The sequence below is a fragment of the Neophocaena asiaeorientalis genome, unplaced genomic scaffold, assembly GCF_003031525.2.
Source record: "Neophocaena asiaeorientalis asiaeorientalis breed wild unplaced genomic scaffold, Neophocaena_asiaeorientalis_V1.1 scaffold248, whole genome shotgun sequence".
In the NCBI taxonomy this organism is placed as follows: Eukaryota; Metazoa; Chordata; class Mammalia; order Artiodactyla; family Phocoenidae; genus Neophocaena; species Neophocaena asiaeorientalis.
This window is the reverse complement of record NW_020185320.1, coordinates 1943956-2232313: the sequence shown is the minus strand read 5'-3', so window position 1 is coordinate 2232313 and position 288358 is coordinate 1943956. Positions and strand designations below refer to the sequence as shown.

At 39.2% G+C, this 288358-nt stretch overlaps 1 protein-coding gene and 1 long non-coding RNA gene across 3 annotated transcripts; one reads left to right on the top strand and one right to left on the bottom strand.

The window, feature by feature from the left end:
- Positions 1–124367: 124367 nt before the first annotated feature.
- On the bottom strand, positions 124368–151478 carry TBX18 (T-box transcription factor 18). The gene is made up of 8 exons (XM_024733723.1): positions 151172–151478; positions 149754–149958; positions 147476–147577; positions 144284–144455; positions 136712–136879; positions 133403–133467; positions 127746–127840; positions 124368–125654 (listed from the first exon to the last, which is right to left on the bottom strand). The coding sequence occupies exons 1-8, from the start codon at positions 151476–151478 to the stop codon at positions 124930–124932; spliced, it is 1839 nt and encodes a 612-aa protein (XP_024589491.1). The 3' UTR covers positions 124368–124929.
- Positions 151479–170029: 18551 nt separating this feature from the next.
- Positions 170030–278946, top strand: LOC112392170 (uncharacterized). Of its 2 annotated transcripts, none has more exons than XR_003001637.1 (5): positions 170030–170161; positions 257553–257618; positions 264015–264112; positions 268069–268216; positions 278872–278946. It is a non-coding gene; the product is annotated as an uncharacterized LOC112392170 (long non-coding RNA). The 2 variants fall into 2 exon arrangements; XR_003001638.1 differs by lacking the exon at positions 170030–170161 and adding an exon at positions 250948–251081.
- Positions 278947–288358: the final 9412 nt, after the last annotated feature.

Genomic DNA, 288358 nt, shown 5'->3' with positions numbered 1-288358 from the left:
TTTCAGTTCACTACAAATAGCCTCCCTCTCTCAGGTCCCTCCCTCTCTTTAATAAACACACTTTGCCCTTTCCCTTAGAGCAGCGTAAGTGGCTTTGAAGCGCAAACCGAGGTGATAGGACTCGAAAAGTCAAAGAAAGTGAAGCTTCTCCTGTTGTTTCTTCTGTGTAGCCTGGACTCCTGCTCTTTGAGGACCCCTCTTTGCTGCACTTTAGATAAGAGTGTTGAGCCCCTAAATTCATTAGCAAGGCACAGAGCAGCTTCCCCGTCCTTTCACAGGCTCAGGTTTCATTCTGTGCCAGGAGTCATACATCACGCTCGATGGTGTATCTCCAGAGCCAACTGAGGAAAGTGCAGAAAAACTGCTGTTAACAAGGGACTAATCACATTCGACCTAAATTAATTATCGGTCACTCAGGACTGGTGAGCAAGGGCCACACAGATGGCCTCTGACTCACTTCCCACCTTTGAGGAAAGAAATATTCCAGTTTGGTGCACATGACCGCATAAGATAACAAGAGGCAGGTTATTTCTGGTCTACTGGTCTTGAATTTACCATATTTGCTAATATGACATGGGGCTTATTTGCATTAACACTGTAGGTACATTGTATTTTGGGGAGAAAACATGAATGATAGTCACTTGGGATGGAGGTCATTTCACAGCAGTCAGCATTGGGACCAGTGAAGTCAAGCCAGGGACCTTTAAAATGCAATTCAGTCAAATGAACAGGTCATGGATCAGTGAGCAGGTGATGGAAGGTGTTCGTGAGGAATTCAGATTAGCACAAAATTCAAACAAACCACAAGAAACAGGGAAGAGAGAAAGCAGGACAACCTGGAGAGCAGGAAGCCATGGTCTCAGCGGGGCGGAGAGGAAGACCCTGATAATTCCTGGACTTTATGCTCTGTGCAGGCGAAGCTAATGATTGTTCATTTGCTATGTATCCTCAGAGCCAGCATGGTTGGCACACATCACATGACAATGAGGTTTTTTGAATTAAAAAACCTCAAACCATTTGAATTTGTTCTGTTATTCATTCGTGAAATGTCATGCTCTTGCTAGACATCCACGAAGAATTCATTCAACTCGGTATTAGGTGCTTTAGAGCACCTACTATGTGCCAGACACAGTGATAGACACTAGAAAATATATAAACCATGGCTTCTGTTCTCAAGAAATTTAGAGTAGTGTCTGAGGCAGAATTGTAAATAGGCAATCACTAGCCACTCTGGGAACTGTAATAATAGAAGTATGGAGATGGTAAACAGGTAGAACAAAGGAATCACTGATTGACTCTGTCAGGGAAGGGCTTCCCAGAACAGTTTTAAAGTATAGATAGGAATATGTCAGATGAACAAATTGCAGAAAGCACAGTAGGAAAAAGAAACAGCATGTACAAAGGCAGAGAGGACTGAGCAACATAGCAAACTCAGGGAAGATGTAGTTAGTTCATTAATGCTGGAGAAAACTAGAGAGCTATGAGGACACTGTAAGGCCAACGTAAGGTCCTTGAGTTTGGGCAAGGGTAGTGGAGACCCCAAGCAGGGCTGAAAACAGAGAAGTGTCTGATTTGCATTTTAATAGGACAATTCACCTAACAGAAAAGAAAAGAATGAGGGTGAAGGAGAAGATTGGAGACAGGAAGGTCAGGAAATTAACCCAAAAATCCATGTAAGAGATGGGAAAACACAGAACTAAGACAGTGGCTGGGAAGGTCTACATTCAAGAGATATCTGAGAGATGGGATACGTAAGAGTTGATGTTTAATTGGATATGGCCAAGGAAGGAGAATATAAAGATTTAAAATATCTTTGAGTTGTAAATATTTTTGAGACTGGATAGACATTGAATCACTAAAGGGGTTAAAGGAAATTGGGTGAAGTAGTTGGGAGTGGGTGGGAAGATAAGGAGTGATTTAGGTCATGTTGAATTTGCCTGCTCATGGGACATTTTGATGGGAATTTTTAGTAGGCAATCAGATTTTTCAGGTAAGCTGTATGTTAGAAACACAATTGGGGAACTTATCATGCTATAGTTAAAGGCAAGAGCATGAATGAAATGGTCTAGGAAGAGATGTAGATTGAGAAAAGAAAAGTATTAAAGATAAATCTTGGTGAATACTTATATTTAAGTGATGAGTGAAGAAAGAAGAGTTAGTGAAGAAGACTAAGATGAAATAAAGAGGTGGGGAGAAAGGCAGTGTGGAGGAGTAGATGCCCAGGAAGAAAGAATTTCAAGGAGGAAGGTGTGGTGAAATAAATATTGATGAAGGTAGGGAAATCAAATAAGAACTGAACATGGTACATCATATAAAATTATTAGAAAGATATTAATGGAATGGTCGGGTTAGAAGAGAAATGCCAGTCAAATACCATTTAGAAAATAAGAATACTTTAACCTGCATGGTACATTATTCTTTGAAGAGTTTGACTGAGGAAGAAAACAGAAATAAGGCTGTAGCAAGAGAAAGATAAAGCTTCATAGAAAACCTTTTGTTTGTTTTTGGGTGGAAGAGAAGTGAACCTGTTTGGAGTGAGAAACCAAGGCTGTAGGGTGGAACAGAAGAGGGGGAATATTATAGAGATGAAGGCGAAAGAGGGGATCATTGCTTTTGAATTGCTTTGAAAGGGAAGGTTGTTTCTTTTTCTGAACCTAAGAGTGATGAGGGTGAAAGTGGACAGCATTTGAGTGCACTTCTGTTTGATGACATCACAGTTACTAGAAATTAAAGTTAAACCAAAAAAATCCATATTAGTGTTTGAATAATTATCATGATGATCAAAGTGACCCAGAACCATTTTCATCAAGGATGTCTTTTTCAAAGTCTCCTTGAATACGACGTGGTGAAAAACCAAAGGTTTTCATCCTCTTTTCTTTGCCATAAACTCACAATATGATTATTATCTTGTATATTCTAAAAATAATTCACTGGTAAATAAAAGCCAAACTAGTGGGACTTCCTATATTTCAGACTTTTTGAAATTAATTAATTCCAGCCATGCTAGAATTTAATTTTCCCAGCTCAGTAATTAGCATGGCTTCTTGCATAATTGTTTGCAGTTATTAGCAATTGATCATAATTATGATAATTTGTCAAATTAGCTGACCAGTCATTCACCTGAGTGGCATTATGTAGACCTAAAGTCAGAAGTCATGATCTCTTGTGCAGTAGGAAAGCCCACTTCCTCAATAACCACTCAAAATCTGTACAGACCACCTTTTCTAACACCAGTGGATACCATAATCATATAGCTAAATTTCAAAGCAAGAAATCTAAGTCATCACTGACCTAGTGATCACTATTGAGATTTTGATTAGGACTGCTTTGAATCTAAACATCAACTTTAGGAAAATTAATATCTTTACAATATTGAGTATTCTAATCCATAAACATGGTGTATTTCTCCATATATCAAGGTCTTTAAAAACATTTCTCTTAACAATATTTACAGTTTAGTGGTCTTACACATTTTTTATTAGATTTATTTCTATGAATTTGCTGTTTTGATATCATTATAAAGTATTCTTTAACCTGTTTATTATGTAATTGTTATTGATATATAGAAATTCTAAATTTATTAATTAATGTTAGTGGATTATCTGAGATTATTTTGCCTTTTCTGCATAAGAAATCATGTTGTCTGCAAATAATGACAGCTTTAATTCTTCCTTTCTAATACTAATAACTACGATTTATTTCTTTGCCTAACTGTGTTGTCTAGGACTTCTAGTACAATGTTGAAAAGAAGCAGTGATAGTGAGCATCTTGTTTCAAGATAACCATTTTCACCTATAAGTTTACCTGCCATAGGTTTTTATTTATATATTTATTTTTTACTTGTTATGAAAGTATAATGTACATACACAAAAGTGCACATTATAAGTGTACAGTGTAATGATTTTTCAAAAACGAGACAATCCATACCCACTATCCATATTAAAAAACAACATTACCAATGCTCATAAGCCCCCTTCATGCTCTTTGACAAGGTTCAAGTACCCTTATGTCATTATTCTTACAAATCAGCCCGCACTCAAAAGGGAAAGAAATTAGAACCCACTGCTTGAAAAGAGGAGTATAAAAAATTTGTAGACATATTTTAAAACCACCAAGGTGTATGTCTCCATTTATTTAGGTCTGTAATTTCTCTCAGCAATATTCTTTAGCTTTCAATGTATAGACTTTCACATAGTTTGTTAAATTTATGCCTCAGTATTTCAGGGTTTTTTGAGGCTGCTGTAAATGCTTTTTGTTTTACCCCACCCCCTATTTTTCATTGTTTGTTATAAAAATAAAATGATTTTTGTAAGTTGAGCTGATATCTGTGACCTTGTTAAATTCATTTAATGATTGTAGTAGCTTCTCTGTAGATTCCTTAGGATTCTCTAAGTACACAATCATGTTGCCTGCAAATAAATGTTCCATATCATTTATAGTAGAGCCAGGAAACAGAAACCATACCAATTATTTTAACAGAGAGTATATATATTTATAATACATATTGAAGATCTCAAAAAGCAAAAAAGAGAACACAGAGATAACAATAGCAGGAAACAGCTACCACACTCAAGGCTTGGGGGAATGAACAGAAGAGGTTAGAATTAATAAAACATAAAAATTTAGAGGAAGGAGCCAGGACACTGAAATTCACCCCTCTGAGAAAGGAGTGCTGGTCAGTTGGTGCTAGTCTCTCTGAGTTCAAAGGAGGGTTCTCATGAGCTTTAACCCCAACCTCTGAGGAGGGGTTCTGAGCTGGCTGCTTCTGGTGTCTCTGAGGTGGCACAGTGAGGCTAGTTCTCTCAAGAATTGGGAAAACTGCAAACTGGGCTTAACTACCATGACTGGAATGAACTGCCACAGTTGTTATCAAGAAGTGAGCCTCGGTAAAAATAAAAAAAATAAATAAATAAAAAGGGCTTCCCTGGTGGCGCAGTGGTTGAGAGTCCGCCTGCCAATGCAGGGGACACGGGTTCGTGCCCCCGTCCGGGAAGATCCCACGTGCCGCAGAGCGGCTGGGCCCGTGAGCCATGGCCGCTGAGCCTGTGCATCAGGAGCCTGCGCTCTGCAACGGGAGAGGCCACAACAGTGAGAGGCCCACGTACCGCCGAAAAAATAAAAATAAATAAATAAATAAATAAATAAATAAAAAAGAAGTGAGCCTCGGGAGCCCCTGACAGGAATGAGAAGCAAACAGGAAGCTCACATAAAGCAAACAGGAATAAACAAATGTCTTCTCCTCCAGTATGATCCTCTAGATTTATATCTCTAGATTTATCCCTAGATTCATAGCACCCTCTATTGACTCTGTTAGAAGCATTTAGCAGGTTGTCAGTTGGCAAAAGAGAAATGTGGAGAGTCCTTCATGTTACAAGCTGAATATTGAAGAATGGGTTTAAAGTTGAGCAATATTACTTTAATATATGGCACATGGACAGGGAAACCAGAAGAAAATCGGGAGACCTCAAACTCAATAGCGATTGCTTCCCTATGAACGTTTGTCAAATTGGAAACCATCTCTAAGGAAGAGCAGAGCTTTCAACAGTCTTATAAGCTAATGATTAGAGTTTAGTGCCTCAGGCTTTGAGTTGATAATTTGGAATGGCCAGAAACAAAATACATGTAGATGGACTAATACCACATCTGGCAAACCAGCCTTGATTTATACAATCCCTAATTTATAATGGGGATCAGCCACCAGTAGACAGACTAGCCAGATGGAAGGGTGACTCTATTATCTGAAATATCTACAACTTTGCATATATATTGCTGGCATTCAAATAAAATTAAGGGACTTGCCAAAGAAACAGGACCTCATAACCAGAAAACAAGAGAAACAAACAAACAACAATAACCAAACCAAACCAAAGATGACCCACATACTGGAGTTATATAACAAGGACTTCAAATAACTATGATTAATATGTTCAAGAAAACATGGATAAAATGGATGGAAAGATAAAAGTAACCAAGAAATGGAAATATGGTATTGAAAATAATCAAATGGACATTCTAGAACTGAAAAATACAATATCTAAATTAAGAAATCATTAGATGAGTTTAGCAGCAGACTAGACACAGCAGAGGAAAGGATTAGTGAAATGGAAGAAAACTTAATAAAAAAAATCCAAATTGAAGTACTCAGAGAAAAAAATAATTAAAAACACAGAAAAGGAGAGTAGAGATGTGTGGGATAGATGAAAAGGGCCAACATATATATAACTGGAGTTCAAAAATGAAAGCTAGAGAGGCCAGTGGAGAAGCACTATTAGCATAGATAACAGACAATACATTTAAAGAAATTATGTAATACCTCAACTCACAGATTCAAGAAACTCAGTGATGGGCTTCCCTGGTGGCACAGTGGTTAAGAATCCTCCTGCCAATGCAGGGGACACGGGTTCGAGCCCTGGTCCGGGAAGATCCCACATGCCGCAGAGCAACTAAGCCTGTGCACCACAGCTACTTAGCCTGTGCTCTAGAGTCCACAAGCCACAACTACTGAGTCCATGCACCACAACTAATGAAGCTTGCACACCTAGAGCCCGTGCTCCACAACAAGAGAAGCCACCGCAATGAGAAGCCTGTGCACTGCAATGAAGAGCAGCCCCCACTCACTGCCAACTAGAGAAAGCCTGCGCGGAGCAACGAAGACCCAACACAGCCAAAAAAAATAATAAATAAAAAAAAAAAAAAAAGAAACTCAGTGAACCCCAAACAGGATAAATCAAGGAGTGTAAATAAAATAATATTATATACATCATAATAAGACTGCTGAAAACTAAAGAAAAAGAGAAGATTCTTAAAAGCAACAGAAAAAAAATCCACGTTACCTTCAAATAAGCAACAGTAAACTGAGAACTGACTTTTTAAAAAAATGGGAAGATAAAAGGCTGTGAAATGACACCCTTAAAATACTGAAAGAAAGTAACCCTCCAATTGAGAATTCTATATTCATAACAAATAGCCTTCAATAATGAAAATAAAATTAAAATATTTTCAGGCAAAAACAGAATGTGTCACTAGAAAACATGCACTAAAACAAATAAGAAAGAGGGATTTTTAGACAGAAGAAAAATTATTTGAGAGAAATCATTGAGTGTTCTCCGAATATAATGGAATCGGGCTGTAAATAACAAAGAGATAACTAGGAAATTCTCCAATCTCTTGAATATTAAATAATGTATATCTAAATAACACACAATCCAAGAAGAAATTACATTGCAAATGTTAAATGGTTTAAATCAAATATGATTAATATATGCCATTTCAAAATTGGGGAAGGGGTGTCAAATGAGTACTTTAAGGAAAATACATAACCTTAAGCGCATATATTAGGAAAGTTAAAAAGACTGAAATCAATGATTTATGCTTTGTCTCATGAAGTTAGAAAAAGAAAAATGAAATATCAAGGGAAGGAAATAATAGATAAGAATAGAAATCAATGAATTACGAAACAAAGTTCAGAAGAGGGAATCAATGAAGACAGCAGGTGGTTCTTTGAAGAGATTAATAAAATTTATAAAGCCTTGGCAAGACTGATGAAGAAAAAAAAGAGAGAAATCATAAAATACCAACAACAGGAATAAATAAGGTAACATCAATACAGAATTTGCAAACATTAAAAAGATAACAGTGAATGTCTTTATACCAATATATTTTGAACTCTTGAAAAAATGGAATTTTTCTTGAAAAACATACTTTATTAAAAACTGTAAGGATAAAAAGACAAATCTGCAAAATTATAGGAAGGGAATAGGAAACCCGAATAGCTCTAAGTAGTGGGCTAAATGGTGGCCCCCCTCCCCCGAAGATATGTCCACCAGGTTTCTGTGAATACAACTTTATGGAAAAAAGATCTTTATAGATGTAATTAAGTTTAGGATCTTGAGATGAGGTCATCCTGGATTATCTGAGAGCTCGAAATCCTATGACAAAGGCAAGGAAGGATTGGCCACTAGGAATTTTTGGAGGAACTGTGACCATGATGACACAATGATTTTGGACTTTCTGGCCTCCAAAACTGTGAGAGAATAATTTCTGTTTTTTGGGGTTTTTTGCAGTACGTGGGCCTCTCACTGTTGTGGCCTCTCACGTTGTGGAGCACAGGCTCCAGACGTGCAGGCTCAGCGGCCATGGCTCACGGGCCCAGCGGCTCCACGGCATGTGGGATCTTCCCGGACCGGGGCACGAACCCGTGTTCCCCGCATCGGCAGGCGGACTCTCAACCACTGTGCCACCAGGGAAGCCCAAGTTTCTATATTTTTTAAGCCATCAAATTTGTGGTAATTTATTATGCAACCACAGGGAACGAATACACTCTATATCTTTTTAATTAATTGAATCTGTTAACAAAAATCTCACAAAGAAAACTTCAAGATCAAATTGTTTGCTAATGAATTCTTCTCATTATTTCAGGAAGAAATAACACTAGTCTTATCCAAATTCTTGCAGACACTAGAAAGAGAAGGTAAATATTTCCAACTCATTTTATAAATCCAGCAAAACCTTGGTACCCAAACTTCAGAAGGCCAATAAATTATAGGAAAAGTAGAGACCAGTCTCTCTCATGAACATAGATACAAAAATCATAAATGAAAATTAGCAAACCAACCTAGGGTTTGTTCTAGGAATATAAGGTGATTTTAAAATTTATGTACTTAATTTATACAGAGAGTTTAAAACTAGGTAAAACTAATCCATAAATTTGAAAATCAGGATAGTTTTCATGTTTGGATTGACTAACAGTGATATGTGACTAACCAGTGATTTCTGATATTTTGATAATGTCCTGTTTTTTGACCTGGGTGTTGATAACAAGGGTGTGTTCATTTTGTAAAAACTTATCAAGATGGTCCTTTATGATTTGTGTACTTTTTGTGTCTATGTTATAAAACTTTTACGTTAAAAACCTTTTATCAGTAGCTGTCAGAGTCGAGTTATTAAAGCTAAGAATTTGAGAAACCATGTATGATTTTAATAGAATATTGTGGGTGACATAAAATGCAGAACTGTGGCGTGAACTGGCTGCACAGATAGGAAAACTAGATAGTGTCTATGATTGCTGTGAAAGAATCCTTATTTCTTACAGCTGCATGGCTGAGATTTCTAATAACTAATGCGTTATACACTTAGATGATGAAAACAACACTGATGAATTTACAACCTTGCTATGACTCTTATGTTAAAGTTGGGGCATTGATTCGGCTATAGTGGAACTCTGAGGACTGGTCTGGGGACATCTGGGTAGATATTGGTGAAGCTGTATAATTTGGATCACCAAATTCTGCAACATTCCTTTTCACTACGAGAGCCTTTCCTCTCCTGTCTGAGGTCATTAGCTTTCTCTTGTCTAAAGAATATCAGTGACACCCACTGGAGTAATTTTCTTGCGGGGAAAAACTGGTCATCCTCAAGACCTCATAACACCTATCACTGCTTTCAGACCTGGTCTCAAACAGATTGCTTGGTTGATTGATTAAAACCTAGAATCAATGGTGGCCTATGTTAAATAAATAAAGAGTGAGATGCTACAACTGCCCTGACAAACTATAGAGGAAGAAAATCGTAGGCATATGGAGGCAAGAATGCTGGAGATTTACTAAGTGCAACCTGGTCACCCACCCCTTAACTCTGTTCTGTAATGGGTCCAGCAGACATTCCTTTCACCAAGACTTTGAAAAATATACTATTGAAGGGCCAACTGGCATCATCGATATTCTCTGTAGTGACCCTTCTCTTCAGGCCATAGATGACAGTGGCAGATGCTAACATTGAAAGAGTCTCCCTGGATTCTCTGGGGACAGTTGGATCCTTTCTTCAACGACGTCAGCAGCAATTAACCACCAGAAATAAGGTATGCATGGTTACTCTAATGCATGGTAGGGCTGGAATAGCAATCAGAACCATTTGATTTGCAGAGAGCTTTGGTGGTGGTTAATTGGTCATGTTGTCTCTATGATTGAGATAGGTTGACAGTTTACGGAAGTCTTACTTAATATTAATGCATGGTAAAGACTCTAAGTCTGATGAATAGAAATCTATTCTGTGTCACTATATTAGAAAACCATGATCTAATTCAACTCTCATACCTGAGCAAGTTCACACACTTAGAACCTCTTGAAAGAAGGAGATAAAGAGTCTGCTTGAAGATGGACCCAGCTACATTCCCAGAAGTTGATGTGAATCGCTCTCCTCTTCTTTCCCAAAGTGAGCTGGACCTATTTACCAGGGTGACTTGTTATTGAAATAATGGACATTTTCAGACTTTCAGTAAATACTGGATAATAGCTTTGAACTGCTGCTAATTCTTAGGGGGTCCCAAATCACACGGTGATCCAGTATTCATAAATGTGAAGTAACAAATGGATTTTTGATCTGGGTCTGGCCAGAGGATCCTGAACCCACTCCAAGGTTATTTCCTTAGTGCCTGAATGCATAACTGGAGTAGACGTAACCAGCTGCCAGCAGAATGCCAATATTCATTCCTCAACCTGCAGAGAAATAGTTATTCTGGGAGGAAGGGCTAAGTAGAAACCCCTAAAACTGCTTCTCCTTATCAAAATAATAAAAAGTAATGAATCAAATCAATACCACCTTTCTAGAGAAATTTGAGAAATTAGTGCGTCAGCAAAGATTCAAAGATACAGAGTTCACAGAAGTTCAGAGTAGATCTGGCTCTATCCTTCCCTTACTTGGAGTGATTCTGGTACCTTTTAGTCAACACAAGCTGAACTCCTGGTCATTATTTCTTGTTTCCAGCCTTGGAACCCAGCAGATGTATGGTATATCTGCTCCATACTTGGGCATTGTTCCATTTCTGGTCCACAGTGATGCTGGTCTTATTTTTGAGCTTACCGATGTATATTTAATTTTCTTTTTCAGAGCTCATCCATCATTGTTGTATGTTTGGAGCACAAGGAGGTGCACTGATGCTTGAATTTACTGTACTTCTTAACCTGACATCACCAATCATGAGGTTTGTAACAAAATCACTAACCTGGGCAAAAATCTGCTAACTTGTAGATTGTAGTGAATAATAACCAGTGCATAATTTTTATAATAGCTCTTTCAAAGGACACTGATATCTTATTCTACAGCACTTTTGTGTTTACCAGGATATAACTGTAAATGCAGCGTGATTTTCATTTTTTAAATGATACCGAGAGGAATACATTTTGAGGCATAAACCGTAAATAGCTTTTACATGAGTAAAATAGCCCAAGTGAATGGATTCTTAATAATTGCAGGAAGTTTTCATTGCAAATGGATTCTGGCAATGTGAGAATTCTTATGACAAAAGTAGAAACAATTTTTCCTGTTGGGGATGTTTAAGTTTTGTTCTGTAGCTTATTTTGAATATTCCTAGACATAATTTGGTGACTTCAATCGTTTAAGACTGAATTCCCAAAGTTAATGCACCCAAATTATTCCAAATTTGGATCAGAACTCAAGTATTTTTATTCTATGGTACCAGGCAACATTCTACAATAACTGGTAATTTGGGGTGGCAACTGGGGCTTTTTAGTTCTGAGCACTTAGGTCTGAGGTTTTCCGAAATGAAACCTCTCAAGAATAGGGACTACTTTTCTTGCTTTCTCACTTTGTCTCTCACTGGATTTGATACCCAGTAATCACACAGAAAATGCTTATTCAGTGAATGAATAAATCAAGACATAACCATAGATAAAAAGTGTTTGGATGTAAGTCAGACAAAAAAGTAGAACAGGGTTTGATTTATTCAGGCCATTTCATAAGTTTGGTTCAGAAATAATCAAAATGCATGACCCACAATACATGTTTAATAATCTGACACATGGTAAGTATTTAATACATGCTTATTATTAAAAATATGCAATAGTCAAGCAAATATTTTTGGGCTTAAAATAACCAATCAATGAGTACATCATTCACAATATAGATACTATTATTGAAAGAAATAATAATGAATAATTTTGTGCATGTAATGGAATTGTTTCCCTTTTCTCATTTTCTAAAGTTTCTCTTTCCAAAGGAATATTTTTTTTTGGATTGAAATGGTAAGATCTATCTTAAATGATCTATTAGAAAAATAGTTCCAAAGCATATATTGACATTTGGGAAAATTTTTTTACTTTCTCTATTCTGTGATGAAATCTGGACTTACTAGACACAAAGCTAAGAAATAATATAGCAATTATATCTTTAATTTAGGGTATACAGACAACTGATGAAGACATTTCAGGGGACCCAGAATGCAAATTAGTCAATGCAGAACACCTGCATTAACTAGTAACTGCCAAGTCTCCCCTGCTCTTGTGGCTGTGTTAATAGGACCAACACATATAAAGGCTAAGCATTCTTAAGGTAAGGGGGTAAAATTCACTCGTAGCGCTTTGTTCATTTACATACATTGTGGAAATATCTCCTTCCACTCAAGTCACAATCAGTATTTTCTATGAAAATGATACATTTATATCATGGATTTGTTTTAGAGGAGCAAATTAACTTGTGAAGTATGGCAGAGACAAATGCTACATGTCCATCAGACAATTTCTTTTTCCTTCTGGATACAGAGGGTGGCTGGTTTCCCAACCACGTGACTGACTTTAGCCAATGGAGAGGGAGTGGAGGTGGTGTGTACCTCTCACACAGTCTCTAGGGTCTTTTCTCCAACCCCGACCCTTCCAGTCCCTGAGAATCACTCATTATGGTATCAGTGAGATAGGAACTTTTTTGTTTGTTTGTTTAAGCCACAGAGATTTGAAGGGATAATATTTTTCAATAGTGACTATCTGGTTTATACTTTATGCATCACAGCAATGTAGCCTGTTCTACCTTTGGAGAAGGAAGAGGGAGATTGTCCTTTGTGTGGAGTGGATTTAAAAATAATGCATTTTTCTTTAAGGCAAGTCTAAACACAACATTTTAAGTCAGTTTAAACTGTATTAACTATCAAATATGAAGTTTTCTTAATGATGTGTTTCGTGAACCTTAAAAAATTTGTGAAGCTTTCTTTAGCTTTAAAATTATTATCTGAGTTATTAAAGTTACAAGTTCCAGGCCTAGTTTTCCTTAAGCTTTCAAGTCTAACTTGCAATCTTATTATTTTAAAGTCCAGTACAGCAGTCACTTTTAAGAGACTTTGAATAATTTACAAACTTTTAATAAAATTCCATTAAATATATTAAATGGCATATGTACATTTAATATGTTTGATTTCTTTTGGGGGGGGTAGCTCAAATATCTGACTTAACAAACCTTTCCCAGGTTCTTGACATAATTCATGTATCTAATGATTTAAACTTATAAATATGATGAGAATTAACTTCCCTTAAATGTTATAAGGCTATATATATATAGTAAGATTTCAACTTGAAAAGCACAATTTAAAGCAGTTAGTTACTCAATTATTCATTCTAAATTGAGAATTTTAAAAACAGACCCGTTTAATAGGTAAAATTCTCTTACATATTGCAATGATATGAATTATTAAACATGCACATATTCTTAAGCAGAAAAATATTAATGCTGTGTATTTGATTCTTTTAAACATTTTATACTTAATTACAAACCATCCTGAACTTAAAAGATTCCAGCCTACTAAGAAAACAATGATGTCTCACCAAGCAAAATTTGAGGAGTACCTTCTTATCCACTTGGGGTTGTATGAACCAGAAATGAATGTTACTAGATACTTTTTTTTTTCCATTAAAAATTTTTTAAATTTTATATTGGACTGTAGTTGATTTACAATGTTGTGTTCGTTTCAGGTATACAGCAAAGTGATTCAGTTATATGTATACATATATCTATTCTTTTTCAGATTCTTTTCCCTTATAGGTTATTACAGAATATTGAGTAGAGTTCTCTGTGCTATACAGTAGGTCCTGGTTGATTATCTATTTTATATATAGTAGAGTCACTTTCAAAACAATTTTACTTTATCTCAGAGTATAGTTGATTGACAATGTTGTATTAGTTTCAGGTGTACAGCAAAGTGTTTCAGTTATATGTATACATATACTAGATTCTTGATGGTGACACTGATGGGTTTACTGCAGGGATTGCTTCATAACTTACTCCTTGAGTAGTTCTTATGGCCTCCTTTGTAGTCTTCATCCCTAGGGAACTCAGACAAGGCTGTTTATTTGATTCTTAAATTGAAATGGACTTTTAAGCTTTTATTGTTTCATTTTCTTCCTGTCTATAGGACTATACAAACGAGGTCCAATTGAATTGTGGAAATCTCTCAAGGCTTAGATGAATCACAACTTCCAAGGCCTTTTTATGACAGTGACATCAAACCAGTGTTGCCCCATAGGTGGGCCCTCTTATGGGATTAGTAAATATGATTAAGTCTATTCACTGTATACTCAGACTGAGCGGTCTGGCTCACTGAGGTTCATACACTTGGAATCATATGAAGCATTGCATCTCCAACAGATAAAGACCTGTCCCTAAGGCCCACATCACTGGGCCTCCCCACGCACTAGTCTTCAAGTGGAACCCGAAGACTTGCTCAAAGTTGCTTTGTTTTCATCTAGTCACAGAAAATAAAAATGAAATTAATAGAGAAAAATGTTCTGTATACATCACTAGTTAAGGGCACGGCTAATACTTTCTCCATGAACTCCTGAGTCTGGGTCATTGTTCTTACTCAGCAAAGCTCTGGACAAACTTAAGATGTGCAGAGAATCAAGAACCACAGGACAGAGAAAGGCAGGTATATAATCTCTCTGCCTCTGAAAGAGGACACTGTGCCACGTCTGCCAGGTCAGCCAGCTCCCAGCACAGAGGCTGAAGGAGGAGCCCTCTCCTACCACCTTTGCAACATCTCTACGAAGCTCTGCTGCTGGTGAACTTATTTCTCTGAAATGAGACCCTCAGAGCTGTCCAATAAAACTAGTGACTCCAATTACAAACATTTGTGATGTCTAAGTTTATTACTGCTGAACAGATATTGTCATCATGAACGCACAAAAGTTCAATTTCAAAAGCAGAAATGTCTAAGATGTTAGTTTAGGGTTAAAAGAAAGAGAAAAAGGAACGAAGCTGTTTTGCTTTCCCAGATGACGGACACCACCAGAGATTACTTCAGGGAAAAAAAATTAGTCCTGAACTATAATGACTTCAGTTCTCAAACCCAAAGTTGAGAGAGATCCCACAGTTATTAAAGTTAATAAATCAGAGAGAAAGAGAGAGATCCTACATGCAAATCTGGACAACTTTTGCATTTTTCCACACAGAACTTAAAGGGTTTCTCTCCACTTTCCCTCTCCCTTCCTTTACCTCATTCACCATGGGTACCTTAAAAACAGCAGAGAGACTCATGGGACGCACAGTTTTATGAGATGTAATTATGGTACCTTATTTTTAAGAGTTTAAAAGTGCATCTTTATGGCCTATGCAGCCATGGTAACTTTTATATGTTTGATTGACATAAAACATGCGTTGGCATAAAACATCTCCTCAAACTGTAGAAATGTGGAGATTTTGCTCGCTCTGCTCTCCCCTCCTCCAAGTGGCATCCCCTCCACTCTTCCTGTCCCTCCTCATTTGTTTAGTAATATTGATCAGCTGTAGTTAGCAGAAGGCAGTTGGTGACCCCAGAACAGCTCTTCTGGTTGTTGTAAAAGCTAAAATGAACTGAAATAAAGAGTATGTGATTCATGAGCTACACATGCATGTGGAACTCAGAAGACCCAGCATTTACAGATCATTTTAAAGGTACTCTTTCATATGTGAGATTTACATCGTCCCAGTTTGACTTTTGATTTGTTTTTTTGTTTGTTTGATTTTTGCGGTACGCGGGCCTCTCACTGCTGTGGTCTCTCCAGTTGCGGAGCACCGGCTCCAGACGCACAGGCCCAGCGGCCATGGCTCACGGGCCCAGCCGCTCCGCAGCATGTGGGATCTTCCCAGACCGGGGCACGAACCCACGTCCCCTGCATCGGCAGGCGGACTCTCAACCACTGCGCCACCAGGGAAGCCCTGTTTTTTGAGTTAAGTGAAAAGGGTTGCCTTTCCCTCTCAGATAGAAGACGTGTTTTTGTATAGCCGATATAAATACTTCTAAAGTTTTATAGGGTGACTAATACCCTACAGGGATAAACCAGGCTGTCAACTTTCCTGAGATTTTTGGCTAGAACTCCAAATGTTGGCTAAAGTCATCAAGGCAAGATCCTCATCTTAGAAAAAAAGGCTTTCTATCCAGAGACCATAAATAAGTGTATATGGAGGAACATATGTTCACCTATTCTTCCAAAATAATGGAAAGCCTAGATTCTAAGAGGAATTCAAAGTAAGTTTATATCTAGCTATATTTTAATTTTCACTAGAGTACAACTTCATTAATGTTGTCAAACAACCAAATAAGTATTGACTGTTTTTCCTTGAATATTGCTTAGGATTCCTTAAAACAAGATTGGCTACTTCATGAAGCAGTCTCCCATTTGTTAGAGTGGAGAGTTCTGAGTTGGAAAAGAGAAAGTTCTCTGACATCATATTTTAAACTAGTAATTCATGTTTCAATGACCTCTCTGTTGGTAATAAGGGCTTTTTCTGATGATTTCCCAAAAAAGCTTACCTCAAACACTCCTTCACATTTTACTGAAATATCTTGTGTAAGTGTTTACTGAAAGCAGCCCCAGTAGTCTTTCATTCTTTAGGTTTTTCTGACCAGATGTCTATTTTCAGTCACTGTGTGTAGCCGCTAATAACTCTTCCCTCGGGTGACTGAGGAAACATGGTGGCCTGGTTAATTTATTTTACCTCCCCATTTTCCCACAAGTAGACCAGGAATTGTTGCCAATTAGTCAACAAGGATTTGCTAAGTGCCCATAAAGTAAAAGTGGTATACTACATTGGACATTTTGGTCAATACATCCTGAGAAAACATGTAGAGGTTTAACACAGAAAACCCCAGCTCCCTAGTGTCTAAGTTCCCAAGACCTTCAGGTCTCCAGAACAATTCTAGGCCCAGAAATAACCAGAAAAATGAACAAATAACTCTTGCAGCACAGTCCTGAATTTCCAGTAACCAATAAGTGACAGCAGAGAGGAACCAAACTCCAGACACACTGTGATTGGCCCATTAATTACTCTTAAGGGAAGGAGCATTATGATTGGCTTGTGAAGGTTATAAAAGATCATTCTGCACCTCCCAGCACCAGCTTTTTGCTAGTAACAAGTAGGAAGCAGAAGAAGTGAAATATAGAAAATACAGAGAGAAGAAAGAAGAGAAGGAGGCATCTTGTTAAATCCCCACGAGGCGAGATGAAATTTTGAGATTATTAATAACTGGATTCTTTCTCCTTGTATTTGTCCCTGTCTCCTTTCACTCATTCATGATGTTAGCAAGCTCTGTGTGTCCTCTCTACAGGGAAGAGCAGGACGAGCAAGATTGTCTAGATTTGTTTTTAAAAAGCTAATTCCATTTCTGTTAATATTCTTTCAGCAGTGGTTTCCAAAAGATTCAAGAGTGAAAATCTTCCCCCAGACAAACAGCAACTGAACACTACACACACATATATGTGCTCCAGTCTGGGCAGGAGGTGGGGGCGGGGGTTGTGGTTCCAAGGAAGGGGCACCAAGGGCTCTTCTTCTGGGCAAAAGCCCACTGGGAGGAGAAATAGCTCTAGGGTGCATCTAGGATGATCACGGACACTGTGTCCCTGGCCTTGTCAAAGATGACCAAATCCTAAGAAAAGCGGGTGCTAATGTGCTCCAGGTGCTACTGCTGGCTTGGACATACAGGACATCAGCGATGCTCATGAAACTCTGGAGACCAGTGGTCCAAACTGCCTTCCCCGTTTTCCAGGCAACATGTAAGTCTTCCCAGTTGTGATGTGAGTGGTTCCAGGGACAAATGCTTTGAAATGTACTACAGGCCAGGCAAGGAGGCTTAGAGTCAGAAATAAATGTACGTTATGGCAAACGAAGTTAGATTTCTTGCATACGTGAGTTTAGAGAATGAGACTCACACCTTCTGCACTCACAGCAACCACATGATAAGTAATATTACTTCTATTTTAAAGATTGGGAAACTTAAGTGAGAAGTTAAGTAACTTCCATTAGGTTATGCCATTAGTAAGTGATGCAACTGGGATTTGAAGACAGGGGAGGGGATGCAGAGGCCAGCAGCCTGCTGATTAGAAAATAAATGGAACAAGAAGCATTTCTTCAGGAAGGGGAAGAAAGTGGAGATAAAGAAATCCAGTGTCCCAAAGGACCAAAGAACCAAGATTAGGAGGAAAAGTCCCAAGAAGTGATGAGAAGCCCCTAAGGGCATGTATTAGCCCTGCTAAAGAGAAGAACCACATAGTAGTAGTTCTGTTATGATGCAATGAAAACATCACACTGAGAAATGCAGTTAGAATCTGGCTCTGTTGGCAAACCAAGGCCAAAGGATAGAACGCTGGGTGCAGACTCTCAGGGAGCTGTGTGCAGTCCAATAGAGTCCGCAGGTACATTGAGATTTATATATATATATATATATATATGTGTGTGTGTGTGTGTGTGTGTGTGTGTATACACATATATATGTATATATATACTTTAAACATTTTATTTTATATTGGAGTATAGTTGATAACAATGTGTTAGTTTCAGGTGTACAGCAAAGTGATTCAGTTATACATATACATGTATCTATTCTTTTTCAAATTCTTTTCCCATTTAGGTTGTTACATAATATTGAGCAGAGTTCCCTGTGCTGCACAGTAGGTCCCATTGTAGCACTGCTTACAATAGCTAAGACATGGAAGCAACCTATACGTCCAGAGATTCTATTTTTAATGTGCTTCAACTCAAAGCAATAGAGGAAAAAATTGATTTTCTAGAGGGTAAAATCTAAAAGGAGGTTGCCTCACCTTTCACTCGCTAATTTTATAACAAAACATTTAATACTTTGACTAGAGGTCATGCATCTACCTGACTTCATTCAACCTTAATAAGAAAAATGATAATGTACCACCACTCCTCCTCATGATAATTAAAAATAAGAAAGGAAGGAAGAAAGGAAAGAAGGAAGGAAGGAAGGAAGGAAGGAAGGAAGGAGGGAGAAGATAAAGCACTGTCCAACATCAAGTCCTTTTATCAAGTTCCACAATTTCTTCAGAGGTTCATGACGTTTTAACTCTTTGCGCCGATATTCTATCCCTGATAATCATAATAGTGATCAGAAAATATTAAACTATATTTAGTGAACTCTGTTATGGTAGCGGGAATTCCCATGCATACTGCACCTGTATAAATTGGTAAAAATAAACTTCTATAAGGTAAATTGACAACATGTAAGAAGAGTTTTTAGGGCTTCCCTGGTGGCCCAGTGGTAGAGAATCCGCCTGCCGATGCAGGGGACGCGGATTCGTGCCCCGGCCCGGGAAGATCCCACATGCCGCGCGCGGAGCGGCTGGGCCCGTGAGCCATGGCTGCTGAGCCTGTGCGTCCGGAGCCTGTGCTCCGCAATGGGAGAGGCCACAACAGTGAGAGGCCCGCGTACCGCAAAAAAATAAATAAATAAATAAAAGAAGAATTTTAAAAAATTTCTCTCATTCTCTGACTCTGAATTTTATTTCTTGAACTTTATCTTAGATCTGTAAAAAAGCTACATTCATGAAGATATTAACCCCTGTACGATTTATAAATTGAAAATTGGCATTTAAATACTATACAGTCAACCACAGGGGAATTAAGTAATTTATTGTAATATATTGTTGTTAAGTAAAATTACAGATACGAAGCCCATTTAAAACATGGAAAACTGTTCTTACAAAGTTTAGAGAATATCAGTATAAAACTTTTACTTATATGTTGATTACAACTATCTTAAAAATACATATGCACATGAGAAAAGACTGGAAGAATATAAACTAATACTACAAAATGTTAACTGTGATTATTTTGAATGAGAATATTACACATGACTGGATTATTTTTTCTTTATTAATTTCTATTTTCAATACTTAAGTATCGTTTTAAAGTATCCTATTTCCCATATTTCCATTTTGACAGGGAATAAAGCTTAAGTCAAACTGTAATTTTAATGAAAACTAAATTTAATATTAAATTTAGTTTTTTAATTTAATATTAAAATATTAGGTATATATTCAGGTAACTATTTATTATATTTTACCATGATTTTTAATTTTTTAAATGTTACATTTTCAGAATTTAAAGGAATATTTAAAGGAAAATAAGACTATCTAGAATAACTCTCACTCTAAAAAATCAAAGTTTTACTGAAAGGCAAAACCAAGCACATTTCTCTACTAACTATTATTGCTATGAACTTTAATTTCTGTATACACATGAACACATGTTGCGTGTGTGTGCAAATCTGGGATAAACACATCAACATATACTTTTATTTTTTTAAAAATATTTCCAGTATTTGCCTCACCAAAAAATATCTAAAGGAATATGGAAACCAGATTCAAACATACAAATATTACCTGAAATCTGGATAGATCCACAAAATAAAAACCTAACAAGAATTTTTCAGCCAGATTTCTTTCAAATAATGAAATTATTGAGTACATACGATACCTGAGTTTCAAACACATTGAAATCCATCATTTGTAAAAGGAGATGTAGGGTTGGTCCTGCAGTCTCATTCCCATTAAGATTTAAATGACTGATGATGCTTAATTCATTCACTTCCTGGAGAATTTTTACATTTCAGCAGTGAAGGAACTCTTACATGATTGAAATGAATCATTGATAGTACAGTCTCAGCAGTCAGCAAGTTCAGTGGCAGGAGAATTTGGGGCTGAATGAAAATTCTCTGGAGTCCCGAAGCTACGTGCTGAAGATAACCATTGATTTAAACTCTGCATAATGCTGCTGGTGGCTATTTGCAAGTACACAGCTATACTTCACAGATTCAGATACTTCAACACGAATGTGTCCAACGTTTGGGTTTGGAGCTTTGGGGAAACTTTTCTGATCCAATATTACCAAGACTGTAAACTCATCTGCATAACTTCTGGAAAGGACTGTTTGTTTTGTAGGTTAGTAACTAATTGACATGGCCTCATACTTTTCTTTCTGCATGTCCACCTTTCATCTCAATTTAGTAGTATTACTAATAAAGAGCTCAACTCTTCACTTAGAGGATCGCAGGGGAGAGGAACCTGATAGACACTACAGAACTGAGAACAGAGAATTTTGATGAGAGAATTGAGAAAAACACCCTAGAGTGGCTAATTAGGGAAAGAAAACTTATGATCTTAAATTCTTCAGCTATTTGTTGGTTTTTCCAGTCTTACACCTCAGACTGGTTAGACATAACCCTAACCAGTTAGGCTAGGGTTATGTCTTCAATAGAGTTTCCAATAAATGAGAAAGTTCATAAAAGCTGACAGGCAAGAAGTTTAAAATTATTGGCTAAAATAAGGTCTGGGCTTCATAATAATAAGCCTCTTCAGGATGTTATCAAGTCTGTATTCCATTACCATTGATAATTAGGAGGTCACTACATAAATAGTTTATGAGTTTGTCAAATGATTTTATAGTTTGTGTGTGTGTGTGTGTGTGTGTGTGTGTGTGTGTACCAAATTTCATGCCCTCCGAGATAAGGGCTGTGTTTGTCTCACTTACTGTACTCAGTGCTATGCGAACTTCTGAAAAGAAAGTCCACATTTGGGATGGTGATCATGATGATGAAGATGGTGATTTCTATGGTAATATTCCTCGAGTCCATAAGAATAATCACAGTAGTGGAGATGCACCATTTAAACGACTGCAACATGTCTCTTTCTGAAGTTGTCTAGGTAACTAGCTGTCTAGGGTATATACCTGGGAATAAAATGACTGGGTTGTATGGTGTACGTATCATAATCATTACTGGCATCAACAAATTATTCTCCATAGTTATTGTGCCGATGTATACATCACCCAGAGAAGTTCTGTTTTTTTAATCTCTTCATCATTTGTTCTCAGACTTTAAAAATTTTACCAATCTGATAAGTATGAAGTGGTGTCTTATTTTATTTTGCATTTTTCCAATTCCTTCTGAAGTTGGCCATCTATTCTTATATTATTGGCTTTTTGCATTTCTTCTTTAGTGAATTGTCCTTAAATATATTTTTGCCCAATTCCATTTGTTGTTCGGCTACTTTTAAAAAATTGATTTTAGGAGAAATCCTTATAAAGTCTTGACATTAATGTTTTGCTTTTATGTTGTGCAAATGTCTTTCCCCAAACTATTGCTTATTTTGGCATTTATTGTGTTTTTTGTGATATACAATTTTTATCTTAAGGTGGTCTTTTTATTTTTAGAAACATCTCTATTTTATGTATATATATAATTTTTTTGAATCCTCGTTGGTTTACAATGTTGTATTAATTACTAATGTACAGCAAAGTGACTCAGTTTACATGTATATATATTCTTTTTCATATTATTTTCCATTACAGTTTATCATAGGATATTGAATATAGTTCCTGTGCTATACAGTAGGACCTTGTTGTTTATCCATTCTGTATATAAAAGCTTACATCTACTAAGCCCAACCTCTCACTCCGTCTTTCCCCATCTCCCTCCTCTTAAGGTGGTCATTTTAATCAATCTCTTCCTGCTTCTACTTTCTGTGCCTTAAGTGATTTACTCCTGTTCAATGTCATAAAGATGTTCTTATTTTTTTCTCTAAAGATGTTCAAGTTTTTCTTTCCAAATTAAGGTATTTTATCTACCTATATTAATTTTGTGTATGCTGTGGATTGAAGATCTAATTTACATTTTCCTATATCAATGGCTTGTTGTCCCAGGACAACTTATTAAAGAGTCCATCATTTCCCTACTCCTTTATAAAGCCAGATCTGTCACAAAATGCATTTCCATAAATGCATGGGTCTATTTCTTAGTTCTCTCTCTGTCCCATTGGCTTGTCTTCCTGTGCACCAATACCACACTGTTTCAATTATTATCTTGTTGTGTAATTCTTGACTCCTTTTTCTTTTTTTCTCAATTTTTATTGGTTATTCTGTGCCCTTTATTCTTCCACATAAATTTTAAAGTAAGCTTTTCAAGTTTCACAAAAATCCCTTTTGGAATTTTGATAGGAATTATATTAATTTATAGATAAAATGTAGAAAGGTTGGTGTATTTGTAATATAGATTCTTCCTGGTATACTGCTCTATTTACTTAAGTCTTTTATGTTTTACAATAATGTTTTACTATTTTCTCAATAAAGAATTTGCACATTCTTTGTTAGATACGTTATGAGATACTTTACAGTTTCTGTTGCTTAGAATATTTAATTACTATGATGTCATCAATAGTGGTGAGCAGTGATGTCCTACGGGATGTCAAGATGATCAAGGTCCCTGTGAGTTATACTGTGACTTATAGCAGTTAACAAAGCTCTGGGGCAAGCCAGTGGATGTATACTACTCTCCATATCTTTTCTACAGAGCCCCCTGATTGAAAGCACTCTGGTTGCCCTTGGCGCTCACTGTGCTACGAAGTTGCTAGGTCATTTTTCTTTCCTATTCTCTCATTTCAAGGTTTGTTATGTTGTAATCTGTGGCTGAAAATATCAACATTGAAAATATTTGCTACTCTGTTTCTGTTATCTGTCCTTTTTGCCTGTTTGTGCCCATTATGTTCATATAATTGCTTAGGTACTTTTGACCATAAGCTACTCATTTTCTTTGGAGAATTTTTTGTGGCAACCTTTGAAACCTAGGATTAAAGTTCAGTCTCTAGGCAAGATTTAGTTTTGCTTCCACATGGCTCCAGTCGCCACTACTTGAAAGTATGGAACCATTTTAAATTTACAGCTTGAAGTTTTTTGGGTCACCCAAGTGATGTGAATATGGGCTGAACATCCATATGAGGAGAAATTATTAATACAACCCATTGATAAATATTATTTCCACACCTTGCTTTGTACAGGAATAAGGCAACTTTTCCTGAGTGTGGCAAGGTGGAGAGATTTATTTCTTGTTCACCATTTCACCCTGAAGGTAGACTTTTAAAGTCCAAACTTAAAAGCAGAGGATCTCCTATTAGCCTCCAACCTTGAGAAGGCCTGGGCTATGTCTCCTGAACTCCATCCCAAGAGTTAATGAAAATAAAAATATAAGTCACTCAGGTTTGAGAGAGAACCTCAAAGCAAAAGCTGCTTCAATATCTCTGGGGCTAGATTTTGGTCTTACAAGTCTTTTTTTCCCCCTACCTTTCCTACCCTCCCCCATCACACAGGGTAATATCTTCCCTAGTCACACCAGTTACACAGGTTAATACTTTCCCTACCCACTTCCATCTCACCCGGGCCCATAAATCTTGATTGTATTTTCATCTTTTTTGATGTTTTTAAGAAAACAAAATTTAAATACTTAATATAGAATTTTTAGGTTTTCTCCCAATGGGAGGGACAAGCTGAGTGTCTAATAAGGTACGGTACAAAACACAAAAGTGTACACTTACATTTTTAACTTGCTTACTTCACTCAACAAAATCTAACATTACACAATGTCTTGATCATATTCACAAACATTCTGAGAGAATTCTTCTATTCCCCTTCCTAATTTTCTTCTTATTATTGCCTTTAGTTCTGCCTATTTACCCCATGTTAGTTTTCTATTGCCGCTGTAACAAATTACCACAAACTTTGTAGTTTCAAACAATAAAAATGCATAATCTTGCAGTACTATAAATCAGAAACTCAACACAGGTCTCACCAGGCAAAAATAAAGTTGTTAGCAGGGCTATATTCTCTTTTGAAGGCTCTAGGAGAGAACCTGTTTTCTAAACTTTTCCAGCTTCTAGAGGCAACCCTTATTCCTTGGCTTGTCTCCATTTATCTTCAAAGCTAGCCAATGGCAGGTCACATCCTTCTCACATTGCACTCTCTCTGACATTGTTGCATCTCTTTCATGGCATCCAGTAAAGGTGGATTTTAGTGACTCATATGATTAGATCAGATGGCACCTAAGAAGGGATTATCCTGAATAATCCTGGATAATCTCCCCATCTCAAGGACCTTAACCTCAATCATACCTGCAAAGTCCCTTTTGCCATGGATATGTCATGCGAACCTGTGATAAGGTAACATATCCATTTTTAGGAAGGGAGAGGAGGGTGGCATTTTTCTGCCCACTGAATCCCCAGTAAAAATTTATTATTATTATTATCAATTCTTACTTATATTTACCGCTATACTTTCTAGGTTCTTTGCTCATTGTTGCTTATCCCTTTCTACATTTTTTGGCTTAAAATTATTTTCTTAAGAAAGAATATATTTTATTGATTCTCTTAGCAAATATCTGTAAATAGTCTTTTTAATCTGTCTACACCTATTTTTGTCATATAAATTACGGTTTACCAGGGTATGGAATTCTAGGTTCTCTAATTTTTCCTCCACCTTATTAAGATAGTATTCCACTGGGATCTAGTATCTGTTGTTGCTCATGAGAGGTCAGTTTTCAGTCTGGTTGTATTCCTTTGTATGTAACTAATTTTTATCTCTGGTAGCTTTCAAGATTTTTCTCTTTGTCTTTGATATTTCTCAAATTCATTCCCATAAGTTGAGTGTTGAATTCATTTGTATTTATCTTAGTCAAGACTCAGTATATTCCATCAAGTTGAAGACATGTCTTTCCTCAATTCTGCAAATGTCCATTTTTGTTTTACTTCAAATATTGTCTCGCCCTGTTTTTATAATTTTCTTCTTTCAGAAAACTTAATAGATGTATTAACTATTCTATCTCAAGTTTTTTATCTTCTCTTTTATATTTTCTATCTTTTTTACTCTGCCTATAGTCTGAGTAATTTTCTCTTGTATATTTTTCAATTCACTAATTCTCTATAACTATAGTTGTACTTAATCTCTAATACCTTTAATACCCTAATTCCTAATGCCTCTAATTCCAGTGAGTTTTTGCCTTAGTGTTTCTATGTCTTCTTTTACCTCTATACCAAAGCTTTATTTACCTCTTAACCTTCATTAATCCTCTATATGGAAAGAATTCAATCTTAACTACCTCTCTCTGCTTCTTCTTCAAACCATACTTACTCAAGCCATGGAGCTCACTGAACATTTATGGCCAATGCTGTCTAATCTCTCGTTTGCCTGTGCATGCCTCCCTCCTACTAGTTGAGATGTACACTTACTGAGAGCCCATTGTGTTCATCCTTAAAACTGATTATGCCTATAAGATTTTACCATGTATGTAGGTAAATTAATTATCCACATATTAATGAAACAGGGATGTGAAAAGAAACTTGTTTATTCTCTGAAAACTAAGTTTAAACCTGTGAAAGATTTGATAAAAACAAATTGCAAAAATAATCTTGTTGAATTAGATATGTGCAAATAACAAAAATGTGGGCAACATAAAAATCTAGGATGCTTCAGCCCTCAAATACTTTATAATTTTTTATATATTAATTTATATTTGTCATTTTATTTTATATTTTTTATCTATTTATATTATTTATATTTTTATTTATTTTTTTATATTTCACTCAGCTCTAAATAAATGGGTACTGGGCATCTAGATGAAGCATTATTGATAAAGCATCCCCAAGGAAAACCACAAGGCATGAAAAGACTGGCAAATCAGTGTATAGTAAAGTGAAATAAAACTTTTAATATAGAGATATTTATGATTCCTGATTTTATCTAGTTTTTAAAATTAGCCAAACAATCCTTGGTTCTAATTATGTCGGCTAAAAAGAATGCTCTTTACTGTTTGTAAAAGATATTTTTATATATTACTTATTGGGGATGCTGCATGGTGACATAAAGAAATGCTTTCAGCAGTTTAGGCCCAATGAAAAAGGATTTTTAAGGATCTTAATAAACTAATCTCCTCTCAATAGGTAGAAAGAGGATAGATAGAAAAATGGAGAGATAATTTGTAAAGTGCAGAGATAAGTGTTACAGAAAAAGGACAATGAATTTCAGAAGCAATGGGTGATGGTCAACATGAATACATATTGAATAAAGAAAAACCACTGCACTTATTATTTTTATTAAAATATTTGAGCTCTATAGAAACAAAAGAATTTACAACATATGTACATTATACTCCTTTCTTAACTACTTGCAAGACATAACATTTGTATACAATACAGAGACCTGCATCAAGCATACAGCATATAACATAACTCTTTCACAATATTTTCTTCTAGACAATGCAGTTTGAAAACTATTTCTCACATATTTAGAAAAGGATTTACATAGATATCTCCATATAATTGTTACAACAAGAAGTTCATAATTAGGTACTTTTATGTGTTGATGAAAGTGCTCTAGATTGTTTAGAATGAAACATGTAGGAATTGTGCCAGTGCCAGTTGTAGGCCTGTATGCCATTGCGTCTATTTGTGGTGCTTCTCTTGCTCTGCTCCATGTTTCAGGGTCAGGAGGTGATAGGAAATGGAGCAGACAGGTAGAATACTGGTCCTTGCAGGTCATGTTCTTAACTTCCATATAAGCTGGCTTCCAAAGGGGTTCGGCCAATGGGAAACACAGCTAGAGGCTGGAGGGCAAGAGGAAGAGTGAACTTAGGGTATTTCTCATTTTCTTTCCCTCCTCTGGTGATGACTCTGTAGTGGCTGTAACTCCAGCTCCCAACTCCTGCCATGGGCACCACTAGCACCCCTTCCTTCCTTTATGTCTTCAGCTGATGAGTGGTAATGGCTTCCTGCTATTGCTAAACTTTGATTACCTCAACATCCCCTCTTTAAATTCTCAGACTCTCCATCATCTATGTAATCAATCCCTACACTAAATCCCCCTCTCTTGTAAATATTCCAAAATCTTTGTCTTCCTGGTGAGTCTGTGATTGATACAAGGATTAAGTTACAGTGTCCAAATTCTAGAATTTAACATTTTTGAGGCCTTTCTGAATATTTATCTAAAATTCTACTGCATTTATGGGCTGTAAGATGATATTTAGTTTAACATGTAATACTTTAGCCCTTAAAATATGCTATTCGAGGTTATTTATTCATTAATTCATAGAGTTCTACAACCATCATTTGGATTATAATTGAGATTCAAAGAAATTATAGTTGACCCTTGGACAACGCCACGGTTAGGGGCACTGATCTCTGTGCAGTTGAAAATCCACATAGAGCTGGCCCTGGGTATCCTCAGGGGATTGACTCCAGGACCCTCAGTGGATACCAAAATCCATGGATGCTCAAGTCTCAAAGACAACCCACTGTACCTCGGTTCCGCTGCATCTGCAGATTCAACCAACTGCAAAAATGTGTTACTGTTATTTATTAAAATAAGTCCCTGTATTACATGGACCCTTGTAGTTCAAACCTGTGTTGTTCAAAGGTCAACTGTAATTAGGTTGCATGGCTAGTCAAATAACTCTACAAGTTTTGAAGCTAAGTAAAATGACACATATTTAACTACAGAGCTGACCACCAATGTTGCAACATTGTATGCATAGTAGATGCAAAAACTTAATTGTTGATTTGTTTTGGAATTAGTTGATATAAGCCAATTGAATAAATTGCTATGTGCATTTTTACCCCTTCGTATATGCCGTATGTCACATTATAAATGACACCATGTCAAGCTCTATCAGATGTATATGATACAGAGAGGGTGAGAATGTATAACTGAGTTCCGCAATAATCCAGTGTCATTTTTAATTTTAATTTTGCTCTTTAAATTTTTTTTTTTTACCAGAGTTGCTAAGATAGTGAAATTGATGGTTTTAAATTCTTTCTTCTTTCATGCCCCCTACAAAATCTGTGCTGGAGATACTAATGACAAAGTAAAATCCTAAAGCCCTATCTCCAGAGGAGTGAAAAACAGCAGGAAAGGAATAAACTGTAGGCTTTTGAATTATGAGGTGCTGACTGTAAACACTCACCCAGACCCACCACGCTGCTCTGGGTTCATCCCTTGACAGAAGCTTCAAGGCCAGTTGCTGACAGTTGGAGAATTTAATTTCTGTACTTAAAATTTAAATACTGTCTTTTTTAATTTTCTGGGACAAAAATTAAAATGTCTCTATATTCTTATACCCAAGAGAAACAATAATGACACAAGAAAAATGAATATCCAATGATATCTAAGCCATTGACAACATTTCATTCTTTAAAATGGAAATATTTGATAAAAGAAGCAACTCTGATGATGTGCTGATCACAAGGAAAAGTATGGTTATTCTTGGATGTCTCCCCAAATAATAGTATAAAGAGGACACCTAACCTTTGGCTTGCTGAAACAGAGACTATTCCCTACGCAAAAGCACATTTTAGAGCAGTGAGATAAAACAGAGAAAGCAATTAGCTCTTTGTTCTCCTGCCATCTGGAAATAGCTAGCTGGGCAGCCACATGAAGTAGACTCTTGGGTACATAAAGAAAAGGACTAATAGGAGAGCAATGTTATTTGGCAGCCTGGTCTCTAAACCAAAAAGTGATGTCAATATTGGTCACATAATTACATAATGACCCAGTACATGGGTGATCTGAATTAATCAGAGCACGAATAGAGCATTTGCATGTCTGTAGACCTGGATTGTCTGATGCAGTTCCCTTACCATGTACCGGGTGGCCATGTGTCCATTTCACTCTGAAAAGTGGTGAGGTAACCGTGGGTGGTATCTTCCTTCCCACAAGTGAGACTTAACCATGTCCAGATGAATAATCTCAGCAGGTCTTAAAATTCCTGTACCTGGCAGTACTCAGTCAACTTAATTGAGCATCATTCAGGTTTTTTGTTTTGTTTTGAGAATAATAACATCATGGAGAAGAGATGTGATGTAAGGCCTATATTAAGTCCCAATATATGTGCTGCCGTGACATCTGGTGCAATCAGGAGGGACTCCTCTGGCCTAACGGCAAAATCCCCTCCGTGCTCTGTTCTACGGGTGAGGTCTCCTAGCCAAACAGCCCTCCTTATCAAGGGGACCAGGCACAGTGCCTGCTTATTCCTAAGTAGTGGGCTTTAGCTCCCTGCCGGTCTAAGGAATTATTCAAACAAGTCAATCATATCCTCCTGTGGAAACCAGAGGGCACTTCATCTTCTTGATACATCTACAGCCCCGGTTTATCACTCTGTTCCTGAGCACAACCTTCATGTGACCCCCCATGGCATGCAGTGTCCCACCCTCTGGGTTGTGAGTATATGTGACTAACAAACTGCTGTTGATCTCATCCGTCCAGTGTTGGGTATTGTTGGTCAACCTTATAACCCTAGGGCGGGAATCCCTCCCTCACCAACAGGATAAAGAGGAGGTGATTAAAGCAGAGTCAAAGTTAACAGTTCTTCTGAGCTGATGAAAACATTCCAGTGTTGCCCCGTCTCAGAAAGTTTCATAACTTTCTGAGAATCAGTCTTCATAGTGTATGATAATTACTAATACTACTACTGATGCTACTATTACTGCTACTGGCTTTTATTTATTTATATGTCAGACACACGCATTATTCTATTTAATCCTTACCCTCATTTTACAGCTAAGGAAACTGAGATAGAGAGAGGTTAAAATAATTTGCACATGGTCATAGGGTTAGTAACTGGCAGTTTCAGGTGTAAATCTAACTGGTTGTTTACTTTGCTTGTCTTCTACCTTCAGAGCTTCTGTGCTTAACCACAGGATTATACCACCATCATCATTTGCTATAATCATTATAATTCTGGAGAGCCTCAAAATCATGGTTAGAACTCACAAAGAGTTGCTTAAAAACCACTGATAAATGGCAAACCACTTTAATTCAATTGAATTAATGAATACTTGAATTGTGACAAAATGCTGGATACAATATATGGTTGTTAAATTTAATTATTGATTTCTTATTAAGTGCACTTATGTCTAGAGTTGGTAGGACATCCTACCAAGTCAAATAAAACTCCCAAGCAGAATCAGTAAATACATGTAAAGTGAAAGACTGTATGAAAGAATGAAACTAGTATTCTTGCTTAATAATGTACAAACTACTATCTAAATGGCCAAAAGTGCTCTAAAATTTATATAGAAAATATCGGCAAGTGAGAATATAAAAATGCAAAAAATTAAAGATAAAAGGAAAACAATTAGTGTTATAGTCTCTAACATATTTTAAGATGATTCTAACTGTAAAACATTTTCTCCAGACACTCTTTTGAATGCCCCATCCCACGGTTTTATTTGGAATTTGAACTTTGTAACAAAGAGAATTTCTTTTCAGAGTCAGAAATTTCAAAAACAAAATAAGAGTTATTGCTTAGATGACCTGGTTTATTTCACACAGAACCAGGCAAATAGAGAATGAAAACTTCTGTTTCTTCACTTTTATAGATGGAAGATGCACCATGGGAAAGTTTGCCAGCTATATTTTTTGTCCTATACACACTTCATGGCCATGGCCACTTTTCCAACATTTCCTGAACTGGACCTACTTGCCTCTCTTTGATATAGTCTACAGCAACTTATTTATTTCTTCAGGAGAAAAATATCGAGACAATTTGCTGTACATTCATGAATAACTAAAATAATGTGGTTGTGTGTTTACCCACTTGCTGTTGGTTGGCTGGTTCCATAGCCTTCTTGACCATGGGGCTTCTACTAACACTGTTGCCGTTCAGAGTAGAGAGTTTCCTCACTTCGTGTGTGGACAGGTCATGCACATGAGCCAATACTTGTGTTAAGAAGTAATTTTCAAGGTATATAACAACCAGTACAACACAGGCACCCACTGAACAGAAAGGACAATGGAGCGGAGGCCGGAGCCATTAACTATTTGCTAGATTATGGGGAGATCCAATGGGTCCGAAGGGAAAAGACAGAGTTACACATGGGAGGCAACAGATATTTTTGAACTGGGTCAGAATTATTTCAATATTTTAACAAGAAATGTAGCTATACTTGTGTATTCTTAGTGCATATCATTCCTAAATATGTGTGTCTATTTATTATATAAATGTATATATATATATATATATATATATATAATGTAGGTTATAATGCATGTATTCACAGAACAGTTGAAGGGGCTTTTTAAGTATCTGGAATTTTCTTTACAACATTTATAAACCAAAAGTCTCCTATGACTCCAGGATTTTATCTTAATTAGTTGTACACCAGAACTCTTTAGTGAGACACACTGACAGATGAGTGCTGATGAGGAAATTTATCCAAGATGTCATTATTTATTGTATAAGTTAATAGAAAGAAATCTTAAAATGTTTTGATGTGGCTCCTTTTGGGGGAGACCTTTTCTGGGATAAAGAAAGTGAATTAGTAAAAACTACTGATGCTCTTTTCATCTTCATCATAATTAATTCTACCTGTGCATCATTTTGGGTCCAGTTTCCTATACATATTTGTAATGTGGGTTTCATTTCCATAAAATGGGAACATAATAAATATAGGGTTTACTAACGATTGTTTTATGTGGCTGCCAATCTGCCAAGTCGCATTCTTAATTATTGCCAGGAAACTAGGCATTTTCCAAACATATGTTTTAGATTTAAGACTAATATGTCATGTCAGCCCTCTCTATTGGACTGATGGGAGCCCAGTGGGACTTCAGAGTGTCTGCTTTAGTGGGTGACTTTTGGGGGTTAGCTAAAAGCCCTAATAGGAGGAGATAGAGCAAAGCATCAAAAGTTTCTGAGAGCAAATTCTACAAAGAAATACATCAAAGAGTTATGCTTTCATTATAAACTGATACTTTTACTAGACAAGGATAGAGATCGATCTTCCTTTGGAAGCCATGGAGTAAAGGAAACCAGACCCTAAGCTACATTAATGAACCTAATTGCAAGGCTCTTGTCTTCTTTGAACAACATTACCAGGAGTTTTGCCTCAAAAAAAAAAAAAGTATATGTGGCTTTTTCATTAGCCTGTGCAAACCTGGTATGTACCATCAAAGAATTTATTCCATGACTTGGAAAAAAAGGAAACTGAAAATCAAAAAGATCTGGTCCAAATGAGCTAAATTTCTGAATGTTCCCCTCAAAAATGTTTTTCAAGTCCATGGAAATACCTTTTGGCAGTTTGAGTTTGCTCATCCAACACATACTTTGCTTATGACCCATAGTTCCCTGGTCTTGGCCAAAGAGCTCAGATACCTGTTAAATACACATGTAAGCATGAAAAAAATTATTATTGACATAAAAATATATCTTGTTGTTCCCAAATTGGTTTTTTAGAAAAAAAATATTTAGCATGTAATACCTCAATTCTGCCTTTGGATGTTCAAGTGCTATATCTATAGGGCTTAGAAGAGGTGATACTTTTTCCCTAAGAAAAGTTGGGTAGTTTTCTATTAGATTTAATTATTTATTACCCTTTTGAGTTTTTTTTAAATGAGTATTGTCATTAATTTATAGAATTCTGAATGCAGATATGTTTTATTTGAATATTTGGTTAAAGTGGGAATTATTCAAGCTCCGTGCTAGCAATGTCTTCATGTGGCGAGGTGACTTCTATAATGACAAGGTCAAACACAAAAATGAATACAGGACATTTGCTGGGCATCAGTTCCTATTCAAAACATTATGCTCTCTTCTTGAGAAATGGAGAATGATACACGCAGAGTTTACTTTTCCCCACCAAATGCATCAAATGCAGCCAACACTTTAGAAATGGTATGTGCATATATCAATACATAAAGATGACTTAATATTTAAAATGGAAGGAAACATCAACATCTATAGCTGATCAAGCATACTCTGAAGAGAAGAGAAAAATTGTATAATTGTAGAATAGCCTTAAGGCTCAAGACCAAGTAAAAGCCTTGGAATTCAGTATTGTCATTATTTACTGTGTATATGTTATAGTATATTGAATACTATATACTCAGCTCCGTGTATTGAGCTGAAAACTAGGATTCATCAGTCTGATGAATTACACTTACATCTGATGCTTGACTTTAATAAACCACCCGAGATCATTTAATAAACAGTATGTGAGATAATTGATGATGATTCATATAAGACATTGTGCTTCACTCCTTTGGAAATAAGTATTGAGTTGAGAAATTTCAGGGGAAAATTAACATTTTATTTCAAATTTCTTTCTTAACAATTGGGACATTAGAAGAGGAAAACGAATGACTAGGAAAATATTTATTGATAAAACTAGGGAATTTCAAAAACTATCAGGTAACTAACCAATATGATTTTGTTCTCTTCCTTCTCCTCTTCCTCTTTCTTCACCTTCACTTTAGAATTTGGGACCTTTAATAGAAAACATTTAGAAAATAAATCTGTTCAAATTACAATATTTACAAATAAAACCTAGCCTATCTGCCAACCTGCCTGAGGAATTTGGCAAAGCTCTGGGGTAGGTGTGTAGTTTTCTCCTGTGTCACTGCAAACACCAGCAGAGAAGGAAAAGTAACTTCTCCCCTAACTCATTGTTTCAGGTCTTGAAAGTATTTCCCAAGCATGCTTTTGTTAATAGGGTCAATTTATCGATTGGTTGATTTGCTTGTTTGCTTAACAGTAAGACTTTCCTTTAGCAAGTGTGACTAACTCTCAAATAATGTACTGTTTAGAATTGTCACAATCCCAAATGGATAGAACACAGGCTTTGTGGGTTTGAATCTGTTAAGACCCTAGACAGGCTTTCTAATCTTTCTCATCCTTTGTGTTTTAATACGTAAAAAACACACTGTGTATGGCAGTAGCTCCCCCAGAACTGCCACAAGGAGCAAACACGACAGTGTATGCAGAGTGGATGCACAGTGCCCGGCACTTGGGCAGCCTACAATGAATGGCAGTGGTGATTCTGATAGCTGTGAATCCTTGCTTTGCCAATTAATCCTCCTGCACAAGGCACTGCTCCATGGGGTTGGTGCCTGACAACCTTGTTAGAGGAGTATTCTCCGTCCAAAAGAAAATTGCCGGGGATGACACAGATCTTCTCCCACCAGATATATCTCCCTCAGGGTTTGTGAAACTTAAACCCAGCATGGACTGTGGATATGAGCTAAATTATTTTGTGATGAAATGTCCAGAATCAAAAATTCCTTTGACCCCAGAGCAACCCTGAGATAGCAAACATTTTAGAGGGAATTTGGCTGAATTTCAGAGTTCTGGGCATTGATTTTTGACTTCTTCTTATCCAAGGACCACAAGCAGTTGAGGCCAGGATTGACCATCTGGATTGCATCATCTAACATTTGTTTGTATTTGTGCATTTTGTAGTATGCGCTCTTTACATCATCATGGTTGGGTAGGAATTCCCCTGAAATTTAAAAATTTAAATTATAGCAGCCACACTAAATTGTCTCCTAGCATTTATATTAAATTCAATTTTTTAGCTATTCAAAACTTATTCAATGGGCTTCCCTGGTGGCGCAGTGGTTGAGAGTCCGCCTGCCGATGCAGGGGACATGGGTTCGTGCCCCGGTCCGGGAGGATCCCACATGCCGCGGAGCGACTGGGACTGTGAGCCATGGCCGCTGAGCCTGTGCGTCCAGAGCCTGTGCTCTGCAACGGGAGAGGCCACAACAGTGAGAGGCCCGCGTACAGAAAAAAAAAAAAACTTACTCATTTTGTTATTCATTCAGTCATTAAGCTCTACCCATATAATTCTATTATTTTATCTGGAATAGCTATTTATCTCTGACCATCAAACTCTTACCAATCCTCAGGGCTCTTTCCTCCCAGATGTTTACAATAACCTCTCTACCAGAGGCAATATATCCCCTACCATAGCACCTTCATAGAATTCAGATGTCATGTGCTACCCACTACCTTGGATGACAGTTTTATATATGGTATGTTTTATATCTGCCCAAGAAGACCATAAGTTGCTTGAAGACAGGCACCTATTATCTTTATATTTTCCGTAGTACAATACCTTGTACAGAATTGGTTCTCAATAAATGTTCATGTGCTTCTGTGGTTCCCAAAAGGTTAGACAGTTATTGACAGCAAAGTGATTTGTTTGTTTGTTTAAAAAAGAACACACTATTATTTCTGCCGTGTCCTGAAAGTAAAGATGAAAAAAATTCCTCTGACTAATGCAGAAATTACAGATAGGTCCTTTCAGAGGAGGCATAGCAGAGGTAAAAACATATTGTTCAGTTCTTCCTCCTCTTTTGCCATGAATGGTGTTTGGACGCATCTGTGATGTGTCCTGAACATGTCACCACACATCAGAGAATCCCTGGAGAGAAATGTGCCATGAAATAAAGGCAGAAAGGATATTTCTTCTTTTCCTCTACTTTTGATAACAATCCCTAACTTTTAACATAGTCACTCTTTTGAATTCATTTTTCAGGTCTTTCCCCACAGCCAAAAGGTTGTATAGATTTGGGATCCATGGGCGAATGGCTCCACAGATTTTTTAAATAACAAAAATAAAAGATGCTGATTAAGAGGAGATTTTGAGGATTAAAAACACACAAACAAACCAAATACAGGTGAACCTGTGTCCACCCTCACCGGTCCATGAATCATGGCACAACTCATCCCTAAGACAGGCTTGGTCACAGGAGAGGGAAGACCCTCCAAAGGACGTACTGACGCAACTTTCCTGAAAATGAAGGAAAATATATCTTTAAAAGGAATACATCTCCAGAGAATATAAAAACTAATTTGATACTTACTGGTAGTTTTAAGATTAAAAAACAAATTAAACACTTAGAGCAAATGAAAGGCAGGAGCATGAAGCCTCAAGAAAGAGGGGATAACTCTTAAGGAAGGACATTCCTTACAGTACTGATGGAATCTATTCAAATGGAAAGGAACTGAAGTAAATAATCATCTTTTTCCTTTTTGCAACTTATGTTACTCATTAAGATCAAATGGTGCCAACTTACACTGAGAAATATTGTTCGTTTGGCATATAAATGAATGAATCAATGAATGTATTACCTCATTTAATTCACACAACAATCCTGTTGTTAGGAATTATTGTCCCAGTTATATGAGTAAGAAAACAGACTCACAAAGGTTAGATAAGGAGCCCAAGGACACACAGTGAATAAGGAGTAGAGCCAGATTTCCAACCCACATCTTTTGATTCCAAGCTGAGCTTTTTGTTTAACAGGAAAATCATTGCTTCCCTTTTAAAAGATAAATCACTGTTGTTGGCAACATTGTGCGTTGGGTGGACAGATGATTCAAAGGCTTGTCCAGAGGAGCTCTGGATCCACCTTAAGACCTTTAGAATCAATCATCAGAATGGAAACAGTTTAATGACAGTCTGGGCAATGACCCCATTACGTCCAACAAACTGGGGAGAAAGCCTTCAGCTTGATTCACGGATTTAACTGTTGTTTCAGGCGAGGCCTGAAAGGAAAAGAGGTTTTGTCAATTATGTTTTAACAGAGTGACTAAGTTGTGAGCATTTGCAACGAAATGTTTTTGTTTTTTTTTTTTTCTTCAGAGGTTAGTTTTACTAGCTTTGGAGACAATGACTCAGGCATCCTTTCCTGCTTTGCTCTCTAATTAGCAAGTCTGAGAGACATCATCATCAGAAAGGGAGGGGAAATAGCCTTGATTTTGTGCAAATCCTCACTCACACCGTTCCCCTAGATGGACTTCTAGAAATGTTATCAAGCCGTTAAAGAAAGTTGATGAAAGGAGAAAGTACATGGCCCGTTACAACCAGCTTCCCGAGAAGCACGGGCCCGGCCCTCTGACACTATCTTTCAAAGGCTCCCCAATGTTTTCAGACACACATTTAATCAAACACCTATTTATTCCGTGACCCCCTGGAGTACCAGTCAAGTGCTGGTAGGTTGTAAGATATACAGTTTTATCACCGCTTTCCTAACACGTGAAGAGGACCACAACCAGAGCTCATGGTGAGGCAGAGACGGTCAGGAGAGGAAAAGGTGAAAGCAATTTTTCCAAATTGGCCCGAACAAGAGTTGGGCTATGCAATTTCTCTTTTAGTCTGAAAACATTATATTGTTTAAAAACCTCACCATCTGTTTTATAGGCTTTTGGAAGAAACTGCCTCGACGCTGCATCCCAGGTAAAGGAGAGCATCCCTGCTCCCGGGACTCCGGACGGGCGGGGACACCGCGGAGATGCGGACGAGTGCCGCCGGGGAGCCGTGGCAGTCTGCAGAGGCGCTGTGATAGTCAGGCCCAGGAGAGATGGATTGTAGGGGCATTGAGGCTTCATCATCACCCAGGCGTTTTCAACAGAGTAAAATTCCTGATTACTGAGGAATGTGACGAGGTTTGTTTTACACAGTTATCAAAAACTTCCAACATTTTAAGAGACTGAGCGCTGAATGTTATCCACTGGCAGAGTGTGGGATGATTGTACTGATGTGTAACCCCTCTTTAGAGCAATAAATGAGATGCTGTATGGAAATACTAAAACAGGATGAGCAACGGGGCCGCCCATCAGCCAGATGGCTCCCAGACTTGTTTTTGTTTTCTTTTTTGGCTTTAAGGGTTTTGAGAAAAAAAAAATTAGTTGCAAATATGTTGAAAATCAGAGTTCACATGAAAATGCAGATATCTGGCTCCTCTTTTTAAACTGAGAGATCTAGCAACCTGGGGGAGGCCCACATTTCATCATGATGTCAGCAAACACCTGACGCTGAGAATCCATGGACATGGGAGGGACATGGGAGGGAGCATTGGCCAACATCACAGTTCCCACAATTTCCCTACGTTAGCTTACTTAAGCCATTTAGGTACATGCCCTGTATTTTGTTTTGAAACCCCAGTAAATAAATGGAAGCCAATAACCTGACCCTCAAACCTGGAAGATATAACTTTCACTTAAGAAGCAGCAAGGCAGCAATTAAATAGCAATGTAACAGGGAATAAAACATTAGAGTACGGTTTAAATCATTCTAGGCCTGCACCTTTAGAGTTTAGAATTACCTGCAAAATAAATTGGTTGGAATAAACATGTGTTACAAAAAGAGAAAAGAAATATGAGCATTCACCCCAGACCTTGCAAAAGGGCAACTATAGAAAGGGGACTTTAGTTTTCCTTTCTCACTCTTTAAAAATTATCTCATCGTGAATCTTTTCACAAATAATAGTCATGATTAGCTTCAATGATCATACCCTGTCAATTTTGTCAAACCACCTTTTCCAAAAATAAATGCTCTGGTCAGAGCCTTTAGTACTTTATTTATTTAATTTTTATGGAGTATAGTTGATTTACAGTATTGTGTTGGTTTCAGGTGTACAGCAAAGTGAATCAGTTATACATATACATATATACACTCTTTTTAAGATTTTTTCCCCATGTGGGCCATTAGAGAGTATTGAGTAGAGGTCACTCTGCTATACAGTAGTCCTTATTAGTTATCTATTTCATATGTAGTAGTGTGTATATGCTAATCCCAGTCTCCCAGTTTATCTCTCCTCCCCTTTCCCCCCTGATAACCATAGGTTTGTTTTCTATGTCTGTGACACTATTTCTGTTTTATAAATAAGTTCACTTGTACCATTGTTTTAGGTTCTACATATAAATGATATCATATGATATTTGTCTTTCTCTGTCTGCCTTACTTCACTCAGTATGACAGTTTCTAGGTCCATCCATGTTGCTGCCAATGGCATTATTTCATTCTTTTTTATGGCTGAGTAATATCCCATTGTATATATGTACCACATCTTCTTTATCCATTCCTCTGTCGATGGACATTTAGGTTGCTTCCATGTCCTGGCTATTGTAAATAGTGCTGCAAGGTAGAGTGGGATTGCAGGATCATATGTGAGCTCTATGTTTAGTTTTTTAAGGAACCTCCATACTGTTCTCTGCAATGGTTGTACCAATTTACATTCCCACCAACAGTGTAGGAGGGTTCCCTTTTCTCCACACCCTCTCTTTCACTTATTGTTTGTATATTTTGTGATGATGGTCATTCTGACCAGTGTGAGGTGATACCTCACTGCAGTTTTTTTTGCATTTCAAAGTAGCTAATTCCAGTGGACATTTCAGACCTTAGCCTATCTGGGCATTCATCAACTTCTATGGAGATCTAGATGTCCACTCTACAGCTCCACTTGGGCACCTCACCAGCATATTTATATGGAACCCTTGATTATCCCTCCAAACCTCCATCTGCACCAACATTCCCCATCTCAGTAAATGGCAACACCACCCCTCAGACTCATAAAGAAAGCTGGTCAACCTGATACCTCCCTTTCTTTTTACCTCTACATCCAGTCAACCCCCAAAATCTTGGTCTTGGTCTTCAGAAACAGCCTCTTCACTTCTTTCCCTAGTTCATCTCTTGCCATGCCCTCTCATCGGTCTTGACAGCCAGGTGACCCCTATAAACCAATAGCCTGATAATGACCAGCTCCACTTAGAACTCATCATAGTTGCCATTGCCTCTAGAGCTGTTTAGAATTCTTAACATGGCCCTCGAGGCCTCACCTTGAGCCACTTTCCCCACAACTCACTTCACGTCAGCCATGATGGCTTTGTGGTTCCTTCTTACTGCAGCTCCTTCACACATGCTATTACCTTTCCTGAGATGCTTGTCTCTCCTCCTCTCCCTCCCTGATCTGCACCCTTCACCTCACTAACTCCTCATTCTCTTTCAGGGCTCAGTTTAATGTCACTTCTTTAGTGAAGCCTTTCCCAGCCTCTATGAATATAAACCTCACAACACCTGGACTTTTCCATCATAGCACATATCTGCATTACAATTATCCAGTTGCTTATAAAATTTTGATATATCTGTCTTCTTCTTTAATTGTAAGACCTATAAGCATGGAGAATGTCTGTCTTATGCACAAACACATTACAATATTCCCATCTGCCTGGCACATAGTGGGTGTTCATATGTTGAGTGAATGAATGAATAAGTATTACCTATCTGTCGGATATAAACCTTAAATGAAGAAGACCACCATGATTCAAGGTGTACTGTTTCTAGGGATCCAAGACAGCAATAGAAACATGCAGGACAAATCATAATTCCAGACACTAAACCATAGTGATGAACAACGATGGCTAGGGAGTTTGGGACTGACATGTACACACTGCTATATTTGAAATGGATAACCAACAAGGACCTACTGTATAGCACAGGAAACTCGGCTCCATATTATGTAACAACCTAAATGGGAAAAGAATTTGAAAAAGAATAGATATATGTATATGTATAACTGAATCACTTCGCTGTACACCTGAAACTAACACATTGTTAATCAACTATACATCAAAAAAAATAAAAAGTTAAACAAAACACTCCATTTGCATGAATAACTAGTGAGATGATCATAATCACATACAGTGTCCTAATTAAAAAGGACATATTCACTGCCTACAAAATCACTGTAGGGAAATCATGTCTGTACATGAAAACTTTGATGTCTATATATTTTCTTAGCCTGTTTATTTTTGGCTCAGTAACATCAGATTTTAGTTTTATTTTGACTATTGTATTTCATGTGTGTCTGTCACATGCTGGTGTTTCATATGTTGCTTGTTGTGGGGAAGAGCTAAATGATTCCAAACTAAGTTGGTTCAATATTAAAATCTCTCTCTATATTAAGTCAAATGTATTGGTTAATCTAACAAAATATTGGTTGTTTAACACTTTCAAATAATTTTCAGTTATAATTGCCTGGGGAGACTGGCTTTGTCCACAGAAACAGGTCATCTTTCTTCAATTATTCCTAAGAACTTTTATTTCATCCATGGATCTTCTGTAGTTCTTCTGATTGTTCAAAGATGTACACAGCCTTAGTTAGCCCAGCAATATTTATTGAATGTGTACTCTGTGTCAGGTACTGTTCTAAGTGCTTTATACGTGTTTATCATTTAATCTAACAAATCTATGAAGTGGGCACTACTGCCAATATATTCCACATTTTACCATATGAGAAAACAGAGGCACAGAATGATAGGTAAGTCATCCACGGTCATCAACTAGTAAGTCATGAAGCTAGGATCTGTACCCAGCATTCTCTTTACAGGGCCTGCCTTACTCTCAACCTCTGTGTATGGCAATAGGTATTTAAACGAATACCTTATTTTTAACTTTAAATTTTGTTTCTATTCACTGTAACATTGCCATACATCTCCTTTAATTTTCATGGGTATGTTTGGAAATTATGTCGTAGAACAAGCTATCGTTTTCATGTTAATGCGATGACTTTCTATGTCATGTAATTATCATTTAGAATTTTAGCTTTATGTTGCACATATGCTATAAATACGTCACCAGTTAGGTTGTTATCTGATCATTTATTCCAGTTACTTAACAACTTTAAAATGGAGAATGTGATCATCTTTTTTGCTCTGCCTCCTTTTCTAACTCCATGATACGAAGGTTTATACAGGATGTTTTATACGATCTATGACACCTCATTCTCCAGATGAGTCAAAGGTTCTTACCCAATAATTTGGAGATTTCCTGAGAAACCAAATGGCACTGAATTCTAGGCCTGTAACTCATGTCAGATTCTGTGGTTACCTTGTAACTTATCAAATTCTTGTCACCCTAATCAACAGAACCTACAGAGAGAAAACTTTCTCCCTGGGTTGTTTTTCTGGTATCTTGAAGACTGAAATAAAGGACAGTGTAAAAGTGTGCTTGAAGCAACATTTGCTTCATATATATTAAATGAATTCTCAAGGATGCACTGGCCTGTGTGAAGTCAAACCCACTGTGAAAGCAGAAAATGACAATTGACCCTTTCTTAGAGCAAAATCTCCTGCTTCCATCCCACCACTGAACTAGAGTCAAGACCCTGAGACCTGACAGTTTCCTCAGTAGATAGATTCCTACCCCAAATGAGCCATGTACTCATGCAACCAAAGAACCAGCAGAGATCTCTGGGACCCTGGAGTTCCGCAGTTCCCAAGTGCTCCTGCAGCCAAGATTCCTTTTATCTCCTCCCCCACATCTCAGCTGTGGACCATGGCTTTGGAAAAAATTGTTCAATTGAACTGAATATGTTAAATATAATTAACTATATCTGCCAATGTTCTTCATCTAAGATCCATATAAATATGGATACATATATAGTATGAGCTTCTGATCCAAGATCTTCACCCCACAATAACTTGAAATAATTACTAACCCAAGGCAAGGAAACTTGAGATTATGCAATCTTAGAAATAAAATTCAGAAATGCTCTTAGAACCTGACTGTTGTCCTCAAAGACGTTTAGGTCTGGAAAATGATGATATATCCAATCTGGCATTATACTGAAGACCATAGAGACATAGAGACCTACCCAAGACCAGACTACAGGGGAGACCAGAAACTACGCATACAACGTATCCCAAGTCTAGCCAGCTCAGCAAGGTACAGGTCAAGTCATTTGGGAGAATATTTGCTCAAAGCTGAAATGGACTATTCTTCTGAAAACCTGCTACCAAGACCAATTTCATATCAGAAAATGAGAAACAGCATCTAAAAGAAATTTGCAGGAGTTAGGTTTGCTGAGTATAATATGACACTCTGTGAAGAGGAGTGAAAATGCAGAGAAGAGTCTGGACATGGCTATGAACTTTCATGAAAAGTGGGGTAGATTAGGATTCAGCTGACAAAGACTAATGCAGGAGGTGAGAAATATTTAGAGTGAGTATTCATGTCTTTACAGAGGAGGAGGAAACCCAAGGAAAACAAATTACATCAGTTAAGTCTAACAGGTTAGAGATAAGAGAAGCAAAAGTGCCAAGGGAGATAAGGTAAACCCAAAGGGTTAAAGAGTATTAGGAGGGCAAATCTATCAGGAGGAAAGGATGATGAGAGAGAAATTGGAGCTTTTAATAAATGAGCAAGCGTCCAGAATTAATCACAACTCTGAAATATGCTGAGCTGCTGAACTCATTTTTTAAGTCAGCCCTCTTGGTGGAAAAAAACCCAAAAGGTAAGAAAAAGAAGAAGTACGGTGAATTTGAAAGGAATGAAGGTCTTAGGAAAAATGCCACTGACATAAAACAGAAAAGGGTTATCCATGTGTATGAGCCCGCATGAAATCAGCCCATCCCCTTTCTCTATAATGGTGGTGGTAACTACAAGACGATATAAAACAATGAAGAAACAAGTGCTAGGTTTACTCAAGCAACTGGTTATTACTAGTTCCCAAGTTAAACTATTTGATTGAATTAAGCCTTTTCTAGGGGTTATAGATACTAATTTTAGACCTAGAACAAACCTCTAAAGATATTTTGGTCCAGTCCTTTAAATTTTGGACAAGTAAACTCTCACTCCCATTTTAGAAATGAAGTGACAGTGGTCACAGAGATAGTTAGTAGGTGCTGGAATTGAGACTAAGATCAAAGAGCTCTACTCTCAGGCAGAACTTTCTGGATTTCAAGCTGATTGCTATTAAAAACTATCACATAGGGCTTCCCTGGTGGCGCAGTGGTTGAGAGTCCGTCTGCCGATGCAGGGGACGCAGGTGCGTGCCCCGGGCCGGGAAGATCCCACATGCTGCGGAGCGGCTGGGCCCGGGAGCCATGGCCGCTGAGCCTGCGCGTCCAGAGCCTGTGCTCCGCAGTGGGAGAGGCCACAACAGTGAGAGGCCCACGTACCGCAAAAAAAAAAAAACTATCACATAACAAAGGGAATCAGCTATACATATACATATATCCCCATATCTCCTCCCTCTTGCATCTCCATTGTAAAGCAATTATACTCCAATAAAGATGTTAAAAAAAAAAACCAAAACAACTATCACTTATTGGGTCCCCACCATGGGCCAGTACTGAGCACACTGCAGTACATGAAATCCACTCAACCATCTTGTGACTAATGTGTCCTACTCCCTTACAATGAGGAAACTGAGAACTAGGGAAAATGAATAAATGTCCAACTTTACAGTTGGTATGTGAAAATGTACTAGTTACTATTGTCTGGAAGCCTAATACAGAGATACATTCTGTTTTGAGATATCTTACTAGGTGAAAGAAGAGCTTTAAAAAAAAATGAGAGGTTATTCACCTTTCAAGAAGTTCACAGAAAAGCAATGACCATAGCATTCCTTGATTCCTTCAAATATCTTAATATCTGTAGCTATTAAGTTCCCTGCAATTTTATTATTTAACAATGCTAAGAAGACAAATGGAAACAGTGGCATCACCACATTACATTTCAAATACAAATCAATAAGCTCAAATGTGATTATCCTCAACTTTTCAGGAATACATCTATTTCAAACAAAATAAGACCCACCTGTGGAAACTAGAATCAAAGAGAAAGTGACACTGTGATTCTGCACTTTCCGGGGGGGAGTTCCAGCTATGCTCCCAGGCAAACAAGAGGACCCAGTGAGGAAAGAGACAGAGCTAGGACCTTCACATCACGTGGAGCAGGAAGTTTACTGGGGGATTCTTTGCTACCATCATGGCGATGCAGGAGTCACCTGAAACGTAGCAGCCACTACATCCCACTAGTCACCTGGCTGTCAACTTGCCCACTACAATTCCCTTTCTCCAGCTCAGAGAAACAGGATATTACACTTCTTGGAACGATGAGGAAAGAATCCAGGCATGGGATGAAAAGAAATATTTATTTCTTGAACACCTTCCTCGCTGCACAGGAAAGAAATGGCCTGACAATATTTTTTTTTTTTTTTTTTTGCGGTATGCGGGCCTCTCACTGCTGTGGCCTCTCCCATTGCGGTGCACAGGCTCCAGACGCGCAGGCTCAGCGGCCATGGCTCACGGGCCCAGACGCTCTGCGGCACGTGGGATCCTCCCGGACCGGGGCACGAACCCGTGTTCCCTGCATCGGCAGGCAGACTCTCAACCACTGCGCCACCAGGGAAGCCCCTGACAATATCTTTAATAATAAGACACTTTACCCACTAGTAAGTTTCTAAACTCATTTTCGCCAAGAAGCACATACACTTAATTATCCTTACATATTGCTTTGTATCTTCTAAGCAGGCAGGCTCTGGAGGTGAAGGGTCCTGGCTTTACTCGGTCAAGTCTTCTCTCAGACCCGTCTCCTCATATGTAGAATGAAAATAATAATGCTACTTAGTTCATGATCATCATAAGAATCCAATGACATGAAACACATACGATCCTCAGATGGTGTGCACACACAGGCCTTAAGCATGATACCTGGCAGAGGGTAAATGCTCAATATACAATAGAAATTATTATAATCATTTTAAAATTAATTTAGCAGCCCACACCAATCCACAAACAAAATATGCTTTTCCCTCTTAAGGATCATTTAAATTGTCCTTTTTTCTTCTCAGTTAAATAAAATTCTCATTTTCTTTGGTAAAGCAGTTAAATGTATGCGACATCTGTTTTGCATATTTTTGAGAAGAAAGTATTACAAATACAGTTGATAGAGGGATACCACAAGTGTAGACCAAGACATGTCTAACATCTTTAACTGGGCAACAGACTAAATTCACGCTCCATCCTCAGTGCTTCTTTGAGTACAAGCTTTTCTAACCTAATCTAGTCCTAAAAATTGTCTAAGCAATGGCTTTCTTGGTGTGTTATACTGACACTGGGAGATATAAACAACTAACATAGTGCTAAGCCTGATTGGTGGCTAAACCACGTCTGACCCTGGGCTTGAGTTTCATAGAAAACAGGGGATGTTTCCCAAGCCTTTTGGAGAAATGGGTGCAGATCACCAGAAATTCAGCACAAACTGTGGAGTTGAACATTATCAATGTGAGCAAATGAATGAGCATAATAAAAATGTAATTGCTATATATAAGCAATTTGACTCCACTTCTCTGTCTTCATTACAAATCTTTCAGGGAAACAACATTGCCTCTTAATTTCAGCGGACTAGCATCTTAAAAGCAAATGCCTTCTGCCTCTGAGATATTTTGGAGAATGAAGCCATGAACCCATCCAATGCTTATGTAATGCATGGGTATTTGACATTTGCCAAGCCCTCTGCCAGGGAAATCCAGATACTTGCAGCCAAAAAGTTAACAGCAAAAGAAGGCAAGAAACTCTGGAAAGTGATTAGGGAAAGAAATAATGACTAAATACCCAACTCAGTAGAACGTAGCAGGCTCACTGGGGGACTTTTGAAAGGAAGGAGGGTGAGGATGTACAAACCCACTGTACGTCTTGTCTAAGAACCCTATGGTGTCATCAGAGGATGAGTTTTAGTATTACTCAGAAAGATAATAAATGTGCATCCCTGGAGCAGATACCATTGCTAAAGCTGATTTTCCATCATTAAAGTATTTATGATGACACAAGATTTAAATTTGTTCAGCCTCAAAGCTGGCACTGTGGTCTCACCGAGCCAGTTTGAGATCCTCTGAGCCCATGCCATGTCTTACTCCCACCAGCCTTTGCTTCTCCTTCTTGCTGCTGTTTGTGTACACAGTGCTATTGTATCCATTGCTGCAGGCCTAACAAGTTTGCAACTTCTTTAAAATTCATCTAAATATGACAAATGAAGCTAGAATTTAGAAACACATTCACCACATATTGTGCTGATTTTTAGGATGGCAACCCGCACTCTCTTCTGTCTCGGTGTTTCCTCCCATACAGATTTGGGTTCACTCTAATCCAAGAGGAAAAGGTAGACAGCTTTTTAATTTAATTTTTAGGGTCTAATTAAGGGTTGGTCACCATACAGTGTTCTATGGTGTTTAGTTACTAAGGACAGAAATACAACTGCCTGTGAAAAGTCCACATAGTATACAGATAGTGTTCTGAGAAATCTTAGGCTAACATATAATCTTTCCTTTTGGTTATCCCATTGGGATTATTGAATGTAGATCTGATTTTCAAGAGGCAACTGTTCAGACAGGATTTCCATAACCCAGGCTCTCTGCCCCAGCAGACCATCAGTGACATGAAAAATTCCTCAGCAAAGTTCAGTGTGATTCTAGGCCAGAGACCAAACATAATTGCTTCTTCTCTTCACCACTCCTATTTAAAAATGTAAGCTTATGAGTGCTTGGTCATCCTCTACAAGAATGTTCTTGCCGTCCCCCCTTGGTGCCCTGCCCTCCTGCCTGCGCGGTGGCAGCTGAAGCCAGGTCCTGCACCTCTGTCCTCACACAGGCCCCTGCTCCTTCCTCAGCCATTTGCTTTTCTGGAATCTCCTCCCTGACTCAGTCCCCCCCCACCAAGATTGCTGTTATCAGGGCTCAAATACCAGTCACTCCCCTATGAAGTAAGAAGAGATACCTTGGCAGCCCCAGCGAGGCAGGAAAATGCTGGCATCTCATCAGTTTTCAGGGTTAGAATTTCACTGTCAAGCTCACTATCTGCCCTTCCCTCCCAGGTAAACAGGAGATGGAGGCTCACAGCACATTCCTTTCACGCTCACTAATTCCCAAAGACCACTCTTCCGTCGAACACCAGAGGATCTCTGAATCCTGTTGCTCAGGTGGTGCCTCTGGTAGAAATCAGAAAATGTCCTTCCTGTCCTCTCAGCTGGGATGCTCTGGGCAAATCAATAGCCTTGTCAGTTAATATTCAGGACTGGGCATTTTACACTCATAAGAAACCATGTGTACAATTCAAGTTATTTAATAATAGGATATACATTGGAGATTCACATGCATATGAATCCTAATGCTAGAATTTCTAGTCTAAAACAACAACAATAAAAGTACTTATCTTATTCAGAAGTTTAAAATGATGTTTTTAAAAGTAAATAAAATTCAGGAGTTAAAATCTTCCATCTCACCCAAATTGGCTTTAGACAACTTGCCCACATTGGGTTTTCCATTCCATGGGTTTTCCCCCTTTTGTTAAGTTAAATTCTACTCTCAGAATTCTTACTCAACAGCATCAAAAAAATCATCCTTTAAATTGATCAGACACCTTGATTCTCTCCTCTCCAAAGTCTCCTGCCAAAGACAAGGGGAGTCATAAATGTGGAATGGAGGTGGGTGTCTGCCTACAATGTCTGCTTTTCTCTTCAGTGTCTTCCCAGCATCTTGGATAAGATTCTTTTCTGAAAACCTCCCATGCCATTGTGCTCACCATGAATCTTCTCCATCTTCTTTGATCATCAGTTTGTTCTCACCCCATAAATGTAGATATTCTTCTCCTTGGCCCTCATCCCATCTGTGCTGGAACTTTCCCTGACATCAAACATCACTTGAATTTTCGATCAGCTTCTCTGGAATCATAGGTCAAACCAATCTCACATTCTTCACGCTTCTACCCAACTTTTCCTACTCCTGATTTCCTTCTTTATTCTCCTAGAGCCTCCTGTCCAGGCTCTGAACTTTAGAACTATCTTGGACTTAACATTTCTCTCCCTCTGTTTCACCTCTAATCACTGCCACATTCCTTTTTTTTCTACATCCTCAATGTCCTTCTCATTTTCTCTTAAGTTCATACCATCTCCACTCTCATTAGGAAGTCATTCATTATCTCTCTCCTGACCTGCTATAAGTGCTTTCTGGCAGGTCTCCCCACTTCCAGGCTCTTACTTCTCTCCATCTCACTTGTTAGGAACTTCCTGATGCCTGGCACTATTCTTGCCCTTGTTCTGCTCAAATGCTTTTGTTGTTTCCCCATTCTCTATGGGAAAAAAAGTTGAAAGTCTTGTTCCTGACAAATGTGACCCACTGAGGTATTTTTTCCCAATCTATATAACACTTCATTTTTCATCCTATTAAACCTTTTTACCTAGCCCCTTTTTTTTTCAGTCTGAAGGAATTCCAAGTACTTAAAGATACACAGCTCTCAACTTTGTTTGGCCAAACTTACCCCAACAAAAAGCCTCTTTCCTTCTCTGCCTATTCTTCCATACCCGAATGCCATGAATTAACCCCTGATTTCTCAGATGGAAGATAATCTTTTTATCCTCTATTAGCCACAATACATTGTACTTCCATTATGGTAGCGTATAGTAGGAAGGGCTTCTTTGAACTGTAGTAACTCATTTGCCCATTTAATCACATCTTCCACATCACCAACTTGAGAGTAAGGGTTTGTCTTTGCATATATCCACAGTAGCCAGTAAAAAGCCATGAATTCAGTAGAAAATACTTGAGATGAACAAATGCATCACCTGAACATGCAAATCTCCTCATACATAAAGGACATTTTGCCTGGTCCATAAAGCCTCAACATTTAAATAATGCAATATGTCCCTCTGTTTTTTCTTCCTCAAATATGGTATAGCGAGTGTACAAATGGGAAAAGGAGATGAAGTTAAGAAACATGCCTTCAGCAATCCTGAATGAAAGAACTATCTACTCCTAATCTTAACCATTAAATGTTGTTGCTTCATTTCACTCTGTAGAAGGCAGACTAATGACTCCCCAAGGATGTCCCCACCCTATTCCCAGAACCCACGAATATGTTAGGTTATAGTCAAAAGGGACTTAGCAGTTGTGATTAAGTTTACTAATTAGATGACCTTAAAATAGGGAGATTATCCCAGATTATCTACATGGGCCAGTGTAATCCCATGAACCCTTAAATACAGAAAAAGTGGTTAGTCAGAGTCAGAGAGATGTGGTAGAAGAAGAGGCAGGAGAGATGCCAAGTGTGAGAAGGAGTCAAACCACTATTTCTTTGAAATAGAAGGAAAGGGGCCATAAGCATCCAGAAGCTGGGAACAGACCTCAGCTGACAGCCAAGTTTCAGCTCCTCAGTCTTACAATCACAAGGAACTGATTTTTACCAACAACCAGAATGAACAAGGAAACCGATTCTGCCCTGGAGCCTCCAGAAAAAAGTGCAGTCCTGGTTAACACCTAGTTTTTACCCTCACGAGATCCATATCAGACTTCTGGCTTACAAAACTTTGAGATGATACATTGAATTATTTTAAGCCACAGTTTGTGGAAATTTGTTACAACAGTAACAGAAAACTCCTGTATCCTCCAAGTGGCTATTCAGATATGCTTGACCTATGGTAGTTCGAAGTGGATAAAACTAAGAACAGAGTGTGCATACTTGTTGAATTAGAAGGCTAAAGGCATGCTTGGTTATTTTTTGATATGAAACCACTCCAAAGCATTATAAGTAATGTGGTTTATTCATTCTCCTTTTTAGTCAATCACTCTTTCTACAAGCATTTCCCAATTGTCTACACTCACAGTATAATTTTTCTTAGAGTTTGTGTTTGTGGTTCAATTTCATCACTAGCTATAACATATAACCTGGAAAATGGCAGGCACTCAATAAATATTTAGTGAATAAGACTAAGTGTGACTCTGTCATTCAAACTCTCTCTACCTGAAGTTCTTCACTGGTAAGATATGGATGGTAATTTATCTAATTTACAGGGTGGACTCAAAGACATATGCCTAAGAAATTTTTAGAAAATGGGTCATTATTAATTCCCAAATATTATTTTTAAGATCTAAATCTTGATCCTTTTGTGCCTTAACTTACGTATTCATCTTTGCACTTTCCTCTAGGGTCTCTCATTTCACACAATAGCTTTTGTAAAGGACTATTATTATCTGGTTTCTTTCCGGCTCAAAATTCTCTAGTAGCTCTCCACTGCCTTTAGGGTCAAGTCCAAATTCCTCAATCTGGCATGCATAGTCTCACAGCATGCCTATCCAAGAATCTCCTCTCCCGGTACTTCCCAGCCTAGCCTGTACTCCCTCCCTCAATGCAGTCTCTACTCAAGTAAGGCTCCCCTCTGATCCTAAAAATGCCCCATTCACCCTACATAAAGTCTTTGATCTTGTGCTACCAGGTCTGCAGTGTCCCTGTCCTTTCTTTTCAATCCATCCTATCCCTCAGAAAGAGTCTTATATCTCCCTTCTAATAGGACTTTCCTAAATATACCAACTCAGACTAACTCCCCACTCCCAGATGTTGATCCGCATCTTGTTGTAATAATCATTTGGCTCCAGGTCTTTATTCCTACTTATTTCATATTGGTTGGTATCCCTTCCTAGCTGTATCACAGAGAAAAATATTCACAATTTATGATTTTTAATATCTGCAGCACCACACCCCACCTTGGCAATAATTCTGTGTTCAGAATAAATGTTGAGAAAAATCACGAACATACAGAGTGTTTACTATGATCTAAAAATCATTATTTACAATAATGATCTAAAAATCAATATTTATAATAGCCAGGACATGAAAGCAACCTAAATTTTCATCGACCGAGGAATGGATAAAGAAGATGTGGTACATATATACAATGGAATATTACTCAGCCATAAAAAAGAATGAAATAATGTCATTTGCAGCAACATGGATGGACCTAGTGATTATCATACTAAGTGAAGTAAGCCAGACAGAGAAAGACGAATATCATATGATATCACTTATATGTGGAACCTAAAAAAATGGTACAAATGAACTTATTTACAAAACAGAAATAGAGTCACAGACATAGAAAACAATCTTATAGTTATGAGGGGAAAGGGTGGGGAGGGATAAATTGGGAGTTTGGGATTGACATAAACTCACTACTATATTTAAAGTAGGTAACTAATGAGAATCTACTGTATAACACAGGGAACTCTACTCAACACTCTGTAATGACCTATATGGGAAAAAAATCTAAAAAAGAGCGAATGCACGAATATGTATAACTGATTCATTTTGCTGTACACCTGAAACTCACACAACATTGTAAATCAACTATACTCCAATACAAATCTTAAAAAATAAATAAATAAAAAATAAAAATTATTATAAGTGCTCTACAAATTTTATCTCATGCAAGGTCAAAACAATCCTGCACTTGTAGGTATTGTTTTGTCTCTGTCTTACAGACAGGAAACTAAGGCCCAGATGCTCAATATCTACTTATTTATATGCTTTTAAAAAAAAAAAAAAAGAAATACAGTTCACATTGATGTACAATACTATGTTCCTTTCAGGTGCACTACATAATAATTTGACATTTGCATACATTGTGAAATGATCACCATGATAAAGCTAGTAACTGTCTTCCCTGTACCAAGTTATTACTATTCCTTATGCTGTATATTACATCCTTGTGGCTTAATTATTATATAACTCGACATTTATACCTCTTAATCTCCTTCATCTATTTTGCCCACCCCTTCACTCTCTCCCTTCTGGCAACCACCTGTTTGTTCTTTGTATCTACAAGTTGCTTTTGCTTGTTTATTTGTTTTGCTTTTATATTCCACATACAAGTGAGATAATCTGGCATCTGTTTGTCTCTGTCTGACTTATTTCACTTGGCATAATACCCTCTATATCCATTGATGTCATTGCAAATAGCAAGATTTCATGTTTCCATGGCTGAGTAACATTCCATCGTGTGTGTGTGTGTGTGTGTGTGTGTGTGTGTGTGTGTGTAAAACATTTTCTTTATCCATACTTCTATCAGTGGAAACTTAGGTGGCTTCCATATAGTGGCTATTGTAAAGAATGTTGCAATGAACACTGGAGTGCATATTAGTGTTTTGTTTTCTTTGGATAAATACCCACAAGTGAAATTCCTGGCTTATATGCCAGTTCTATTTTTAATTTTTTGAGGAAACTCCATAATGTCTTCCATAGTGGCTGCACCAATTTACATCCCACCGACAGTGCACAAGGACTCCCTTTCTCCACAGCCTAGTCAATGTTTGTTAGTTGTTATCTTTTTGATATCCCAGATACACGTAACTCTTCTTTGAAAAAATATCTATTCATATCCTTTGCCTATTCTTTAATTGAGTTGTTTGTTTTTTCGATGTTGAGTTGTATGAGTTCTTTGCATATTTTGGATATTAATCCCTTATTGGATATATCATTTGCAAAAATCTTCTTCCATTCAGCAAGGTGCCTCTTCATTTTGTTGATAGTTTCCTTCACTATACAAAATCTTTTTAGTTTGATGCAGTCCAACTTGTTTATCTTTGCTTTTGTTTCTCGTGCCTGAGAAGACATATCCAAAAAATATTGCTAAGACCAGTGTTGAAAAGCATACTGCCTGTCTTTTCTTCTGGGAGTTTTATGGTTTCAGGTCTTACATTTAAGTCTTTAATCCATTTTGAGTTTATCTTTCTATATGTTGTGAGAAAGTTGTCGAATATGATTCTTTTGCATGTAGCCATCCAGTTTTCCCAACATCATTTATTGAAGAGTCTGTCTTTTCCCCATTGTATAGTCTTACCTCCTTTGTCATAGATCAATTGACCATATAAGTGTGGGTTCAATTCTGTGCTATCTATTCTGTTACATTGACATATGTGTCTATTTTGGTGCTAGTATCATACTGTTTTGATAACTGTAACTTTGTATAGTTTAAAACCAGGGAGTGTGATACATCAGGCATTGTCCTTCCTACTCAAGATTGCTTTTTGCTATTAGGGGGTCTTTTGTGTTTCCAAACAAATTTTAGAGTTATTTGTTCTAGTTCTCTGAAAAGGCCATTGATATTTCAATTAGGACTGCATTAAATCTGTAGATTGCCTTGGTACTATGGTCATTTTAACACTATTAATTCTTTCAGTCCACAAGCACAATATATCTTTCCATTTATGTGTGTCATCTTCAATTTCTTTCATCGATGTCTTATAGTTTTCTGAGTACAAGTCTTTTACCTTCTTGGTTACATTTATTCCTTGGTATATTATTTTTGATGCAATTGTAAATGGGATTGCTTTCTTAATTTCTCTTTCTGCTGGTTCATTATTAGTGTATAGAAACACAACATACTTCTATATTTTAAGTTTGTATGCTGCAACTTTACTAAATTCATTTATTAGTTCTAATAGCTTTTTGGTGGCATCTATAGAATTTTCTATATATAGTATCACATCATCTGCAAACAGTGACAGTTTTGCTTCTTCCCTTCCAAAGTGTATTCTTTTTATTTCTTTTGCTTTGTCTAATTGCTGTGGCTAAGACTTCTAACACTATGTTGAATAAAATTGAGCATCCTTGTCTTGTTCCGGATCTTAGAGGAAAAGATTTTAGCTTTTCTCTGTTGAGTATGATGTTGGCTGTGGTTTTGTCATTATGGCCTTTACTATGTAGAGGTATATTCTCTCTATACTCACTTTGTGGAAAGTTTTTATCATAAGTGGATTTTAAATTTTGTCAAAATGTTTTTCTGCATTTATTGTGATACTCATAGGATTTTTATTCTTCAGCCTGTTAGTGTGGTATGTCACATTGATTGATTTTCAGATACTGAACCATCCTTGCCTCCCTGGGATAAATCCCACTTCATTATGGTATATGATACTTTTAATGTATTGTTTAATTTGGTTTGCTAGCATTTTGTCGAGGATTTTTTCATCTGTGTTCATCAGTAATAGTGGCCTGTAATTTTCTTTTTCTGTGATACCTTGTCTGGTTTTGGTATCAGGGTGACGCTGGCTATAGTGCTCATCTCCACTTCACTTCATTCTTCTTCTAGGGGTTTGTCTTGTTCCTTCATTTGGAACATATTCCTCTGTCTCCTCATTTTGCCAAATTCTTTGTGTTTATTTCTATGTATTATGTAGGTCAGTTATATCTCCTGATCTTGGAGAAGCGGCCTTTACAGGAGATGTCCTATGGATCTTGGCAGTACACACCCCTCTTTTTGCCAGAGCTCTATGTCTAGGGGTGCAGCCTATGTGGGCTGCATGGGTCCTTCTGTGGTGATGGGATGGCTACTGTGGGTGTGCTTGTCAGCAGGGCTGACCCGTGGTCCCGTTGGTTGCCAGGCCTTTTCTCATGGAGTGGCTGCTAGCCTGCTGTGCGGTGCGGCAGTGTGCCGGTGCGGCTGGCTGTGGGGCCTGGCTTGCCGTGGGGTTGCTTTCAGCCCTGTGGTAGGGTGGGTAAGCCCCCAGCACTAGTAGGCTAGAGGGAGGACTCCAAAATGGCTCCTGCCAGCACCAGTGTCCTTGTGGTACGCGAGCTTCTACAAACTGCTGCTGTCTGCTTCTCTGTGCCCAGGAGGAGTCCTGGTTGCCTCCTGCTTCTCCAGGAGGCTCCCCAAGATCAGCAAGTGCAGCTGACCCAAGGTCTTTTCAGATTACTGTCTCTGTGTGAGGCCTTGGAGTATGTGAAGTCTGGGGCACACCCTTTAAGAGCGGAGCCTCTGTTTCCTGCAGCTCTCTGGCTCTCCCATATGCAAGCCCTTCTGGTGTACACAAAGGCAGACATGCCTTAAGCCAGACGCTCTGGGTACTTGTCTTTGCAGTGCAGGACTCCTGGGCTGGGGAGGCCAGTGTAGGTCTTGGAACACTTGCTCCTTGAGGAGAATATCTGCAGTTGTGGTTATATGTTTGTGAGTCATCTGTCTGTGCATGTGGGTCTTGACTATATTGTGTCTCTGTCCCTCTTACCCATCTCATAGTGGTTCCTTCTTTTTATCATGAGTTGTGGGAAATGTTTTCTGCCAGCTTTCAGATAGTTCTCATAGATGGTTGTTCTGTAAATAGTCGTAATTTTGGTGGACCCGTGGGAGGAGGTGAACCTGAGTTCTTCCTACTCTGCTACTTGGCCATATCCTACTCAATATTTATTTGTTGTAGGAATTAAGAAACTATGAAAGTAGTCTATAAAATGTAAAATGATTGGAATCTGTAAAATGATTGATGATTAGACTATAATGTAGTTTATTTTAAGAGAAAATCATGCTTGGGAGGTTTGAGTTTGTTTTATTTTTACATAATGGAGGGTAGTATATGTTTAACAAATAATAGCAAATCAAGAAGACTATGCAACATACATCTTTTAATAATAAAGTGAGGTTGAATAAATAATCAATGGAACAAATCCCAAATACTCTTGTGTGGATTTCAGATTATATCCATTATGACAAGCTACCCTCCCAAGGCTAACAAAGAGACTGAATCTTAGTTATGTTCGGCAGAAATGTAGAGTAGTAATCGCTCCCTGTTTCACTGTAATCTTCATTTTACCAAGTTCCTAATCCTTTGCCCTATGGAGATATGTAGAGATTTTTTGTTTCTGTTGCTGTTGTCATTGTTGGTGTTGATGGTGGAGGTGGTGGTATCTACTTTATCTCAAAAACCACTGCAAAGCTGTAAGAAAAGCCCCTGTGGACATTGATGTTCCGGAAGAAAAGTCAGCCCACTCCAAAGCTAAGACTTTTCATGCAAGGACTCACAAGAGCTTCACACAAGTTATGTTAATACTAGTGAGTCTTCCCAAATGCATGTCTGAAACAACCATTGTCCGCAACAATTAAGGAACTAGCACAAAATATACAAAATCCAACTTCTGGCTCCTTGAATAATGTTTACATTGTTGCCATCAACCAGGTGATAATTCTCAGCTCAGACCTCTTTGTCAGTTATCTTGCACTTTTAAATGATTTATTCACACTGAGATTAATTTATAAGCTCCATCTAGCTCATCAGGCGATAATAAAAATAGACTGTCTCAAAAGCAGTTTAAGTAAAGGTCAAGGAAATCTTAGAAATTTAGCTTTACTGAATCAAAGCAGCTGTACAAGCTTTTCCAATCAGGATGACAAAAGTGTTATCTGCAGTCCCGGGCCCCTCCCGGACCCTTTCTATTCTTATCTCCTGTGCCATTCACCACTGGGAGAAGCACAGGACCTGGTATAAATTCTATGGTGGAACATTGTTTTCAATTAAAGATAAACAAAAACATATTCCTTCCAGATGGGGATACTTGATTCTTCCTATTTTTCCATGTGAGAAATGAGGCAGAAAGATCCCGTAGTTCTTCTGAAATGTCATGAGTGTTTTACTGGGATTGGCAGGCCTCCACTCTAAAACAAGGACTGCCAGGGCCAGTGGCAATTCGCTGCCCTCCCTCTTTCCTGGCATCTAACTCACCAGCAGTCACATAAGGACACATTGATCTTTCTACAGCTTTCTGGGCAAGGTACGGCAGCGGCCTTACGAAGATAAAAGAGATTATCAACTTGCCAACATAGAATCTTCTGCCAACTTTTAAAGAGACATGGAGAGGAGGAAGAAAGAATAACAAATTATGAACTAATGGGAACCCACTTAATATAAAAAACATAGTGAACCCTCTTCCTCCACACAGATAGATGGTTTTGCCTTGGGGGCAGATTTAATATTCTGTGGTGCGTAAGACCTAATCGATTTGGATACTGTGGCTTCTCGGTGAACCCACTGTTTAGTGCTTGAAGTTGAGTGTCACAAATTGGCCAGCCTGAATTCATCTATATTTTGGCTTTAGCCAGTTTTTTTCAATAATTTCGCTGCTCTATGTATTTCCTTTGTGATGGAGACCCTTAGTGAAAACAGACAAAATGCACTTTAGATCAAATGTGACCCTCAGTCTTCATGTTAGCCTACATCCGAAACAGATCCCAGAACTTGGAATATTGGCACAACATTTCCTTCAGCTGCATAAAAGTGTAGTGGAGAGGAACAATCAAAAGACCAGCCTAGGTAATAGTGTGCAACAAGGGAGAAGATGGAAAAGGCTAGCAGAGGTTTGAGATATAAAAGCCCACATTGTCAGCAGAACACATTGAGACATATTTTCTGCCTGAAACAATAACAATCATAAATGAACTATTGTTAACACAAAAATACCAAATACTGGTAAGAGCTGTCATTTTGGTTTTCTTTACACATGATAAATTACATTTGCAAATTAGTGTCTGATCTGAGATGACATGAAACAAATGGTAATATTTACATTCTGCACATTATCCTTGTCAGATTAAGCTGCAGTTGGCCAGTGTGGATATAAAGAGGCCTTGGGAGGCTTGTCTGCTAAACCAGCATGTAAATTGTCTCTGAGCCATCCACCGTCTACATGTATTATCTCCTCAAACCAGTAACAGCCGTCCCATTTGCATGTCAGTTTTGCCAAGTTAGGGTAACTTTACCAGGTGAAGAGAAATCTCTCCAAGAAAGTACTTCAAAGCAGATTAAGGGCCACACGACACATTTTGTAAGAAGTTGTCAAAGGCTTCCTATTTCTTTAGTAGTTTAAGAGGAAAGGAGGCAGAGGAAGGAAGTCGCATTTAAGTGCCCACAATGCACTTATGCCTCAAGGTGAGTCAGGCTACCCCATTTTATCCTCACAAATTCACCTCTAATATAGGCATCATTATACCCATTTTACAGATATGAACATTGAAGTTCGAAGACATTTAGTTATTTGCTGGTACAGTTAGTGAGGACAGAGTATTTGAATCAGGGGTAGCTGATGCTGAAACCTTGTACCGTGTCATTCTGACGCTGGCCTTAACTAGAAATGTCTGAACAGGGTGGCAGGTCCCATGGGGTTCGGGAGAGTGTAGCCTTAAAAAAAAGAACATCGGGTTCCTATTGCCCCATCGCTTTATATTGCAGAAATGTGGTTCAGGGGGAGGGGTATATAGAAACACTGCTAAGCTCCTTCACAGGATACAGAGCTGACAACAAACTTCCCACCTATTTTCATCATAAATAACCACAAGGGAGGCTCAGGGAGTCTGAAGGTAGTTTAATGTGACTTCATATTAATCCTGTCTTAAAGTTAAGCCTCACAGACAGGAAATGCAAGATGGCATGAGACAAGAGGTTGCGTTTCTTGATCCTAAAGTTTCTGGAGGAAAGAGGGTAGCAGAAAGAACCAATGCAGTATCTTGTGCTTGTTTCAGAAAAAAAACAAAACCAAAAGAAAGAAAAGAAAAAAACACATTATGATTAGATTGGCTGATTTCATAAACCCAACTCTAAAATGAAGTCATTAAAAGGTAGATCTCATTATGAAACCGATTTTAACCAACCAATTGCAAAAAGACATTTTGAGACATTTCGGGAATTTTAATTATGGATCAGGTACCAGATGATATCAATGAATTATTGTTGTTAAAAGAGATAATGGCACTGTAGTTAGATAAGAAAATGCCCATTTTTAAAGAAATATGTTCAACATATGTAAGGATGAAGAAACACTGGATGGGATTTGTTTTCAAATATTTCAGTTTAAAAAAAAAAGTAAGCCAAAAAACAGAAGTAAGATGGAAAAATCAGGATATTCCTTGATTTGGGGTGATGGAGCTCAGAGGGTCTATTATGTAATTCTCATTACATACATGCGTGTTTTAAAAAGGTCATAAAAAATAAAAAAAATAAAGTCTCTTGAAATACAGATCTGATTCATTCAAAACACATTTAAAATGCAGTATGTTTTAAAGTGTGTTTGAATTTTAGGCTTCACCAAGTTTACTCAGCCAGGCTAATTAGCGGACAGCCCTGGGAAGGCCCGCAGCGAGATTCTACAGTCTGTCAATAACTTCTGCTGGTTCCCGAACAAGAAACCTTAGAGAAGTTACTATTACGACATGAGGAAGGAAGTGCTAAAATTGCCAGTGTTAATAAGACATGTTTAACTCCCTGCTCAGGGAAAGAGGTCTGTAAACTACAGAAGAGAGTGGCGTAACTATAAATCATACTTTAGGGTCTACCCTTGCTGTGGGGAGCTACTGCTTCATAGTACGCCTTCCATTGCTCCAGTTTTCAATCAAAGCCAGGATGCTAGCCTACTTTGCTTACAGAGAGAGTTTCACATGCTCTGGAGGGGTCACAGAAGGTACTGGGGAAGAGGGGATATGAGCTGAGAAATAGACTCCTTGGGACAAAGGTCACATTTTCTATCCTGCCGATAGCATCCACGTTACCCAGGGAGCAGCTCACATCTGGGCTCCATGGAACCTGGTGTCTAGACCCTGCTCCCCAAGGACAGGAAAAGGCAGCAAAGACAGAGAGGGGTGTTAGCAGAGCTTCAGTCACCAATGGATCATGTTTCCAAAATGTTGAAGACTTTTTAAAAGAAAGCATCTTTTTAGAAGAAATTTACAAAATACCTGTTCACTTGAGTGCCAAGAAAGATGTGTAAATGTGATCACGGGGAAGATCCAGGTGAAGTGGGAAAGCAGAGGAGACCATATTGTGATGGGGACTTTTAACAACACAAGGTATTTTTCAAAGTGAGGTCAGAAGCCACCACCTGAATCAGAATCATTTGGGATGCTTCTTAGAAATGCAGCTTCGTTGGCATTGCCCCAAACCTACTGTATCAGAATTTGGGAGAGTAGGATCCAGGAAGCTGCGTGTTAAGTGAGCTCCCCAGATTCTTCCAGCTTGAGAACTGCCATTTCTCTTCTTTGTCTTCACCTATTTCTTCATCTTCAACGTCCATCCATTGTCCCCCTCCCTGGGCGTTCCCCTTGAGGCTTGGTCCCCGACCTTCATTTTTTTTTTTTAGCTTTGTAGTGCCTAATTCCTTCATTTTCCCATAAACTGGGCTCAGAAAGCCACTACTTGATGGCGTCTTTCATATCTTAGTTATGAGCACCTAGTCCCGCCCCTTCTCTGAGCCCCCATAGCACCTGTTTCTCCCCTAGTACAACTTACTATGTTGTATTGTAGCTGTCCATTTACTTCTTACACATCAGTACCGCCCTGGATGAACTGCTTGGTACAGGGTAGGTATTCAATAATTGTTTGTGGAATGAGTAAATGGATGATTGTTTCAGACTCATAATTCTTACTACTTAACGTTAATTAAGTAAATTTTCTTTCTAATTGTCCAAAATGAATTTATGCATTCCAGCCATCTTACCTACCACCTTCCTACCCGGTCATCTTTGTAACTTGGCTAGTGTTTGAGCATACAGGGAAAACGTGTGATTGGTCTAGCTTGGACCTGTGACTACCTCTTGGTTGTGAGAGGATAGAGTATCTTGCTTTACTTCCGAACCGAGAGGACCCAGAGTAGGAGAGAAGTTATTCCTCAGAATGAAATCATCATGCTGCTGGAAGGGCAGTAAATGTTTGGAGGCAAAAATACCAGTTAATGTTAATAAAATGTCTAATGAGTTCTTAACCTGGACTTCATGACTAAACTCATTTGGAAATTTCTGTAAATGTTTACATGGCTACAATTTTCTTTAGATTTTAAATAAAGTCCAAGACACAAAATAGCTAGAAGTACTACAAAGCCTTGTACGTGAAAACACTTTTCTCCAAAATCCAAGTGTTTTGGAAATTAGTATTTTAAAACTCAGCAGTAAATCTTGGCTAAATTTACTTGTCCATTCCTCTGTATTTAGGAAAGAACATTTAAATTTTGTCCAGTGGTTAGAGAAAAAAGATGCTTCATTTTGAATTCAGTGTATTTTGAGATATGAAGTCCTCAGAGCTGGGCAGATAAAGTTTATCTGGGATGTGGAGCAGGGCATACAACGATTCTTCATCCCCTTGTACCTGCTTGCCGGGCAGAGCTCAATCCTGCGTGGATCCAAACACCTGCCTTCTCCGGGCACCTGTGGACAGACATGGATTAGTTCCTAAGGAAGATGGATAAGTTTAAGACCACTGCCCTCCCCAGCCATCTTCCCATCACTATCCCTGGTCAGTTCACTCTCCCTTCTCCATAATGACTATTTCAAAACTTCTCTGCTCTCTTCAAACTTCCACAACTTCCTCCTGCTTCTCTGAAAAAAATTTCTTCATATTCAGTTTATTGTTACATACTAGAGCCTGCAAGCAGGATAGAACCCTATCACCATTCCTGGACGAATTGATAAGCCCGCACACAGCACAATTTTCTTCTGTGATTCCCAGTTGAAGAGAGAGGTTGCGGGGAAAGGGCAGGGGGGAAGTCTGTTTCAAATGGCCCATCACATTTTTTAGATAAAAACAAATGCTTCTACAGTAAAGAAGTGTAATCCATCAATCTTGATACAAATATCTCTAAAGAATGTCCAACTACATTACTCTCATTTGAAGATCATTAAGAACCTTTAGATTTATAACTTAATATAGGGTTTATGAATCAATCTTTTATGTCTTTGGGACATAAATCAATTCCTTAGAGCCTGATCATTGGGATAGAAATAGCAAAACCAAGACTTTCAAATTGCAGTGCTGGGGACCAGATTCAGAATCCGAGATGGTCCCCAAATATTGCAACACCCTGTGAGTCTTGGCCTAAAAGGTTCAACCTGTCTTACCTATTTTTATTATCACCATTAGGCAATTTTTCTGTTTTTCACTTTTAGGAATGATCTGACTCAGAACACCAAGTTTGTTTTTTTTCTGCGGTACATGGGCCTCTCACTGCTGTGGCCTCTCCCGTTGCAGAGCGCAGGCTCCGGACGCGCAGGCTCAGGGGCCATGGCTCACGGGCCCAGCCGCTCCGCGGCATGTGGGATCTTCCTAGACCGGGCACGAACCTGTGTCCCCTGCATCGGCAGGCAGACTCAAAACCACTGCGCCACCAGGGAAGCCCCAGAACACTAAGTTTGACTTTCTAAAGGGTGATACATCAACCTCCTTTCTTTTCTAGTGATTAGTGACTGTAGAAAGCACAATGCTTTTCTTTTATTTTCTTTGCTGTTTCCAGTGGAGGAGATGAATGGCTCCCCTTCCTGAAAGTCATTCTGAGGTCAGGAAGAAGAGGTTAAAATGAGTGGGCGTTTCAAGTTTATTCACATTCACTGACTCGTCTTTCAGGTTCCTCTCAAAATAAAAATTCTGTTTCTCAACCAAGGCTGGATTTAAGTTCAGATTTGTCTCTCCAGAGAAGCTTTCCCAGACACCCCTATATCACCTGGTACTGCCCTTCAGGTTGAGGACATCTCAACCAGTGTTGTAATGACTAGCTGACCTGAGTCAGCTGTATTTTGATCTGTATTTTGACTGTATTTTGATCATCTTTTTAGCCTCAGAATGTGGATCAATGGTAGATCAATATGTGTTTGCTGAATAAATGAATGCAGTGTAATCTAGCTCAGTGCAGGTAATAACTGAGTGGCCAAGATGAATTTCTGACGCCTCTTTAATAATTTGATTCTGAGAAAAAGTTGTGAATCTAAGGAACATTAGCTCTGGCTCATTTTGGAAGTGAATACAATAGCAGTTTTTAAAATAAAATTATACCGTTAATATATGTCTACTCAAATCAGTTATTGTTTCAGTGCGACTGACTCATTTAGTGAGAACAGCAAGTTAACATATTTATATGTGTGCCACCTAGCTTTGCCCTCTCTACCAAAAAATATAAAGTGAGTCACTGTGTCTTCCACACATCTGCTATGTTGGTTTTATATTAGGTCAACTTAGCCGAGTTGGAACAACATTTCCCCAAATTCCCATCCTCTACGGCCCCCAGTTAAGGAAGGGCCACAGCAAAAATTTGCACAAGATTTAGAAGACAAAAGTGATGTTGGTACTGTACCCTGAAGATTGGTACAAAGCATCAGGTGCTGATATCATATGGTATTTGTCTTTCTCTTTCTGACTTACTTCCCTTAGTATGATAATCTCTAGTTGCATCCATGTTGCTGCAAATGGCATTATTTTGTTCTTTTCTATGGTTGAGTAGTATTTTATTGTATATATGTACCACATCTTCTTTATGCATTCATCCGTCGATGGACATTTAGGTCATTTCTATGTTTGGTCTGCAAGCAGAGATTGGTGCAGCATTGTAAGTCAACTATACTTCAATTAAAAAACAAACAAAAAAAGCACCAGGTTCTGTGGTAGTTTACACCTCTTGTCACCGAGGTGCTTGCTCATGGAGCAGCAGCCAGGTCCACAGCGCCTCCTGCTGGATCTCTTCCTCCAGTTTCTCCAAGCCCTGGGCCCATTGCATATACACCTTCATTGCAAAGGTACTTACTTCTTCAAGTCGCCAAGGCATTGAGGTTGGAGATGGTGAGAGACAGAGGCAGGTTCCAATTTGCCTAGGTAGGTTCTGGTTTGTCCTCACAGGTTCCGGTATGACCATGCTCTCCTCCACTTCATGTCTAGTTTACTATCTTAACAGCTGTTCCTGCTGGCCTGCAATGACTTCAGGTCCACACCAGATATAGAGGCAATAGATTTCCATAGATTTCTTCACCACCTCCCATCCTTGTGTGAGATCTAATCTCTATAGCAGATCCCTTACTCTGTATCATTCAGAGTTGTCCTACTTCCCTGATCAAATCCTAACTGATATACCTGTACAGGGCATCACCTTGTCCTGCCTCAGTCATTCTGTATAACACATATAGGTTAAAGCAGAAGAGAATCAGGAGTTAGACAATCTGGGAAGACCACACTACAGTTTATCATGATGTGTTTGCTAATTAGGAGTCAATAGAGCCATTTCAATTTTATGAATCACTTACAGGGCTGCAACATTGCACAATCCCCAGTGACGCTTGCGGTGCTGCCCAGTCTGTACCTTGTTGAGCTGTAGATGGCAGCCCTGGCAGAGAAGAATATTGCAAAAGGTTCCTCTTTATAGAAAATAGTCATTTTCAATTTGTAACAAATAACTGATCCATTCATGTGGAACCATCCTTGACTCAGGCCAGATGGGATTTAAAGCAATCCAGTGTAGTATAGCATGTCACTGGGAAAACAAATAGAAAATACAGTGCATTTGAAGGATTTTTAAGCCATTAAAAGCAGAAGAAATTAATTGCATCAGCCAATTAACTTGAATATTCTAATAATATATTTGCTGCAAATTGTCAGGTGATTTGAGCTCTGTTCTATTTTCCTGTTCTAAAGCCACTCAACTGTGAATTGGCAAACCCAAAGAGTTACCAAGTAAATGGATCAATAAGCACCCTCTCTATCATCAGAGCCTACAGAGGAAATTTTTCTTAAAATTAAAGGCAAGACTAAAACAAATATCCAACACCATAAAACTTTTGTGGACACATTTAAACTCAAGTGCCCACTCTGTGCTTGAGAGAAACATATCTTCACATATTAAGAGGTCACTGATTCTCCTGCCTTGTCCAAACCCATCTTCCCTTCAAACTCCCACTGTTATTAGCCATCACCTTCTAGTCCTTCTTGCTGAGACCTGGGACTGGTTCTTGCAACTTTCTGTTAACAATGTGCCTTGCATATGGTAAGCACCTAATAAACAATTTCTGTGATGATGGAGATCTCATGTCTACCCAGGTCATAGTTCTACTCTCCACCCATGATAAAGATAATATGGATACTAGACCAAGAGCGCTGGAATTGGAGTTCCTTGTAGAACTAGGTCTTTCATTTGCATAAACTTCCACTTTCTCAGGACCTCTGTTTGTCCTTCCTCTGTAGATAATGCTTAATATTCTTTACATCACACAGAACAGAGTTCTCCTACGAAGAAATCTGCTACAGTAGACTTCTCAGCATGCAGCGCCAAAGAGAGCTGGCCCTGGGGTTTGTCTTGCCTGAGTGGATTAACAACCTGCCAGGACTGATCAGCTGAGATCTTCAAAGCAGTGCAACGGAGGTCAGATGCTCATCTGCTTCCTGCCGTCTTTTTCAGCCAATTATCAGGTCTGATTCTGTCTCCAGTTAGAGACATAAAACCACAGCAATTGGCTTCTGAGAAGTATCTGGCTATGTCAACCAGGCACCTGCTAGCACTGATTTACTCACCCCTCTAGTATGTTTGATGAGATTTGTAAAGTTCATCACAAGACATTCTACTATTGGGCCTAAATTCTTAGGAAGAGTTGAAATAGTTTCAGAGAGAAGAATCGTTGTTTGTAGATCAGAACAACCAACAGATGGACCCCCGCTGGTCCAAGGGCCCCAAAGCAATCTTAGCCTAAGTGCCTGCCAAAGAGAAACCCTGAGAAAAATCATTTGCAGAAAGAGAAGAAGAATATCCAGTGTTTTGGAATAGTCCCAGGTAATTTCACACTCATATGAAGCCCTGAAATATTATTGTTAATCAGGCAAAACCCTTCCAGCTTGGAATTTGCTTATTTTCATACACAGTGATAACTCAGGGGATATTGTAGCAATAGAAGGTTTTGTATGTGAGTGGCAGCTGTCATCTCATCTCTGAAGATGTAAGACCATTAAAGTTGCTTGTTCGTCTCATCTTGGGTGGTGAAAGTCATTGTCAGTTGTGTCCAAAAGAGCTTTGAATACCAGAGTTTTATGAAAGAGATTAGTTCATTTTTCCCCTGATACTTTTTTTCCACATACAAAAAATACCTTAGTACATAAGTTACAAGGACCTCTGACTGATAAGTGATTTATACTAAAAACACTGAACATAGTCAGGAGAAAGCAATCCCTGCTATTTCCCCAGCTTGGAATTTGGACCCATTCCAGGCATTTCTCTCTGAATCAGGCCCAAGGATCCCCATCTGGGGTACTTGCAAACTGATGAGATCTTCTGCTTCATAAAAATCTTATAACTTTACTGAAGCAGAAGTAGGCTGACCTTATTGTAAAGGTCTCTGAACAAATTACTCATCTTTTTTTCTAATTTAGTTGAAAATTTAAGGTTCCTTTTCCACTTTTACACATTTTGAAAGTGGTGGAGAATGTGTTTTCATATAACCTCTAGCATTAAACCTCACACATCACATCTACTTCTGCCAGAATCTAACTGGACTTTCTGAAATAGGCTGGTACCGTCTGATTAGATTCAAGACTCTTTCGAGCCAGGCTGGCTGATGCAATCAGCAATCTATCCAGGATTGCTTACACATAGAAGCTGCTTTGTTAAACACTGTGCAGGAATCTGTCCATGAGTGGGAATCCACCCCAGCTCCAGATGCTCACGCACTTCCTTGAATAATCAGGAGTCACTATGGGTAACTTGAAACAAATGGAGAACATTTACTTGCGAAAACTCACATTCCTGGTTTATTTTCACAAAATCGCAAGGTTGGAGAGTTCAATAGGGCATTTTATCCGCCCCTCTGTCTCTGGCAGGCTCTTCATCTCAACAGTACCAAGTGGATGGTAGTCTAATCTAGGTTGAAAGGGATGCAGAAAAGGACATTTTTCAGTCCTACCTTGGCAATGCTCTTGAATCTGCCCTTCCCTCCCCCATTAAATGTTCTTTGCTATGACCCTTCTATCCCCAGGAAAACTCATTTCCCCTTTTTCCATTTTCATAAGAACTGGAGAACGCTACCAACCAGTGGACATATTTTCTTCTCACTTTCTCGCTGGGGTGGGTCTCATTCACTTCCACAGATAATTGCCAAATCGGAGAGGCTGTCCTTTGCAGTGTCTTCTCTGGTGAAATTAACTTGGACTGTGCATTTCATGTCTCAAATTAGACCTCCTCCAACCACACCCTAAGTTCAATAAATAGTAAGTAGTAAAGATAAAACCCAGAGGCATTAGTCATTTAAAATTATATATGCAATATTTTGGAACACACTACACAACTGAATCTAAGTTCAAAAAAAAAACAAGTGAATAATATCTGTTGTGAGGGACAAAGGGTAGTCCCACTTTTAATATAATATGTATTCATGATTTTTTAATGGGAAAACAAAGGAAAGTGCACACATACAAAAGTTAAAAAGCATAAATAATCCTACTAAACACACATAACTACTGACATCTATTTCTTTCCAGATTTTATTTTTTTAATAACTTCATTCATTTGTGCAAACCCTGCTGCTAAGTGAAAAGTCATTAAATTACAAAACTGTTTCCATTAATTTTAATGGCAAAAATGACATGTTCCACCCCAATGTAAGGTATCAAACGATTTGTACAGATAGAAAAATATATCAAATTAATGATGAAATCAGTTTCTATAAATAGCAATCATTTAAAAGTAAATAAATACAATCTGATCATAAAATTTAATGTAATGAAGGTTTATTGTACTCACCAAAGGGAAAAAAAAAAAAGAAAAGAAAAGCCTTGATTATAGGTGGGTAGCCTGGAGCCAAAGTGTAAGCAAGTCATTTTCTGGAAAAGGTGGTGAGTCAGTGATCGACTTTCACACAGGCAACCTTTTTGAGCTCCTGGTTATCTTGCATATTTTAATGCAAGCTAAAACACTCTAAACTTGAATGGCTTAGAATAACAAACATTTATTATTTCTCATTATTCTGTGGGTTAACGGGGCCGTTTTTTTGGTCCCAGCCAGCTTGGCCGATCCCTGTTGTTAGCTAATGACTCAGCTGGAACTGGTTGGTTTAGGACAGCAGTGGACAAACTTGTTCTGTAAATATGTTTAGGCTTTGCAGGCTCTGTTGTCTCAGTTGTAACTACTCAACTCTGCTATTGTAGTGTGAAAACAGCCAGAACAGCATGTAAACAAATGGGTGTGGCTGTGTCCCTTGCTTACCCCTGGTGTAGGATGGCCTCATTCATGTGTTTGGCAGTTAGCAAGTTGGTTGGTCTAGGGGATGGTCCTCAAACTTGAGCATGTCTTAGGATAACCTACAGCATGAAAACACAAATCACTGGACCCCACCTCCAGAGTTTCTGAGTTAGTAGAACTGGGGTAAAGCTGGAGAACTTGCATTTATAACAAGTTCACAGGTGATGCTACTACTGTTGGCCTGGGGACCACATCTTGGGAACCACTGATCTACAACATCTTAGCTAGGATGGCTCATCTCTGCTCCATGTATCTTTCACTCTCCAGGAGGCTACCCGGGGCTTTTTCTGTGTGGTTTCAGGGTCCAAAGAGCAGCAGGAAAGGGCAAACACCAATGCACAGGTGCTTTCCAAATCTCTTGTTACATTACACTTGCCATTGTCCCATTGGCTAAAGCAAGTCATATGGCTGGGTTCTGTCATCGTGAAAGAAGAAAACCTAATGGTGGAAAGAAGTTTGAACAAATTGGATGTCGTTGCTGCAACAAACTACCACACAGTATAAAGTTAGAGAACAGAAACACATCTTTAGAACAAAATAAATGCTGAGCACAAGAGAGCTTTGAAGCACATGGAAAGAGCTCACATGCCCAATAGAAAGGAGAACCATAGAAGACACTACCTTTTTATCCCTTTCATTTGATATATATTTGTAAAGCAAAGCATCTTGGGTTCATCCACTCAGGGCACACAATTCAAATTTGTTCCATATGATATTCTCCAATTAGAAACTGCTGTTGTCAAGTAGTGGGTCTTTGCCTGAAATCACAATGTCAATACATGACTTCTGCTAGCATGTTTATTTAGTGGGCTTTGGGGTAAAAGAGTTGTTATATTGAGATAAAAAATGTGACTGCAAAGTAGAAAAGTAGTATAACCTTTCAGAAATTTTTTTAGCGAAAGGTTAACTAGCAGTTGTAATATGAGGTGAGTTTGGGTATGTTAAATATTTTCATGATTTCTAATAAAGAAAAATGTAAGAAATTAGTTCTATTTCAATTAAACTCACACAAAATGCATGTTTTATGGATGACAAATGAAATTAATGGGTTCCACTTTGGTCCTAAAGCATTTTTCTGGTGGGGCCCCTGGTAGGGACATGGAATGGAACCCTAGGTACCCTCATTATGTTATGAAAGTCGGCATATGGCTCACCCCTTCCCATTGACCTCATAGTTTCGTGACAACATGGCTTTGATTTATAAAAGGTGTCTCGTCACGGTTCTATTTTTCAGGAATCTGTCTCTAAATGAAACACTAATGCTAAAATGAGTGATGCCAAATCCAAATGGCTTACAATATGTCTAGTGTTGTTTTTTTATGAGATGCAGAAGTATTTATATATTTCATTATAAACTGAAGCACATTGAACTTTTTTGTACTTCCCTTTATTGGAGATTAGAAACATTAGTTTTGTTTACATGACAGTGTGGCTTCAAAATTGATGACAGACCAAATGATTCTATGAAGAGTATTCTCTCTTAAACTAGGCATAGAATTAAAATACAAGTTGGAGAATAAAATATGCTACCTATATAGAAACCCTGAAAAGAGCTGTGAGATAAACTGATAGTAAGCCAATAATTATGGCTCTGAGCACTTGGTTAAATCCAGAACAGAAAAGACATTAACCCCAACCTCAAGGGACTGGCATTATAGGTGAGGGTCAGACAGGCAAACATCATGTGGGCCAATAAACAAAATATTTACGAGACCAGAAAAGTAGCAGGTTGAGGGCTGTGCTGCAGATTGGAAAGTGAAAGGGATGAATTAGAAGTCTCCCCGTTTTCCCCCCTGGCTACAGATATGATATGTAGATGATCCCATCAAATGTGTGTGGTTACTGTAGTAGGTCTTATGAAAGCTACTACCTGGAGGTGCTAGCTGGTATAATGAAAAAGAAAAAAAGCAATTTAATCTTGTCCCTGGACCATAAGTCCTCTTCCTCCGTAATTTCCACCTTCAAATTCTCTCAGTTGTAGGTATGGCTATCATCTAGACTGTTTGGAGGTTCCCAGAGAGACTGCTGAAAAAAGGGTCCCAGCTGAGGAGCTTTGGATTCAGCTTCTGAGTCAAGGGCCAGAAAACAGCCTTGGTTTACCCAGTTTTCCTCCACCTACCAAGTGGCATAAATGAACTGTTAAAAGATAAACTGAGGCACATTAAAATTCTGAAGAGTTTACTTCATTCAAAAGTGATTCATAGGACTTCCCTGGTGGCGCAGTGGTTGAGAGTCCTCCTGCCGATTCAGGGGACATGGGTTCGTGCCCTGGTCCGGGAAGATCCCACATGTCGCGGACTGGCTGGGCCCGAGAGCCATGGCCGCTGGGCCTGCGCGGCCGGTCGTCCTTATGCATTTTTATAAGAGATGATAATTAAAGAATTGTTGTGAGGATTAAATAAAATATCACTTGCAAAGCATTTAAACCAGTACCTGACCCTCAATAAATCTTATGTATTGTTAATATTGATAAAGAATTCAAGCCATGTGTAGTTTTCCTTTCCAATATTTTCCACTTAATTTCTCACGGTTGTTTTTTCTGTGTACTCTTCAATAATCACCCCCTAACTCTCCATTCACCTTCACATTCTGGATGGATATTTTTTGACTGTCATGATTTTTACTTATTCTTGGTCCCAAAAGAAGAATTCCCCAATATTAAATCCACACCAAACCAAATCATGTAAAGTATCACAATTCTTTAACCCAAATCAGAGCCAATATTTCTTTTTTTTTCCTGTTTCAAAAAAATAATCACATCATATTCCTCCTCTAAATCTGTACATTTGTCAAGAGTTTGACATATTAAAGTAACCAGATTATTTAAAGTGAATTGTCAAATGCCACCTTATACAAAACCTTTGTTATCTATTTTCCCCCAGCTCCACACCATATTCCAGAGTCTGGCAGTGCTCTGAAGGAGATGATACTGTGAAACACAACTGCTTACCCCCGTGATGGATGGGTAGGTGGTGGGAAACTTACTGAAGAGTTTACTTTTCCAAGTTTGAAATGTTCAAAGTAGACATGTGTTAAGTCATCCATCAGAAATGTGGAATGCAATGACAGAAATAACCAGATGCCCTGTAACAAGATGCCACAGGGCAAACATGGAAAAATGAAATAACTATACTTTTCTCTCTTTGTGTAATAAAATACTGCTTGTAACCTGAAGTTTTACTCACACTTGTGTACAATTATTACTTTCCAAAAGACATGGCAAGAATCCTAGGAAAAAATTCCATAACAACCTCAATGTTGACAAAGGAACTTAATAGTATTCTAGTTATTTTTTACTTTTTAGGCATTGATAAAAAGGAAGGGAAAAGGACTGCTTGGTAAGTCCACAAATATACTTCTGAAAGAAGAGTGGTTCTTTGTTGCCATGGTAACAAATAATGTTTTCTTGCTTATGGTGTTGCCCGGTGGATTTGTGGTGAAAAATTATTTTTTTAACACATAACTTTATATGAACACATACTGTTGGGCAAGGAGGAGAGTTACCAGAAGAACACAACATGGTGAAATCATAACACACAAGGGAGGATAGAAAGTTGAACAATAATTAAAATGAAAAAAAAAAGCAACTTTTAAAATGACAAACTTTTTACAAATATAATGTACTTTTTGAAACTTCATAGCCATTGTCCCTATCATTAATACTTGTTGAGTAGCTAATATTTGTGAAAGTTCGCTGTAAAAGTGAGGTGATGCTGGGGGTCAGCAGTTAGTAGAAGGAGTTGTGTTGCCTGCTGGCCACACAACACTCCACCAGGATCCTTTTAGAACTTACGAGGCCCTGCATTTCAAAATTTAGTGGAACGAACACCTAAAATCCCTGAACCCTCAGGAAGAGCGACTTGAGTCTTGGAGAAAGACGAGTGGCTGAGAGGCCCACTGTTTGGGGTTGAGTAAGAATCCACAATTTCCTTCTTTTTGTGTTGGGAATAAAATCTTCTCTCCCTAACCTTCCCATCATAAACCCTCTGTGAGTTAAAAGCCCGTCTTCCCATATGCTCATGTTGTTTTTGACCGGAATACCCTACCCCTGCCTCATCTTCTTTTAGCTATTATGTGATTACTTAGTCATTCAGCAAACTGTTCCCATCCTCCTATTTATCAGCACTTACTCCTGAAAGCTATATGGAAGTGTGGTTCAAATTCCGTCTTTTCCCCAAACTTGAGATAGTTAATGACTCTACAGCAAAAGCTTCTGTTTCCTAATAATTAAAAGGGGATAAAAAGAGTGTCCATAGAGGAATATTATGGGAATTAAATGAAATCAGGCACGTTAAGGGCTTGATACAGTGTCTGGCACAAAATATGTTTTCAGTAAATGTTAGCTGCTAGTATTATTACTGTGTGCCATGTTCTATCCTGCAAGGTCAAGCCCATGTCCTGTCTCTTCCATGAAGCCTCTCCCATCATGGCAGCCCTCATAGAGCTTCTCTCCCCAAATCCCAAGCATAGGCATTACCACCCAGTTTTAATCACACATGATAACACTAATGATGGTGAAACAAAGATATAATTCTATACTGCCTCATGTTTTAGGATTTTCTCCTCCACTAGAAGGTAGAGTTCTTGAGGTTAAACACTAACTTTAGCTATTTATTCATCTTTAATTTTAAAAACATGTTCTCTGCACATTAATATGTTCCTGGAACTACAGAGGGTCATATAGGACATATGAAGATGATCGTGCCAAGGTGCCCATCACTGAGAGCTCTCAGTCTAGTAGAATTTAAGACAAGTCTGAGCAGACTGATGGGATAAGACCGTATAGAGAAATAGAAAGTGGCTTAGGTGATGCAAAGAGAGAGAAGTCAACCCTGGGCTTAAGGAAAGCTGGAAGGAGGAGGAAACTTCTCTCTTTCTATTTAAACTGAATAGGAGAAGATGTGCAGGGAGAAAGTTGGAAGATCTGACATGGAGAAGCAGTGAGTAAGGAAGAACTCCATACAGTAATGGGAACAACATGAGCTTGGTGAAGTGGGAGCTATCTAATTTTCCTGGGGTCCCCAACCCAGAAAAAAAGCAGTAAGAGAGGTGAATGGAAAGAAAGACTGAGATAAAACATACCTGTAGGCCTATTTTAAACGATGGTCTAAAAGAGACCTCTGGAAAAAGATCTACAGAGGTCTTTCCATGTCTGATATGTTTATTCTAAGTAGCACAGCAAATCCAGTAGTTGACAAAGTTACAGAGTAGTATTACGTTTGTCTCTGCATATCCATATCTTCTCTCTGTATCTTTTACCAAGACTTTGTAATACAGCCCCACCCCTTCCATTAAAAGTCACTCTCTCAGGGCTTTCCTGGTGGCGCAGTGGTTGGAAGTCCGCCTGCCGAAGCAGGGGACGCAGGTTCGTGCCCCAGTCCGGGAAGATCTCACATGTCGTGGAGCGGCTGGGCCCGTGAGGCATGGCCGCTGAGCCTGCGCGTCCGGAGCCTGTGCTCCGCAACAGGAGAGGCCGCAACAGTGAGAGGCCCACATACAGCAAAAAAAAAAAAAAAAAAAAAAAGTCACTCTCTCAAATCTGCCATTCATATTATAGTATAAATTAACTCCACAAAGTCTAAGACTTCCATGTCACTATGAAGGTGTACTTGTCAAGGTAGGAGGACAGAATATATTGTGCATTGGTTTCTTAGCTTTATATGTAAATATTTAGACCTCTATTTGTAGTCTTGCTAGGACCTCAGAAACATTAGGGGCAAGCGTAACACTGTGAACAGGTTTGCAAGTACTGATCCCAGGATCATGGCTCCCTGCCTTTTGCCTCAGTTTGATGGCTGACCACTGTGTTTCAGCAAAGGAGAAGACAGCTTCACAGTGGCTGGTCACTTTGAGTTAGAGCAGAAATTACTGTTCATTCTTAGCTTCATCAGCTCAATATACACCAGGACTTCCATAAACCAAAAGTGAGTTGTAATTTTCACAGTCAAGCTGTGGTCCCAACAAGCATGACAACCATAATGGTTTTCTAGCAAATGTTGGCATTGCTGGTGCCTGTAACAGGGTAGAAAGGGAAGGAGAAGTTCCTGTAAGCCTGTTATCCACATATTTGCTGTTCTTAGTATGTCTTGCCTTACCACATATCTTTATTTTTATAGGAAAAGAATTATGTCGAAGCCTTGAGTTTTATGGTACCCAATAAGTGAAGTTTCTGGGATATCTCCTAAACAGCTACAAGGTGAAGTATAAGAATGCTGGTTCCTGGAAAATACTCAAATGGATTTGGCAGCTTACTGTCTGAAAAATGGTCCCAAAATAAAGAAATCACCTCCTCCTCCTTCCTACAAGACAGCCAGTTTCATGGGAAAAAAACAAACAAAAAAGAAAGCACTGTTCCACTACAGAGCAGGAAATGAAGAATACTTTATAACAGAAATGATGTGGGAAATTCTTTATGTTGGCAACGTGCAATTTCCCAAAATAGAATCTGGCCAAAACCAGTTTAACTATTTGGGAATAAATATTGTGGCATTTTTACTTACCCAGAGTGGTCAGCGAAGACTCTTCAAGGCTGCAGAAGACAAATGCCATAGAGGTCTTGTCCAGGCTGTGGAGTCTGTTCTCGCTGTGATGCCCCAGAGACAACGGAATTGCCATAGAATTACCGAAAGTTATTTGAAAAATTATTTTTTCAGATTACTAGAGAACTGAAAAGTATGTCTTCACAGGTGTTCAGAGTTTTACTTGAATGATTTGATTATCTCAATTATGTTGAAGTCTTTGTTAATATTCCAGATATCTGTAGAAACCTGATATATTTCATTTACTCCCTTTTATTTCTTTAAAACAATCCTTTTCTTAATGCTGACAGTGTCAACATTAACTCAGATTCTATATATGAAACAGAGAAACTATGGTAGTAATCAATCTCTCCTTTCCATTTTCAGTCTTATGTGAACTAATTCATTTAAAAAAGTAATATGCTGTCACTTTCTCTCAAAATAAGGCACATATTGAGTTCACAAAAAAAAACTGCTAATTTAATTTATAAAGTTTCATACACACACACACATACACACACACACACACACCCCTTTCTGGGTTCTTTTGTGTCTAGGAGGGTATATTTGTGAGACTAGAGGGCCTGTCCTAGCAGTTTATGGACAAGCTAATTGCCTGAGGGAGCATCTAATACGTGGCCTGGTCTCCCAGACTCCTTGCTGGAACCACAGACCTCACTTGTCATTTATGCTGACATCAAGATGTTTATTCATTCATTACAAAGTGAGTGCTGGTGAACACCCAGTGGACGTTGATGATATAAGAAGCAAAACTCCTTACCTGAGGAGAAAATGAGCTCCGGACTCAAGGCATAAATCAGTACTGAGAATGAAAGGTGAGAATATGTCTTGAACGTTCACCCTGAAGATGGTTGTTTAATAAGGACTCTGTAAAGCAAAATAATACGTAAAAATATACGAAGCCAAAATGGTAGGGCAAGTCACCTACTCTTCTGGCCTTTATCAAAAAATACCATTCTTGTCATTTCTAAAAGAAGCTTAAATTCAATTATCTTTGAGAATCTCTAACTAATATTGCTAGCAAACAAAGACAATACGAGGTGCCCATGTACATCTTTTTAATGGCAAGAGACAAAAAGTAACGACCTTGAGTTTGAACATTAAGGACAATCCCACTCCTGATATGCCAGCTTTTACCAGTTAATTTGGAAGTTTGGGAAGAAATCACCCTTTGATTTTTGGTGAAATGTTCACTCCCCAGCTTGTCAACAAACTCCTCTTGAGATAGTGTATTTTTTACTCACGCATTCAGCCCAGCTTGGTCTCAGCCTGGAACATCTTGCACGGCCCAGGGTTTTGCAAGGAATCCAGGGAGCTGTGAATGTCAGGCATGTTTAAGTATGATCTTGAGCATAGGGGCTTTCAGCTTAGTCTTTTGTGCAGAGATAATGGTTTACGTTAGATTGATTATATGCAGACTGAGAAGTGTATCTTGTGCAACAACTCTGAGGCGTGCTGAAAGATAAAAATCCCATTTGCTGCATTTTATATTGGTGGTCTCTGACGTGGGCAACACAGGCCTGCATAGTCCTTGTAAATCACAGATATAATGAGGGCCAGATAGCAGCTCACTTAACTGTTGAATGAAGTAAGTGTTTCTTTACTTCAGACTGAAGGATGGCATATTTGCTATCTAAAGCCCTATGATATCACGTTGAAAGAAGTCTTTTATTTATATCTCTGAATGCAGACTAGATAGCTGGTTAGTTATGTGAACATTCCTGGTGTTGCACAGCAAGGTTTGAAAGGAAGTTGTATTTACTCAGTTTTATTTAAATTTTATAATGCTCTCCCTGGAGAGCCTTTAGTACTAGTGATGAGCTGCTTTCCAACTTCTTCCTCTTTCCTTTTTGCCACCAGCCCTCTGGGCAAAGAACAAAGGCAACCCTGTGGTTGCTCATCAACATTCGTCTTTAACTGGCTACTGGATTCTCAGACGAAAAGCAGTATAATTCCAGGAAGCAAGAACAATTCCAGACCCAATAGTCCTGCGTGAGTGGAACATAAACCTTGTGTGTGAAAACACCTTTGCTTCTAATGTTTCATTAATCCCAGTTTTATAGGCAGCAGTTTATTTTATGTCTAATAGAGCTATTTCCAAGTGTTTAATAATATGATGTATTTCTATATCTACGAGATGAATGGTAATTCCAGTGTTTCAAGTGGAGAAACAGGAGCACAGAAGGATTACAAGGACCTTGGTGCTAGAGTCACCAGCAGAGTTGTTTTCTATCTGTGCCATAAACACACACACACGTATATACACACAGATATACTCTCACACAGTCACAAACAACACACATTGGCACACACATATGCTCACAGACATACACATACACTTTCACATGGAAATATCCATACTCACACTCACACACTCTCACACACATATATACACTCACACACTACACATTCACTCACACACATACATATACTTGCACACATACATGTACAATCACAAGCATGAAGACCTAAAGGGGAAGGCTCTCTGTATTACACTAGTTGGAAGAAAAATGACCTGATTTATGCCAGTTTTATAACATAATACCATTTAACTTTTTTATTTTCAAACACATTTAGTAACTTCAACAGTCCAAAAGAAGTCATTTGTTTAATATATCGATTGTTCAGCAGAAATACTTAGGGGATTTGTTTTAATGAAGACTGAAACATAGTGTAAACACTAAAAGTCCAAGAGGCAGCTCCCAAAGAAGAGTTTGGCACATAGTAGGCATTTAGTAAAAGTCCTGAATTTTTAAAAAATGTTTATTAAAAAGTATTGTAGACTTCAGGTTAAACATGACAGACCGAACAACTCTGTTTATCCCATTTCCTCCTGAAACTCCATTAAATGAGAATACAGCAAAAAAATAAATAAATAAAATAAGATATAGACCACAGGGACAAAGACACATCAGAGAAAATGAAAGCAAACAAATACATCAAAAGAAATTGAAGAAAGAAATCTAAAGAAAGACTGAAAATTGATTTCACAGTAGAGAACTCAGAATCATACATGCTTATAGGGGAGGAAGCCATCAAGTCATAAACAATTCATGCTACTGAACAGAGCCAGGCCCAGGAGTTGGGGGTTCAAGGTATTTATGGAAGCCAAGGTGGGGTGCAAAAATGAAAGCAGGACGATTGGTTGAAAGTCTGTATTGAGGCCCTCCCAAGTCCTCTCCTTGGTCCAGGAAAGTGGAAGTATACTCTCTGGAGAAGGCTTTCATTTGGAAGACAGAGATCTAAACAAACAAAAGTAAATGAAATTGGAGGAGACATAGCAATGGACAGAGCTGAGATGGTTGTAAAAGACCAATATTTGTTGATAAGATAAAATATTGCAGCCATGAAACAACAGAATGTTACTGAAAAATGATAATGGCTATTCAGGGAAGAATAAACTCACTGAAATCTAAAACATATTAAAATAAAGATTTCAATAGACGAGTTGGAAAGCAAAGTGGAGGAAATACCCTAAATTTAAAACAGAAGGACAAAGAGATGGAAAGAAGGGAGCAAAAGATATGAAAATTAGATGTTTTATTCCGGGGAGGGGTCAATATGTAACTAGTAAGAGTTCCAGGAAGAACAAACAGAACAACTAGAGGAAAGTAAATAATAAAAAAATAATACAAGAAAACTTCTCCAAACTGAATGATGTGATGTCCAGATTTAAAAAGATCCAACATATATCCCAAACAATTATGAGAAAGATCCATAATCAAGCATGTCATCATGAAATATTGCATCATCTAGGTATTGGGAGAGGTCACTAAAAATCCCAGAGAAACAAAACAAAGCAAAACTAACCAGTGAAAACAAACAAACAAATATAAACAAACATACCCAAAAAAGACATGAAATAACATTAGAATTCATAAAAAAAAGAGACTCCACTCATGAGAAGGCAATAGGGAAATGCTTTCAAATTCTGAGGGGGGAAAATGATTTTCAACCTAGTTCCTATACACAGGACTGTTAATCAAGTGAGGGTATAGAATAAAGACACAAGGTTGAGAAAATGACCTCACTTATGTCCTTTCTTGGGAGACTGTAATGACAAAAATAACAAACCTTACATAATATTCAGTGTGTGCCAGGCAGTGTTCTAAGCATTTGTTATATAGTAACTCACTCACTCCTTGTAGAATTCCTGTGAAGTCATAACTCTTATGAAGAAGTTGAGGCACAAAGAGGTTGAAAATCTTGCCCATGGTCACCCCAGTTAGTAAATGGCCAAGAAGGGGTATGAATTTCAGCAGCCTGGTCTCAAAGTTGCTGTTCTTACTGTCCTGCTACACTTTCCCTCAGGAACACTGGGGAGAGAAATTAGAGGCAATCGAAGTATACCGTGTGGCTCAGCTGTGAATAAAGTCACATGGTCATAATAATGAAAAACTTGAATACTGGTTTAACAAAAGCTACATAACTATTTTGAGATGTATGAAGAAGTGTGAGTCTGTGTGTGTGTGTGTGTGTGTGTGTGTGTGTGTGTGTGTGGTGTGGGTATATGGTGTGCATTGGGAGTAACTAGAGAGTTACTCTAGTTCTCATATTTCACATCTTTCACAGTACAAACTTCTCATCTTTCACAGTACAAAGTGAATGGATAATCTCGCAAACTGAAAAACTCGCAAACTGAAAAACAAACCTGGTCCATCTCTGCCTAGAATATATTAAAGACTCCATAAATGTTTGTAAGTGAATAAATGAATGTTCCAGTATACATTCATTTGTACCTTTATATAGTACTGTAATTGAAAGACGGGACGAATAGCTTTTATCTATCTCTGACATATTATGTGTGTCATGGACAAATTTTTCTGACAAATTTAAGTAAAAAATTGCAATTTTAAAAAGAATATGTATATGTGTATGTGTATAATTACAAATATATAGAATTATATACATAGAATAAAATCTTTGCCAGGATAAACTCTAAGGTTCTAGCAGTCGATTGGGAAGAAGAGAATTTTTTATTTTACATGCTGCTGTATTTTCTAAAACTTTGCAATGAGTATTTGTTATTTTATAATTAAAAATTAAAGATTTTAAATGTATTTAAATTGTCACCAACAATTAATTTTTTAAAAATTGAGTCTAAATTCTTAGGTTTTGTGTTTCAACACCTTGAGTGTTAACACCTTAGATAAAAAACACTGCTTCAGTCAAGTATAAAAGTAAGTCAATTTTGGCTGAGAATAGATTAAGGGACATCACTGTCATCAGAGACACCAATCACTTAGAGACTCTGACAGTTGTGGGTTGTGGCTAAACTACTGGAACTCTGGGCACAAAACCTGGAAAGCTGGGAAGCTGCTTTATGGACAGCTATGGACCCAATAAAATTTTGACAGCTCAACGTTTCCCCAGCTTCCAAGCCAATGACAGTCATGTGAGAGCATGCCAACCTTAAAGGGCCATAAAACCTGAATAGATATCTTTGTATGTCATCTTCTGTTATCAGTGTCCAACACATAAGGCAACTGAAAAGTAGCAAACAGACTTTTTTATTCCCATCCAGAACCTTTCACAGAGACTCCTAGACACACACTCCCACTATATTGTCTGAAGTTCTGGGTGGGCTCCTTCATGAAAGAAACATATCACAGGGAAGGGTGAAGACTTGCCAAGACTCTAAAACTTTCACTTCCTGTATTTGTTTTTTAATGTATTTATTCCAGTTTCAAGGTAAGGTTTTGCTCATTTCTTCCCTATCCCCCAAAAATTTATGAAGGAAGAAAGGTAAAGCCAAGGAGACTTGCTCTTCATACAGACCTCATATTCCGGTGCGGGTGGAGGGTTGTTTGGGGTTTTGTTTAGGTAGTGTCTTGGACTAGGCATATGGTTGGTTATGTACACACAGAGTAGGGAAGTGAAGCATCACTGATCCTTTAATGGGAAAGCTTAAAGTAAACAGAGTTTTTCATCTACGTTATGCCAAGAGCTGGAATAATAAATACAGATAGGAGGTAGCCTCATACTCAGCCTGTTTCTATTTGTGCAGTTGTTAACCATAAGGACGGTCGTAACCCTTGCTGGGATTTGGAGCAAGTGCCTTGCCAGTCACCGCTCACATCATTCCAGCCTTGGAGACTAAAATTAGTTGACACTGCTCAAGTGTCCAAACTATGATCGATTGTCTCAACTTTCAAGGCAGACACTTGAGTTTGACTGGCAGATCAAAATGGCAACTATCTGGTTGGAGGGCCAAAGATCATGCTGTGTCTGTATCTTATTATATAAACAATGTTTCCAAGAAAAGAGCAGAGAAACCAGAATAAAGATAAACTGGAAAAGAATATCAGAATGACCAAAAAGTTCATCGCTTAAGTTTAAGTTTGAGACATATTTAATAAAACTGTTTTTCTAAAGTTTATGTACTAATAAGTCCTCATGTATTGTTCTGAGCAGAATAATTAAGAATGTCTTATAATTATGTTTGTGTCTTAAGCTTTTGTTGTCAGTTCTTTTGGAAAGGATCTAAGATGTGTAATCTACAAGGCTGGATCTACCAACATCCAAGTTTTGTAGAAGTAAAATACTGAGTAAATCATGTTTGAAATAAATAATGACAAACTCTTACATACAGATTTGTGTGAATAGAAATGTTTTGACAGTAGATGGGACAGAGTTTATGAATGTGTTTTATACTTACTTAGTATTTTTCAAAAAACAAAAAGTTCTTTTTCTTTTCTCAGCAAAGCCCAGCTTCCTCATCTCCTGTCTTTTCCTTAACCCACTCCATTTGGACTTTTATTCCTAACTTGTCACTGAACATGCATTGATCAAGGTCACAAATATACTACACCATGCCAAAGTCAACATCACTTATCTTTCTTTAGCCTCTAGATAGTATTGACTATAGTCATGGCTCCACCCTACTTGAACTATTTTGTGCTATAGTCTTCCATAACACCACAATTGCTGGCTTTTCCTTCTACCTCACTGGCCCTCCTTTTGGGACTTTTTTGCAGGATTTTTCTCCATTCTTATAACTCTTAATCTGGGAATGCCTCAGGGATCTACTCTCTTTCTCCTTCTCTGTAATTTTCCCTGGGTGTTCTCACCTAATCCATGCCTTTTAATAGTATCTCTACATGCATTCCAATGTTCTTGGCAGCACTATTTATAAATACCCAGGACAGGGAAGCAACCTAAGTGTCCATCAACAGATGAATGCATAAAGAAGATGTGTATATGGAGACCTTCAAGAAGGCGGAGAAGACATGGAGATCACCTTCCTCCCCACAAATACACCAGAAATACATCTACATGTGGAACAACTCCTACAGAACACCTACTGAACGCTGGCAGAAGACCTCAGACTTCCCCAAATCCAGGAAACTCCCCCACGTACCTGGGTAGGGCAAAAGAAAAAAGAAAAAACAGAGACAAAAGGATAGGGATGGGACCTGCACCAGTGGGAGGGAGCTGTGAAGGAGGAAAGGTTTCCACACACTAGAAGCCCCTTCGCGGGCCGAGATGGGGAGTGGCGGAGGGGGAAAGCTTTGGAGCCACGGAGGAGAGCACAGCAACAGGGATGCGGAGGGCAAAGCGGAGAGATTCCCGCACAAAGGATCGGTGCCGACCAGCACTCACCAGCCCGAGAGGTTTGTCTGCGGGTCGGGACGGGAGGGGCTGGGAGCTGAGGCTCGGGCTTCGGTCGGATCCCAGGGACAGGACTGGGGTTGGCTGCGTGAACACAGCCTGAAGGGGCCAGTGCACCACAGCTAGCTGGGAGGGAGTCCGGGAAAAAGTCTGGACCTGCTGAAGAGGCAAGAGACCATTGTTTCGGGATCCGCGAGGAGAGGAGATTCAGAGCACCACCTAAACGAGCTTCAGAGAAGGGCAGAAGCCCCAGCTATCAGTGCAGACACCAGAGAAAGGCATGAAATGCTAAGGATGCTGCTGCAGCCACCAAGAAGCCTCTGTGCAAGCACAGGTCACTATCCACACCTCCCCTCCAGGGAGCGTGTGCAGCCTGCCACTGCCAGGGTCCCGTGATCCAGGGAAAACTTCCCCAGGAGAACACACAGAGCACCTCAGGCTGGTGCAATGTCACGCCACCCTCTGCCGCAGGCTCGCCCCACATTCCATACCCCTCCCTTCCCCTGGCCTGAGTGAGCCAGACTCAACAAGGAAAAAAGGGAGAAGACTCAAATCAATAGAATTAGAAATGAAAAAGGAGAAGTAACAACTGACACTGCAGAAATACAAAGGATCATGAGATTACTACAAGCAACTATATTCCATAAAATGGACAATCTGGAAGAAATCGACAAATTCTTAGAAAAGCACAACATTCTGAGACTGGACCAGGAAGAAATAGAAAATATAAACAGACCAATCACAAGCACTGAAATTGAGACTGTGATTAAAAATCTTCCAACCAAATAAAGCCCAGGACCAGATGGCTTCACAGGCGAATACTATCAAAAATTTAGAGAAGAACTAAAACCTATCTTTCTCAAACTCTTCCCAAAATATAGCAGAGGGAGGAACACTCCATAACTCATTCTACAAGGCCACCATCACCCTGCTACCAAAATCAGTCAAAAAGAAAACTACAGTCCAATATCACTGATGAACATAGATGCAAAAATCCTCAACAAAATACTAGCAAACAGAATCCAACAGCACATTAAAAGGAACATACACCATGATCAAGTGGGGTTTATCCCAGGAATGCAAGGATTCTTCAATATATGCAAATCAATCAATATGATACACCATATTAACAAACTGAAGGAGAAAAACCATATGATCATCCCAATAGATGCAGAAAAAGCTTTTGATGAAATTCAACACCCATTTATGATTAAAAAAAAAACTCTAGAAAGTAGGCATAGAGGGAACTTACTTCAACATAAAAATGGCCGTATATGACAAACCCACAGCCGACATCGTTCTCAATGGTGAAAAATTGAAACCATTTCCTCTAAGATCATAAATAAACTCAAAATGGATTAAAGACCTAAATGTAAGGCCAGACACTCTTAAACTCTTAGAGGAAAACATAGGCAGAACACCCTATGTCATAAATCACAGCAAGATCCTTTTTGACCTACCTCCTAGGGAAGTGGAAATAAAAACAGAAATAAACAAATAGGACCTAATGAAACTTAAAAGCTTTTGCACAGCAAAGGAAACCATAAACAAGACAACCCTCAGAATGGGCGAAAATATTTGCAAATTAAACAGTTGACAAAGGATTAATCTCCAAAATTTACAAGCAGCTCATGCAGCTCACTATCAAAAAAACAAAAAACCCTGTCCAAAAATGGGCAGAAGACCTAAATAGACTTTCCTCCAAAGAAGATATACAGATTGCCAACAAACACATGAAAGGATGCTCAACGTTGCTAGTCATTAGAGAAATGCAAATCAAAACTACTATGAGGTATCACCTCACACCGGTCAAAATGGCCATCATCAAAAAATCTAGAAACAATAAATGCTGGAGAGGGTGTGGAGAAAAGGGAACCCTCTTGCACTGTTGGTGGGAAGGTAAACTGATACAGCCACTATGGAGAACAGTATGGAGGTTCCTTACAAAACTAAAAATAGAACTACCATACATCCTAGCAATCCCCCTACTGGGTGTGTACCCTGAGAAAACCATAATTCATAAAGAGTCATGCACCACAATATTCATTGCAGCTCTCTTTACAATAGCCAGGACCCGGAAGCTACCTAAGTGTCCATCGACAGATGAATGGATAAAGAAGATGTGTCACATATATACAATGGAATATTACTCAGCCATAAAAAGAAATGCAATTGATTTATTTGTAGTGAGGTGGATGGACCTAGAGTCTGTCATACAGAGTGAAGTAAGTCAGAAAGAGAAAAACAAATACTGTATGCTAACACATATATATGGAATCTAAAAAAAAAGAAATGGTTCTGAAGATCCTAGGGGCAGGACAGGAAAGATGCAGACATAGAGAATGGACTTGAGGACATGGCGAGGGGGAAGGGTAAGCTGGGACGAAGTGAGAGAGTGGCATGGACATATATACACTACCAAATGTAAAGTAGATAGTTATATATATATATATATATACACACAATGGAATATTACTCAGCTATAAAGAAAGAATGAAACATTGCCATTTGCAGTAACATGAATGGACCTATAAAATATCATACTAGGGCTTCCCTGGTGGCGCAGTGGTTGGGAGTCTGCCTGCCGATGCAGGGGACACGGGTTCGTGCCCCAGTCCGGGAAGATCCCACATGCCACGGAGCGGCTAGGCCTGTGAGCCATGGCCGCTGAGCCTGCACGTCCGGAGCCTGTGCTCCGCAACGGGAGAGGCCACAACAGTGAGAGGCCTGTGTACCGCAAAAAAAAAAAAAAATCATACTAAGTGAAATAAGTCAGACCAAGGCAAATGTTGTATGATACCACTTACATGTGGAATCTAAAAAATAATACAAATGAATTTATTGACAAAATGGAAACAGACTCACAGACATAGAAAACAAACTTATGGTTACCAAAGGGGAAAGGGGTCAGGGGAGGAATAAATTAAGAGTATGGAATTAACAGGTACATACTACTATATGTAAACTAGATAAACAACAAGGATTTACTGTATAGCACAGGGAACTATATTCAATACTTCATAATAACCTATAATGGAAAAGAATCTGAAAATATATATGTATATATAGCTGAAAAAAATAGTGTATCTAAACTGGTGATTTTGAAAATCTTATTTTTCAACTTGACCAATGTCTTAAGCTCTATGTTTATGTATCCAACTGCTCCTTCACAACTCTAGTTGTCTAATTTTCACTGCATACTTAACACAGACCAAACAGAATTATTAAATCTCATCCTCCTTCCCTAATTCACTGTCCCCAAGTCTTCTCCATCTTGATAAGTGGTACCACTATCCATCTAGTTGCTCAGACCAAAATCCCAGGAGTCATCCCTGATTCCCCTTTTCTTCTCACATCCTGTCTCTAATCCATCAGCCCATTGTTGGGTCTACTTCTAACATATAGTTTGAATCTGACCACTCTTGCCCTTTTCATTGCTACCACCTTTGCCCAAATTACTCCTATCTGTCACCACAAATCTTTGTACCCAGTCTTGTGTCTCCATCCTTGCCCCCTATAGTCCATCCTTCACCTAGAGGCCAAGAGAACTCTTAGAGTATAAGCCAGACCTTGAAACTCTCCAGTATTTCTTTGCTGATTATCATATGTCAAGCATTGTGCTAGAATCTGTGAAGAGGGGAAGGTCACAATTCAATACAGGAAATATAGGCACACTGTACCTCTAACCATGATCAGAGTGACAGGTGCAAAACTACTGGTATAAACAAACATGAAGAAACTAATTTTGACTAGAGTGGTAATGGTTGCTATGGAGCAGGCTTAGAGAAGTTATTAGCTGGTCATTCACTCAACAATGATTTTTTGAGTGCATACTATACCCTACATTTCATAGGGGAAATTATATTTCAGTTTTGCAGCATAAGCAGAACTTGAGAGATATTCCCTGCTAAAGGACCAACATCCAAAAAGAAGTTACACATTCTTCTGAGACTCATGAGTGGTTCCGTATGCTGAAACTAAGGCTATGGTTAAGGAAACCACAGGGACACAGCCTAGGAAGGTTGGAAGGGTCCACATCATGTTGGACCTGGAAGGTCCAGCCAGGTCAGAGAGTCTAGGATTAGCCTGAGGGCCACGGCAATCATCAAACATGCTTTGTTCTGTTTTGTCTTTTTAACAGTGGAGTAATATGATCAACTGTGTGTTTTTAAATCTTCACTCAAGAGCCAGGATGAAGCATGATTAGTGGGAACATGACAGAAGTCAAGAACAGTGAGGACACTGCTGACAGAAGATGGTACAGGAGCAGTGAGAATGGAGAACAAGAATAGGGTTAGAGTATAGCTCCCTGTGCTACAGTAGGTCCTTGTTGTTTACCTATTTTATATATAGTAGTGTGTATCTCTTAATCCCCAACTCCTAATTTATCTCTGTATAGCATAGGGAACTATACACAATATCTTGTAATAACCTATAATGGAAAAGAATCTGAAAAAGTATATATATATACATATATATATGTAACTGAATCACTATGTTCTACATTTAAAACTAACACAACATTGCTAATTAACTATACTTCGATTTAAAAAAAAACTAAAAGAAAAGAATAGGGTTAGAAAAAACATCACAAACAGCTTGCAAATTCAACCTTGTCATAATGTTTTGTTTGAACTACATGCAATGTAAGCTTGTTTTGCCTGAATTCGTTGCCAAGATTTTAAAATCCAGAGACTGGTTTCACATAAAAATCGAAATTTCCAACTCCTCCTTAGAAATTCAAAATCTGTAGAGAGACAGAAAAAAAAAAAAAAGAAATTCAAATCTGCAGTACTGAGTCACATCCACACCACAGCACTCCACCTGGCAGTAAACAGCCCTTGCTCTCTTCCTTAGACAGAGTCCCATCCCCATGGGGCCACATCCCCCTCAGGCAACATTTGACATTTAAGAGACATTTGAGATAATCCAAGAAAATCAACAGGTCCCAGTGGTTGGTGGGTGAGAGAGTGATGGGGGAGGGCAGAGTCACCTTCAGGGCAACTGAAGATGCAGAGATCTGAGACAGGGTGCACAGGAGCCAGAACAGGTTTGAGGAGTAAAGATAGTTCAGTTTGGGGCATGCTGCGTGAATATATTGTTAAATTACTCTGTCTTCCAGTGACGTGTTATTAAAGGAAAAACCATCTCCTGTTATAAGCTTTTAAAAACAGAGGACTAGGGGCTTCCCTGGTGGCGCAGTGGTTGAGAGTCTGCCTGCCGATGCAGGGAACATGGGTTCGTGCCCCGGTCCGGGAGGATCCCACATGCCGCAGAGCGTCTGGGCCTGTGAGCCGTGGCCGCTGAGCCTGCGCGTCCGGAGCCTGTGCTCAGCAACGGGAGAGGCCACACAGTGATGAGGCCCGCGTACCGACAAAAAAAAAAAAAAAAAATCTTCAAACAACAACAAGAGGCAGCGGTAAAAGAAAAGAAAAAAATCTTAGGTTAGAAAGGACATTTCAAGGAAAACATGAAATACAGGGAACTGAAAGAAAAGAAAGCACTGCATATCAAAATTTGTGATAAACAGAAAATTTAAACATTCAAATGTTTTCATCCTAAAATAAGCTTGAAAACAGTAAGCTCAAGCTTCAACACAAAAGCTAGGAAAAGAATAGAGGCAACCGCCCCCCGCCAAAAGCCATTATCTCCCCAGCAAAAAACTAGAAGGAAGAACATGAAAAGGAAATAATACAAATCACTGACATAAGCAACAACAACAAAATATTAATCAAACTAAAACTGGTTCTCACAAAGATCAGTATGATAAACATCTGATAAGACTGACCAATAAAAGCACTAAAAAGTGTTTTAAAAATTAAATAAACCAATGCATAATAAAAATGGGAGATAACTATAAATAGAGTTTTGTTTACCATCACAAAAGAATGTTATAAATGGCCATATGTTAATAAATATGAGAGCCCAGGCAAAATGGGACACATTTATGAAAAAATATAAAATGTCATAATTTGCACAAGAAGAAATTTTAAAAATTGAATAGATCAATAAACAATCTCTACAGACATAAAATGGTTAAAAACTAATTTCCATTGCCATGTCCTATAGAGCCAAGCCCAGTTAGTTTAAAATGTGGGTTCTATTAAACTTTTAAGAAACAGAAAATTCCTATTTTATACAAGTTGTTGTGGGGGGGAAAAAAAAGGAAATCTGCCTGATTTGTCTTATGAAACTAGTATGAAATGTATTCCAAAACTAAATCTTTAATCCGAAACAAGATGAAAAGAAATGAAGAAGAGAAAACATAGGCCAAAGTTCCTTTTTGAACTTAGGCGTAAGGATTCTAAATAGAATATTAGGTAACTAAACCTAATAGGATGTTAAAAATAATTTTAAGAATTCAAGGCTTAACATGAGAAAATTTATCAAGATAGTTGGCACATTACTGGAAAAAATGAGGAAGTCATATTATTTTAATAGAGAAAAATATTCAATAAAGCTTAGCATACATTTATAGTTTTTTTAAAAAAATAAAAATAGGAATAGAAAGGAATATTTTTAACAAGACAAAGCCAATCTACCCAAAAAAGTAGATCAAACAACATAAGTAATAAGGAAGTTTTAGAAATATTTTCATTAAAGTTAAGAATAAGATAAGGATAGCCATTATTATTTTCTATAAAACATAGAAACAACAGAAGTCCTCACATAATATAATCAGAAAAGGAATAGTAGTTATTTGCAGATGTGTAGATATTAACTCTACACAGGGCTCCAAATAAAATCAACAGACATTAGATTTCAGTAATGTTGTCAGTTATAAGATCAATTTACAAAAATTTACTTTTATATCTAGGGAATTTAAAATGCTTTATTTATAGTAAAAAGTGTTACGTCTATTCAGGACGTAAAAGAAATCCAAGAGTAAAGAATTCAAAGTCACTCTCATACACTGCTGATGTCATTGTAAAATGGTGCAACCCCTTTTCCATTAGTTTGGCAGTTTCAAAAAGTTACACATACATCTACCATATGACCTGGCCACTCCACTTCTAGTTATTTACCCAAGAGAAATAAAACATATGTCTATACAAAGACTTTATTTGTAAAAACCAAAAACTGAAACAACTCAGGTGTCTTTCAACAGGTGCTTGTTTTTAATCTACACAAATGAATACTACCCAGCAATAAAAAAGGAATGAGCTACTGATACACACAACAAAATGAAGGAATCCCAAAATATGCTCAGTGATTGAACACTTCAAAAAAAAAAAGAGTAGATATTGGATTTCTTTTCCATTTTTATAAAACTCTAGAAAACACAAACTAACCAATAGTGATAGAAGACAAATCAATTATCACATGGGAGTTGGAGGGGTAGCAGGAAGCAGTGGGAGAGAGTGATTATAATGGGGTGCAAGGAAACTTGGGGGAATGATGGATGCATTTATTTTGATTGGGATGATGATTTATAAAAATGACAAAATTATCAAATTGTGTACTTAAAATATGTGCAGATATTGTAGATCAATAATATCTCAATAAATCTGTAAAATAAGACATCATAGCTGGTTGTTTTTTATTTTTTCCCAGGGGAACATGACAAACTGATTCTAAAATTCATGGGAAATTTTTGAAGAAAAAGAAGAGATTCATTCAGCCAGATTATTAAGACACCTTCTGAAGTCATGGTAATAAATACAATATACTACTGGCACAAGAACAGATTAATACAAAATTAAACTCAATAAACAACTTATAAATACGTAATTCAACTTGTGGAATAATGGATGTAGCATCACAAAAAGTGGATGACTCAGTATAGATACTCTTATGAAAGCTAGATGAAGGAAAGTAAAATCAAATCTCTAGTTATTAATGGTGAGCTCAAACCAAATCAAAAAATAAATGTAAAATTTAAAAGCTATGAAGGTAATGGAAAAAACATAGAAAAATGCTTACTTTGGTAAGAAGAAGGTCTCTTAAGACAAAACCTTTGAAAACATGTCATTAGAGGAAAAATCAATGTAGTTTACATCAAATTTAAAACAAAGGTAACAAATCTTTAACAGACTGAGAGAATATACTTGTACCTTCTAAAATCCACTAGGATTGATTTTTAATATACAAGAAACATCTACCAGTTATTAAGAAAGCAAGAAATTATTTTAAAATGGCAGAAGTCTAATCTAACTGGCTAACAAATATAAGAACCTCATATTCAATCAGAGAAATTCACATCAGAAACAACAAAATTTATTTCTTCATACCCAACAGATTTGCAAAAGTCCGAAAGTCAATACCTATTGTTGGCAAGAGTATGGGGTACCACGAAACCTTACGTTATGGTGAAATATAAACTAGAACAGCCATTCAGTTCTCAATGAAATTATCTCTGCAAATGTCCAGTGACTCAACAATCTCATTCCTGGATATACTCCTAAGAAACTCTCACAGATTCATAAGAAGACATTTATGAGGATGTACATATTATACTGTTGTTTGTGGTAACAAGTCAGTGGGAACAACCTCCACATTCGTCAGTAGGTGAATTAATAAATAAAATGCATACTATGAAATACGATGTAGTGGTTAGGAGCACTGAATTCCATATATATACAACAACATGGGTAGATATTAAAAACATAGCCTTGATTATGAAAAGGAGAGGAAAAATATGTAGAATAACATCATGTATTAATTAAAATGATATACTCCCAGAAAACAGCATTATATATTTTTCAAGGATGCTTGCATGTCCAAGGATATATATGCTAAGGCATCTGTCAAGTAGAAAGATGGGACTAAGAGTGGATTTCATGAATGATGGGGGAAAGCTAAGATAATAAAATTAAACAAGAGAAAAGCTGTACACAGACCAATAGCAACAGTGTGCCATGAACTAAGGAGTAAGGTTAGCTCAGTTTTCTCTGCATCTGAAGTCCAAATAAATAAAATCTTTTCTATTCTGCACTGGTGAACATCATATGATGAGTAGAGCAACTAAAAATAATAGTCCTCACTATTTTTCTTCAGTTAATGTGTTAATTTGGGAAAGCAATATCTAGAAAATAGTCTTTTAAAAAATATTGATGATTCAGAAAGTCATTCTTAAGAAGTCCCATGAAAGCAGGGACCATGGCTATTTTCTATGACTCTTTTTAACTGCTACCAGCACAATGACTGACACATAATAGGTCATCTATAAATATTTGGGAATGAGTAAACAGAACCAAAAGAAATGCACCTGAAGTGCTTTATGGGATATGTCATTACAGACACTGAAAGAACTCAGTCTGTTGAACATTGGAACTTGTGATGTTTGGATCACTTTTCTGTCCCCTGGGAGATTTAGGGAATAGGAGACAGTGTGGATCAAATTCTCTTTGAGATATCTCCTTACTAGACATAGTGGGATAAACTACATGCACACACACACACACACACACACACACGCCCTTCTATGCCCCACTGCCCTATTTTTTGTTTGCTTGTTATTACTGTTGCTTTGGCATTTGTTTGTTTTCTCGAAAGGAGCTTAATCTAGATCATAATGTGAATGGTGTCATGCAAGTCCCACTTGAGTCTGGAGCGTGGTCTAACCAGGATAAATGGTGAGAAGTTGTTCTCTGTGACACTTCACTGCATGGAGCCTGGGAAGACCCTGCCTATGTGCTCTTTGAAACACAGGCCCAGCCTTATCATTTATTTTGTATCCTCTATTAAAGCACTTAACCCAGAGTTCTACACACAGCAGATACTCCGAAACCCTCTTTAACATTTTGAAGCATGAAGAACTGCAGCTGATTTTTACTACATGAACCTGATTCGGACTACAGAACTATTGTATCCACTTGACAAACTGCACACTGAAGATCCAATGAGCACAGACAGAGTCCAGCCTGCTTCTGGAAGATGGTGCCTGGAAGGACTGCTTTGTCAATTCAACAATGTATATGGACGTAAATAAGAAAGGAATACATGCATACTTTAATGAACCAGCAAAGATAAACAGAATGGGCTAGAGAGTCCTAAATGTTTAGAGAATGAAAATAGGAGTTGGAACACCTAGGCTCAAACCAACGGTACGACTTCAAACAGTGTGACCTGGAGCAGGCCACATCATGTGTCACAAGTTCAGTTTCATCTTTAAAATACATGTATAATACGCACATTTACACTAGTCATTCACTAGTGAATCATTCACTAGGGATTTTTTTAAAAACATAAAGCAATTTAGCACAATGTATAATGTTTAATTAAATCATAGAGCTTATGACCTGATCTGAAGTAAGCCACGTCTTTTCTCTAAGGCTGTTTCATCTTTAAAATAAGCATATAATATAAATATTCATATTCCCTCTCACTGGATTCTTAAAAGTACCATGCAATTTAATATATCTAGTACTTAATTTATGTTATAGAGCTTACAGAGCAGTTTCATATAAATTATTTCATTTTAACCCCAAAAACTTCACTGTGAGGTTCATATTATTATTTCCATTTTTCTGTTATTCACTTTCCACTAGATTGTAAGTTCCTTGGGAGCCTGGACTTTGTCCTGTGTATCACTGTACCCCCGTAATCTACTGTTCTACCTGAAGCATTGTGGGCACTTCCATTAAACAAAAATAAGTAAAAATTAAGGCTCAGAGATATCATGACTTGCTCAACCTGGGACCTACGGGAAGAGCTTTTTTATTGACATATCATAGTACAGAATAATATTATGGTCTAAAGCCTTTACTTCCTAAAGAAAGTAAAACCATCTTATTTATTCCATCCAAAACTGATTTGGATAATCTACAATCAAACAGCAAGTAGATAATGCTAGAGGCTCTATTGATATTCTTTAATGAAATCACTTTGGGAATTATACAAGGAAACAGTAATGTTTATTCAGAGATTTCTTTTTCCTCTTTAAAATGTATTTGGAACACATAGTTCCCAGGCTTAACAAATGAAGGATATCATTTTTAACAGTGTTTTGAAAGTTTAGAGTATTATTGAAAACAAAAACTCTGGTGTTTCCCTTAGGAAAGAATGAACAGAGAGAAAGTAACAAAATCTGAAAACAGAGGCTGAGTCGGGGAATTTCCTTAAATAAGTAATTGGGAAGCAATAGATCTCATAACAAGCAGGGGAAAATTGCTGAGGGAATTTTAATTTTAAAGCTTGCAAAATAGCTTATGAATAATCTAAGAGTAACCTGTTTGTAGATAAGCCAAAGTTCGTACTTGTTTTGTAAGATGTCTTGCGAATAAAGGAGGAAACCAGAAAAAAGTTAGTGGTTATTGTGCAAACTGAGTAAGAGTGAACACACTATGCCTAAATACTATATCTAAAAAAAAATCTTGCTGTACACTTCCTTTGTTTATTTCATCTCTTACCAACTTATCTAATTTGTAAGAACATAGAAACGAGCAGTTAATTTTTCTAAAAAATAACAGGGTTCATTCATATTTTTATTTCCCTTCTTAGTTGCCTTAACCAAACTGCAGCAGCTCCTTTGTCCACCTGGTGGAAATGCCTGAAATTGCAGGAATAGTTTTCAGAAATGCAAACCTCTCCAGTACATAAAGGAAACCCGGATGTCCTTTCCTGTGTTCAACAAACAATTATTAGATACTAAAAAAAAATGAGATATTAGAGCATAATGATGAATGTCAGTGGCAACAAAGTTTTTAAAAGTTTAAAACTACATCATATACTGGTTAGCAAAGTTTAAATGCAACTGTGAAGTACCCAGCATATATAGCACTCAGTTATTGAATTTAAAATGCTACAGTCTAATGAATGTTTACTCTGGTTGCACATCTATCAGCATTCTAATTAAAACCATATGTCTTACAACAGGATTCCAGTTCCTGTGAGACAAATTCAGCCCAATATACATCTCACGAAGATCACTTGTCTACCCCCGATTGTATTGGGCCAGTTTGAGTACCTGTTGCAACTGAAAGTTGCCAAAAAAAAAAAAAAGTAAAACTAAGAGAAAAGCAATTACGTGTTCTGATGAGTAATTTAATATAGGATGAGTATTATTCATTTTTCTTGGATACTGCTCAATTTTCCCACTCCTCAGGGGGAAAGAAAAGCCTAAATTTGCTTTATTTTGCAACAAAATAATCTAAAACACTATGACCTGTGAGCTGAAGTGCCTCTTTAAAACATGTTGAAAACTATGACTTTGCTGACTAGTTCAAAACAGTTGCAAATACACAGTCTATAATTTAGGGCGCTGAGCAAATTAAAACTATTTTCTAGCCTGCCTAAGGCCACAGAACTTGCTGTAATAGGCTCTGGAGCCAGTTTGCAAGGGAACTAGTAGATACATGAAAGCCTTTTAAAAATACCCATTTTCTTTTGTTTCTCTCTATATCACTCAGGGATACAGAATGAGCCAAGAGCCCATACACTCCATCTCTTGATTAGGAGGCAAACACTTGATTCAGAGATGTTTTTCTGTCTTTGGACCCAACTCTGGTCTTGAAATAGGACATGCATGTCTAGGTGTAGACTGCCTCCTGACTAAAGTGATGAAATGACCACACTGGAAATTCATTTCTAAGCCATCTGTTTGAACAGCTCCAGATAAACCCATCCATTATCCATATCAATTCAAAGGTTTTCATTTTTTATTCAAACATTTATTTACCAGGTACCGTATACTTTGTCGGTTTTGGGGATACAAGGAAGATGAAAATTGAGCTCAAAGAACTTACTGTCTAGTGGCCAAAAGCCTAAATTTTATTCTTGCTGAGCTTGTGAAAAATGTCCTCACTTCCCTCCAGGGCTGCCCTCTGAAGCACACTTTTTAGTTAATAATTTGCTTGGTTTCCAAAGGGTATATAAAACTTAAACCTTTCAATCAGTGAGAGAAGCTTGCTCAGGGGAAGGATTTCATTCATTCCATCCTATTCCCTGTCCACCTTTATAGAACTAGAATAGAGGGGAGGTTTTATAAGGGAAGCGTGTTGACACCAGAATAGGGAATAGCATAGAGAAAACTCTATTCAACAAGTCATAAAGGGGAAGAATGGCTTTGCTGAATTTTTCTCCTCTCAGGGCAAAACGATCACACTTTAAGAGACAAATCTCTGGGCATCCATGCTCCAAGGTATCTCAGTACTCAGCAAACTTTTTAACTCTATAAACCACTTCCTTGGAGCTGAAGTAGGTCTCTGGGTAAAAATGATGGGTCTTAGCCAGTGGATGAGAAAGAAGGAGAAAAATCAAGAGAAAGGAAGTAGAAAGTAATGAAGTTAAAGAGGAAATGAGGAGCAGGGGTAAAGAAAAGGAAAAAAGAGCTCAAGACAAAAGACAATAGAGAGAATTCCAGTTTGGACAAAAAGAAAGAGCTTACATGTGAAAAAAATGTAAATATACTATTATACTAACAGTGACTGCCTTGGATGCACCACTCTGACACCCACATTCAGACCACTACCCTGTGATTTATTCTTTTCATAGTGTTGGCTTGCTCTTATTGAGATAGTCTAAACATAATAGCAATTGTGATGCAAGTAGGGACTTTTGCCCAAAAGGCAAAAGGGTTTGCCTTTTCTTCTTGCTCTTAGAACCCATAAGAAGAAGCCTGAGCTCGCCTGCTGGATGATTAGGAAAACATGATCCAATCACTACTGTTGCCTCAACCAACAAAGAGCCAAGTGTCACACATGGGCAAGAGACCGTCCTATATCTACCAGCTGACTTCAGAGGCAGGAGTGAGTTGAGCCGAGATTAGTTAAGCTACCCAGATCAGAAAAGCTGTCAAGCTGACCCACAGAAAATTTTTAAAAATCCATTTGGGGCTTCCCTGGTGGCGCAGTGGTTGAGAGTTCGCCTGCCGATGCAGGGGACACGGGTTCGTGCCCCGGTCCGGGAAGATCCCACATGCCGCGGAGCGGCTGGGCCTGTGAGCCATGGCCGCTGAGCCTGCGCGTCCAGAGCCTGTGCTCTGCATGGGGAGAGGCCACAACAGTGAGAGGCCCGCGTACCGCAAAAAAAAAAAAAAAAAAAAAAAAAAATCCATTTGGAAGCATTTATGTATCTTCCCTAAAGTATTCATTGCTGAGGCAATAGGAGTTGGGAAGTGTTATATGGACACAGAAGGCCAATTGTTTTCTGTTATGTCCACAGAGGAAGATCTCTCTTTCAATGGAATATGCAGGAATTTGTCACCTTGGATGAATTCCGGATTCACTCCACCCTAGTTTTTGATTCCACTAAATAAATATATTTTGAAAGGGTAACAAAAACTTTAATAGCTATTTTTAGGAATCTCCTCTCTTTTTTGTGTGCATTTGGCTCTCAACTTCCTTTGGAACTGCCTTCTACACAATATACTTCCTATTTGTTACTTAAATGTTCTTGTTTCTTCAAACAAAATGTAAAAGTAAAGGAGTTTGATCAGCAGGGCAAAGTTGCTCTCTGCAAAAGGGCCCAAAACACACAGTCTTGAAATTGGAAACTTCCAAGTCTTTTCCTCCACTGGCCCTGGAGTTAACCATTTTTTGGACCCAGCTGCTTCGGGAGGAATGAGGACTTAAGGAGTCAGAGTTGGCAAGAAAAAATGTCTCTTCTCTGCTACTTACAGCTGCACATTCACTAAAGATGGGACATTTGAAGTAAGAGCATAATCTACCTGTCAGAAACACTTTGATTTTGCTTAAACACCAGGCAAACCGACAACCACTTTTCCCATAACTGAGAAGAATCTCCTAACATGAGAGGCACTTGAAGATGTGTTAAAAATTTTGTAGCTATTAACACATTCCTAAGAAAAATACTGCTGGAGACACAAGAAAGCCAAGGATAACAACCTCCTCTTTCCCATGAAAATGTTCTGTCTGTTTGATTAAGGGAAGATAAATGATGAAGGGGCTAGGCAAGCTCACCTCACGTTTTGTACTGCAGTTTGGTTCGCCTTGAGACCAAGTGGCCTAGCTTAGGAAACATACAGTCTGTCCTCACGTCCCTGCATTCCTGGAGTGGAGGATCTCACAAGGAGCCACTTACCTTCAGCAGAAGAGCCCAACATTCCCTGGCAACCTCTGCCAGGGGAGGCGGGAGAGAGAAGGCAGAGCAGAGCCGTAAGTGTATGTGTCCTTACACTCATCCCTGTTTCAAGGGATTCAAAGTGAGCCGCAAATTGTCCTAAGAGAACATGACCCTCTGGACCAAGAGAGCTGAGCTCTGACCCCAGCTCTGCAATAACAGTGACTTCGGACAACTCTTTTCTTGTCTCTGAGCTTCAGTGTTCTCTTCTAGTAAACAGAGGGGTTGTTCTAAAATAGTATTTTTCAAGCTGTGAGTTGTAGCCATTAGTGGGACATGAAATCAGTTTAGTGGATTGCAACAGGCAATTTTTAGGAAGAAAGGGATAGGATAGGATAGGATGGGATAAAAAAATTATACTGTATCACATATTGTTTCATTAGACTTTTGTTTCAGTTATTTGGTTGTGTGTGTTGTTAAATATAGTTCTCACTATGTATTGTGTTCTTTAAAAAGTTTTGACTGTTTTTTGTTGTATGCTCATCTTTATAATTGCTTCCTTTTAAAAAAAAAAAAAACATTTAAAGTTTAGTATTCCATGGAGGTCCAAATCTATTATTTGTTCTTTCTACCACCTCTGCTTCATCGTGGTCTTCCTTCTAGTGTGTTTGGTAATCCTTGCATGTGACTTTATGGCTTGATTGTATTCTGTGGAACTCCTACAGCCCTAATTTGGGGAAACATTCCTTCAGAGAAAGTTTGGTTCTGCCTCAACTGGTCATCAATGAGTACCTATGGCCTGGAACTACTTCAGCCTTTCTAAACAGTTTTAGCTCAGAGCCAGAGATCCAGTTCAACTTCTCCTCACTCCTATTCCAGTGTTCCTCATTACAGAGCTGCTGTAGTAACACAGCCTCAAAGGTATAGGGATTCTTCCCTCCAAGCTACTTGCAGGATCTGGTATACTCCCTACTATTCTGACACCCTGTTGTTCCAATGCCCCTATTGCTTTGGCCCAAGTCCCCACCTCTGCAGTGTTGGTCTTAGTCACCCGTGCTCAGCCCAGCTCACCAAGTCTTCTGGCTGCCTTGAGCCTAGATCAGGAATGCTCATGCCACATGTTTCAGGGAAGGCAGAGAAAGTAGCATACAAATAAAATGCACTCAATCGGGCAAAGGGCAACTCCCTCTGCCTGCAATGGTCTCCTGCCCCAGCTCCATGCCTGACTCTCATCTACTTGGAAGCTTTCAAAACTCAGCTTAAACTTCACTTTTAGAAAGACTTTGATGACCATATTCTATTTGTTCCCCTACCTACCCCAGTAGGATTTAGGATCGAATCCTTCCTTGCTCCCAGATGGTATCCTTTCTGTTTTTGTTTGTCTGTTTGTTTAATTTTTAATTTGTTTTAGAAGAGGAAATGCTCACAAAATTATGGGCAACTATGCCTAAGATTAATAACAAATTTGAAAAACTGCTCCCATATGCAACAAAATTACCAATAACATAAAAAGAAGTAATTGGGAATCTTAACTTCTGACCAATTCATTATTTTACTAAATACACCCTTAATTTATTTCCTACCAAATTGTTTTGGATAGAATCATCACCTACTCTCTCGTGACTCTACTGGATCCCACATGTATTTTAATCATAGCACCTTCAACCTTTAATTTCTGTATTTGTTTCCTAAAATACGAAATTATAAATTTATTGGAGGCAGTCACCATTTACCTCTATTCCCAACACATAGTAGAATGTTTAGTATTTATTTCTCACTTAATATGATTAAAGTAATGAATGAATTATGTCCAGAATGATCCCTTTCTCTCTAAATAAAGTATACTAACTCTGTAAGAAAATAGTATATACATTTTGTACACTCTGTTTATGACATAAATTTGGGTGCATGTATTAATGTTAAGTAATTGCTTATGTATAAAAGGTCTTTGGACTATTGTGAAATGATGATCTTGAAGCTTAGAATCGTGATCCTGTGTATAGTTCATAGATTTTACAAAAGAGAGCATCCAAGGAAGAGAAAGCTGGTTTCTCTTCACCCAGATTTGCCCTCTTGAGGATCACAATTCTCTTAATTATTTATTATAAAAGTATCTATACCCTGCCAACTATCAGAACTTGTGAGATGAACCTAACAGTGACTGGTCAAGTTCCAAAAAGATGAAAATGAATTCTAAAGCTCAGAATTTATAGTATTTCACTTGCTTTGCTAAATCCTCCTTTAATTTATTTGTTGCCAATTTTCTTAATTGAATGCTTTTTTCAGATGGAGGGAATAGGGAAGGCTGTCATTTTTCCCAGAATGTACCTCAATAAATGTTTACTGAATTAATTATTATTCATCTTATTCATCTTCTTTCATATTGATTTTTTTTGAGCAACTGAATGGAACAATTTAACCTATGCATTCTATTAAAAGCCATTAAAAGCTGAACCTAATATACAGGACTCTCCAAGTATTGTCTATCACATCCTATAGTGATGGATTTCGACTTGTGATACTGCAAAGACTCTGTATTTGATTTCAACATCTTGATAAGCATGGTTCATGACTTTGTCTGGGTGTATTTCTTTAAAATATGTGTAACCCTTTCTACACTGAAATGTCCAACTCATTGAGCAGAGGAAACTTAATTTCATTATTATTGATCCCATTTTTAAAAATAAGTACGGTGGTCAAATAAATTTTGAAATAAAAACTGAAGCCGTCTTAGACTGTATACTAATGTTAGCAAACACGACAGGACATTCAGATACAAATCCATTTGGGAAGCAACTGCCAAACATTTTTTCAATTCATTGATTTTCTATTTTGAAAACACAGTTTCCATTTTGATGTTATATAGTGGGGAGCAGAGTGATAAATGGTGACAGGTCACCTTTCCTGGGGATTCTCAACTGGATTCAAGGGGAAGGGGTAGGAGATGATGAGGGAGGGGCTTATCAGGTTGATCTGTGGAGGATTTTTTCACAATATACCTGTTGGACCCCAGGAAAATCTGACTATGGGACATGTAAGAGAGATGGCTACCTGTGTGTTTATCTCCACCTCCCAAGTTTGAGAGCTGCCTATGTTCAAAATCTAAGCTATCCTGGGTAATATTTATGCACACTCCATATTTTAAAGGCCCTTTGGGAGATTGAGATTGACATATACACACTACTATATGTAAAATAGATAACTAATAAGGACCTACTGTATAGCACAGGGAACTCTACTCAATACTCTGTAATGACCTATATGAGAAAGGAATCTAGAAAAGAGTGGATATATGTATAACTGATTCACTTTGCTGTACAGCAGAAATTAACACAACATTGTAAATCAACTATACTACAAAAAAATTTTTAATATAAATAAAGGCCCAAAAGAAAATTTATATGCAAAGGAATACCCCTTTACAATGAAGATACAATGGTCTCAAACATAATAGTTTCCATACTGTATACTGTATAGTTGATATAATGTCAACTTTTCCCCCGACCAACTCTAGTTGGTCAAAAACAGCCTAGACACAGCAGAAACTAACACAACATTGTAAAGCAACCATACTCTAGTAAAAATTAATTTAAAAAATAGCCTAGAAAACTTGGTAGTCATTTTTCATGTCTAATGGCAACCAAACTTCTTTATAGAAATTCTGTTAGTTGGTAAATATACTTAAGTTAGTGATGCTGTGTTTACATAATGCTGATTTCGTACAGGCACTGTTCTAACTGCTTTACATATATGAGATGATTTTACCTCACAACATCTCAGTGAAGTAGACACTATTATTATCCTCTTTTTTTAAATAAATTTATTTATTTATGTATTTAGTTTTGGTTGCGTTGGGTCTTCGTTGTTGCATGCGGGCTTTCTCTAGTTGTGGTGAGCAGGGGCTACTCTTTGTTGCCGTGCACGGGCTTCTCATTGTGGTGGCTTCTCTTGTTATGGAGCACAGGCACTAGGCACATGGGCTTCAGTAGTTGTGGCACTCGGGCTCAGTAGTTGTGGCTCATGGGCTCTAGAGCACAGGTTCAGTAGTTGTGGAGCACGGGCTTAGTTGCCCCACGGCATGTGGGATCTTCCTGGACCGGGGATGGAACCCGTGTCCTCTGCATTGGCAGGCGGATTCTCAACCACTACAACCAGGGAAGTCCCTATCTCCTTTTTTACAGATAAAGAAACTCAGAGGAGTTATGGAACCTGTGCAAGGTCTCAAAGGTAGAAAGTGTAAGGATCTGAACATGCACTTGCAAATTTAGCACAAAGTCCCTTTCATAAGAATGTGATACAGAAACCAAATGATTTTTTCTGTACCTATAGAACCCAAAGAACTATCCAAGAATGTCAGATGAAAAACATGATAATTGAGGTCATTTTAAAAACAGGTTAAGGAAGTCAAAGCTCAGGAGAATTTAAGTTATGTGGACTATCAACTTTCCTTGATTTTCTTTCTCTTACGGGGTCTTCCATTCTCTATTTATAAGAATAGGAAAGCTGAAAGTATCCATACAAAATTAAAAACAAAATACACATTCCTTGTTGAAAGTTGGGGTGAAATCAGGTATCTTATATCATCATTATTCTTCCCACAGAGCTATTTCAGAATGGGTCCTGAATAATTGCATGTGAATAGCATAGAGTAGTTCAGGAGCCATTAACCTAATTGTAGGTATACTTTAGGATTTTCAGAGATGAAACAATGTATCTCCATACAATTGGACAATAGCTTCCACATACCAGGTAAACCTCTGTCCCACAATAGTTTTATGCAAGAGGAAAGAGGCAGGGAGGGGATGCTTAAGAACAATTCAAATACCATCAAAATATGTTATATATATATATATATATACATATTTTTTAGCCAAATATTATCATTATTATTGCTAATGTTATATTGTCTTGCCCCCTTCTTTCCTCACCCAATGTGAACATGAAATCCTTGCCACCAAGAGGATTGGCTGGAAAGGAAAGCCTAGACTGATGACACAAAATCACTCATCTTCACAAGTGTGGACCTATTCTATAGAAGCATCATTGTTGGAATATGAGTACAAAAATCACCTTAGCGGCAACATGGGTGACAATGCCTGGTAAACAGCCTGCGATGTTGAATTTCTGTATCAGTCAAAGTGTATATTCAAGATGCCAAAGCTATAAAAGAAAACATGTTTTTGGATCTCAGCCACAGATTGATCATGAGGGAGAGAGGAAGGGCAAACACTCTTTAGACAAGACAAAAAGTAATGAAAAAGTATTTCTAGCTTAACAATATTTTGAGGGAATTGAGGTGGGAACTGGATTTCTGATGGACAAGCATTTGGGTCAGCCAAACAATCAACAAGACGTAATCCGGGGAGGCCACTTTGTCCTTCATTCCATTGGAGGCAAAACTGTGTTGATGTATAAATGTGTCTCCTGGCTTCCAACTGTTGTTCTCACTCAGCAGTGAGGCATGAAGCCTGGGAAACCACACATATTTGGATCTAAGAAGGTATTTTATTTCCCTTCTCCAGGGCTGTAGAGTGGAAAATACACAAGGGTACTTTATCTTAGTCCTGCGAGTTCTCATAGACCTATAGCTCTCTTCCTCTGAGCTTCAAGGTTATTAACTTGACCTGTATGTAATTTCATTATCAAGTGGGCTCCCTCATACACACATCCTGGGCCAGGAAGAAGATGAGTGAATTTCTTCCCTCGTCAAAGGCCACACACCTTATCCTTCTAGCTTTTCAGGTGCCAGAAACAAACCACCGTAAAGCAAAGCAGGAACAATCTCTTTGCCTAGTTATTTACCCTCCATAGGCTTTGTTTGAGTAAGCTTCTCACTGAAAAGGAGAAAAATGGTCCTCAGCCCTCCCAACACACACACACACACACACACACGTGCACACACGCACACTTCTTTTCCTGAAATCTCCATATCATCTTAATCCCTTCAGAACCTAGTCAATCCCAGTGTCTTCTATGGGGGAGTTGTGGGGGGTGGGCGGAGGGGAGACAGAGCAGTGGATTCAGGGCTTCCCAGCATAGTTTTTGTTTTCCTGAATCCATAGAGACTTCCCTCCACAACTTTTTCCCAGCTGTACTTGGAAGCAGTAACAGATCCAGAGACCATTTTAGAACCTCATTTGTATTATCCTGACACTTAGGAATCCAGTTTCTCTTACAGGGATGTCATCAAAGTTGGTGGGCTCAAAACATGACCTACTTTTTAAAGCCCATCTGTTAGGAGCCTATAGATTTTCTTGGTTTGTTTGTTTCTGACTGTCTACAGAAAGGGCAACAAAAATGTTCTCACTTTCCAAGCCCACCCCCAAATAGCAATCAACTAAATGCTCACCATGAAGGGGATGAATGCCTTCCAAATATGCAGCAGGCCAAAAAAAAATCCAGGAAACAGTGATTTTCCTTAATCTGGAGGGAAAAGGGTGAGGGCAGGAAGTAGTATTCAGTTTAATTTATGCACATGTAGGCTACTTCCCGTCAAAAATTCACTCCAGACCAAAGACCAGTATTTGAAAGTAGAGCACGAGGTCTACCAGTTAGCTTGCCAAGCTTTCACCACCGTGGTGTCATGAGGTTATGGTTCCAGTTAACAGTGAAGTTCCGAACATCGTGGTGCCAAAGAAGGAAGATTTGGGGACTGTAAATTGATGTTAATGAACGTAACATAACATAAACCACTAATGGCCTTGGATAGTATCTCTTTGGTGTGTCCTATCAATCGATTTTTACCCTAGTTTGATGGCTAAATGTACGCATGTGTGAATACACACACACACATACACACACACACACACGCACGTGCATGCAATGAAATCTCTAAGTTCCCCAAAGTGATCATTCCTGGATTCAAATAAAGCTACAAATAAGGAGGGTAAAGAGGAAGTAGGGAGGGAGACAGAGAAGGAGGGGGAACACAAGAAGGAAAAACAGGACTTTCATATATAGTGACTATTCAGCTAAATTGTTCATCTCTACCTAAAAGTCAGGTTCCAGATTCTATTAATAATCAATTTTACATCAAGGGCACCCCAACCCAGTTTTAGTTAGTGATTCAGGCGTTCACCGTAATATGGTTCAGGATCCTAGTTTAGAGTCTTTTGATTAAAGCCCAGCCTCCTCACGTTCCTACCTCCGACCTGCAATTCTGTAGCATCTCGCCTCTCTACAGCTGACCGTACACGCCACTTTACCCTTACGACTCTTATGCTTAAAGCTGTCAGTTGTTCTGTCTGGCCCCCTGGGAAATGTCTGCAGTTCATGGTCTGACATACAAGACCTCTGCATCTTGCTCAGATCTTCCATTTTAAACTTATTTTTAGTATGCCTTGATTTTGATGTTCACAAAATGTCTCTTCCACCTCTGTGATTATATCTGTGTTTTAAGTGAGCAGAAGAATAAAAGTGGAAGGGAATAAGAAATCAAAGGTGGTACTTGTGGCACAAAGGAAAGCAAAACTTTTTCAAGTTTTTTCAAGCACATCAATTTATATCTTACTGGCTTAAAGTCTTCACATAGTCAGTAACAGCTGCAAAGGAGTCTGGCAAAGCAAATAATTCCCAAAAGAAAACTGAAGTTCTGATAGTGAGGAAGAAAGACAGAATGGTTACTGGGTAGGCAACTTGCAGTGTCTCCCAAAGAGCCCAAAGCCAATAGTGCAAAGAGGTTACAATATATTTTGGTAACAGAAATTAGACAAATACATCAATCGAGCAGGGATAAGCTCTGCATAGCAGCCTGCGAAGTGACATAGGATTTTGTTATAACCAGTCAACTCTAGACAGATGGGATGTAAAAAAAATTTTTACATCCAGATACAAATATTTTTACAATCTTTTTGTCCTCTTTTCTGAATTCTGAGACCAAATCATGAATTGCTAAGAAACAGAACGTGATATACCCAATGAGCTAAGTTACCAGAACATTGACTACTCAACTATTCTTTCTAATTAAAAGAAACCTAGTCCAGGAATAAAAATGAATATCAAAATCACTCAGCATTGTAGCAAACTGCTTGAGCTCAGGCACATTGAGGTGATGGATATTTTTGCATTGAGCCAAGCAAAAATTGTATATTTACATAGCATCAGTCTGAAGGAAAAGAATCAGAACGACAATAAATCAGTTTCTATATGAGAATTTGCATTAAAATGGAAAATAAATGCAAGTGTGGTATTAAAAAAAAAGTATCCTCCATCACTTTCAGGTAGGTCAACCCTAGATGTGACGATGGGCAGAAGCAATTGTTTTTGTGATCTGGCCTGCAAGCTCAAGTGAGTCACATTCTCTAAGAACTCTGGTAGACGATGCTGAAATGTGACCTGGAGGGAAAAAAAAAATGGAGTTTTTTCATGACCACCTTGAACTATGCGTAAGCATTCCTTAAAGGAACTCTGGAGAAGTCTTTCCTGGGTGTGGCAACAGCAGGAAACCTTCCCATCCTTCTTCCATTCTGTCACCAGTATCTGCTAATTTGGGCTGGGCTTTCTTGCTGGTACTCTTATTTTGGCCTCTGCACTATCTTCTCTTTAAAATATAAGCGCCCAGATGTCAGGGTTTTTTGCTTTGTTTTCATTTCAGCAAGCTTCTAAAGCAACCCCAAAGATAAGTGTTCAATGCTCAGATCTGAAGAAACGCAGGCACAGCCCAGGGACTAAGCTTCCAAGCTGCACTTTGCGACTGACTCACCGTGTGGGCTTCAGGCAATTCATCTCTTTCCTTCCATTCACTCATCTTTGCAGTGGGAATAATAGCAGCCGTCCTCACTTACAGCGCTGTTTCCTTTGTCATTAAATATTTATTAAGCATCCACATGCGTGACACAAAGTTGGAGCTGTACAGGCTATACCAGACAGACCCCGTCCCTGGCTTTAAAGAGCTTTCGTGATGCAAAACACAGGCGGAATCTGAGCATTTAAGTACAGGGCAGGAGTGTGCAGATCTGTGTGTGTGTGTGTGTGTGTGTGTGTGCGTGCGCACGCGTACATGCTTGTGCACTAAAGGACAGTACCTTTAGCTATGTCTCATTGGCCATCTTTCTAAATCCATGTGCTTGCCTTGATTTTAGGTTATCTTTGACCATTAATATATGGAAATATATTTGAATTTCCAAAGCCCTGGAGTTCACAGGAGAGCATAACCAGATTTTGCTTCCTTTTCTATTTGCCCAAAGGGCATTCCCAAAGATGTTCCCAGAAGGTATTCACATAACAAGTTCGCAAGGTGACCCTCACAGAAGAATAAGGACAGACATTCACAGCACCAACGAGATTTCTCACGTGTTGGTGGCACCTAAGTGCCTATGACCACAAGGGCATTATTCTGTATGATAGATGTCAACATGAGACTGAACTATAACAGCCGTTTCTGCTAAGAAAATACTGTCTCTGGGCAGAAGTGGGCATTTAGGGGAGTGGAAACCAAGAGGGTGCAGAATGGTTGTTGCTATGTTAATATGTCTCTAGCTACGAAGCTCCAGTCCTTCCCATTAACCTTGGGTCCATCTGTGTTAGCAAGAGACAGTCAATTACACGAGGTACGCTATCATTCTTTTTTTAAGCGAGTAGTTGGAAGTCTTCATCCGGGCCCTAGCTGCGTTTCCCCTGTTTGCTTAATCTAGGCTTCCGCTCTTCCCGAAAGATGAAAGCCTGCCATTTTAGCCTCCATGCCTCCTAATATGTGCGTTAAACCCAGCACCGCCTCATTATTTATTAATGTCAAGTTATGATACTTGAATGGAGGATGGGAGCTGAAGCCGCAATGGTGACAGATGTTCCAACAGATCAGCTTATATAATGAGAAGTTGGGCCAAATCTGAGGAAAGGGGTGTTTTTTAAAAAAACACACTGACTTCAAAGAAATGAGTTGTGGCATCTGTAACATCTAGGGCGCAGCGCCAGCGGAGGCGAACGGGGCTGCAGCCGGGGGGAGCAACTAGTGCGCTGATTGGAGCTTGCGGCAGGGTTGGAACAACATCTGGGCTGCAGCACGCCGGCCAGGACGTTTTAAAAGAGCTCCTGTGGTGCCTCAAACTTTGATTTTACAGAGCTGCCAGGAAAGAAACAGGCTGCGTTCAAGAGCTCGTGTGTTTTGGCTCACACGTTTGTCCTCGGACACTGGGACAGGCCAGTCCGCTGGGGAATCAGGGACGGGCTTGGACCGTCGTTCTCTGTCCACTCTGCTTGCTCTGCGGGTCTATGCCTGGGCCTGGGCAAGTGATCCCTGCAAAGGGTATAAAATAAGGACTACCTCTTGCCAATCCATGAAAATTACACTTATTCTTTCACAGCAAGAAACTGCTCAAGGGATGCATTTGTGCAGGAACTTGACACCTATAGCTGGTTTTGGGTAGTGCGCCAGTTGGCAACGAAATAGGGTATTGTCTGCTTGTGTGTGTAGTGAGGGAATGAGGACCGTGTCCTACAGCTGGGAATTAAGAATATCCATCCATTCCCACAGTATACCTGTATCTGTTCCCAGCATCACAATGTTCAAAAAAACCTTTTTCCCTGCCTCCTTTCTAGAATATTCATTTATTCAACACATATTACTGTGAAAACAACCCAGTGTGACATAAAGTACACAGAGTCCTGGACAGGGACAAGACCTGGGACTGAATCGCAGCCTTGCAGCACCCCCTGCTCTGTGAGCCTCAATCACTGCTCAGATGCTTTGGAAACCCTGACGTTCTCTAACACAGCACAGGTGGTGGGATAGCACGGTGATGAAAAGCATCATTTCTGGGCTTCCCTGGTGGCGCAGTGGTTGAGAGTCCGCCTGCCGATGCAGGGGACGTGGGTTCGTGCCCCGGTCCGGGAAGATCCCACGTGCGGCGGAGCGGCTGGGTCCGTGAGCCATGGCCGCTGAGCCTGCACATCCAGAGCCTGTGCTCCGCAACGGGAGAGGCCACAACAGTGAGAGGCCCGCGTAACGCAAAAAAAAAAAAAAAACATCATTTCTGGAGCCAGAGTCCTTGGGTGCAAAATCTACAGGTTGTGTGACCTTGGGCACATTATTTGATCTCTCCTTGATACTCAGTGCACATCTATAAGATGAGGGTCATAGTGATAGTAATAGTAATAACAGTAACCTATTACAGAGGTTTATTCTTATGACCAAATGTGTTAATACATATGATGCATTTTACTTGGCACGTAGAAAGCCTTATATAAGTGATTGCTCCTTTAAAACACACATCTGCACGCTCCTGTGCGCACACACACATACATACACACGCAAAAGAGAGGTGTTATTTCAGAGCTGAAGCCATCAGTTGAGAACATCAAAACTTCCCTTTCTTGTTTCTGCATACTTCTCTTTTCACCCCTCACTTGGCCCAATTCTGTCCTGGATTTCCTGATTCCCTTGTTTTTACAACTTTGTGTGTGTGTCTTTTAATCAATAAGTTTCCTTTGCCAACTTTTTATGCATTATAAATTTTGGAAGCTTTCCATTCCCAAAACACAAGCAGGATCAGAACCCAAAGGGCAGGTTGTACGTATAAACTAGAGATGGAAAAGGAAGCACAGGAGCCTGGAGACAAGGCAGTAGGTAGAGGAAGGGGCTGGGGCCAAGGAGACTGAAGTTTAAGACTCTCACTTACTATTCCCTCCTACATTTAAGAACCCTTGATAAAGTGGGCTTTGGAAAGAATCAGACCTGGTATGAGTCTTGTCTTGAATAGTCACTAGCTGTGTAAACTTGGTAAATTTTTTAATCTGGTTGAGTCTTAGTTTCCTCATCTGTAAAATGAGGGTAATGATATTTCCTCCCTCCTAGCACAGTTACATAGGTTATATGATATAAAGTAGTGGAAGGACTTAAGAGAGTATCTGAAACATAGAAAGTATACAATTAAGAGCAGCTATGACTATTGCCCCTGGCTACCCCTTAGTAAGGGAGGAGCTTAGGGTAGGAATTGCCTCCACCAGGAAGAAGAAAGAGAAAGGAAACCTCCCAGGTCTCTGCCTTTCTTCCTTTCAGATACTGTTAAGCATCTGAAAAAGCCTTCTCCTCATGCTTGATAGAAAAGAAATGGGCTAAGGAGAAACCCCAGGCTGTTTGCTCAGGAAAAGAGACTTACACGTTTAATAGAATCAACATGAAGACCAAATTTCAAAGAACTTAGGAAGAAAATCTTGTTTTGTAAAGACCAGTGACCTCAGTTCTTTGTGCCTGAAACAAACAAGCAAGCAAAAAACCCAAGCCAAATAGCCAATAGAGCGGCAGAGCAGGGGGAATTAAAGAATGCCTTTAATAGGATCATAATCTTCACGAGCTATTGCATTTGTTCCATTCTCAAAAAGTGACACTCATCAGGGTTGAATGGTTCAGCTTCACCTGCTTCAAGGACTTACAGAATCATCCCACTGTGGAAGCCCATACATGAGTCACTTTGGGAACAGCACATTTTTCTCTTCTTCCTACAAATTCAGCAACAGCAGAAAGAGATCATAGTCTCTAGAAGCTACAATGATAATCGTCCTTATCCAACCTATTTTCACTTCAGGAGGAAAGATGGTGTTGGGACCCAGCAGATTTTTCTTGAAGTTTATAATGGTTCAGCTAAACAGACATAAAGTCCAGCTTCCTCTATGATAGCTGCCTTTCCCCCCTTATCTAATGCCAACTCTACTTTTTATTGGATTTCCATTACTTCAGTGATCTTCATGGAGACTCAGCTCCTGTAACTGTTACAGCTGAGGGTATTTTAGGACTTTAAACATCATTAATTAACTCACTGCATCCTGCAGGCTGGACACATTTCCATCAAAAGTTATCATCTTGTCTTCCAGCCTTGTCTTGGCATGGTGCCCTCTCAGAAAGCCTGGATTACATCTAAAACCATGTGGCAGAGAGAGAAGCCAAAGATGGGCTATCCTGGGAAGATTCAGGCTGGGAACAAACCTCTACTGTCCAAACAATAGGGAATCAGAATCAACCACACTCAAAACAGCTCCACTGGCCAGCCCACAAATTTCCACATTTCTCTGAGCAATTTTACTTGCTTCCATACCAACTGCCCCATCGTGACCCCCTCCACTTCTATTATAGTGGCAAATAAATCCAAAATCCAGTTTCAACTATGTCTTCTTTCCAAAATACATACCACTTTAGCATACCAGGTATACCGAACACTTGTCATAAGCCAATAATCATTTTCATGGAGTATAAAAGAAATTCCTTTTTTCTGCAACAATCTTCCAATGGTTGTCTTTATGAGAATCTATCCTGAGTCACAGCCATTAGCCACCCATTGGGATAAATAAGCTTGTTTCTATCCTTTTACTGATTAAGTTATGCATGGTTACTACAATGGATATGAGAAAAGAAGTAAAGGGTATTAACACTTAGTAAGTACCTATTATGTGTCAGTCCCATTCTGTGACTTTAAGGATCTTACATTCATACTATTTATATAAGGCTAACAAATTCACAGCAATGGCTACTGCCTTTTTTTTTTTTTTTTTTGCGGTACGCGGGCCTCTCACTGTTGTGGCCTCTCCCGTTGCGGAGCACAGGCTCCGGATGCGCAGGCTCAGCGGCCATGGCTCACGGGCCCAGCCGCTCCGCGGCATGTGGGATCTTCCTTGACCGGGGCACGAACCCGTGTCCCCTGCATCTACAGGCGGACTCTCAACCACTGTGCCACCAGGGAAGCCCGGCTACTGCTTTTTAAGCCATCACTTGCAGTGATCCTGTTGTCTGCTTCTATGAGTTTCTCTTTTCAGCCTTTATTTCCTAAGGAAAAGATGCCCTTTTAGCTCCAAGTCCCATTCAAGCCCTCCTGGGGATCACAATGCTCATACTTCTCATTTTTCCAATAACTTGGGTATAAGACTGCATATGTTCAAGTGTTTAACAGAATGAAATTAAATTCCCAAATCACAGAGATCTGGCTCTCACTGAAGCTTGAGGATTATGCTGTCCAATATGGTAGCCACTAAACGCTTGTGACTATTGAGCTCTTGAAATACTGCTCATGTAATTACAGAACTAGATTTTAAATTTTACTCAATCTTAATTAATTTAAGCTTCAATTTCAAAACAGAAGCAATGTAAAATATTTTTCCATTAAACAAAAATTTAGTTTTGGAAGGGCTACCCTGAAAATTTAGCATCCAAATTGAGGTACACTGTTAGTGTAAAATAGATACTGGTGTTCAAAGACTTAGTCCAAAAAAAACAGAATGTAAAATATCCCATTAATTGTTTTTATATTAATTCCATTTTAAATGATAATATTTAGAATATATTGGGCTAAATAGAATACTTAATTAAAATTAATTTCACCTGTTGATTTTTTAATGTGTTCGCTAGAAAATTTAAATATACACATGTGGCTCGTTTTATATTTCTATTGGGTAGTGGTGCTCTGGAAAAGAACTATAAAGAGAATTGAAAGAGTAGTTTCTACACTGAAATGTAGGGGGAGAAAGATAGAGGAGGGAAAAATGAGTAACTATTAATTTAGCCCATCTAACTTTATGAAAGGAAAGTAATTTTATTTGAGACAACACCACTGGCTCATAATTCCCTGTAGGGTTAATTTTCCATTCCATGTTCCTAACCAAAACCCTTCACTGGCCACTTCTGAGTGGTGAGATTGTTCTGTGTGACACTGACTAAATGCCTGGACATGACATGTCCCCTCCTCTTATCAAAGTGCTTCAAATGGTATAATAAACACACAGCTTACAGTAATGGCATGAAATGTTTCCCTACAGGGTATCTGTGTGGAGCTTGATTAGATGGAAGGATTACAGGAAAAGTTTGTGTCATAACGATTCTTTAAAGTGAAACCGTAGATCAAAGTTCACCACTGCCAAATATACAACTTGAGAACAAACTCAAGAGCTGCTATTAATCATGGTTTCTGGGGATTTGATGACACAGATTAAACTGCTGTAAAGAATACTGCTGCGCATCACGTTCTTGCAACTGTCATCAACGCTTCTGCCAAGTGTTCACAGAGCAGGAAGAAAAGCTGTTCAGCCTTTGCTGTAGGGGCCTCTCTCACTGAGATTAGTCAAAAATCGGCAGCAGGTTTAAGTTCATGACAACACCTCAAGGGTATCTGCAAAGCCTCTGCCTTCCTAGAAGGAGAGAAAAGTCTTGGACAGATTGAGAGACAAAGTGGAGGTGGAACATAGGGGGACAAGTCAATTGAGATCAGATAACACAGTTAATTTCACTTCCATTGAACTTCCAGTCGGATATAAGACTTTCCATAGAGATTCTATAACATGTTTTAAGTAACTTATAGTAGATCATATTTCAAAGATCTGAGGGTATGTAACTTTTTTTCCCACATTTTGAACATCTTCCAAACAGAAATACTTCTTCGAATTGATGGCATCTTATAGTCGCTGTAGTCAGGCAGCAGCTACGATGAAATCATTGTTGCCTGCACGCTGTGGGCCCATTCAGTCATACTGGTCTTATTTTAATCACTTTCTTTGAGTTCTTTTTTTTTAAGAATTATTTTTTAAAATATTTATTTATTTATTTGGCTGCACCAGGTCCTTGTTGCGGCATGTGAGATGCTTCGTTGTGGCACACGGGATCTTGCAGTTGCAGCATGCAGGCTGTTAGTTCTAGCATGTGGGATCTAGTCCCCTGTCCAGGGATCGAACCCAGGCCCCCGGCATTGGGAGCACAGAGTCTTAACCACTGGACCACCAGGGAAGTCCCCCTTTGAGTTCTTTGCACTGTTGGTACAACAAGGGCTGAGGTTAACTGCAAAATAAAATGTCTCTAAGAAGACTACGTAAGGATACTGTGTTGAAACAAAAGGCTCTTGCCTTTTTGTTGCCTCGCATTATGTTTTGTAACACGGGGATTACTGCGAAAACAAATCTGGGATCAGATGAATTTGAGTTCAAATCCTGATTTTGTTCCTTTCCAGCTGGGTGGCCCTGACTAGGTGAGACCCTTATTTTGCTTCAGTTTGCTTATTTATAAAATTGTACTAAATAATACTTGTTATGATTTTAAAAATTAAAACACGTAAAGGAGCTTTGGGATCACAACTCATGTTAAAAGATTTTCAGGCAATGACACCAACCATCATAATATTTAAATTTGAAGCTGGTGCAGTTTTCCTTGAGCCAATACAGCAAGATCAGTGAACTTTGGCATGAGGTCAACTTTTCCATCAAGAAACAAATTGATACAATTCTCCTCCACTCTATCTTCACTATCTCCACATATTTGCTCCCTTTTTTAAGAGGCGTAGAAAAAAGACTTTTCTCAGACGAAGGCTTGACTTCAGAAATAATTTCCCATAGCATTTTGACATTTTGTACACATATTTCCAGGGGGATCATAAGAGGAAAAGCTGACCATTTCAGTTTTCCTCTTTTCAATCCCTTAAATTGAAGTAAACTTAAATTAATTACACAATGAGGCCATTAGACTGCTGTGGCTCTAAGTTCACCTATGTAAGCAAACCCAAATCTAAGCCTGCAAATGCTTCAAGGTTCCAAAATCAAACTCCTAGGGACAGCCAATCAAACAGCTGACTAGGCTAGGCTGTGAGCTAATAGTCAAGCCATAATTCCCTCCCTTTGCTTTGCTTTGGAGTTTATAAAAGTCTGACCCCAAGGTCCTGTCTGTGGAGTTCTCCTAACCACTTCGGTTTAGCACTGCCAGGTTAGAACTGATTTTCGCTCAGATAAACTCTTAAAACACTTAATATGCCTCAGTTTATCTTTTAACAACTCTAAATTTAACCAAGACTTTCCCACTGGCTTCGAGCCGGCTCTGAATCCCTTAGCTACCCATCCAAGGTAGGGGCTGTTCCCGGGAAGCTGGTGAAAAGAGGGAGGAAAGCTGTGGTGAAGGGTTTGTTTTGGGGATTATTCCTACCAACCAATTGCTTCCCCTGGCAGGAGTTTCCGTCATGCGGAATCAGCAAGGAGCACTTTCTTTCCCTTTTTTCTCTTCCCTTCCCTCCCAGTCAGGCTTTCCCCTCAGTCATTATTTTTGCCCCAATCTCCTTCCTTCCACGCTGTCAGACGCTCTTTAGGCAACAGCAAACAGGCTGAACCCCAGTTTGTCACCTGATGGCCCAGTGATTGTGGGCAAGTCCTTAACTTTTGTGAGCTCCAGTTTCCTCACTTATAAATTGCGGATCGAAACATCTCACAGGAGTGTTGTAAAGACTAAATGGAATAATGTATGTGATTATGCAGTATGTTCTATAAAACGCTATGCAAACGCTAGTCATTTTTTAATATCTCCTATGAGGAACATTTTGCATTAATTTTTCCCCATCTTCCGCTAGGAGGAATTGTCTTCTTAATTCATTTAATGGGGGTAAGGCGAGAGAAAGTATCACATTCACTAATAAATGATTATCTGGGCTTTAATCAAGGGAAGAGGATGACAACCTTTCATCCTGTAATTCACCAGTGGGTACTGCACAGAGAGAGTAAAGAGCAGAGCAAGGAGAAAGGGGCCAGGGCATCCAAGTCTCCTCAGCCAGGAAGAGAACCACCGATACCAGAAACTGTCTTTCCTGCTTCAGAATTAATAACCGCTCTTCCCAAAACAAGCCTTGTCAAAGAGAATTACAATGTGTAAATGCCCCCAAAAGGACTCTCTTGGCTTCTTCCTGATAGAAGGGAAATGACCTGAGGCCTGGGTTGTCACCAAATGACTGTGCAACCAGTCCAGCCATGTGGAGAACTGTATAGGTGCTCAATAAACATGTACATCATGGATGGGTTGCCAGGCAGAGTCTTGTAGCCTACTCAGTTTTCAGTGATCGTACAGTCACCACCTACTGGTAGTAACCCTCCAGAAGTATCATCCACACAGTGGGGTGAACTGCGTATTGAGGAAGATTTACTCTCTCCGTTGTCCAATATCCACACTTCTCTTAGGACGTGCATTGCTTTCTGTTTCACAGAGTTTTCTAGAGCTTCGCTGTTCAATGTGGTAGCCACTAGCCACGTGTGGTTTTTTTTTTTAATTTAAAATAACTAATATTCAATAAAGTTAAAAATTCATTCCTTGAATCACACTAACCTCATTTTGAAGTACTCAGTAGCCACAGGTGGCTACTGTATTGGTTGGTGCAGCCAGAGAATATTGTCACTGTTGCAGAAAGTTCTTTTGGACTATTGGAGTATTCTGTTCCAGAATACTCACTCCTCACTTCCACCACCCTTCCCTGGCCTTTATCAAATAGTGCCTCACCTTCACAGCTTTTCTTGATCACTTCCTTGTGCCCCGTATAACCTTAGCCAATGTTCCCACAGCTCTTGGTACTACCTCTATTTTAGCATTTACCACATTGTGTCAGGACTCTGTGTTTAACACGTGGGACCCTCTGATGAGGCTCTGAGCATCCCCCCAAAGAGCAAATTCTTCTTGCTAATCACATCTCCAGCAACAGAATCTGGCATGTGGCAAGTGTTCAACAAACACTAAATGCAGGGATGAATTAATGATTGAACCACATGTAAATAAGCAAACACATGTATTAGGAGGGCAGGGTGTCATTCACAGCCTTCTCCCTGGGGTTCTGACAGATGCATCACACACACAGGAAATTAGAAAAAACACAGAAACAAAGTACAATTTTATCAATCTGGGCAGATAGCTGGTACCCCCAAAGCACAGCTATGGTAGAAGTTACTTTGTGGACACAGTGGGGCTGCCTGCTTTATGGATGCTCCCTTCCCCTAGTCTCTGCTTATGTCACCCCCAACCTCTTAGATAGATCTTACTACTAGAATCAGAAGAAATACTAAGCCAAGTTCTCTCCTGTATACCAGAGAAAAAGGAACGGGCAGAGAGCAAGAAGGGGCATGTGTGCCCCGATATGCAGTGCCTCGCTCATCTAAGCTGTTCACCCCGAAGATGGCACCAGCTATTAGGTCAACAGTCATTGTTACAGGTTTCCTCACAGCAAAGAAGTTTTTCTCCAAGTTGTCTTGGGTCTCCACCAACAGAGAAAACATTTTTATCCTGACAGAGCACCCCCTAATCCATGTGAGTTGGAGAGATCTCTAGGTACTCTTCTGTAATTTTATTTTTTAATCTTACAAAATAGGTGCTTTTTCTAGATGAAATGATATTTATTGTAATACCAACTCACTTGCACAGATGTACAATTAATGACCTACAAGTAACTATGTTAATAACCTCATATGGCAATCCCTTTAGAGCCACTGGGCCTATAGCTCCCAGGATACAATACATCCATCACCTGTGAAGCTTGGACTTCTCTACCCATCTCACTTCAATCAACAACACATCTGTGTCCAGCTGGGTGTCCTAGGATGTAGAAAGCCCCACTTTCCTCCTCTTATTGCTAGACTAGACTCTAGGGATGCCTGCAACAGAAACAGTCAATTCCTGAAACTATAGCTTTGCCTGCTGAAGCTCCCTAGAATGAATGATCTCCATGCTGCATATAATACATTCTCCCCTTAGGAGTATTTCCCCTTTGAATTCATATAGTATCCTAATAGCTTTTGAAGACAGTCATGATAAAATACGTAGAATATGGGGAGGAGTATCTTATGTAGGTGTCAGCCACAATGCTAACAGGAAGGAAGGAACAAAGGAACGAAGAAACGAAGGAACAAAGGAAGGAACGAAGAAACGAAGGAATGAAGGAAGGAAAGAAGAGAGAAAGTCTTTCCTTTCCTGTCCTTTTGTGAGGAACTACTGACCTCTGTGTCTCTGCTGATAATGGCAAATTGGCAGCTCACTAAGCAAAACCTGCAGACCTATCAAATTTTAGGTTCCTTTGTAGGCCTACAAAATTTATTCAATTTTTTATTAATTTATTCACACATTTACTCATGTATTCACTCCTTCATTAATCACTTTTTTATCTTCACTGTACGCTGTGGCAAAAACAAACAAGATACAGCTCTCTCCCTTATGGATCTCCCATTGTAGCTGGGCTGGTTGGCCTACATGAAGAGCAGATACTGAGTTATTTTCTTTTAAGAGAGGTATGCATGGAGTGCTGTGGTAACATTCTAGAGGGCGAGTTTATTTCTCCTGGGGAAAGGAATATGGAAAGAATGGTAATTGGGAAAGGCTTCACTGAAGAAAGAGTAAGTAATTCCTTAAAAAATGAGCATGTAGGCTTGAAGGACATTCAGGGCTGAGGGAAAACCATGAAGAAAGACAAGGAAGCTTGAAAGTGTTTAATGTCATTGATGGAGGCTATCACTGAAATTTTATGAATATCTTGTCTGAAGCTTGTAGATGGTCAACATTGTTACCTCTGAAGGTCAGTTGCTTCTCCATATACAACTCTCTTACTTGACCACTCAGGCTCTTCTAGCTCTAATTTTTATATTTCTGTCTCCCCATCGTGCCCTCCCAAGGTAAAATTGAGTGAACAGCAGACATTTAAACATAGGCAATTGCTATTTCCTCTCTTCTCCACACACCAAGGTCATCAAATTCAGAAAAAAAAAAAAATGAGCAGAAGCTACAAGGGACCTGCCATGATGTTCATTCATTCCTTAGTCCCTAAAGCCAGGGACTACTGGAACTTTGTAACATTCCTTGATAGAAATGACTTTTGAAACTGTCTTTATCATTGATGAGTAAGAGCGTCTATTCTCTTTGAAAAACATACGGTTCAACTAATTTTCCCTTGAAATTCATTTAGGCAAATTAAGAAAAAGAAATCTGCAAATCTCTGCAATCCATTTCACCAAACACCTTTAAGAACAATATGCAGGAGTTTTCCAAAATGCTAAACAAGTAAGGTTTCCCCTTCCTGTTATTAATAGGGGAATATTTACTACAGTTCTGTAAACAGAGCCAAACTGAAACAATTACATTTAAATGATGTTAGGGTTTCCAAAGAAAACCACGGAACAAACTCAGAATTAAGGCGATAATGCATCCCTGTTGTACCTTGGCATAGAAGCAAGCACTTTGCAGTGACCATCTGGGATATGTAATATCATGATAAGGGCGAGGGCACCAGCTCACAGAGAAGCCAAGAGGCAACATTTTTTTCCTGCCAACTGTGATATGTTACAGTATGAAGTTTTCTTCCATAGGAAACCAGCATTTCAACTTTTACAGGGCATTTGAAGACACCAAAATTTTTTTTCACTGCAATACCTCAAATGTCTAAAATAATGCCAATGTAGATGCTCAATAAATATTTATTGATTGAATAAATACTGAAAGTGCCAGTCTTTTTCTATGGTAATAAAAACTTCATGATGCTTTGGGATCTTTTCGCTCTCCTTTTAAGGCACTTAAGGATGTAAAATTATTTACCCAACGACAACATTTCAGGTGTGTTGGGAGGAGGTGTAATTTATCGAGTACTATTAAGTTTATACACCCAAAAAGCACGCTAAAATGCACTTCTGTTACTACTACTTCTACTAAGAATGTGAAAAGGCAGATCTTAAAAGTTCATCAAAATGTCTTGGCCCACATAACAAAAGTACAAGCAACAAAAGAAAGGAATAGATAAATTGAGTCTCTTCAAAATTAACAACTTTTGTGAGGCAAAGGACATGAACAATAAAGTTAAAACACAGCCCACCAAATGGGAGAAAATATTTGCAAGAAATATATCTGATGAGACTTGTATCCAGAATATATAAAGAACTCTTACACCTCAATAATTAGAGGACAACCCAATTAAAGATGGGTGACGGATCTGAACAGACATTTCTGTAAGAAGATATACAGGAAAAGATGCTCAACATCTTCAGTCATCAGGGAAATGAAAATCAAAACCACAATGAGATATCACTCACACCCACCAGGATGGCTATACCCAAAAAGACTGATAATAACAACTGTTAGTAAGGATATGGAAAAATCAGAACTTTCACACATTGCTGGTAAAAATGTGCAATGGTGCAATGACTTGGGAAGACAGTCTGGAAGTTCCACAAAATATTACGACAGGATCCAGTAATTTCGTTCCTAGGCATATACTCAACAGAAATGAAAACATATGTCCACACAAAAACATGTACGCCAGTGTTTTTACCAACATTATTCCTAACAACCAAAAAATGAAAACAATCCAAATGTCCATCGATGAGTGGATAAATAAAATGTAGTGTATACCTACAATGGACTATTATTCAGAAAGAAAATGAAATTAAATACCGATACGTGCTACAACATGAATGAACCTTGAAAGCATTATGCTAAGTGAAAGAAGCCAGTCACAAATGACCACATATTGTATGATTCCACTTACATGAGAAACACAAATTAGGCAAATCTATAGACAGAAAGTAGATTAGTGGTTGCCTAGCACTTTGGGTTAAAGAAAGAGTAGAGGGAAAAGGGGTGACTTAATGGGCATGGAGTTTTCTGCAGAGTGATGAAAATACTCTAAAATTGATTGTGGTGATGGTTACACAACTCTTATTACACTAAAAGCCACTCAATTGTTCACTTTAAACAGGTGCATTGTATGGTTTGTGAATTATATCTCAATAAAGCTGTTATTTAGAAAAATGTTTTTGCTTTATTATTAAGTTATTCTAGTGACCTGATTCATATAATTTTAAAATTATCAAATATTTTTAAATTAATATAGTTTAAAAATATTATTTTAAAATTAATATAATTTTTTAAATGAACAAAGGATTGGTATGTTGATCCAGCCTTGTGCAAACTCAATGAATTGCAGAGGAATCAACTTTTTAATATTTTGTACCTGAGTCTCAGCATGAATCAAACCCTTCAAAAAGACAAATTCATGTTTTTTTCTCAGTGAAGATTTAAATGAATTTTGAACGGCTTGGAATGATCTCTAAATATTTTACTAGATTCCATAATTATTTCACGTATTTCCAAAGTGAGACAATTTTATGCCATGCCACTAAGAGCATCATGAAAAGGAAATTTTATTAACATCTTTTTCTGTTCGCTATAAAGTAGCAAATACATAATTAAGCGCGGCTTCCTTCAAATACTAATATACAAAAGTATGTCTTATATATTTTAACTAAATAAAGCACAGTTCCATTTTTTAAAAACTCTAAGTAATCCAATAAATTTTAAATAATCCTGGTGATGTAATGTTCTTTATAAAGATAGATATATATCTAAAATAGTTTTATAAAAACATACCTTTTGGAAATATATATATCCAAATATATGTACATATCTCCCAAAGATATATTTTTATATAGCTATTTTCCTACTATCAAGCTGAATATTATTTATGCACTAAGGTCATATGAATTTGAAACTGAAAGGAATAGTACAGATTCTCATCCCAGACACTTCCTTCACATATAAAAAAACTGAGATCTAAAGTGGTTAACTTTTGTCCAAAATCATGATTGGGAAACCCATTGTTTGAAACCAAGTTCCCTATTCTCAAGGAAGTGATGATCTCACCATAGCAAAATTCCAAAAACAGAAAATTCACCATTTGAAAATCTATCAGCATGCAGATGGATACTAAGGTTATAAACATCTGTTGGACGTTTCTATACTTGAAAAATATATATACATACATATATTTGTCCATTTCCATCACTGATACTGTTTTCAAGTTTTAAGCTCCTAGAAGGCTGTAATCACATATGTCTACTTAACTGTTCACATGTTCAACCTCACCTACTGTTTATCTGAGCACATATTTTAAGGAATGATGATCAATGAGATTAAAACACAATATGGTAATAATTTAATAAAATGACTTAATTACCAATGGAAGGCTTAAGAAAATCTCCATGCAGATGAGTCAATAGACTCCCCATGAGGAAACCCAGCAGAGTTACACTTTGAAATAAAGGATTCTTTACAAACCTGTCTAATTAAAGACAGCATTGGCATAGCATCCACCAACTCTACCATGACCCCTGAAAGAAACTCATGAAATTAAATAATGGCTGGTACAATGGCTTTGCACCAGGCTTGGTTAGTGATCACTTTTCTTGCACCTTCTTCTTCACATTCATATTTTCCCAGAACTTCCCTACTCCAAAAATTACTCCTTTCTCTTAATCAAACCTCCAGCTATCTCTAAAACGTCTGTTTATCTATTTCATACTAAGGTGTGAGTTGCTAATAGGTTTAAATCTAGGGAGTGAGGTCTCAAGAGGAATTCACATTTTAAAAGTGAGGTGCATTTTGCTCAAAATTCCACTAATATAAAGAGTGAGTGTGATCCTTTGCTATATCAGCAACACTGTGCCCCAACCTCCTCTGGGGGCCACCAAAGTCTCCTGACCCCCTACATTCCAGAAATCAGGGGTCAGCAAGTGGGTGCCCTGCTTGTGAAAAGCTGGTGACCTCTGGGAGGGAGCTTGTATGGAAGCAAGTGTTAATTTTCAAAATGTGACTGGTTGTGATAGCAGCAACCTCACCTCATCACAATGTCCCTTGGAATGTTTTCTGAGTAAGGGGTCTAAAAGTGATCTGTCATCACTGGTCAGTGGTACAAGCAGCTCATTCTTATATCCTTGCCCTTCCCCCCCACCCCGGACCCGAAACAAAACATCCCACTCTGCCCTCCTCTTCTCACATGTGAATTTTCATGTGTTCAACATTTGTCAGGTCTTCACCTTCAATGAAATGGTCAAGGCACCAAGAAATTATATTGAACACATCAAAAATGAATACCAGGCCCATTTCCCCATGCTTTGTAATCATAAGCCACAAAATTTGTGTTTGGAGCATGCATGTGTGGGCCTGTTCTTGGAACAACATTTATAGACACTTCAAATGATTCCCCTCCAAAGCCATAAAAGGGTTTAGTAACACACTTTAATATATAATTTCTTAAGCATTTTTTAATAAAATACAGATATATAATTATAATTATCAATGCCTGTATGTCATTTAATATAATGATAAAAGGCTAGTCTTTGAAGTGACATGATGATTAATATTTACAGTAAAGCCTAAAGGAAACAGCATTTGTACAATATTGCTAAATCGAAAAGATTAATTAAAAATGCTACTTGTATTGTGGTGTCATCTCAAATCACAAAGAGCAAAAAGGAAAATTCTCATCTTATTAATGCATATAGGTATAGATCATTACTTTCTATGTTTTCTCCAGATGGAAAACTCTCTTTTTCTCCTTAAATTATACCAAGCACTGAGGCTGGGATGTACTCATGATAAGGACGTTTCCCAAATCTTTGTCAAGTTATTAATACCATACACAAACATCTTATGTAGATCTACCTATTGGATATATGTCATGTGCTTTCATGCTAATTTTAAATTTAAAGATCAATACTAATTGGACAAACTGTTAGAGAACCCATGAGGAAATTTATCAGTATATATAAACAGAGTCACATTCTGTGCAAATACTGTTTAAATAGTAATCTCCCTCAATATGTAACAGCCATGCTGTTTTAAAGTAAAGAAGCAAACCAGGAGCTTCGCCCTAGCCCCATCTAACCTAGGGATCGGTTAAAGCCATTCTGTTTAGCACTGAAACACACTGCTTTTGCTTGGCAAATATATGAAATGTAGTGAGTCAATGAACAGACACATGATTTTATCCTCAATAGACATACGGTAATCCTCTTCACCTTGCATTCTTAGCCTTTCCTACTCATCTCATTATGTGCTATCAAAGTTACTACATGCTTCGAAACCCTGTATACATTGTTTTAGGGGTTTTTAAAAAATAATACTGCTTTCATTTTCTTTTTTTCAGTTTTGAGGTTAAAAATGATGTTGAGGTTAAAAGTTTTACAGCTCCTTTATCATAATTGGTATCTTCCTCCTTAGTCTTCCAAGAGGAACTTTATAGCAATGGGCTTTGGCCTTTGCACTGCAACCCCCAAAAGACAGATTGCTGGAGATAACCCCCTGAAATTCCTTACAGCGTTATTTAACACCATGAAGGCCTAGAATCTATCTGTTTTGAGAAAGACTTCAGACAAAGGGACAAGGTTCAGGAGGGGGGAAGGTTTCAATTTGTAGGAGTTATGAGATATAAATAAGTAGCATAAATGCCTTTTTCCCTTACTTATAGACCACGGGTCAGGAATCTCAAAGCAAGGTGGAAAAAAATCCTGAATTAAAAAAAAAACAAAACACTATAAAAACCTAAGGGATAGCTAACAATATTATTCTTCTTGATTTAAAAAGCTAGACATTTCTCATTGGAATCAAAGAATTTGAGGTGGATTTATTTTCTTTTTGCCATTCCAGTCATATCATATATTCCTTCCCTGGTGAAAACTGGAATTTAAAAATGTCTATAGGACATTCTTTAATAGTCTACTTGATACTAAATAAAATGAGCAAAAAATCCAAAATACTGGAAATTTATTCTCTGCAGATGAATAAATACCTCTTACATGTCCAATAGAAAGTGAAAAAAATCACAAGCCTCTCCATTTTCCTTAAGAAAGTAATTATTATGGATTATGAATTTTTATAGGACCAAAGTCACCTAATACCTGTGATAAATAAGAGCAAGTAGGAACACAAAAGCTAAACCTTCATGATTACAGATACCTCAGTACTATTACTAAGACTTCTACTGACTTAGGTTCTCACATTGCGCCCAAGAATAACAGAAATCACAAGACTCTGTGTGCTGGTTATCAACCCTCAAGTAGGAAACTGTGTAGAGCATTTTCCTGATAAATTAAGTTATATGTCTTAGTCTGGTTAGTGTCATTGCCAACTTTTAAGTTTGCTGTTTGGTTTTTTAAAAAGTATGAGAACTTTGGTTAAACATACTACATTTATGCCAATACTCTGTGTAACTGGGGGGAAAATAGAGGGAGGATGTGGTTTTGTAGGCTGCAAAACCCCACATGCCATATACAGTATACATATGTACCAAAGATAATTACAATCTCACCATGAGAAAGTCAAAAAAACTCAGTGAGCCTTCATTTTCTATTATATGTACATTTTACAAGCTACTGATAAGTTTCTTTTCATATTGCTTTCCAAAAAGAAAAGACAAGGAAAACGAAGAAAGAATATACATTAGCCAGATTCCAATGTAGTTTAACTTAAAGGCTTCATCAGACCATATGTGCAGACACTTGAGATGATGAGAGAGTTAAGCTTCCTAGGGTCCTAGAATCAAAGAAACTCTGCTGACCCCCACTGCTAAGCAGGTGCACTCCTTCCACGGGGGGCAACATCTGCCGATCCGTCATGGTCCCACTCGGTGAGGACCCCAAGAAACTTCCTTGGGAAGAAACAATTTTCTCAGGACTGGCAGCCAGTTTGGGGGATGTGGAGAAGTTATATCCGTACAAGGCACAGGGGCTGTGTAACCTGAACGTGTTATAGGAACCCTGGTGTGTCTGGTTAGCAGCAAAGGCGTTGCTGGGGGGTGAAGGCATGATGTACTGGAGCTGCGGGGACATCCCGGAAATCTGCATGGACAAGCTGGTCTGTGGGCAGCTGAAGGTGTCCCCATCCGTGCCGCCCATGGACATGTTCACCGAGGCGCTGCCGCTCACGCCCACGTAGGAAGGAGTCCTGGGCGGGGCGAAGGTCTCGCCCGTCTGATTGGTGAGCCTGTTGTAGGTCTCGGCCAAGGACGTGCTGTATCGGTTGAGGGTTAGGCTAGAGCGGGCGCATGCGGAGTAGTCAGCCGGGGCCAGACTACACAGCTGGCTGGTGTTGGGTCCCAGGTGGAAGGCTGGAGACGAGCAAGGGGAGCCGGACAGAAGATGAGGGTGGGTGGCCGCAACGCCATTCCCAGAACCTTGGAGTAAGGTGGAGGAACCTGCATTTCCTACAAAAGAAATTGAAATGTAAAGAGCATCTCTTCCTTTCAACTGTGTACACATGAGCTAGACGGACTTGTTACAAGGAGCGGGTACAAAGACGAAAAGGAGATGGTCTCCGCTCTCAGGAATTGTAATTTAATTGAATTCAGACTGAAATATTTTAAACATAGATCCTCTCAATATTTTCAAGGAAATTATCTCCCCAAGGAGTGACTTTTTTTTTTCCCAAAAGATATTAGGACACTATCATATAGAATTTTCACATTTTCTCCCTCAATTAGCTTTCTCAAACTTTTCTCATTTTTTAATAATAAACACTACAAATACTGACTTTCCTGGCAACTTTAGAAAATATAAATTTCATCTTACTCTGTATCTTGTTCCAAAAGTTCCATCACCTCACTTCTACCCAACCTTTTTTTTTTCTTTTTTTGCTGTACGCGGGCCTCTCACCGTTGTGGCATCTCCCGTGGCGGAGCACAGGCTCTAGACATGCAGGCTTAGCGGCCATGGCTCACGGGCCCAGCCGCTCCGTGGCATGTGGGATCTTTCCGGACCGGGGCACGAACCCGTGTCCCCCGCATCGGCAGGCGGACTCTCAACCACTGCGCCACCAGGGAAGCCCCTATCCAACTTTTACTCTTTCTTTCAGCAGAGCTTCCTCTGGAGCAATATATTTTCTTGCCAAAAAAGAAGGAATTCAAAGAAAAGAGCCAAATTGGTCAAAGATACATCCTGCCTCAAACAAACTTGCAACTTCCCACTGCAAGCTTGTGTGCATCAATGACTGTACCACTCAGGGCTACTGAAATAAGGCAACCGTCTAGAACTTTATTTTCTTTTTAATTGGAGTATAGTTGCTTTACAATGTTGTGTTAGTTTCTGCTGTACAACAAAGTGAATCGGCTACATGTATACATATCTCATTTCCAAACAGAAAATGGTTTGGTGAATCACATGCTAACACAAGAGCAGAGGTCCAGCAAGTAAACAGCCCTGTGAAATAGAGAGGGGGGTTAACCCTGCATCCAACCAATAACAGTGGTGGCGGCTGACTCCCCCCTCTGGATTTGCTGACAGATTGATGTTTGCAACTTGACGGAACTTAGGGAGAGAAGAGAATTCCAATGGGCTGGATAGGTCGTAAAACCTTCATTGCTCTAGTGACAGTGTTTTATACAGCTTCTTAAAATAATCTAAAAGCCCAATCTGCCCAATGATAATTATCTAAAACCCAGCAATGCTAAATTCTCAACGGGGTGCTGGGCAGGATCAGACGTAAAATGCCTGAGTGCAGGAGTGAGCCGTGAGTCCTACCTACCAAGTAGAGAAGGAAGTGTCATCCCTCTCCATGCGGCTCCCTCTGAGGAGACACCAGCCCTGGGCTCGTAGGAAATACTCAAAGGGGAGCTCAGGGAAGGTTGCCTCCGTGTGCCTGACCTTCTCATCATAAATACAAGAGAACCCTGCCTAGAGGCAATTCTGCTGAAGGAAGAGGAAGCTGGCAAGAAAGGGTAAACCGGGACCAGCATCGGCAATTATCTGTGAAGTACCAACTAGAGTTGTACCACTCTACCAATTAGAGGCCAACTAGTCTACCTCTAATTTTAAGAAGAGATTTAGGGTAAAGTAAAGGTTATGAAATATATAAAGAGCCTAAAATATCTAAGACTTAACCTTTGACCACAACGGCCATTTTCCTGGCCCATCCCCATACCAGACAGAAAAGAGAGGGATCCTGTAATGGGAGGATGTTGGTAATGAGGTTGCCATTATAGCGGACAAGCAATGACTTGTGCAGTTTTCAGTGCCTGAGCATCTAGGCAGGACCTGGCTGTATACATGACCCAGGAGACTTTTGTTTTGTTTTGTTTTTTGTTTTTAAGTCTTTTTTTTTGATGTGGACCATTTTTAAAGTCTTTATTGAATTTGTTACACTATTGCTTCTGTTTTATGTTTTGGTTTTTTGGCCGGGAGGCATGTGGGATCTTAGCTCCCAGACCAGGGATCGAACCTGCACCCCCTGCATTGGAAGGTGAAGTCTTAACCACTCGACCACCAGGGAAGTCCCTGACCCGGGACACTTTGTGATTTACCTTGCTTGGGAATTCCAGGGATATCTTCAAAGGTGAGGGTCCGTAGTGAAGGTCTCCAGAATGCATATGACTCCACAAGGGCTTCCAAACCCATTCTAAATGGAAGGGTCAGGATGGGGGTGAACACAAGAAGCTCGGTTAGGAGCAGTTGGAGTTTGCAGCCATAATAAGCAGCTCAGAAAACACGGCTGGTGTTGACAGTGGCCCCCCACATTGGCAGGTGAGGAGCTTGGCACAAACAGAAAAAGAGATGGTTCAGAGATGAGCTACCCTTCTGTCACCAGGAGCACAAGAGGATGGAATCCACCCAGGTTGTCCTGTTAATGTTCTCAGAAAACTTAGCTGATCTCAGGGGATAAAAAGCTGTACCCTTGTACCAGGAAGTTGGGGTGGAGAGAGTCCATACTAGCTGCTGTGAGGCCAAGGCTTTGCTGTGATCTGGAGCTCATCCTCTCTCCCTGTTACACCACTCTCCCTCTGATGCGGAGAGCTCTGCCACAAAAGCACGCCCTGTAAAGAGGCATTTCTATCCAGCATTCGGTGCCTCGGCAGCCAGCTGAGAAGAGCGCTCATCCTAAGAAAACTGACTTCTCTCTCAGAGGCATGATCACCACACGCAGGGCAGCCAGGGTGGGCTCTGGGGAAGAGGGGGCAGCCCTGGCTTCTCAGCCCAGCCTGTAGGATGATCACAGGAAGGTGATCTCACAGGGCACTACGGTATATGGAGCTAGTATCAGCACCAGACATTATTTTAAAGCCCCTACATACATTTAATGAATGGACACTTAGAGAGACAGGATAACTTCATTATGGGCTACTTACATGGATATATGTATGTTTTAAAACAAGGGTGACTACTCTAAATACATAATAAATGTATGTATCTCCTACCGTAAGTGATTCAGATATCACTTCCATACATCAGATAACTAAGTCCTCCAGGTCATAGAAATGAGGCCCTTCACTCAACTAGCACATTCTCAAGGCCTCACCACCATTTCCTCAACCATCTCAGTGCTAAGCAATTTGTTAATCTAGGTAACATTGTGCTTTTCATGAAATATATAGCTCCACTGTAGGAAATGTCTGATTCCTGAGTGTCAAACAGCACACGAACACCTCTTGTGATTGTCAGATACAGTTTTATTTAATACAGATAATCTGTATTTAATGCTTATATTAAAGACAGGGTCTATCTTTAATAGCTTAGACTCCACGTGCTACTTTCCCTCCATCCCCAAGTCATGAGCTATGAACTAAGACTACAGAAAACCCCCTCACAGAGTCACACCCCCTATACAACATGGCGAGAGCTCTCTAAAGACCCATGATAAGTGACCTGTGCGTGCAGCTAAAACCATCTTCCGCTGCTTGCCCTGGGCTGCCCTGAGCATGAAGGACAGAGTCTGGCTTCGGATGGAATCGGTGTGCCCCAGAGAGAGGACTATTTTGTGGTAAGGACACTGGATTGGAGATCAGGAGAACTGGGTTGTGACTACAACCCACTAACCTTGAGTAAATGTTTGAAGCTCCCTGGACTGCAGTTTCCCACAAAGTGAGGATTGGAATACAAAGCTTTAAACCCTCTCCTAGCTCTAAAGTTGTTTACCACGAAGTGATTTTTTTCCAAACGAGACATGCTATCTGTGGCTGACTACAAACCAGATCCAAGACCACTCTACTCAGCAATATTTTATGTACATTAAAGTATTGACTGGGGAGAAGGTTGGCAGCCTGGTCAGTCCCAAAGCCCCACATAACCTGCAGGTTTCATTTAATACTCAACTTATGAACGCTGGGTGCTGTTTAGCTGATTACTCTATTTTCAGCTTGTACTAATACTCAATTTTTATGACTTTCTAGAAACAAGCTTTTTTAAGCTAAAGAAGTTAGGACACAGCTTTGTATAAACTGCTTTGTTAAACCGCATAGATGAGTTTTCGTAATTGTGGTTTTAAATATTCAGGATACCAAAGTAGTCCTGGAGTGATCTCAAGGGGAATTTACAAAGAGGTAAGTCCTGAGCATCTATGGGACCTAGAAATTTATTAGCTGTGGAGATGACCATCAGTGCATTATTTGCTTTAGCAGTGTAAACTGTATGATGCTTCAAATACAAACCCACAGACCAAATTTTTAGGGAGAAGTTATTGATCCTCACAAATATATAACCCTAAGCTTTAAAGGGATGCTCTGAAGGTGACAGATCTACATGTGATCTGATTTGGACCTATTGATATTTTTCTTGAAGCTGTTGTTTCACACTGCAAGTTCTAGAAAGGATTTCAGATATTTTGCAGGAAACAGTTATAAAATATTTATGAGCTGAATCTGGACTTTTTTTAAAAAAAGCCTTCATTTTCTCCAGTAATGGAGACTTTTTCCCATCTAGTTAAAGATAAAAGACACCTCCTGCAGGAGTGTAGCCAAGATGGTAATTTATACAAGATGCTTTTGAACAATTTCCACATTTTATCACCTCGCTAATTTATGCTATCAAATGGCCAAGTTTATTTAGTAAAATGGTTATGTTTTTCCTGAAGTATTTAAAGAGAAGAAATTTTTGTACCTTCCTGAGTAAAACATTTTATAGGGTCAACCGTAAGGCCTAACTGAAGAATGAAACTATTCTCAGCACATAAATTCTCCTTCACGTAACAAATGTCTTGCAGGAGAGCTTTTAAGGGCTGAAGCTACTGATTCCTATAAAATAGGCTGCAGAACCATAAATAGCCAGGAAGGTATAATTTTTAATTCAATTGTTTTATAAAGTTTTAAAAAATCACAAGTCCAAGTTTCTTTTTTGTCCTGCATAATTTGTTTATTTCATGTCTAGGGAAAAATAAAAACAGAATGTGTATTAAAAAGCAGTAACAACAGTGCAAGAAAACTGGGGGTATTAAAGAAATATTTTGAATTTTTTCTCATGGGATCTTTTCTCTATGAAAACATATCACCCCTCACCCAAGTCCTCAGCACCAACGCACCTTCCTGGTCTTACAGATAACTTTTTTTTTAAAGGAAAATAATACATAAGTTAGAAATCTTTAAAGCTGACCAAATTCTCTCTTTTCATTATAAGTGTCTTTTGCATTTATCAGTGGAAAATGTTAAAATCAGATTTTTTTAAAACTGGGAATACTGATTCATAGATATTTAGCATTCCAAACTGGGCACTGAAGAGCTTTTCTATGATAAGCAGAAGTCATTTAAATGAGAAAAAAAGTGAAACTATTCATTTCACTAACAAGAAAGCTATGTATAAGTTCAACATGTTTTTCCTATACTAAGATATTGTTTAAACATTTGGAGTAAAATAAAAATTTAAAATTTTAACAACCTTTAAAAAGTGTTAAAACATAATTTATTATTTTTTGCATGTCCATTAAAAACTTTAAAAGGTTTAGAGTCAGGCAATAAACAGTAGCAAGCACCATGGATGCCATGCTTATATACTCCTGAAACAGCCAAAGGGAAGAAAAAATTTCTATCAAACCTAGCATTTGACCTCACGGTACCAAACAAGAGACTTAGTGGTTTATTTTCACCAATGCCTCTGAGTTTTTTTCACTGATCAAATTTTTAAAAACTAATGTCTTTTCATTGTGCTGACTTATCTAGAATTCTTCCTGAAACCTTGTAATATGTATCTTATCATCTCACTTCTACTTATAGGCTTATCCGCTATGACTACTACCCAAAATACACCTTTAAAAATATGTTTAAAGTTATTGCTTCAAAAACGAACTGACAGTAATGTGTAACATGATAAGTATAATGAACACTGCTGTATGTTATAGAGGAAAGCTATTAAGAGAGGAAATCTTAAGTGTTCTCATCACGAGGAAAAAAATTGTTTTTCTATTTCTTTAATTTTGTATCTATACGAGATGATGGATGTTCACTAAACTTATTGAGGTCATCATTTCATGAAGTCAAATCATTATGCAGGACACCTTAAACTTAGGCATGCTGTATGTCAATTGCATCTCAATAAAAGTGGAAGAAAAAAAAAGATGGCCATGTGAACCCCCAATGTCAACAGCAGTGAGGTCTTTGCTAGAGCCATCCTACAGGAGAGCCTGGACTTAGTTCCTGGATGTATGGCCTCAAGCCTAAATGCTGCCCTCCTGGAGTTTCAGTGAGTTTTAATAAATTTATTCTCTGCTTTAAAAAAAAAAAAAAAGAACTGAAAGAAATGCAAGAGTCATAAATAGATAAATACTCTTCGGCTATAGCCAAAACCACAAGAAGATTCCATCAAAATATTTGGCAAGGTAGAAGAGGAGTCATCCCAGGGGCTTCCTTCAGTCACCTTACCAGTGACCACCCCAGTTACTAGATTATTCAACTTTCAGAAACTCCTCTGAAAAGCAAAGTTAACCACAAGCTAATGCAACATAACAAAAGCCAAGCAAAGTTTTTCTGCACATGGAAAGAGACATCTAAAATGACAGAATAATCTCAATACAGCAGACAATGTATAGTAGGAATACCTGCAAATCTTCCTACAGAGTGAAGCCCTGTTATTAGTCAGTCTTGTTGATCTGCCTGTGCTAAGTTTAAGGCTTAGGGCAGGTGTTTAAATGAATCATTGCATATGAAGATGAAATCAAGTCTTTCTGCAAGCATTTGAGTTTATTCTGAGAAAAGGTCTCTGTCTACACTACATTGCCCAGCTAATCAGCTGAAAGAACTAAAAGTCTGCACTACTGCTTGATTGTTTTCTCTCTACAATTTTAAGTGGAATTGTTCCTAAAATAAGATAATCGGGGATTCTGACCTCATGTAGACACCGCCTATCAATACCAAGTTTTCAAGAAGTATTTCTGGAGTAAAGTGATAAAAAATGTCTCAAATATTTTTTAAAAACAAAGTGCTTTTAAAAACATTTAAGTCAAAGTCTTACCCTGAAAGGGCATCTGGAGAACGTTAGTCTATTATTACTATCAACAGTTATTTTAGAAAACGTTGCACCGAACTGTATTGGGATAGAATCATATCAATAAATTCAAAAACTCTTGGCACACAGACTAGGGTGGTCTGCTTTTTGATAAAAAGTAATAGAGTGGAATTCATTATCGTAGCTCTCCCACTTAGTACAAACACCATAAAACACGAAACAGAAAAAATAAACAAGTGTGTGGCTGTCAGTAGAGCCAAGACAAATTTGGAAACCAAAGAACATCAGCTGTCTTGGCAGTGAGGAGTAGTCTCATATTCTAGTTGGAAATCTGAGTGAACAAGAGTCTCTGTCCTATTTCGAAGACAGATCAATACATAATTGTGACATCACTAAGCAAATTCTAAACCAAGAGCAGATGCAGAGAGTATTTTGATTTGGGATATTAAAGCCCCTGGATCTTGAGGGGCAGGTTTCCACAAGGCCCCTTCAGAGGCAGCATGCACTGTACACCCTGAGAACTTCCGTTTTCACCCCAGCATTTCACATCAACATTAACCTTAGAAATGGGCAAAATGCCACACCCAAAATAAGTTACATCCAAGGCTCAATGATATTAGTAAATTTAAATCCTCATCAGAAGTGATTTCAAAACCATGTCAGTAAATTTAACTGTTTACTTTGTAATGGAAAATTCACAATAAAAAAATCAAATATATTTATCACAGTCAGAATGTTTTTCACTAGGGCTCACCTGTTACGCCCAGAGTCTCGGAAGCCTTTGGCAAAGGGATTCCTATCTATCTTCAGGCGAGTAATCTGCAGAGCAGAAAAAAAAATCACATCAAGTCTTATTATAAATGACAAGGAAGGTTATTAAAAATGGAAATGATGGAAGAACTATAAGTAACTCCAAAATTAACTGCCAGAGGATGTACTGTGTTCTTCTTCCCTGTTTCTCAGGTATTTTATTATATTAGTAACAAAGCTACATGAAAATTTCAGAAATGAAAATTTCAGAAATCATCTAGACATTCATTTGCTATGAAAAGGACATTCCCCCGCCTCTGTTCAAGCTCTGTAATAGATAAAGTTTGCTTTGCTTTTAATATCCCTGGAGAAGGAGATTCTGAATCATCTGTTGATAATTTGCCCTTTGTTTGACAATCTCTCTAAACTAAAGTTCTTCCCTTTATTAACGCTGTGACATGTGTCTGTTTCTCTTGCAGTAGTGGTGATGCGGAGCAGCTAATATCCAGCTTCTATTTAACAGCCATTTATACGCTCGAATGTTGTTAACCTTCTTCAGAAATAGGCAATATACATTCCTTTAATTTTGCCTCTCCTTGAATCATCTTTATGGCTCTCATCTCCTCTTTTATCTATGGATTCGTGACCTGGTCAGAGCACTACAGTGAATGTCTAACCAGAGGTAACCATGACTTGAAGGTTCTAATGGGATTCAATCTTATATATGTAGGAGAAATAAATAATGACTTCATTTTAACTACAGTTGTAATTTGTTGACTCACAACCAGATTTTTGCCCAGGAAGACCCCAAGATTTGAGGGAAACATTTTTGCAAGTGGTCTAATCGTCTCCATTAAAAACAACTTTTTGTAGTCATACCATCCTGAAATTGACACTAATAAACAGTCCCATTTGTTTCTTACCAGATCTCCACTTTGCCCAAAGGAGTTAACAGCCTATTTTCTAAGCAGCACATCGTGCTTTGTTTTCTGTGTTCCCTGGTTTAGTGGAATCTCCAAAGTTAATGAACATCCTTCTTTCTTATTGTGCCATTTTGGCCAAGGACAAATGAACACTGCTGGACGACACTAAGGCAAAGAAAGGCACCCTTGGAAAGTCGTCTGCAATCCCCCTATATTATGCTGTGCATGCTCTCAACCATCTGCCAATCAGCCATGCAACACCTGAGGTAGGTGTACTCCATATGCTACTGTCTTAGTTTGTGGATAAAACTACATTATAAATGAGATAATGTAAGAGTCTGCTAAGTAATTCACCATGTCTGCCACTCTGCCATTGAAAGAATTCTTTATAATTCATTATAGCTCAATTATCTGTTCATTTAAATCATTTTTAAAGAACATTTAATAACTTAAGTGTTCATTTAAAATAGTATTTTAAAAAAGAGTACATATTTATATAATGGTGCCTTGTCTAAATATAGGTTTTTCACAATTACTATTATAATGATTTTTATTGCTGACATCACATCTGTTGAGTGCATACCATGTATGCTGTAATATGAGTTTTGTGCATATTATTTTATTGAATTCTCATAGCAACTTAGATGTAGTTATTATCCCAATTTTATGTTTCTTTTATACTGGGTTAAGTTTCCTATGATCATAAGGTTAACTGGCCGTAGAACTGGGCTAGCACCCCAGGCTTTAGAGCCCACGCTGGTAGCCACCAAGCATGGGCTGCTTACCAATTTTCCAAAAGTTCTTCAAAATAGCAGCCAGGAAGTTTAAACAAATGAACATGGTTTTTCATCATCAATTTTCTTTCCTTCTAATTTTTCCATCCTCTTAATTGATTTGTCAACATTTGTGAATTGGTGTTAGTCACCAACATGTACCAAAAGCCCACTGCAGCTCGTTTATTGTATCACAGAGGCTAGTAGAAAATACACTTTTAACACAGTTAATTGGGTGCGTTGGAGAGAGACTGACAGACAGAGAAAAAAGATGAACTGGGTAACAAATGCCTCTGCTCTTTTCTCCCCATGCATTATATTTTTCCTTTAATAAAAAACATTTTCTACACCTGACATATTTTAAGAATATCTTCCTAATTATCTCCAGCCCTTGCGGGCCTCTCACTGTTGCGGCCTCTCCTGTTGCGGAGCACAGGCTCCGGACGCACAGGCTCAGCGGCCATGGCTCACGGGCCCAGCTGCTCTGCGGCATGTGGGATCTTCCCGGACCGGGGCACGAACCCGTGTCCCCTGCATCGGCAGGCAGACTCTCAACCACTGCGCCACCAGGGAAGCCCTCTCCAGCCCTTTTAAAGGTTAATTTCATGTTCCCTCCCAAAAACCTGTATAGAAGTGTGACAACGTGAATATGAGAGGACAGGACAGCCTGGGCTGTGGGACAGGTGTCGCCACATGGACGAGAACAGATGAGCCTCTCAGCCCTAAAGGAGGACGCACAGGACAGGGTCCAAATCTCCTAAGAAGCTTTAAAACAACAGAAAACAGAACAGAGAGTTTATAAAGCCTAAAATTGTTAACTGAGATGTATATAAATGTAAAGAGAAGTGGAAACCTAAAATAATTCTGCTGACCATTGAAATTTTTTAAAAAATCTACCACAGACCACATCAGCCTCAACTCCATCGCTATTTCTTATGAAAACTGGCCAGAATTGCATGGATCAAATAATTGCCTCAATTCAGTTATCCACCTGCTTGACACAGCCTTAAAGAAGTACATATACTTACTCATATAGAAAAGAAGTATTTCACTTTTCAGATTATTTCCAATTTTATGAAAGGATTACTCCACAATCGCTCATCTCTCAGACTATATAAACATATGTATCACCCTCTATCACAATTAAAGCATATCTTGAAAGAAACAGCCCTTTTGTATATATATACTAAAATGACTGCATAGGATAAATGCTTCTGAAATATTTCCCATAATATATGGATGGTAGCTTTAAAATAAAGTGAGCTGTCAAATCCCATGCCCTGTGACGCAACTCACTTTCATATCCTACATGTCTATTTCCTAGTCAATACACATGCTTTCTAATTTTAATTATGACATCAGGATTCAATGTCTCAAAATGTAAAGTAAACCTACACTGCCAGTCATGAGACACACTCTGGTCTAAAGAAATCCTCACTAGAGTAGCTTTACATGGGGAATAATGGATAAATAATTGTTATTACAATACATATATATTCTGGATGGCAAATGCTTTATGACAATTCATAACATTTAGATACAGTGAAAAGAAGAGCTAGCTTTCAATCTGCACATGAAATTAAATGGGTAGAAAGATCCCAATTCTGAGAACAGTACCTGCTGGTTCTGATAGGCGGTGACAGTGGTGAAAACAGTTTCTGGAAAGGAGAATGCCTTCACTCCCTCCCCAGATGGAACAGGCTTGATGGGAGAAAGATCATCCCCACAGTCTTTACGGATGACATGGACTCGCGGTTGGTATTTGTGCATAGAATGAAGAATAATCTATGTCAAGGAAAGAGAAGCCAAATTTGTCAGCAACTTCTGCCTTGACTAAATATTTAACGTGCAAAACGAATCCCAGTTGGAAATAAAAATATCCAAGGCTCTGAAAGTGCCAATTTAATAAAGTATATCAAAATTGGACTGAGACTACTAGGAAGCTGTTTGCAAAGTGTGCATAAAGATACAAACGAATAAAAGTAATCACTATTTTGGCAGAACCCTGAGTATAACCATACGAATGTAACATCAGATTTTCTGTTTCTGAAAACACAAGAATAAATTCATAAGCCTTTTATTTATAATGAGCCTAATGGAACACAGAGTCCAAAACAATAAAACTAAGAGTGAGACTGAAATGATTATTTGAATTCTACCACACCCATCCCCTAAAAATAAGTATTTGCACACCAAGGTTTTCTTCAGAAACATTTTTTCCCTTGTTGGTGACCACAACATGTCTATTCAAGGGCAAAGGGATTTTAAGGATACCCCAGGGTGTGACTTATGCATGGCTCACAAAGTCTCTGGTTTGCCTGGAGAGCCCAGCGTCCGTGCTCCCATCATAACAAGGCTTCCAAAACCCAGATGCCTGGCGATGCAAAAGCTCTCAGACTCAGCTAGGGGAATCTGATGATATGGTTCAACTGCCTTCTGCCCAAAGACTCCACTTCTGAGAATTTATCCTAAGGAAATATTCCAAATCCAGAAAAGCGTTTCATATACAAAGATGTGCAGCGCACCATTTGTAACAGTGGAAAAACTATAAACCACTGACATGAGTAGACTGGTTAGGTAAATGAAAGTCCACACAGTGGGATACAACATTATTCAGCCATTACTAACGCTTTTAGGACATTTTTAACCACATAATGAAACGCTTCTTTTTAAATCTTAAATTAGAATAAAGGATCCAAGTTGTTTTTCAACTTATCATAACTACATAAAAGTAGACAGTAAAAAGGACCCATACAAAGATATGAAGAGTGGTCACAGCTCTGGATGATGGAATTGTGTGTGAATGTTTTCTTCTTCTTTATACGTTTTATACTGTCAAGGTTGAGGAGGTGGGGTAAAGAAATAGCCCTAACCCTCTATGCCTACTTTCTGGAGATCAGCTTGGTGCTTTGTGACCACCTAGAGGGGTGTGATAGGGAGAGTGGGAGGGAGACACGAGGGAGGGGATATGGGTATATATGTATACATTTAGCTGATTCACTTTGTTATACAGCAGAAAGTAACACAACATTGTAAAGCAATTATACTCCAATAAAGACATTAATAAATAAATAAATAAATAAATAAATGCAATGTGTGATTCTGGATTGGAACCCAGACAGGAAAAAACAGAGCAGACTAAAAATTGGGAAAAGACACTTTACATTAAACAAACAAAAATACAGTGCATAGCCAAGAAGACGAGAGTGAACTGGCTTGTAGTGAAGGAAAAAAAATTCATTTGGGTTTCTGTTTACTAGTCAATGAAAAGTGGGTTCTTGTTTTATGAAGTCTTTGTTCTCTCAAGCAGATTTCTCTATATAGCTATATACATTTTAATTTCATTTATTTGTTTATATCCTTATGGAATCTCCAAAATGACTTAAGGTGGGGTATACTGGGGTAGGGTACAGAAATAGATGAGGCATGGCTATGTTTGCACATTAAAGGGTAACTGCCAATAGTAACCTGAAAATTATTCAAGAAAAATAATATACTTTCAATATGATTTATAGGAGTGTAGTATATCGCTGGAAATTTTAAGAGAATGCTAAACAAGCCTTAGTTATTCTCATAAAATAGCATTATTTGCTTTTTTTATCCATTATTTGCTTTTTAATGAACTATCAAAGTTATAATGACAAGTGTTCAAGAATATTTTTTTAACATCTTTATTGGAATATAATTGCTTTACAATGGTGTGTTAGTTTCTGCTTTATAACAAAATGAATCAGTTATACATATACATATGTTCCCATATCTCTTCCCTCTTGCGTCTCCCTCCCTCCCACCCTCCCTATCCCACCCCTCTAGGTGGCAAACCACCTAGCTGATCTCCCTGTGTTACGCGGCTGCTTCCCACTAGCTATCTATTTTATGTTTGGTAGTGTATATATGTCCATGCCTCTCTCTCGCTTTGTCACAGCTTACCCTTCCCCCTCCCCATATCCTCAAGTCCATGCTCTAGTAGGTCTGTGTCTTTATTCCTGTCTTACCCCTAGGTTCTTCATGACCTTTTTTTTTTCCTTAGACTCCATATATATGCGTTAGCATATGGTATTTGTTTTTCTCTTTCTGACTTACTTCACTCTGTATGACAGACTCCAGGTCCATCCACCTCACTACAAATCACTCAATTTTGTTTCTTTTTTTGGCTGAGTAATATTCCATTGTATATATGTGCCACATCTTCTTTATCCATTCATCATGAATATTTTGCTTATTTAATAGAACAAGTAGAATAAGGAGAACCACTGGCCTTATAAACAAGGAGACCACAATGATAATGCCCATTTCTGAAACTCAAATAATTATATCTGATCTGCATGTTCCGTGCTCTCTGTTCTGTTCACATGGAGGATATTTTTTCTTTGGGGCATTACCTAGTAGCATAGATAGTCACATGGACCTCTGTCCATAAACACGGGGTGCTTTCCCATGTGAAGGTTAATACAGTTTTTTCCGACATTAAAGGTACTAGGTTTGAGACAAAAGAAGCACAATGTTACGTATTTCTGATCTGATGGGTGTAAAGTGCCTGTAGTTTGACAGATACACCACCTGTCCCTTACAAAACAGCTCAATAGGGAAACACTACCTGCTGACTCTGGAAGTTTTCTACATGACCTATATGCCAGTGTTGGAACAAGTCAAGCAAAGGACCAAGAAGGAGCAGATAACAAAAGCCTGGCTCCCTGCATTTTTGGTGATACCAGATGCAGACTTGCTCTCAATGGTAGGGATCAGGGTAGTTACACAGGGTCGCAAGCTCCATAGCAAAGTGGCCTGGGTTTTGTTTCAAGTGTGACGTTGTGTATGAAGCACCCCTTACAAATATGGACTTTCAAATTCATCAGCTCATTTGAGTCACTCAAAATTCTCTGGTTCCAATATAACCCATGAGAGAACCAAGGCCCAGAGAGTCAAAGTTTTTTGCTTACGAACCTTAGACCTCTAAGCCATGGCAAGTTCCTTCCATCAGGGAGATCTAGCAATCTCCCCTGTGACTTCTTGCTTCCCCATCTGATTCTCGAGCAGAAATGGGAAGAGGGTGAGGACAAACTCAGAGCTAGGGTGACTGTATCAGTGAATCCACAGCAGCTGGAAGAACAGACCCTCCGACAAGTTTCCTGGCTGTAGATGCCTGACTGTGCTTCCTTCCAAAGTACACCAGCACTGTGGGTACAAGTCCTGCCCTGGTTAAAGGTGCACCATCACCTTAGATATAGAATTACCTTAGATATAGAATTATCTAATTCTGCAGGGAAACGTTCACCTGAATGTTTCCCTCCAGACAGCAAATTCCAAGTGAAACATGCACATGGTGAGACGGAAATACCCCACCCAAGCATGCTGACCATCTGCTCCCAGGTAATCCAAGGACCAGTCTTGGTTTGTATACAATCCAAGACAAAGCTGACTACGGTCTCCCCAAAGGGCAAGTAGGGATTATAAAGTCTTCACAACATTCAAGATTAGCTGTGGAGATTGAAGTAAGTCAGAAAGAGAAAAACAAATACCATATGTTAACACATATATATGGAATCTAAAAAAAAAAAAAAGGTCTGAAGAACCTAGGGGCAGGACAGGAATAAAGACGCAGACCTACTAGAGAATGGACTTGAGGACACGGGGCAGGGGAAGGGTAAGCTAGGAAGAAGTGAGAGGGTGGCACGGACATATATACACTACCAAACGTAAAATAGATAACTAGTGGGAAGCAGCCACATAGCACAGGGAGATCAGCTCGGTGCTTTGTGACCACCTAGAGGGGTGGGATAGGGAGGGTGGGAGGGAGACGCAAGAGGGAGGAGATATGGGGATATATGTATATGAATAGCTGATTTACTTTGTCATAAAGCAGAAACTAACACATTGTAAAGCAATTATACTCCAATAAAGATGTTAAAAAATAAGACATACATGTGTAGTCCTAAAAATTATAAGATTAATTTTTCTTAACTTTAATAAAAAGTTGACACGCTAAACAGAAAAAAAAAAAAAACAGATTAGCTGTGGACTGGTGGGACGTTTCTACATCTCTAAATTCTCACCAGTATTCCTCTCTAAACAATTCTTGGTGTTTGGAAAGATGAAAATCACTTTGGGGAAAATCACAATGGCACATAATCTCATGTTTTGTGCAGCCCTAGGTCCACTCACAGCCCCGTGACAATTTGTTTCCTCCAATCTCTCTGTGTTTAATAAAAGTCCCAGGTCTACATGGAGTTCTCAAGTCACCATGTTGAACACTTGTACACCTTTAGCAGAGTAAAACTGGGAACTGACAGGACAAAAAGTAGGAAACTAATTTAGAAAGCAAATTAGAAAATTACCTCGCATTTGAATCTACAGCTTGATTGGTTAGAGATTAGTGTCACTTCCTTTAGAATTGGGGGGTGGGGAGGCTCAACTGTATGAGGGTAGAGAGGTGAGAGTCCCTGAGAGGTCTCTGCATCAGGAAAGGGACTGCTGAGTTAGTCCCATCACAATGGTACTGCTGTCTTCTCAGACGCTGAATCACATCAGCAATAGAATAAGAAATGACTTCCTAATCTCTAATCTAACCTTATTTAGGGTCACCAAACTGAGCAAAGAAACACAACAGACACCTTCTTCACAGAGCCTTCCCAATGTCTCCTGGCTGGAACAATATGGCAGCTGCACTGCTGTGCACTGACATGACGATCACCTGTGTGCCTGTCCTCTCCCCCCCCATCTAGGCTAGAAGATCACTGAAGGCAGAGACTATGGCTTCTTATCTCTTACTTACTACATTTTACAAAGTCTTCAAAACTTTGTTTTTAAATAAAGAACAGAAAAGAGCATTTTCCCTCCTACCTTCTCCTCTAGTATCAAGCAATATGTACATTCTTACTATTTGCAAAAGCAATTTCCTCGCTTCCAAAATGCACAGGTACATATTATTCTCTCCCTATTCCCTGCACACACTAATTACTTTCCTTTTTTAAAGTATTACATCCTGTCACAACCTTAAAAGAATTTTACTGGAAAATGACACACTTCTATAGATTGTGTCTGTTTTCTGCTATGTTTTTATTTTTTTAAGAGTGAAATGTTATAATTATTTAGGTATAAACAATTGTGGCTCAAGTTGCAATCTATTCTTTTGTATTTAAAACAAATGCTGTGTGATAATTAACGTTATGTGTCAACTTGGCTAGACCATGGTACCTAGATGTTTGGCCAAACACCAGTCTTGATGTCGTTGTGAAGGTACTTTTCAGTTGAGATTAACATTTAAATCAGTAGAGTAAAGCAGATACCCTCCATAATGTGGGTGGGCCATACCCAATCAGTTGAAAGACTTAAGAGAAAAAAGGTGGAGGTCCCCTGAGGAAGACGAGATTCTGCTTCCAAACTGCCTCCAGGCTCAAGCTGCAACATTAGCTCTTCCCTGGGCCTTCAGCCTGCCCACCCATCCTGCAGATTTCACACCTGCCAGCCACCACAATTGTGTGAGCCAGTTCCCTAAAATAAACCCCTCCCCTGTCTCTATCTCTATTTCTATCTATATCTATCTATATACGCATAACTATATCTATACAGTCTGTTGGTTCTGTTTCTCTAGAGAATGCTCTTTTAAATAAAGTCTAGTGAAATTATGAAGTTAAAATCAGATGGATAAATTACTAGATCTATATCTAATTTTGTAGATATTAGATATAAAGCCAGTAATTTGATCTGAAAGAATTTGAATTATAGAATGACTATATTTATTTAAATTATTTAAAGCAGTTTGTTCCTTATATATGACAGTGTATAGCTTTTAGACCCACCTATCTCTTTAAAAGATATATTCTCAAACTATAGAACTCAGAAAAGCAGGGTATGTTTAAGCGTTGAAAACAGGTAACACTTAGTGCCATTTATTTTTAAAATTTTTACTGTAAAAAAAATTAAAGACTCCTCAGTGGATGCACCGGCAAAATTTCACAGTTGGCTCCCTCAATGAGACAGAAGAAACTAGTGTTCTTTCATTGAAATCAAATGAAAAATAACTGTTACAACCTGACTATGTATATACAGAAAAAAAAGAAGAGAAGCAAAGTAATGCACTAAAGTACAGGGCATGAAGTGGGATTCAGAAATAAACTGTACACTGTTACTTTTCTGATTCTGGTTTAGAATATGAAAGGCAACAAATAAACAAAAGTACTGGCAGTTTGAGAGAGATGAGTCTTAAAACTCCAGATGCTGCATCTGTACCACAATGAAATTTGTACTTGAATGTCTTCATTTTAAGGTCAATTTGCTTAAGATATTATCTAGCAACTTACAAATCATATCCTGTTATCGCTGTATTACTAGCTTATGACAGTTTGCATTTTTGTTTGAAAAGATTGGCCCATAAATATGCTGTCTTCATGTCACCCCTTTGAGAAATGAACTAGTTGGTATTCCTTTTACATACCATATATGCTCTTAAAAAGGCATTTCAATCCTGCTTCAGTCAAAACCCTCTCAAATAACAGAAACCTAATAGAAATGCTAGCATTGAGTGGAAATCAGCATGTATCCAGAGTTACTTATTTATTAAAATAATAAGGGTAGTCTTGCCTAGGAACAATACTGTGTAAAAATTAATAAGGTGTTAAAAATGACTATATTATTGAAATGGCTGGCTTTAGCATATATATCATTTTTCAGCAGTTTTAAGACGAAAAGGAATTATTACAATGTATTTGACAACTTAGATGTCATTACAAAACAATTGGGAGCTTGCAGGTGGAACACGCAAACAGCATAAGCCTGGGCTGTTATTGAGAAGCATGAGCTTCACTGGAGAAAGAACTGGATGCAGGCAGGACACAATAAATCATTATCACTGTTCACCCAAGTGCCAAGAATTCATATTCAGAGTATAATAATTGGCACCTCACGGGATTTCAAACAAATGTTTTGGCTAAAAATGGCTGCCTGAGGTTCTTTCATTCCAATACAAATGCAATATCTAGTTTTCCCTATTAAATGCTTCATAGAATACTCCGGCCACAGGCATAATCTCTGATGCAACTATAACCTAGATTTTGCGCAGACTGTGCACAGGCTAGTCAACCAGGAGAGGAATTTCATGATCTTAGAAAAGTTCATTTCCTTCAGGCAGGAACAGTACAGATACAGCCCACGCCATCCAATGGAGGCAAATTAGGGAGGCCATGTACTTACGTGGCCTTGGTCATCCAGTTCGTTGTTGGTGAGCTTCAGCTTGTCGAAACTGATCACTTGTCTCATCCAAGTCTCCCCTGAGGCAGGCGAGTCTGGATGAATGTACACCCGGGGTGGCACAGGGGAATCAGCGTTGCCCGCCACCATCCATTTAGAGCTGTGGTAAACATACCTAGAAGGCAATGACAAGGCTCAGTTTGTGAACTGTTGCTTTCCTGGAATTTCCAACTCAGTAGACTCAGACAAAATCTGCACCCTTTAAAAAGTCTAAAATTTGACGATTTGCTCTTTACATTCAATGCATATAAAATAAGAATTCAAGCACTTTTTAAAAACTCTCTGAAGCAGTGGTAACCTACTGACCACTCAAAGTGGTATGTTAAGGATTTAGTGAAAAATATGCACACTATTCCCACCATAAATGCAAATGTTTTAATTTGGATGAATCACACTTAAACACATTAGACATTCTGTCTGTATTCTGATGTTTTCCATTTTTCATCTGGATGTTCAATTGACATGAAGAAACTAAGTTCTCAATCTCCCCTTTAACGAAATCTCAAAAATACTTGAGAGTTATACCTTAAAGTGTCCCACTTTCTTTATCACTTCCCATTTTACGCTTATGTTCAAACTGATGAGATAGATGGTAGAAAGGCAAGGGGAAATTGTCAGAACTTTCAGTAAATTTATTTTCATAGGGAAAAAAGTTCTATCTATTATCATTTATAATTATTTTTTCTAACTCTATTACACTATAAACTGAGGATATTCTGTTTAATTTTAAGTTTGTAAAATCATAAAACATAGGCCTTTATCTCCTATATTTCTCTTTGTTTTGACTATTGTAAGAAAATTCTTTAAATTTTTTATACCACTAATTAAAATACACATCAAACTTTAAAAATTATGATATATCTAATTAACATTACCTTTCTAACTAAGAGACAAAACATCTTACTCTATTTGTGTATGTCAACTATATTGACTCTATAAAAATAATCATTTAAATAACAATGTTTCAAGTAGTATATAAGACAATAATGTTTAATCTTATATTCAGACCATCATTTATTAATGTTAATTTAAAATACACTAATTCAAAAACTAGAAACTAGTATATGGATGATTGACTTAGAAAAGGGTAGAAAATGAAATTATATACTTCGATGTTTTTCTTCCATTTGTTTTAAAATATGGCATACAATTTAAAGCAACAATTTACAAATAGTCTCAGAGAATTCTACCAGTATATATGCAAATTTCTTTTTAAAATAGTATGAAACAGTTTCATAATATCTCTGGTGAGCCTCACTATTTCAATATGGTCACACATTTCATTCTCTTTTGAGTTCAATATGCCTTCTATTCTTTAATTCCTTTTCTTGGGAAAAAATACATTATCACAAAATAAAGAATAATAATAAAAACAATTCCCCTTAATTGATATAGTGCAATTTCAATAAATAAGCTCCTAAGTGCATGGCCTTTTGTGAATATTAATTTTACATTCTAATAAATCACAATCACTTTTCATTTCACTAAATACCATTCTTTGATAGCAGAGAATACACCAAAAATATTTGTTTCTACCATTGTTGAAAAAGTTGGAAAATAAAATGCAAATCTTAGAAATGCAAGAAAAGCAGCACAATGAATATAGAGCTATTGCCAAACTAAATAGAGTGATATGCTCTGTCAAAACCTTGAAAAATTATGCATATTGAATAGTTCAAAAATCCACACCCACTAAGAGAATAAATGCTACATGTTACATATTCTTTGTGAAACATTCTCAACACAAATGCTAAAAACAATTTTTTTCTTGAGAAGCAATATAAGTGAAAGCAAATTTATGTTTTATAATTTGATCTTTTATAATATGGCATCTTAATACTTGAAATTTTTCTTGCTTTATGTGTGAATAATAAGGATCAGTTAAGTAAAATAAACCATCCAAAATATATGGAAGAGATCTGGAGAAAGAAATAGAAGACAAACTTAGAAGAAAAAGGAATAATTTCTAAGCTCATTAGAATTACATTGTCTTCCTAAGGGCAAAACCCAAATTAGAATATGGATTTTAAACCAAGTAAACTTAAAGAATAAACTTCAATGCCTTCTAGCTTCTATCATGTAGTAGATAATTTTAGCAAAGCTCCCTAATGAATTATTTAATTAAAATAAGGGATACAACTTTAAAGAGTAATAAAAACCAAATCTGATTTCATTTAAAAACTTACTAAATGCTCTAGCTGTTTATTTAAAAGACAGAAACAAAGAAATTTAAAGCAGCATCTTCCGATTTTCCACTCAGAATTTCCTTTTTTAAATGTTAGCATTTTTTTTAAAACATCTTTATTGGAGTATAATTGCTTTACAATGGTGTGTTAGTTTCTGCTTTATAACAAAGTGAATCAGTTCAGCTCCTCAGTAAAATAAAAAGAATTGCCATTGACGACTGTTGATTTGCTTACTTGCAGAAGGGAAAGCAAAGGTTGGTTTGATACTGAAGAAAGTATCTTTTCCAACTTTACTTGATATCTAGATAAATATATTCTCTCAAAATCCAAACACTACAAAACTTTTAAAAAATTACTGTTAACTACCAGCCAAAAAAACAACAGTAAGGTAACAAATTCATTGCCAGCTTAAAGATGTCTTAATATAGTAATGAATTGAGACTTTTTTTTCTAAATTGTAAAATATCTTCAATAATTTTCTCAAATTAAAGGGAAAAAAGCCTGTGAAGAAGCCTATGATTTTGTAATGTAACACAATAAAGGGAAATTATTTAAATGTCCAAAAAACCACGAAGAAAATGAAACAATTTGTTAACTGTTATGTATATCTACAAACTTGACTCAACATTTTGCCTCAAAATCCTAATCAAAATGTGAATCAACATTAAAGTCACATTTAGTTTAGCAACACTAAACTGACCCCTTATTAAAATTCCTCAACACTTAAAGACATTTCTGTATCTACTAAAAGCAAAACAAAAATTTTTTTTTCACATTTATTGTAAGAGAAGGCACCATCTAGACTACTGGAAGTGACAGGGTTTGGATTATGGATCTGATAATTCTACAGGCTTCTGGAAACAAATATCATAATCAGCACAGATTAAATAGGCGTATCCTGTAAAATCCCAGCGTTTTCTTATCCTCTGTATCCATCTGATCACTGTACCTGTATCTTTTGTTGTCCACTGGCACAATATCCATGGCAATGTAATATTGCTGGTGAGGATCTAATCCTGATATCTTCACTCTCATTGCTGGAAACATGCGCCTATGTATAAGGGAGGGGAGGAAAGTTGGTTTGGGTTCTGTTTTTGTTTATGATTACACTTGAAGAATGAGTAAGCAAAGAAAACTCTCGAATCTGTATTTTTCACATGGAAAAACTTATAACATTCACTTTGGTAATGTAATTCAAAGAATCTGAACACAGGATGTATCAAAACTGAATCATTTAAATGTAATTTGTCCCTGTACTTGCATTCCATGTTTACTGAAATGTCAGTATAGCTAAAAGCGAAAAAAAAAAAATTGTACACTGAAGAAATAATGGTACAGAAAGCACTTTATTTTTTAAACAAAATTTGGTAAGCAGATTAACTTTAATAATACAAATAATAAAGTGTTCCAAATGGTAGAAATAGAAATTTTGAATTTCTAAAAGTGATAAAATATATTATAATGTGAAATTTTAAAAGGGTTATAAAAAAAAAAAGCACAAGAAGCCAATGTGCCATGCCATAACCAAACAATATGTTCTTTATTGAGACAGGACTTCCTGTCTGCAGCATGGTAAAGGTGAAGTGCAAAAGTTGCTCTAAATTTGAAAGGTATAGTAAAACTTCTTTATTGAAAGCAGAAACTAAACACAATGTATATTTGCCAAATCATTCCTTCCCCCACCATACCCTGAAAATACTTTCTTATTTAACCACACTTACTCAAAATTTGCTAATTAAAATAAATGAAAATCCACATTTCTCTTGGCTTCCCAGAGATGCATATAAAGGAGATGCTAAAATAAATGCACCTATCTTTTAAAAAGGGCACAGCAGCAAGGAATACAGCAGCAAATTATTGTATATAAAAAAACAAATAAAGCAGTTCTCTTAAAAAAACCCAACAACTTTCATCTAATGATTTATGTCTAGGACCCTTCCGGTTAATCTAATTTTTGCTAATTTAACCCTATAACACAAATTTTAGTACTGTTATTTACCAGAAATGTTTCCTATAACAATAAAGCCATTAAAGACCACTTCCAGAGAAAAGAAAGTCCATTATTCCTAACTAGGCATGAGAACAGTTTAATACGCTGGCTGTTTTGGTGTTATTTCAGTGTACCTGTAAGATAAAGAGTAAAGGTCTTTAACTACATCCTTTATAAGACAACTGTTGCTTTGTGTTGTTGAAGATTGAATTTGGATCATTAATAAAAAGCTCTGTGAAAATGTAGAAGGTAGCATATGGATTCAATAAAATGTTTTTGTAATTTCTAATAAGTTTGGATACTTTTATGCTATCCAGGTTTTTGCCATGTGTACTCCCTGAAAGAGTTGTGTGTGCTTTTTAAAGTTTCTTTTAAGGAAGATAGTATTCACCGATTTCACTGCACTAAATGAACTGAAAACTCTAAAACGCAAATATTTCTGTCCCTCCCTCACATTAACATGATTTGTGCAACAAATCAATTTATTTTACTAACTGACGGATGTGCAAATTTCACACTTTCAAAAAAATAAATATAACTTACAAATTTTTTTGGTATTCCTCAGCAAATTTAGGCTAATTTGTTGGATTTCATTTAGAAAAAAAAGTAATCACGTAACTGTGAATCTATAAAAAGAATGGTTTTTAAAAATCGGGGCAATTGTTTTTGCAGGGATTAAGCATGTATTACTGGTGATTCCACTAATTTTCATCCTAATCTAATATCAAAATAGCATAACACATCACGTTCTCATACTGCCAGCAAATCTTTTGATAAAGATCCAACTGGAAGTTTCGAATCTAAAAAAGCAAACGATAGTTTGCTAAAGAATAAACTGCGTTTTTTTAAAAACGGGGGGAGGGGTGGATAATCTGTTCCTTAATTTCAGAAACATAACTAAAGCCTAAATAAATACCTGAACAGATATGAAGTATGATCACGAATCTATAACTACCCTGCATGCGGATTATCAACAGTAACCGTTACCGCCTCCGCGGCGACAGCGATTTTCTCCTTAGCATCCAACGAGAGGACAGCCGGGCCGTGTCCCTCGCCGGCCGACTGCACTCCAGGTTAGGTAGGCAAAGCCAGTCTCAAAAATGAACCACTACCCGGGGCCTTGTCTGCAGAAACTGCTAACGAGAGACCCCACCGCTCTGGCAGGTCCTTCTTCCCAACCCACCAAGAGGTGGGGTGAGGCCAGAGCCGGGGCCGTTCGCGCCAGCGTGCCCTTTACCTGCCGGCCTTGGTGATGATCATCTCCGTGCCGATCTCGTGAAAGCGCTTCCAGAGCTCAGCTCCCTGCAGATCCACCCGCGGGGCCTGCGGCGAGGGCAGCGGGGTCCCGGGCCGGGCCAGGGCGGGCACCGGGGACCCCTTCGGGGAGTCTCCTGGGGATGCCAGCGGGGAAGCGCCCTGCAGGAAGCCGTCCTCACAGCCGCCTGGGCAGCAAAGGGCAGAGGGGGTAACCGGTGAGGGCTCGAAATGGGAAACCTGGTGGGGAGATGAACCCCCGAGGGCGGCTGGGGAGAGGAAAAGGACCGCGAGGAAAGGGGAAGCTTTCTTGCCATCCGGCCCTTACAACAAATAGGCCCATGGGTGGGTAAATACGCGCTCCGCCAGCCAAAGGGACGGACACTCGACTTTCAAGTAGGGCCCTCTCGGTCCCCAAGTCTCAAGTCCCGCAGAGGCGTGCGGCCAGCGTCCACCCCACCCTCCCTGCTTCCGCCCGGTCAAGGCCCCAAAATAAGTTTTGTGCCGCAGCCGGAGTCTGGGATGCATGCCCAACGGAGCCTGAGATGGGTTCCCGAGTCCAGATCCGCAGTGCAGGCCCCGACACACCCCACGCCATGGACAGCACGGAGCAAAAGCGCCTGGCGCCCCGGCTCCTGGTCCCAAGCGCTTGGGCCTCCCTTCGTAATAGGCGTCCGAGGCGCCTTGCTTCGGGCCCGGCCGGAGGCATCCTCTAGAAAGCTCTTCAAACACCGCTCTCGCCAAACTCCCCGGCCGCCCGGAGCTTCTTAGCAAAGCAGCAGCGGGAAGAGAAGAGCACGAAAAACAAGCCCAGGATCGCCGTCGGCCTTGGCAGCGGGAATCAAGAGAGGAAGGCAAGGGAACCGCTCAGCTACCCCTCGGGAAACCACGTTTGCAAATATGCCGCCCTCTTCCTGGTTTGCCCAAACCGTTTAGGCATTCGTTTCGGTTTCGGGGGTGTGGGTATGCCGTCGCTCCCCCCACTCCCATGCTTTTAAAAGTTAGGAAAGAAAAAAGAGCACCCAGGGGCTGGAAGCCCAAGGGAGGCAGATGCGGAAAGCACAGATCTGCGCCGCCGAGCGCCGCAAACTGCAGCTGCTGAGGGCGCGGCGTGAGTGGGCGGTGGTGGCAGCAGCAGCCTGAGAAACCAGGCTGAAAGTGGCATTTTACTGTCTGGAGGGTGACCCGAGTTGCGCGGCGAGAGCGTCCAGGGCAGCGCGAGCTTTGCGCCCTGACACCCAGGCTAGCGCTCTGATGGCTGAGTTGCCCCGGGCGCACAGGGACACCGCGCGCGCGCACGCCCACAACTCGCAGTAGTTCAGGTTCTCCGCGGCAGTACTGGCCCGTGGGACCGGGAGAGGACGTCTAAGGAAGAAGTTAGGCGGGAAGGGGCTGACTCACCCGCGGCTCCGCGGGAACCGCAGCTCCGCTCCAGGTCTGCACAGCTCCGGATGGGCCCGGATGCCGCCCCAGCCGGCGGCGAGAGCGCAGTGCCTTCGTCTCCCTCAGAGGAGCCCTTTTCTCCGGCGGCGCCGCCGCGGCTGCAGCCTCCGTCATCTAAGGCCCCGGCCGCCTCCTCTGCGCCCAGCTTTCGCCTCTTCTTCTGAAGCTGTTGCTGCTTCTCGGCGCCGATCAGTGCCTCCACGGAGAAGGCGTGCGCCTTAAGGCTTAGCATGCTGCACGGCGAGCCCCTCCGCTTCTCGGCCATCCCCGCCGCCCGGCGCCCGCCCCTCGCTCATATACACAAGCTCAGGCACACGCACACACTCGCTCTCCTTCCCCTACCAAAATCTGAACGACTCTCGGGGCCTCCCGCAGGCCCAGATCTGCCCTCTTCCCCGCCCGGGCAAAAACAAATTTGGCGTTTCCTCTCTCGCGCTTGTGTTGGGATCCCAGGAACCAGCGACGCGCCCGCCAAGTTTCCTTCCCTCGGTCTCTCGCGCGCTCTCTCAGTGATGGACTCTTTCGCTCCCACCCCCTCCACCTCTTCCTGCAGCTCCAAGATCTGCCTCGACTGATGCGCCAGAGAGGACTAACATGGGTAAAAAACACTCTGCGGACACAAATTAGGGATTGTAATTGAAATTTGTTGCCTTGATCTGTCAGCACTTCCAGGCAGGAGAGCGGTGGGAAGAACTTGCTCATTAGTGTCAATAAAGGGGCGGGGGCGGAGTCCGGGGCCCTGTCAATCACCGAGACGGCCAGCCAATCAGGAGGCGCCGACTCCGCTCCGCCCGCGCCCACTTCCTTACAAGGTCGCAAAAAACCTAAAGTGGAAAGCGCCGCCGTCTGGCTTGGAAGTGCCAGCCCGGGCCCTGAACCGGGTCAGTCTCCCTGCCTCCCACAGCCAGTCCAGTCCGGGAGTCCCCAGCTTTCCCCACCGGGACCTGGAAAGGCTGAGGCTCCTGGCTTTAAACCGAAATGATCACCACATTAGAATATCAAGAATTTTTCAAGAAACCTTAAGTTCCAGTCCCATTCCCTTATCACTTAATATTGCTACAACTCAGAACATTTTGAGGAGTGGGGAGAATTCACATCCACCAGGCCCGTCTTGGACACATTCTGCATTTAGTAACACCCACTCTGCGCCGGGCGTGGCACTAGACTTATTTGTTTTACTCCGTGGATTTTTCTTGGGGAGGGAGGGGGAATTCAAGATACGTTTAAATCCTTTATATTTAGGAGAGCAAAATTTTACCCCATTATTGCTCAGTCCTTTATATGAACCAGTCAGAAAAAGCACGCTCTTTCCGGAGTCTCCCATTTCTTTCGAACAATGATCGCTAATTTAAACCTGGTATTTTAATTTTTATGTCTTTAATGATAAGGACTTAGCTTTAAGACCCCTAAACACTTCGCAGAGTGAAATAAGTTTTAAGATGCAATAAAATTTCCATTGCAGTTTTAGAAAACGTCTCTGATTTAACGTAACTTCATGTTTGCCCTGTTTTTGCCAGGTAGCTACTTCTTTTCTCAGGCTTTTAAAGAGCCAACATGTTTTTTTAAAACAATTTTTTTAAACCTCTTTTTAATTGAATAACACTTAACATGTATCTGTACAGTTTGCTTTGTAGTTTCAGCTCGACTTTTGCTCTGGATTAACAAAAATAATGGATGTGATGTAAATAGAGCAAGTCTCTTTGTAGAATAAAACTCATCATGGATATTACTATTAAATCTCTGGTATAAAATACACGACAAAGGATTGAGGGTTTTTTCGTTTGTTTTTTGTTTTCTCTCCCTCGCTCTGTTTAACCTCCACAGTGTTGGCTGCCCCATTGTCTCTTACTTCTCTCTTAGTTTCCAGTACAGTGATTCAGGCAGTAGCTTCGCCACTGCGATCTTTTTACCGTAGCTCCAGGGGGAACTCGCAGTTCCTCCAAGGAAACCAGAAGAGCGGGAACCAGAGCGGGCGGTGCTCAGAGGCGTCTCCGCACGCGCCGCCCGGCGGGCCCAGCAGCCTCAGGGTCAAACACGACTCCCTAACAACCTGAAGAGGAGGCCTCTTTTAAAAGATTGAGAATAAGACTCAACTAGGAGGAGGTGTTTTGCATTTGCAAGAAATGGCTTTGCGAACGGTCTGGAGCGGTCCGGACCTCGGTGGACCTCCAGAGTCCGCGGCGACCTAGGCGGGTAGTACAGCCTTAAAAGTAAGCGCAAACCTGGTTTCTGAAGCCTGCCCGAAGACGGGCGCAAGCCCGGCAGAGCGAAGAGGCCGCCTGTAGGGCTGGGGCAGGGAGTGGGGAGGGATGCGCTGGAGGGAGGGCCGCAGACCTGGCAGGAGGCTGCCCACCGAGCTCCGCGCGTCCGGGGCATCTGAAGCCAGCATCCGCAGCCTGCGGGGACCGACCGCCCCGCTCCACGCCCAGGCTTTCAGTGGCCCCAAGGAGGAGCGACCCGAGGCTCCTCTGAGCTGCCCTTGCGGACTTGGAGAGGTGGAGGCGCTGAGGCCCAAGGGTGGAGTCGCCGGGGCCCTGAGGCCTACTCCGGGGGAACGGCTCCTCTGGAGAAACCCCAGGCCGCCAGGGACGACCGCGGTTTTCCAGACGCGAAGCCTGCTTTGTAGACGGGTTCTTGTCCGTTTACAGGCCCCGCTGCTCAAAACTGATTTAGAAGGGACTACATGGGCCTGCAGGGCCCCAAGGCCTCCTATATCCCTACACCGCTTCTTTCTCCTTTACCCCAGGCAGCGAGGGGCGCAGCCCTCGGGACGCCGGGGACTTGCGCCCCACAGACAAGCTGGAAAGCCGGGCCTCACACACATCCACTATGTCAGATAGAACGTGGCCCTTAAAAATAATCCAGATGTGCCCTGGGCGCCCGGGACAGGACCAACTCTGGTCTCCTTAGTCCAAATCCAGGCTGGGCTTTGGGAACCACAGCGACAGAGCCGCACCGCCGCTCTCCACCTTGGGCTCGCATGGAATCCGGCTCAGACTCCGGGACCCAGCGGGACCAGCTGCCCCCGACCCCACGAAGCAGAAGGTCGCAGACCTCAGCTCACCCCCGACCTTCGCTCCCGAGAGAGGAAGCCGAGCTTCTCCAGGAGACTGAGGGAAGGAAGGCGGGTTTGGCAGGCTGGCGGAGTCTCGGCCTTCGAAGCGCTGGCGAAGCCACCACACTAATCGGGCGTTTTCTCAAAAGCATGGCACGCGCGTGCCAGAGTAGAGCCAGGGCCTTGCACTTTGCCAGTCAAGAGAGCAAAGGAAGCAGGGACAGGGCGCAAACTGGCGGGAGAAAAACTCGACAGGGTGCGCCCGTGCACGTGCCTGTATGTGCGTGGATGCGCGTGTGTGCACCTGTGAGGGTGGAAACATGGGTGGGCATGTGTACCGGGGAGCGTGTGCCTCTCGTCACTTTAAGAGAAAAAATGTCTGTTCCCAGTATGAGCTACGTTAAGGAAACGATTAAAACTGAATTAAACTGTCAGGCCTCTGGCATGACTAGCACGGCTCTATTTCAAATAAAAGTCATCCAGGGAAGAACGTTATCAGAGTGGGCTTCTCTCAGGAACTTGGGCGGGGAGAGAGGGAAGGACACAAGAGCCTTGCGAATGGTACCTAGTGGAATCTGTGTCCAGCCAGTTAGCAAAACTATCGCGGGAGGGGGGTGGGCATTGAAAAGCATAGTCAGTTCCTCTTCCTTATTTTTCTCTGTGCATTTTTAAATTAGACCGTTCCAAAAGATTTTTTTAAACGCATTCTGTCGGTTTCCGCTGTGCTTTCTCAGCCTAGAGCCTGTTCACACTATATATAGTGTAACATATATATGTTTGGAGAGAGCTTGCTATTTCCACTTACCTGACGTAGCTACTTGTATTTATAAACAGTTACTTATTTTTAAATTCTGAATTTAAAAATTCTATGCGTTAGGATTTCATTCTCTAGATAGACTTCTTTTTTCTTTTACACTTGACGGTGGCCATAAGAGTTTCTAACCATTACGATTAATTTCCCACACTCAAGACATGACACAGGAGGTGAGCCCTGGCACACAAGACAGTCTGTTCTTGGCCCTTGAATGGGAGTTGCTTCAGGTGGTCCCCAAGTTTCCGAACAGGCGGGATCCGGACTTCCTTCCCATGCGCTAAAAAATAAAAATAAAAAAAACTTTATAATTAGCTAGAAGATTAACCTAGCGAGAAGTACAGAAATAGACGGGAGAGTGGGTGTGAGCAAGCGCCCAATCCTAGCACCAAGGGGGGTACTTATTTGGCTGCCTTAATTTGTAACAGTTTGGGAAGAAGGTACATCCTAATTGGGGGCGTGGACGTCAGAGCCGCCGAGTCACCAGGCAGCACCTTACTCGCTGGCTGGGGCTCCCTCTCTCCTCCCTTCCTTCCCTTACCGTCTTCCACTCTCTTCGTTATCTGCCCTGCTATTCTTCTCGCCTCTCCCTCTGATCTGGGTTAATAAAAACAATAAATTATAACCTGTATAAGTTTACAAAGAGTAATTTACGGGAGTAAATTCAGTCGGCCAGGGGCTGGACCGCTGCGCTCTCGAGGGCTTCCTTCCTGCCGGGTCTCCGGCTGCAGCTGCAAACCCAGGCCCCGTGGAGAAAGCGATCCCGAACCGCGATTCCTCGCGGCTTGCTTCTGTCGTGGATTTGCACACACATACACACACACAGCACTGTCCCACATGTTGGCGATTGTTTACCATTCTCCTCCTCCAACAAATCTCTTTAAGTATTCTCATCAGCTGAGACCGAGTCTCGATAGCAAAGAAATCGCGCAGCCCCCCGAAGTGCTCTTCGGGGCTCCCGAGCGCCCAAACTCAGTTTGGGGTCCGGAGAGATTCCTTTTAGTGCTGGTTTTTCAATCAATGCTCAATTCTCGGTGAGGTTTAGGGGAGGTGCGCTGTTTGGAGAGAGCAAAAGGCGTGTACTCTAATGGTAAGCTTGTCGTCATTACTCCCTCCCTCCCTCCACTTCCAGTTCTCCAGGGAAAGGTAAAGGAAGGGAGAAGTGAGACCCCTGACCCACCGAGTCGAGGGGCTGTGAGGACGTAATAAACCTGTAATGTATCCGGAAGAAAACTCACTCGGCTGGACGAATGAGCTTCGCCACTCATGTCCAATTTCCAGCAGTATCTGCTCTACCTCCAGATGATGCGAATTATTTTTCACCCTGTGCATGAAAAACCGCCCCCTTCACTTCCTCATTCATTGACCTACACTCCTCTGACGACACTCCTACAGTAAGGGGTTAGTAACAGAAATGTCCAAGAAGGAAACACTTGTCTCTATCACTAATACCTGATCCAAATACAAGCTGGCTTCAAGGAGGTAATGAAATTAACACCTAGATGTAAATGGATACCCAAAGATGGGTAGATGGACATTACTGAATTGCAACAGGTCAATTTGGATATAAATCAAACTGAGATAATGAATGGGGAAATTAATATTCTCTAAATAGTTAATGGGCATTTTAATAGTTTATGCTTTATAAAATGATGTTTAAATTGATATTTAAGATATGCAGCTTCATATTCTTTGAATTAAATATTTAATGCTATTTTCCCCCATAAACAAAGATTTTCTTGAGTCTGCCGGTTTAATTAAATGAATTGAAAAGGGAACTGACTGCCTGTTTAGGCTCCAATAACTAGGTAGGATGTTTAGCTTTTTATACAAATTATTACACCCTCTAATTGGCTGTAAATTGGGCCCTGTTCTCCTATTTCACATCTGTAGATACCCACAGTTATTAAACAGTGAAAATTCTGTGGGCATTTATATAATCTGCTGAAAGTACGAACAATAAAGAATGTGGCTGAAATTTATTCATATTTTTGTACTGACAGATGAGGCATTTCAGTTTCAGCTGAATGAAAAGACTTTTAACAGATTAATTTAAGGCTAGCACTGGAACTGCACAAAAAGAAGTGAGCTATTGAAAAATTCTATTAAGAATGATCCCTGAATTTGAACACATGGGCAAAAAATTTGAGAACAAGCTTTGACTTTTCTACATTACTTTTGGTTTTGCTTTGTTTTCACTTTTAATTGTGTAAACTTCTCCATCCTTTAATGAGTGTAAGATGAACAATTAAGATAGCTGAAAAATGAACGAGTTTAAGGTTTTCCCCGTTTTTGATATAAAAATATTAAAATTTTTCTCAAACAAAATAATCTTACTGGAATACACTTCCAACCTGGGTTTTCAGGAAGAGCCAAATTAGAATCTTCAAGCAAAAGAACAGTAATAACAAGAGGATCTTTACCAAAACATTTAGAAATTTTGGAAATGTTGCTTGTAAAGAATTCTCAGCATAAATAACACTGCATTTCCAAATTCAGTCTCAAGAAGAAAGAGAGGAAAAAAGCTATCCAGGCCAAGCACAATAGGTGATGTAAATTTTGAATAACTAGCATTTCTAGAAAGACTTGTGCTTTTTTCTGTTAACCTTTACTCTTTGGTGCAGGTTCCTTCTCAAATTACATAAAATGTACTTTAAGAAGCACTCACTACCTGCTACAGATGTCCAGGAAAAACTGAATTATGGAAGTCGTAAACATATGGCAGTTGCCTATTGCAAAAGGAAGGTACATATGAAAGTTATAAATTTCTTTATTTAAGTCCGCATTGTAAATGCATTTTATAGGGTTCACAGTATGTATTACACCTGTAGATTTAATTTTTGAAATATACGTTTTTAGGAGAAATTTGTGGCTTGGGATTCTAAGAGAAAGAACTCGTCTTGATGTGTTAGAAATAAAGAAAAAACAACAAATAAAAATAAATATGCGGAGAGGCAAACATTTTTCTTTTAATTTCCCAGTTGGTTACAGTGAAAAGGACATCAGACCATCTACTGGCAAAGGATTACTCACAACACAGGAGTTGCCCGTCAGCAGAGCACACTGCATTTACTGAGTTCCAGCTCTGAAGAAGCAGAGATGTCAACCTGAGCAAAACCAGTTTGGGGTCGATATAAAAAACACCAGATTAAGAATTGGATCACACAAATATCAAAACCACACCAATATAATTTGTTTTTGAGAAAAATTTCCAACTACTTGCTGATCTTTTTCCCCATCAAAATATTAGATTTAATTTGTTTATTTAATGCCTTTGAAACATTTTTTTGAAGTCATAATTTAATATTATATATTCGGTATGGATACCAAGCACTATCAACTACCAAGATATCTTCTCTTAAACCTTCAAAGTTATTTGAAAATAATCCCTCCAACTTTCTACCTGAAGCCCCTTTTGGTATCTTTAAATTTAATTTTAATTTGTGGATCTTAAGAGTCACAGTCTCCTGTTTCATTTTATTTGGAGAAATGTTAGAAGCATGTTGTGTGAATGGTCTTGGTCAAAAAGAAGTTTAAACAAATATATACTTGTTTAATACCCTAAGACTGGGGCAGGTGCCTACATTTAGGGTCGCTGTGGGTTCACGCCAAGAAAACCGTCTTCAGATTCCCCTTGTGGAAGCTAGGGAAACGCTCCTGCCTGATCTCCGTTTTGCTGTGTTAGAATGAAATTTACTTGCTGGGGTGCAGGTTGTGTGAAATAATGCCAAAATAATAGCAGATGCTCTCCACCCTGGCAGAACTTTTATCTGGTTGCGTTTTGAATTCCCCTAAGTGATCAATTGTTGAGTGGTCGCCTGAGTGGGTTTTCTTTTTTCCAGATCCTGCCTTACTGAAGGCCAGTCCTGCCCAGGCTTTAGACCATTCGATCTATGTGCGGCGGTAAGATATCGAGCTTTCATTATTGGGGGCTTCCAGACAGGTGGAGGAGAAGAATGCCTGAGGCGCAAAAAAGACTATCAGATTCTTTTCTGCTTATTCACAGAAATTTGGGGACATGGAAAGTGCCAAGAAATTTCTGGTTTCCTTCTCCAAGTCTTAGGTCGTTTCCAGAGCTCCCACCCTGTCCTGCCCAGACGGTTCTCGTTAACTTTTACAATTGGAGCTCTTCAAGAGGACCCACCCCCCAAGATAGCATATATTGTTTAATAACAAAAACAGCAGTAACGGTAAAAAGAAATAAAGAAATCAGTCCAGTTTCCAGGGTACCCTAGAAACCCCAAGGCAGATCCGACTGGTAAAACATTTACGAATTCACATTCTCGATGAGGTTCCATGCCTAAAATTAAAATCCAGTCTGGGTGTCTGAAGCTCGTTTTGCTTTGGTCAATACCTGCGTTTTCTTTCATTTTGTTTCCGTTCCCTCCTGGGTTTCGTGCTTCCCCCCCCCCCCATTTGCAAAGACAATCTGATTTACAGTTTGACTGAGAGTTGCATTTCTGTTTAGAAGGTGAAACGTCCAAGTCAGTTAGCCAAATTATTCCCCGACGGCTCCAATATTGCGCCAGAGTCCCAGAGTCAGTTATTTTTATGTCTGACTGTATTTCAAATGTGCAAGGTAATAAATAAAACACGCCTCAAGCTGCAAACTATCTCAGTGTGATGAGGAACAATTGACAAAAATTAACTCAGCCAAAGCGTTGGGGTTCTCGTGAGCGGCTGGAGCATAAATCAGTATCCTGGCAGCTTCGGGAAGCAGCGCGCTTGAAGCCGCGCGCCCGCTGCAGCCGCGATTTTCCAGCAGCCGCTGGGCTCGCCTGGCTTGAGTGAGCGAGGCTCGGCCACGGGGATCCGAGAGGGAATCGGATTCCACTCCGAGTTCAGAGTCATCCGAGGAAGGGACATGTTAGGGGAGAAAGGCATGGCCACGCCTAAGCGACTCCGTAATTTATCACTGAGACTTCTCCAGTGGGTTGTGTGCGAGTGAAATCAAGAGGACTAGGAAGGCAAACTCGGGGGTGGGGGGTTGAGCAGGGAGTAACAACCCCCAACTTTCTCTGGATCCCAGAGGAGCGTCTTTGATTGCTCAAGTCACTTCAAAAGGAGATTCGTCTCAGCTATTAATTAAACCTATTTTACGGAAAATCAAGGAAGGCGCCTGGAAAGCTCTCTGCGTTAGCGCTGTTACTGCTTGGAGTCCGGAGCCCGCCTGCATATTCACTCCCCAGTGCACACGCCGAGTCCTCGCCCCCTTCTCCAGAGCGAGGTGGCTGGCCGCGACACCCAGGAGACATGGGTTAGGCAGGGCGGAAGGTGTTCGGGTCGGTTGCCGGCAGCTCTCGCCACCTGTTGGAGAGACCAAGCCTAAGATCCCGCGACCCCGGGCGGACTCGCGCTCAGCGGCCACAGGGAGTCAAGGCTGACGAGCCGGGGGTTTCTGTTGCTAAGAGCAAAGAACAGCCCTTTCGGTGCTAAGTGCACAGTAAGTGCGAAGAATAAATACATCATCTCCCGGGGCGGCTCTCTCGGAAAGGCCTCTCAACCCCCTGCAGTTCAGAGCCCGCTGAGGGTTATTGATTAGAGCCGGCGCCCGCGCCGCGCCGCGCCTGCGCCTCTGCTCGCTGGTTGAGAAGGGCGCGCTGCCCCGGCCACTGCGCACCACTCGCCTGGCGCGGCGCTAGCTCCTCCGAGGGGAACTAAAAATAAGGATCATCAAAACCCTCAGAGACGTCCCCGGACCCAGGAGACCGCACAACCACGCTGACGACGTCCCAGGCCTTGCCCCACCCTGCCTGGGAAGCCTGAGCTGCACCGCAGAGCCCGGAGACAGCGTGCGCGGCGTGTGCGCATGTGTGCATGCGTGAGCGTGCGTGTGCGTGCGGATTCGCCGCGGGCCGTCAGTCCCAGTGGCCGCGGGAGAGGTGCAGTGTCTGGAGGAGGGGGGAGGAGGCCATTTTTGTCTTCTATCGCTTCGAATCAAGACTCTCCTTTTAAAAATGGGTTAAAGAACAAAGTGAGTGAAAACCTAAGCGCCCCCCCTCCCTCCGCAGGAAGCTCTAGTTCCGGGGCTGCGCGGGCCCCGTTTCTCCGGGGGTTAGCGCACGGGAGTTGGGCGCCCACCGCTTCCGCTGCTGAGGTCGGGCGGCCGCATCCCGGGGCACCTGGGCCTCTTCGTGGCTCCTGGACTCCACGGCGCAGGCCTCCTCTCGCGCTCGGCTCGGCAATCCCGGGCCCCTGACCTCTGTAGCCGAGCCGCCCACCGCTTCCTCCCCCGAGGGCATAAACCCTAATCCACTCTGGCCTCGGGCCTCGGCCTGCGCCTTGGCCGGCGGACCGCCCGGCTCTGAGGATTCTGGGCGATGGGGAGGCGGGCTGAGCTCCCCTCCTGACGGGATTCCGCACGCATCTGTTTCGGGACCCTGGCCGTGTCCCGGCCTTAACCTCCTCAGCGTTACAACGGGGATGATAAACCTTGCTGGCTCGCCCGCCAGGTGGTGGCTGGATAATATATTCCGGTGGAGGACAGAGGAGGGTTGGCAAAGACTGTCAACTATTCCGCTGGGTGGCCGTTCACAGCCCTCCCAGATTGGAGGGTGGAGGGCGGGGGTAGTTCAGCCCCCGGCCTGCGACCTCCCGGAAGAAAGGGGCTCGTGGTCGTTTAGGTTGCGCAGAGCCCGCCACGCTTCCGGCTGGGGCACGTGGCGCCCTTGGGGACCTTCGGCCTCACTGTCCCGAGCTTGGCCTGGGGCGGAGCAGCCTTCTCGGCACCCTGTACTCGGCTCTGCGCGGACCCCACCGTCTCCCCGAGGGCAGCAGTCGTAGGAGACTCCGGAACTTCTGGCCAGAGCAGGAGCTGAGCGTCCCCGACTGAACCCAGGCAGAAAGGGAAGCCCTGTAGGTTGTCCTGATCTGCGGACGCAGTGGAGGCGACCCTGAGTCTTGCAGGAAAACCAACCCCAGAGAAGACATTGGCCTCTGATGGTCAGACCTCCGCGGAGAGTATCAAAGAAGGAAGTCCCACCAACTCTTCACAAAACTATAAAACCATCTAAAAAAAGTAAGCGTCCATATGGATTGAGGGAAACAGTTGAGAATTAAAAGGTAAATAGAAGGAGAAACTTGAATATTAATGTACATTTTCTTTGCACCTGAGTTCAGGTTAATCCTCAAACAAAAAAGGACTTAAATTTCCCCAGGCCCTGGGCCTGCTAGCGCGTAGTTGCCAGGCCAGTTCCCGTGACCTGTTACCATTATCAGTGCGCCAGATAGTGGGCGAGGAATGAGCTTCTCGTTGTCATTTCCATTTATAACTGCAGGGCACACTACTGATGAACTTTCTTGACTTTTCTCATTAGTGAGGTTCTCTTGGGTTTTTGTTGCTGTTTGTTTTGTTGTTTAGAAGGGCACATTTCACAAGTTTGTAAGTAGGTCAACTGTTGCAAACTGTCCCATCTTGAATCATATAGCAGAGGAAAAAATAAATACAAAATAACCTGTATATGGGGGTAGTGAGCTAAGATGGCTATGGGCTTTCAGTTGCATAGTTATTTCTAAGAAGACTTCATTTGAAAAAATGAAAAACATTTTGGGGCAGTTACGGTTACATTAGTACATGTTGTGGAAATAAGCTTGCAGTTAGAGAAAAATTATTAGAAACAGCTGTGATGTTAATGTTTCAAAACCCAAAGTGCTCAGTATGCTCAGTATCTACTTTCCATAATTTTTTCTTGTGCATCCAAATAGTGCACTACTCTGTGTGTAATATAAGACACTTGTTTAATAAAGCAAATGATTGTCTGTGTCAGGGAGATTTGGTCCTCTTTCCCTCTCCCAGTCCATGTGCAGAGCAGATCAAAGACCTGATTACCACTGTCTTTCCAAAGGCACCAGATGGTATCTTGATTTTTTTTCAGATATTTTAGCAATATAATTCAAAGGACTAAAGAATGTGTGTGATGCTACAGATGAAAGCTGTACCCAGGTAAATTATTTTTTAAATTAATGTCATGCCTACTAAATGTTATTCCACTAAAGTTTTGAGGAGTCTCATGAGAATATATATAATGAGTAAATATATAAATGGCAAGTAAAGGTTAGAACCAAGTAAAATAGAAATCACAATCCAGAATCAAGATAAGAAGACAATAACTCTGATACGCATGTGGAGTACTACACAGTTATTAAACAGGAACTTTGGATTTGTCTCCAAGCTTCCTAGCAGCAAGAGTAAAGAGCAAAACAAGATCCTTATAGTACACAGGGAGAAATCTAATCAGTTCCTTATAGTAAGCAATAGTTCCCTAAAATGATAATGATGATAATAGTAACGATGCTAGCAGCAGCAGCTGTTCCATTTGGGAGATCAACTGCCCTTCCCCTCCCTGCCTCCCAAGTTCCAACACATTCAGATGCTCTTCTTGGGTTGTTTTTACTTTGTTACAGTTAGGCTAAAAGCTGCTTCTCTGCATAGAGGCAGTTTAGCATCTGGAAGGAACTTTGGAATCAGAGACAGCTGAATTCAGTACTGGCTTTTGCACTTAGGGTTCTGCTGTAACCCTTGGCAAGGCATTTAATGTCTCTCTCTGAGACCCAGTTTTCTTTATAAAGTGGAGACAGTTTATCCCATCGGCTTATAGGAGATAGTTTTCTACATCCTGACACTAAGAAATTCTTGGTGTGAGGCTGTTGCTGTTTTTATTTTCCTTCACATAACACAAATGTTAGTTTCCTTTCTCCTTTTCCACAGCTACACAGCATTCAATGCCACTTCTACCTTTGGGCCTCAGAGCAAATGAGAATGCCAGGCTTTAGACTTGAAGACCTGTCAGTACAGTTATATGAGCAAGATCCCTGAGGTCCTTTACTCTCCCTACTTACCTGTAGTATTTTTCTGGGGAGAGAAGGGGTTATTGGTAAGATGGACCTTGTCTTAAACCAGCAAGTGTAAAAGGGCGTCAGTCCCTGAGGCTGCAGGTCCCCAGGTGGGTTCTATTCAGCAGCGCCACTCCTAGTCACCAGTGGGGATGGCAACTGTCTGGATGACCTTGATAATGAGGTGAGTCATTCCATGAATGAGTTCCAGGAGAAGGCAGATAGATCTCTTGAGTATTTTTTTGGAGGGGAAAAGAGCACTACAGTTGTGCAGGCGACTATAGAAAGTCAGTAATCTCGTAAGTATTGAGGATTTGGGGCAGGAGCTAAATACAAGGTGAGCCTCCCCTTTCCCGCATCCTCCCTCACCCTGCCTCTTACTGTGTAGAGCTTCTAAACTGAGTACTTGCGAAGAATCCAGTAGTGGCTCTAGGTTTTATGGAGACAGGTTCTCTGTCCTGGATCCACCACCTAAGACTATCCAGGCAGTTGGAAACTCTCACCTTTCTCCTGCTAAAGCTTGCAGGTTGATAACGGGTTAAATATCAATCTAGTGTATCTAAGTCTTTGTATTTTCCAAGTTAGTTGTATCTTAGAAAAGAATGAAGGTGTATATGTGCATGTGTGACCTGTTCTACAAGATTGTAAGCCTCCCAAGGTCAAAAATGTCATGGTGTTTCTGCATTGACTGAATTTGGAACAGCAGATCATTTGTTTCAGGTTGAGGTGACCCCAAGACTAAGATGCCAAGAAGCACACTTGTGCTTGTTGTTTGTGGTGTACAGGCCAAATGATCCAGAATAAATCTCTAGCTTCTCTCCTTAGCAAATGCACAGAATATGGCAGAAGGGAAGCAGCCTTTATGATGGCTTTTTGTGATGGATTTTTTCCCAGCTAATTAGGTGCATAGTGGGTATCGAGCAGTGTGGTGTGCAGCCAGCAGTGGGGTCCACCTGGCCCTGGGAAGGGGTTTAGAGAGGCCTACCTGTTCCTGTGGCATGGATTTCGTGGCCACGTTTGCCCACTCTCTGAAGCTCTCTCAGGGGAAGGGAAAGAAGGAGTGAGAAGGCAGCTATACTCTGTTAAAGTATATGAATCTGAATTCCTCTGCTGGTTTTAATGGATTCCAGAATTAAGGCTGAAGGCAGGACCAGTAGACTGTTTTCTAGAACAATGCTGTGAGAGAAGGATACAGTAAATTCTCACAATAAGGCATTTCCTTGCTTCCTCTATCAATTGGGTCACTGAGCCTACAGCCCAGCCCATCCCTCCGTCCTCTATGCTTACCTTTAACTGGAACTCCTCCAAGCAGCCCTTCATGCTGTGGCCCACCCAGAGCCTCAGCCTGGGCCAGCTGGTACAGCACTCCTGCATTTCCTACCTGGAAAACTGGTGCTTCTAGAGCTTGTGCTACTATTGCTTGCAGCCACCAAGTTGCTAAACTTGCCTGTTGCCTTGGTTACTGATACTATCTCCACAGTCACCCCAGCTTCCCATTGCTGGGCCTGCATACATGCTTGGGTGTTAGATGTTGGAGGCCCTGCTAAAGTGCTTCCTTCTTGCCTGTGTCGGGTTGGGCTGGGATGGTCCAGATCACTTGTCTTTTCTTCCTGCTGTGGATTCTTCTGGTTCTTCCTTCGCTGCCTTCACCCACACAGCCGTAAAAGTGAGCTAATGCACTCTGGCCATTCCTTCTAAAAGTCCCCTCTTTGACTGGCAGGCCCAAAGGTATGGAATGGTACTTCCTGTGCACCTCTCCTTGTAGCTGCAGGAAGTACCCATGTACCCACATGTGAAGGCTGGTTGCTGGTCCCCTTCAGGCCAGTTAGGTTTCCTTGAGTTCACTTGAACGCACATTCATCCCCATCGGTTTGTGGTGCATTTATCATATAAGTTTCAGGCTTATTTATTTTAGAAAATTTCAACATTGTAGAAGTTACGTGTTAGTCATGGAAAGTAATGCTAACTGCTATATCATACAATCCTTGGAATAACAGTGGAATAACCCAATACTAGTTTACTTCTCACTTACTTAAGAGGCCCACATGGGTCAGGTGGCATCTTTCCTCCAGTTGGTGACTCAGGCACCCAGGCTGACTCCTTGTAGCTATGCCATTTGGAACTTGACTTCTAAGTTTGCCGTGGAAACAGAAGAATGTATGGGGGAAGCACACCTATTCTTAATGACCTCAGCTTTGAAGTGACACTTATGACCTCTGTTCACACCGGAAAGCAATCCCAAAGCCCCTTGTACCTGCAAAGGAATCTGGAGAATATAGTATTTTTTCCCCAGGAAAATAGAAGTAAATTTGATTTTCCTCTGTTACAAGTTTTGAAGGGAAACCCCACTCTTTTCTGTATAAGGGAATGTCCAAGGCTAGTATGCTCCAGACTCAAAAGGACAGAGAAAATAGAATGCACTGTTTAATCAGGTATAAAAACTAAGATGAGTACTATAGGCCAATATTTGGTTTTTGCTTTTACGGAGCTGATTCAAGGACAAAGTTCTCTTTGAGGTCAGGGAGAATTACATTCCATGGAATTGAAACAAGGTGTCTGGAGGAAAATGAGGATGTGACGAGCCAAAGGATCTCCACTTATTGTGGAAACAGCTGTATCAGTGTTAAAAGCCCTAAATCCATCTATTACAGATCTCCATAGTGGTTTTATTGCCAGAGTAGTTTCCAGTGACTTGGAACTTGGGAAGGTTTAGCCAACAAGCTATAGTGATATTCCAAAATCCAGGAATTAATCATGTCTTTTCTGGCCTTTTACTTTTAGTCCTAATAGATGCTATCAGCACTCTCCCTTCCTTCTCTGTCTTGGTTAACATTTTATTTATACCTTTAATGATTTAACAGATGTCAAACTTTGTTATGGGTTTGACAAGGGTTGTGCTTGAACGTCCTTGCCCGGGGCCGGTTCGTTTATGAGGGGATAACAGACCTCTGATGTCATTTTCATGTGCTTTGATGGAAGTTTTAGTGTCCCAACTCCCCTTTGGACAGAGTTTTACACTTCTAAAGTGGTTGCAGCCTTCTTGTTAAGTTCTTTTCCCAACACACTCTTGCATTTTACTTTCTCACTGAACAGTATATTGTAATACCATTTAGGATAGTTGGTTCAACACCAGTACGCTCAAATTTTCCAGATGAGAAGTATAGTTAAGAGAAGAAAACTCTAAATCTCCTCTTTTTTAAGAGAGATGATGGACATCACACATTGATCTGTAGTTCTGGTCTTCGAAGAGACTAGAAAAACCTTTGTGCTGTCTGTTCTTAGAATAGTTGCATTTATTGTTTAAAATAGCTTGGCTTACTATTTTCTTTCCTGAACTTATGTGTGAGGAGGTCTTAGAAGTCCTGCCAGAACTTTAGAAGCCACTTGATTGGTTAATGCTCACTGGACAGATTCAAAGCACCTAAGGAAGGCTCTGGCCAAAGAGAGAAGCTAAATGGGGATCCTTGAGTGCCAGGAGACGTATGTCATGAGCTATACTGATCGTGGAGAAGACCTGGCCTTTACCTTCAGTAGTTTATAGCTAAATGAACTGTGTGAAAAATCAAAAATAAATTAACTGTATTAATAGGGCAGGAAAAGCACGGTCAGAGGCAAACCAATGATAATACCTAAAGGAAATGAAGGTGAAAATATTTGGCTGGTATTCTTTCATGCAGAAGTTTTTTAGAAAAATGCCCAAATAGGAGTCAGGGTCAAGTGAAGGACTAAGAGTTGAGAGGTTGTTTCTGGTACAGATCCTTTAACTTACTGCCTATATGACTTTGAGGGAAGTTCTTTAACTTTTAGGCGCCTCTGTTTCCTCATCCAAGAAATAGAGTAATGTGGACCCTGGCAAACACATTAACTGATTGTGGATCAGATGAGACAGTATATTTGAAAGTGCTTTAAAATGGTAAAGTGCTGTGCAGGTAGCTCCCAACCCCACATCCACACACAAACTGTTGTGGCTCTTCATTGCGGCACAAGGAAAGAATCCCACAGGAAACAGCATTTCTGGGTGGAGGTGGTGTGGAGGTGATCGTTTTTTTGATGTTGTTTGGCACCATAAGTACATGTAAAAACAGTAATGTTGGTAGAGACCATTTTTTCCCCCAAAGTTCACTTCCAGCTGCTAAAATCATCTGCTACGTGAATGGAAACATAAGTACGGTAGTATGTGGCACTTGGTGATGGCTCCAGATCAATTCTTTGACAATCAATTTGCCAAATTACCAATTGCAGGAAACCATCAGGTATATATCTTTTACCAGGGTGGAGAAGGTTTGTAAAGAGCCTTTTCACCAGCAGAAGTAGAGGCAGGGCCAGGGCATACACCTGCAGAAATAGAAAAGGCTGTAAAGTGTGTTTAAAGGAAAGCTCATCCATCCACATCTTAAATGCTGAGTGCTGGAGAATTGCTTCAGCATCTGAAATGTGAATCACATGGGAAATTGATAACTGAGCTGCCCTCTCCAGTCATTTGTGAAAACTACTGGTGTGAACAATCACCAAAACTAATCTTTTTAAAAAATACAACAATAACTCAGTGAATCGGTCGTTCAGAAACTTTGTCAGACCAGTAAGGGGTGACCATTGATCACTGATTCAAACGAGAGTGGGTTGGATCTAAATTGCTTTCTGTATCTGTGTGTGTGTGTGTGTGTGTGTGTGTGTGTGTGTGTGTGTGTGTGTGTGTTGAGGAAGCGGGAGCACTGCAGTAGTGGCATTTAGATAATGGAGATTTTCAGAGCTCGATGAGAGATAGACTCATAGTTTTCTATAGTTTATTCAGTTCGGAGCAGGATCCAGAATAGTATTGAGGGTAAGGTAGGAGCGGAGGCAAATGCTGGGGGTGAAACGGCCCTTGGAACCCATGTGTACAGGGCCCGTCCCATGAACACTGGAGTTCAGACACAAAGAAGCCAATCAGATCTCAGAAGCACCTACAGTTGGTTTAGAGCTGTGGTTAGGGAATGGCTCTGGAGCCCTTCAGGTGGTCAGAGATGTGGGCTGGTGACATCAGTGTCAGCATCTGAGAGCAACAAAGGACCAAAGCAGCCAGTGCTGAGCCAGAGGTCAGGAACCCCAAGTTCTGGCCCCAGTGTTTCAAACTCTTTGTGCAAGATTATTCTTTTGAATGTCAACCCATTTCGGATTGACATATGGTCCTGGTGTACATGACATGCACTCAGCTTGTGCCACATGTGACTTACCAGGTGAATTAGATGACACCCAAACTGGTTTACACTCTGTTCAACGAGATGAGTATACTACTGATCGTGGGCTTGCATGTCACAGAAATATCAAATTACTGTAAGTTTTTAAGTGTTTATTTTGTTTTTGATCTTATTTTTGTGAACTGATAACAGACTTTCAGTGGAGTGCATGGTCTCAAAGTTGTTGTCTATTTTGACACTTTGTAAATGCAGATGTGGGAGGGGCACTAATCTTTCAAATACAGTGATGCTTCCTTTATGGGTCATTATTGGAGAATGAGAATGTGAAACTTAATATAGGTGAATGCTTCAGAAAATAGAAGCTTAAAATACTGGTTAAAAGGAGACTGGTTGTTTTGCAACCTCCATTTCTTCTTCTCCTTAGTATTAGAACCCATAATCTTTGGTTGGACTCATGACCCTTGGAATAAAAACTACATTTCTCAGCTTCCTTGTAGCAAGGTGTGGTCATTTGCTAAATTCTGGACAGTAGCATATAAGCAGAGGTGGTGTGGCAACTTCTGGGAAGCCTGAAAGGGAAAGCCCTGGAATGTGGACATAATTGCTGGGGCTCCAACACTGCTATGCTTGGCTGCTTTGGGAGTGCAGGCCCTGTAAAGCACAGCAACAGGACACATGGAGCCTCAGCCCCTCTCTCCGTGGACTCAGTGTGGCACATCAGCCCCATCTGCAGTGTCAGACGGATGTGAGACAAGGAAATTAGATCCCATAGTTTTCAGTGGTGTTTTATTTATTTGCTGAACCCAGTCCTTAATGATATAAGTATAATTTTAAAATCCTGATATTTGTATTAAAATATTTGTTTAACAAAACAGTTTATTTCCCTAATCCTTAAACAGTTCAAAATGTGATTTAATCTCTTTATGATTAACAGGCATCACGACACAGGGCTATGATTATATGTGCCATCATCCAGGAGACCACAACTACTTGCTTATGAGGACTGTGCTTATAAGATTGTTTTCCTTGTCAGCTCTACCACTTCTTACTTTCAGTGTGCCTGCATCTACAAGGTAGGACTATATTCCTTTAAATATTTTCTGCTTCCAGATGGCTGCAACATGGAAACCAAAAGTATTAAAGTTGGGTCAGATCAATTCCACCTCTATTTATTAAACACCTACTTACGTGCCAAGCACTGAACTGGATGCCAGGCATCCACATATGAACTAATATAATCCTCAGTCTGAAGTTGTTTAAAATCCAGTGGGGCATTATTAATGCCATCAACAAAGTATTCTAGGAGCATTAAAGAGGAAGCTATTACTTTTGTCTGGTTTGTGAGCAAGGTTGTTAGGAGGGGTGGGAAATGTGCCCAGAAAAGGTAACATTAGAGCTGCGTGCTGATGTGAGATGTTGCCCGAGGAAGAAGTTGTTGATAAAGTCACTCCACAGAGGGACATAGCTCAGGAGAGCCATAGCAGAGTGACAGTGGATGCCACATTGGTGAAGTAGCCCAAGGAGGTGGAGGCATGTAGTTGGAAAGGGAAGTTGAAGGCACATTTAGATGGATTTTGAATGGTTTATTTAAGAGTTTGGTCTTTGTGGGCAATTGGGAGCCATTGAAGTGTGTTGTTTGTTATTTGTGTGTTTTTACGCAGGGCAAGGATATGACAAAATATCTAATCTTAGGGAAATAATGTCAGACAACTCTGAAAGAAAAATTGAATGGGAAAAAGAATAGGGAAAAAAGGTAGGAATCTACTGCAGTATAATTTATACTACGATCTATTACATTATAGATCAGAACAGGACCCAAGACATTGGCTACGAGGAAGGGGGATGCTTGTGAGACATGTTTTTAAAGAAGCAAAAGACTTGCTGGGGGAAGGTTGGTTGTATCTATGTATGTGGGATAAGGAAAGGGAGTCAGTTACAGTTTCAGTGAGACTGACGACACTTTTAACTGCGATGAGACTCAAAAGGAAGATTAAGTTTAGCGAGGAAGGTGATTTTAATCAATCAGATTGTGTTGAGATAAAATCTAAAGAACATCAAGTTTTAATGTTCTACAGGCATTTACAAATTTTAATTATCTGCTCCCTAGGGCAAGGGCTGTGTTTATCTCTTTTCCTGTGGTATCCCCAACAAACGGTGTTTGACTATGACCACTGCACAGTATCAAATATATATTGAGATAATGACTAAATAATTCAACTAATGGAAAGGTCTAGGGAATAGAGGTCTAGGTATTTGGAAGTCAGCAGTATATGTGTGATGTTTGGGTCTGTGGGAATTGAAGAAATGAACAATCAAAAGCTTAAAGAGGTGAAAAGAGAATTTAGGAACCTTAGGAAATCTCATATAGGAATAAAGAGGAGAGGTAGTGAGGGTGTATCAGAATGGGTGATCAGGTAACACCATGTTCTAGAAAACAATACAGTTTTAAGATTGAGACAGTGGTGAATTCTATTAAATGCCACCACAGAGTAAAGTTTCATGAGGACTAAGCTCACTGGTAGATTTGGAATTAAGAATGACAGACCATTTAGAGAGCAATTTCTGTAGAGTGACGATTGTCAAACTTCAGCGTGCATCAGAATCATCAGGAGGGCTTGTTTGGTAGGTCTGGGTTATTTGCATTTTTAACAAGTTGCCTGGTAATTCTACACTGTTGCTGATCCAGGATCATGCTTGAAGAACTACTGCTATAGTACTTCAGAGAGAAAATGATCAGATTATTTGGGGATGAAAGAGACTTTCCTAAAGGAAGAATTCCTGGAAAGATGGGAAAAAAAAAAAAAAAAAAAGCCCACTCTCCTCACTGATTAAGACTTTATCACCTCCTGGTGGAAAAGCAATAGAATAGATTTTTCTTAAATATTTAAAGCTGAAGAACTTTTGTCAAGACATGCAACCTCTTTGAACTTCTGTTTCCTATTCTATATAAATAGGAGTAATAATAAAACCTACCTCTATGCATTGTTATTAGGAATAAATGAAGTATCAGTGTTGTGATAGCATTCACCTATGTTTAGTGCTCAAATAAATGTTGAATCTGAGCATATACACTGTTTATCAAAGGCCAAAAAGCCTATACATAAATGCATCTGTTAACAAAAGCTGCCTTTACAAACTTCCAGCAGTCCTCCAAAATATTTTTTTATAATTGGCACTCCAGTGCCATCTATAAATTATAAATTGAGCAAATATAAAAGGCTTGATGACTGTTTTCAGGGACAGTGGAATTTAATACCACAAAGCTTTTTCCTTCTTTCTCTTTAAATATGTGCTGTTCCAAAATTTCCATCTCCCGAAATTTTTTCCTCTGGTCACTTTTAAAAATAAACATTTAAATTAACCATTCAACATTTCTTTCATTAATGTGATGAGTGAATATAAATCATTAAAACATGTTTGAGGAAAGACTACAAAAATCTATTCAAATAAAAATGTGAATGTTTGCTAAAGAATTTAATAGGAAGCCAAAACAAACTCTGTCAATATTCTTTATTAAACAAGTGAAGTATTCCTTTAAGTCACACTATATTTAAATAATGAATCCACAAGACTAGGTAAACAAACCGGGACTTTGAGAATTAAAATTTAAATTTGTCTTACAAATATTCTAAACCAGTAATTATACTTAGGTAGGCAATAGTTACCGAGTGTGGTGTTTTATGGCTATTAATAATAATATTTTAAGATTGTGTCTGCATATTAAGAAAAGGAAAATATTTATGATGATATCAACTTCATATAATTGTTCTGAGCATTAAATTAAATGATATACATAAAATCTTTAGATTACTTGGAACAGATTAAACACAATAATAACAACAATAATATACATAATAGCTACCACTATTTTTGTCTGAACTTATGGTCAAGTTGTTACCACATTAGCCTAGTTTAATCACTATTACATTATTATGTAGTATATATTATCATTAGCCTCATTTTACAGATGAGGAAATTAAACCTTAGTGAGGAAGTAATATCCCAAGTACCACAGCTAGTAAGTGGTGGAGGCAGTGTTAGAACCCAGGCTGTCTACCTCTAGAGCTCTCCCTCTCCCCTGCAAAACCACTACTATACAACACCTCCATGTGTTGGTGCATACAGTATTGTGAATCTAATAGAAATGTTGATGAGGGAAGGCATGATACTGAATGTGTACCCAATGCATTTAATTTGAAGGATTTAATTATAAAGCATTTTGACGTTAACTTGAATGCAGGAAATGTGTCTAAAAGAAGACTGTGATCATGTAGAGAGTTACCAAAACATGCAAATAAAATGCTGTACATGTTTAGCAAATCACATATCTGATAAGGGGCTTGTATCTAGAATAGGTAAAGAACTCTTACTACTCAGTAACAAAAAGACAAATAACCCAATTAAAAACTGAGCAAATAATCTGAATAGACATTTCTCCAAAGAAGTTATATAAATGGCCAATAAGCACAAGAAACAGTGCTGGATATCATCGGCCATGAGGGAAATGCAAATCAAAAACACGAGATACCATTTCACACCTACTAGGATGGCTAGAATAAAGAAGTCAGATATACTCATACACTGCTAGTGGGAATGTAAAATAGTATGCAGCCATTTTGGAAAATAGTCTGGCAGTTCCTTAAATGAGTAAACATAGAGTTACCACATGACCCAGCAATTCCACTCCTAGATATATACCCAAGAGAAATGAAAACATGTGCCCATCCAGAAACTTGCATATGAATGTTTATAGCAGCATTATTGATAATAGCCAAAAGGTGAAAACAACCCAAATATTCATCAACTGATGAATAGATAAATAAAATATGGTATATCCATATAATGGAATGTTATTTGACCATAAAAAGGAATGAAGTATTGATATATGCTACAACATGAATGAACCTTAAAAACATTATGCCAAGTGAAAGAAGCCGTACAAAAATCAGTGGCATTTCTGTATGGTAACAACGAACTGTCTGAAAAAGAAGTAATGAAAACTATCTCACTTGCATAGCATCAAAAACAAGAAAATACTTAAGAATAAATTTAACAAAGGAGGTGAAAGATCTGTGTGCTGAAAACTATAAGACTGTGATGAAAGAAACTGAAGAAGATGCAAATAAATGGGAAGATATCCCATGTTTATGGATTGGAAGAATTAATATTGCTAAAATGTCCACAATACCCAAAGCCATCTATAGAGTCAATGCAATCTCCATCAAAATTCCAATGGCATTTTTCACAGAAAGAGAAAAAAACTATCCTAAAATTTGTATGGAACCGTAAAAGACCCCAAAGAGCCAAAGCAATCTTGAGAAAGAAGAACATAGCTGGAGGCATCACATTTCCTGATTTCAAACTATATTACAGAGCTATAGTATTCAAAACAGTATAGTAGTGGCAAAAACAGGCATACAGACAAATGGAACAAAATCAAGAGCCCAGAAATAAACCGTCACATAAACAATCAACTAATATTTGACAAGAGAGCCAAGAATATCCAATGGAGAAATTAGTCTCTTTAGCAAATGGTGTTGAGAAAACTGGATATTCACTTGCAAAAAAAAAAAAAAAAAAAAAAGAAATCGGACCCCTATCTTACACTACTCACAAAAAATAACTCGAATTAAAGGCTTAAATGCAATACCTGAAACCATAAAACTACTAGAAAAAAACATTGGAAAAATTCCTCAACATTGATCTTGGCAATGATTTTTTGGATATGACACAAAAAGCACAAGCAACAACAGCAAAAATGAGTGGCATTACATCAAACTAAAAAGTTTCTGCATAGCAAAAGAAACAGTCAACAAAATGAAAAGGCAACCTATGTAATGGTAGAAAACATTTACGAACCATATAAATAATAAGGAGTTAATATACAAAACATATAAGGAACTCATACAATTCAGTACCAAAAAAACCTCCAAATAATCCAAATAAAAATGGACAAAGAACCTAAACAGACATTTTCCCAAAGAATACAAATGTTTAACAAGTACATGAAAAGGTGCTCAACATCACTAATCATCAGGGAAATGCAAATCAAAATCACAATGAGATATCGCCTCACATCTATTAGAATGGCTCTTATCAGAAAGTTAAGTGTTGGAGGGGATATGGAGAAAAGGGAACCCTTGTGCACCATTTTTGGGAATGTAAATTGATGCAGCCACTGTGGAAAACAGTATGGAGGTTCCTCAAAAAATTAAAAATAGAACTACCATATGATACAACAATCCTACTTCTGAGGGTGTATCCAAAGGAAATGAAATCAGTACCTCAGAGAGATATTTGCACTTCCGTGTTCATTGTAGGATATTCATAATAGCCAAGACCTGGAAACAATCTAAGTGTCAGCAGAGGAAAGGATAAAGAGGATGTGATATATATATATATACATATCACATACATATACACACACACATGCACATACTGGAATATTATTCAGCCTATAAAAAAAGGAAATCCTGTCATTTGTGACAATGTGTGTATACCTTGAGGGCTTATGCTAAGAGAAATAAGTCAGAGAAGGACAAATACTGTATGATCTCACTTGTATGTGGAATCTAAGCCAAACTCATAGAAACAAAGAGTAGATTGGTGGTTGCAAGGGCAATATTTATTACTGAAATTTCTGAGAAAAACCTTAAACAGGCATGTAATTAAATTAGGGTACACAATTATCATAGAATAGTATTCACCTGTTAAATGAAAAGTACAGTGACTATTTAGCAACATGAACAGATTATTATAATGTCATATTAAGCAAAACAAATAAGTAAACTTCAGAAACAAAATCACTACCAGAATGCAAACTTAAATCAACTGCCTAAAATTATTGTATATATATGAACAAGGGTTATGTGGAGACACAGAAAAATTGAAAGTTTGATTTGTTGGAAGAGAGGAACTGTAGGTAAATATTTTTATTTTCTTTCCATTTTATCAATATAATGGGCAAAAAATAGGAGATATATGGTGCAGTGGAGAAAAAGTGCTGTCAGTTGCACTTACCAAAGCTGACTGCTATGGCAATGGGTGAAGTAAAAATAAGAGTTAAGGTATTAGGTGAATCATTAGAGATGTCTGATACAGTTTATCAAATATTAGTTTAAATTAAAACTTTTGCAAAAAATGTTCAAGGCACTTTAGGAAGGTTTTACCTTATTGTTCAACTCCTTGCCCCAAGTTTGGGAAAGGAATTGCTGTAGGAGATGCCATCCTGCCACTGTGTCCCCAGAGGTGGACACATAAGAACTAAGTGCTGAAATCAGGAGTTCTTGCATAAGACCAGAGGAAGATGGTACATAGAAACCAAGGAAGTGAATAAACCCATGCATGAATGCTGAGCCCATCAAGCTGGGAGATGGGACCAACGGACTGTAAAACCAAAGGTGCCAAAGTTGGATATGGAACCAGAAGTAAGAGTAAGTGCAAGAAAGCCAGAAACAGACATCCTGATGTTTCATAGTAATCTGAGATGATTTTTGAAATTTTCATGCTACTTAGTGTGTAGAAAACTGGAAAGAGCATCACTCTCAAACTTACAACAGAAACAATGACAATAACAAAAAGCCAGATAATCTGAAAAATCATGATTTTTCATGAAACCGTCAGAAAGTTGAGATCACAGGGCAACCAACTAATCCAAAATCTTAGGAAGCACAGGTACCTCCAAGGAGAGACAAAACAGGAGCAATTAGGGCTTACCTGGGGCTGGTGCTACCAGACGCCACACAAACTGGTAGGAAAAATTCTGCTAAAAACTTTCACAAATTGCTTAAGGCCAAATAGGGGCCAGCATGAAAATACAGAATGCCTGCAAGTGGCAGACACAAGGAGAAATAGTGCCATTTTCAGGCTCTTCTCCACAGATCTCAAGGGGTGCTCACCAAAACCAGTGAAGGTAGGATGAGAGTACCAAGAAAGCCATCCTAGGATCTGGGAGAGGGGGAGAGCATCCACAGTAAGAAGGTCAAGAAGACCAGTCTGCGTCCTTCTCTCCTATTTTTTTCCTAAGAAACAAAAGTCCTAAGCTACTGGGGGAAGGGCAGTGACCCCTGTGGCACTTAGGGTGTTGGTGAAGACACATGGAAGCTGGTGGTAGGGAACCGAGAAATCTTCTCTACCTCTGAGGGAGGTACAAGAACACTCCTGGTCCTAGACCATTAGAGGTCTTCTACAGCTGGGAACAGGGCAGGATCACAAGAGGGCCCCACCAGTACAACCCAGGGACATAATTCCTGCTTAAAACTAAAGCTTAATCAGAGCAACACAGTAAACATCCCACCTCCTCTTCCCAAAACAGAGACTAAGAATCTTTAAGCAATAGCTGATAGCAGTCTACTGCTGGAAGAGGGGCTGGACAGTGCAGGGACACCTGTCTGAGGCATAGGAACAAAGACCTAAAGCTGAGGAAAACTTTTTTTTCCTCGGATACTGAGGAAAACCCTCTGACAAACCAACCACTACAATAAGCACAAAGTAATTCTATGGGAATTTGAAACGTATGGTGCACTGAGAGTAACCTTAGCATCAGCATCCCCCGATCCATTTAAATTTCTGACTAGATTGAGTCAAACTCCCCTCCCCCACACTAAAGTCCTAACAGAAGAAGTGGTATGAATATTTTCATACATAAAATCTATTTACCTTGGTCTCTACTGCACAAGATGTAAGGCATACAAGGAAGCAAGAAAAAATATAACACAATTTCAAGAGACAAAGAAATTAATAGACTAGACTCAGATATAACACAGGTATTGGAACTATCAGACAGGAAATTTAAAATATCTATTGCTAATACATCAAAGGATCTAATGGAAAAGGTAGACAATATGCATGGTTAGATGGGTAATATCAGAAGAGAGATGGATGGGGCTTCCCTGGAAGCGCAGTGGTTGAGAGTCCGCCTGCTGATGCAGGGGACATGGGTTCGTGCCCCAGTCCGGGAAGATTCCACATGCCGCGGAGCGGCTAGGCCCGTGAGCCATGGCCGCTGAGCCTGCGCATCTGGAGCCTGTGCTCCGTGGCGGGAGAGGCCACAACAGTGAGAGGCCTGCGTACCGCAAAAAAATAAAAATAAATAAAATAAAAGCAGCATGATGTGATGGAAAGAGATAGAGTTTGGCAGAAAAATAGATCTGGATTTGATTCCTAGTCCTGCTACTTACTGCTGTGTAATTGTGCAGGTTTATTTCTCTGAGCCTCAACTTGCTCATTTGCTAAAGCGGGCCTTGTAACATTTCACAATTTTGTAATAATTAAATGAGATACTGAGATCATTTTTGCAAAATATTTGACATAGTATAAATGCTCCATGAATCAAAACAATTGTCTTATTTTATTTTTTCTGAACAGCACCTGGCATGTAACCCAGAACATTTTAGGTATTCAGTAAATGCTGGTTAAAGAAATAAAAGCTACAAAATCAGCAAACTGCTTTCTCCTCATGACGGGTTCCCTAAGTAGGCTTTCCTAACATCTTTCCTGTCCTTCGTATAAATGCACTGATTACCTGTGCGTAAGCAGTATACTGTACTTCTAATAGTAAATCACTGAATTAGGATTTTGCCGTAAATCAGTCTCATGACTTACAGTTATATGAGTTTTCCAAAAGTCTGATCACTAGAGAAGATCACTGATGTTTCCACTTGAAGCTCTGCCGATCAAATGTATTAGAATATAAAGGCTGCCTGAAGCTCTTTCTTCTCCTCCAGGTCTTCTCTGAATTTGAGGGAGCCTGGGCTACTTTTGAGACTTGCAGTGTATAAACCAATAAAGTGCCAAATGGAGTTAAAATCGTGTGGTATATTTTAAATGTTTACATGAAGTAAAGTAGAGCTTTTAACCCTCAAAATAGAATGTATTATGTTCCCTTTTGACTGTAAGCTCTCAGAGGTCTGAACATGAGGCCCATCATGACTGTAAGGGCTGGGGCAAATGGACCTCGGGGTTCAACTCCTCTGAGCCTGACCCTGCTCAACTCATAAGACTTCTAACTTGTTGGCACTTTAAAGCATTTTTCAACAACTGTTTTATGCTTCTGAGAAGTAGTTCTACACTTCCATAAAGCGCACCTGGAAATACCGGTACATTTTGGATAATAGCTCTCATATTTCAAAATTAGACCTGATAACTTACTCAGTGTGGAATGAGAAAAACAGACGCTCAGCCAGAAGAAATTCTGTAAAATGCAGTTTAGGTTGATATGCCTAAAACCATGCATAGGTAATAAGTAGTATCATCCAACTTGGGGGAATATGTTTTGGAACTAAATGCTATTCTTTTTTCTTAAGTTTAAAGAAATGATATACATAGGAGGCATTAAAAGTATATATATCAGTGGGAGCTTTTTATTATGGGTTGATATAAATTATCCTTGGAGTCCTCTAGAACTAAAATACTTTGAAATAATATTTATGAGAGTGCCCGTGGCCACAAAATTGTGTAATAAAGACTGTAAGGGACCATAGGCACAGCATTTTGTTGTAGACGAGGGGTTTAGAATGTCTCCCTTCTGATTTTCTACAGTTGAGCATCCTTCTGGCTATCAGAATTCTATTTCTATTGACTGCTATTTATAGAGCAGTATATTGTGCTCTGCTATGAGCATTCACTTAAGACTCCTTAAGAATGGTTACCTGATAATTATTTGTGGAATGTTTTTGAATGGATACACTATCATATTTTATTCTCACTCTGACCCTGTGAGGTATGTATTATAAACTCAACTGTGTAGATGAGAAGCTGCAGTCAAGTAACTAGTGAGTAGTGGAGTTAAGATTTATTTTCGCATCATCTATGCTGAGATGTCTGGAGGGCCAACCGTATTCATTGTGCTATGGTCACTTTATATGAGGGATTTGAGCATCTGTGGATTTTGGTATCTGTAGGGGCTCCCAGAAGGGTGACTAAGTGGGCAGCTTTGATCCAGCTGAACTTAAGTGGTCAGGATATTGTTATTCCATAGTATCTGTTCTGTATCAGAGACTGAGGTAGACATTGGTTTATGTTGTTTCTAAATCTTAAACCAGTGATGTTTCCCTGGAAACCTGGGCCAAGCCTTCCATGAGGTGTTTAGATTGTATTTTAATTATTTGTTTTTCTGTTTTTAGCTATCCAAGGGCAAAGGTCGTGTCTTATAATGGGAAGCAGCATGATATGATGAAAGGAGCTCAAGTTTTGCAGTTAAACAGACTGTCCCATTTTATGGGCAGTGAAACAGGATTAATAAGATGAAGTGACTTGTCCATAGTCACACTGCTGTGAAGTGGTAGAGCCTGCATGAGAATACAAGTTAGTATAGTTCAACAGCCACCTTCCTCCTTCTTTCCCTCCCACCCCTGAACAATGATGAAGGATGGAACAATGATGGTGCTGTTGTTTGGTCCTAATGTATAGTTGGATCCTTTCTGCACTGGTTAAGACATACATCTGGATTTATTGATGTCTCATATTTTTACACTTCGAACCTGGGCAGACTAAATCAGACAGTGGAAGCAGGTACAGAAGGGTAGCCACCATATTCGTTGCTGTGTAGAGATGTTTGAAGGTTCAGTCACTTATATTAATTGTGCTGTAATGCATGGCTTTCTATAAGCAGGACACTTGGATCCTGGCTGTAGCTTTGATTGCAGCAGCTCCTTCCAGATGGCAAGACCAGGCTTGTGTGGCTTGAGAAGTAGTACAAGATCTGACCTAAGGTAGTTTCTGAGGTTGAGCTACAACTGACCACACTGCCATGTTAGAGCCTTCTTCTCTCTGGCACATGGTAGACATAATTCTGTGGAACCTGCTAAAGTGATGCTTTGAGCGGAGAGTAAAGAACCGTGTTACCTAAAGGGACCTTTGGCAGACTCGGCCCCTCTGTGGAAAGTGAGCCAGGTGCCAGGCTCCGGCCATACCCACAGTCAGTAGTTCTGCTTTTGATAGGTCATCTGACCTTCTGTGGAGATGACTGTGCCGAGGATTCCATCCAGAATAGACTGAAAGCTGATGTTTCAGTCTGGTTACAGAGCAGTGACTGCACAGACTGGTTCTCGCTGGGTGGTCTGGAGCAGGGTGTTGTTCCAGTTCAAAAGGATAAATTGGAAATGTGCCTACATACACATCCATGAAACAGTCTAATGTGTTCTGGAAGAAATCGCTCATAGAGTGCTGCATTCTGAGGAACTGGTACTCAATCCAAACATCAACACAGAATATTTAAATTTATTAAATTATTTATTCTTTCATTCATCAAGTATTTATGGGCTGCCAACCGTGTGCCAAGCACTATTCTAAATTACAGAGGCTCAAAGATGAATGAGATACAATCCCTGCCCTTGAGGAACTCACAGCATAGTGGGGAGACAGATATAATAATGGGCAATGATAAAACAAGGTGAGAGATTATTGGCAAGTATAAAACTGCAGGAGATATTACTGGAGCAGCAAGAAAGGACCTCTAAACTAGCCTGGTGTGTGGATGGGGTTTCAGGGAGACTTCCTGGAAAAGGTAGCTCTTGTGTTGAGTCTTAAAATAGATGCTATAGTATACCTGGCAAAATATAGGGTGAGTAATAGTCCGTGTAGAGGAGCTTGGAGCAGTAAAGCACCAAGCAGCAATGTGCCTTTTTGGAGAATGTTGCGGAGTGTATTGCTGATGGAGCACAGTTAGGATGATTATAATATGTCCAGAAGGTAATCTTCTTTATCTAAAATCATACCCATATTGCTCTCTCTAGTTCTAATTTGGTATGATCTATAGGTTTCAATAACTTGAGTGATAAATTAGAGTTCAAATGATGAAATTTGAGTGCCCAATAATCATTACAACAAAATAACAACATGTGCTCTGTTTCTGTGTAAAGATGCCCAAGGCTTAGTGGGAGACATCTAGTTTCTGCAAGGACCAGACTGCCAAATTCAACAGAAGTATAACTGGGAACACCATCCCTGTATCTTTTAGGTTTTAATAGTGGCACTAATCTCCACCATCCCTCCTGGTATGTGATATTGTTTTTGATTTACTATCTTGGTCTTTAGAGACAAGAGCAGTTTCAAAGGTTTCTATTTGGTCTTCCCTACTATGATAGGTCTTATTCCATAAGCTGAGGACCCAATATGGGGGTTACTTTAATTGCTTAACATGTCAATTCCAATTATAAGGTAGAGAATTAAGGAAATGACCACTGGGTAGGTCTCTAAAACTTGTAAGCCAGACTTTAGCCATAACTGCATTTATTACCTGTCGTCTATAAGCCCCCAGTCTAGCAGGGGTGCCATGATGATGCTTTGGGCCTCTGGGATTCACTGTCAATTCAGACTCTGAATCCAGTAGCCTCAATATGTCTGGGTATTCCCCTTTCCCCAGTATATCCAGTCACCCAAGTATATGCCCATAGATCCCATTGGGGAAGAACAGGGAGAATCATTACAATATGTCCTTATAGCAGTGTTGTAGTGTTCTTTCAAGGGACCCTTTCAAGTCAAGGGATTCTGGATCTGAAAACTGAGCAAGGGATTGGTACTTCTTTTCTGATTGTAGAAGTAAAGCAGCATCCTTGTCGCTCAGTGGTCTATTTTGCCCCTACAGACGCCACCATGTTATGTTAACCATCTCTGCAATTCCCTGTGCGTCAAGACCTCTTGGCTACCCCTCTGGTCTTGCATGTAATAATTATGGTAACTGGCCTCTGGTGGGTAAGTACCCCCATGTGGCCTCTAGTACTTTGGGGCTGAATGTTATTGAGCTCAGCTCTCTGATTGCCTCCCCTACAGTGAGCCCAGCCTACAGAGAAGGGCCACCATGAATATTTACTGTTGCTCACGCCCCTTCCACCATTGCCATTTTAATGGCCTTAGTGAGTGATACGTTCTGTTCTCTCGACTTCACTGGAAAACATAATCTTCTGGCCTTTTAATATATTCATTCCACCATGTCCACTTCCCTTAGCCTCTTTATTTCTTCCTCTACCATCAGCCAAGGCAACCCAAGCATTTCCATTTCTCTCAGCATTGGCCATAGTTTTTTAGAAGCCTCTAAGAGCTACTCTAGCAGTGAGTTTGTTGCATCACCTGGGATCCTTACCATGATATTAAATGTAAATATACTGGCTTGGACAATAAATGTTTTTGCTCATTTAATCTTACATTCTGGATTATTTGATGTACATTCTGGATACTTGTATCAGTCTAGGTCTAGTCAGGAAACAGAAACTACAGTGTAATATGAACAAGGGATTTTTAATATAAATAATGATTAAACCATATAAGGGATGCAATAACTGTAGGGGTGCAAAAAGAACCCTAAAGGAACCCCTCGGCCTGAGGAAGCATACCCATGGAAGGAACAGCTTGGAACGGAGGCTCCGTCCCCAAGGCCAGGCTTCAGACCTCACTGTGGTAGGTGTGGTTACAATTGATGGTTGAGATGTTTGCTGGGTTTCTTGGGTCAGAGTTGGTCTGCCATTGTCAGGCAGTAGGACGTAACTCTTTGGAGTGTAGGTAAGCTGAAGCTGGTGGGTAGGCACGAAGAAGGAGTTGGGGTGCCACTTCCAGTGCAAGTCCTGGCATGCACCAGTGTTGATGATAGGGCAACTGCAGCGAGGTGGTCACCAGGCCCAGGCAAGGGCTGTGGGGTCACCAGTGGAAGCTGTTCAGCTCCATATACACTCTTGTACACCCGTGAGAACTCCCACGCAACAACCGTACCACTCCCTATTTCTTCCTAACGAGATAGAGCTATCTTCCTCACAAGTAAAGAAATTCTCACGCTTCCCCCAAATGAGAAGACACACAGTTCCAACAGTCTGAAGGGGCTCTGCAGAACCAGCGTCTTTAGGGGCATCCATCCAGATGGCCTCGTGCCATATTTCAGGGGCTCAGTTTTTCCCAGCCAGGGTTCTTAGCCTAACAGAGTGAGCATTCAAGCATCTCTGGAGCTCTGACACTCAGCTGTCAGATCTCTAGATCTCTAGGATGTTGCTCTGCTGTGTCTGCTCTTCCATTCAGGGGTTAAGGACCTCTTAGTGAGCTACCAAAGATATGCTCTGGCTCTCACACTCAGCTCTTAACTGCCTGTTAATGGCTCAGTTTCTCATCATCCCTCTGTAGGAAATCAAAACAACTTATAAATAAGTAGTCACCTCCACTGTTCTTATTGTTACTTCACATCTTTCAAATGTCTGGATTCTTTAATCTGCAAAGATATTTCCTCCCACTCAGACATTTTCCCAGGTAACCACTAGTGAAATCTCTAGCAACTGAGCTGCCAACTTGTGTCAGGAACTATCTATGCTCCACTTACCATTCAGGATAGCATCGTTTTTGCCTTTCTGTGACGAGTAAGCCAGTCTCATGTTCCTATCTTACCACCTGTTTCTCAGACCACCTCCAGTATCACTTGCATTAGTTCATGCCTACTGAGAAGCAGATGCCAAGATGGAATTAGACATGTAGGAGATTTATTGGGAGAAGGAGCTGGAGGAGGTGGGGAGAGGCTTCAGGCCACACGTAGGTCTGACATCTATGGAATATGAGAGAGAAAGAAAGTGGATGGGAAACAGGAGTCTAATTTTGTACTGTGATGTGATTTCAAGAAAGGTTCATCCAGGCTAATGAGTCCGCAAACAACACCACGTATTAGAGAATCCCCACATCTTGGCAGAGCGCCTCTGCCATGCTCAGGCATTGCCTGGGAGTGGCCAGTGGGAAATGTGCACTTGGTGTGAAAATAGTCCAGAGTGGCAGCAGGGGGAGGAGAGGCAATAGTCAATTATTCTCCCCAAATCAGTAGAGTTGAACAGGCATTTTCATTGCTTGCTTGGGGAGTCTGCACCACAAAGCAAACTTTCCAGCACTCATCAAGGGGGCGGTTGATGGATCAGGGCACTGAGAGCTTCAGGAGACAGCACCTGTTTGCGTTTGAAGTAGCCTAAGTAGGAGGCATAATAGAGAAGGGACTGAGGCTTGGCAGGGTCAAGGGCTGATGGTATCCTGACTCACCCCAGCAGACCTAGAGCCAGGCCATGAGCTGCCTCAGACTTTTTTCTTTTTTAAAACTCTTTATTGGATTATAATTGCTTTACAATGGTGTGTTAGTTTCTGCTTTATAACAAAGTGAATCAGCTATACATATACATATGTCCCCATATCTCCTCTCTCTGGCGTCTCCCTACCACCCTCCCTATCCCACCGCTCTAGGTGGTCACAAAGCACCGAGCTGATCTCCCTGGGCTATGCAGCTGCTTCCCACTAGCTATTTGTTTTACGTTTGGTAGTGTATATATGTCCATGCCACTCTCTCACTTTCTCCCAGCTTACCCTTCCCCCTCCCCATATCCTCAAGTCCATTCTCTAGTAGGTCTGTGTCTTTATTCCCATCTTGCCCCTAGGTTCTTCATGACCATTTTGTTTTTTTGTTTTGTTTTGTTTTGTTTTAGATTCCATATATATGTGTAGCATACAGTATTTGTTTCTCTCTTTCTGACTTAATTCACTCTGTATGACAGACTCTAGGTCCATCCACCTCACTACAGATAACTCAATTTGTTTCTTTTTATGGCTGAGTAATATTCCATTGTTTATATGTGCCACATCTTCTTTATCCATTCATCTGTCGATGGACACTTAGGTTATTCATCCAATCCAAGAACATGGTATATCTCTCCATCTATTTGTATCATCTTTAATTTCTTTCATCAGTGTCTTAAAATTTTCTACACACAGGTCTTTGTCTCCTTAGGTAGGTTTATTCCTAGATATGTGATTCATTTTGTTGCAGTGGTAAATGGGAGTGTTTTCTTAATTTCACTTTCAGATTTTTCATTGTTAGTGTTTCACCATTTGATATTATGTGGAGCTGGGAGGTCTCTTGTAGACCAGTGTCCTGAACTTGGCTCTCCCACCTCAGAGGCACAGCCCTGATGCCTGGCTGGAGCACCAAGAGCCTGTCATCCACACGGCTCAGAATAAAAGGGAGAAAAGAAAGAAAGAAAGAAAGACAGAGAGAGAGAGAGAGAGAGAGAGAGAGAAAGGAGATAAAATGAAATAATAAAGTTATTAAAATAAAAAATAAGTATTAAGAAAATTCTTTTAAGTAATAAAAAAAAAGAAGAGAGCAACCAAACCAAAAAACAAATCCACAAATGATAACAAGTGCTAAGTACTATACTAAAAAAAAAAAAAACAAAAAAAACCGGACAGACAGAACTCTAGGACAGATGGTAAAAGCAAAGCTATACAGGCAAAATCACACACAGAAGCATACACATACACACTCACAAGAAGAGAAAAAGGGAAAAAAATATGTATATCGTTGCTCCCAAAGTCCACCTCCTCAATTTGGGATGATTGGTTGTCTATTCAGGTATTCCACAGATGCAGGTATATCAAATTGATTGTGGGGATTTAATCCTCTGCTCCTGAGGCTGCTGGCAGAGATTTCCTTTCTCTTCTTTGTTCTCACAGCTCCCAGGGGCTCAGCTTTGGGTTTGGCCCCGCCTCTGCGTGTAGGTCGCCGGAGGGCATCTGTTCTGCGCTCAGACAGGACAGGGTTAAAGAAGCTGCTGATTTCAGGGGCTCTGGCTCACTCAGGCCCGGGGGGAGAGAGGGGTATGGATGTGGGCGAGCCTGCGGCGGCAGAGGCCTGCAGGACGTTGCACCAGCCTGTGGCGCGCCGTGCATTCTCCCGGGGGAGTTGTCCCTGGATCCTGGGACCCTGGCAGTGGCTGGCTGCACAGGCTCCCTGGAAGCGGGGTGTGGACAGTGACCTGTGCTCGCACACAGGCTTCTTGGTGGCGGCAGCAGCAGCCTTAGCGTCTCATGCCTGTCTTTGGGGTCCCCTCTCCTCGCGCACCAGGAAACAAAGAGAGAAGAAAAAGTCTCTTGCCACTTCGGCAGGTCCAGACGTTTTCCCGGACTCCCTCCCGGCTAGCCGTGGTGCACTAACCCCTTCAGGCTGTGTTCACGCCGCCAACCCCAGTCCTCTCCCTGCGCTCCAACCGAAGCCCGAGCCTCAGCTCCCAACCCCGCCTGACCTGGCGGGTGAGCAGACAAGCCTCTCGGGCTGGTGAGTGCTGGTCGGCACCGATCCTCTGTGCGGGAACCTCTCCGCTTTGCCCTCGGCACCCCTGTTGCTGTGCTCTCCTCCGCGGTTCCGAAGCTTCCACCCTCCGCCACCCGCAGTCTCTGCCCGTACAGGGGCTTCCCAGTGTGTGGAAACCTTTTCTCCTACACAGCTCCCTCCCACTAGTGCAGATCCCGTCCCTTTTCTTTTGTCTGTTTTTTCTTTTTTCTTTTGCCCTACCCAGGTACGTGGGGAGTTTCTTGCCTTTTGGGAGGTCTGAGGTCTTCTGCCAGCATTCAGTAGGTGTTCTGTAGGAGTTGTTCCACGTGTAGATGTATTTCTGATGTATTTGTGGGGAGAAAGGTGATCTCCACGTCTTACTCTTCCGCCATCCTGAAGTTCCTCCCCCTGCCTCAGACTTTAGTGGTGGTTCATGAGCCATCAAAGGTGGGTGTGAGGGCCTAGTACCATCAAGGTCTGGGCCTCACCAACGCAGTTGTTACTTTTAAACAGTGATAGAGAAATAGTCAGAAAGGCAGAATGGGGTAAGTAGTTTAAAGTTCAGTGTTTGAAATAAGATATACCTGTGTTTGAGTCTCAGTCTACTTCCTAGTAAAATGGGGATAATAATAGTGTTTATCTCAGAGGAATGTGATGATGAGGGTCAAGTAGGAAAATCTGCATAAAGCTCTTAGCACCAAACAGGACATGTTGCACTCATTAGATTTCCACTGTAAAAAATATTAAACAGTTAATCAAAGACTAGTGCCATTTCACAACCACACAAGAGAAAGAAACAGGGAAGCAGATACAAGAAAGATAAGCAGGGCGGTCAGAATGTTTCATTGATCACATTCTGTTGCTAGCAGGTTTCTTTTTGAAGTGGGCAGCCCAGCACCTCTTGTTCCAAAAGAGTTCTTGGAACCCAGTGATTGAATTTATAAGGATATAGCAGTGAACAAGCTGACTAAAATCTCTGTGTTAAAAGAGCTTACGTTTCAGTGGGAGAAGGCTGTGTGTACCCTCGTTTCTGCAGAAACCCTCTCTGTCTGCATCAGAGGAGCTCTCTGCAAAGACTAAGAGTTCAGCTGAAAAAGGGTAAAGGAGAGAAAAATCCTCTCACATCCTCCACTGGTTTCTGTATCACAATTTTCTTCCTCCTCTGTAGACAGTATAGTGGTTAAGTGCAGGAGCTCTACCCATATTAACGTTTTGCCTTTACTCAACATTGAGTAGTTGTATGTCCTGAGTGTGTTACCATGCTGCCATTTGCCTCTCCAGATCTGTTCTCCACTCTTCTCCTCCTTGCTCTGTATTTGGGAGGCTGGCCTTTAGAGACTGCATCACCAAGTTCCCCTGTCCTGTGGTTTCTAGTTGAGTCAGCCAATGTGATATGGTTCAGGAGATCAGAGAGAGGGGAGACAGAGGTCAGGATATTTATTCTCCTGGCCACCTGCCTGCCAGGTCACAGTTAGGCAGTGGCTGTGTCCTTCTATCAAAAGCTGTTGGCTGGGCTTCCCTGGTGGTGCAGTGGTTGAGAGTCCGCCTACCGATGCAGGGGACACGGGTTCGTGCCCCGGTCCGGGAAGATCCCACATGCCGCGGAGCGGCTGGGCCCGTGAGCCATGGCTGCTGAGCCTGCGTGTCCAGAGCCTGTGCTCCGCAACGGGAGAGGCCACAGCAGTGAGAGGCCCGCATACCGCAAAAAAAAAAAAAAAAAAAGCTGTTGGCTGGTCTTAATAGTGTTCCAGCCTGCGATAGTAAGAACTTCCTGATGGGGTTATCCTCTCACCATTGCTTGCTGGTTTCCCCTAATTTTACCCACAACTTTTTAAATAGTCACTTCATTTAACTCTCTTTATTTACCCCTTTTGGGGTGGCATCTCTCCCCTGCTGGGGTGGTTCTCAACAGGTACAATTGTTTTTCATCTCTAAATCTGTTCCCTCACTTATAGAATGGGGATAATAATGGTACCTATATCATAGAATTTTGGGGATGGTTAAATGAGGTAGAATTCTTAGCATGGTGTCTATAACATAGTAAATGTTCAATGAACGTTAGCTGTCGCTCTTGGTACTGTTATCGTTATGATTATAATTTTTATTCAGGTCCTGGACATTGGGGCCGAGATAAGAATGCTGAGAATTGGGCTTTCATCCAAAACCTCCACTTCAGTCAGGATACTTGGGTCCCATTAGACCCCATTGCATGATAAATCCACTTTGCCAACATACAACTCACAGCGGGACAGTTCTGATCATTATTTCTGAGTGCATTTAAAGGCCGAAGGTTAGTGCCATTACCGTTTATATTTCCCTTGATGCAAATTAAATTAATTTAGAGAAGGAATTCTCAATCAGTAGCATGAGGTAGAGGATAAAACCCTCTAAGCACCTCAAAAGACATTACTACAACTTAGAGAAGCAAGACTTATTTCATCCTAAATGCTTTACAATTCCTGAATACATATTACAATGAAAAGAAACTAATACCTAAAAGAAATGCTGTAATTTAATCACATTATCTGTGTAATCATTCTAATGGTCTCATTGTGGCTTGCTTGGATCAGTTAGTATATTTTGTCATCGAGGAGATAATAGTCTTAATGAGGCTGGGTTGCAGATTTTATCTCCATGTAGTCCTCATAGCACAGAGGAATATTTTACTCCGTGATTGAAAACTGTACTCATAGTCTGATATTCCAGTTTGTAAATGCATGATGATGATCACAAGAGGAATGGAGAGGAAGTGGGAGAGGGTTTGCTACCTATTAATTTGTAGAAGTGGAAGAAAACTCCAAGCCCATGTTTTTCTGGGAGCGGGTAAATCATATTATTTTCCTATGGAAAAGTCTAATTTTTTGGTATGTGAATAGAATAAATTGTCATGTAAAGAAAGAACAATGTAACTAATATACAAGTTTTAGTAATACACCCTTAGTGTCTGTATTAGTTTCCTTGAGCTGCCGTAACAGATTACCACAAACTGCTTGGTGTAAAACAGAAATTTATTCTCTCATAGTTTTGGAGGCTAGAAATCCAAAATCAAAGTGTCAGCAGGGCCGTAGTCTCCCTGAGGGCTCTAGGGGAGGATCCTTCCTTGCCTCCTCCTAGCTTACCGTGGGTGCTGGCAATCCCCGGCTTTCCTTGGCTTGTGTGAGCATCAACTCCAATCTCTCTCTGTCTCCATCTTCACATGACCATCTTCTCTCTGTGCCTGTGTCCAGATTTCCTTCTTTCTGTAAGAATACCAGTCATATCGGACATGGGCCTCACTCTAATCCAGTTTGACTTCATTTTCACTTGATTATATCTGCAAAGACCCTATTTCCAAATAAGGTCATATTCACACGTTTTGGGGGGACATGAATTTGGGGAGAACATTATTCAATCCATTGTAACTACTCAAGGGTTGGTTCATTGCTTTGTGGCTCTTTCAGGCTTGTCTTCTTTCTTCTTCTCCTTTGATACTTGATTCACATCTTTTTAGCCATTTTTCTTTCTTTTTAAAAAAATTTGATTGGCTTATCCAGCAGAGAAAGATTTAAGTTACATCATTTTGGTGATTACACAGCAGACAGGCTCTGTTTGTGGGGCAAGGGCTTGTCTCATCCCCTTCCCTCCCCCTCATGGGGTGTATATTCATATTTCCACTGTCCCTTTGCTACCTGGAGGATTATTGGTTGGTGGGGGAAGGAGATTTCGGTGAATAATGGGCCATCGGCAGGCTTCTCCATATGGTGTTTTACAGTCCATACACTCTAATAAAATGCCTGCCAGATAATCCCGTTCTCTGTTGCCCACTCTACAACATCTTCCTTCCTCATGCTCTCTTTTCTGAAGCTACTCCCTAGAAAACACCCCTGACAAACAGAATTATATTACTTGAAAGAATCCCACAATTCTCTCCCATTTCCCAGCAGATGTATGTTTATAGTAATTAAACCTGTAGAATTTAAGGATTGTTGGGCAGAGAGGAAACATGGGAAGGGAGAGATCTTCTGCCTTTCCAAGCCCTCTCTGCTCAAGCCTCTTCCTCACCCTTCCCCAAGTCGGAAGAGTTGCTAAGCTGACTGTTTAGAGTCCAGGAATATTGACAGGTGGTCTGATGATCAGGTTACTGTATTCATGCTCGTGCACCCAGGGGCTTTCTTCCGTGCCCCTCCATGGTGCTGCTGGTGCAGTGAGAAAGCCTGAAGCTGTCTTGTTGCTCCCCTCAAAGTATGCCTGCACTTGTTGGTCATCGCTCTGATTTCTGTGTCATATGACTGGCCAGAGGTGGTAAGAGCCTAATATGGGTTAGGAGTAGGGGTAAGAAGTGGCTCCACTTTGTAGTTTACACAGCCCAATCGAGCTTTCACCTTCATTTTGCACTGGAGATAATTGGGCAGGGCTAAGCCAATAAAATCCAAGAAACAACCCCAGCACTTTGCACTTTGCTTCCCTTTACGTGTGTGTGCGCACGCGGCACAGCAGGAACCTCTGAGGAGAGGTGATTGTTAGAGCAGAATATGTATTTTTTGGATCGTTTAGCCAAATATGTCAACATCCCAGCAACAGTTCTAACAAATATGTTACAAGCAATGTCTACAATAAGAGAACTGGGTTTATTTGCTGGCTTAACTTATTCAGGCCATTCATTAGTTCAAATAATTAGGAATTGTCCCCATTGTGGGAGCCCATAGTATGTCCTAGGCAGGTCAGTTCAGAGGTGAAGCTATGTTAGATTGTTATAAGAAGTATTAAGAATGTACTTCGACAGCAGTTTTGCACTTATTCATGGCGTTGATGTACAACGAAAGAGAATATCATTTCATAGTGGCTCTGACTAATGTGTTATTAGCTGGTCATTAGACCCTAGAGCTTGGATTTCTGTATAATACTTCAGTTTTACAGGACACAACACTCTAGGAATAGTGGTGTTATTGGAATATTTTTTATTAAACTATTCAGTGACTAGCTTTGAGGTTGTGGAAATATTTTAGATCCTAAGTCATTAACTGTAAATATATTGGACTCTAGTTCTTTGCCTTATCGTAGAGAAAGGTATTATAATTATGAAGGATCTAGTCTATGAACGGTCTATTGCAGGATCATTAGTTAAAAACGAATTTGGAAATGTGGCTTATTTCAAGTTAAACCAAAATATATATTAAAACCATTCAGATGCCATTAAAACCCTTTTAATGGATTGGCTAAAAAAAGCAGAATTTTAAAATCCAGATATATACAATTTTGATACGATAAAATAATTGATCTATTTCTTAAGAATAAGAGTTTAATATTTTTAAGGAATAATAATTTTACTTATATCCAATTTTAGTCATTTGGTTACCCATTTAACATTTTTATAGTTCCAAAAGAACCCAAGCCGATATAAATAAAGATTATTAGAAATATATAAAAATAAAACTATTAAAAATATTTTGTCACAGGTAGGGTACAATTATTACCTGTATATTAGTATAATTATGGCTGACGGATATGATATAGGTAAAATTTTTCTATAAATTGAGAAGAAAGAAGCATGTTTTTGTGCTGTGTTCACTCCAGAACTTGAATGGATTCTAATGGGACAAACTCCTCCTTGTTTTTTCCCACAAGAACATGAATAATTTTTTGTTCCAGTACCATTAATTGGAGATCCTTAGTAGTGGCTTATCTCTAAGGCTATCTTTGCTGAAACTGATGTAAAGTTCGTATGTAACTTTTATTTCCAAATGTACATGTATGTCCTACGATGTGTGAAAGGTAGTCTTTCTAAATTATAATCTACCTCTTTATGGTATTGTCAATAAACTTCCAGGAAATGGCAGAGTAGCTCCATTTTGAGGCTGAGGAAGCAACATCTATAACCAGAGTCCAAGAGAGCTCACTGGAGGTAAACTAAAGCCCACGAAAATTAAATACTTATCCATGGTGACCCAGAAAATCATTAGGCTCAGATCCTCTGGCTCCTGAGACAAGCCCTCTTTTTGCTCTCACTTAAGATGTTATATGCTTCCCTGATACATGCCTTCTGAATGTACTTCTCAGTGTGTGCTTTGGCATGACTAAATTAATTGAGGCTGTTACCTGGACCTTGAAAGGTACGTTCCACTTTGTGGTGCTACACAGATTCAGATGTAAAATCTGAACTGGGTCCTTATGACCACATACTGACTTCAATCCTTTTGGGCAACTTCAACTTAATATCACTGGAAATAACTTGCATGGATCACGAGTAACATGTGACCCCCAAGCTCCTCTAAGTTCATTATAATCTTTCATTTCTTCTAGAGCATGTGAACTGGATGTTTTTTTCCATTTATGCTGCCTTATCTTTTAATCATTTAAAGAAATATTTAATTGTATGAAAATGAAGGTTGCTACTGAAGGAGGAAGAGTATTCAGGGGGTGTTTGCACTGCTTTTTCTTGGCTAACCTGCTCAAGGTGAGTTCACTGCAGCGTTACCAATTCACTGCTAATGAGATTGTCTGAAATCTGCCAGCCTACCCCATTCTTGCTTCAGGTCCTGTGCTACTGAAGTTTTTGCTCATGGCATCGGCATTGTTCTTCCTTGTATCCATGACTGGGTCTGTTAAGACCTTTCATACAATAGCCTCAGAACTCTGGTTGCAATTAGAGTTTTGATTAGCTGTCAGTGATGTCATAGCCATGGTTATTTTAAATCCACTGTGCTAAGTGTTTTCCTTTTCTTAATGTACTATAGAAATTCCATTTCTTGACAGCAGTAAGACACTTCAGGCAGTGTGTTTCAGGGCCAATATTGCACTTCTCATGGAGTTAAGACACTTGGCCTTCAGCCTCATGACTTATAACACAATCTGAGTTATGCTATAATCACCCAGATATATACATGGCCTGTTGTGTTTTATTGCTTAAATGGAACCTGTCCCAGTGCCTCATCAGCTGTCAAGGTGGGAATACAGCCCCAGATGACTGTTCAGATTCCCACCGGGGGTTGCATTTGGTCAGATCTCCTTCAGCCTTTCAGGGGTTGCGCTGAAACTGGAGGCCTTTGGTGCATTTACCACAAAACAGAAATCAAACCCTCCAGCGTCTCAGGTCTCACTGCCAGACTGCCCAACTTAGGTTGCCAAATATCTCCCCCTCAACACATTTATTGAACTTTAAAACAGCAGAACAGCATTGAATGAAGTCCAGTAATTTTTATAGGATATATGTTAGTCACTAGGCTTTGAAGACTATTCCAACATTAATTATAAAGTTTCTGTGTCTGGATAACCTATTGTTAACAGTTATTTTGCAAGCGCTAATGGCAGGATGGAAGATTTCCAATAGCTTTATTGAGGAAGTGGCAATTAAAATGTTGAGCACTACAGGGTACATACAAAATAAAACTAATCTTGCAAATACGGCACTGTACTTCACGACAAAAATGGAGGTATACTCTATATTTTCAAATAGATATGATGATTTTGCACTTCCGCCTCTTTTGGTTGGAGGAGGATCAAGAAGTTTCTTTTTTGTTGGTTTGTTCACCTTTAAAGGCGGCGTGAGATGCCTGTGCTCGGGGCTGGGCTGACGTTATTTACCACAACGTCATGAAATGATTTTAAGACAAGTTGTCACCATACTTCTTTCAACAACAAATATCACTAAAATGAGATCATTGGCTTCGTGTGACAATTTATGACTCTGGAAATGCATGAGCTGTCTTTTCTAAAGACCCTCAAAGACCTCATCCAGAATGGTTTTCCCTCCAGAGCTCTCCGGTGTGACCACCCATCTTCCAAACTCACCCTGCCACAGTCAGCCAGCAGCTTGAGGTTGTTGGCCAGTCAGAATGCTGAGAGCAGCATGGTGGACAGCAGGAGGCAGCAGGCAGGATGGAGGACACTCCAGTACATACGGTGTCAGGGCAAGACATAGAGGGTTGAAGGGACTTGCCCAAGGTCACAAGGCTGGGAACCCGTAGATGGTGCATGTGGGCTCTGGGTCCAGATGTGTGTCATCTTCACCATATTGCTTCCAACAATTTTAAATTCAGAGTGCAAATTATTAATTGCGCAGTCAAGACCCCTGGAATCAAAACAAACTGATTTTCTGTCAACTTGGTGCAGTTACATTTCGAAAAGGATTTTAGACCAAGAATACATTTGCTTTCCAACTTTACTTGGCTCACCACTTTCTTTTTTTAGCATATCCTGATTGCTGTGTAACTTAGGCCTAGGTTTCCCTTATTAATTTGGTGAAATAATTTTTTACCTGAAGTGTAATCTATATTTTCCACTTTGGTTTAAAGTGGAATGTTTATCAGTATGGGCTAATGATATCAAACCATGCTATAATATCACTGTGTGAAGTTTCCTGCTAAAATATTTTCCTTAAGGTTATGCTTTCCTGGGATCAATATATACGTCCCCAGGTCTTCTTTTGTGGATTATATCTTAAAAACACCTTATCTCTGAAAGATCATAAAAGAGCATTGGGATCAGAAATTAGCTATTCTTTCCTCAGGCAAGAACAATAGTGAACATAAGAAACTGAAGTTACCAGGAGTTTTCCACCCACTTTGCTAAATCAGAGGTATTTTAAAAGACATTTTTAAGGATCTATACTCAGAAAGGCAATAATTCTCATTAACGGGGTCTCTTCTTTTTTAACCCCTGCATTTGTGGAACTGATTCTTATATTTTCATATTACCTTATTTACTCATTCTTATGAATCCTAAATATTAAACCAGATTATTAGATTACTCTTTAGCTTTATTAACTATTTTGTTTAACAGCACATCAAGGGCATATTAATTTCAGTTAAATAATTCATTTCTAGAATTCCATGATCTAGCCTGAAAGCAAATACTTCTTTAGCCTGCCATCCTAGGAGAGGATTTTTCATTTGTTGACTTATTGTTCCTTATGAGAGGATTTATTATTTATTGTTTAGTGAATATCATTGATTCATATTGGGTAAATATATTACCTCTCCACCTTTGCCTCATAGGGGGCAAAACATGTCCATTTTTTCTTTTTATGTTCAATGTGTTATGATGTCTTCATCTAGTGGATGTTCAAAAAAATGTTCATAAATGTGTGGAAACTGAATATACGTATTTAATCCACGGCATATTTCTTTTCTCTAAGAAACATATTCTTAATTTGTGAGTCACAGAAGCCATGTGTTTAGCAAAGAAATTATTGATTATATATAAGTGACATTGGAAAAATTTTCTGATTTTCCAAGTGATTTTTAAGACTGATAAACTAACACAGCAGAGCACAGAAGAGGGCAAAGCTTCTGGATAAAAGCCAGTATCAGGGATTGGGATGGTAAACTGTCAGTGAATTTCAGCATAACATTGTCACTCTTCTATTTTGCTAGCATACCTCAAAGAATATTTACAAAATTGATTTTGAAATGCAAGGTTTTAAAGCTAGAAATAAAATTTATATGAATAGAATTTGGTTGCAAAGATGATCTTGGAAATTAGTTTTCCTGTTGGTGGTTGGGCCCCCTGGGAGCCAACTAGTGAATTCTTAATCTAAATTATATGTCAGGTCCTGAAACAGTTAACCTCCAGAAAGTGTACAATTTATCCCCAGGATGGATATAAGTACTCTGCGATTAGATGGGAGTTATTACAAAGAACTTGGAATAACTGTTACCTATATAGGAGTCCCTGGAAAGAGCAGTAATTACCTGTTACTGACACTGTAAGTTTTTATGACTAACACTCCAGAAATTTTTCTTCTTGATTTCATTCCATGTCCTCATGACTCTGTAGCTGTTCTACCAGATATTAAGAACCAAGGTTTGGACTAGACCCAGGGTAGCCAAGAAAGGCAGAATCTTCTAGCGTTTGATGGTTTGGGCTTTGACAACTGACAGATCTGAGTTTAATTGCTATGTCTGCCTTCATATCTTTGTGAATTTTGAAAATCCAGTTGTGTATGACTTTCTTTTACTATATTGCTTTCAGACAGAATGGTAAGACAATTACAGGGACTGAAAAGGCAAACTACATTTTCAAGATGTATTAAAAAGATGAGATATCTTTTCCCCCCTTTTTTGTGAAAACCACTCTTTATCCCAATAACCCATTTGTTTCATGATCTTGTCCAATTATCTATGAAGAAAAGTTTTGAAGGTGCTCCTATTGAAAATATGCCAGCTATGGAAAAGACTTCTAGATGATCAACGAAAGCTTTTCTTCCTCTTCCAGGCCATGCAGCCAGATAACATTTTATAAGACTGTATTATACTTAGATGTAGCCAGGTGACTGATGGAATGAGTTAGACGTGATGTGTAGCATTTCTGAGCCTGGTGTATAAAAACCTCCCCTGATAGATTCCCTAGGCTGTTTTCCTTCACGTGAATTGATGCCGAGGAATGTGGCAACAGCTTTGTGTTAAAGCTGATATAGAGCCACAGATGGGAGGAGGGAAGTACCCTGAATCAGTGGCCGGAGGTGAGCCCCATCAAATCAGGAACACTCATCTGGCCATCCATGAGTGAGAAATATGTGTTTGAACTGTTATACGCTTTGGATTTGTTTTTACAGCAGCAAGTATTACCTTAACTAATAATCTGTATAATTAGAATCTTATATAGAATTTATTTTCTTTCACAGTCTATTACTTATGAATATTAGAAGTGCTGTTGTCAGCTTTTAATGATGCCATTGCACATGAATGAAAGAGTTCACATTGAATAAGTGTTCCTCTGTTTGACCATATTGTCACTACCCTTATTTTTACTGTTTTCTGCCATCCCTGAATTTACTAATACACAAACAGGCTAGTCCAATTTCATTTTGTCTTTCACTGAGGCCACATATCCCCTCTATCCACCCCCTGCCTCTGGAATTCTGCCTAAAATGAAACAGCAACAGAAGAGAGGTCAAGAACTTGGAAGGATTCATATGGGAGAAACCAGGTACAGCTTGATTTAATATCAATATTTCATATGTTCAGAGCCTGGAGTTTCAGGCTACAAGATAACAGCCCATCATTTTTATGCCTTTCCATCTGTGAAAAGCTGTTCCTCAAAGCACAGTGTATGAACAACCTAGCAGCTTTTCATTTTAGGCACCATATTTTTTTGGGGAAAAAAAAAGAGATCTTTTGATGCATAACTAAACTCAGAGGATAATTGAAATCTATGGAGTTTTAGGGCCAGACTCATAAAGAATGCAGATTTCCTCCTGAAATATATTGCTGGGGAAAGGTACAGAGCACAAATCTTTAACATAATGAAAACTTCACCTCCTGCATATATAAAACAAAGGTTACACCACCTACTATCTACCAGTGAAGAAACAAGTACTTTATACACGCTTAAGAGATAGTATCAATAGAATGGGAGGAGCTACAGGGATAGAGTAAAATTTTTAAAGAGGGTTTGGCAAGGGAATGGATGAAAAAGCAAAACATAGAGTATTTTTAGGGCAGTGAAAATATTCTGTATGATACTACAATGATGGATACACATCATTATACATTTGTCCAAGACCGTAGAACGCCAAGAGTGAATCCTAACGTAAACTGCGGACTTTGGTGAATATGATGTGTCAATGTAGATTCATCAGTTGTAACAAATGTACCATCCTGGTGGTGAATTTGGTAATAGGGGAGGCTGTGCACATGTAGGGGCAGGGGGGTGGATGAGAAATCTCTGTACCTTCCTTTTAATTTTCCTGTAAATGTAAAACTGCTCTTTTAAAAGTCCTGAAAAGTTTTATAAGAAGTCAAATATATAATGCATTTAAATTTATAGGGTGAGGTTTTGTTTAAAAGGTATGAATAATAATAATAGTAATAATAATGATACAGATAAATCCCATGAAAAGCATTTTATAGCAAAGCATAAAATAGAAGTAGATTCATATTTTCTTATCTTTAGCAAAACTCCTGACATAATGAAAGACAGTAGAAGAATCTGGGACTTCTCTACCTTCCTGTCTTCCTATCGCTCCTGTGATAGGAGTGAAACCACCAATGCGAACCTTGGACCAGGCTTTTCAGGTACCATTCCAGGTCAGGAACTTGTTAGGCAGGTACCTCGCTTTCCATTAAGACAGGCAACTGTACCCACAACCTTTGAAACCCTGGGGAACACTGTGGCAACAGAAAGACCGATTAGGCCGAAGACGGTTCTTATAGTTCCAAGCTCAAAGATGGAGACTGTTGCCCCTTTTAGTGTACTTTTGCAATAACATTTTTCCATGGGAAAGGTCTTTCTTTGTGAAGTCAGTGTGAATAATTCATCTATTTCATGATTCACATAGGAGCGACTTTTCCGAAAAGTAGCACTTTTGTTGAGTTGCACCTAAATCATAACAACATAAAAATTCTAACAAGAGTACATGTTTAAGAGAATCATCTTTCTTTCATCACGTCTCTTCTGTCACATCTCTCACTGTATGAATTGTAAGCTACTTCAGTATGTTATTCAAGTGAATCATAGAATATCATTTTTTAAATACTTCTTACATGTAAGGAGCTAGATCTCTGAGATATTTTTTAAGTCACCATTCACTCATTCAACTTTAATCGAAGACTTAGTCTGTTCTAGGCTACAGCTGCAGTAAAGCCTCAAGGAGTAAATAAGCAAAAAAACCCACAAATACATAAACCAGAGCAGCTGACAGTTATTAGATGTCATGAAATGGTGTGAAGTCTTGATTCCCCATCATTTCATTTAATCCTCACAATCACCCTATAAAGCAGGTATTAATAGGATCCTTATTTGCTACATGAGCAAACTGAGGTTCAGAGTGGTCAAGTCATCCACCCAAGCTGGTAAAGGGCAGAGAGCCCTGCTTGGTTCTACTCTAGAATGTGTGCTCTTAACCTCTGCACAATGTCTTCCATCGTCTTTACTCTAGGATACTACTAAAAGCTCTATTGGAGGGTACAAATGTGCTAGCAGGTAATTTTTGTTTTTGTTTGTTTGTTTTGTTATTAACGTTTTTATTCAATTTATTTAAACTAAAACATAACCAGGTCACCTATTTCTCCCACGCCCTACCCTTCGCTTCTTGCAACTGCCAACCTGTTCTCCATATCTATGAGCTTTTTGTTTTGTTTTGTTTTTAGATTCCACATATAAGAGAGCTCATATAATCATATGGTATTCATTTTTCTCTGTCTACTTTTTTCATTTAGCATGATGTCCTCAAGGTCCAGCCACATTGTTGTGAGTGGTGAGATTTCATTCTTTTTTATGGTTGAATAATAGTATAGTTAAACTAAAATTCCTTTTATTTGTGCATCGTTTTTATTGAAGTATAGTTGATATACAATATTATATATATTACAGGTGTACAGTATAGTAATTCACAATTTTTAAATATTATACTCCATTTATAATTATTATTGTAAAATATTGGCTATATTCCCTGTGTTCTACTATGTAACCTCATAGCTTATGTGGCTTCTTTTATACATAATAGTTTGTACCTCTTAATTCCCTACCCCTATATTGCCTCTCCCCCCTTCCCACTGCCCACAGGTAACCACTAGTCTTTTCTCTATATCTGGGTCTGTTTCTTGTTATATTCACTAGTTTGTTTTATTTTTTAGATGCCACATATAACTGGTATACAGTATTTGTCTTTCTCTGTCTGACTTCACTTAGTGTTATGCCCTCCAAGTCTATCAATGTTATTGCAAATGGCAAAATTTCATTCATTTTTATGGCTGAGTAGTATTCCATTTTATATAGATATAGATATATGTATTCCATTGTGTATATATACATACAACATCTTCCTTATCCATTCATCTGTTGATAGACATTTAGGTTGCTTCCATTTCTTGGCAATTGTAAATAATGCTGCTATGAACGCTGGGGTGCATGTATCTTTTCGAATTAGTGTTTTCATTTTTTTTCTGGATATATACCTAAAATGTCCTTATCCATTTATCCATTGATGGACACTTAGGTTGTTTCCATATCTTGGCTACTGTAAATAATTCTGCAATGAACATAGGCATGAGCGTATCTTTTTGAATTAGTGTTTTTGTTTTCTTCAGATAAATACCCAGAAGTGGAATTGCTAGATCATATGGTAGTTCTAATTTTAATTTTTTGAGCAACCTCCATACTGTTTTCCACTGTGGTTGTACCAATTTATATTTTTGGTGGAGTCTTTAGGGTTTTCTGCGTATAATATCATGTCATCTGCAAATAGTGACAATTTTTACTTCTTCCCTTCTAATTTGGATGTTATTTATTTATTTTTCTTGCCTAATTGCTCTGGCTACGACTTCCAATACTGTGTTGAATAAAAGTGGTGAGAGTGGACATCTTTGTCTTGTTCCTGATCTTAGAGGAGAAGCTTTCAGCTTTTCACTTTGAGTATTATGTTAGCTATGGGCTTATCATATATGGCCTTTATTATGTTGAAGTATGTTCCCTCGATTTCATAAGTGAATGTTGAATTTGGTCAAGTACTTTTTCTGCATCTATTGAGATGATCATATGATTTTTATCTTTCATTTTGTTAATGTGGTGTATCACATTGACTGATTTGTGGATGTTGAACCATCCCTGCATCCCTGGAATAAATCCCACTTGATCATGGTATATGATACTTTTAATGTATTGTTGAATTCAGTTTGCTAATACTTTGTTGCGTCTTTTTGCATCTATGTTCAAATTATTCTGTGTTCATCTAGATTGTTCAAATCAAGCAAGTAATTTGAATGCATCAAGAATGTATAATGTGGGACTTCCCTGGAAGTCCAGTGGTTAAGACTCTGCACTTTCACTGCAGGGGGCACGGGTTCAGTCCCTGGTTGGGGAACTAAGATCCCATATGCCACATGGTGTGTCCAGAAACCCTCCAAAAACCTAAAAAACAGCAAACAAACAACAACAACAAAAAAGAATGTACAGTGTAATACTGGAGCACAGCAGAGGGAGAGAATAACTTGTGCTGCAGAAGTGAGGAAAAAAAGATATTATATTGGGGCTGCTGGATAAAGAATGAAGGACAGACATTGCAAGCAGAGGGAAATTATTTTCAGAGCACAAAAGGCATGGTATTGTGCACTAGTGATGGGATTCAGTGTGGAGGTTATAATGAAAAGTAGGCAGAGGCCAGATTGTTAAGAAGTCTAAATGTGCAATATGTTGAAGAATTCCTTAAATAGAGATATTAAATGGATTTTTTTCCCCTGAACAAAGCTGTTTGTAATACAGTGAATGGACAGAAACAGTGATGGTTTGGCAGAATGATGACCTTTGTACCATCATTTATTTATTTATTTTGTTTTTGAGGATATTGTTTCAGAAGAAAGAATGAGATTTATGTCTTGTGGAAGGAGTTGTATATAAATAAAAGATAATGACATCTTCCATGTATTAAGAGCCTACTATGCGCTAGTTGCTGTTTGAAACTTTGCATATGTTATTTTACTTAATCCTCAAAAATAGTTTTGCAGTTTTGCTGCATTTGTATTCTGTTGATAGATGTCTATGGAAAAAATCCCCATTTTATTGATGAAGACTTGGAGGCTCTGAGAGTTTAAAACACTTGTCCAAGGTAATTCAATTCTAAGTAGCCAAAGAATGAGTTCTAATTGCTCTAATTCTGAACAAGGAAAATAGATGATATTTGCAACCTTTCAAATGACTTTATTGAGATGTATAAATTCTGGCATGTCTGGTTTTTAGAAAGTCTAAATACTTTTTCAGTCACACTTAATATTTGGTCAGTGTTGATCAGGATGGATTTTTAATCTTCTCATTTTTAAAAATAACCTTGCAATTAGAGTATATTCATATTACCCTGCACTCTAAGGGAAAATACCAATGACAAACACAGAACAACTCTCTTAGATTAATAGCAACCTACATAGCAAATCTAAAGAGATTGTGTAGTACTATCACACAAACACATCTTTGATATTGGTTTCTGGAAACAGGCACTGTCTGCTTGCCATTCTCTGCAGTGGGAGTTCAGGGAGCATCCAGCCAAACTAAAAGAGATTTTGTAGAATCAGATTGATTTGTTTTGGTATTTGCCCTCAGTGTAGCATCATTTCTCATATACTTGAGGCCGACCTAAGTTTGGGAAATTTGCCAATCAATTGTTCAGACTTCTTTCTTTATTTTATAACCCATAGTATACTATTGACCAACACAGGAAAACGTCTGTTATAAAGAAAGCCAAAAGCTACTAAGTACTTAATAATAGATGGTCACCTTGTCCTTTTTATAGGCACTCCAGAGTTGAATGTTAAATTCAATCAGTCCAGTTATCTTTAATTAATTACACTCTTCTGGAGGTTGATGCCTCACTTTGTCCAAAATTTTACAAGGTAAATAGGGTAATTTGCCTAACAATTCCAGGATTTGGAATAGAGCTGGGGAGAGGCGTGTTAACAGATACAGCACGACTCTTTTTCACTCCTTAGCAGAAGGTTGAAGTTCAGCCAGAGGTCTTGTTTAATAGGAGTTTTTAGAGGATATTTAGTGAGGTCCCTATTGGAATGTTATCTGTATCACAAACAACTGTACATCATTTGGTAATCATGGGCAAGTTTCAACTTGGGAAAGCCTTGTGTTGATTAGCTTTATGTAAAATGGAGAGGTCCCAATTTTGAGGATGCCAACATACTTCTATCAAATCCCTCATGTCAGGCGGGATTATCTGGTGGAGGAGTGGAGGTAGGGGAAAGGGAGAGAAGCTCTGGAGCCGTCCCTGGACACCAGGAGGTTTTCACACATCCTTCTTGGCTAGGATATAATATGAGGGGCTGGGCTTCATGGTCTCCAGAGTCTCTTAAAGCTTACAACACTCTGCTCCTAAGCTCTGTCACTTGCTCTCTCTGTGTGAACGCTGGCCAGCGAATGAATGGCCAGCGAGAGTTCCCAACAGGGCCATCTGCTGCTGTTGTCATGAAGGCAAGGCTGAATTCTCCAGCCCCAGCTCCTTACCTTCAGATGCAGCTGTACCACTCCTGACAGCTGATGGAAGCTCAGGAGGCAGCTCACCTGCTCTGCAGAAATGGCCCGGCCACCCAGGCTGGGCTGCAGCTCTTCATTTTTATTATTTTAGTTTATATAGCATATCTGCACTGGCCTGCTAATTCAGGGGCTTTCAAACATTTGGAGACACAACCCCCAGTAAAACACAAGAATACATTTGATACATACCTAAACACTAACACACAACTCTTAAATATTTTCACAAAATAACATTTTGCCTTATTCCATGTGATGCCCTCTGATATTTTCATTTTTGATATCGTAACCCATGACAGATTATGACCTACAGTTTGACAAGCATTGTTCACACTATTTTAACTGGATTAGGCATTAGTTTTTATTTCATTTTCTCTTCTCAAAGAGAATGTAAACCCTCCAAGAGCAAGGACCTTGCACAAGCGCGTCCTTGTATTAAATATGGCAAATAAATACAAATTCATGGTAGAAACTAGAGGCATTTCCTTATTGTCTGTATTACTGCAGCACTACAAAAAGCTAGCCTGCACCATTTTGAGGATCCTTACGTGTCATCCATATCCTGGAATCATACTTGAAATTCACAGACTTAGAGCATTTTCACCCAGAAGTCAGGTTTTATTTCCAGGAAATAGGCAGTAATGAAGTTTCTCACCATTCCTAGCATTCGCTCTCATTCCTGCTCAGTCATATTTATTGAACTTTAGCTTACAGCAGTTTTCCCAGGGTTAGGCATTTATTAGCATATAAATTTTCTATTTAAAAAAACTTAATTTGTGTACATACTTTGTTGACTGAATTGTATATACCTTTTTTCATGCTTTTCAGAACTAAATATATTTTTAAAGGAAACCCAAAACATTTACTTATTTTTATGATGATTATGATTGTTGGTGTGTACATTTATGGTACAGTTATATAAATTTAGTAGTTTCAGAGCAACCTCCCAATATTTTTTCATAAACCTTAACTATGAGTTACTCAAGAGTTTTATAGACAGGTAACAAAGGGCTCAGCGTGTTTAAATTCCTTGCACAATGTCAAACTAGGCATAGGAGAAAAATATCCAGGATTTCAGACTTCTAATAAAATTCTTTAAATAAATAAGCCTATTTTATATTAACGTGCTTGGTAAGGACTTGAATTAAATATATTATAATTTAAGCTTTACAGTGTTCTGAGAGTGTGACTGGCTATACTATGGTATTAAGGAGAGAAAATACACAGCATCCCTTCATAGACTGTTCCACAGCCACAGACTATATTTTTGTTTTCTTAATTCACCATTCACCCATCATTCATTCATTCCTTCATTAGGTTGTCCACAAACTTATGTCAGGTGTTGACAATGTTGGTTGGCACTTGGCAAAAAAAAAAAATTGGTTAAAGGCAACTAAAGATATACAAGACAAGGTCTTGGTCCTTAAGGAATTTAGAAGTCTACAAAGCCATAAATCACTATGGTAACAACTGCCAGTTGGTGGTACAGCCATTACCTGTGCCATGTGTGTCAGGAATTCAAATAACCAACTTAACAAAGTCAAATGGTTGTGGAAAAGACTAGGAAGATTCTGAAACCACTTTGAAAAAAGCAAAGGACCTTTGAAGGGAAAAGTCCAGCAACCTTCCGAACAGAACCATTAGTCTATAGGAATTTAATTTCTCTACTGTAGATGATGACTACACAAGATGTATACTGAACATTACTAGGAAGAATGTGGGAAGCATATGATAAGAATGGAGGGCTAGGGTGAATATTATACTAGAGCCTTCATATAAGAATGGAAATCCTTTGTCTTGAAGTAGTTGTTAAATATCCATGAATTTTTGTTTTAATAAAAGTCAAGTAGGAAATGCAGACAATAGGTCTTGTCACAATTAATCTTACTGTAAGTCTGCATGAGAGGAATGATGTTAAATCTTTATTGACAGATGGCTTTGACCAATGAGAATGCATAGATACTGAAAGGATTTTGGAGAGAAGGACATTGGGAAACACAAGAGAAAACTGGATCCCAGTTCAGCTCACAGATTCTAATGACATCAACTGTGGAGAAGCAAATGCTGAGAAACAAGAGCTTCTGGAGGAGTACACTCAATAGGTTCAACCATTAAAACAAACTTCATTCTACTAATTGCTCTTAAGGCGTAGAAAACAAGAAGACAGAGGCCTTCTGGTATCTCATGCAAAGTTGCTGTCTGATCTCTCTGGTGCTATCTCAGTATGACAGTGAGAAGAGAGAAACAGAAAACAGTCACGCAGATACTGCTAGAAGGATGCTGACCCAGCTAGAAGGTTAATTCACTGGGAGCTCAAATAGCTCACCCAAGGTAGTATGCTAAATCAAGTCCCACATGGGGAAATGGAACCTGGCTATAAATTGCACTTATAATGTGCAATTCTGTCTTTCTTTGTTGGAAGAAACTCATGAAATCCAATTGCAAGTCTTGGAAATAATGATGTATTTTAGCTTAAAGCTTAATATCAATACCATGGAGAGTTATTAAAGAATGACCACCTTCCAAAGAAATAAATAGATAACTCAAAAACTAAATTCAAATGCCTAAACAATATAAAAAATCAAATTTCATAGTAATAAAAAATAACAAGAAGCTATTATTTAGTTTAATAGTATTATATCATCATCATCATTATTATTAACAGCCAGTTTGAATTGAGATTCAGGGACATGGGTGTTCAAACTTGCTGATTTCTGGATAAGTTGATGACCTGTATCTGAATAAAAATGTTTATTCCCTTTCTTTTAGAAGTTCTGCTTCTAAGAATTTATTTAGTCCAAGAATATAACCATAGATGTGCTCAAACATTGATCTATAAGAGTGTAGGATGGCTTATAATGGAAATAATACAAAAAGGGAACAGAACAAATGTCACTTAATAAGGGGCTGATTTGGCCTATCCTGGTACCTTTACATGCTGAATACCAGCCCACTGCCTCCACCTTAGACCCAAGATACTCCCCACTTGATGTCACCATCATCTCTTAACCGAACTACTACAATATATCCTAGCTGGTCTTGAGATCTTCACACTTGTCCTCCTCCAATACATTCCTCAACAGGAGCAACACTGATCTTAAACTATAAATCAGATCATGTCATTCCACTGCTGCAAACCATCCAAGGGCTTTCCACTGTGCTTGAAATAAAATCTAAACCCATACCACCACTTCAGAGTCCCTGCATGAAATGGCCCCAGCTACTCTTGTTTGTGTGTATGCGTCCTTTGTTGTTTGTTTTATATTGAATTATAATTTATAAGATATAAGTGTATAATGTGATGAGTTTTGACAAATGTATTTACCCATGTAACACACACCCCTATCAGGATATAAAACATTTCCATCACCCCAGAAAAATACCCTTCTCAGTTAATCCCTGCCCTACTCCCTAACTTAGGGACTATTGTTATGATTTCTATCATCAAAAATGAGTTTTTTGATGAAATCCTGTTCCAGGATTTCATATAAATGGAAGTACATGGTATCATCTCTTCTGTGTCTGGTTCCTTTTACTCCACACAGTGATTTTTTTAGATCATCTGTGTTGTTGCCCATAACAGGATTCTGTTTTATTGCTGAGTAGTAGTTCATTGTATACCCCAGGTATTAATCTCCTGCCTACCTTTAACTACATTTTATGATACTCTTCTCTGTACTCACTAAACTCCAGCCACACTGATCTTTGATTGGTTCCTTGGACAAGCTTCTTTTGAATCCTCAGGGTCCTTGCATCTGGTGTTCCCTCTGCATGGAATGCACTCCCTTCATTCTTTGCATGGCTGGTTTCTTCTCATCATTTTAGGTCTCAGCTAAAATTCCACCCCCCAGAGAAACCTTCTCTGACTAGGCTATATAAAGCACCTCCACGTAAGTTCTCTCTGTTACTCTTACTCTTTTCTTTCTGTTATAACACTGATCACACTTTGTAATTCTTTTATTTATTTTCCTGTTAACTTGTTCTATGCCTTCCTTTCCAGAATATAAGTTCCCTGAAGGCATATAAAATGCCTCTTATTCATTGATTTATCCCCAGCACCTAGTGGAGTGTTGGCATATAAAAGATGTTCAATCAATTTTGGGTAAGACTAACGCGATTCAAATAAATAATTACCTAAATGTGAATCATTATTTCAATAGCCATTAAAATATCCTTGAGGAAAAATATATAATGTCATAGAATATTTGGGTTAGAAGGCAGTTCAGTAGGTAGGTTACATAGCAGTATACATGGTATAAACTCATTTTTGTGAAAAGTTAAAATTACATATGTCTGTGTATAATTAACATATTGTTGAGTGGCATAATTTTTATCTTCTTCCTCACGTTTCTTTTTTTGATGTGGACCATTTTTAAAGTCTTTAGTGAATTTGTTACAATATCGCTTCTGTTTTATGTTTTGGTTTTTTGGCCGCGAGGCATGTGGGATTCTTGCTCCCTGACCAGGTATGGAACCTGCCCCTCGTGTATTAGAAGGCGAGGTCTTAACCACTGTACCGCCAGGGAAGTCCCCCTTACACTTTTTGTATTTTCCAAATTCTGTGCAGTGAATGTTAATAATTTTAATACTTGAATTAATAATTTATTTTTAATCAGTGCCTCCATCTGGAGCCCAGTGCCATGCTGACATCCATGTCTTCCCATGCCTAGATGGCATCAGGCAGGCATAGGCTGAGCCCAAATTCGAGGGAGTTCATTCTGTGTATTTTGTGGTGGTATCAGGTGGTCTTTTAAGAAGCAGAGAAGTCAGGAAGTGGCTCCAAGTAAAATCTCTTCTTCTATTACCAAACTTTTGTGTAAAAGGCCAGCTAGTAAATATTTTACGCTTTGTGGGACATTTGGCCACTGATGCAACTACTCAATTCTGCCTTAGTGTGAAAGCAGCAAAATATAATCAAATGGGAGTGGCTGTGTTCCGATAAAGCTTTATTTACAAAAACAGGTGGTAAGCTGGATCTGGCCCAAGGGTCTGGTTTTCTGACACCCTGATTAGTGTAACATCTCAAATTTTATTTCCTATTTTTTTCTGACTATTTAATAGAGTCAAACCATCTGGCTTTACTATTTGCAGGCAGTGTGCTCTGTTGAGCATGTTATTTAACCGTTGTAAGCTTCCATCTTCATGCCTGTAAAACAAGGATAATAGAAGCTTTTTGACAATTAGATAAAATCGTCCATGTAAAGGCACCCAGCCCAGGGTCTGGCATAAGTGCTCGCTCTAGTTATCCTCTGTTTGCCCCACATCCATTCTCTGTCCTACTCTGCCTGGTGCCTGCAAGACTGGCCCCTGCAAGTGGCATCACCGTGTCCTTCTTGCTGGCTGGCTGCCGGTTGAGTTCACCCAGTAGCCCAGTAGGAGACACTGGCCAGAGACGACAGGCTGGCAAGAAAAAGCGGGTTTGAGGTATTTCTTCCTCCCTCCCTAGCTATTTCAGCACTGCCTGTCTGTCAGCAGCTGGGTGTCTCCCCAAGTGTATTCTGTCTTCGGCTGACACCCTGACTAAAACACTGCTTTTGTGTTAGGTGCGATGAGGATAATAGTAACTAATGATTATGGTGTCATTGTTGTAGTTACCAAGTGTTTCAAAAATTTTCAGGTCTAGGTTTTGAATTTTCTGTTTTTCAGTATACTATCCATTGTCCTGCTTCTATTTCTTTCCAATATAATTTCCATCAGCTAATGCTGTGATGTGTGGTAATTGGTTATGGTGGCTAGGAGGTCACCTTGGGAGGTCAACTAATTTATTGTCTTGCTTCAAGTGTGAAACAGAAGGACAGATAGGAATCTATACCACTGTGCCTTTCATCCCCTTCATGTAGGGAGAATTAAATATGGTAGTATAAGCCCATGGTAAATTTTCCAATAGTATGGAAATCACTCAGCACATAGAACAGTGTATATATTCTCATGTCATTCTTCTTCCTCGTGGTGGACAGGAATAGGGTGATGGGCAAGGACAGCGTAACAAAAGCATCATAACTCAAGACAGAGCTGGAAGTCCCTGACCAGGTATTTAGAGAAGTAGTCTCAGGTCCATGGCAGACAAGTGTGACAACGCTTCTATAGATTGGGCCCTGGTATAGGGGCTCTGAGCTAGGATCACCCAGTAGCCCTCTTCCTGCCACCTTCCTGAAGCTGAAACTGAGCTGACTACCATTCTGGTTCCTTGGGGCTATTCATATTTGAGCTCTCCTAATTAGCTCAAAATATTTGGATTAGGTATATTAGCACTGTGCTACTTCCATTTTCCAAAAGAAGCCTAAGAGAAACTGTAACTCTCCATTTTAAATAACAAAGTACGGAACTGAGCTGAATTTGACTTTCATTTCAATTACATTGTTGAATATATCTGCAAACTGACCAGAAGGTCTCAAAAAAACATTGTATTTTGTCATTTATAAAATGAAACTTTAAGTGATCATTTTTGTGTACACACATACACACACACACACGCAAATATATATAATACATATGTATTTATTTTGCCAGCTGAGTTTTCTCAGAAATGATTTTCCTTTACCCTGAGATACTTTCAACCTTTTTGCATTAAAATAATCTTTCTTTTGAAATTAAAATAATGTGGATAATAACAGCATGTGCCAGGCATGGTGCTAGGTGCTTTGTCTGCATTTAGCAGGTAATTTATGTGTAATTCTCAGGAGAAGCCTAGGAAGTGAGTACATCTGTCATCACCATTGTAAAGAGACTAAAACTGAGGCACAGAGTAGTTAAGCATCTTCTTCAAGGGCTGGATACCAAGTAGATAGTCTGACTCTACAGCCTAAACTTTGTTTTCTTTTTTTTTTTTTAACATCTTTATTGGAGTATAATTGCTTTACAATGGTGTGTTAGTTTCTGCTTTATAACAAAGTGAATCAACTATACATATGTTCCCATATCTCTTCCCTCTTGCATCTCCCTCCCTCCCACGCTCCCTATCCCACCCCTCTAGATGGTCACAAAGCACTGAGCTGATCTCCCTGTGCTATGCGGCTGCTTCCCACTAGCTATCTATTTTACGTTTGGTAGTGTATATATGTCCATGCCACTCTCTCACTTTGTCACAGCTTACCCTTCCCCCTTCCCATATCCTCAAGTCTGTGCTCTAGTAGGTCTGTGTCTTTATTACCGTCTTGCCCCTAGGTTCTTCATGACCTTTTTTTTTTTCTTAGATTCCATATATATGTGTTAGCATACAGTATTTGTTTTTCTCTTTCTGACTTACTTCACTCTTTATGACAGATTCTAGGTCCATCCACCTCACTACAAATAACTCAATTTCGTTTCTTTTTATGGCTGAGTAATATTCCATTGTATATATGTGCCACATATTCTTTATCCATTCATCTGTCGATGGACACTTAGGTGGCTTCCATGTCCTGGCTATAGTAAATAGAGCTTCAATGAACATTGTGATACATGACTCTTTTTGAATTACAGTCTTCTCAGGGTATATGCCCAGTAGTGGGATTGCTGGGTCATATGGTACTTTCGAGGTCACTTATTCGTTCTTCTTCCTCAGTTATTCTGCTATTGATCCCTTCTAGGAAACTTTAAATTTCATTTATTGTGTTGTTCATTTCTGTTTGTTTGCTCTTTAGTTCTTCTAGGTCCTTGTTAAATGTTTCTTGTACTTTCTCCATTCTGTTTCCAAGATTTTGGATCATCCTTACTATTACTATTCTGAATTCTTTTTCAGGTAGACTGCCTATTTCCTCTTCATTTGTTAGATCTGGTGAGTTTTTGCCTTTCTCTTTCATCTGCTGTGTATTTTTCTGTCTTCTCATTTTGCTTAACTTACTGTGTTTGGGGTCCCCTTTTTGCAGGCTGCACATTCATAGTTTCCGTTGTTTTTGGTGTCTGTCCCCAGTGGCTATGGTTTGTTCAGTGCGTTGTGTAGGCTTCCTGGTGGAGTGGACTAGTGCCTGTATTCTGGTGGATGAGGCTGGATGTTGTCTTTTTGGTGGGCTGGTCCACGTCTGGTGGTGTGTTTTGGGGTGTCTGTGGCCTTATTAGATTTTAGGCCACGTCTTTGCTAATGGATGGGATTGTGTTCCTGTCTTGCTAGTTGTTTGGCATAGGGTGTCCAGCACTGTAGCTTGCTGGTCGTTGAGTGGAGGTGGGTCTTTGAGTTGTGATGGAGATCTCTGGGAGATTTTCACCATTTGATATTACGTGGAGCTGGAAGGCCTCTTGTGGACCAGTGTCCTGAACTTGGCTCTCCCACCTCAGTGGCACAGCCCTGACATCTGGCTGTAGCACCAAGACCCTTTTGGGACATCTGAGGTCTTCTGCCAGCGTTCAGTAGGTGTTCTGTAGGAGTTGTTCCACATATAGATGTATTTCTGATGTATTTGTGGGGAGGAAGGTGATCTCCGTGTCTTACTCTTCCACCATCTTGAAGCTCCTCCCCCTAAACTTTGTTTTCTGATATTAGATTGCAGTTACTTTTCGTCAATGCTTTTAATTTGGAAAAATTTACTTGTCTTGAAATTCCAGCACCTGGGAACCAGTGGACTCTCCTTCTTTGTTCGCCATATCTGCTCCTGTGTCGCACATAAGCCTGATAGAAGGGGATAGTGTGGGCTGGCTTAAGGAGCCCTGTCTGAACCACTGCATTTCCTGAGGGGTCAGCACAGTGAGGGACTGCATAGGCAGGTGAGATTGACATGACCACAGAGCTGTCCACAAAGTCATTGACCACAGGAACAAAAGGGCCAAGGAGAGGCATTGTGGCTCTCATGACACCACAGTGGGGTGTTATTTCATTGGTGCTTTCGCCACCCCCATAGCAAATAACACCTCCCTCACCATAAGAAAGCAAACCTTCCTGAAGCAGCACATTCTGAGAAAATATGGCTGCAATCCAGGAAGCTGTTTCCAGAAACCACGCCAAGCTGAGAGCCCTCACCCCAGCCGGAAAGTCTGGTTATTGTTTGGATCAGCTTGTAAGGTCCCCATGGGACTCCCCTGCTCCCTATGATAGTAGCAGTAGAACACAGGCTCTGGGAAGCAGCGTCTCTCGTGCTGCTACACCCCTCACCTAACATCGGGGCAATGTATTCTTGACAGGCATGATGGTGTGAGTATGAAAGTTGAGTTGTCTCAATTGGTCTCAATTGTATGCTCCAGAAATTTACCCTAAGAGAGTAAAGGTATTCTGGGTGAAGCTTTTCCTAGAGTCAGGGCTTGAGGGGAATTTGGAAGCCATCTACTTCATTCTGCCAGTACCAGAAGTACACTAAACCACAAATAAATAAACAAAACCAGGCAGAATATTGGTTCTCCAGTTATAGAGAAACATGAATCATCAAACCGGTGTGTGTGGTGTATGTGTGTGTGTGTGCATGTATGTGTGTGTGTTTGTGTGTGTAAGATGTCAGAAAATCCTTCTATTCAGTCATCATCCACATGGGTTACCAAAAGGTCAAATCTATACATAAGCAAATGCCTACAAGGTATATATGTGAGGACAGTTCTGTGCTCTCTCCTGGGACTATACCTCTCTTTATTCAAATCTAGCCTTGCTGTTTTTCTTGCCAAACCAATGATGCACTGCTCAAACTGTTCTTTAGTGTTTGCTTTTAGTCCACACCAATAATGCATTGCTTGAAGTTGTTCTTTAATGTGTCTTTATTATTAATAGTAGCTACAATTGACCAAGCTCCTGCTATGTGCCAGCCATCATTCCAAGGAATTTACACATATTATCACATTAATTTATTATAACAATTCCATGATGAAGGAACTATATTCCCATTTTATAGATGAAGAAATGAAGAACTGAAAATTTGTAACTTCCCTAAGGTCAGGGCATTAGGAGCAGAATTGGGATTTAAACTAAGAAGGTTTTTCTGGTTCCAAGATTCACTCTCTTTCCATACACCAAGGCTCCCTCTTTTCAAGCAGGTGTTCTCGAATATGTGTGTAATTATTACACTTGTGCTTGCTACACAGCAGCTCTGGAGGTATCTTGCCACCTCCCCGCCCCACAGTCCTGTTCAGCATGGGGACCCAGTCAGAGGACCAAGCCGGGATGCTCGTTGCTCAGCAGAATTGATAAAGATTCTAGGTGCAAGGCCTTACATATCTGGTTCTGCCAGCTAGTGATAAATAGGTGTTAACAAAATTTATTTTTAAAGTTGCTTAAAGAAACAAGTTTTCTCACTTTGCAACCGTAGAGAAAGTTAGTTGGTAGAATTTTAGTTTGAGAAATCCTGTGTCACAAGGAGAGCATCTTGATTTTGGTGCTTTAGTTTTCTGTCAGTTCCCTATTGGGCAGTCTGCTCTTATGGTAGAGAGTTGGGCTCCAGATCTGTAAAATCTAAGGAAAATTTGGATAAGTGGAGCGTTTCACTGAGTCGGGTTGATCTTGGCCTTCTCCTAGGCACAAAATGGATTTCCTAAAATGGCCCACACTTCTGGTCATAGAGCAAATAACCTGGAGAAGAGGCTTGAGAATTTTTGACGATGCTTATGTCATGCTTAAATGGAAGATTTTACTTTAAGTTTGGAAATATAACCTAAAAGCAGATTTCATGATGCCTCTTGAACTTTATTTCAGCAGACATCTGTTGAGCATGTACTATGTGTCAGACCTGTTGTAGGTGCTGGAGATAAAGCAGTGAACAAAGCTGATAAAAGTCCCTGTGCTCATGGAGATTATGTCTTGCTGCAGGAAGACGGACAATAAACAAATAAGTAGAACATATATCAGTTGGTATAAATACTAGGGAGAAAAGTAAAACAGCAAAGGCTGGTGAGGGGTGATGGGGTGGGAAGGATATTACAGTTTTTAATAGGGTGATCAGGGAAGGCTTCACTGAGAGAGTGACATTTGAGCAAAGACATGCAAAAGCTGGAGGAGTGGCCATGTGGATATTGGAGGGAAGGGTATTCCAGATAGAGGGACAAACCCCAGGGCCCAGAGAGGGTGCCAGGCATGTTGGAGAGTTGGCAGGGCAACAAGCATGGACAAATATAGCAGTGAGAGAGTGATAGGAGAGAGAGGCAGTGGGCACAAATGGCCTTGTGAGCCATGGTATAAACTTTGGCTTTTGCTCTGTATCGAACAAGACACTGGAGGGTTTTAAATAGAGAAAGTACTTCCAAATTAACAAGATTCTCTGGCTGTGGTGTTGAGAATAGATATTATTGGAAAGAGCTGCTAATATTCGTGTATTCATTTTCTATGCTGTGTAACATATTACCACAAAGTTAGCAGCTTAAAAAGCATGTATTTCTGATCTCACAGTTTCTTTGAGTCAGGGGTGTGGGCACAGCTTAGCTGGGTCCCCTGCAGGCAGGAGTCATGATATCAGCCAGGGCTGAGGCCTCATCTGGAGGCTTGACTGGGGAAGGGTCCACTTGCAAGCTCCCTCAGGTTGTTGACAGAGTTCATTCCTTTGCAGCTGTAGGATTCATATAGATGTCTTCTTCAAAACTAGCCATGGTGAGAAAAAAGGGGGAGAGAAAGATTGTGAGAGAGAGAAAGGGAGAGATCCAGACTCTAGAGCAAGTCTATTAGCAATATAGAGTCTTATATAACAGAACAGGATTGTGGAGTGACATCCCAGTACTTTGCCAAAATGCATTGGTTACAAGTGAGTCATGGGCCCCATCTACACTCAAGGGAGGGAGAAGATTACACAAAGGTATGGGTACCAGGAGGTGGGGGAGCATGGAAGCTACCTTCCAGTCTATCAGCCACAGTTAAGAAAAAACAATTAGGAGGTTCTTCCAACAATCCAGGCAGGAACTATAAGACTCAGGCTGGAATAAGTAAAGAATCCATTATATAAGATTTACTGGTTCCTTTGGTGCTGATGATGGCTTGGACTGGACATGACGAATTTGGAAATGATAAACCAGAGAACTTCATTGCCTTCTCTGGGCATCCTTTGGTCTCACTCAATCTCCCCTGTCTTCCCTGGTGCTTCGCCATCAGGTCTATAATGGCCTTGCCTGAATGATAATGCCCATCAGAGTTCTCCACGCCATCCTGTCTGAGCCAGAACCTACACTGCCCCAATCCCCCTTCCGTCTCAGAACCACTCCCAGCAGCCATTTGGGGCCAAGTATTCCTACGTGGCAGAGGTCAGGTCCCAGTGTGGGGCTCTGGAACTACTTGCTGAGTCTGATGGTAGGCCTTCTCTACTCATGATAACCTTCTCTGTGTGGCCTTGAGTCAGAGCTCACCCATCTCCAGGGTCTCCTCCTCCTGGTACCACCTCCCCTATGCCTGGATGCCTGTTCAGAGTTATTGTCTTAATGCCCTGCTCCTATAACTGGCATCTTCCTTAACCTCTTCAGGCAAGTTTCTTTCTGGTTTCCTGTACTATTTTCCAAGGATTCTCAAACTAGAGTCATACCACCACCCCACCTTAGGATCTGATTTCCTTCCCTAAGTTCCATTTGGTGTTCCTGCCTGTACCTCGGAGGACTGACAGCTTCCTGTTTGTTTTTCCCAAAGTGTGGCATTGTGGCCTCTTGCTGCCTCTCAGACCAGCTCCTCTAGCCTGTCTAGGACTCTTCTTCACAAGTGTTTTTACACTAAGAGTAAAACTGACTCATTGTTGAGAAACAGCAAGATAACCACACAATGAAAGTTGCCGCTTGAGGGTCCAGACTCAAGGTTTAGTGAGATACTATTGCAGAGTTGATAAATGAAATAGAGTCCTTTCCTGTTCTTTATGTTTTCTGAATCCACCATGATGCAAAATCACATCACTCTTCCACATTTTGCCCTCAAGTTCCATTGTAAATCTGAGGGTGCTTATTTTATAGGGTCACTCAATAGCTCAACACGAAAGCTTTGGGCTAAGATTTCTGGTCGAGGTGTAAAGTAACCTGAATATCTCTGTCCCTGCCTCAATCACGGCCAGAATTGTTATGAAGCCGTCTGGATTTTTTCCTGAAGCTTTGTGTCTTTCACATAAAACAAGTGGTGATTTTTGCATCTCTGGAATTTGGTGGCATTTCTGCAGTGTTCTCTTTGTTGAGGAAATATGCATGACTCTATTCATTTAGCACTTTTGGTCAAGAACTTTCAGTTACTCTGCCAGCAAGTCTGTCAGGTCAGCTTGCCCCCTCTCCTCTTCCATTTGTCTTCCCCAATTCTCCACACCTTAAAATTTCTTGGAAATATATTTTTATTAGTCTGTAGACTTAATTTCTTCATGCCCGCACACCCAGCCTAGCATCTCTGCATAGAGACTGCTCTATCTCATAAAAGCTTCCCACAAATTATAACTCCTTATCTTCTATAGTCAAGAAAATCTCTCTGACCCCACCCTTTATATTCCCCAGCTCCTCAATCTGTTATCTCCAATCACCAATCAAATGATTATTTAATATTTCCCATAAACATACAAGACTCAATAGAAACCACTGTGCCAAAACCACCAAAAGTGTATGTCCTGAAGAATTCACATTCTGATGTCACTCTGGTTGTTGTCAACACATTAGAGCCATAATATCATGTTGGTGCCACAGAAGAGTGCAGTCTAGGAGGGTAGCATGACTTCCAGAAATTTTAGAAAGGACCATTTAGTCAGAATTTGGATCCTTCATAGAACAGTCTGCACGAAACAGAAATGCCCCTGACACACTGCAGCTCCCCTTTAAGTCAGTGAGAGCCTCTGGGTTCTGTGAGTCATCCTATCCCAGGTTTTTAAGGCTTAGATAGAGTTTTGAGAAAAGACAGTCTAAGTTGTTGCAGCTAATTCACTTAACCCTTCCTTTGGAAACATATCACCCCAGAGTTTTCTAGTTCCTGCCATAAAGACTTCCTAATGAAGCTTATAGGAGTCCTACTGGATGTATAACTAGGCATTCAAATAGTATTGGATGATAAAAGGAAAATGTTATAATTGCCTCTTTAAGGAGTTGGAAGGAAATGAGTAAACTAAAGGATATCGACTTTCTAGTCTGTCAGACTGACATTTGAGTCACAGCTTACAGTGGGCAAGTTTCTTATTTTCTCTGAATCCTAGTTACCATTTCTGTAAAATGGGGATGATAATACACCACATACAATTCTTCATAGAATTAAATATGCAAAAATACCCTGTGGAGTCCAGGCACCTCATAAGCATTTCCCGCTTGTGCAGTGGAGATGATGCTCATACAGACAGAATCCACCTGCAAGGTTGCTTATGCGAGCACTTCACATTTGAGAACAGCTAACAAGCTCGTCTCATTGGCCTTTCCCTGTGAACAATACAGATTCAGAATTTGTCCTGCTGTCCTCCTGCCTCACCCAGCCTTGGCTAAAGGAAATGCAATAAAGCAATAACACTTTTTAGATCACCTTCAAGCATGTTCACAAAGTATGGAACCATGCAGGAACCAGAAGATTCTTAAATCTGCCGGGTACTTGTATGGAGGCACCAAAGAGATTTCACAAAAATAAAATGTACAGCATAGCTCAGAAGCCACCAATATGGTCAAACCAGACTCTTTATTCATCTTTTTATGTGAGAAGCACCTTACAGGTGATGTCCAGGATGGCAGGGGAGGATTTCAGAGGTGGACGCTTCAGATTTTCTGGACCATGCCAAACTTCTCAGTTTCTTCTTCTATACCTTTGTGTGGTGGGAAGCCTAGTCTCTGTGTGTCAGAAAGGAGTGTGTTTGTGTGTGAGTATGTATGGGGCTGGCAGTGTATTTTATTTAAGAGTAAGATTTAAGAGTATACTAATTTTTTATTGCTGTGTATCCTATTAAATACATCAGCACTCCATATTTTCTACACGATTATACTTTCTTATGTTAGGTTGAAATTACAATCTAGAGAACTTGAGTTGTGCCCTATATATAATATCTTTACGTCACTGAATATTGTACAGCTCCATGAGCAATTTCCCAAATTTCTGTTTTTCTGTTGTTGATTTTATTTTAACCAAGAGGTAAACAAGCAATCTTTAAAAAAATTCAGAATTGTATGTGGGTATCACTTTGATATATAAGTATTATTTTTAATTTATTGTATTAACATCTTTATTGGAGTATGATTGCTTTACAATGTTGTTTTCGTTTCTTCTGTATAACAAAGTGAATCAGCTATATGTATACATATATCCCCATATCCCCTCCCTCTTGCGTCTCCCTTCCACCTTCCCTAACCCACCCACCTAGATGGTCACAAAGCAACGAGCTGATCTCCCTGTGCTATGCAACTATCTATCTGTTTTACATTTGGTAGTATATATATGTTGATGCTACTCTCTCACTTCGTCCCAGCTTACCTTTCCCCCTCCCCGTGTCCTCAAGTCCATTCTCTATGTCTGCATCTTTATTCCTGTCCTGCCCCTAGGTTTATCAGAAACTTTTTTTTTTTAGAGTCCATATATATGTGCTAGCATATGGTATTTGTTTTTCTCTTTCTGACTTCACTCTGTATGACAGACTCTAGGTCCATCCACCTCAGTACAAGTAATTCAATTTCATTTCTTTTTATGGCTGAGTAATATTCCATTTTGTATATATGTGCCACATCTTCTTTATCCATTCATCTGTCGATGGACACTTAGGTTGCTACCACGTCCTGGCTATTGTAAATAGTGCTGCAATGAACATTGGGGTACATGACACTTTTTGAATTATGGTTTTCTCAGGGTATATGCCCAGTAGTGGGATTGCTGGGTCGTATGGTAGTTCTGTTTTTAGTTTTTTAAGGAACCTCCATACTGTTCTCCATAATGGCTGTATCAATTTACATTCCCACCAACAGTGCAAGAGGGTTCCCTTTTCTCCACACCCTCTCAAGCATTTATTGTTTGTAGATTTTTTGATGATGGCCATTCTGCCCGGTGTGAGGTGATACCTCATTGTAGTTTTGAGTTGTATTTCTCTAATGATTAGTGATGTTGAGCATCCTTTCATATGTTTGTTGGCAATCTGTATGTCTTCTTTGGAGAAATGTCTATTTAGGTCTTCTGCCCATTTTTTGACAGGGTTGTTTGTTTTTTTTGATATTGAGCTGCATGAGCAACTTGTATATTTTGGAGATCAATACTTTGTCAGTTGCTTCATTTGCAAATATTTTCTCCCATTCTGATGGTTGTCTTTTGGTCTTGTTTATGGTTTCCTTTGCTGTGCAAAAGCTTTTAAGTTTCATTAGGTCCCATTTTTTTAATTTTTGTTTTTATTTCCATTTCTCTAAAAGGTGGGTCAAAAAGGATCTTGCTGTGATTTATGTCATAGAGTGTTCTGCCTATGTTTTCCTCTAAGAGCTTTATAGTGTCTGACCTTCCATTTAGGTCTTTAATCCATTTTGAGTTTATGTTTGTGTATATAAAAATCCTGACCTGCTCACTTCTCTTCCCTTCCTATCTGATTACATGTGGATCTTTCTTACAGGCTTGCTTGTACAAGTGTCTTTCTGCCCGTCTCTAGTTAGTTTTCAGTGAGAATCTCCACATGTAGGTATATTTTTGATGTGTTCAAGGGGAGAGATGAGCTACACGTCCTCCAACACCATCTTGATCTGAATCCTTTAGTCCTATGTCTCAAGACCTAAGTGGGTCTATCACTTTGTGTACTTGTGTATAAGCCAGCTACTTTGAAGGCTGTGCATTAAGTGATACCTTCAAAGAATCCATTCAATCAATATGAACTTTTATGTATTTAATACCAATAACAAAATGAGAATGTCCAGCTGAAAACATGCGATTACTCTCATGCTCAACCCCCCACTATAAAAGAAATATGGAGTAAGCATGTGCTAACAGGGTGGGCTTGGGGTACATAAAAGTACCGAACTTTCTTTAACTTTCTTTAACTAACTTTAACTTTTTTTAACTTTTTCTTTAACCGGAAATAACATAAATCAGGGGGGAAAAATACTTATGTGTGGCATTGGGGTCCTGTGTTCTGGAGTGGCCTGGTCTATATGCTTACATTATACATGGATAAATGCTTTACATCTGCTACTACCTCATTGGCATAATCAGAGGAGGAACAGTACTGTCTGTAAAGTGTTTTAGTTCCCTCAGAAAACACCACATAAATATATGGTAATATACTATTATCATTATATAGAACAGAGGCCAAAAGCCTCTTGCCAAAGTGATTCTCTAAAATTTTACACCTATTTCATGCATTAAAAAAGGAATATGTAGCAGATGCTTTCATGTATTTTATGATTAGCTCATCAGATTTGCATCTGTGGGGACAGAAAGCCAAAAAGCCTGCGTCTCTCAGGACCCTTCCTCTGCCCCTATGCCTGCCTCCTCTTCCAGCATTGTCTTTAAAAGATCTGGTCTCACAGGTCCTCAGAAGTAAAATAATGCTCAAACTCAATAACTTGAATTTGTATTGGTCTTTTAAGTTCACAAAATGTTTTTATATAGTCTCATTTGATTCTCAGAACTACTCTATGGGGCTAGCAAGGCAGGGAATAATATTCCCATTTTACAATTGTGGAAACTGAGACTGAGAGAAGAAAAGCTTCATGGCTTGTTTCACATTATCCAGTTATTAACTAGTAGAGCCTGTGACTTGAACCCAAGTCATCTGGCTCAATTCAGTACTGCTTTTTTCACTCTGCCCCAGCTGCCTGTGGGAGACTGAACTCTAACATAATGCCTAATGACCTAAATAATCTCCTCTTCCAAAGTGTTGGTGAAACCTGTAAATATAATGAGACATCTCCTTGGTCACATCACTTTATATACAAAAGGAATTTTGCAATTGTAATTAAGGCCCCAGATCTGTTGACCTTAAGATAAGGAGATTGCCTGGGTGTGGCTGACCTAACCATAGGAGCCCTTAAAATATGGGTCTAGAGGTCAGAGATGGAGGAAGTCAGAGAGATTCAAAGCATATGAAGGATCCAATGCGAGGGCGATTCTCTGTTGCTGGCTTTGAAGTTTGGGAGGCATCCGTGGCAAGGACTCCCTGCGGCCTCTGGGAGCTGGGGGTGACCCTGCTGACAGCCAGCAAGAAAATGGGAACTTCAGCCTTAGAACTGCAAGAAACTGAATTTGGCCAATAGCCTAAATGAGCTTGGAGGCAAATTCTTTTCCAGAGCCTCTAGATGAGAACTCAGGCTGGCTAACAATGATTTTAGCCTTGAGATACTATGAACAGAGAACCTGGTCACACCATGCTGAACTTTCAAACTGCAGAACGGTGACATAATAAATGGTGTGGTTTTAAGTTGCCAAATTTGTGATAGTTTGCTATGCAGCGATAGACAAATAATAAACTGCCACTCATAAATATTTATTGAGTGCTCATTACATGAAAGACAGTAGTTTTTATTTCAGAGATGCTTTATTTTGTGCCTGTGTCTAGGACGGTTAGTTTAAAAAAAAAATCTGTAGACTTGTGGTAACATTAGTATTTCTCCTTACCTGTGGGAACATAGAGAATTCCAATCCTTATCTTCTTGAAGGTAAGCATGACTATGTCCCTTATTCTGACCAATGAAATGGAGGGAAGTGGCATATGTCTCTTCCAGGACAATGGCTCCCCAGTTCTCCCTATTCTTTTTCCCTCTTGCAGCAAACCCTGAAGCTCTGGATAAGAAGGGAGTTTCCCTTGGGACTTCCCCAGTGGTCCAGGGGGTAAAACTCCGCTCCCAATACATGGGGCCCGGGTTTGATCCCTGGTCGGGGAACTAGATCCCGCAGGCATGCTGCAACTAAGAGTCCGCATGCCACAACTAAAGATCCCACATGCTGCAACAAAGACCCGGCACAGGCTAAATAAATAAATATTTTTTTTTAAAAGAGAAGGGAGTTTCCCATGATGGGGATCACCTGTCAGCCTGGGTCTAGGGAGCAGAGCCTTCCACCCATCTGCTTTGGGTATATAGTGTAAGCAAGGTATACACCTTTATTGCTTTCAGTCTCTGAGAGTGTTGGGTAGTTTGTTTGCTCAACATAACCTGACTTATCCTGACTGACACGTTTGCCTTGAACATCCTGGAGCAGCATGTAGTACTGAGCTTCATAAACACCAATTGCCGTCCTGCTACAATAGCGAGGAAAGCCGGGTGATCTGTTCCTGGGACATTTGGCTGAACATCTTTTGGACAAGAAACATTATTTACCACCACTTTTCCCTCCATGTAATTGAGGAGTGGGGAAAGGGATGGAGGAAGTAGCATAAGACTGAGAAGATAAGGAAAACAGGAAACAGCCTGTGATTTTCTGACTGAGCAGCAATTACTGAGTGGCTACAACTAAGCTTTGTGAGTGCCCCAAATGTCGGTGGAGACAGGCCCACTTTCCGCAAGACTTTGATGACCACAGTCAGTCATTAGTGTACCAATGAGTTGAAGTGAAGAAATTGTGTACTTTAAGTACTTAAGGTGCTCTGTTCTCTAGGTTTGCTGGAACAAATTACACTAACTCAGGAGAAGGAAATCAAGACTGTGAGCAAATTTTAAGGGGTTTCCACATTTCATGTTTCTCTGTGTTGTTTCTGTAGATGACCTAGAGGGTAGATCTAGATGGCAGCTAAGTTAAAAAGCAAGTTTTATATTCAGAAAAAAGTCACTAACAAACGTAACAACAAGTCTTACTATTTTGTTTGCAATGAACTATGCTTATAATCATTCATCAGCTATCTTTTTCAAAAAGCAACAGTAGCTAAAACATTTCCTTCCTGTCAAGATAGTCATTAAGGTTTAGAATTTTAAGTGAGCCAAGCTGAAAAAGTTGGTCTCTTTAACCATACACAACAAACTTCTTTTGAAAATAAATTTTTTTGGGGGGGTGGTAAATTCCATATAACTGCTAACAAGTGGAGGTCAAAGTGAGCATCTGTTGAAAACATTATTTCAAGAAGTTTTGATACAAAGCAGGAAAACTCTATGTAATGTTTAAGCTCTTGGTTTCCAGGCACATCCCATCATCACTATTTTTCCGTTTATTCGCTAATCAGATTAATCAACTCTGTAAGGAGTTTCTTCCATCCATTTGTGAAGTTTTTCAAGTAGATCTTCTCAAACTAAACTAAAGCTAGAGGATTTCTTTAGAACTTCAGAAGATTTCTGGAAATCAAAACCAAACTGGACTTCTTCATTTTTTAGAAGATAATTTCAAAAATGTGGTTTGATTTTCCTCATTTCTTTGCAATTCTTTTCTTAAGTATATTTTAAGGTAATTCTAAAGGAATTAAAAGTTGAATGTCCTTCAAGATCACCTCTCTTTCTCTCTCTCCCTCTCTCTCCTATATTATCAAGTCAGCATCTTGGCATCTGGAATAGAAGGTATGACTTCCATGGTATAACAAATGGGTGTAGATTGTGAATTCTGAAGACACTCCCTAACTCTCACTGCAGTGACAATTTGGAGTTAAGAATGAGCTTTACCAAAGGTTTCTTGTGTCCTGGCCTGGGTAGGGGGAGATGGTACCTTGGGAGGATGAAGCAAGGCTGGACTACATAAAACTACTACCTGGTACCTCCTGAAATTTTCCATTCTTCCCCTACTGCCATATTCAGCTTCTTCATCAGCATGTTAATTTCAAACTAACAGATGATTTTTCTTTAAATGAGCGAATTTTCTCTTCAGAAAGTACATGCAACAACTAATTCCAATCTGGCCCTGAAACAAGAGTGTCATGGAAGGCATAAAAGGGCCAAGTTTTCAAGTGCGACTTTTTTCCTTTCCCCCCCATGCAAAAAACACACACATTTAGTATTTCTTTATTTAAAGACATGCCCGCCCACAAACATCTGAGAAACATCTGTAGACAAAATGTCAAAATGCATAGTCGAATTTTGACTTACACCTCACCACCCACCAAGACCCCTGTCAACTCACAATAAACACCTTTCTAGCATCTGCCCCAGAGAAAGAAACGCCACATTACCCAAAGGTCAGAGCAAACAGATGTCACTTATTGCAGACCCTAATCATATCCATATCCAACCTTAGGAGGCCTGCGGTGAAAGCCGACTTCTGGAGTCGGGGTTCCTCCAGTTAGAGACGCTCACCCCAGTTAGAGACTCCCTCCCTCTCACTAGAGCCAGGGGACCTTAGGAGCAGCTATCTCTAGGGGCCACCCCTACACCCCGCTCACAGAGCCCATGACTGAACACGAGGGTTAGGGAAGCAGGGGGAAATTCTTCATGGTTGGCCAGCATCTGAGCAGTCCTCCTGCTTCTCATTCTGTCAGACAGACCTGGAATATTTTTCAAGAACATCTCCTGCCTCAACCTTCCTGATTCACTGTGGAAGACTTGAAAGTGCTCTTCTCTGTTCTCATAGCCCTTCGTGCATATCTCTGTACGTCCTTTTATAGCCTTCATCATAGTGAATAGCATCACCTTACATCTCTGAGCCCCATGAGACTGAATTTCAGTTGGAGGAAAGAAGGGAGGGAGGAAGGGGAGAGAGAGAAGAAAGAGAGAGAGAGAGAGAGAGAGAGAGAAAAGAAAAAGAAAGAAAGGAAGGAAGGAAACGGGGGGTGGGATATGGGATTTACAAAAAGAGGTTTAATGAAAAGACAATGTTGGCAATCCAATTTGGTGGGGTTTTTTTTGTTCTTGTCTTTATAAACTGATAAAGCATAATATTCAATTCAGTAACTGTATGTTCAGTATCTATAAAAGATTTTTAGAAAGATAAATGTGTCAATATGTTCTGCTTGTTCCTGCAGACCTACCCTTTACCTTTCTCCTATTTTCTCCCCCCATTTCAGTCCTGGCGGGGGGGACAGGTCCAGTTCATTCAAGGAGAAATATAGTAAGAATCATAAATAATCTAGAATTTAGAAGATATAGAGGTGTAAATCTCATGATATTAGCCTATACATGTGAAGGATTCTTTCTCATGATTGCAAATAAGTTTGGGAAGGGTTGATAGTTGAATGTGATATAAAAATAAAAGCAAAAGAAATGAGGACTCTAGCTCACTTTCCATAACAGTATTCAGTCCCTGCCTGCCTCACACAGACACATACATTATATACCTACAGCCTGAAGGTTCAGCCTTATCCAGTTCTTGAGACAATCCTACCATGTCTGTCCATGTATTAGGAGCTCCATCCCCTCAGCAACCGAGCTCTGGATGCAGTTATGCTGTCATAAGCCTAGTACCTAGTGATCCTGGAGTGGCTCCATATGCTCCCTGAAATCTTCTCTCCATCCTCATGACTGAGCATCTGTTTTCCATATGTCTGTGTCCCAGTTCTTTCCCCTCTTGAACTGGAACCCTATTCTGACCCTTAGACCATAGTTGGGAGCCTTCTAGCCAAGTCTTGTCAACTTACCTCCATGGAGACTGAACTCTGCTTGATGACTGAACTGTGCTCCGACAACAGCCATCACTCTACTTGTTATCTGTGTCTGCCAGGGGCTCATTGTATATTACTGGAAATTCTCACCAAAACCATTCAAGGTAGATAACATTGTCCTCTTTTGCAGATAAACCACAACTCAGAATTAGAGATATCTAATGCCTTAACTACAGCTAAACAGTTACAAAGTAGAAGAGGCAGGTGCCTCTGATTCCAGAATTTATGAACTTCCAACCCCTCGTCTCTGGAACTTTGACACTATTCATCCACCATCCTTAAAGACCCCGTCTTCCAGAGATGCCACCACACAGGACACTCAGATATCAATGCCAGACCAGATTGGACATGGATTTGGACAACTGTGGAAGGGGCAGCCTTTGCTCTACTGTCCCAACTCCACCCAGAACCGCCTTACTCTCCTTGCATACATTAAGAGTTAGTTATGAATTTTTTATGACAATCCTACAAAGCTTTAGCCTCATCTCAAAGGCTTCTTTAAATATTTTTTTCTCATATAAGAAAACACATGCACAAAAATGTAGGCTTTTAGGGATGTTTTTTCATACAAACATAACTACCCTGAAACCTCATCACATGAATGTTGATTCTTAAAGGAGTCCCATTTCATTCTCAATCACTAGAATTTACAGAAGTGAAATTTAATATCCCTAAGAGTTTGAAAATTCTACAGACTTGTAAGTGACTCTTGTTTGCTCTGAACTGAATTATCCCATTTAGGTATACTGAGTCTTCTTGCTTTTCTTTCCTCTTGCCTTCTGAGTTTTTCCAATAAAATCTATCAGATAAAAATGATTACTGAACATTTCTGTGTACATAGTACTGGTCTACAGTATATCTATTTTTCGAATATCCATTAGTGGATGGATTTTATATCTTTATGATTCTAAACCAGGTTCTTGAGATGTTGTTGATAACTTAGAAAAATAAGAGATGCCCTTTCTAAATGATGATTTTTTTTGAAAAAGTTGATGACTCTTAAAAGAGTCTCCTTATTTGTTCAGATCTTTCCAGATTCCTATTTAAAAATTATTTAAATAACTTTTATTAATAAACATTTGTCAGTATATATATCAATAGCTATCTTGCCCTTCTGTATAAGCTCCTCCAGGTCTTTTCAGTATGAAGAAAGACCTGTGTTATAATATACAGGTAACATATAGGCAAAGCAATGCCAGCTGCTGTAACAAAGCCCCAAATGTATAATGGTTCAAATACAATAGAAGTTTATTTCTCATTCACGTAAATTCCAAAATAGATGTGTCTGATTAGCAGATGACACTTTTGTCAAGCAGCAAAGCAGAGACCCAGCACCGTCCTTCCTGTGCTCCTGTCATATTTACCATATCCAAGGTGTCTATGCATATTTGCCTCAAGCCCGTGGAAGGAAAAATAGCATAAAGTAGCGTTCTGCATGAAGGATTTTATGGGCCAGTCCTGAAATGGTACACATCATTTCTATTTACATCCAGTATGTGGAACTTGGTCACATGACCAAATCTAACTACAAGCGACTACAAGGGGTCCAGGAAGAAGAGGAAATGAATTTAGTGAGCCCACAATGTGTGTTTAGAGTCAGGCAGATCTGGGTTCAAATTCTAGTTCTACAAAGAATTCTTATGTGAGTTTCAATGTCTCAATTTCCTTGCCTTTTAAGGGATAATAAAGCTGATTTCAGCAATTGTTGTTAAGCATAAAGGGAATAATAAATATACAGTGATAAACACATAATATTGTTAGTTGAATTCGAAAGGCCAAGATATATTTTGTTTTATGGTTATACAGATTTGTATAATTTTAGATTTTGCCTGGTCCCTAGCAAGTTTTGTGATGTTAAAATGCCTCCTTGATATTTTGAATTTTCAGCAATATTTTACAAATGCACTCATGTTACCTAGCAACCTAATTGAACATGAAATAAAAAGAGTAAATTGGTATCATCTCATCTAATGATTATCCATGTTTTAAGTTACTTCTACCAAAATTTTGCAGATTACACTGAAAAAATAGATTTTTTTTCCATTTCACCATATTTAGTTTGGTGAATTGATACAATTTGGTGGAAATAAAAATAATGGGGCTTCCCTGGTGGTGCAGTGGTTGAGAGTCTGCCTGCTGATGCAGGGGACACGGGTTTGTGCCCCGGTCCGGGAAGATCCCACATGCCGCGGAGCGGCTGGGCCCGTGAACCCTGGCTGCGGAGCCTGCGCGTCCGGAGCCTGTGCTCCGCAACGGGAGAGGCCACAACAGTGAGAGGCCCGTGTACCGCAAAAAAAAATAATAATAATAAATAATAATAATAATGACTACAATTGAATTCAACCATAATGATGGCTTTCAAATCCTGTGACCATAACAGTGGGATAAACTCTTAAAATTCTCTTCGAAGTTCAAAAGGTTGACCGTCTTTAAGTGTTCAATCTTCATTCATAATCCAGGTTCATAAAAGCATGTGCCATTTCAAAATCAGAAGTCACCCAATAACCAAAACTTTAGAATAAATGGAAAGAATGATCAGGGTTATTTTTTGATAGGTTGTACAAGTCACATGCATTTACCTCCTTTTGATTCCCTAGATAAATTTTATCCTTTGTTATTTCTTTTTCTTTTCTTTCTTTCCTTTTTTTTTTTTCTTTTGTACCAGCAGCAATGGGATTTCTGCCAGAACTGAACTCAGCCACTTCCCTGGGAATGTTGTCCAGTTGCTAATTTCACTACCGGAACTGTGTTCCCTCGCGTTCTGGCCTATTTCCATGCATGCCTCCACTGGAATAAAGGGTCTGACAGTTCTGTGGATAATGGTAAACATATGTAGCCAATGATGTGCAATTCTTTTAGAGCCAGAAAGCATTAGTAGGTATTTCAGTTGCTGGCAACAAAAAAATCAGTGTAAGGCACTTCAAACACCAGAACCCAAAGAAAACTACACATCAGTGATTTTAATGCACAGCAAAGTTCTTCTTTCATTCTTTCTTTTTTAAATCATTGACTAATTAAAAATGAAAGTCAGACTCTTATGACAGCCTAATTCCAAACTTTAAAACTACAGGGGAAAAGGTTGGGTTTAGGGGGAAAGAGAACATTACAACTTGTTTATTTTGGATACTATTTCAATTTCAAGTTAGGCCTTTTGATTCTTTAAGTGTACAAGAGAACTATGACTTTCCCCAATACACAAGGGAAAAATTACATATTGTGATGTCATTGCCTTGTGGATTTCTCATACCACCAAACACATTAGTCACACTGTCAATGTCTAGGAGATAGAAAAGAAAAAGGAAAAAAACATATTATCTTCATATGAGACTCAGTAATGATTTCTCTTTGGAAGCATTTCTTCAAAATTGTTTCCCAAATTCCAGTGGAATCTAAGAGAGCTATTAAAAAATATGTAACAACATTTCCAACAGGTCAATTTGTAGTACTATATTACCAGCTTAATAAAAACATTAGCATGTAATGATAAACAAGAATACAATGAAGGATACTTTGGATAGTGTCTTATTGGCTGTATAACTTTGACCCAGTTAACGGTTTTATTATTCTATATTGTGTGTTGATGATTGCAGGGAGACATTTTTATCCAAATATACTGAGAAGTGATAATCCTCCAGGGTTCTTGTCTACGGTGTTAAACTGATAGAGGTGTCCCCAGGCTCCCGACTGTTTGCTCTTGCCAATCAGCATTGCAGCTGCCTCCTCATTTGCCTGGAAAACTGTCTGCCATCCCTTACTCGCTGCTTTGTTTCCTGCCCTCTGGCTGACTAGAATTCCTTCCAGTATAATGGAGGACGTGCCTGATTGAATGTCTTTAAGATATAGTAGAATCGTTCAATGCTAAGTAGGAGCTTCTCTACCTAAACTCAGAGCAAATGACCCAGAATTGGTTCCAAAGAGAGGAACCAATTGCAGAGACCCAATGTAGAGAAAATCAGAGATACTGATTAGACCAAGAAGAATTCGACTGCATTTGAATCCAATATCAAGATATTCAGTTGGCTCAATTCCCCAGAGGCTGTCTAATGAATTGTAAAGAGAGAGACGGACACACACCTATTCAAAGCCTCTTGATACAATGATGTAAGTGAGCCAAAGCAAGTAGGACCATTTGGAGTCCTTTCAAATCAGTTAGTTACTCTGGATGCACGAGCACTTGGACCATTTCTCAATTGTCCACTGTTTACTTAGATGCGGGTTTCTCAATCTTGGTATTATTGACATCCAGGGCTAGATAATTCTTTATTGTTGGGGGAGAATGGCTGTCCTGTGCATCACAGGATGTTTAGCAGCATCCCTGGCCTCTTCCCACTAGATGACAGTAGTGCCTCCATCCTACTTGTAACAACCAGAAATATCTCCAGACATTGTTATTTGTCCCTGGAACAAGGGGAGCAAAACTGGCCCTGGCTGAGGACATCTGAGTTAGACACATCTGTGCGTGGAGTCTTTGAGATGAGTGCCCAGACACTGGCCTTTAGCTTAAGCAAGAGTGTTCCAAGCCGTGGGGCTGGTGGTCAGAATGCTTGACCGTTGGGAAGAGAGACAGGAGTTGTGAGCTCTATAAATGGGGCCACCTACAAAACAAACAAGCAAACACACACTCCACAAACTGTTTCACTTGCCCTTTGTGACCCCCATGAAAATGAATAGCTTGCCTCAGAGTTGAAACATTCTGATCATAATAAGCCCATGAATTTAATTATTACACACTACGTCTCTGTAGAGCTATAGGTACATTCTTACATACAGGTATAGGTAAACAGACACAAATAGTTCCCAAAACACTTTTCTCAGAAAGAACCTTAAGCAATTCTCTCAACTACCTGTAAGGTAAAATGGTCAAGGGTTTTGGTTACTCTCATTTCATGGTTGAGGATACTAAATTTCAGAGAGTTGACGTGATTTTTTCCTAGATTATACAAGAAGTGTTCATATCAAATCCAGGGTTTCTGTTGCTCAGACTTCTTTTAAAAACAAAGGTTAAATAGTGGCAGGTGGCATATGCTTATACCATAAAAATATCTAGTTATGCATCCCATAAACAGAGAAAGATTAAGTGTCTCCTTCCCTGTGATACAGGGAGAAATTCCAGTACATGTTGGCTAAGATGACCTCTGAATTGGGGGCTCCATGGCGTTCATATTGGATATTTATCAGTGGGGCTACAGCAGCCCGTTCGCACCAGGAATAAATAAAATAATCTTTAATTCTCTCTCCTTTAACATCCAGAATTTGGATCTAGTTCGAAGGAAAGGAATGATTTTCTCAACAGTGACAATGCTTTAAACAACTTCTTGAACTCATTTAGCTGCCACTGCCACTGATCCTATTGTTTTGTTTTTTTACATCATCAGATTTTGATCAAAGGGGTCACAAAAATTAGAAATATAAAGAGCAGAGCATGCTGTGCGTCAGCTGCCAGTAGAGAACAGATTAAACAAATGCCAGGGTTTATCACAGGCCTGGGACTATCCAAGCCAGCAGTTTCAAATACAGCAAACTCTTAAATAATTTCAAATCCTTTTTTTTATTATCCTTTACAAAAATAAAGCTGGATACATACTAGATTCATAAGCATTCTCTGAGACACAGACAATCAAGGGAAGAACCCATATCATGCCAGATCAAATGCTGTTTCTCAAAATTAAATGTACAATAAATATAAACAACAAATAAGGAATGAACTTTTTCACGAGTTCCGAAAGGATTCTGCTTGTGTCACACTCTACCTTGATAATTAAGCAGTGTCATGTCATCTCATGTGTAAAGGTTTTTAAAACAATTTTTGTACAACTAATACATGTTCTTTTTTTATTTTGAAAACACGATACAGAGAAGAAACCAGAAACCATCAATAATCTTCACCTATAATACTGCTAATGTGGGGATATTTTATTCTAGTATTTTCACTGTGTATTACCATATATAGTTAATTTTAGAATCATGTACTATCTGATACACACAAAAAACATATAAGCCACGAGGCATAGTTATAAAATTACACCCCTGACTTACAACTCAAACTAGGAACTAGTGCATTATCAGTAACTTGCACCTTCCCTTGGGTTCCTCCTCTACAGTCTCCCTGCTTTGCTCTCTAGTCCCAACCCAGAGGCAACCTCTATTCCAGGGATTCTCATTTGGGGGCAGCTTTATCTCCTGTGGGACATTCCACAATGTCTGGACACATTTTTGGTGGTCACAACTGGGATGGAGGTTGCAACTGGCATCTAGTGGATAGGGACCAGGCATGCTGCTAAACATCCAATAATGCATAGGACAGTCTCCCACCACCAAGAGTTATCTGCTTCCAATGCCAATAGTGCCAGGGTTGAGAAACTCTCTTCTATTCTGTGTGTTTGACTTATCATGACTATGCTTAAAACAATAGTTTTGTCATACATAAGATCTAAATAATAAGTAATTTCCCTTTGCTGGTTTTGGAATTCTATAAAAATATTATCATCCTGCATGTAGTATTCTGTGACCTCCTTTTTTCCTCAGTAGTTTGTTTTAGTAGTCATTTATCATTTTGTCCATTTATTTTTACTGGTGTATATTATTTCATTGTGTGAATATACCCCAATGTAATTTTTATTCCATTGTCAATGAATATTTTGTTTGTTTACTGTTCTTTTTGTTGTTCTGGGGTTCTTTTTGCTAATATGAACAATGCTTCTAAGAACATTTTGTACAAGTCTACTAGTGCACATGTGCAAGAATTTCTGTGAAGTGTACAGACAGAATTAAAACTGCTAGGTTGTAGGGGATGTGAGCCTTAAGTTTAAAAGATAATGCGAATTTCAGTATGACTGTACCAATTTGTATTCTTACCATCAAGATATAAGATTTTGCCTTGATCTACCTTTTCTCCAATTTCGGTATCTTGGCTAACTTTTGCCAATCTAGTGAGTATAAAAGATAAATCAATGTGGTCTTAATTTGCATCTCCTGAATTACTAGCAAGATTGAGCATTTTTATGTGTTTATTCACCATTTATGTTTCTTTTTCTCTGAGGATCTTGCTTTTCTCTGAAGTTTGTTAGTGTTCTCAATCTTATTTGTTAGATGAAAAAGCCTTCCCCATCAATTTGTGACATTTCATTTATTACATAATATGTCTTCTACATACTAGAGTCTGTTTTAAAGTTATCCATTCCATCTCATTGATCTGTCAATTGTTTGCCAATACCATGTGGTTTTAATCACCAGAGTTCCATGTTACATTTTATTCTGTGGTAGTGTGAGTCTGACTTCAGTATTTCCTTTGTTCTAGATTTTATAAGCCATTCTCATACCTCCACTTTTATGAGCTAGTTCAGTGTTAGAATCATTTCAATAAGCTAAAATTTAAAAAATAAATTTTGATTAGTAAATGAGTAATTTATCTTTAATATTTAGTGTCATTCAGAAACATGACATTTCTTTCTCTTCTTGCGTATCTTTTGAATTACTGTTATGGTTTACTTCAGAAAAGTTTCTTCTGTGGTTCACTTCAAACAAAAGTCACACTTTCTGGTTAGTATTTTGTCTAGTTATTTTATGTTTTAGGTTACTATTGTGACTGGAATTCTCTAACTGGCTATTGCTTATATAAAGAAAAGTTATTTTGGATATTTATCTTGAACTTCACCATCATGCTGAAGTGTCTTTCTTATTTTAAGAATTTTTGGTTGTGTCTTTTTAGTTCTGAAAGAATCTCACATCCACATAATAATTTTTCTCTTCTCTTTAGGCATGCGTGATGTTTCTCTGTATCGTCTTACTTTGTTAACCAAAACCTGAAAACCAGTTGTACTAATAGTAATAGTGAGCAGGATCTTGTCTGTTTGGAGATTCTCAGAGTGTGACTTTGGAGGCACACTACTACTTCGCCATTAAGTATGGCTGTAGGTTTAATACAGTTAATTTTTCTCATGCTGATATTTCTAGCTCAGTCCTGGTTGTCTAATTAGGAATGTATGCAGAACAGGATTACTTTTTCAACATAAATGATACTGATGAATTTTAGAAAGTTAAATGTCTCAACAACTCTACCATGGGTCAAGTAAGAGAATATTTAAGATGCCATGTGGCAAAAGCAAATATGTATATTTTCAACCATTATAAAGACACGTGGATTGCTCTGGAAACTACTTGCAGTGCTTGCATCCTCCACTTTTCTAGCTTAGCTCTAACATGTCCTCATGACTTTTCAATATTGACTTTGGCTAGCCAACACCCGCTCCCTCTTCTTCCAATCCTACCTCTCGGTTCCTTGACTGTCTTTGCTGTTGTCCAGGACTAATCCTGCATACTCATGGTTTCAGAAATCCTCATCTAGAAGCAGCATGGTGCAATAGTTCAAAACAACTCAAAGAGAGATCAAAAACTGATAAACATTATTTCTATAACATTGTTCCAATTTGAAGTGCTCAATCTACCTGGTTCGGTTAATCTACCATTTACTACTATTTTAGAAAATAAGATAAAACATAAACTCAGGTTTTCCTATTGTGCCCTTTTATATCATTATTATTACATGATACAATAAATTAATAGTATTTATTATATGTAAGGTTATTATATATAATACTCTGCTTGTACATCTTGGTTAAGTCTCATTCCATGCAACAATCTTATACCTATCAGAAACTGAATTACAGAAAAAAAATTGCTCATATTATGTTAGATACATTTAGTGAGTTGCTAATATCTGTCTTGTGATCATTCCTCTTCATTTAAGGAGTCATTATTTTTAGACAAGAAATAATTTTACTTGCAACATTCTTACTACATAAAGTCTCATTTTCTATGTCTAATGGGTTTCTAACTTTCTTCCTTAAATGAGGGAAGAAATTTTCAGCCTAGAAATTTACTGTTATCTGATGCTAACTTTATTCAACTTTTTTCCCGTTCTTAGAACTCAGCCTTTGTTTGTTCATCCATTTAAAATTTCTAACAGCCTCAGACCATGAACTAGATGTTCAAAAATGACATTTTCATTTTGCATTTTAGCAAGTGACATTTAAAAGAAAATTTCCCCTTGTTTACAATCTTCTACCCACCCCCAACAAAAATTCTTACCATCTATGCTCATTTCTTGTCTCTCTCTCCCTCTGTCTCTCTCTGTGTCTCTGTCTCTGTCTCTGTCTCTGTCTCTCTCTCTCTCACACACACACACACACACACACACACCTGCATGTGTACAACTAAATGTTGTCAAGTCTTGTTGATCAGTGATTCCAAGTTGCTGAGAGGGCGGTTAAGGGGATGGCACATAGCAGTGTAAGGAAGGCTTTGGGGTAGGATGGCTGATTGCAAATCCTGGCTCCTACACTTACGGTGTTTCTTTCACTCTGTTTCATTTTTGTAAAATATTTATAAATGGGGCCTTGATTTTATATTATAATAACAGTCCCTTCCAATAATTTTCGTGAGGATTAAGTGGAATTATGTAAAATACTCAAAACATTGATCAGTGTGGCAAATGCTTAAGTGTGGTTTGTTTGTGTTATAACTTCATACTAAACAAATTGGCTTTGAAGAAAAGGAGGGCAAGGATAATTTCATCCTTCAAATGTCTTTAAGACAAGTGCAAGAGACTGAAACATTATCAAGCGTATATGCTAACTGTGCCAGAAATAAAGTGTTAACAGAAACAATCTTTTGAAACCGTGATTGCAAATGGTTACATATGCCTATACCCAGTAAAACAGGCAGCAGGTACGGAAAGAGACACAGTGTACTGAATAAATACCTAGGAGTGAAGTTGGTAGGTGACAGGATAAACGGAAATTTAACCTTCCAGTCCTTCTCCAAAGTGGTCATACTACTTTACATCTCCACCAGCCGCAGATGAGAGTTCTGGTTATACAATACCCTCAGCAATATTTGGTTTTGCCAGTGTTTTAAAAATATTTTAACCATTCTCATGAGCATGAAGTGGTACTTATTAAAGGAATTAAAATTGTAATTAAAAACTTTAAAACTCCGAACTCAGACGGTTTCACTGGTAAACTACCAAGCACAGGAGGAACTGTTACAGGTTTAGGGAAATAGAGGGTGGGAGAACACTTTCTGGGGCCGGGTGAGATCCAAGAATCTGTCGCTCAAGGATTTCACCCACACTTCTCTCCCTCACTCCCAGGCCAGAGATTCCTGGCTGCACTGATTCCTGAGAATTGGACTTTGGTCCATTGGTGGGGTGGTGATGGGGGCTGGGGGAGGGTGTTAATTAGTTACAATTAGGCTCTCCGCTGGGAACTTAGGACTCAGTTTTCTTAGATGAGCTACTTAGTCCTTCCTCATCCTTCAGCTTTTCCAGCTTTCTAAATGTTGTTGCCGCCATCTCATCTCCTGTTTTCCCGTCTGTCTGAATTTGTCTTTAAAAGAAATCCCTTTCACTGGTGTTTTCACTGGGGCTGAGGGAAGGAGTGAAGTTAGATGGTGGTCCCGCAACGTTTTCTGCGGCCTCTCTCCAGTTCGTCTCCGTGGAGGGATTCTGATCTCTGGTGAGATGGGGCGGTGGTGGAGCACAGGGGCTTTGACTCCGGAGGCCCTGGAGGAAGAATGGGTTGGATTCGTCACTGACCCCTTGTTAGGGATTTGGGGTGAGTTACTTTTCTCGCCTACTGCATGTAGTTTGGAGGATTAAGTAACACATGTATCACACCCAGAACAGCGTCTGGAACGTAGTGAGGTTTTCATAGATATGAGACGTCACCACTTACTACTCATAGGAGGGCGTCAGAAGGTGAGTTTCCTTTGGAGGGTAAACAGGGGTAGTGGTGAATGCCACCCAAGAGTGTTAAAAACTGTTTGCAGGTTTGTGTATGCGAATATATATTGCAACTTTTGCTTATTATTTCTATTTGTGGTTTTTTGATCCAAGTTTATCTTTGTGTCATGTATAAGATTCAGCAAACAGTATCACAAGACTTGCTTATTAATTCTATTTGTGCTTATTTCATCCAGGTTTAAGTTGGTCTTTATACCACTTCTAAGTAAATATTTAGCAAACTATTTAATGGTCTAAAAAAATATTTCAAGGGGCTTGTTTAGCTTGAAGAGAACATAGTGCTACTGATTTGCTTACTTTAGCACAGCAATCGTATAGAAACAGATAAATGAAATTTTTATTCACTAAAACGGAGACAGCAGTAAGTACCGGTTAGTGTCAACAAGGAGAAATTCTTTAAACCATTTTTTCAGTAATAGAAAACAGCTTTCTTGTATATGTTAATTAGTGACATGGTAATTATATTCCTACAGTGTAACAGGCAGTGTACTCGCATGCATACATAATTTGAGGTTGAATTTACATAACTCCTAAATATCTTAAAATAGGATAAAGTATTAACACATTTACTAATTAAACTTCTATTTATTTAGTGTTTTGAACTGAACCTAGCTGCCTATTTTAGGTAGCTATGGCAAATGTCACCTCTTACTGTATGTGTGAGTGTGTGTGTGTTGGGCGAGGGGCTCAGCAAGTAGGATGTAGTGTGGCACGGACTAAAGTGAGCTGCCAGGTGAGAGGGATATGGGTGGTTGGAGAGGAACTGGGCAGCATTACCCTTGGGTTCAGGTAGAGGAAGAAGAGGTCAAGGGTCAAGAACCACATGTCAGCAGGTGAGTAGCCAGGTCTGAGCAAGAAATGTACAAGAACCATTAAGCTGAAAGTAGGCTTAAAGGACTGACAAAGAGAGGGAAACTGGGAACCATGTGGGGGCAAGGAGGGCAAAAGCGTGCTCAGCTCTGTTCAGATGTGTTCTCAATTCCAGTGGCCTGGCTCTACGCTTGTTCTTCTGCCCATCTGGAAAGGGTAGCATGGCATCTAGTAGCAGAAACCTGATGTCACCCATATTGCCACATACAGTTATGTGTTCTTTTGGATGATGGTCATTCATGTGTGGCCACGAGAGGAAACAAGGAGAGGGTCAGGAAAACAAAATGTATTATACTCACAGGCCCTAGAGACAGGAGGCAGGCCAGACAGCAGCACATGTGGAAGCACCAGTGTCGTCAGGAGGTTACATGGACCGAGGTGAGGGGAGTTTCTTTGAGAAGGACAAGGCAATCAGTTTAGGATTGGCTAGTTCGAATAATTTTGGCAGACCCTAAGCGATGGGCGTGGTCCCTGGTTGCCTGGCACCTAACCCTGGGATGATAAAGGCAGAGGAATATTGCCTCCAGGGATGCTTGGGCCACATAAAGGAGGTGTGGCTCTGGATTGGTTAGTTTGTATGTGAAGTGCGCACTCCCAGCTGGGCGCTTAGCTATTTCTAAGAATTGAGGCTAGCCCCAGGAGGGGAGTCTCTCCCCAGCCAGGTTTTTCAGGTGTCAAAACATCATAATATACAAAAAATAAAAATATAAACAATACATATGTTAACTCGCTAATTAACACAGGATTATTCCCTTGCAAGAGAATTACATGAATAAATGTAGTGATTGTCACCCTCAACTAAAGAAATTAACTCCTGTTCTATAAAGAGTTAGGGCATCTATATAGTCATAAAAGGCACAGCTGGTTACAAACTTGCTTATATATCACCTCATTTTATCACTGTTTACTCATGTGTAAAATGGACTGATGACCATAAAATGTTATAAGATTACTTTCTTAGGAGATTTGGTCATTACCATTTTTGTAAGTTTCAAGCTGGTGTTTCCTGCCTCACCTCTCTAGAGATTATAGGGGGCTTTATATGTTCATCCTTTACTAAATTTTTTTTTTTTCAAAACTCAAAATACTCCAGTCTTATAAAATGTGTGGGGTTTTTTTTCTAAAGAAAAATAAATTGGCTGGGAAACAAATTATAATAGATAAGTTCTATTTTTATAAAGATTTGTACCCCAGAGCTACTCTTGCATTCTATATGTGCAACTTGGATTTGACTTTCAGTAAAACTTTACCAAAACTAAGAAAGCATATGAACACAATCCCTAGATGATGAATCTGCACCCGGAGCCCAAGGTGCAGATGGGGTAGGATTGCTGGAGTCCCCTTAGACAGACAGTCTGTGACTGGGCTCCACAGTTAAGGACACACAGCTAGCCAAGTGCATGCAGCAAATCCCTAGTGTGATTAAAGCAAAGTAGAGGTGACAAATTCAGTTTGAATCTCATTAGGTTTTTGTTTTTTCTGGTTGTATCCCTTTTAGCAAAGTACGTAAAAACCCTTTGGTGTCCATGAAATGTCTTTTGTTTTCCATATCCTGTGACCATTCACCAACTCCTTTCTCCAAAACTCAGTGTTTCAAATGTTGAAAAGGTTAACATTCAAGTGATGAAATCCATGGCATATCTCTCAGTACTCAATGAACTACTTTTAGTATAATCAAATGCAGGGACCCCAGTGGTTCCATAATCCTTTCCCCCAGATTCTGGCTCTGCCAACCTCTGCCCAACTGACTCGCCTAGGGAGAAAACATCACGGCTAGTACTCCTGAACATGATTGCATTTATTAATAGAAATTAAAAGTAACTGCCATTTCTTGAGGGCCCATGATGTGCCTGGAATTTTATTTTCATCATCTCTCCCTCTCCCAGTAACCCTATCAGGTAGGTAACAAGCATCACCCTTTTAGCAAGCACTGTACTAGAACTTCTAAATACACAATCCCAATATAACCTCACAAGGAGCTCATGAATTATTGTCTCCATTATACTAATGTTGAAACTGAAGTTTGGAGAGGTTAAGTAACTTGCCCATGGTCACAGCTTGTGGTCTAGCACAGCCAGGACTCGAATCCAGAGCAGTTGACTCAAGGCCTCAGTTGTTTCCAAGATAGCATTCTGGGTCATCTGGATCTGTCCTCCCATGAATAGGTAGAGCCACAGACCAGAGTTCCCAGCTAGAGCCTAAATACCACACACACAGATACACACAAATACACACACACACTATGCATGTGTGCTCTTAAACCTACTTCTAAAATAGAGGTTGTCCCTGTAGAAGCCAGTGCTTCCACACTTTTGAGGGTGGGCAACATCCCTTCCAGCTCCAGCTGAAGCCAATGCCATCCTCTTCTCCAACAGTGCTTCTACTGTTTCCTTTGGAAGGAAATCCAACAGGTTGGCCACCAGATGCTGGGTTGTGCCTGGAACCATGTGAAAGGTTTTACACATTAAAAGCAAACCTAGCAAACCTAGTTTTTGACAGCTTTGTGGAGTGTGAAAACAATCATATTTCTCTGGCACCGTTTTATGAGTTTTTGTCTTCAGCAAGAGGGAAGCTTTGCCTTTGAAAATGGTAAAAGGGTCATGCAGATGACCTCAGCACTGGCAACCTGATTGGAGATCCAACGAATTCTGAAACTGAAAAATTTCACCAAAATCGTCCAATTTTCAGTGCAACTGCAGAATAGCTTTCCTTTGCATCCAGGGACCCTACCCCCAACCCCTTTGCTCTATCACCTGCAGCTGACAGGGCCCAGAAAGCCCAAGTCCAGAGATCTCCATCAAATGCCGCTGAAAAGAGTAACTGACCATGATTAATTACCACACAGGGCAGGGTATTTGCAAAGATTCTTCCAGGAGGCACATTTGTACAAGAAGATTATTTGGTTGGACTGAAAACATAAACGTAAGAGCCTGGTGGAGGCTCATGAGAAAGAAACCCTCTCTACAAATCTACTGTCATGGAGCTAACAAGAGGATGGGAAGACAGAAAATCTAACCCTTGAGGTATCCAGTCTCTTCCCATCATTTCAAACAGGCAGTTCACCACACAGCTAACCTAGCGTGAGCCTCGGGGCCCCGCCCTGCACATCACTGGGGAGAGTCCTGCCACGTGATCGCATGATTGTGTCTTTATCAGGCCTTTGCAATTTTAAAATTTGTTGCATGTCCTCATGTGGTCTTTCCTCTACGTGTGCACAGGTCTGTGTCTTAATCTCCTCTTACAAGGAGACTCCAGTCATATCAGGTGAGAGCCCACCAAATGACCTCGTTTTACCTTCATTACCTCTGAAAGGCCCTATCTCTAAATACAGTCACATTCTGAGGTGCTCAGGGTTAGGACTTCAACATATGAAATTTGAGGGGAGACAGTTCAGCCCGTAACCCACCACCCTCTTGTTTGCCATAAATCACATAGTTCTCACATGCAGATACGTTCATCCCAGCCCAGAAGTCTTAACCCATTCACGAATCAACTCTTAAGTCCCCAATTCTCATTTGTCTTGTCACTATCACTTCAGTTTTGCCTTTTGGGTTGTTGAAATTCTGGGCAAAAGGCTTTATTACTCCTAGCACCCAGACACCTAAGCCTGGAGCTGCCCTTAGCTGTTGGCATAACATAGGAAGAGGTGGGCTCAGACGCTGGGCAGTTAAAAGAACAGCTCACTGTTGAACAGTTCAACTCAACATTTGAAGTTGACACAATTGTATTTTCCTCTAAGAATTTAATTGGCCTGGTATATGACTCTATGCCAGCCCCAGAAGGCTGATTTCACAAGCTGGGTCATTACTTAGCCCCTTCCCTACATCAGCAGGAATTTTAGACATGCCAATTCATTTTCCACCAGAGGATCTCCACATGCCCAAGGACCCTGAGGGTCCTTCATGTTTATCCAGCTTAGTTTCTACTTCCAACATTGCTACTTTTAATGTCCAACACCCCAAACCCACAAACTACCCCCAAAAGAGACTTACTGGTGAGGCAATTAAAATGGCAAATCTCACTTTGAGTTGGCTGGATGAGTCGCCAAAAAGTGGCAGGGTGGAGATCCTGATGTTTCCATATTTCTGTATTTTATCTCCCGTAGGAGAGACCTGAGGGGTGTGTGTGTGTGTGGCAGCAAATGGATATGGTAAGAGAATAGAAAATTGTGAGGGGGTAGAATAAAGGCAGAAAAATAAGACTTAACTCTAGGGTTTGTAGGTGACGGTGAAGGCTACAAACACATATTTATACACACACACACATATACACATTTGCTGCTGCAAGGCCAAAAAAACGCAACAAACAAACAAAACCCAAAATCCTTCACTTTAAGTGTCATAGACCCACGATGACTGGTGAATCCTAAGGAACAAAATTGGAACCCATGGTTGCTGTTAGGCTATTTTTCTTCTTTAGGTGCATAGTGAGTACTAGGGCCTTATTAGTCTGCTCATTCATTCAACAAACATGTACTGAGCAACAGTCACAGTGTCAAGAACCTTCCTAAGTGCCGGGGATTCAAAATGAGCAACAATGTAAGGTGGCTACAACAATGTAACAGGCTCCATCGCCAGCCACTCACCTCCTGCTGTGTGGCCCCGTCTGCAGGCCGGGGCTTGGGGACCCCTGGTTCGGGTACGGGAAGGACAGAAGGCACCCTGGCCGGGTGGTGGAATCAGGAAAATGGGATGACTTAGTGCTGGATGCTGGAGCGGGGATTCTGGAGAGAACAGCCAAGGGGATGGTCCTAATGCAGGGAGGCTGTGTTCAAAGATGCCAAGTCATAGAATGGAAGTTAGAGAAGAAGCAACTCAGGCTTATAGAGTGGAAGTTGAGTACAGCATACAGAGGAAACCTGGACTCACAATCCTTCGAGGTTTAAGGTTTCCCTTTCATTTTTGTCATTTTTCTAAAGGGAATGAAAAGCCTTTGGGTTAACCTAAGAATGGTTCACCCTAAATATAAGATCAGTAGCCACAAACAACTTGGGGACTATTTCTGACAGAAATGCATTTGAAAGGAAATTCTTCCGGGAAATTCGTATTTTGGATGTGGCTTATTTCACCAACTGGAGGTGAATAAACTTGGATACAGACTGTGTCTATATCTGTTTATGCTTAGAAAACAATTTACAGTGCTGATGCCAGCTACAGTCAGCAGTCTGCAATTTTTTATTCCATCTAGGTAATTTAGGTAATGTGTAGAGTAGGTGCATAGGAAATATAGACTAGGGAGGGCCCCCAAAGCAGGATACGGCACCAAGGGTATTCGTGGATGCCCCTCACACCAGCGCATATTTTTAGTATCCTGTATCCAGCATCACTTCAGCAGCAGAGTTCTGGGTAGTCCGGTATGATGAGTAGTCTAGATTTTGGAGTATGGGCTGAAAAGAGTTCCATAAGGCCACCCAAAGCCTAGCACATGGTCTAGCTGGGACTTAATAAATGTGTTGAGTGAATGAATGAATTCCAGGTACTAATTGAGTTTAGATCATTAAAGCATTTTAATACTAGATCATTCTAGATGTATAATACTGAAAGAAAATTTTTTTTAAAAAACCATGGCCATATTGTTTACATAAGCTCCTTACTTCGTCTCATGATTTATGCAAAAAAGTGTTTCTTGGTGCTTAAATCTATAAAACCAAAACCTTGGAATAAAATTGATGTTGAATTTTATCTGATTTGGCAATGACTAATTGAAAAGGAACAACTAAATGAAAAAAAGTTCCATGTGTTTCATTAAATGATGCATGTCTAATAAATGTTCATTTTTATGTTTATAAAACATTGAGTGTATATTAATGTTGCTTTTGATCAGCCGTGTGCTAATTATAATAATAATCCAATATAGAATATATGGTTTAATATTTAGAGCCTTATGTCATATAATAAAAAATATTTAAATTTAAATTTACATACACATTTTTGTTGCAAAGAAATATCGGATCCTCAACAGAAGACAGTCCTGAAAATATACTCCAGTAGGATGGGATTCTACAGGGGAAGTAGGATGGAAATACAGGTCAAAGGAGGGGGAAAAAAACAATGTAAAATTTCCAACTTGTTTGTGTATTTTTTACAACTTTTTTGAGGTATAATTTGCATATCGTAAAATGTACCCCTTGTAACAGTGCAACTGCACGGTTTTTAGTAAATGTATACAGTAGTGCAGGGTTCCCACATTCCCACTTGGGACCATCTCCATTATCCCAGAAATACCCTTGAGCCCACTGGCAGTCAATCTGCATATTCTAAAAATAGAAAACAATGGGTATCAAATAGCTATGTTATTTAGATTTCACTGAAAACATTTAAAAGAGTGAAAATGTTGATATTTACAATGCACTGGAGATTGTATCTGATGTATCTGTATAAAACTATAATAAACATTTTCAGATATCAACCTAAGAATAAGAGAAGGGAGCTCCTAGCTAATAAAAGAATGTAAGGTTTACCCAAGCACAAATGACTGAAAACCAATAGCCTACCTCTTATCATTGATCATTAATTATATAATAGTTTACTCTGTAGTGTTTTCTTTCTATTTTATTTGATAAAATAGGGAAAAGTCTGGTCAATTCTGTACTTGTTTGGTTGGTTGATTGAAGTAGTTTATGATATTACTGACTTTGATCCAAACCGGGGGGTTCAAAATGCCTTTTTCTTTCAAAAAAGATGCTGTACCCTAGTCTGTATCACGGGAAGAGCAATAAAATACTTCTTCCTCATTTAGAATGACACAGGACAGATTTTCAAAGTCAGAAGACAATGTAATTATATTCTTGGATGACAGCTAATGTCATGTTTATGCTCTGAATCTTTGGCAATATTTCTGTTGACTTAGGCCCCCTGGGATTCTCTTGGGCTTTCTTTTTTTTTGTCCCTTCATTTTTCTTTTGATCTGGTTATTCTGGTGGTAACAATTTTCATTCGATAAAACTCTTAGACCTTACTGCCACGAGGTAAACAATATACATTTACATTTTGTACATGCAATAAGACTCCAAATCTCATTTTTAAATTAAGTTCCATAAAAATGTTTTGTATATATGTATACACACACACACATACATATATTCTCATGGATATATATGTATGTCTAAAAAATAGATTTTAAAGGATAATCTTGGACTCCATCCTCACATATAACCTTCTCTAAGACCATGAAAGGATACACAATTTTTTTAAAAAATCAGGAATAAAACTTGCTTCTGATGCATAAAAATAAAAGGTGGGTTTGTTTTATTTCTCATTGACTTGCATACTCCATATTCTTAATAAAAAAAATAGAAAAGCCCCTCAATTACTAGAGATTAAACTGTAAGGGTCTACATCAGCATGATAAAGGTTTCAAACTGTGATTAAGGTTCCAATCTCATGACATGTGGAATAACCTATGTAATTATATTCCCCTTAGTGCTACAGAAAAGTCCAAGTGACTGTAATACATGCTAACTTAATCTTAGCCACAGAAAATGTGTTTCTAATTTTCAAATTCGGCAATTTTTCAATAAAAGTTGTTGCACTTCGTCTGATCTATTCTCAAAATACGGAAGTGCTTGAAGCCCGACCACCTGCAATAACAGATCACTGCTCTCTAAAATATTACCATACACCTACAATGTGGACGCACAAAGCTTTGCTAAAAAAGATCTTTGTTGTTTTTTCTAAAAGAAAGAAGTGATCCCAAAGTAAAGCTGGTTTTCAGCAGCCTCTCTGCTCCAAATGTGACTGGCATCAAAGTCTAATGAAAACCTGTTTGCGGACACTGGACCCATTCCAAGGTACACCATTGGCATATTCTAGACCCCTTGGGACATGACTCATATAAAAAACACAGGGCTGTCATCGGACGGCTGGTGGCTCAAATAAATCAAATTTACTTTCAAAACTGAGGCATACCAAAATTTTATTAGGTGAAACTTGGGCATTTCTTATAGCCAACTTGCACATATATTTTTTTTATTACTTACAGCAGTTAAAAGGTATGCTACCAATCACATGCAAAACAAGAAAAGATTGCAGAGTACATTTTTTACTGGGTGGTAATAGGAACTACCTTTTTTTTTTTTTTTTTAAGAAAAAGAGCAATTCCAAATAAGTTAATAATAGGTGGCATCAAAGAATTCAGCTCAGTGTTTACGTAATTCATAAGCCCTCTGGTGCATATTTCTCCATTGCACCTCTATTTAGCAGACCCCATCACTAGTCTTAAAAACTGACTTTTGCCCCAAAGTGATTTCTTGCTCACTAAAACTATCAACTGTACCACACTTCATGGGATGATGACATATAGTGTTTATAATGTGCATTTATGAGAAACAGACATGAACATACTCAAGTTCTTGATGATCTAAAAGGGATTAAACTTTAAGCTTCAAAGACCTACTACTGCTTATACTCTAACCCGCACATTAAGTCAGTTTCAAATTCCGGATTAGGAAAGTTCAGTCTTCTCTTTAGTTAAATATTAGAAATTTCTCTATTTTTAAGTCTAATATGTTAGACCTTTTAAATATGTTAATCGGTCATCAGAGGCATAGCAGAAAACAGGCCCTTGCCCAGTGAATAGCATATTTGCAAATTAATATTCACTTTTTAAGGCCACGTCTGTCACATTTCAAAAGTGGTGGCAGCTTATTTTCCTTCAGTGGCAACTCCTTCAACAGTCTTACCTGGTGAGGCGTGTACTATTGTGTATATGTTTTAGTACACACACAAATCTTACCGGATGGTACATAGATTTCAATTGTCTTTGTCAATAGAGTTAAATACTTTTTCATATTGTAGTTGGCCAGTCGTATCTCTTTTATTTTTTTTGTAAATTTTTTTTTTTTTTTTTTTTGCCGTACGCGGGCCTCTCACTGTTATGGCCTCTCCCGTTGCCGAGCACAGGCTCCGGACACGCACGCTCCGGACGCGCAGGCTCAGCGGCCATGGCTCACGGGCCCAGCTGCTCCGCGGCATGTGGGATCTTCCCGGACCGGGGCACAAACCCACTTCCCCTGCATCGGCAGGCAGACTCCCAACCACTGTGCCACCAGGGAAGCCCCGTATCGCTTTTGACTGTTGCCTGCTTATGGTCTTTAGCTCATGTTTGGTTTTTTCTGTTGGTGTGTTTGTCTGACCTTACTGATTGGTAATTGCTCTTAGAATATTAACCCTTTGTCAAAGATGTGGCAAATCTTTTTCCCAGTTTCATAATCTGCCTTTAATTTTGTCTTTTTTTTTCCCCTAAACAAAATTTTAAAATAAATGATAAAGTCAAAGCTAGTAATCTGTTCAGAGGGAGAAGACTATTCAGGTTGAGGGAGAAAAAGGAAACAAACACAGGCAGCCGGGAGTGAGGCCAGTTCCTGCACGGCTGCTCTCAGCCACTGTTGTCTTCTCTTCCCATCACAGTCCTGTCCTTCCAAAACCCTGAATTGAGCTCACTCCCGTAAAATACGCGGTACTGCATCATTTGGCATGGATGGACTTACTGTCCTGTATTGCTCCTAGGATAATTCTTGTAATCATTCATGAATTCTCAACCAGATTGTAAACAATTTGAGGACAGAAACACTTTTCTATATTTCTTTCATAATTTTCGTACTTCTAGCACCATGCTCTGCAGGTAATAAGCCTTGAACAATTACTTGTTCATTGATTACAGATGTGTTTCCTCCCTTGCATTCCATGGCCAAATGATTCCATTTTTCCTTTCTTGAATATTTTGTGGAGGCTAAGTTTATGTATGAAAATCACTGAGCCATTTTAAATGAAGTGATTTTTGTTCTGACAAATTACTAGTCAAAGTTCTATTCAGAGTAAGTGACTTCCTTAAGTGATGGGTAAATTCAGTCAAAATAGTTGATTTGAGCCTTTGAGTTGACCCAGCTTGCTCTCAGTCAGTAAGAACACATAGAAAGTTGGGTTTCCCTGGATGCCTCCACTGCTTGCCCAGTGAATTGTGGGGAATTCCTAGAATGATACTAAAATAGAGAAGCTATACTGGTGGTATAGCTGGTGGTCTTTCCTAGAATGATACTAAAATACAGAAGGTATACAAGAATATATGTGAAAGTATTTCTAGGAGATCTTTAAAAAATACGTATGATAATATAATTTTAATAGATTATTGGTTTAGTTTTGGGGTAAAAGCCATTCTTTAAGACCAGTGATGGGGCCTGCTAAATGGAGGTGCAATGGTGAAATTTGCACCATAGGGCTTGTGAATTACGAAAACACTGGGTTGCATTCTTTGACATCACCTATTACTAACTTATTTGAAGCTCCTTTAAAAAAAAAGGTTCAGTTAAAGCCATTCAAGCTAAGCCCATAAAGGAATGCAATTTTTACCCACCTAATTGCCAAAGAATGATTAAAAATTATAACACTTGAGGTTGTTAAAGATTGAGAAGTGGAAACATTTGTTCACAGATCCTGGGAGGATAAACTGTATCGATTTTGGAAGGCACTTTGGCAATATGTATTAAAAGTCTTAAAATATATACTAATCTTTGACCCAGAAATTCTATTTGTAGGACATATTCTTAAGGGAATAATTATGGATGTGTTCAAAGGCTTAAAGATAAGAAGGATTACAGCATTGTTTAAGATAACAAAAACTTGGAAATGATGCAAAGATCCAATAACAGAAGATTAAATAAAGTTTAAAATTAATAACTTATTAAATAATATTAGTGATATGGAAGTATGTCCTGTACACTAAGATACAGAGTAGGTTACAAACACTATATGGAATACATTTTATATTTTAGTAAGCGTATACAGAAAATAAATTAGAGATACATTAATATGTAACCAGTGTAATAGTAATTCTCTGGGTGCTGGGAATACAGGTTACTTTTCTTTATTTTAGTGTTTTTTTAATTAAAAAAATATACTATTTTTTGTTATTTAAAGAAGTCTATTCATAAAACAAGCTGCAGAAAAGAGTTTGAGGCTAAAGTGGGTTGTACATATTTAAGGTGGTTTTCTTAGCCTGCAGCACCAATGGTTGCTATGGATCGCTTAGAAATTCTTCTGGACTTTCTAACAATATGCATTTCCAACAGGGATTTATGATAATGTCCTTTTCTTTTCACCGTAGCTTCAGCAAGAGGCTAAATAATAATGTTATAGAGTTTAATAATATTATAGAGTTCTGTTAATTTACTTTTTAAACCATCTTTTGCAGTTTCTTTTTTAAAGGGCTGCATTTAAACTTGTTTCATCAAGGTGACAGCTAGCAGCTTAATTTTTTAAATTTCAAGTAATAGGTGTAAAAGTGAAACAGTTAAAATATGTATAATTGTACAGAATTTTATCGGTGTTTTTTGATAGATTTAAGAGACCTTTTCCTAAAATGTTCTTGTGTGTGGAGAGAAATGGGTTCTGGAAGAAATATGCTTCGTGTTCTTCCTGTATGACTTACCTCAGGAGAATTTAAGGGGCAGCACGAATCAAAATCTCCAAGTTGTAACCAGGCTTTGCTTCATGGCTTTAAAGACAACTCTTCCTTGACTGTCTTAACTAACGGAAGAAATAGTGGGGATGATCATACTCAATAAATAACCAAAAGCTTTTGATTATTGTCTTTGCAACAAATGATATAATTTTTCAACAAATATTATACCAAATATAATTGCCATTGATTATTGAAAGGATGAGTTTGGGAAACACATAGAAACATCTGAGGGAAACTGGTTTAAATTTTAAATAATTGCAGAGAGAAACAAGATAGACTATGGATTTAAAAAGTTAGTTGTGCCATGTTTCTTTGCCAGGTTGGCTCCAAATTCTATCTTGAAACATAAGGATATGATTAACTTGCAGAAATTATTTCTTCTGGAAAAGTGTAAGTTTATTCTCACCCATACTCTGAAAATGGAAACGTTTCCCAGACTGTTCCAGTATGATGGTTTTTCTTTAGGTCGAATCAGACCTTTGGGCCAAAGCCCTTTATCAACCAGTCAACAGGAAATCTTTTCTCAGTCATGAAAAATGATTTTTTTTTCTTTATAAACATTCCTGAGAAAGGGGGAAGTTTTCTTCAGATTGAATTTAGTTAGAGGGGGATTTCTTCCATGAATAGAATGATTTTGTTCCCATATTTGAAAAAATAACATGGGTAGTGTCTGAGGTTTTGATGAAGGGACTGAGGAAGAATAACCTGAGTTGTGCTTCTGCAAGTGACGGAACCCAGCGGCGATAGAAATACGATCCTTTGCGGAGGGAGTTCTCTTTTGTAAACTGGATTCTATGTCAAGTGATTCCAAATCCCCATCTGACCTTGTCACCAACCTGACCCTATTCCAACTCATTAGGAGCAAAACTAGTGACCATTTGGAACAAAGTACCTTCGTGGTCAGATAGGAGAGCTAGACAGTAGGAGCATTTTACTCTGTAACCTGAGTTGCAACCACAATCCTCTGAAAACCTCCCACAGTCTCCTTCTCAGATAGTTCTCCTGCAATTATCTTTGCCCCTCCTTCCCCAGCTGCTTTCCCCTCCTCATTAAAGATATAAGAGCAGCTAACTGGAGAGGTGTTCATCTGGCTGAAGTTTTCTTAGTTTTGTAAAAGACAGTGTGGCATACTCATGCTCCCAAGCCTTACAGATAAAACTAGAATGTCATTAGCAGAAGTAAGGTGAGAACAGTAGGGAGAACACTGCACCAGGACTCAAGACACCTACATGCTTACATCTCTCTCTCTCATGCATGAGGCTTGTCGTTAAAACAGTCATTTGGTGAAACTTCTTTGTGCCTCATTTCCTTCTCTGAAAGAAATGAGGAGTTATGCTACCTAGGTCCTTTCCAGCTTTCATGGTCTGTGAATCTAAATCTTTTACAAACTATCCTTAAAAATGATTTTTATTTCCCTTCTTCAATAAGACAAACCTTTTTTTCAGTCCAGTGATATCAAAGGATTACAGCCTGATTTGCCACAAAACTTCTCAACAAGTCTGATCATACAAATATTCTTGGAGATTATTTTAGGAAGCCTATATGCTAGTACTTTTGACTGCAGGAAGGGAAACAAAGTTTCTCCGAAGGTAAGTGTGTGTTTATTTTATCTTGTCTTATTTTACTTTTATTTTATTTATTTTATTTTCCAGGGGGCTCATATGCTAGAACAAAGTACAATATTAAGTGGTTAACTCATTTATAAACATCCTAATAAAGTAAAAAAAATTGAAACCATAAATATAGCATCATTACTGCAAAACAATACAAACTTGCTCCATCTACTTGGCTTTCCTACTCCTTATGATAAGCAACTAATTAGATATGATTGTGCAAGTCAAAAATGTTATTTGCAACCATTGTATTTATATGTATTCAAAATCAGTATTAAATATCAGGAATAAAACAATTATTAATTTCTAGTAAAATCCAGAGTGCACTTTTTTACCTTCTTCATAGAAGATTGTTGAGCATTTTTATTGTGATTCAGAATGTACCTTTGATAACTGACTACTTCACACGTTTTCCTGCACTTGATCCATATAAAACTGGTTTGCCTGCAAACTCTGATGATCTCTTTTTGAATTTTGTAGTAGAGAATTATCAGTCATTAAATATATTCACACTCTTATTTTGAGATTAAAGGAGTTGCTGTTCTCTCTCTAAATATTATCATTATTGTTATTAAACTTACGGAATACCAGATATTTTCTCCAAAAAAGAAGGAGGTGGTGACTTTACCCTCTTATGGCTTCTAAGAAACCCCAGTCACTTTAAATACCATCTTCTTGACAGATAAACTGCCTCAGATGAGTTGTATTAATAAAATATATCAACATTTGAATAGGTTTTATAAACACATTTGTTTTGATTCAGTAAGTATTGATAAAGCTCCTTTTATGAAAAAGATTATTTCAGGGACCATGTGACATACATAAAGCAATACATTAAGGGTTCTACCTTGGTATAGCAAAAATATATAGTTGGAGATAAACCAAGAAAACCAAAACAGCTATAGCAGAGTTCAATAAATGGCAGAATACATTGTTCTATGAAGCAAAGAAAAAGTGTGGTGCCTGGGTGGTTGATCAGATGGGACTACCTGGAAGAAGTTATTTGAAATTAGCTGTTAGTACATCCCTTCAGAGATTGCTATGGGGACAAAGTATTCCAAGTGGCTCCAGACTGGCTAGGTAAGGACATGTTAGAAACACTGAAATTGGCCCAAGTTCTCCTGGTGTTAGTACCTCCACTTAGAACTAGTTCCCCATATCACTTGCTAGTTATTGGTTGCACTCTTCCTACAAGGATTCTAACAAAGGCCACTGAGCTTAACTGTGTAGAATGCAGAAGTGGAGGAACAACAAGAAGCCAGATTAGAAAGGCAAACTGGACCCACGCTGTGGAGGGTCCTGAATGCCACACTGAGTGTGGAGCTGGCTCTAGGGACAACCAGAAGCCATTCAACCTTCTGGGCAGAGTTGCCCCATAATCAGATTTCACACCAAACTGCTAGCTGTGCATAGGACGGCTTGGCCCAGGGAGTGTCCTTGGATTCAGAAACAACAACGTGGAAGTTTTTGAATACTTGACCCTGGGTGATGGCAGTGAGAAGAGGGAAGGAAGTGGAGTGGTTAAAGAAACAAACAAGGAGAAAATTGGTAATCTCAATTATGTAAGAAATAATTCTCAATTATTTAATACCATGATGGTTCCCAAAAGGGATTTTAGAATTTTCTACTTATGAAAAATAGAACCAACAAAATTCTCTGTAGCTCAGGGTAACTAAGCAGAAGGTCAAGGAAGGGATAAAGTAATTTTGTTAATTTTCTTAATTCTTTTTTAAAATATTTTCACTAGCTTTTGGTGTTAACAATTGGCTGAGACCTGATTTTCAAATGGATTTCACAATGAATTATTTTCTGCTTTAGAAATTTAGGAAAAAAAATAATCGTTAAAAGTAATTCTATCAAATCAATTTTTAAGGGGACTCTAAAATTTACAGCTTCAGAAAATCAAACTAAAAAATATTTTGTCATATTAGAGTAAGTGATATTTGTACTTTTTAATTTTTAGAATTTTAATTATTGAATTAAATAGAAATGAGTATTTCACTACTTGAAATTGACTCAGTTTTCATGGGTTATTTTTAAAATTTCCTGGAAATGTAGACAACCTAAAGATGCATTTGGAAAAAAAATTAAACATGAATCATAAAGGCCTACAGTCAAGAACTTTATATTTAAATAGAATTACTTTTTACAGGTATTTATTTTATAGCAAATACACGAAAAAGTACATATACCTTCATATATATACAAGACAACCCCAGTAGTCCAAATAAAAAGTGTAAGTTACAAAATCAATAATAAAATGATTATTTCAGATACAGATTCATATGCTTTCATAAGTTTTCTCTTTCTCAGCCTAAATATCTTATTTACATAGAAAAATTATCAAATGAAATAATGATGTCAATAAAACAAAACACTGACATCTCACAATAAAAGAGTCATTGGACACAGAAAACAATTTGAACTTTTTAAGGTACAAAATAAGAAACATGATTTTTACAAAGAGATTAATTCTAAAAATGGCAGCATGTTGAACTCAAAAAACCTCCTTCCAAGGTGGCATAATTAACAACCAAAGTCAACTTTCTCACATTATCACAGAATTGTTCTTTTCACCACACTGCATGAGACATATTCGTACATCAAGTGGAGCTAGCTGGAAAAGGAATCCAAACGGGCCTATTTTTAAATGATAATATTTGTAGATTCATTGATAACATGTCAGGTGACAGAGAAAACATTGACCCAGAAGATTATAAATCAAAAAACGTTTTCATTGCTGAGTAATACTAATAGTAATAATGCTTGTCACAGCCTTGAAGAAAAATACTTGGGAGAACCATATTTACTCTGCCAGAAAATTTCCTAACAAATTACTAGAGTTGCAACAGTCATTAGAAATAAGTAATATGGGCTTCCCTGGAGGCGCAGTGGTTAAGAATCCGCCTGCCAATGCAGGGGACACAGGTTCAAGCCCTGTTGCAGGAAGATCCCACATGCCGCGGAGCAACTAAGCCCGTGCGCCACAACTACTGAGCCTGCGCTCTAGAGCCCACGAGCCACAACTACTGAGCCCATGTGCCTAGAGCCCGTGCTCTGCAACAATAAGATTTGAATGGCCGTAATGAAAACCTACACACCGCAACGAAGAGTAGCCCCCGCTCACCGCAACTAGAGAAAGCCCGCGCACAGCAACGAAGACCCAACACAGCCAAAAAACAAACAAATAAATAAAATAAATCTATATTTTAAAAAAAGAATATATTACGGTAGCACCGCAAGAAGGCTTTACATCAAGAATTCCTTCTAAACATCCAGAGACTAAGTAATATATTGTCTTATTTATACAGGTGCTCTCAGATATAAATGTCAGTCTATAGATCTGAATTACACATATTATCAAAATGATAATCTAATAAAATCCAAGCATCCACAGTCCTATCTATTTTCAGATTTTTGCAAAAATTACTATCAGAATACCACTTTCCGCTGGTTCATATTTATTTGCATTGGCTGTCCAAAGGAAAAGTTTTGTCAACAGTTTATAAACTAAAAGAGAAATTGAAAAAAAATTGGACATTTTTCACTTTGCAGATTTGCTGAAGTATAGGTTTTGGCTTCAAAATAGCTTATTTGATGGAAATTTGCAAAGATTATGGAAAATGTATTCATATGTAATGACAAAGCCAAAATTTCAACTTTAGTAAATTGAGATTAAAATAATTGGCAAGGGATGTGTAGTCAATACAATAATTTGAGTATTTACAAAAACTTATTAAGACCAAGTAACATTTGTGTATTGTTGAGGAAAATCTTCATCAGTATTTGAAATACTTGATTTTTAAAAATACCAATTGGATTTGAAATTTGTTTTTGTATAACAAGAAAGTCAAATATATTTATCAATGAAGGAAAAAGAAGAGTTGTTATATTTAAAACATCGATATACCATTGGTGTTTAAAGAGTTTGCATTGTTCGAATTGTGCTCAATGGTATGAAGGAGTCTGTCAAAAAGAGAAAAAGTAATAAATATGTTTTTGCTATTTGCTACCTCCTACTCCTGTGAACAAAGTTTCTCACAGATGATTTCTATCAAGAATGTGAAGAGACCATCATTAAAGAAATCTTGATTAGGATGTATGTGTGGCCAGCAAGCCATAAAACTATCATAAAATGCTATTATGCTAAAGCAAGCTCCAATTTCTCATTTTAAAATGTGAAAAGATTTTATTTGGAAATTGTATACAAACTCAGCATGTAATATTCTCCCTAGCATTTGTGGTTTGCTTTTCTTAGCATATCTATATAAGGTAAAGAAAATACCATATTTTTTTTTGTATATAAGTGCCAAGTGCCATGTAGAAACCTCCAAAATCCTCCCCAGTTTACTCTGATGTGCTGTACAAATACAAACGTTTTATATGTGACTTGATATGAAAAAGCTTGGGAATAACTGCCCTAGGGGAATGAATTTAACTGATTGTTAGGCAAAGTACAGTAGAGCAATGAAAAGCCCAAGATAACCCAAAAGTCAAAAATATTACCAAGGAGAAAAGTGTGACTTGACATTAGCTCAAATGTGACTTTAGCTCAAGTTGTTTCTTAGGAGATTTAAAGGAGCGTGTGCTCTCCTCAGACATCAGAGTGTAAAGACACTCCAGAAAGCAGCACACCCATCCTCTGCCACATTTCCCTAATGGGGCTCCCAGTGCGCTAATGGTGGAAACCTGTATGGGCATTAGTTGTGGTTTCTTATAAAGACCACGTACAGAAGTTGTCTGAAGTTGTAGTCAATGACTGAATCTTACAGAACTTGAGAGAGTTTGGTATTTGGGAAAATCGCTTCAAAGCTTCACTCTTCTGGCGACTATCTGGGAACAGGAAGGGAAGAAGCATGAATATACTCTTAAAATAACGTACATCAATAAATCAACATTCATACTAAATTCTTTAACTGAGTGGTGATACAGATCAGAATTTCTGTTAACTGTGGAGACACAAAGAATCTTTTAAAAAATATGCCATTTTAAAATCCCATCCAGGAATAGGTCTGAAGTTTTAAATATGTATTCCAATAACTCGTATTTCTTAGGACTTCTGTACTTTTTATCTCATCTACTATTTGAGGATTTTCCAGGTTCAATATTGTGTGCATCAAGTTACCCCATATTCTTGTATTTTTCAGAGAGTCTGAAGAGACAAAATAAAATACTTTCCTTTTGATCTAAAATGGCATTTCCTATTTAAGAACAAAAAAACCACAAGAAAGTTTTAAGGCTCCTACAACTAATATATTCAAAACCTGTGCAGCTTAAGACTGAACATAAAAAAATTAAAAAAAACTGAACATGATTTCCAGTGAAAGGTTTCCAAACCTACTGGAACAGGCTGTGTCAAGAGGAATGCCTGTGTGCTTACAAATAACAGCAAAACTCTGGGCTGCGAATAATAACCTATGAGTTATTGAAGGCATGAGAACTTGTAAAAAGCAATTGTAAAGCATTTTGTAAAATATTATTGCCATTCAAATGTTAAATGATGACAACAGAAGCTCTTCAGGGACTGGTAAAAAGCAAACACTGTTGGAAGAGGAACTATAAGGAAAAAGGAAAGAAAACAGAGTGGATATAAAGACCTCATAAATTTAGGAGAGAAAAAAAGACAATTGTGAGTGACAAACGGAGAAGGCTTACCAATTTTATGTCCTATTCCATCAAAATAAATAGCACATTTTTAATTTCAGGGGACTTGAAGCCAAATGGGAGAGTCAAAGTTAATCTCTTAAATGTTTATAGAGACATTTTTCACACATATAAGCAAATATAGAAGAAATATATACTAAGTGATTCTACTATTTTATAAGATTTATAGTACAATTGAATTCTTCTTAGGGAAACAAAGTAGGAAGGATGCATCTTTCTGCATTGTACTAATAAACAATGGAGCAGTCTATATGAAAGTTAGAAAGACAAGATGTTCAGCAATCTTCCTTACTCACTCCTCAAAATCAAGGTCTTTGGAAAAGAGCCTTGATAATCGTCTTGTTTCCTAAGAACCAAACCTTCATATAATTATTATTATTATTATAACAATAAATACCCAACAGAGTACATTTAATTCTTCTACTTCTCTTTTGGAGTGGCAAAATCGATGTCATGGGGAACGCTTTCTGAAACTGGTATATTTAACTAAAATGAAGAAAAAAGAAAGGGTCCTTATGTAAATCAAATACAGGTTTTTCCAGTTCTGCAGAAAGGATTCCTTATTCTTTGCCCTATTTGGCACTTGTATGTTCTTAATTATTGCTGTTTGGCCTCTTAGAAAGAGAAAGTGGGATAAAACGTGAATCACACTAGAATGTTTTCTGACTTAACAATAATGAATAGCTTTTTTTTTCTTTTTTAAAGATTAAAATAATAGGAGTAGGCTCAAAAGATTAACTTGATTATCTCTGTTTCACGGGTGTGTTTTTATCCATTTTACAGTGGTCATTTCCAGGAAGCAAGACTTACCGCTCATAGCTAAAGAAGACCAGTTTCTGGAGAAACAAGGTTTGTTCTGTGTTTATGTTGCATATTCCATTTCTTCATGTTTTATAGAGCTCACTTTTGTTTCCTCTGTAGGGCCTGGGTTATCTTGTTTAGATTTTATATTGTCTACATTAAAGGGTGACTGCTGAGTCCTCATTTCCCATACGCTGTGAAGAAAAGGTGAGAAGAAACAGGAGAGGGTATGAAAGAAGCAGAAGAGGGTAAGAGAGAGAAAGAGAGAGAAAAGAATCAAAGAGATTTCCTCCTACGCTGTCTGCCCCTGAAGGAAACATCTGCCTGAATGCTTTACTCTGGGAATGACCTGTTCACATAGTCCAAACTTAGAGGGAAGAAATACAAACTTTCTGAAAATTGAGAAACAAAAGTGAATGGGTAATATTATTTTGCTTCTTCAATATTATGTAAATGTTATAGCTAGAAAAACACATGTGCATATATTTAGGCAGAATTTATAAAGATCAGTGTTCAAATTTCAAGAAATGTGTACTAACTGAAAAGCCACCAATCCACATTGGGGAGCCATGGCGAAGAGGCAGGGACAACGTAGAACAAGGAGAGCATGATGTTTCAGCATCTTTGTCCAGTGGAGTCAATTTGTTTGACTCAGCTTGGGTTTAATCTCACCCAGTGTTCCTGGACTTACTATTGCAAAGCTTTGTAGAATTCTAAGTGAAGTCTTGCCTTCGTACTCATGGTCCCTTTCTAGCCCTGAAGTTACTCATCTCTACAGTGAGCTCTGAGGCCCTGAAGCTTGGACATCACTGCTCACGAAGGCCCTGCCTAACCCTGCCTTGTGACAGGACTCTGTAAGTCACCCCATGTATGGCTCTGGGACCTGAGGACTTTCTCTGGAGCAAAAGCCATACCTTCCCTTGGCAGGTGCTTCAGTGTTTAACGATCAATGGCCCTTTCATCTGGATGACTGTTTTTTACAACAGAAAAATATGAATCTGATTTCTTTGAGGAGATAAAATGGATCCTTCTGGTGAATGACTACTAAGGAGAGCATGGCTTCACAAGTTAGGGAGATTCATGATGTACAGAAAGGGGCCAAATAAATGCCAGATTAGCAAAGGAGATTCATACATCAGAGGGGATTTCAGGCTGGCTTTAGGCCGGGTAACGGGGGCAGTGACCACAAGAGTTTAACTCACATCACAAGGTGTCAATGCCTCCTGAATTCCAGCTATCAAAAAAAGATGACTTTATTTGACAACAGACAGATTAAAGGGGAAAGGGGGATGGGTAACAAATTATTGTCCAAAACAACCAAACATCTTTGTTGAATCAAAGGAAAACCATTTCAAAAGCCCCTGACTGAGCCCACTAGAGGTCTCCAGAGGAGAGAGGCTACCCTGGTCACCTTAGAAATCTGCTTTAAACCTTACGGTTTAAGTTTAATTTATTATTGGGTTTTTAAACCTTACGGTTTACGTTTAATTTATTATTGGGTTGGCCAAAAAGTTCGTTTGGGTTCTTCCATAAGATGGTATGAAAAACTCAAACGAACTTTTTGGCCAAGCCAATATATCCAAACCCACCTCCTCTGCTATCTTTTATCTTGCCATTCTTAATGAAGACAGAACTGCTGCTTCACCAAACCTTTAGTGACAACACATCTTACCCAGAACCACCAAATCAGACATTTGTCTAAAAACATATTGTCTTAGTTCCCAGTTTTACAAGAACAATAGTATTTCAGGAGACAATGGCCTCCTTAAACTAGGAAATTAGTTTACTTCTTCCACAGTGATTTATTGACCCAAGCACATTCATTCAAGGAGGCTACTCACTGGTCTCAGATATCACAAATCCTGGGGGCACCTAAGCTCAAACATTGGTGCTCGAAGAGCAGACCACCCCTTCTGTTCTCAATGAGCTGGCGTTCTAGCCTGCTTTTGAAGATTTTAAAAACACAACAGTAGCTGTTGGTTTCTTTAACTTCCAGGTAAAGAAAGTGGGAACTGAAACCAAAGGGTCAGAAGAGTCTACAAATAGGGGGTTAGTGCATTGCTGGAGGAGGAGGATGGCCAGTGAGTTCATACAAGGTTGAAAGGAAACATTGGGGCTAAATTGATAATAAAGTTAATCTTTCAATTCACTTTTTATTTTCCAAGTTAATAGGACTGATATATGGAAACAATCTAACAAAGTTGTAAGAGTAATCCATTTGTTTTTTTATTTATTAACCCAACCCACTTTTTGTGTCACCCAGAAATTTATGACCCAGACTTGACACCCAAGGAACTTATATTCTTGTTGGGGAGACTGGACTTAGGCTTGAGATACAATGAAAGAGGATTCCAGAGATGGAATTTAATCAGACAAGTGCTGATGACATTGTTTTATTGTGTGCGATCTCCCTGTGCTTTCTTATCCAGAAAGGAACTCCTTTAGCATTTCCTCTTAGATCAAAATTTATATGCCCAGAAGTATTTTTTAGGTGCTTGTGTTCCTCTTTTCATTTCCATCACATTTAGACTATACTGATTTACACTAATACAGTCCAGTGTAAATGAGTGCTCCCTTGTGTTCCATCACAGACCTTCCATACCAATAATTGCTGTTAGTATACATTGAACAAGTACTACGTGCAAGGCACTGTCCTGAAAAATGCGCATCTAATTGCAATCCTGTCATTTTGGTATTAGGATCATTCCCGTTTTGTAAACAGAAGATTTGAGGCAATTTAGTCATCTTTTCAAGTTCACAGAGCAAGTAAGTGGTAGAGCTGGGAATCCAATCTAGACAGACTACTTCCCAAGCCCACTAGTTTAATCACAACACTGTATTGTTGACTTTTGTGTAATGATGTTTAGGTTAGTCATTTGACATGATTTGTACAGAATAAAGGAGATTGATATGGAATGAGCTTTACCATATCTGATTGATCATTTCAACTCAAATGTCAATTAGGTGCCAAGCATTGGATCAGACACTGGAGATTCAGAAAAGAACCAAATCCAGTCACTGTGTTCATGAATCTCAAAGTGTGGTAGGATCCTCGCAGCTGGAGTGAGAGCGTTAAGGAGTGTAGGTGCAGCACTGTAGGACAGGGAGGGTTGCAGCAGTGAACTCCTCAAATGCCCAACAACGAACTGTCTGAATGAGCATCTGTCTCAGAAACTACAACCCGAGGAAAAGTGGAACAGCCTTCTTCCCCTGCAAGTAGACATACTAAATCTTGCAAAAATGTAGGTACTCCTGGCAAATCAGAACTACCCATCTGTCTATGAGCTTGCTAATCATTCCAAAGCTAAAATATAACCTCTCAAGAATGTCTCGGATTTATTCATAGGCCAATTTGGTGAGTCATAAAAAAGAAGCAGCATCTGTATTCAGTCAACCTAGTTGGAATTCACTGAAAGTCTGAAAATACTAGGAAAACTTTCTATCAATGATGAACAATCATGCTCAACATAATAAAAACTCATTACAGAGGAACTGGGGGGGGATGGGAATAAGAAAGGAAGGTGAAGATTAAAGCCAAACCAAAATATGGATAGATTGCTACAAGATTAAGAGGATCTTTGTATTAGAAGTAAAGAAAATTAGTGCAAGTTTGTCCATGGAAAGACAGTGAAAACAAAATTGTCCCTTATGTCAGCCAATTTTGGATTTTCTATTATTTATTACCACTTGGTGATTTATAACAAGAGAAAGGCAATGGAGAAATTGAGAATCATTAGAATGTAATGATGAGTTTCAAAGTCAGCCCCTAATGAAAAGCAGAAATTTTAGAAAATAAAAAAACCCAAATCATATTTGTTTAAAATCTGTAATGACTTCTTTTGAAGTCCACTGAGCTACAGTATGTGCTTACATTGGCTGTTGAGTTATGATTTAAATTTATGCTGTATTTAGGAGGTTAATATTTGTTGACTTATATGGAAGAAATTTAATTGTGGAAAGTTGAGGAAAGAAAAAATGAAAACAATATAGTACTCATTAAAGTTTACTGTATTGTTTTATAAGAAAAGAAATAGGCACATAGTTTCATATATTCAACTTGGGTAAAATGTATGTGAGCAAAATACACTAAAATGTTAAGAGAGTTATCTCTGCAATGTATCATAACTGCAGGCATTCTTTTTCTTTTTTCTTTGTATTTCACCTGACTTTTCAAAGTTTGTACAATGAGCTAGTACCACTTTTATAATTAAAAACGTCATGTTATTTTAAAATAGACTTGCATCCATGTTCTAGAAGGAATAGATTATATGATGGTAAATTGAACAACTATTAGAATACAAGTGATTAGCAGTATATAACCAGTGTTTACAAAAAGCAAATCAAACTATACAAGCTTAATAACTTCTTTTTGGCTTGCACTGTAAGATTCAGCAGATGTTATATTGGAATTTTAGTAAAGGACATAATGTGGTCTCCTGAGATTTACTGACAAAAAGAATTTATTTTCTGTTAGGAACAGAGAAGCTGCACTTAGCTGGAAAACAGGGCTGAAATTCTGTAAACAAAAGGAAATAATGACATGATCCAGGGAAGGTGCTAATGAAAGCTGTAGCATCAATCAACAGAAGCCTTAGGGATAAGGGCAGAGCGTAGGTAGCTCATGGGGTATCTAAGGAAGAAAAAGGCACTGGTGGGAAGTAGAACTGGGAATGATGGGAGGAAAAGAAAGCTAATAATTACGTATCTACTTTGTGCAAAGTATGGCACCAGGCTCTTCTCTCCAATTAACAGGTGAGGAAATTAAGAATAACAGAAGCCATTAAATAGGAATACTGATGGATACGTTGACTTATTTCTTTGGTTAAATGTGATCTGAAGAATAAAACCTATTACTAGTTGGAATCTAATTTATAGGAAAAAACACATAGAAATTAGTGGGCTAAACATTGACAGAAGTGTACTAGGTGATGTGAAAGGAAAAACTCTTTTTTTTTTTTTTTTTTAGCAGAGGCGCCTCATATTACACTTAATAACAAAGACACAAGGACAGTTAGCCCCTCTCTCTACAAGTGTGGTGATATTCCCGGGGCTTTGTATCTCATTACGAGAGATTTATTCTAGTAAAGAGAGTAGGGTCCATAACAACACTAAAGCAATGCACATGGAGAGCCCGACTAAATGATAATTTGGATGAGTCATAACATATATGAAAAGCATAAGCACTTGGGGAAGATGATGTGGCCTGATCTAAACAGGATAAGTAGGATAAGTGGGATAAAAGTATGGGAAAAAAATAGGTCAAATATCAATAAAAAACTTTTCAATAGTGGGAACTATCAAAACCAGAAGATTTGTTCCCAAAGGAAATTCATGATTGTGGAAGATTTAATACTTGAGTGAGTAAACATGAAAGAATAACTAATCGAGAACAGTTCTAAATTTTATGCTTCTATAGATTCATTTGTAAATAAACTATGAACAATGAGGCCTCATTTATTCATCAGCATCAGGGAACACATTGTTCCAGAGAAGTCAGTTCCCCAGATACTGCAAGCCTCACAACAGGAACAGATTTTTCTTTAATTTCAACCTCTCCAGTGGAGATTTATTTAAACGGAATGACTCAGATCCTTGGCTTCTTAAATATTCCAATCCAGAATTAGGATATGAGATGCCAGAAGTGTGTATGGAAAGGCCTCTGGAACACAGGGTCAGGACAACCAGAGATCCAGTCTTGGTTCACAGAAAGGTGATCTGGAGGTCTTTTACCACTCTGGTCCTTAATTTTATGTATATATATATATTTGTAAATAAAAGCACAGGAGAAGATGATCTTTCAAATTTCTTCATCTAAATTCTCTAATTCTGAACATCTGCTACCTAATTGCACTATACAGGCAGACCTCACTTCCTTGTGCTTCGCAGATTCTATGTTTTCCACAAATTGAAGGTTTGTGGCAACCCTGCTTCCATTTTTCCAGCAGCATATGCGCACTTCATGTCTCTGTGTCACATTTTGATAATTCCTGCAATATTTCAAACCTTTTCATTATTATTGTATTTGTTATCATAATCTGTGATCTTTGATGTTACTGTTTTGACACTTTTTAGCAATACCGTATGTTTTAATTAAGATACGAACGTTTTTTAGATGTAATGCTATTGCACACTGGATAGACTACAGGATAGCATAAATGTAACTTTTATACACACTGGGAAACCAAAAAATTCATGTGACTCGCTTTATTGCGAGGTTCACTTTATTGCAGTGGTCTGGAACTGAACCTGCAGTATCTCCAAGGTATGTCTGTAATATTTGTCTCTACATTAAATATTTTAGACACTCTTTTCTGCTAGTGGGCCTTAGCTAAGGCTTTATGTAAGGTGCTACACTCCATCAATGAATAAAAGGCATGTGCTTGATAGTAACTCTTTTCCTTGGTACTCCAGAGCTTCTCACATGGTTTTTAAAATTATTTTCAGGTTCACAGGTAAATACCTAATATTGAGGCTGCTGGAAGTCTGATTACCAGGTACATGGGTCAAGACTGTATTCCTATTTGGGGAAGGTCAAGTCAGAGGTGAGAATAACTGTTGTTATGCTAACTGTCACTTCTAAGCAGAAGTTTTCAGAGTCAGCCTACTGTTTGCCATGCCCTCGTTTGCTTCTGTCACAATGACTGCACTGCCCCACATGGAGGTGGCTCCTTCAACTGAGGCCTCTCTCCGGGCTTGCAGATGGCTGCCTTCTCAGTCGTGTCCTCACATGGTCTTCCCTGTGTGTGTGTGTGTGTGTGTGTGTGTGTGTGTCCGAGGGCCTCATTTCAACCTCCTTAATGGTCCTGTCTCCAAATGCAGTCACATTCTGAAATACTGGGAATTAGGCCTTTAACATATAAATTTGGTGGACACAATTCAGCCCATAACATAATAGAGTCTTGACTTGCTATGAAAAGGAGTTCTAGGCAGAGGAAGCCAAGATAGCAGAGACAGTGGAGAAGGGTCACTCTATACAGCTGTGTATAGAATGAATAGAGGCAGAAAATATGAAAATGGAGCAAGAAGTAGAGCTTTGGGGTTTATTCTGTAGGATCATTGCTCTTCGGTTTTATAGTGGAATCACTTGGGACTTTTAAAAAATGCCATCATCCCAATTCTGTTCACAACCAGTTCTCTCTGAATCTGTAGGAGTGATATTTTAGAAATATCTCACTAGGCAATGTTAACGTGCAACCACATGTAGAAGCCACAGCTATAGAAAGTTGAGATCTAGGAGCCTAATGAGATGAGATTTGTGTTTAGGAAGCTCCCTCTGACTGCAATGAGAAAAATGGGCTGGAAGACCGTGAGGCTGTGGGTAGAGAGGTCAGCTTGGAGGGACTGTTGTAAGAGATGGTGGGGTGTGAACAACACACAGTGATGGGAATGGATAAGGGACAATATGAGACGTGAATAAGGTAGGAGAGAAAGAACTTGATTCCTATTTTAATGTGGGGAATGAGAAAACCAAGAGATTTGTTTATTTTTGGCTTGAGTTAGTGAGTGGAGAGAAATTGAGTTTATTAATAACAAAAATTCAAGAGGAAGATAACATTTTAGGGCAGTGACAACAGGCTCAATTTTGGATTTCTCGGGCTTGAGTTTCTTGTGATGAAGTTCATGGGGCACTGGTATATAGGAGAGAAAGCTGAGCTAAAGGCAGAGAGTTTGGGGTCATCAGTATATGAATCATAGTTGAAGCCATGGGAGTGTGGAAATGGCCTGCAAGAGAGGAGGGCTAAAGACTGCCCCCTGGAACAATAAATGCATAAAGAAGACTGGGAAGACAAACCAGATAGACCAGGGGATGACAGTGACAAAGAAACCAAGAAAGGAATAAGTGGAGGCAAATGCCATGGAAAGATGAAGAAATACCAGCATTGACATGAGTCCATTGGATTTGTTAATCAAGAGGGGATTAGTGATCTTTGCTCCACGATTTTAGTGAAACCTAGTCTTCATTAAAAGACTAGGGGGGCCTAGTCTTAATTGCAAACTGATGAATTTGTGTTGTGTTGGAGTAGATTGAATGAGTGTAAAATATTCTTTGGTGGAGGAGCATGCAAAGTCAGAATGTGCGTAGACTGTTAGAAAAGTTGCAGCCAAAGTAAGAGCGGTCATGAAGATGTAATGAGAAGAAGGGAGTGAAAGGGGCAAAGGCATTGAAGGTTTTACTTGGAGACTGATATAATAAAGTTTAAGATTTCAGAGTGGGGTGAGGTCCAGGCAATGATCATATTTTAAAAAAAATGTTTGGAATGAGCTGCTAAAACAGAGTGGAAGAGGTCAATGAATTTTGAAGCTAAGGTATTGAATTGATCAACCACACGGAGTCATTGTGATAAAAGGACAGTCTGGGCTAGGGGCAGCAGAAGACTGAAAATCAGGTGCTAATGTCATCTATGGAGATACAGATAATATTAATGGTTAGGGGCGAGGTAGACGTGGGCCAAGGTTACTGTGTGGGCCTAACCCGACCAAAGATGAGGGCTGGAGGGGAGGTCCTGGAAGTCCAAGGTAATGTAATAGTGATCAGCCAGGTGCAGACATGGTGATGGGCTTTCAGGATGAAAACCAACAACTGCAACAAAAAGGCAGGCACAAATACATTCAGAGAATAGACTCTCATGTACCTGAGCAGCCTTGAGTTGCTACAGTGAGCAGGTGGAAAATGCAGGTGGAGAGCTGGAAAATGGTAAGGTTTTGCAGGGCCTTATAGGCTAAGCCAAGATTTTAGTTTTTCACCTGAGATCATGGGGGACCATTGCCTGGTTCAAGCAGGAAGGTGACATGGTCAGATCTGAGTTATAAAAAGCTCTTCTGGGAACCATGTGGAGGACGTATTGTTAGGAGTCAGGTTGTAGAGACCAGTTTAGGAACAAATTGTACAAATTCATTTAGAGTCTAGAATAAAACAGGGGTGGTGGAGCTGGGGAAGAGGCAACAGCCTTAGCAGCCAAAATGTAATTGACTTGGTTATGTGGAGAGAGAGGTCGAAGACAGAAGCCAAGCTTCCTCCTATGTCTGTCATCATCAACTCTGTTTACTTAGGTAAGAAATCTTACTCAGAGAACAGACAGACATGGAACTTACACTTGAGTACCAAACTAGAATGTAGAAGGGCTCAAGGGTAAGCTGGGAGGAAGTGAGAGAGTGACATGGACATGTATACACTACCAAATGTAAAATAGATAGCTAGTAGGAAGCAACCACATAGCACAGGGAGATCAGCTCCGTGCTTTGTGACCACCTAGAGGGGTAGGATAGGGAGGGTGGGAGGGAGGGAGACGCAAGAAGAGATATGGGGATATATGTATATGTATAGCTGATTCACTTTGTTATAAAGCAGAAACTAACACACCATTGTAAAGCAATTATACTCCAATAAAGATGTTAAAAAAAAAAAAAGAAACATACGGAGAGAGGAGAAGAAAAGGGAGATGAAGAAGTCCTTGTTCTCAAGAAACACATGATGTATATAACTGTCTGGATTTGATGCCCTGTATTCTGATATATATAGTAAAATGTGACATTATTGTTAAAAGTCTCTGTCTTTCAGATATTCTTCAAATTTCATAAATCAGTTTAAAGTAAGTGCTTAGATAATCTTTGGCTGACAAATTTCAGTGATTCATTTATCCCTGCCATTATCACTTGCATTGCTGTTGTTTACTATGTAGTTAGTCAAATGGAAATATAATCATAAACAATAGGAAGAGCAGAATAAAATGTTATATAGAGTTTCTTTTTAAGGGCTTAACTTACACTGAGGAAACCAGAAAGTTGAGTGTGATCTATTGGTATTGTTAATAATCCTGATTCTGTCCCTACTTGAGGAAATAAAACATAGAGTATCTGATTGATTTCATGAAAGATTAAGCACAACCCAAGCATTGACCAGGACATTGATCAGGCTTGAAGGGAATTTATTCAACTGTGTAAAAGAATAAAGGAGATAGGAAATATGTAAAATTAATGATTTTTTATGTAGGCTTCCTTAGAAATACAGAAATCTATTACTGAAAAAAATATGATTACGACTTGCAAATTCTTTACAGGAGGAAAGCAATTTGAAACAGTGTCCTTCTTTTAGGACTGCAGATATTCCGACTCAGAAACAAAACTGAAACTTTAGCAAAATATTATTTGTTTGAGGAAATTTTCTCCCTTCTACACTAGAGCCCTTTCCACACATTAAAACTATGAAGGATCATTTCTAATAATCTGGGAAAATTACATAGTATTCTGTTGTTTTTGTTTTTGTTTTTGTTTTGCGGTATGCGGGCCTCTCACTGTTGTGGCCTCTACCGTTGCGGAGCAACAGGCTCCGGATGCGCAGGCTCAGCGGCCATGGCTCACGGGCACAGACGCTCCGCGGCATGTGGGATCTTCCCGGACCGGGGCACGAACCCGCGTCCCCTGCATCGGCAGGCGGACTCGCAACCACTGCGCCACCAGGGAAGCCCAGTTACATAGTATTCTTACATCTTTTTTACAGTATGGACTCATGGTACTTTAGATGCCTCGTGAAGTGATGTGTTCCTGTATTGGAGATGTTCCTACAAAGGCCAGAGCTCCAGGTAGCACAAGCATCATATGGGAGGCTCTCAAGCTGGGCTGCAAATTAGGGCAGAAGGATCTTCAAGGTAATTTTTATCATTAAAAAACTTATTATGTCATACTTTATAATTTCTCAGTATTTTTGATCCAGCATGTACCTCATAATATTTTTGAAAACAGAAAGCAATCAGATTTAGTAACTATAACATGGATGAAGCTATCAAACACTGTTTAGTGAAAGAAGCCAGACAAAAAGGGATGAATACTGTATGATTCCATTTATATGAAGCCCAAACTGGGCAAAACTAACCTAAACTGTTAGCAATTGGAAAGTGGTTGCTTGAAGTGGGAATTTACTGGAATGGGCCACATGGGAATGTTTTATAGGGTACTGGGAGTGTTTTATAACTTGTTTTGGGTGGTGGTTACACAGGTGGATACAATTGTCTTCAAACTGGAAACAAATTCCCTACATTTTATTGTACGTAAATTATGCCTAATTCTAAAAAGTAAGTGCTCAGAGACTCACCTTAGGGTGAGAGACACACACAGACTGAAAGTAAGGAGATGGAAAAAGATATTTCAGGCAAATGTAAATGACGAGAAAGTGGGGGTAGCAATACTCACGTGAGAAAAAGTAGACTTTAAAACAGAGGCCATAAAGAAAGACAAAGAAGAGCATTATATAATGATAAAGGGATCAATAGAAGAAGAGGATATTATACTCATTAACATATACACACCCAATATTGGAGCACCTAAATATATCAAGCAAATACTAACAGACATAAAAGGAGAAATTGATAATAATACAATAGTAGTAGGAGACTTTAACACCCCACTGACATCAATGGACAGACTATCTAGATAGAAAATCAGTAAGGCAACAGAGGTCCTAAATAACACAGTAAACCAGTTTGACTAAATTGATATCTACAGGACACTATATCCAAAAAAAAAAACCCAGAATGCACATTCTTTTCAAAGGCACATGGAACATTCTCTAGGTTAAACCACATACTAGGTCACAAACCAAGCCTCAACAAATTTAAGAGGATAGAAATTATTTTGTGCATCTCTTCTGACCATAACAGTATGAAACTAGAAATCAACTACAAAAAGAAAAATGGGGGAAAAAAGAACATATGGAGACTAAACAACAGGCTACTAAGAAAAACCAATGGGTCACTGATGCAATCAAAGAAGAAATCAAAAAATACCTTAAGACAACTTCACAGATGTCTGTGGGAGGCAGCAAAAGCAGTTCTAAGAGAGAAGTTCATAGCAATACAGGCCTTCCTCAAGAAATAAAAATAATTTGAAATAAACAACCTAACTTACCACCTAAAAGAATTAGAAAATGAAGAACAAAGCCCAAAGTCAACAGAAGGAAGGAAATAATAAAGGTAAGAAAGAAAATAATTTAATAGAGATAAAAAACAATAGAAAAGATCAATGAAATCAAGACGTGTTTTTTTGAAAAGATAAACAAAATTGGCAGACCTCCAGCCAGGCTCACCAAGAATAAAAGAGAGAGGACCCAAATAAACAAACTAAGAAATCAAAGAGGAGAAATAATAACCAATACCATATAAATACAAAAAATTATAAGAGAATATTATGAACAGTTATATGCCAACAGACTGGACAACCTGGAAGAAAGGGACAAGTTTCTAAAAACATACAGCCTGCCAAGACTGAGTCAAAAAGAAACAGATAATTTGATCAAACTGATCAATAGACAGGAAATAGAATATGTAATTTTAAAAACTCTGCAGGGCTTCCCTGGTGGCGCAGTGGTTGGGGGTCCACCTGCCAATGCAGGGGACATGGGTTCATGCCCCGGTCCGGGAGGATCCTGCATGCTGCAGGGCAGCTGGGCCCATGGGCCATAGCTGCTGGGCCTGTGCGTCCAGAGCCTGTGCTCCGCAACGGGAGGGGCCGTGACAGTGAGAGGCCTGCGTACCGCAAAAAAAAAAAAAACAAAACTCTGCAAACAGAAGTCCAGGGCCAGATGGCTTCACTGGGGAATTCTATCTAACATATAAAGAAGAAATTATACCTTGCTTCTCAAACTACTCCAAAAATTTGAAGAGGAGAGACCACTCCAAAATTCATTCTATGAGGTCACCATCACCCTGATACCAAAACCAGACAAAGACACTACAAAAAAAGAAAATTACAAGCCTATATCTTTGGTGAATATAGATGCAAAAGTCCTCAACAAAATATTAACAAACTGAATCCAACAATATATAAAAAGGATCATACACCATGATCAAGTTGGATTTATTCCAGGGTCACAATGATGATTCAACACATGCAAATCAACGTGACACACCACATTAACAAAAGGAAAGACAAAAACCACGTGATCATCTCAATAGATGCAGAAAAAGCATTTGACAAAATTCAACACCCATTCATGATAAAATACTCCCACCAAAGTGGGTATAGAGGGAATATATCTCAACATAATAAAAGCTGTGTACAACAAACCCACAGCCAACATAATACTCAACAGTGAAAAGCTTCCTTCTAAATTCAGGAACAAGACAAGTATGCCCACTCTCACCACTTCTAATCATTGGAAGTCTTAGCCACAGCAATCAGACAATAAAAAGAAATAAAAGGTATCCAAATTGGAAGGCAAGTGGTAAAACTCTCACTATTTACAGATGACATGATACTCTATAAAGAGAACGCTAAAGTCTCCACACAAAAACTATTAGAACTAATTAATTCAATAAAGTTGCAGGATACAAGATTAATGTACAGAAATCTGTTGCTTTTCTTTAATAATGAACTATCAGAAAGGGAAATTAAGAGAGCAATCCTGAGAGAAAAGAAAGCAGAGGTATAACCCTCCCAGACCTCAGATTATACACATAGCTACAGTAATCAAAACAGCATGGTATTGGCACAAAAACAGACATATAGACCAGGGGAACAGAATAGAGAGTTCAGAAATGAACCCATGCACCTATGGTCAATTAAATCTACAACAAGGGAGGTAAGACTATACAATGGAGAAAACACAGTCTCTTCAAGAAATGGTGTTGGGAAAGCTGGGCAGCTACATGTAAAAATAAATAAATAAATAAAATTAGAACCTTTCGTCACACCATGTACAAAATAAACTCAAAATGGATTAAAGACCCAAATGTAAGACGTGACACCATTAAACTCCTAGATGAGAACATAGGCAAAATGTTCTTGGACATAAATCATAGCAATATTATCTTAGATCAGTCTCCCAAGACAAAAGAAATAAAAGCAAAAATAAACAAATGAGACAATCAAACTTAAAAGCTTTTGCACAGCAAAGGAAACCACCAATAAAATGAAAAGACATTATACAGAATGGGAGAAAGTATTTGAAAATAACAAGGGGGTAATATCCAAAATATAAAAACAGCTCATACAAATCAATGTCAAAAAAACAAACAACCTGATCATAAAATGGGCAGAAAACCTAAATGACATTTCTCCAAAGAAGACATACAGATGACCAACAGGCACATGAAAAGATGCTCAACACTGCTAATTATTAGAGAAATGCAAATCAAAACCACAATGAGGTATCACGTCACACCTGTCAGAATGGCTGTCTACAAAAATTCTACAAATAATAAATGTTGGAGAGGGTGTGGAGAAAAGGGAACCCTTGTACACTGCCACTGAGAATGAAAACTGGTACAGCTGCTATGGAAAACAGTATGGAGGTTCCTTAAAAAACTAAAAATAGAGCTACAATATGATCCAGCAATTCCACTCCGGGGTATATATCTGGAAAAAAACGAAAACTCTTAATTTGAAAAGATACATGCACCCCAGTGTTCATAGCAGCACTATTTATAGTATCAAAGACACGGAGGCAACCCAAGTGCCCATGAACAGATGAATGGATAGAGAAGATGTGGTATATGTATATACAATGGAATATTACTCAGCCAGAAAAAAGAATGAAATTTGCCATTTGCAGCAACATGGATGGACTCAGAGAACATTATGCTTAGTGAAATAATTCAGACAGACAAAGACAAATACTATGTGATATCACTTATAATTATACAAATGAATGTATATAAAAAACAGAAACAGACTGACAGACATAGAAAACAAACTTACGGTTGCCAAGGTGGAAAGGGAGAGTGAGAGGGACAAATTAGGAGTATGGAATTAACAGATACAAACTATTATACATAAAATAGATAAGCAATAAAGATTTACTGTATAGCACAGGAAATTATACTCAGTATCTTATAATAACCTATAATGGAATATAATATGCAAAAAAAAGCTGAATCACTATGTCGTACAGCTGAAACTAACACAATATTGTAAATCAACTATACTTCAAATTAAAAAAAATATGCTCATAAAAAATCATCAATCTTAAAACATCTTTAAAATATTTTATCTCATGTTAACATACAGCATAGGATCAAAGCAGGTTAAACATAACACATAAATGCCTATTTTCTAAAATTCTAAGAAGTTATTTGCTAAAATTATTTTTTTTCTTATATCCAAAATCCAGGAACATATAACTGCTGACTGCCCACTGATATATTATAAATACAAAAAAATTAAGAAAGGGTTTATTTTTTGGTATCTAGCTTTGTATCAGCTTGCGTACTCAGGAGATATTTTTTATGCTGTGAGAATCACCTGTTTTTACTTTGAAGGAATCTGTCTTGTCAGTTTGCAAATCCTAAGCGTGAACATAAGCAAAATACTGGTTCCTCCCTGATAGGCCCAGTGTCAATCCAGGGCAGAGAGTTTCTTTGTTACAGGTATTTTTGTAACAAGAAAAGAGTAACAGCCAAAGAGGAATAGGCCTTGAGGTAACGGGACAGAGTTTTTCAGGCGCTTCCTAATCCAGAATGTATTCTAATTCCATCCAGAATCAGAGAGGTACAGGAAACTCCTCCTGGCACAGTGCAGATGAAAGATCATTTCACACACACCAGTCAGAATGGCCATCATCAAAAAATCTATAAACAATAAATGCTGGAGAGGGTGTGGAGAAAAGGGGACACTCTTGCACTGCTGGTGGGAATGTGAAATGGTTCAGCCACTATGGAGAACAGTATGGAGGTTCCTTAAAAAACTACAAATAGAATTACCATATGACCCAGCAATCCCACTACTGGGCATATACCCTGAGAAAACCAAAATTCAAAAAGAGTCATGTACCAAAATGTTCATTGCAGCTCTATTTACAATAGCCCGGAGATGGAAACAACCTAAGCGCCCATCATCGGATGAATGGATAAAGAAGATGTGGCACATATACACAATGGAATATTACCCAGCCTTAAAAAGAAATGAAATTGAGCTATTTGTAATGAGATGGATAGACCTAGAGTCTGTCATACAGAGTGAAGTAAGTCAGAAAGAAAAAGACAAATACCGTATGCTAACACATATATATGGAATTTAAGGGGAAAAAATGTCATGAAGAACCTAGGGGTAAGACAGGAATAAAGACGCAGACCTACTGGAGAACAGACTTGAGGATATGGGGAGGGGGAAGGGTGAGTTTTGACAGGGCGAGAGAGAGTCATGGACATATACACACTAACAAACGTAGTAAGGTAGATAGCTAGGGGGAAGCAGCCGCAAGGCACAGGGATATTAGCTCGGTGCTTTGTGACAGCCTGGAAGGGTGGGATGGGGAGAGTGGGAGGGAGGGAGACGCAAGAGGGAAGACATATGGGAACATATGTATATGTATAGCTGATTCACTTTGTTATAAAGCAGAAACTAACACACCATTGTAAAGCAATTATACCTCAATAAAGATGTTTTAAAAAAAAAAAAAAAAAAGAAAGATCATTTCACAGAGCACAGGGGAGGGTGATGGGATGCTCATAACGCCTGCACTGGATCCATTGCCTGTACTCAGTGATAGCAGCTGGGCCCCAAAATAAAAATGACAAAACTGCAGAGCAGAACCCTGTGTATTTGTGGTAGAAGGCCTATTCTTTAAACCCTGAACATGAAGAAATTGCAGTCCGAGGGACTTTCTGTATAATCAGAAACAATTCTGCTACCAGATGGAACACAGAATGGACCAGAACGGGATACACAGGTGCACAGCACATATAGAAGACCCAAAGGTGGGACAATCGAAGAATGCCAAGGTATAAATTAGGGCAGACAGGAAATTTGCTTCTAAGAACCTTACCCTAGGTTTTCATAGACCAGTTGGTCACTAACACCAGACCAACACCATAGTTTACACTGAAGATTATTTGTTACTATACATAATTTATTCCATAGGTGGAACATCATTCTCTTGCTTAATTATTTTCTTATCCTTGTCATATGCCTTGAACTAATATAACCACTATAGCAACAATCAGGAAGGTGACCTGCTTTGATAGTACTTTGCATTTACCATTTTGAAGCCCCGAGTCAGAATCCCTTAAATGAGAATATAGGACGAAATCAGACCATGTGAGGCTCTGTTAGTAGCAGTATGTTTGTTCAATATGTTTTTGACTTTCTGAGCAGAGGCATAAGGATACTGAAAGGTAAGTTCCTAAACATTTCCACCAGCAGATTTTTGACCATTTTTATATTCTTACCTTTGTCAGTAAAGTAAACATACTTCATAAGTGCATGATTGTCATTTTCCTAACACCTAATGTTGTTTTGCTAAATATACATCTATAAATGACTGTTTATATTAGCCCTTAAGTATATGTAAAGACTCATACAGGACTACCTGTCTTTCCAAGTAGAGGCTAACAGTCTTGAATTAAATCAGGACAGTGTAAACAGGATGGCATATAAAGTGTGAGCCAATATACGGAGGACAAAATATGTATGAAGGATAACTGATTAATAAAACATGGCTGGCCTTGATTTCGTTTATAAGAAACTTAAGACATTTATCAACATCTGTCTGAACCCAGCTCCAGTCTCTTGGACTCTGTTGTGGATAAGCTGATTAATAAAAGATGATGCCTTAGGAAGGAAGCTTAGATCTTTGTAAGCAATGACAAAGGAAAAGGCAAGGCTGAATCTACATATGAAAGGAAATTGTGAAAGTAAACTAGTTTACCACTAAATGCCTGGCTGCCACTTCCCTATAACATTTCATTTCCCTCATATTGTCTCAAGTCTGGAGAAATAGGAAGGAATTTCAAAAATTAAGTGTGGAATTAATTTACAAGACAGATTATAGGTTTTTTGTGCTTTTTTTTTTTTTTTTTTAACTCTGAAATATAATCTGGTTCCCTTGTGGCTTCCCCCTCTTGGTGTTCTTAACTTTGCAGCTTTCCATGTTTGTTTTTCATTTGTATACTTGATCTTTTAGGCTTTCCTTTCCTCTTGGCTAGAATAAAGCACCAGGACTGAACAAGTGCCTCCCTTTACCAGCTGGCAGACTGTTGCCCAATAAATGTTGCCCTTAGGAAACCATCAGCCCTGTGTTCCATCTTCCAGCTAGCCATTCCTTGAGTCATCTCCTATCCAGCACATTTAATTCACATCTGGTCACTTTGGGATTTCTTCATTCAACATCCATGACCCCGGACTTGGAGGTCAAACAGAATAGTAAATGCAGTAGTGCCTGGAAATAAACATCTCTGCCAAAACATCGCATTATCTCCTAAATGTCCAGGAAAAATCACTACATAACACAGAGGAGGAAGGGGTCTAAAATTTTAGAAGAAGGTACCGTGGGTTACAGAGGGAATTAGAATCATCACATTTTTTAATGCTGTCTATGAAAATAAATGCCTTCCTCAATACTTAAGGAAGCACAAAAAGTAAAGTTACGTGATCAGCACATTTCATTAATAATGGTCAAACAATAAACTTGAGAAAATTATAAACTCTTTTGATCTCACGTCGTTACAGGACATCAAAGCACTGGTTGCTCTGACAGCAGACTTCAATGTCTGAAACTCAGTTTTATGGCTGTGTCTAGAGTCTAGGTTGGATATTCAGAGTCCAAACAGATAATCTGAAGATGAAAAGTGGAGGAGATGGGGGTTAATGCTGAGGGTGGGTCCACTGAAGACTTGGTGGTCATACATCACCTGGGCCATTCATATTCACCTACCTAACTGGATAGTCCCACAATTACAACTCTTCTTTGCGCTGTATAAAATTACTTGGGTCAAAGTAACTGTATATCAGTAAAAACAGAAGCAAAGGACTGGAAGAACACAAAGAAAAATATTCTGATCTACTCTTAGAAACAGAGGTCTGAGAACATCTTGATGTTCTGCTGATCAGGTTGTAGGACTTATCCCCCAACACCGAAGACTCTAATTTATATATACAGCTTTCACTTATATATAAATTTAAAAGACATGAAGAAGCAGCAGCCAAAAATCTCACCAGGGGGATTATAGGAATCACTGTTGCAAAACTGATTTATAAATCAATCTAAGGAGTCAAACAACCCCAGCGCAAGAGGAGGGCCGGAAGCCTGGCTGCCAGTGTCCGCTGTGGGGAGGTTTTGCTATTTTTGATATCCTTATTCCCTGGTTAACTGCAAGTTGTCCAAGAATTCTTTTTCTAAGACTGTTTTTGTAATCTAAAACAGTCCTTCACACAAATCAGTAACTTGCCATGCCAATCCTGAGAACATGATAAATGTTAAACAATTAAAACTAAATAAATGATTTGTTTAGCCATTTGAGTATGTGTATATGCATGTGTATGCACTTGTATATGTGTATACAGTCCATATGTATATATGTGCATGTATATATACTCATATATTTGAGAAACTACAATGATAGTTCATATGTATGTTACCTGAAATTAACAGCATTCAGTGACAGTTGTGAAGGAGCCTGTATACTTTTGCTTTTTCTTTTGGAGGGGTGTGTGTGTGTTCTTGTTTGAGCAGTTGCTGACAGGAGCTGGGGAACTGAGACTGATAAAGCTGCAGGAGGGCTGTGCAGGCATAACCTTTACTTCAAGCAGGAAAACCACCATAAAAAAAAGAAATTGGGCCGGGCTGGGCAAAGCTGGAAGCAGGACTGTCCGGGAATGTCAGACATGTGGTATTATTTAAGGCTGAATCCCCCAGGGCTGGGAACGGTACTGCTGTTGGGATATTGTGCTCTGCAGCGATCGCCCTGGTGGGGAATGGGGTCGGAGCTGAGACCGCACTCTTGTGGGTGAGAGGTCAGATTTCCCCTGAAGGGAGGGGTGTTTGCGCTCCCAGGCATCGTGGGAAGAGTCGGATCCTGGGTCAGGAAATAGGGACTCAGAAAAGTCTTAAACAGCATATTCCTTGCAGACCGAGATGGGTCCCCTCTGTGTCTGTCAGTGTTGTTCATGCTGGATCAGAAGCAATAGTGAACGTTCTGTGACTCTGACGGATGCTCAATTCCAGGGCTCCTGCCCACAAACTGCACACGGTGAACACCTAAGTCACTTGCTGCTTTGCTTATTCCTGAAGGTCTGTGAGAGGCCCTGCAGCATGTCTGGCTTCCTCAAGGTATCTAGGGGGTAGTGGGTGGACAAGCATTAACTTGGGTTGACTTGGGTTCAAGTTCTCCAGAAACCACTTATTTGCATTTCTTCACCAAACCACTACTGTGCCCTCCATCTATTCATTGGTAAAAGGGAAAAAATAATAACTTGTCTTTTCTATTTTCCAAGGATCTGATGAGGATGAAATAAAAGAAAGAATGTGAAAGTGATCCATACACCATGAAGCATTATTTATCCCCATACACTCCTGCCTCAGGCCCTTTGCACTAGTGGTTTCTCTGCCTGAAATCCTCTTATATCCTAATGGTTGTACCCTTACTTTCTTCAAGTGTCTGCCAACTGTCATTTCATCAGAGAGCACTTCTCTGGCTGCTTTGTATAAAATAGTGATCTTCCTGACTCCACTGCTTTTGACACTTGTCCTAACCCTGCTTTATTTTTCTCCAGAGCCCTTGCCACCATCTGACATATATTTTTGTATATTCTTCAATTGACTCCATAAAGAGGAGGATTTTGGGCTGTTTATTCACTGCTATCTCCCTAGGGTCTAAAACAGTGCCTGACACATAGTAAGCACTTAATAAATATTGTTGAATGAATGAATGAAATGATTCATTGCAAGATATTAGTAGAGTTGCCCAAGTCTCCACAATATAAATATACCCCAAAGTTACAGAGGAATCATTTCCCATCATTCTTGTCCAAATGCTGTTGCATTGCACAAACTGCTGAGAGGCCTGGGATGAAACTCAAAATTGTCTCCAAGCTCTTAGATATTTTTCCTGGCCTGGCTCATTTTGAAGTATGACTGTGAAAGGCTCTGGACGCGCAGGCTCAGCGGCCATGGCTCACGGGCCCAGCCGCTCCGTGGCATGTGGGATCTTCCCGGACCAGGGCATGAACCCGTATCCCCTGCATCGGCAGGCAGACTCTCAACCACTGCGCCACCAGGGAAGCCCCATAATTTACTTTTTATTTGCATGTATTGTTTGTTGTCTGACTCCCTCCTGCTAGAACAATAGCTCCATGAGAGTAGAGATTGCTTTTTTTTTTTTTCTCATTTCTGCACTCCAAGGATCAAGGGCAGGACTAGGCCCAGAGAAAGTGGTCAATAAATAGTGTTGAAGAAACAAATTGACTTTAAAGATGAGTGAGGTGATTTGCATATTGCTGGCTTTCCTTGTCCTGACTAGTAATGGTAGGCTTTCTGAAATCCTAATTCTTTGTAAAATGTATGGCATCTAATTTGCTTCTCTTTCCTTCACAGAAACATGATGCTACTGAATAATACTTCAATTCCAGGAGCATGAACTGAAAACCTCCTAGGAATCAGGCAGTCCTACATAGTCCCTGACTTTAAGAACACAGACAGAAATGTAAGCAAATAAATTATAATTCAGTATCATAACAACAATAGTGGAAGCATACTCAAAGTAAAGAGACAGCCCAGGGAGAAGAGATCTGGAATCTTCACGTGGGATGGGAGAAGGTTTTCAAGGAAGCCTTCCCAGAAGAGGTGCTATTAAAGCTGAACAGGGGTTTCTCAAGATGAATCAGACTTGGAAATAGACAAGCAAAGTAAGGAAAGTCATTCCAGGCAGAGGGAACAGCATGAATGAAGCCATCAAGCAGTGTGGTACCTATGGGGATCTATAAGTTCAGTATTGCTGTTCCACAAAATGCAAGGTAATTGGTTCCTTTTGGGAAAATAACAATAACGATAGCCTATACACAGGGTGCTTTCCACATGCCAGGCAGTGTTCTAAGTCTTTATACATTAGCACGTTCAATCTTCCCAGCAACCCTGGAACATAGGCACTATTATTATTCCTATTTTGTAGATGGAAAAACTGAGGCACAGAGAGATTACTATATAAGGTGATAATACTGCACAGGTTCTAAGGAAATAGTATGTACTTTTTCTTTTTATTAAATCATTTTTTGTTTTTTCTTTTAATTTTATTTTTTTTTATACAGCAGGTTCTTATTAGTTATCCATTTTATACATATTAGTGTATATATGTCAATCCCAATCTCCCCATTTTTTGTTTTCTTAAAGCAACTATTTTAAAAAGTCTGGTCTAGCTGTCCAGGACTGATATACTCAGAGGAGAGCAAGAAAGAGTAATTGGTGATTAAAGGAAGAGAGAGGTTTTTTTAAAAAAAATCTTTGAAAATAGTGTCATTTAAAGTAAAACAATTGTGGTAGTGATGTTGTCTTAGTTCCTTAAGGATTTTTAGTGCACATAAATAGAAAGGATAAATATTTCTTACGTGATTAGTAAGCAAAAAAGAGTATGAAAAGCAGAAATAAGTATGTATGCTTTTCAATACTTTGCAGAAATATTAAAACTTTATAAAGGCCCACTGGATATTTATTTTCCCTCCTCCAGTAACAGTCTTAAATAAATATAATTACTTTTGGACAATAAAGTGCTTCAAAGTCGTATACTGAAAACCAATAAAAAATACCAGTCACTTGGAAGAGGTCCTGTTTGGAGGCTGACCTGGCCCTTACACAGCAGAGTCAGAAGGTGAAAGGTTAAAAGTGCATACTTGATCTTAGACTGAACATAAAGTGTAAACTCCGGGTTTGTTTTTTTTTAAGCCAAAAGTAGTTTTATTTCCTTCTCTCTTTTTTTTTTTAAAGTTAATTAGCCACTAATGTGGACAGTCTTAAGGATCTAAGTCAATTAGGACACTTCGTACATAACTTTTCCAAGCTGAAGCCGCACGCCCTTTGCATTTATAGCTGATGTACTCTGGATAAAATCTCTTTGCAAGGAACAATAAAAGGCTGAATGATGGAGACCATGAGCTTAGGGTTGATGTCATAAAAGAAGTTCTCAATATTTTGGCACTTCCCTTCTGATGTGAAGTGTGTTATTCTCATTTGGCAGGCGGTGGCCAAGTGGAATAAGAAAGCGCGTGCTAAGCCACCGCAGCTCTAAAGTGACAGCAAAAGGCATCTGCTGCATTTCCCATTTGGATTCTGCAGCCCCTTTGATTCACACCCAGTTTTTTCAGATTAGATCTCTGCCATTTTACTTATATATGTCACTACCACATTCAATTCACACATTATAACCTGCCACACAGCGTAGCTTTTCTTATCCTTATGGATACAAATGACAGTATTTGACCGTTTTATCTTTAGAATTATTTAGTATCTCCCAACTATCAGGATCATTTCTTTTCTTATACTTTGTTGAAGTATGATTGACATGAAAAGTTGTACAAATGAACTTACTTACAAAACAGAAATAGAGCCATAGATGTACAAAATAAACTTATGGTTACCAAGGGGGAAGTGGTGGGGGAGGGATAAATTGGGAGATTGGGATTGACATATATACACTACTGTATATAAAATAGATAACTAATAAGAACCTACTGTATAGCAGGGTGAACTCTACTCAGTACTCTGTAATGACCTATATGGGAAAAGAATCTAAAAAAGAGTAGGTATATGTTTATGTATAACTGATTCACTTAGCTGTGAATCAGCTGTGTGTTAACAAAATCAGCTGTTGTGTTAGCAGAAACTAACACAACACTGTAAATCAACTATACTCCAATAAAAATTAATTTAAAAAATAAATAAAATGACCTATGTGGTGTTCTAACTCTCCAAAAAAAAAAAGTTATACATACTTAATGTGTACAACCTGATGAGTTTGGAAATAAGTATACACCCATGAAACCAGCACCACAATCTATGCTATACATGTCACCTCCAAAAGTTTACTCCTGTCCTCTTTATTAATTATTATTATTATTTAGTGATAAGACAATTAACATAAGATCTACTCTCAGCAAATTTTCAAGTATACAATATGGTGTTGTCATACCATATTGTATATGTATACGTATACACTCTATGCTGTGCAGTAGATCTCTAGGACCTTATTCATCTTGTATAACTGAAACTTGCTGCTTTTTGACTAATACCTCCTCTCTCCGCTCTCCCAACCCCTGGTAACCACAGGATCTTTTCATAATGAGCGCTTGCTGCTCTATTTTTAATACTACCAACATTTCCATTTAAAGGGGGAGACAAGCTTCTCTTATAGCACAGAGTCCTACATTTCTAAGTTTAATTTATATTTACGAATATAGATTTACACATACATGTGTATTTTGAGAGCTATTTCAGAGGAAGAGTTGACAAGTCTTAATGACTAATTGGGAGGTGAGGGAAAAGGGGAGAATTCGAAAACAGTCCTGAGGTTTCTGGCTTGAGCAAATCTGTGAATGGTGATGCTTTTCAAAGCCCAAATGGACCAGGGCCCATTTGAATACACTGGGCTTGAGGTGTCTGTGGGATGTCCAGGGGGAAAGGGCCAGTGGGTGGTTGGATGTTTGGTTTTGAAGCTCAGGATGGGTTTGGGCTGAAGATAAGGCACAGGGGTCGTCAGCATCAAGGAGGCAATGGAAGACAAAGATGTAGGTGAGCTCATCAATCAGAACAAGTAGAATTTGAAGAGAAGACAACATCCTAAGGAAGCCCAATGTTTGAGGAGCTCTAGTGGAAGAGAAGTCACAGATGGACTGAGAAGGAACATCCAGAGGGGACAAGAGGAAAATAAGGAGAGTACAGGGCCCTAGAAGCAAAAGAAAGGCCACAGCTCAAGGAGCCAAGGGGGCTCAACAGCCACGGGGTCACAAAAGATCATAACTGCAAAGTCACCTTTGGATTTAGCAATGATGACATCAGCGACCTTGATAGGATCACTTGCAGTTGATAAGTTGGGGATCATCCCATTATAATAATAGAAACAATCATCTTAAATTGATGACATGGATCTTTAGAAATTTGCAAAGAACATTTACACGCCTCATTTCATGCTCATAATCCTCTTGTTAATTAGATGTGACTGCTTCCATTACATAAATGAGGAGAGAATTAGAAAGTCAAGTAATTATATAATAATAAAACAATAATAATAATTAAAATGGTCTTTCTAAAACATTTACTGTGTGCAAAACATTGTGCTAAACATTTACTTTGCATAAAAAGATTGCAATGTAGATTTTGTTAACTCAATTTAAGGAAGATCCAGAGAAGTGTGGTAACTTTTCCAGGCTCACACAGCTAGGAAATGGCAGAATGGGGCTTTGAACTCAGATCTGTGGGGTGCTGAAGTACAAATTCTTTCCACTATTAAAGACTGCCTCACCAGATGTTCAGGTTTTCAGGCAAATATCACTTAAAAATTTTTTCTTGAGGGCTCCCCTGGTGGTGCAGTGGTTGAGAGTCCGCCTGCCGATGCAGGGGACATGGGTTCGTGCCCCGGTCTGGGAAGATCCCACATGACGCGGAGTGGCTTCCGAAAAAAAAAAAAAAAAAAAAATTTCTTGAACATCGATACGTATTCTTGAAAACACTGACAGAAATCCAACTTTGCAAACTGAATTATTTCCCTTCTTGTTTATGTTATAATTTAAAAGATGTGTCTTCCATGGGAGGAAAATTCACTTTAAACATAGTATTTGGCTGCACAGAAATCATACATTGAAGATAAAATGTTAACCTCTGTAATAAAATATTAACCACAGGATTCCATAATGCAAATACTATACAGAAGACAGTGCTGGATTCCACAAGTGGAGAGGAGCCCCTTGAGGTAAGGAAGGAAAGAATGCTGTCCTGTTGGAGAAAATTCTGAGGGAAAATTTGCTTCCAAGGTGGTAGCTCAGACAAACCTTCTATATCTTTTTCTTCCACTTGACAAATATCTGACATTTTTTGTTTTAGTAGTGAAGCTGCAAGTGCCTAGCATTTAATTTCTACCACATTAATGATAAAACATGAACTAGATTTTAGATTTTAGAAACAAATATATATATTGTATATATATGATTTTTTCTTCTAATAAACTAATCAGTTGGTGAGAAATTAAAGCTAAGTTTGGACCTATGTGGTGTGTGTATGTGATTCATTCCATAATTCTTCAACTTTTTTGTATGTTTTTAAAATTTTCCTAATAGAATGTTATTAAAAAAAAATTAAAAGGAAGAAAAGAAAAAAACACCAAAGCACCAGGAATGTAATAAGCTGTAGGTCCAGGAAAGAAAGTTTACTCTATGAATATAACTGAGTTGTCTCTCCAAATTACTCAATTGTCTTCATTTCAGCAATATTGAGTTATTTTATGAGAAAGTTTAGATCCAAATAGAACTAAAATAAAGCTGATTTCTGTCAACTAATTTGTCTCCATAACAAAGTTACCAAAGCTTTCACATTTCTCTCGTTTTATTTCCATTTCCAGGAAATCATGAAAAGTATGGCACTGGTTCATAGAAGTTTTAGAATATAAATTGAATTTATAGTTAGTAAATGAGTTATGATATAAGCTAATTTTAAAGCAAACTGACTTTATAATTTTATTTTTAATCAGGAAGTAAGGTAATCTTATGACCTAAAGTTCGGAGAAAAGAGAAAAAAATAAAATCCTCCTCCTTAAATACAATGGTTATAATTTTTATATATTTTTTCTGGTCCTTTATTTCCTAAAGATGCTTTTAAATAGTTGCAAACATACAGGTTTAGACCCTGCTTTTTTCACTTAGTGTTATATAATAAGTGTTTTTCTATGTCAACATATTTAACATATTAAAGGTTGCATAACCCTTTACTATTATAAACAGTGCTGTGATGAATCTTCAACTGTATGGCTTGTTTTACATTTTGGATTAGATTGCTGGAAGTGGAATTACTGGGTCAAAGAGCAAGAAATTTTAATAGCTCTGTATATTAATAAATTGCTTTCCAAAAGTGTTGTACTAATTTATATTATAAATGTAATGTAGAAAGTCATCTTTGCCAGCAGTGAGTATTATAACTCCTCAAAGTTTGCAAAGGACTGGCCCTTATTGTTTGCATTTGTATTTCTATAAAATATTTTAAAACAGACTCCTTCTGCCTACCATGTGAGTTGACAAGCAGGAAGTATGACAGTCAGTGGATTTCATGATCCTTCTGGTTATAATTAAGTGTTTCCCTATTGCCCACCACAGCAAATTCAAATTCCGAGCTCTTGTCTTCAAAGTCCTGGACCCATTCTCCACCTCCTGTCCTGTCTTGACAGCTCCCTCCCAATGTGTCTCAAAGTTCGCTGAGAATGATCACCTGGGCTGCTTGGTAAACACACACATGAAGGCTCTGAGCCCCACTGGATGCCCCTGAGGGTGGGGAACCCGTATATTACCCTCTGCATTTGTTTCTTCATGAATCTCCTTGGCTTCCTTTCTTTTATAGATTTTTATGCCAGGAATAGTCAGATTAAATTCAAAACTCATTTAGGAGACTATTTTCCCCAGGAAGTCTGCATAGATTAGGCAAGAAACGAATTCAATATTAGTACTAAAGTGATGAAATACAGCTAAAAGTGAATGATGATGGTCTTTGCCATCTGAAAACATACTTCGTTCTTAACTATGGAAGAAATAGAGCTATTCCAGTGGGGGACCCAGGTGGCTGGATGGTCCTGCTCTAAGCAGATTGACTCACCACCCCTAGAGGGAGAAACAGAAAAGTCCATGTGAAGAGAGGGTTAGATATGCTGGAGACCACTGGTGAAGGCGGGGTGGGCTGGAGTGTGAGGGTCAACCTTTGAGAAAGTCAAGGCAGCTTGAATGGGAAAGTAGGGACTTACCAGGTCTAGGAGGGTCCCCAGTTCTTCAGATCAACGTAGGGAAATATTTTCTTCATTTCTGTTGTTATGACTATTTCAGTCTCAGGCTGATGAAGCCAAGAAAAAGACCTGTCATGTAGCATAATAACTACAATGTTCACAATGTCACAGATAATATTTTTAAGTACGCATAGTGTACCTGGCACGGTGCTAAGTTCTTTTCGTATGATACCCTCGTGCCACCACCTCGCACGTGAAGTAGGCCCTGATATGATCCTTGCCGGGTTACAGAATAATAAATGATCCTGAAGTCACCTTGCAAACATCCAAACATCTTGGTCCTTTTGTTGGCTGTTTTCTTATATGGGATTGTAAATTCCCCAAGGTTGTCAACCATGTCTTCTATGGTTGACATCGATAGACGTGTCTTCCATGTCTTCAAGTACTCACAGGAGGCAGGGCTGGAGGCACAGCCCAATCAGGTAGCTGCTCGACATATGAACTGAACTATAATGAAAGAAAAAGAATGCTTAAAAGATCTCTTGGGATTTTCTATTAAAAGATTTTTCTTAACAAATAGGTTTCTTCAATAACCACCATAATTATCTGGGCCGTCTTCCTGCCCCCTCCTCCCACCCCTTGCCCAGCAAACCCTTGGAAGTTCCTTTTCCTTTTGGGTCCAGGTTAAAACCGAGCAATTCAAATTATCAACCACTAGGCTTTTATTTTTCCAGACAATTGGCAAAGGCCTCAGAGTCAGTAAACAGTATTGTTTCTATTCCCTTGAAGTAAGCACATATTTTAAAATGCAAACTTGGATGCATTTTATGTAGGTCAAATCTTGGTCAAAATGATTGAATGGCTTGATTCCCACCTCTCATGTTGATGAGTGGAGGCCCATCATTGAGCTAAAACATCACACATGCTCAGGTCTTAGAAGGCCCCCAGGAGGCCCAAGTCGGTGTCGGCACAACACATTTTTTTCAGCTTGAATTACGTGTTTGGGCTTAGATTCGTATTTCCTATTAAAGCTACTGGAGGAGAGCAAATGAGTAAGAACTCTGACAAACCCACTTCGCCCCAGCTGGGTGCTGGCAGCCCTTCTCCAGCTCCCAAAGACAAGGAATGGCTCTCTGCACCTCCCACCCTCCAAGGCAGAACAGCGCTCTGTGCCTGCTGTTCAAAGCCTCCATTTCGCAGGTCCAAAATCAGGCTATGGAATAAAACTAGGAAGGTTTTCATGGCTCTGCTGTGGATGTCAGAAACTTGGGTAAAAGACTAAGAAAGCCCACACTACATCCATTCCTAAAGGCTTGAAGGCATCACCCACTTGAAAGGCAGCCAAGGAGACCCTGTCCAGGGTTTGAGGCTGATTCTCTTCCTTCTCACTGGACTGGGATGCCGAATGAAGGCTTAAAACGCAAAGGAGCCTGCGTTTCCTTCCGTGGACCACAAAAAAGACCTGTGCCTTAAAAGAAAAATGTAAATGAAGCAAGAGGAAGTTTTAGCCCAGCAAGATGATGTAAAGGCTCCCTTTTCCAGCTCCCAGGAAACCCTGTAAAGGTATCAGAGAGGCTCCCTCCTGTGCATTTCTTAAAAGTTGTTGTTCTCCCAGATTCTCCCTCTTAGAGCTTGAAACTGAAATGTCTTCCGCCGATGATGACATAACATTGAGCTTCTATTTCTAAAGAAATCCAAAGTGAGCTTGTTACGAATCAGGGTATGCTGCTTAGGTAACGCTGCTGACATTTCCTGCCAAGTCTACCTTAAACCGTATTTTAAGGGCAATTGATTCTAAGGGCATTGATAATGATAAAGGGGAAAAAAAGCTATTTTTTAATTGAAGAAGAGGTCCATTATTTTGGGAGCTAGTCAAGTTCTTGGAAGACTTACACCTACACACCTAGGAGCGGCTCTGACTCCTTCTACTTGGCTCTCTCCTTGTTCCTCCTGGCTCCTTATCAATCTTTATCCACTCCCAGTTTGCGGTTGTTTTATCCCCAGCTAAGAAACGATGCACTTCCATGTGCCACACTCCCCAACCCCAGCTCTGACCTTAGAAATGACCCAAAGTTGATCCTGATACTCCACATACAACCGATGAGAGAGAGTGGCTTTCTAGAGATTGGAATATCCATAGTAGAATGAGACAACAGTGCCAGAAAAGTTGAATCCTATGTACAAATCTGTCAGCCTGTCCCCTGTAGCACCACGCTGGCCATGCAGTGTGTCAAGGGCACCTGTCAGCAACTGCTAGAAATGCTTTTCAAACCTCCTATAAATTTCAATAAGAGAAAAATAAACTAACAAACTCCAAACATTAATTTTAATTTAAAAATTTGTTTCTACTTCACTGTTTGGCTCTGTTTTATTTCGTTGAATTTTGGTGTTGAAAGGACGCTAAGAGGACAACTGATGTCCTCTTCCACTTTGTGAACCAGGAAACCAAGCCACCAAGCACTGTCCTATCCTATGGTGGCCACAGAACTTATTCATGTCAGAGTTACAACTTGAAGGCCCCATGCTTTGCTAATTTCTATTTTTTACTTTTTAAACAACACCAGAATAGGAGTAAAAGCTCTCTTTTACTCCCATTACAAAACATATGTTTAATTTTTAAGATAAATTTATATTTCTGAGTTTGTATTTCTAAGCCCCCTTTTCCCCCAGATATCTTTTTTCTTCAACATTTTTCTCTGTCTCCTAATACTCTTGGTATCTTCAGCCTTTTAATTTTTCTGATTTTTCCCCCTGCATTTGATCTTTAATCCCCTTGGTTCTCTCTCTCTCTCTCTCTCATCTACTTCTATAATCCATTTGTGTGCATCACTTCCTCAACATTTTCTTATATCTCATTCGTATTTTCTCTTTATTCTTTTTAAACTTCTTTCCGGAACCTCTACCTCTCCCCCTGCATTCCTTTTCATCTTGTTTCTATCTGTATTCCTTCCTTCTTGAATGCTGTTCTATTAGACCATTTTTAACCCTTTCTTCATTTTTTATCTCCTCCTTTTTTGTCCTGTTTCAACATGACCTCTGGTTCACTGCCCTTTCCGCACAGCAATGAAGGATATGTGACTGAGCGTGAGTGCGTGCGTGTGTGTGTGCACGCATGCA

What these genes read in the sequence shown, in the direction of transcription:
- TBX18 (XM_024733723.1), bottom strand. Translation starts at nt 151,478, where the DNA reads ATGGCCGAGAAGCGGAGGGGCTCGCCGTGCAGCATGCTAAGCCTTAAG. An exon ending in GTGGACAACAAAAGATACAG is followed by an intron (nt 144,456 to 147,475) that starts GTACAGTGATCA and finishes ATTGCCTTCTAG; the next exon opens with GTATGTTTACCACAGCTCTA. An exon ending in CCGCCTATCAGAACCAGCAG is followed by an intron (nt 133,468 to 136,711) that starts GTACTGTTCTCA and finishes TCTGCTCTGCAG; the next exon opens with ATTACTCGCCTGAAGATAGA.